This window comes from Cololabis saira, chromosome 18 (assembly GCF_033807715.1).
Source record: "Cololabis saira isolate AMF1-May2022 chromosome 18, fColSai1.1, whole genome shotgun sequence".
Lineage (NCBI taxonomy): Eukaryota > Metazoa > Chordata > Actinopteri > Beloniformes > Belonidae > Cololabis > Cololabis saira.
In genome coordinates this window covers 8936852-9152706 of record NC_084604.1, presented here as the reverse complement: position 1 = coordinate 9152706, position 215855 = coordinate 8936852, and the positions used below count along the sequence as shown (strand labels likewise).

Here is a 215855-nt window from a genome sequence, read left to right as displayed (position 1 = left end):
CCCAGTAATGGACTAAATCTGAAATATGTTCCTGTAAGCGCTTTGACAGATCCCTCTTTGTTACTCCATGTTATCAGTGCCTGGAGGTTTGTTCTTTTATTTTTTAACTCATTTATTTGAAGGTCTTATGAGAAATGCCTGAACTTACAGCCAGGGGCGTCGCCAGGTGTAATCCCTTATGGGTTCTGAGCCCAAAGGGGCCCCCGCGTAGCGGAGGCCTAAACTGTGTGCGCGCGCAAAATTTTGGGGATCTTACGGGTCGGATCGGTTAACTTTGCATGACTTTAAGTCGTTTAGAAACAGATTGACAGCCACAAGCAGCTTCAATGATTATAACAAAAAAGACCATTCCAGATCAGCAGATGAATGCATAGCACAGGATAATAATAACTGCAGGGTGGTGAATAGTGCAACAGGGCAAAGCTCTGTGTATTCCCCTATTCAATTTTAGACAATATAAGGAGTAAAAACTGAATGAGAAACGAGAAAGCCAAAGAAAGTGTCATGACAACAATTATAATTATTATCCTCCTCATTTTATTGCTGCATTCAGCAAAATACCAATGACCTCCAAGTTCCAACTCACTGCATCATATAGGGCTAAACAAACATCCATCTCAGACTGGTATTTTATACAAAATGGCAAAATAAATAAATACAATAAATAAGAAAAAACACATGACTGACCAACATAGCAGCATATAAATAAAATTCACATTAAACATTCCCAACTCAGTCCCAATACAAAGACATACTCAATAAAATTACAATAAAAGAACTTAAGGTGCCATTACAATGGCTTTTTCTATCTTTTCGTTTCTGTGCTCCTTTTTGTTTTGTTTTAGCCTCCGCCAGTGGCAGAGCGTGGGTTTCAGCACAGAGGGGGCGGAGCATTCTCAATGGGCCCTTATGATAATTATTTTACTATTCAACAACTTAAAGATAACGGACACCTCATCATACCCAGCAAACAACACAAATGCTCACGTTTACTGAGCCAAGCAAGCCTAGGTGCCTCAGAAAGCCACAAACCAGTTCACACACACACACACACACACACACACACACACACACACACACACACACACACACACACACACACACACACACACACACACACACACACACACACACACACACACACACACACACACACACACACACACACGCCACGCAGCCTGACAGCCGTCAATCTGAGAGCTGTCCTTGGTGCTGGTGTGACAGTGACTCACAGGGTCTGAGCCAAAACCATCTTTAATATAACTTAAAACATAAAATGTAAACTACAATTACACAATCTATTCAGATAGAATATAGACACAATTGTCTATAAGGCCATTAATGAGATCTATAAATAGAAAATAGACACGGCGGTCTAAACACAACAAAACGCATAGCCTATTAAAAATGTATCAACTGCACACAATATGCATTCAAATAGAAAAATAGACACGGCGGTCTATTACAGTTGACAACACAAGGTACATTAAGGTGGTCAAGGCAATAACAACATTCTGATCATTATTTATGTGCTCACCGATTGCTGTCTCTGCGCTTGTTGCCGCTGCACCAATTCACAGACTCCGAACTCCAGAACATCATCCTCGGTTCGAACAATATATTCCAAGTAACGTTGAAAACAATGTAACGGCCGCTACAGCTAACACTAGCCTCCTCATCAGCCACCGGCGCCGTTGCAAAATATGAGGAGAGCGGCGGACAGGAAGCAACTAGCCTCTCCTTTCTCTCTTTTACCTTTCTTTTTAACGATCCAGACTGGTGCTTTTTCTTCTCCATTTTTCCTCTTTCAAAGTTCCCTCCAAAATGCCGCAGTCTCACATACAAGACGAGTTAGTTCAAATATAAAAAACGAAACAAGTTAAGTTCCAGCCAATCAGGTTGGCTCACAGCCCTGATGCGTTCAGGACAGTAGTAAAGTAAGAATTAACCTACACTGGCCGCACAATGCACATTTTATCGTTATTATAACCTACAAATTTTACGATTATATATGAACGTATCACACAAAACGGGGCCCTCTCATTGGGCCCCCCTGAACGTGTGGGCCCTGGGGTGACCGCCCCCTTGCCCCCCCTCTGGCTCCGCTACAGGCCTCAGCTGCAGGCACAGAGAGCACGTAATGCCAAAATAAAAGCCTCGAGCGAGTCGAGCCTCGTCGTGAGGGGAGGCGGCGGCCCCTTAGGGCAGAGGGGGGGCCCTCTACTTTGAAATGTTGTTGACATTGGGTTTTTATAACCCGGAAACCCGCGCCAGCGTCGCTAGTGCTTACAGCCCTCTGGAGAGTTTCTACTTGAACACCATACGAGCTGGTCAACATAGTCAAATATGTTGCTTTGGATATCATTAGAGTCTTGGCTTCTGCAACAACTATATAACAGTGTCTAAATGCTATGAGGATAGACATTTGGTGATGACGCCATAGCTTGACTTATTATTATTATTATTATTATTATTATTATTATTATTAATAATAATAAAAGAATAATAATTAGTATTATTGTTGTTATTGTTAATATTATTATTAATTATTATAATTGTCCTATGAGAGGATGGAGCAGAGCATGGACAGTCTACTAGACTTTTCAGAGTTTACAGATGAGATCAAAATGGTTCTGAGTGCTAGTGTTACCCCGAACGCATCACCCGTTTTTTTCAGATCAGGGACTTTGTGCGAAAAGTTTCCTATCCCTTTCCGGAACTGCTCCTAGAGACACCCTTAGATACTCTTCTGGCCACAAGGTTAATTCGTAGACTGTCATCTCAAGGATCTATGAGACTCTAACTAATATAAATCCTCAGCCCACCATCAACATTTGGTACACCTCTTTCTGATGAGTTGTGGAAAGCCGTTTTAGAGCAAGTAGACTCATCCTCTTCATGCTCCAGATATGGCCTCAATTTAAAATTGTTCTACGCATCCACTATGCCAAAGTGAAACTGGCCAAGATTTAGCCCAATATTGATCCCACATGTGATCGGTGCAAGCATGCTCCAGCTACTTTAATACACATGTTGTGGACATGTCCCACTCTTCGCACATTCTGGCTTGCAATATTTAACTCCTTGAGCGATGTTTTCAATATGATAATTGATCCACATCCTCTGATAGCTGTATTTGGAGTAAAACCTGAGCACTGCGACCGGCCATTAAACATGTACAATCTGGTGGCCTTTACTACTTTGCTGGCCCGACGCCAAATACTGTTGAACTGGAAGAGCTCAAAACTTCGCTCACATGTCAGGTGGGTGAGAGACATTATGTTTCACCTAAGATTGGAGAAGATCAAATTCACTCTGAGGGCTAATAAGGACAAATTTTAAAAGATTTGGTTGCCCTTTCTTATATATTTTGACAATCTCACTGCTGTCACAAACCGGGACCCCTCCTGATCAGACCCTGGTACAGCCCAATTCCATGCAATCATAAGACGGGTACGTCTGCATGTCTGCAGGTGAACTCTGGTTCTGGTGACTGTGACCATAGCTGTTCTATATATTAGTACTAATATAACTTTTTTTTTTCTCTTTTTCGTTCCTTCTTTTCTTTCTTTCCTTCTTAATTCAGTTATTTACTCATTTAACTATTTATTGTTTTTGTATTTCCTTTTAGAGGATCTGGGAACATTGGATGGTGAGGGTGGGGCAGCGGGGATTTATTATGTGAAGTTTCCTAACATGAGACTTCTACATGATGGTCTCAACCAAAATTCCAATAACAGATTTTTCAAAAGGGTTGTGAGTGCTGTGAGATACCTGAAATAAAAGAATGGTCAAATGTTCTTTATGTTCAGTGAAAACATCCATCTTCTGGTATATAGATGCAAATCCTCTCAACAGTCTTATGTCACACCAGGACATCTTACCTGAACAGCAAACACGAGGAGCAGCAGCAGCAGATACCTCATACTTTTGACTACTTTATACTATTAACCATGGATTGGTTGTGACCATATGGTTTTCTTTTCTCGTTAGTAAAGTCTACTTCTGCAAAAGCCACCATTGCTGACACCATGCACGCCTCAGGGAAGCGTCAGGATGATGGACAAGCCCAGGGTGCCCGTCCAAAGGAGACTGTGTCTGCAGGGAAAGAGCCAGTTCATAACCTGACACATAAATCCAGCTCAGATGATCCAAAGAGGAAGAAAGCTCCTCAAGAGGTAGCAATCTAAAGTATTCATTATCTGCTAAAAAAGTTTTGAATATACAACACAATCAAAAGACTTCAGATTGCAGCATTAACATTTCACACAAAACCAATAATCATGTGTTGAACAATGACTAAAAAGGCATAGGCTGAAGCCAACTGCTTATAAAAGCCTATCCTATATTACCAACTTTTCTTTTTTTGGCTACCGACCTCCAGAAAACCAAAAAGAGAAGAGAAAAGCAAAGAAACAACAGAAAAGCAAAGAAACGACATAGGGGAAAGAAACAACGGAAAAGCAAAGAAACGACATAGGGGAAAGAAACAACGGAAAAGCAAAGAAACATTAACAGATAGTCAATCGCACTTATAAGCTTCAAAAATAGCTTTACAAACCATTTTCTTAAAAACCAAAAGAGAGTGACATGTTTTTTAAATTTATGTTGGCAATGCATCATTCCAGAATTTAACTCCAGTAATGGAGACACGTCTCCTTTTCATACCTATTTTAGCTTTTGTACAGTAAAATTGCAGACACCTCTAAGATACGGAGTCTCCTGAATTGAAAAAAACCTCTGTATTGAGTCAGGAAGCATTTTTGATTTTGCTCTGAATATAATTTGCATGATTTTATAATAAAACAAATCATAAAATGTAATAACATGAATTTAGAAAAAGTGGCTCTGTAGTAATCAGCCTTATTGATGATACGTATGGCTCGTTTTTTAAGTTTTATTATTGAATTTAAGGTTTAAATTTAAATTGTTATTTTTCTTTCCAAATTTACGCTCTTGTTCTTTAATTCTCTTGTTCTTTTGTTTAACAGCTCTGGCTTTACTGCTCTAGGTTTTCAGGAGTGACTCCAAAGAATGAAATGAGAAATGATGCTGCTCTGGGGGCTTGTTTTCATCTCTGTTATATGACCATAAAATGTTCATAAAAGTGTGGCAATGCTGTTCTATGTGTTTTAGATAATCGGGCCAGAACAGGTCCAGGCCAAAGTGGAAGGATGAGCCAAGTGCGATGGATCTAGCGGAGGGGAAGGAGAAAGATCGACAGAACTTCCTTCGTAATCCACGCTTCCTTCCCCTGAATACACAGAAGGGTGGCCGGTCCCTCATCCAGGACAGGTTTGAGTAGATGAAATACAATAAGCACAGGTTAATCCCTCCTCGGTACTCACATAAAACATGTTGTGTACCTCAGTGGAAGCAGCTATACTTGCATTGAGATCCATGATGGATACCTCAGTGCAAGTAAAACTTCTTCAGCTCTTCCAAATATTTCTATGTCATTCACCTTTATAACTTTAACCTTGCATTTGAAAGATTGGACTTCTCAAATACATAGTTTCAGAGCTGAGAAACACTAACACTGACAGGAGATGGTCATCTGAATAGATCAGAAACCCCTGTTGCTAGTGCGTTGCTATTGTTTTCATGTTTTTTTTATTTTTCTTTCCCTTGAAAGGGCCGCTGGTGATCGTGCTCCACTCTTCAAACCAAATCCCCCAGTGGTGATGTTTACTGAGTACAACGTGGGACATTCGTACAAGGTTTATCTTGTTCACATAGACATACCTTAGTCCAGGGGCCAGAGCCCAAAATTTCACTTGTCAGCACCACTCAAGGTGACTAAACTTGCTTATGATTTTTGAAAATATATATGTCTGTAGATGATATTTTGGTATGATAACCCTTCCTGAGTGGCAGCTGGATCATAGTTTGAGTGACATTATGTGATAATTCTGTACTTGGTTAACCTTCTTTCATTGTGGTGTCCTTTATGTCGTGTATTTGCAGATAAAGACCAGTTTGTGGCATTAGTGGCTGTTATAGTTTCATAGGAGCCTAATGATGCTCTTCTAGTTTAAGGCTCACAATGACCTGTAACAATGATATAGTATGGGGTATATTATACATTTCCTGAATCCTTATCGTCCTGTAAGTATTCCAGTTTTTGTATTTTGTGTCTCTGTTGTTCCTAGATGACACAGGGATAAAAGAGTATATCATTTAGGCGAAAATTGTGTAAAAATGTGTGTTGTTTATAGTTTAAAGAGCTGCAGTGACCTCTATGTTGGTCAGAAAGATTCACATCTTAGCTTGAATGAATGCTTAAAACGGTCCCCTTTAAAATGATACCAAACACAATATTGTGAAACATTGACAGATTTCCTGTACATGAGTCTAAACCAGGATATGCAGCAGCATCTAAAGTGTAATTTTCTGAAGGGGGTGGGTAACTTCATGAGATGATAAATATGATACAGCTGCCACTCAGGAAGGTTATCATACCAAAATATCATATACAGACATGGATATTTTCAAAAATCATAAGCAAGTTTTGTCACCTTGAGTGGTGCTGATATCTGGTCTGGCCCGTGGACTAGCTGACACAAGAAATACTCCTATGAAATGATGCAATAGTAACAATCCCTCTTTGTCAGACCACACTGGAGCTGATAAACGTGACTTCCTTGAGCCGCAACGTCAGTATCGTCCCCCCCAACACTCGTTACTTCTCGGTTGGCCTGGGTGAGTTCATTGTGGCTCTTATTTGATTATATATAGACGCATGGTTACACCCAAAGAGGTGTGGAAATCTTGAAGTGTAATTTAAGTCAGTAACCAGATCAAAAAGGAATGCATGCATCTCAACAAATCAAGTCACATTTTTCTGGAACATGATTCATTGTTTTTAGTTAAAGGAGCATGAGGCTCCTTTTAAGAAATAAGACTCTCTAGCGCCACCTTTCACCACGACGGCTGTTGGTGGTACTGCAGCCAACAGCGAAGCCGGCACGGGAGAACGGGGAGAACGTGCATGCAGTGTCATGTGACGTCACATCCGCAGCCCAGCGTGGGAAATTCGGAGTCCGAATTGCAGCACATTTTGCAGCACACAGCTTGTTCAAGGCAACGGAGAGATACGCTAGAGGGCTCATTCTTTTTGGTTTGGAACGCTTCATCTGACATTATTACTAGAAAACTTAAAACGTATACTAATTTCTTTCATAAATCCTGCCTCAATCCTGCCTCATGCTCCTTTAAGTTTTGGTTTTGGTCATGGTGAACACTAGCACCACCTGCTGTAACAAACACGAAATGATCTTAACATAAGCTGAACTGAGTTGTATTTATGTTAGGAGCTTATATATATTATGTTGATGGTGTCTGTTGGCAGGGAGATTCCCCAGTAAAGGTGACATTGTTGCTCCAGGAATGAGTGTTAAGTACACGGTCAGTTTCACTCCAGACAGCTTGGGTGACTACAAGGATTTTATACAGGTAAAGACGCGGGCTGAGAGCGTACTTGTGGTACCCATTGAAGCACGGCGTCCTCCTCCTAAACTCACCTGTGAGTCTTGTAAAAATCTCCTTCTCTTTATTGTACTTTGTTCATGCATTGTTGATAACACACCTCCCCTTAACCGCTGCACAGTGTCAAGAGTCCTGGACTGTGGTTTTTGCCTGGTCGGAGGAGAAAAGCGTGTTGAGTTCCCTTGCCGAAATGTCGGCCTCAGCACTGGGAGTTTTGACATCATCCCAAAGAGCCAGTGGCCAGTCTCAGATCTTAGGGTAGAAATCCACTTTCTCCTCTGTCAAAAATGTACAGACTAATTCAATTAAATTAAAAACTGAAATCAAATCAGTTGTGATGACAGTTATCTTTTTACCTTTCTTCGCATATAGTCTGTAGTTGGAACATACTTCACTGAGCAGCCACCCTTTAAAGTGACTCCATCAATGTTCGTGCTGCAGCCTGGCGAGGCTACTGTTGTACAAGTAAGTCACGTCTTCTCAATTTAAACTCTAATGGAAGCATGATTTGTTTCTGCAATACATAAACTTGTTTTATTGTGTTTTTTTCCATCACATACAGGCTCTGTTTTACATGTATACGTGTGTGTGTTGGCAGGTTGTTTTCTCTCCCACCTTTGCAAAAAAGAGCCATCAGGTTTTCACTGTCGTCTGGGACAACTGCCAGGTGCAAGACGTTTCCATCAAAGGTGATTCTTCGCAGTAGACATTAAGCAGTGTTTTCTCTGTGATAGAACCATATAAAAAGTGCTACCGCTTTGAATGCTGTGTGCGTGTCTCCCAGGTGAAGGTCAAGTGTCATGATCACAGTTCATGGTTTTTTTTGCTGTGTTACTTACTCTCCTGTCATCTGGATCCTGCCACCCTCATCAGCCTCATTCCCTTCACCTGTGCTTCCCTGGCCCAGCTCCACACCTGGTTTCCCTCATCAGTTTCCCCTTCTTAAACCTGCCCATTCCCTCATACCTGTTGCCAGATTGTCGTGTGCTTTTGCTCTGCTTTCCAGCCTTCCTGATTTCTGTCCTGTTCCTGCCTGCCTGCCTGCCTGTAACCCTGCATGACTCCCGGTATGACTCCCGGTATGACTCTCGGTTTTTGATTTTTGCCTGTCCCCTTGGACTTGTTTGCCTGATCTGCCTGTCTGCCCGGTTTTGACCCCTGCCTGCCTTGGACCCGAATAAAGCCTCTTAGACTCTGATTCTGCCTGGTGTTGTGCATGTGGGTTCTCTGTCCTGTCTGAGCCGTGACATCAAGTGATCTCACTAGAGCTTGTCTCCGTATCTGGGGAGAAGGGCCCTCCTATGTTGGGAGAGATGCGCGACAACGCTGCACAGCACCTTGTCCGTTTAAGCCCATGCAACCCTCACTCTGTGCAAAACAAGTCGCTTGTCATCAGAAACAACATGTAAGTCTCAATAAGCCACCTTTGAATAACATGAATTTTCATTTTTGGCCAGGAGATAACATGATTTGTGACAAGACCAGTCTAAAATAAAGCATCTGGATTCAAGCTCCACTGATGGCAATAATTATTCGCAGTTGACATTTTCTTGCATAAAATTCTGATTACCTCAATACTCAAAGCAACTGTTCTGATCATAACTGTTCTTTAATATTTTTCCTCTGGGATCCTTAAATACCACATTAAAATTCTGTTTCTCCTTCTATCTTATCATCTTGGGGGTGAAGCAACTTGGAGATGCCTTTCAAATGGGAAATCATGAAGCCCGATCTGGATCATCTGCTTCCAGAGGAAACCCCCAAGTCCGCAAATGTTCAGTCCCACCCGGACACAGACGATGTTTTCCACATCAGCCCCTTAACAGGCGTCCTGGCTCCTTGCCAGGAACAAGAGTTTCGCATCAGTTTCTGTCCGAAGGAAGTAAGAAGATTTTGAAAAAATAGCATGAACCAGGAGTTTAGTCCCGGATGTGCTTGAACAATGTTGTATTTTTTTAAATGTATTTTAATTTTCAAAAGTTTTTCTACAAATTAAGACTGTTTGTTTCCGTTTTTCTTCAGTTGAAGGATTACCACTGTGTCTGTCACTTAGTTGTAAGGGATGTCCCCCAGCTGCCCACAGAGCCCACTGAGCACAGGTACATTTCTTTTCATTTGAGCTGGATAATGTTCATGTTGCATGTGTAAAATCAAAAGTAATCGCTTACGAACAAGGTTGAAGCCTCTGTGACATAACTTTCCTCTAATGAAACTCCAAATAGTGTCTACTTTAGTGGAAAATGTAGTGTTTCCCAGCCTGGCCCCAAGGTGAGTGACGTCACCGTCATGAAAGTAAAGGTCAAGGGACGTACAGAGCCGTACCAGATCCTCCTGGACCCCGATGCTGTTGTAATCCCTGGAGACATCTTTATACACACCACCACTTGCAGGCTATTTCAGGTTATTTAAGCCACTTTTTATTTCAACGTCTCCATAGTGGATATTTACTACTTTTCTGTGAAGTCTTATTGTCCCTGTTTTGGCGTTATTAATAGTGTTTTTCATCTTATCTGTGTCCTCAGATGTGGAATTATAGTAAAACCTTCATTTTGTTTCAATGGGAGACGTTCAACAGGAGTGGCCATGTCATAGAAGTGAAGCCATCTGCTGGTAGAATAGGTGTGTTCCACAACGATTGGGTATTATGTTCATATTTTAGTGTTTTTTTTAAATGATTTGCCTCTTTTTGTTCACTGTTTGATTGATTGTCTCCAGAGGAGAACAGCTGCTTTGATTTCAAGCTTGTTGTGACTGGAGGGAAACCAGAGAAGATTGTGACCAGCTTGATTTGCAACATACAACACCTCCACAAGCCCATCACTTTGCCTGTAGAAGTCTCTTTCAAAGTAAGATTTAGGGCCAATCCCAATGTTCACCCTACTTTCTACCACTAGCCCTCACTCACTACCACTAGCCCTAAAAATGAAGCCACAGGGGTAGGGCCTTGTAATCTTCCCTAGGGATTGGGACACCACTTGCTACGTCACTGCGTGGTCACATTCGGGTACGTAAGCGACTGCGTAGTTACGTTTGCACATACGTCACACCATATCAGGAAGCCCAGAGCTAAAAGCTGTTTTAATTTCCGCTGTAGCGCTGTTAATATGCCATTTTATTAAGTTTTAATATTTTTTCAGGTGTAAAAGTAACCGTTAGGATCCCCAACCTGGGCTCAGTTTATCCAAATAACGCCTGTTAAGAAATTTGATCCAATGTTTTCGGGGATGAGAAGAGCCGCCGGCGATTTATGGTTCCGCAAATCGAAGCAGAGCCTGCGGCGTAGGGTCTTCGTTGGTGTAATGCGGAACCATAAATCAGCCTTTATTCTGGCGAGATCTGAAAAAACTTCGCAACAACGAGCAAGCGAATGATTATGTACATTCACTGAGTGAATATTATTAAAGTAAAATATATATTTCTCGCTAGAAATGTAATCAAAGCGCATTTTTATGCAGAAACTAACTCAAAATATTGATTTTTATTCACTAAAAAATAAGAAATGTCCGCCAGGTTTTTTTGTTTGATTCAGTCTGCAAATGATGACGTAAAGCATTCTGGGAAATTTCTCTAGCCCTCGGTCAGCTAGTGTGCATCTGAAAACCCTCGCTGTGAAGGGCTAGATTCATACACACTAGCCCTCGTTATGGCCACTACCCCTACATGCGAAGAGGAATTGGGACACCACTACCCTCATGGGAACGCGCAAAATTTAGGGGTAGGGCTGAAAAGTAGGACTAGGGGGGTTTGGGACTGGGCCTTAACCTTGTGGTCGAGACAAACTTCACCAATGCGTGTTATTGCTCTGGTGTTGTTGAGTATTATGTCTTCAACAGGGTCCCACAGTGACCGTCAGTGTTCCCAGCATTGACTTTGGTCTGCTGAGACTTGGGGAGTCGACTCACGCTACCTTTCTCCTCACCAATCCCACCCCATTGAAGGCCAAATGGAAGCTGGAGCAGAGCCTCAATAGTTTTCAAGACCACCAAGACACACAGGTGCTGCTCACTAACACCCCAGGGAGAACTGTGCTTGCAGTATTGTATTGTTTTAGTGTTTTTTTACATCTTTACATCACTGGTCCGTGCTGGTCTTTAGATGACAGTGAAGCCCAGCAGTGGTACGCTGCCAAGTTTGGCTTCTTGCAGTGTGGAAGTGCTCTTCAGGCCACGATCCTGCCAGCAGTTTGAAACTGAGCTGGAGCTGACGGTGGAGAACGGAGAAGGAGGGTGAGTATGCACTGAAACATAAAACCCATGGTTATTTTCCTAAATAGGGTTGTTACCTCTTTATTGAAGCGCTTGTAGAGTAATTCACAGATGTGCGTGGTTCCCTGACCACCAGCTGTGATGGCAGTGACTCTCTCCTGTTGATAATTGTTTCCTCGATGTTTTTAGCAGTCACCTGAGGGTGCGAGCAGATGTGCAGTCTCCTCAGGCGTGCCTGTTAAACTGCAGGCTTGTCCTCTCTGAACTTTACCTTGGAGTTCCCACCACAGCCGGCGTGACTCTTCTCAATCAGACTCTGCTGCCGTCACACTTCAGCTGGGTGGTACGTTACATTACTTTTAATGGTTTACTCAACGATCCCATTACATCCTCTAGTCTAGATAGAAGACGGTGTCTCAATTATGGATGCTTGTCATTTATAATTTGTGCATTACTTTATCAGTATTTACAGTACTCGAGTTGTAAAAAACAATCAGGGGGGATGGTGGATTTTATCATATGAGGACAGATCATTTGTGCTGATTACAAATAATATAATATATTACAAATAATAGCACTGACCAAAACACCTGCAGAAATACTGCAGGAATGACATAGCAGCAGTTAAATGCAGCCTTCTGTAAGCTTTAAATATCCACTGGACTTACATCAAATACATCAAAACACAACAATAAAAAACACTTTTCTGAACTTACTGTATCAATATGACTCTGTCCTTCACCGGATAAGTAAAATGGATCACTGCAAAAACTCACAATCTTAACAAGAATATTTGTCTTATTTCTAGTTAAAATGTCTCATTTTAGTAAAAAAAATCTCATTACACTTAAAACAAGACTGATCACTGGAAAAAACAACAATTTTCACCTGTTTCAAGTAGATTTTCACTTGAAATAAGTAGAAATAAGTAGAAAAATCTGCCAGTGGAACAAGATTTCTTTGCTTGTAATGAGAAGATAAATCTTGTCCCACTGGCAGATTTTCCTACTTATTTCAAGTGAAAATTTACTTGAAACCATTGAAAATTGTCAAATAAGGTATTTTTCTGGTGTTATTTTTCTGGTGATGACTCCATATGTTGAAATAGCAGTAAAACCACATTCATTGACGAAATGACATAAGGGATGGAAAGGGGGGATGGCAGTTTTACATGGGGGATGATTTGGACCGTTTTTATTTCAGGGGGAATGCCATCCCCCCTCATCCCCCCTCAACTCCAGTACTGACAGTTTAGCCCAATCAGCAGAAATTGGACCTCAGTTTTTTCATGTCAAGGTAGAAATGACTAAAACTAACCTTGTTGATGAAAGATTGATTGATTTATTTTTACTGAACAGGGCCCGCTCCAGGGCAAACAGGCTTCACTGTGTACAGCCACTTTCGACCCCTCCTCTGGTATTCTAGGGCCTAATGCAAGCGTAGATATTCTAGTTAATTTCACCTCTCGCACAGACGTAAGTGCCAGTTTCGGTTAAGATCATAAACATATTAACAAAGTGTGAGAGATGCTTTCTATTGATAATGGATACTGTATCCTCCTGCTTGTCTCTGTGTTTTTAGCTGGAGCTGACTGAGGTGACGGCTCTCTGTGAGGTGGAGGGGATGAACTACCTATAACACCTATAAAACAAATACAAACCCTATTTTTCTATTACAGAAAAGAGTGTTAAGGATAATTAATAAAACCGACTATTATGAACCAACAAAGAATCTTTTTATCAAATATAATATCTTAAAATTCCATGATATAGTAGAGCAGAAAACTGTTTTATTTGCCTTTAAAGCCCAGCAGAAACTGCTTCCAAACTGCATTCAGGACCTGTTCCAGATAAAAGAAACCTGTTATGATCTGAGGGGGAAACTCATGTTTGAGACGACGACAGCAAGAACTAATATTAAAAAGAGATGTACATCAGTTAAGGCAAAAGAAATTTGGAATAGTTGTAATAACAACCTAAAAATGTGTCGCTCTATCGTCAAGTTTAAGAAATTGTTTAAAGAAAATATTGTAAATAAATATAAAACACTATAATTATAAAGTATACTATCAAAAACATTCTAGGATGTGAAATGTCAATTTTATATTTTGTCTTATTTTTTTTTTTTTCTTCTTTATGTATTGTTTGTTTTCACTGAGTAAAAGTTAATGTCTCATATTTTTTGCTGATCAAAAGAAAAAAGGGTAGGCACTATAAGCTACGGCTTCAGCCTACACCTTTTCGGCAAAAGAAATGTAGATTTTTTTTTTTTCTTCCTTTTCATCTTGTTCTGTACAAGCCGAAATAAAGATTAAAGATTAAAGATTAACTCACCTCTTGTTCTCGCTATCGTAGCTTCCCCGAGCAAGAAACTCAGCGTGACCTACTCGGTGCCCCGTGTCTGGTAGCAGGCTTAACAACTAACCACTGACTTGTCAATCAGGCAGACTAGAAGTGCTTCCCCTTGAAACATTGTCTTTACCTTCCTTCTAGTCCTCCACTGGATGATGCTTGCCCTCCGCCACTGGTGCTCGACTTTGGGGAAGATGTTATTTTGAAGAAAGCTGTGACCAAGCAGCTGCTGATAACCAATCAAACTGCCATCCCTGCGACTTTTACTATCCAGGCAGAGTATTTCACCTGCCATGCCTCCAAGACTGATAGCAAACCACAGAAAAGGTAAAGGAGTCAGTTTACTGACCTGAATAATAAATCACAGTGCAACAGTGGCGTCAATTCAGTCGAAGCTAAGGTATATGGCAAGGTGACGAGTCACAGAACTTAACTAGAGTATCAATCAACACGTCCAGCAAATACTCATCACAGAAGTCTGCTATGTAGCTTATCTGTGTGGTTAAGAAAATTGGAACTTTTTCAAATGCAGTCTCGCTCACTGTAAAAACTCAAAATCTTACCAGGAATATTTATCTTATTTCTAGTTAAATGTCTCATTTTTAGTCAAAAAATCTCATTACACTTAAAACAAGAGTCATCACCAGAAACATAACTTGTTATTTGACCATTTTCACCTGTTTCAAGTAAATTCTCACTTGAAATAAGTAGAAAAATCTGCCAGTGGGACAAGATTTATCTTCTCATTAGAAGCAAAACAATCTTGTTCCATTGGCAGATTTTTCTACTTATTTTAAGTGAAAATCTACTTGAAACAGGTGAAAATGGTTGTTTTTGAGTGTTGTCTTAAATGTTATGAGATTTTAAAAAAAATGAGACTAAAAATGAGACATTTTAACTAGAAATAAGACAAATATTCTTGTTAAGATTTTGAGTTTTTGCAGTGTATACTAACTAGTGAAATCGATCATGTTGTTCTTATTTGCATTTGTAGTTATTCCATAAATGTATTTAAAAAAAACAAACATTTACATTTAACCCTTGAAGCAAAGGTGTGGCGGCTGCCATACCTTGCCATACCCAATTGACGCCCCTGCAGTGCAACCTTATTTTTTTCTTGATAGCAACGTAACATAAACTGCATCTTCATCACAGATTCTCAGTCTCTTTCCGGGCTAAGCAAGAGGAAGCAAAAGCACATGAAGGTATGCTTTTACCTTTTATAAATGTGTGAGTATTTAGCTCAAGCAACGCTGATCTATTGATTCCAGTGGCTTTGATCATTTGTTTGGTTCATCAGAGTTTGTGAGCGGCCTTCTCGCTTATGGAAAAGGTGCTGCTTTCCATGTGAACCCAGACTCAGGGCTGCTGGGACCGTTTCAGACTCAAACTGTGCACGTGACTGCCTACACAGAGATGTGGGGGGAATACAGAGATCAGCTCGAATGCAAAGTGTGTTTTTCTTATGTGCTATAATATCAGAGCGGATGTACAGTGTATTTCAGGGCTAGAGAATTTTCAGGGTCATTGTGTGTGTTTTTCCGCTGCAGGTTGGGACACTTGAACCCGTCCTTATTCCTGTGCAGATGACTGTAAAAGGTTGTCCGCTCTACTTAACGGGACCACGGGAAGACGACCAGCACCAGGGACCAACTATATAGTCTGTTACATACTCTGTGTGTCAAGTTTGGTTTCTGTGAATTTTTAATTATGGTTGTTTGACGTCTGTGTTTGCATTGGCAGCTTTGGCACTCACATCTCTGGAGGGGACACAGTTTCTCGAGCTCTCTCTACATCATAAATCCCACCATGTTTGGTACGATTTTATTATAACTGGAGCAATTCTATTTGACTCACACATTCCCTGTTTGTAAAATAAGAATTATTTCCGGCTGAGTATGTACATTTATTGTGCGACAGAAATCCGTGTGGACTGGGAGACTTACAACATAGATCAGAATGACCGTAAACTGGTGGCTGTTGTGGGGAAATGTGGAGACCCCTTCTCACTTAAAGATGCCGACGGGAATAAGATACAGAGAAGGCCTTTAGGACTTTTTGATGGAGACATTCTATCAGCAGAGGAGGAGGTTAACACACCCGACTCCGAGGGCGCAAGCGCTTCCCTCCAAACTGTGAGTGTATCAAGCATCACCCCACAGATATATTAACAGAAGTCTTTTATCACATGGCCTCTGGGAAATACTGTATTTTCTGGACTATAAGCCGCTACTTTTTTCATAGGTTTTCAACCAACCTGCTGTGAAGAAAAACTTTGTCTCCGTCCACATCAGACCGCAAGTGGGCAACCTCTCAGATGAGCCTTACTGCATCACACCACGACAAACAGTTAAGGATTATTGCCAGACTCTTTGATTACACTGATTAAACACTTTCATTACTTGATCAGTAAAGTGAAGCATATCTTTGCAGTTTGTATTAAAAGGTGATTCCAAGGAAGAGCACTGCAACCTTTCATGCCTCCTTCACGCCTGTGACTCTCTCTGGGACGGCCTGTGAGTCCACATGTGTGGGCCTGGCGCTGGGTTTCATGAGCCTAGACTCCCAGGTAGTCTTTACACGTGCAAAGCAGCACATTTCAATATTAAATCACCTTAAATGTCGAGATTAATATTGAAATACCATTTCGAGAAAAAAGTTGAAATGTCGAGAAAAAAGTCGAAATGTCGAGATTAATGTTGAAATTTTGTGAATAAAGTCGAAATTTCGTGAATAAAGTAGAAATTTTGTGAATACGGTAAAGTCGAAATTTTGTGAATAAAGTTGAAATTTCGTGAATAAAGTCGAAATTTCGTGAATAAAGTCGAAATTTCGTGAATAAAGTCGAAATTTCGAGAATAAAGTTGAAATACATTTCGACTTTTTTCTCGAAATTGTATTTCAACATTAATTTCGACATTTCGAGGTGCATAATGAAAAAAAAATCTTCCTCATCTAAAATATTATTTTTATTTTTCTTCTGCCATTTATGCCTATGTTGATTTATGTGTTGCAGGCTAGAGCTTATGTCCCAGGTAAAGTTAGAAGGGTACAGGGTTTGGATTTACAGCCTATCCGACTGGATCTACAGGCAGCCGTTAGCCCTGCAGTGTAAGCAATTACGTTCTTGCTATTTATGTCCCACATCCAACTCAATTTATGTTTCCTAAATTAAAATAAGCTGAGTATATAATAATACTTCAGCTTCAGGTGTTTTCTCGTTTTATTCGCAGCGAGGACAGAGAGTTCAAGGCCGTCATGGTCATCACGTCTCCTTTGGTGAAGACTCCCAACACTCTGCAGCTCCAGGGAACAGGATCCGAATGAGTTGTACACGTCCGTGTGACGCCACAGTCCCCACATGTGTTATAGTAATTTCATAAGAAAGTGGCAAAGGGTTTCCAAAGTATTTCATAAAATTGTCTTAGTACATTTTTTGGCTATTTGTATTACCAAGCCAGTGTTTTCAAATATTTCAGTTCAATTCTGGCTTATGTCTTCAATCCAAAAGTTTTTTATGCAGACAGTAGTCAACCATAAGTTGATAAGATGGAGGGAAATTGTTATGTCTATAAAAAGCTCAATGGTTCAAAGAAGAGAATAAAAACCTTACCTGACAACACTACAGGCTCATGTAATTCATCTGTTCCCTGCTTCCTTGTCTCCTGTCACTCCCGCCCCTGTGACCTGGAAATCAATCCCAGCCAAAATATTTTGAAAGGTGTCTCAATTTCTACAATGCACTCGTCAGAGAGGAGGCTCGCTGGAAGAGCTGGAAGCAAAGGAACACCGATGCATCTTTTTATTAATGTTTTTTTTCATCTTCCTCTGCGTCTAAAGGGTGCAACATTTAAATCCCACATTATATCCTGATCTAGAAATCAGTATACACGACTTTGAAGATAAACCGTCTGAATATGATCAATCCCCGTCACCTTGGCTCCTCTCTTTATGTTTGCTTTTGTCTCAACATGTCTCTGTTGGGAGGGACGGAGACCTGAGGAAAGGGGTCAATCATGCACAAATTGGGAAATGAGTTCAAGGATAAGGGTACATTTCTGTCAGTTCAAATGTGATTTGTGTGTGTGGGTGTCTGGCGTCAGCTTGTCTGAACAAACAGCTGCCGAACTTTGATCTATGGGAACTGCACTAGTGTTTCCTTTTCAGCGGACAAATATTTCCAGAATACTCTTTCTGTAGACGAGTCTCAAAAAGACCTCAACATGGCCCAGAAGAGGACAACAAAACTGGTGGCAGATGAACCTGACTTCCTGCAGTTCAACGATTTGACCTGTGAGACAGTTGGAGGGAAAGTGAGTCACTTTACCATTCATTGTCTGGTTTAAACCATCATGGACAGTTTTCATCCTCCTGCAGCTCTGGTCTCAGCTAAGGCTGAAGAGCCACAGCATTCATAGCCTATATGGAAATGTTCATGAGCCTTGGCTTTAGCAGTCGACTGTAGACATTGTTAATGGTAGATGGTAGGTTGCTAGAGCAGTCATTTTAAATGCTCATGTTTCCTGGCTAGAGGATTTATTTGTAAAAGTAATATTGGGTCTTGACAAGAGTAGATGTATGTAGACATAGTCATGGCTTCTGACTGGAGAAGTGATCTTTAGGACTTTGTCATTTGCCTTGGCTAGAGCTGTCATGTGGACATGTGTCCTGCATAGAGCACTCAGCTGTAGACATGGTAATGGTTCTTAGATAAAGCAGCGTTCTGTAGGCTGTTTGTTTATTTGTTTATTAAAAAGGATCCCCATTAGTCTTCACCATGGTAAGACTATTCTTCCTGGGGTCCACACACAAAATAGACCCTCCAGGAATCCGCGATTCCGTGATCGCGGAATTTTTCGCGGATTTCACGGCTGTCCGTGGATTTACAGACCTTCCGTGGATTTCAATGTCTGGTGCAGAAAAATCACTTTTACTGGGGTTAATATTGCATATGTCCGCGCTGAATATGCGAATTATGCGGGGCTCGCTTGATTTCACCGCATCATCGCCGACATTTTCGCATAAAGTTTGGAAAAAGGGGGGAGTGTTGTGAGTGACATATCGGGACGCCCGGTTGCGATGTGCGGGACCCGCCCGGGGACCTCCGCACCCCCCAAACAGCAGCTCTCACCCGCGGGGGTGAGAGGAAAAAGAGAGTCCCCCCGCTTGCGTTGGGGGCGCGGCTGCCGGTGGACTCAGGATCCGCGCTGACCGCGTACCACTGCGCCTGCGAGGGCCGGCGGAGGCGGTCGCACGTTCCCATCCACTTGGGGGATAGTGGCGGCGGACGCGTGGGGGGGGGGGGGGGGGGGGGGGGGGTGTGACGGAGCTCTGTCTCGTCCCCCTCGTCGCGCCGGTGCGCCCGGCAATCACCCGAGCACCGAGCCGCGGGTGGAGAGGAGAGAGGCGGCCGGCCCCCGGGCCGGTCGCGTCTCTCCTCTCCACCCGCGCTCTCCTTTTTTTTCTCTTACGACCTCAGATCAGACGACCCGCTGAATTTATATAGGGAAGAGCTCAGCGCCGAATCCGCAACTTCCTGCATATTTCGCATAGGCCTATTTTGCAACTTTCCGCATATTCCGCAACTTACAGCATATTCCGCAATTTCACTGCATAAAAGCACATAAAAAACCCGCACATTTAATCGCATAATCAATGATTTTAGCCCGCAAAATCAATGATTTTAGCCCGCGGAATCAAGGATTTTAGTCCGCGGAATCAAGGATTTTTGCCCGCGTTTTTCTGGAGGGTCTAACAAAAGAACAATAATCCAACTCAAAAAGGGTGAAAAACATTCACTACAATTCCTGAAATAATAAATTGAACCAAAAATAAAAGATTAAGTATCCAACCACCCACATCTTAAGTAACAATATTTGCTACTATCACCAGATCTGTATCCACTTTTGAGCAAAATAGTTTGCAACAACTTTATAATTTATAATATACCCATACCTCTATTTATAGTAGTATAAATATATTACATATCATAATATCATCACTCATACATTATAATATACTCATACTTCTAAACTATATATACACTCATAGCCTACAGTGATTTAGAATATATTTACTATTACATTTATAATATATATAATATACATACAATTTGCACAATAATCACAATATATACCTAGGACCGATCATGACTTCCTTCTGAACCACGACTGCTTCAGTCTCCTTTTAAAACTTGACACCTTGTTTATTGCAGCTATACATGGGGGTAGATGGTTCCAGTGTGCGACTGCTCTATACATTACTGTTTTTTTCAATGCATTGGTTTTGGGCATAGGCAGAGAAAAGTGATTACCTAGGGCCAGTCTGGTATCATAGCTGTGTCTATTATTTGTTGGTAGAAGCTGCATAAGCAAGAAGCCAGGTTTGCGTAATGTACAGATGTTTTTCAAAAACAGAATAAGGCTGCATGCTAGTTGATCCTCCACCATCATCCAAGACAGCTCAGCATGCATGCTCTCAACATTGCTTCTGATAGAGCAGCGGAGAGCAAGGCGTGCTGTGTCATGTGGCCTGGCTAGAACTGTTGTCCAGATGTGGTCATGTGTTCTGGACAGAGCAGTCTAATAGAGGTAGTAATCTACTACTACTACTACAAATTTCCCCTCTGTGGGACTATTAAAAGGATTATCTTATCTTATCTTACTACTACTACTACTACTACTACTGTCATTTAGCAGATGCTTTTATTCAAAGCGACTTACATCTGAGACACACACACCATTGAGCAATTAGGGTTAAGGTCTTGCTCAGGGGTCCCAGGGCGTTCATCTTGGTTGCCATTCGAGGGCTTGAACCGGGTCCTCCAGACCTCCAGACCCAAGCCCACCTCTGTAGACTACCACCAGAGGTGGACAGAGTACTCGACCCCAGTACTTGAGTAAGAGTACAAATACTACTGGTCAAAATTTACTCCATTACAAGTAAAAGTAGCTCAGTCAAAATATTACTCGAGTAAGAGTAGAAAAGTACTTGCTTTTAAAGGTACTTAAGTATCCAAAAGTAAATGCTTTTAAATTTACTTTAAGTAAAAGTAAGAGTAAGAGTAAGAGTAAATGTCTTATTTTCCACATCAGTAAATTACTATATTTTTTAATTTTAATTTAATTTTAATTTAATTTAATTTTTTAATTTTGTCTGTGGTTTGTCTGTGCCCTCGTTTTTTACTCGGTTGAACTCAAACATTGAGTTAAGATACGGCCAAGGATTTTGTGAAAGTCCCTGCTCCGAGTCCGGCTCATTATCAGACTCAGACGACTCAGCGGATTGTCTTGACTTGTTGCGGCTCTGTCTTGACAAACGCAGGCTACTTTGGTGGTATCGTTTTGAGGAGGCTTGACGTATTTCCGCTTTACGTACATCCCAGTGGAGAGCGTGCACTGTGATAGGTCTCCTCTTTTGACACAAACAGCTTGTGTCCAATAGGATTTTAGGGAAGAAGAAAAAAGAGCAGACTTGAAAGTAACGAGTACTTTTCAGCCTTCCTAGAAATTTACTCGAGTAAAAGTACAAATATTTGTCTTGGAAATGTATTCAAGTAAGAGTAATAAGTACCAAAGAAATCTAATACTCAAGTAAAGTACAAATCCTCTGGATATGTACTTAAGTACAGTACTCAAGTAAATTTACTCCATTACTGTCCACCACTGACTACCACCCCCCCCAGAAGCCATGACTATGTCTACAGACATCTGCTCTTGTCAAGACCCAATATTACTTCTACAAAGAAATCCTCTATCCAGGAAACATGAGCATTTAAAATGATCCATTAAGAATCTAGTGTGTAAGACCTAGTTAGAATGAAATCCAATAATCCAGTCATGAAGGCACAGATTGTGGTCATGAAAGAGAAATGACCTAATCTTAAATTATAACAGGTGTTTTTGACAATGGAACATGTTAAAATTTCGCTCATAAACAAAAGATTATGATGTAACGGTTTTAAGAGACAGGACTCACAGGAACCACAGACTCAGGAATCAGAATGAAGATTAGGTTTTATTTGTGAGTACAGTCCAAGTTCAGAAACTAAATAATCCATCCAATACTGAGGTTAATCAAATAAGCCAGTCCAGGAGTCAAAAACCAGATAACTCAATGAACGCTGAGCAGACAAGTTCAGACAGGCTAGACGAGAGGTGAGGTCAAGAGAAACAGGACTGGAACACTAGAGTCAGGCAGGTCACAAACAGGATACAAACAGATTCAAGTTAGCTGATGCTCTGGCAACAGGGTAGAAGAGAGAGAAGGCATATATGCTGAGGAATCCAAGTGCTGTTCATCTACAATCAGAAGGATAGACGAGGTTGCGTTCAGGTGACACTCGGAAAAGACAGATCTGGAGGGTGGAGCGAACAAGGACATCTCATTTCAAAAAAGGTCAATAATTAGGCACACACTCCAAAGAGCAATTCTCTAGGTCCTATATCCAGTCTTTATATCAAAAAATCCATTCACAGCAGTTTGGCTAATCCAGTTCAGAGTTCTCTGTCCAGAATAACGTTCTGAAGTAAAAAAAAAAGAATCATAATTTAAAATAAAACTCAAAAACCCACCTGTTCAAATCATCCTGCTGTTGTGCCACAAAGGGGGTGTTGGTTCAATTATAAAAGAGTTATTAATAATCGTCTTATGATAGTTATTAATGATTAATAAAGAACTTACTAAAGAAATTACTTATCAAAATGAATGATCAAAATGAATCAATCAAAACGGGGCACCACCTCACTCATCAGGAAAATAATAACTAAAAGCGCTAAATCAGTCTCAAAGTAGCTGTTATTCCATACATGCCAGCCTGTTGCCAGGGGTTGCGTTACAGAATAACAGTGAAGGAAGGAGTAAAAGACCTTTGCAACCAGCAGCTGTGACAAACATGTATAAAAAAATAACACAAACAACTTTTCTCATTCAAATTAATGAGAATTTATTTACACTAGCGTTAAAAGATAGCGAAACAACACTTGGGATAAATTCTGATGCCTAAACTACACATAAACAACAACTAATTAAACATTAACCCAAACTTCAGATTATATATATGTGTGTGTGTGCGTGCGTGCGTGCGTGCGTGCGTGCGTGCGTGCGTGCGTGCGTGCGTGTGTCACGTGGTGACTGAGTCTCGCGTGAGAGGAGAAAAGTAAAACCCAAGACACTAGAATAACGTCTTACCACCAGAAAACCAAGCTCTTCTGATGTTTCCCACACCAATGTGAAACTTATTTCACATGTGCGCTCTGGTCATTCAACTGGGAAATGAGGAAGGGCTTTGTTTTCTGTTGTGAAAGAACATGTCATCAAGATCCAGCAGAGTTGATGCAACAGACAAACGATAAAATAAGCAAACACACTTAAACTAATAAACACAGTTGTGACGGGATCAGCGGTCCGGCTCACAACTCAAAACTAAACTAGTTAAATGTGTTAACTATGTTTCTCTGCCCAGACACAAAACAGCCCTAACGTGGATCTTTGTGTTTGAAGAAAAGGGTGGTTTGGTCCGGCCGGTCAGCGTTCCTTGGTGAACAGCTGGATGGTTACGCTCCGCAGGTGATACTGATAAAGAGCGTCTATCTCTCTGGTCTCCTCATCTCCGTGGGTGAGGGGATGCAGCATGGGCTCAGTAGCTGGGCCTCCTCAGGTCCAGGTCGGTCCAAAGGCGTTCACGCCGAGGCATGCAAGGGTCCCTCGTTCGGCTCATCTGGGGCTCGGAACATTTGCAGGTCACTTGTGGCAGCGCTGCAGACTATGGCTGCCATTTCAAGGCAACCAGACGCTAGGGTTGCCACCTTTCAGAAATAGAAATAAAGGACGCGCCGATTTCAGCAGCGCAGGAGCCAAAAAAAAGCCCCAAAACTTCTAAACTGCATAAAAATGTGTTTATTTTATATGAAAAAACGTGTTCTTTAATAGCATTGAATTGCATGACTGTACAGACAGCCAACCATATAGCAGCTGAAATAGCTTCCTATGCTCTGTATGTCCACATCAGCCAAGGTGTAGAATATTGCTACAGGTGAAGAATATGGTGTAAAAGTTAACTTATTTCAATAATTCAACTAGAATATGGTGTAAAAGTTAACTTATTTCAATAATTCAACTAGAATATGGTGTAAAAGTTAACTTATTTCAATAATTCAACTAGAATATGGTGTAAAAGTTAATTTATTTCAATAATTCAACTAGAATTTGGTGTAAAAGTTAACTTATTTCAATAATTCAACTAGAATATGGTGTAAAAGTTAATCTCAATAATTCAACTTAAAAGGTGAAACTAATATATTACCTAGTCGTATTACTGTACATGCAAAGCAAGATATGTTGAACCTTTATTTGTTATAATTTTGATGATGGAATTGTTTATTGATTTCATAAAATATTCTCTAATTTATTTTTTATTTGGGGTTTTCATAAACTGTGAGCCACAATCAGAGCAGCGTCTTGCTGGTGCAGGTAACTGCTGGACGCAGATGCGTGACGGAGACGAGCTGATTTATGGTTCCGCGTTGCACCAACGCAGAACTTACGGCGTATAATACGTGGGGACGCGAACGTACGGTGCGCGTCGCCGCTTACTCAACGCCGTAGGCTACGCCGTCGATTTAATGCAGAACCATAAATCAGGCTTAACGCGGGCGCATTTGTCAGTTTTCTTTTCGTCTTTTTTCAACTGAGCACGCAAACACAAACTGAGGGTGCAATGCTTGCTTATGCACCCTCGTAGAACCGGGCCTGGCATAATATATGTCCGTATTGGTTCAATACGGAACTTTTAATTCCAATTCCCAACTCCTACCTGGAGGTGAAGCCTGAGTCCTCCCCGCAGCGCTGTCTGGCACATAAAAAGATCTGGGCACAGACGCAGCAGGTCCTGTTGTCCCGCCATAAAGATTTTGCTGGCCTTAATGTTTCCTGTGTTTTATTTTGTTCATTATTGTTAAATTTAGTGTTGATGTGTGTATGGGGCGTTAATGAAAATACGGGACAAATCGCGTCCCGTATTAGTTCAATACGGGACGCAACATTTTTTTCTCAAATAAAGGACAATTCCGTATTTTACGGGACGGGTGGCAACCCTACCAGACGCCTCTTCAGTCACGATCATGGAGAAGGCCAGCCCATAGCTAGTAGCTCTTCATGCTAAAATAGGAGATGTGGCCTTAGCCTAGCCTAGCTCCCAGAGAACTCCATGGGACAGACCGTCCAAGGTAGGAGAGAACCTGGGAGTAAGACAGGAGGAAAAGAGAAAAAGAGAAAGAGAAAGGGGGGAGCCTGCTCTTTATAGCTGGGCCCAGGTTGCCATAAACCTGTTTATAACTTCGGTGGTGTTGGGACTTCATCTTTGCTTTGTGAGGAGGATGGGGTTTTTTTGGCGCCATCAGAGAATCAGCACCTACAAATCGGAGACCATGGTTTTTAGTCAGACAAAGGTGAACTGTTCATTCAAGGTCTGAAGTGAGGTGTTTAAATATCTCAGGGTTTTATACACAAGAAAAACATTGAGCAGAAGATTTACAGATGGACTGGGACATTATATGTTGTTATTAAGCAAAAAGCAAGATGTTCATGATCCAAGATGACTTTGATGTTCACCAGCCTGTCTGGATAAGCTGCATTAATTTAAACTGTTTAAGGTTTTCATTTAGTAAAATGCCTCTGATGACATTTTCTTCTTCCTGACCTTTTTCCAGGTTATTTTTGCTACCGACGAGTGGTTCGCTCCAGCTAAAAACCTGCTGAAGGTAAAACTCTGATCTTATTAACCTATTTTGAGGTGACCTGACATTCAGAGTCTTTGTTTTATAGTAAATACAGATCTGACAGATGATTTTAGAATTAAAAGATGGGGGCATTAACATGTGTATATGAAATTTTCACTGGACTAACACTCACTGGCTGGTATTAGTACAGCACCTCTGTCCCAGAACATGAAGGTCCCAATTTCTTAGAATGGCCAAGGAAATTAGTCAGTCTGAGACACATCTGTGAGACCAGTGTTACATTTTCTGTGAATTCATATGACCCACATAAAGTCAATAAACATGTCAAAACATCTGCTTGTAAACCCCAACTGTTTTAAGAGCAAAGATGCCCCAGTTACTGTAGCGCACATGCAAATATTTAAGAAGACAGCAGCATCACAACGTGTTGCTAGCTCTCATTGACTGAACAACTTTAATTGAGGTTCTAGTTTATATTTGACTAAAAATAAAATACTTGGAAATCACATCACGGTAAAGGCATCTCAGGAGATCAAAAGTTGGAGTTCCTTTACTGACCACACAGTCTGGGACAGCTCCAAAAGTAACTCAGTCTTCACTTATTTCCATCTTAAACTCCAACCACCAATCATCTATGCTTGAATATTTCTATTCAGAATCTTCTGGAGTCTATCTTCACTCTACAGTGGTACACCTGGACAGGTCACCATTCCATCATACAGAATTACTAATTAATTACACACATGTTTTTGGATTTTGAGAGGAAGTTAGAGCACTTGGAGAAAACTCATACAAAGAAAAACATGGAAACCCTGCACAAAAAGACTTTCAAGGTGTAAGGCAACACTGCTGATCACAGAGCCACCTTGTTTGTGGTTAGGGTAAGGTCCAATTTTACACCAGAAATTAACTTATTTATGCACTTGTACAAAAAACTGTTGTTCTCCATAGTAAAAATATCTCAAATTAATGCATAATTTTGAATGAAGACAGATGACAAATCAGGTGTGTAGAAAGTTGATGAGTGGCGAAGTTGGAAAGCTATTTAATCAGAGAATACCATATTTTCATCCAGAAAGAACCACCTGAGTTCATCGTTTCGGCCTTCACAGAGTTTGGAAAATGGATGGATGGATGGGAGACGAGGAGGAAAAGAATACCCGGTAAGTGTCTAAAACTTTCCTGTAATTCTAACATTTCAACTCCAACAGCGATTATATGAAAACTAAATTAGAGTCTACAGGTTTGGGAGCCAATTTAACCACTTGTGACTGCCTTGTGTGAAACAAACTTTCATCTACAGGGAATACACGCAAATGCCTGCAAAACTAAAGTTGAGAATAGTTGAGAAGATCAAATTATAACTGAGGTAAAGAATCGTAATGATTGGAGGGGATAGGTCCAATTCCAGAACCCTATGGAACACCAGGAGTACCCCTGATGTTTAAGGAAGAATCCTCATCACATTAGAAAGCTGGAATCTAAACGTGGTTCCTTTATTAAAATATTAAAAACTCTAGAATTACCAGCACAGACACTAATGAGATCTAACAGAATGAGTACAGAAACCAGTCCACCATCTGAGATCAAACAGGACTACTATAGCCACCACAACACCACCTGATGTCTACCGACACCAGTATTGACGCCAGTCCATTTAATGAAGCCTAATGGAACCACCATCTGAGGTTCGAGGGAACCTGTATAAATACCAATTTATTATGTTATGGGAGTAGTACAGACACTAATTCACTTTCTGAGGACTAAATGAAGTAGTATAGATTTCAGTCCACCATCGAAGGTCTTTTTTTTTTACTACTTTCTGCATATATATTAATGGTTAATAACATTAATATATATGCATTAATATATATATATATATATATATATATATATATATATATATATATATATATATATATATATATATATATATATATATATATATATATATATATATATATATATATATCTTGGGCTGGTCTCCCGGCTGAGGTGTGGGGCCTGGGCGGTGGGTTGTTAATATTATTAATATTATTGTCCGATTGTTGTTACTGTAGATGTCTATGTGTACCCCTTTCTCTCTCTCTCTCTCTCTCTCTCTCTCTCTCTCTCTCTCTCTCTCTCTCTCTATATATATATATATATATATATATATATATATATATATATATATGTATATATATATATATATATATACATACATACATACATACATACATACATACATATATATATATATATATATATATATATATATATATATATATATGTATGTATGTATATATATATATATATATATATATATATATGTATATATATATATATATATATATATATATATATGTATGTATGTATGTATGTATATATATATATATATATATATATATATATATATATATATATATATATATATATATATATATATATATATATATATACACATGTATATATATATATATATATATATATATATATATATATACACATGTATATATATATACATGTGTGTGTGTAAATGTAGTTGTATATGAGTACATGAGTACTTGCATGTTCATAGATGGATGTATGTAACACAGACATTCAAAAATACTTACAGACCTGTATGCTTCACACACACTTGTTTTCTGTTTGTTCTTTGCTTTTTGTCTGTTTGTCTTATGTAAGCATGTTTGTCATTTTTACAGCAACGCAATTTTTAAATGAGGACAAAATCAAAACTTTTAGTCGGCTCAAAACCAACCTCTTGATCCCATGCTTTTTTCTTCTTTTTTTTTTAAATCACCCAGTGCTCTTAAGTCAATCCTGGGCATTGCTCTCCCTCTGCCAACCCCGGGAGGGCCCTGCACTGACCTCAAGCCTCCCTCTTACTTGAGGAGTGAGGAGGCCCCTCTTTTCACTTGTCTCTTTCCCTTGTCGGACGTAGCGCATGGAAGGATCTTGTTATTCCGGCCAGATCCTCCCCACCCCATCTGAGCCCAGAGGGGGGACATGTATAGCCCAGGACTGTGTGCATGTTTTTGTGAGGGAAGCTCACATTAGCTACCCAGGGGAACACGGGGAGAACATGCAAACTCCACACAGAAAGGGCCTTTCCAACCCCACCCTGAAGTTGGTGCTGAAGTCATGGGGGAACTTAACAGCGGCTGCACTACCAGCTTCGCCACCGGGCCCTTCATCTGCAGAGTATTTTACCTACCATCAAACCAGCAATAACCCACATTATTAACCCCTCTCTTAAATCTGGCATTTTTCCATCTGCCTTCAAGCAAGCGCGGGTCACACCACAGCTAAAAAAAACCACACTCAACCCTGCACAGATTGAAAACTACCGGCCGGTCTCACTGCTCCCATTCATGTCTAAACTTCTTGAACGAGCCTTCAGTCAGGTCTCACAGTTCCTTCACGACAACTGCCTGTATGTTCCACATCAGTCTGGCTTTAGGCAGAGCCACTCGACTGAAACTGCTCTTCTGTCAGTTACTGAGTCACTACGGGCTGCCAGATCTGCTGGTCTGTCCTCAGTCCTCATACTGCTTGACCTGTCTGCTGCCTTTGACACGGTCAAACACCACATCCTCCTCTCATCACTGTCAAAGCTTGCCATTTCAGGATCTGTCCTCCTGTGGTTCATGTCTTACCTCTCAGGAAGATCCTTCAGAGTATCATGGCAAGGACGAGTGTCCAGATCGCATGAGCTGGTAACAGGGGTGCCACAGGGATCGGTGCTTGGCCGTCTTGTCTTTTCACTATACACCACTTCACTAGGTGAAATCATCAGCTCTCATGGGTTCTCCTACCACTGCTATGCCGATGACACCCAGATCTTCCTTTCCTTCCCACCTGGTGACACTGCCGTCTCAATGAGAATATCAGCCTGTCTGATATCTCTGCATGGATGAAGGACCGTCACCTTCAGCTAAATCTGTCCAAGACTGAGCTTATTGTCTGCCCAGCCAGTCATTCCTAAAATAAGTGTGCAGCTGGATTCCACCACACTTGTGCCCACATTTTCTGCTAGGAACCTTGGTGTCCCGTTAGACAGCCATCTGACCTTTAAGGAGCATGTTGCCTTGGTTTCCCGGTCTTGCCAATTTGCTCTACAACATCAGGAAAATCAGACCCTACCTGATAGAACATACGACACAGCTCTTGGTTCAGGCTCTGGTCACGTATTGACTAATCCTTGTTGGTCGGCCTTCCTGCGTGCTCAGTTAAACCTCTGCAGATGATCCAGAATGCAGCAGCATGTCTGGTCATCCAGAGCTACACTCCCTCCCAAAAACTATGCTCAGCCAGTGAAAGACACCTTGTGCTTCCAAAAAACCCTACCACTAGCATGGTAACACCTGTGTCCAACTTGAGTCTCAGCAGCCTGACCAGCACTGATCCAGCTGGACTCTCCTATGGGATTTCTTGCTTGTGTTGTTCTCTCAGATGTAAGTCCCCAATCCAAGATGGCAGCATGTCAATTGGCTGCTCAATGTCTCTCTGGATTAATTCGCTCTTAAAAGTTTTTAGTGACCTTTAAACCTTTTAAATAAGTTGCATTCGGTATTTGTGATATCACTTCACATGTTTTTTAACGGCACAGGGGTCCTGAGATAAGCCAAATAGTTCTAAACAATTTACAAAACCTGTCCTCTCAGTTTTTGGTATGTGAGCAACTTAAAGAATTTTTATACTCAAATGACCTTCTCTCAAAACTGCAATCAGGTTTCAGGAAAAAGCATAGTACTGTCACTGCTGCCACAAAAGTGATAAGTTGTGCTGGTTGTGCTCAGACTTTGTGAGCGTCCACAAGGGGGTGCCACAGGGCTCTATATTAGGTTCCCTCCTATTCATTATGTATATTAACGACGTGGGACAAATCTGATGCTAATATGCATTTTTATGCAGACGACACAATTATTTATTGCCTTTGGATCATCCCCTACTAATGCCATTGTATCGCTGTAAAAGGCTTTTGATACGATCTAGCAAGCATTTATTCAGCTAAAATTAAACTGAAACTTAAACTGAAACTGGGGTTTTTATTTAGAAATAAATTGTGTTTTTCTTTTAATGTTAAAAAACGTCTTGTTGCATCAACCTTTTTACCTATTTTAGATTATGGTGACCTGCTGTACATGAATGCCTCAGCTCAATGTTTGAGTAAGATTGACTCTGTGTACCATGCTGTTCTAAGGTTCATTACTGGTTGTAGGGCCTTGACCCGTCACTGGGAACTATATTCCCGAGTCGGATGGCCGTCACTGTCCACCAGGAAGTTGTGTCACTGGTATACCTTTTATATACAAAGCAATACTTGGACTACTGACACCCTACATCAGTGACCTAATTACACTGAGAAATGTTGATTGTTATGGACTACGCTCTAATGATCATTTATTGCTTTCTGTTCCATGTGTGTGCAGAGAGCAAGGAAAAAGAGCATTCACATACTCTGCCCCTTATACATGGAACAAACTTCAAAAGGATCTAAAAATAACAGAATTTATTCCACTGAGTGATTTTAAGTCTAGAATGAGTGCACTTGAGACAGCATCTCTGATTTGTAACTGTTTTAAATGATTTCCATTTTGTTTGTTTTATTTCCATTTTTTGTTTCATTTGATTTTATTTGATTTTAATATTTCACATCACACCTCTGTAAATTTTAATATCTGAAATCTTGTGCTGCCTCTTGGCCAGGAAACCCTTGCAAAAGAGATTTTTAATCTCAATGGGTTTCTTTTCCTGGTTAAATAAAGGTTAAATAAAAATAAATAAATAAATAAAAAGTCAGTTTGGATTAAAGCATTTGCTAAATAAAAGTAATAGACCTGCCTTTGATGGAAATATTTGAACTATTCTGAATTTAACTTTAAACAATGTACAATTTAGTTCTCAATTGTACAGTAACTGTAGTTTACATCTAACTCTTCTTTATACTGCCACTGCACTGTAACTTTTTTTTCCCTGTTCACCTTTCATACATTTATTATGTAAAGCACCTTGAACTTCTTTGTTGCTGAAATGTGCTATATAAATAAACTTGCAAGTGTTGTTTCACCATCTTTAACCTTAGTGTAATTACATTCTGATTCATTTGAAGAAGAGAAGTTGTTTGTGGTTATTTTACACATATTTGTAACATTAGCTGGTTTAAAAGCTTGTGCTCAAACTCCTTCTTTCTCTGTTACTCTATAGCGCCACCCCTGGTGGAATAACAGTTATTCTGAGACTGATTGTGCTGTTTGGTTATTAGTTCCTGATATTAAGGAGGTACCCCATTTGATTTATTTATTTTGATCATTTATTTACATAATTAATAACTGGCGTCAGACAATTATTAATAAATTATTAACTAAAAAAAGCACCCCCTTTGTTGCACTAGTGTCCCATGTCAAACTGCTGTACACACAACAGTCCTCCCACTGTGGTCTAACTGAATCAGTACAGACAACACTCCACAGTCTTGAGTCAATATGTTTTTGGTTTCATTGTAACCTCTTTCACATTTGATGTGTAATATTTTGTTGAAGGTCATGACTGGTGCATCATCCAGTTGGGAGTACCTGGACTGATTTGTGGCATCGATGTTGACACATCTTTCTTTACTGGAAATCATTCCCCTCACATCTCCATCCAAGCAGGCTGTCTAGGTAAAAACTAATCTGTATTATCATCATCATTATCATCACTTCTACACTGTCTTCACTGTATTCACACTCAACAATTTTTACAAAATATACATGAAAGGAAGTTGACATCAGGACTAAACAACATGTTTGCAGCCGCATAAGACAGCTAAACCCAAACTGCACAGACACAATACTGGTCCACCAGAATGCCTGAAAAAAACATTTCAACACAACTATACAATCATAGTCTCTCATCTCTGCATCACCCTGCATGACGCTGGAACACTTTCTGTAAACTTTATACTTTTAGCTGACTTTTGTGGCCTGTGTGGCACCAGAAAATTTACATCTGTAATGTCTGTAACGTCAAACTATATATGAACATTTTTTATTTTTTTGTAGCACTACTCCATATGCAGACAGTTGTGAAATATGAGAAAAAAATACCGAACTTTCTTTTTCCTGAAGAAAACTTTTCCTTTTTTCTGAGAGAACTTTTCTTTGTGCAGAACAGAACCATTCCTTTTTTTGCTTTTATTAAAAACAGAATCACTACCTACCTTCACCCTGGAAGGAGACCGGACTGGCATGTCTGCCTCCAACAGTGAGATGGCTGCTGTTGCCACGGTAAGCCCGATGCTGTAATGACAGAATGGTAGCAGTTGCAGTAGTGCAGTGGCCAATAAAATTGTTACCATGGTAGCAGTAGAGGTTTATCAGTGACTTATGCTTCTGCATCACATTTAATACTCCAACTACAACAAATAGATTAGATTAGAGAGATTTGATTAGATTGAGTTTTAGTGTCACAATTACAGAGAAGTAAAATGCAGTAGCTTCTAACCAGAAGTGCAAGCATGTAGTAAGGATTATATATAATAATATACCGTATTTTCGCAAAAGGCGCAGCGTCAGTTATGTGTGTCATTTCTGTATTTAAAACACACATACCGCGCACCGAACGAAAAGGCGCCGTCTAAACACACACATGGCGCGCCGCCTTACGACAACACACACACAAGCATACAAGTGTGCATATTTAAAAATAGAGCGGGAGAAAAACTTAGTTTGATTGTGCTTCATTTAAGTTATTACAATTGTTATTGCATTAATCAAACCCGTCGAAGTCTTCATCCTCCGTTTCTGCATTAAACAGCTGTGCTAAATCAACTGTGCCAGTCCCACTTTCCTCGCTGTCAGAGTCACTTTCCGTGCCGTGCAGCCCCTCGGAAATGCCGGCTTTTGCAAAAGCCCAAACAACAGTCCCAGCAGACACGTTGGCCCACGCATCAACAATCCATCCGCAAACTGTGACGTAACTTGCCCGGCGCTGCCTTCCACTCTTTGTGAAACTGTGGTCTCCATCGTCCATCCATCGCTTCATTGACTCCGGCTGGAAAAGTCTCTTTAGGCAAAGTCACCATAGGCGGCAGTTTCTGTCCATCAGCGTGGCAGCCAACCACAACAGTGAATGATGACTTTTCATACCCCGTTGTGCGGATCCCCCACCGTGCTGGTCCCCGTCCTCTCCACCGTGTGATTCACCGGGATGTCGAACGTGAGCGGCACCTCGTCCATGTTGGTGATGTGGCTGGGCTGGATGCGTTTGTCGGCGATGTGTTTGCTTCAGTAGGAGCGGAAGCTTTCCAGCTTTTCAATATAATCCGCCGGACGTTGCTGAGCTACCGTTGTCCTGGCCCGGATGGAAAGATGGCACCATTTCATAAAGCATAAGCACAAAGACAAACCTCCTTGAAAATGTTCAATTTTCATTTTTTCCGCTAGTGTTACTGCTTTCAGTCAAATAGTGACCATCAAAATACTCTTTCTACTCGCTCTTTGCTCAATGACCCACCCCTCAAGTCATTCCTCCAAGTTGAGCCACCTCGCCTTGTGTCAGCGGAAACTCAGCTGCGTCTTCTTCACCTGTCGGAGTTCGTTTTCCAGCTTCCTCCACTTGCGAACCATCGACTCGTTGATCTTAAATTCTCTTGCGGCTACTCGATTCCCATGTTCCTCCGCGTAGCTGATAGCCTTCAGTTTGAACTGTGCTTCATAAGCGTGTCTCTTTGCCATCTTCAGCGTTGTTAAGACAACAATGTTCTGTATAAAGCACATACCTGTTCTTTTATACACGCCCCCCTCCCCCCTTTAACTTCTCATGCTGGACTCTACTACGTCCGCAAATCACGCACAATTCACGCGCCCCCCTTCCCCCTTTAACGTTCTCATGGTGGCCTCAATTAAGTCCGCCTTACAATAACACAATGGGCGTACTGTGTCATTGGGGGCGCGGCACATTTAAAAAAAAAAGAAGACGTTTATATGCGCCTAATGGTCGCGAAAATACGGTAATTAAAGCTATGACTAAGAATTCTAATAGGTGTTTTGTACAATGTGTACAGACAGCATGTCTAGATAAAAGTATCGATAAAGATTTAACAAATAGCTAGACTTCAGTAAATGTAATTGTATGTGCTTGGAAATGTGAAGGCCTTTGAACCAGAGGATCCAGCTGCTGCAAGAGGCAGAAGGTGTTGATCTAGAAGCAGTCCAGCTGGTGTCCTCTGGCAAATTTCAACCAGGGAAAGAGATTATGGCTGCTTTGATAAGCTTTGACCTCAAACCCATACAGGCCAATTCAGAACTGGTTTCAGCCTTGAGCAGGACCGGGCTAACATGAGCTCACACGTCTCTTAATACAATTAACAAAACAACAAGATATTTTATCTCACAGAGCAGAAGTCAAGACAGACCTGCATGGTTAAGTGATGGCAACTGGCTTAAGCCAGCCATTAAACAAAGACAACGCTCCATATTACACGCTGCAGGAGTCATTGTCAGTTTTCCTACATGTGACTTTTTTGCTGCTCTGACTGATTTGCACAGCCTATCAAGCTGGCCTGTACTTTTAATTTCTCGATAGAATATTCCATTCACTGATGTTTGCTGTCACGTCCTGGCTAAGCCATGGTTTCTGGTTTGGAAATACCAGGTTAGTCCTGGATGGCACACAGTTAGATGTACATCAGCCTATGTATCAACTCACAGCCTATATAGATACATGAATGTTGTCTGTGGCCTTCCTGAATACTTCTATGTCGGGTGACCAGTCTCTCAATTTGGAAAGTTTACCGTCTGACCGCTTTTGTACTGTCCTGACAGAGAGAGGTTCTGCTTTGAGCTTCTTTATGTACGCTGATTAAAGTAAAATGGAAATGTGGTCAGACTTCTAGTTTGACTGGCAGCTGACTTTGTTGACAGCTGTGCTCAGAGGAATGGCCTGAGTTGGTGGGCATGTCTAAGCTGGAACCAGGATACTTGGACTGCTGCCACAACTACTTCAAGGTCAACTTTAAAAGGAGAGTAACGCACCTGCGGCTCAACATGTACCCAGGTACAGGTTCACATCTACAAACACACACCCATCACACACACCCACACTGTCTCACAGTCATCTGTGTGTCTTCAGATGGGGGGATAGCCCGGCTGCGGGTGTATGGCGTTGGGCAAAGGGACTGGTCGTCCATTTCCTCCGATCAGCAGGTGGATCTGGTGGCACAGAGCAATGGCGGTGTCTGCCTTGGCTACAGCAATGCCCACTTTGGACATCCACGCAACATGATCGGTTCAAATAATTTCAAATAATTTGTGTATTCTAGAGAACTCTGTGTTTACCTCTGAATCAGACGAACCGGAATCACTGTCCGGTTTATGTGCTGCAGGCTTTGGCAGAGGTGTTAACATGGGTGATGGATGGGAAACAGCCCGGCGACTGGACCGACCCAAAGAGCTGAAGGTTTTACCCCCCACCCCTCCCCCCTTAACAGACCTTCATGTTTTATTGCGTACTGACACAAACCCTATTCATATTTGTATTAGCAACACAACAGGCTTCAAATACCATTACATTAATTTAAGTCTACATTCAGAATCTTTTCTGCTACATAGGATATTTCAGAACATCTGTCCTCTTCTAAAGCTGACTGACTGATCCTGTCAGTGTCTCTTCAGTCCTGAAGGATCTGGATCCAAACTAGGGGTGGGACAATACGGGTAACTCACGATTCAATACAGTGGTGATATGTGGCCCACGATAACGATAATATCACGATACACGATATCTACGATATTCAATATATTGTAAGAAATTTCATCGATATATCACGATATATGTGACTGAAAAAGAAAAAATACCCATAAAAAGGAAAACGTCTGTAGTTATGCATTTATACAATTATTATACAAAACTTCATACAATGTACAAAGAAAGTGCATTTGTATAGTACCTCACTGCCTGCTAGTCTTGTAAATCTAAACACTGTACAGCTGGAAAAATTGAAGTGCATGAACAATAGTGCGGTGACAACCGCGTAAATCCATTATGTGTGTTGTAATAAAATATCGATATTTGCCGTCAGTTTATCGATTATTTATTGCGACAGAGCGCAACAATATATTGCAATATCGATTTTTTTCCCCACCACTAATCCAAACTACATAATTTCCATTAGCTCCAGTTCACTTATTAGATATGTCCATTTATATATATATTTTTTTTATTTATTTTTTTGGGCTCTAGTGGCCCTTTATTGAGATGCAGACTGGAAAGGGGTAGAGAGAGAGAACGGGGAAGACACGCAGCAAAGGTGCGCGGGCTGGATTGGAACCCGCGACCGCTGCAGGAGGACTGTAGCCTCAGTATATGAGCCGCCGCTTAACCCACTGCGCCACTGAGCGGCCCGTCCATTTATATTTTCATTCATTTCTACAGGGACCTGTGAAAATGCCTCCTCTTTGTGTTTTGAGGAGTATTGGTCACATGACACATGAGTTGAAACAGGCTCTGGTCTCATGAGATGCTTCCAGATAACTGGACAACTGCTAATGTAATCAGGGAGACAGGTAAGAGAGCACTTGGTGTATCCTCTGGTAGGAAAGTAGACTGAGGAAGTGCAGGGTAATGTACAGAGAGAGGTTAGCTAAGAAGAAGTGGGACACATACAACTGAAGAGGATAGACAGGAATGCAGGTATATGCAACCTAAGGTGAAGGTAATGCTGGCAAACGCCAAACAAAGGACATATAATGATTTGTATGATAGGTTGGACAGCAAGGGGGCAGAGACTGATTTATACAGGTTGGAGAAGAAGAGAAATGGAGATGAAAGACCTGCTGCAGGCTGGGGGGATGAAAATGGAGATAGAAATGTGGTGGCGGGAGCCAAATGTATGATGGGAAGATGGAGAGAGTACTGCACAGAGTTGATAAATGAAAGTGAATAAAGAGTATAAGAGGTGACTGTTGTGGACAAGGAGGTAGCAAAGATTAGTAAGACTGAAGTGAGAAGGACACTGAAGAGGATGAAGAGTGAAAAGATATTTGGTCCTGGTGACTTCAGAGACATAAAGTTGATCAGCCATACAATTAAGTCACAGAAAGGAGCTAGAGTAAGGGCAGAAGTATGCATTTGTGAACAGCAGTACGGTATGTTTTTTTGTAAAAAAAAAAAAAAATGCAGATGCAATATTTACTTTGAGGATGTTGATGGAGAAGTACAGAGAAGGTCAGAGGGAGCTACATTTTGTCTTTGAAAATCTTAATAAAGCTTATGACAGGGTGATGAGAGAGGAGCTATGGTATTGTATGAGGAAGTCTGGAGTAGCATAGAATGTGGCAAGACATGTATGAGAGCTGTAAGATGGTGGTGGAGTGTGTTGTAGGCATGACAGAGGATTTCAAGGTGGAGGTGGGACTGCATCCAGAGACAGCTCTGAGCCCTCTCTTGTTTGCTATGGTGATGAACAGACTTACTAGAGTTTAAAAAGGAGTCTCCATGGACTATGATGTTTCCAGGTGATATTCTGATCTGTATTGAGAGCAGGGAACAGGTGGATGAACATCTAGAGATATGCCCTAGACAAGGGAGAAATGAAGGTCTCAACAAGACAGAATACCTAAGAAGGGAACCCAAGAGGAACAAACTAAGGAAGAGTATGGAAAAGGTGAACAAGCATGTGCAAGCAGGTTGGAACAAGTGGAAAAAAGGTATGAAGGGGGATGTGTAACAGTATCTGTAAGAAGGAAATGGAAGGTGATGAGATTAGAACTGGCAGGAGGGAAGTCTAGAGAAAGATCGAAGAGGAGATTTAGGGATATAATGAAAGAGGACATGAAGTTAGTTGGTGTGAGAGAAGAGGATGCAGAGGATGGGGTTAGATTGAGGCAGATGATTCACTGTGGCAACCCCTATAGGAAACAGCTGATAGGAGAATAAGAAGAAGATAACGCTATGCTAATATCCAGTATTAGCTCAGACAATGTTCTTCAACCCTGGTCCTCAGTAAACACTTTCCTGTAGGATTTAAATGTTGCCCCTCTCCAACACACCTGATTCAAATGACAGGCTCACCACCAGGTTGTCATCAAGGTCTACCCAACACTCTCAAACTACTGACCCACTTCCATAGTGTTCATTCTTACAGCGCAGGTCCAGTAGGTTGCCAGCTCTTCCTGCAGCAGAATGTCCCATTCAGATGAAACTCTCTGACCCACTTCCTTTTCAGTCATAATGATCACTGATGTGGTGACTGTGATTAGCTTCCACAAATGTGTTTCCACCTTTTGTTGTAGAAGACTTCATTAGGGGCTTGAACCTTTAAAAAAAATTCAGACAGAAAAACAGTATTACAAAAGTTCAGGGTGAAAAAAAACTCAAACAAGCAACACTAGGTTGATTCTTAGGAATTACTGGATGTTTAAAGGGCTGGCAAGTAGTGGTGAGCAGGACCTCAGATGTACAGTATAAACTAGCAGAGAAGATAATGATGAAAATGAGAATCAGGTGTGTGCCAGCAGCTTAACTGGATGCTGCACGTACCAACAGAAAAAAACTCAAAGGGGGAACGTGAGAGGCAACAATCATTTTAAAAAAGCAGGGGCAAGGCTGCACAACAACAAATCATGTTAAAAAGGATTACTGCAAACCATCCTGGGGGACCTACAGATGAAGAGCCCTCTTTAGCTGTTAGACACATTCAGACAGACCACCTCAGCACTACTCTACTGGGTTCCTTCATCGTGAAAGTGAACTTCACTCATCAAATGACTCCCACGTTCATAAAAGCTGGTCTCTAAATCTCCCCTTCACAGTAGTATTTACAATGTTTCCTTTGACAACATCTTTAATTTCTAAAAAAAAAAAAAGAAAAAAAAAGTCCTCAACTCCTCAACTCCTCATTTGTCAGGAATTTGTCAAAGTCTGGAGACTGTGCGACTCTTACGAATCCTACATTTTTAAGACTCCCACTTCTCCATTATGTGAAAGCCTGGAAGCATCAGGGTGTTTCATAAAACCTCCTGTCGTTCTGTAAATGTTTTTTTGTCATTTCAAGATGTTACATGGAAAAAAGGTTTAGTCTTTTTTGTAAAAACATTCCACACTCATTGACTTAAATACAGTTTTTTTAATTACTGAAATGTTTTTCATTTATTGTCCAAAAATAGCCTAACTTAAAAAAAATCTGCCTTTCAGGTTTCCTTGGTTTTATGCTCTCTAATTTCCAAACATTACTCATTCTCAAACATCACTTGACTGAGTTTTTAACACTGATGACAGCGTAGCGAGAAGTTCTGAGTCTGTGAGGGGCCTTAAAGACAAGAAGTTTCCACCTTCTCCACGACATTGAGTATGTCAGCTGTATCCCTTGATTCCCCAAACATAGGAAATTCAAGACTATTTCCAATGGTGATCTGCCATTTTGAAAATGGGAGTTGCTTTGCTACTTCAGTCAATTAATTAATTAATTAATATGGTCTGCACTATCTGGAAGGATCCTACTACTCCGGCTGTTCCTACCATCCAGACCCCACTGGCCACCATTCTGTAACAAACTTTCACAAACACTCCCGCTGTAAAAGTCCACACATAAGCAATTAATTGTAACTGCTCTTTTTTTTTTTAAATAATATCAGCTATATATACTGTTAATGATTTGTTTCACAGGTTTAAATTGGAAGTTATCTTTAAAAATGGAGGAAATTCCTGTTTTTACTTACAATTATGTTATCTATTATATGGATAACTTGGATCCTAAATATTCAAACATTATCAACTTGGTGATTATTTTGGGTAAATATCATATTCACACTTGTAAGTGGAGTGGAAATACTCCCTACTTTACTATATTTTTACATTTTTTTTTTACCAACTACTTTAAATGTATGAAAAAGATTGATAATATGAATAGGGTTGTCATGAAACTGCACTCATCCATAACTCAGTTCTTGCTCTTTTGATTTTTGTACCTTGCTGTCCTTGTGCTTTTTGTTTGTTTTGTTTGTTTTTGTTTCTTGTGTGAATCTGTTATCTTCACCATTGTTGCTGTAATTATTTCCTAATTTTATACCCTTTTCACCCTGCCTTAAAGTTTAAATTAAAAAAAAAAAAAAAAAAAAATCTACCAGTTTAATGCCCCCTGCTGGTTGTCTCACAGGTGGATGGGCAGGGCATCCTGCAAGTGCCCGGGTCAGAGTGGGCGGTGTTTCGTCTTGGTCATGTTGGTCTGATCAGCAGCGTTGAAGTTGACACCAACCACTTCAAAGGTAGACACACATCTCCGCTCTTTTGGTCTCTTCTCACCTGAAATCAAACTCACTCATTCAACATGATCATCCAGGTAACTTCCCAGACTCCTGCCGGATTGAGGCCTGCCTCCTGAACCCTGAAGAAGAGGATCAGTCTGTCAGAACCAAGTGGAGTTCTGTGAAATGGGAGGTCCTTCTGCCCCCTCAGAAGGTAGGTCTGTGGCATCATTTCCAGAGATGTCAAAAGTATTCACATTCATTACTCAGGTAGAAGTATAGATACTAGAGTTTAAAAATACTCCTGTAGAAGTTGAAGTATCAACTCAAGTTTTTTACTCAAGTAAAAGTATAAAAGTACTGGTTTCAAAACTACTTAAAGTATAAAAGTAAAAGTAATGTAAGGGGGAAAAAAGCCATTAAGGACAAAAGCCATTGAAAATGAATGCATCTTAGTATAATGTAAATATATTAAAGAAGCATATATGTGTACTATTGAGCATTAACATGTGTTTCAGAGAGCAGCAGATATGATGACTAGTTGCCTATAAGTATTGTAATGGTGCAAAAAGTCAAACTTCAGAGGCATGTTACCATTTATCCTAACCTTTATTGGAATGTACATCCAAGTTTAGTTGCAGGAATCTGAGGGAACGGATGTAAGTACAAAACTGGACAAGAACATCTGAAACAACCACAACCAAATTCACTCTATCCGGATGGAGCAATTTAACTGGATAGTTTTTTTTAAAGGCCGAAATGAAATAGAGTAACGAGGCTGTTTTTAAAATGTAAGGAGTAAAAAGCGCAGATAATTGCGTAGAAATGTAAGGAGTAAAAGTAAAAAGTCGTCTGAAAAATAATTACTCCAGTGAAGTATAGATAACCAAAATTTCTACTTAAGTAAGGTAACAAAGTATTTGTACTTTGTTACTTGACACCTCTGATCATCTCCATGATGCCGTGAGGAGCATCATCATCACAACCTCCTTCTTCTCTGCAGCTCCGCCCTCATCACAGACACCACTACAGCAAAGCTGACCTGACCATGACCCATCTGGTCAGCCATGTCCGTCTTGTGATCGCCCCGGATGGAGGAGTCAGCCGTCTGCGACTCTGGGGTCAACCTACCACCGCAGCTTCAACCAATCAGAAGAGACCTGTGTCCAAACTCTGACATCCTTCTGAACTCGTCTAATATCTCTGAGCAGAAGGTGTTAGACTGCAGGGTACAAATTAAAGTAATAAGTAATAGTTTGATTTATGATGACATGAACAATAGAATTGTCTGTTCTTAAAGTCATTTAATAAATAATAAAAATGTTCTCGAGTAACTCGAGTAAAACCAGATGCTTCAATGAACATTAATAAAAAAAATAAATAAATACATAACACTCCCTGTCGCCAACCTACCCATGTCCTTGAAATCAGTTCAGTTCTATTTACAAAGTTCTCCAATGTTTATCTGGCGTTTTGCAATCTTACGAAGCGATCCAAACTGCAAGTAGAGAACTCACTTCCATTCTGCAATAAAGAGTACAGACTTCTTTCACCCTCTAGTCACTAGAGGGTGAAAGAAGTCTGGCTACACACCTATCCACTAGAGCGGTGAAAAAAGGTGGTTCCCAACCTTTTTTCCATGGAGCCCCCCCTACTTTTGTCTAAGACAAGCCGCGTACATACTACATGTCTTAAAACTGTGTTAAAATGTACTGGACCTCGGTGGGGCTGGTGGGATAGGTATGAAATTAATTTATAATGTCCTATGTAACCCCTCTCTACTCCTGTCACTTCGGGATAATTAAATGAATTAAACAGGGGTGTCCAAAGTCGGTCCTTGAGGGCCGGTGTCCTGCATGTTTTAGATGTGTTCCTTTTTTATCAAACCGCGATACAAGGAGCTTGGTCATCAACAGAACTATCCAGACTTTGATGACAAGGTGGTGATGACCGTTAATTAGAATCAGGTGTGATGATGCAGGGAAACAACTAAAACATGCAGGACTGCGGCCCTCGAGGACCGACTTTGGACACCCCTGAATTAAGAGATGAGGCCATTTCTATTCAAAGTTCGATGAGGAGACTGCAGGTTACCTGCCTAATTCTGTTAAATCAGACAAAATCCACCCCAGATACCACACTTGCAACAGATGAATTTAGAAATATATATATATTGAAAAAAAATATATTGAACCCACAAGATTATTTACAGTGCAGTATCTCAAAAGAGTACATGAATAAATGAACACATATTAAAAAAATAAATGTAACAGAAAGTGAGGATCAAAATTTTAGATCACAAAAGTTAGATCACAGCTATATTTCCTTTACAGGTCACAAAAGATTTTTCTTTCCGTTTACCAAAAGAGATTTAAATATATATAATAACCCATCTGAGATCTCAGGTATGTAGATATAAAAATAAATTGTCCCAAAAATTCAACTAATAATAATTAAAAAAAAAAAAAAACGAATGAGGATGCACACATGACAGAAGATGGCAGGGAACCCGAGAAGCTGACTGAGGACTCACAACAAAAAACAATTAGCTACTTGTGTTCAATTCTATAGACAAGTTTACCGGCCGTTTCCGCTCTACTTCCTAAACTCCTCCCCTCTAAGCAGTTCACTTCCGTTTTGGGGTTTTTCCATTGAAAACAGTGGCAACATTGCTCTGACAAAGAGGGACAAAATGGATATTTCTAAGAAAAAAAGTGGTTCGGGAACGACATGTCTCGGCAGTTGGATGTAAGAACTCGAGGGAGCACCTGAACGAGTGGTCAGATAGAGACTGCTGCAACCACAAACCAGCTTCAAAGAGACAGGTCCATGCGCTGCTTTGTTTACTTTTTTTCTGAAGCCACGGACCGGGCTGGAGGCTTTACATCTAAAAAACCACCGCGCAACATTTTTGTTTGTTCACACCACTTTGTTGACAAAAAAACAACAAAGGATAATCCATTCCCTGAGTTGTGGTTGGTTTATAATCGCTCTCCCCAGCCAGAGAGGAGTAACTCAGCCGGCGGATCCGCTGCCTCCCCCGGAGAAACAAACACGGATCTGAGGTAAGTTCAGCAACTTTAGCTGTGAAGCTGACAGTACTGTAAATTATGAAGAAGTTGTCATACACTAACATTGCTACTGGTATTTTTATAAGGCAGTTGATGGTTTTGAGATGGGACGTGTGTGTATGTGTGTGCGTGCCTGCGTGTGAAAAAATCTGCCAGTGGAACAAGATTTTTTTGCTTGTAATGAGAAGATAAATCTTGTCCCATTGGCAGATTTTTCTACTTATTTCAAATGAAAATGTACTTGAAACAGGTGAAAATTGTCAAATAAGTTATTTTTTTGGTAAATACTTGTTTTAAGTGTAATGAGATTTTTTGCATTAATTTTGCTCCATCCATGTGTTCTGTTCCCCTTTTTTTAGATGGTCCTGAAACCTGTCACCTGAGGCCGAGCCTGCTACACAAGTGATGTTGTTCATTAAATAAAGATAAACAACAAATACTGTGTGCATTGTATTTTTTAATATTATATATGAATAGTTTTTATAGTGATGTAATTGTGTGGGATGTTTTTGTATTTTACTATGGAGGTAAGGGAACTGTTAATTTAATTTGTGCACATAAATCAAATGTGTGCATATTCTACAGTTGTGCATAAATAAATAGAAATGTAAACATTTAAGTCAAAACATACATATAATATGTAGTGTATTTTCTCTGTGATTAGAAGATTATGAACACGGATTACAGAGAAAATACACACTATATGTATGATTTGACAAATATTTAAATTTTTTATTTATGCATAACTGTAGAATAATATGCACACATTTGATTTATGTGCACAAATTCGATTGACAGTTCCCTTACCCCATATTTTACTTTTTTATTCCTGTTAAGATTAAACATATGAGTTTTCTTGTTGAAGCCATTTGTTTAGTTTCCTCAAAACTCAAAATGCATCCATTATTAATGTACAGTATGAGCTTACTATGAATGATGAACTGTTAAAAGACATTGTAGCACACTAAGGAAGATAAGGCCTATCATTCATGATCGTAGTTCAGTGCAATAATGAAATGAAATTATGTTTCATCAAACTTTATTTTCACAGTACAAACATCTGTTGGTTCCTAAATAAGGCTGCTCATTTTGGTTTTAAAATGCTGAGATATTTACTGCAGAACTGTAACCTTCCCTCAACAAAATCATCAATTTTTGGGAGTATGTGTGAAAAGTTGGGTGATGGCGGGAGGCAGAGCTGCAGGAGAATATTCCCAGGGCTGGTCCTCCACTCTTCATGAGTCCTACAGAGTTTCACCTCCTGTGCCGGTTCTGGAGTGGTAGAAGATGCTGGGAAGTTGGTGACAGCTGGTAAAGATCCTTCCTGTTGTGTGTGTATTGTGATAAAGTTCTTTATTTTCTGTAATGCAATAAAAAAAAAAAAAATGTTATACATTCTGGATTCATTACAAATCAACTGAAATATTGCAAGCATTTTATTATTTTAATATTGCTGATTATGGTTTACAGTTTAAGATTAAGATTTGCAGAATATTCTAATTTTTTGAGATAGGATATTTGAGTTTTCTTAAGCTGTAAGCCATGATCAGCAATATTAAAATAATAAAAGGCTTGCAATATTTCAGTTGATTTGTAATGAATCCAGAATGTATGACATTTTTGTTTTTATAATTGCATTAGAGAAAATCACAATATTCAAATTTTCTGAGACAGTCCTGTACTTCATCTTCTTCTGACCAGCATTTCTTTCAGACCCAGCTCTTCTGTCAGTGCAGGCAAGCCCGGTTTTCCCGTCTCACAGCATTTTTTACCTAGAGAAAAAAAAAGCCAAGTAAACTATGATGTAGTTTGGATACCAAAAATGAAGACATATATGTCAAATAATCTTGTTACCTTCCATAAGATCGCAGCTGAATGGGAACACGATCTCCGGTCCAGCAAAACGCACATGACGCAGGTCTGACTCCAGCTTCAGTTACAGCACCCGAGCTTTAAGCCCCGCATTGTTCAAACACTGGCTAGGCTCGACATTTGCTTTCAAATAAACAAAACGATCATGTTTGTATGACATGACAAAACCGACTTTGTCTCTGTGCAGATATTGATAAACCTCAGAAACTTTCAGTTTGTCCGTTGCGGATTTCAGGAAGTAGGAGCAGATCAGCTGTCAGTTCTGCTGCTGTCATCACGTTATCATCCCAGTTCTGCACTGAATCCGGGTGGGGAGAGTAACGCCATCTCCAGTCAGAGTAGTAGAACCGTGTTCCCATGGCTAAGACATAGTTGTCGACATTAAAAGCTCACGAGCAGCGAGTCTTTGCTTAAGGTTTGTGTCCACGCCGGTGTGTTTACACCGGTAAACGCTGCGCAAATCACTCCCACCGGAAATGACCCGCATCTATGCAGACGAATGGCAGCGCCCGTGTTTTGGCGCGTAAACTTGTCTATTTAAGGTTTTTTTTTACGGTGTCTCTTTCATTTATCAACTACATTTCTTCTTTTTCTTCTCGCAACTGCGCTGCTGCGTCCGCGGAGGACATACAAAGATGGTGGGTAAAAGTTGAGATGGTCTCTCGCATCAGTTTTTGTCACATTGAAAACACATGCTGCTGCCACCAGAATTAAACAACCTTCAACTAACCTGGGTTACACCTACACCAAGCCTGTAGGGGGCGATAACGCTCCACCGATCAATTATAACCCCAATACTGTAGAAGAAGAAGACCGAGGAAGTGCGTCTCCACTAACGACGAAGCGAAGCGGCTGAATGGAGAGATGAAAGTGTTTGTTTCTTAAGTTTTGTGTGTGTGTGTGTGTTTTTTGAGTAATTATGGCCGGAAAAAGGAAACCCGAGGTGACGGTTCCTGCGGAGGAGAGCGACCAGCTGCTGATCCGCCCGCTGTGAGTTTAAACACGAGTTTAAACACGAGTTTACCGGTGCTCCGCATGGACGGACTAGACTCCTCACCAACTACCGTTCAGCTGTTTCCTCCGAATAATAAACAAAGAGAATCCCTCACAGCAGTTATAAACATTACTTATAGGCACTTTATTTAGTTATTTAGTTATTTATTTTTTTACTCGGCAGTTTTTACTCACACACTGTTTAAATGCACTTACAAGAGCTGCAGGTTGTTTCTAATCTGCATCCTCTACAATTTAGTTTGAAATAGTCTCGTAATTTATAGGCTACAGCTCCCGGTTTTACCTCAAGAGCTTGGCTTTTAGCACGTAAATGTTTCCCTAGAGTTCAGGTTCTAGCACGTAAATGTTTCCTTTTTTTTGTGATCAATTTTTTATTAAGAATCTCATGGAAACAAGATGATCATGGTCATTAATGGCATATAGAAAGGAAGCAGTATGGTCAGAGATTCCTCCTTTTTCTTATATTAAAGAAAACAAAAAAAGAAATAAAACATAAGAACTACAAAAACATTAAAACAGGAAGAAAAAAAACTAAACAACAGAAGATAGACAATTTATGACTACCCCAACCCTTCCCCTATTACCCAGGAATCCCAGTTTCTCTACAAACCATCAACATTAAGATATCCAATGACACATAACAGTACTAATTTCCTCCACCATTCACAATGATATCCACAGAAAGTATATGTATCCACTAGAGCAGGGGTGTCGGACTCCAGTCCTCGAGGGCCGGTGTCCCTGCAGGTTTTACATGTTTCCCTGCTTCATTGCACCATGATACAAGTGACTGTGTCATCAACAGAACTATCCAGACTTTGATGACAAGCTGGTGACAATGATTAATTAGAATCAGGTGTGTTAAAGCAGTGAAACATCTAAAACATGCAGGACACCGGCCCTTCTGGGATTCAGTTTGACACCTGTGCACTAGAGGATAAACAAAGAGTACTCATAATGTATATATAAGTATTCCAAACATACAAGCGAAATAAAAAAAAACACCTAGAACCATAGGCAAAAGACAGTTGACGAGGGATGGCTCCTAAAGTTCAGGATTTAGCATGTAAATATTTCCTGAAGTTCAGGTTTTAGCACGGAAATGTTTCCTAAAGTCCAGGTTTTAGCACGGAAATGTTTCCTAAAGTCCAGGTTTTAGCACGGAAATGTTTCCTAAAGTCCAGGTTTTAGCACGGAAATGTTTCCTAAAGTCCAGGTTTTAGCATGTAAATGTTTCCTAAAGTCCAGGTTTTAGAACCTAAATGTTTCCTAAAGTTTGGTTTGTTACACGAATGTAATGTAGGTGTAGTTTATGTTTTTGTTTCCGAAAGCTGGGCTTCCTGGATGTGAATGGTTTTCAAATCCAGGATTTAGAATTAGATGTCTATCAGGCTACTCAGACATTTGTTTCTTATCATGGTGTGCTTGTGTACAGAGGAGCTGGTCAGGAGGTGGGACGCTCCTGCATCATCTTGGAGTTCAAGGGCAGAAAGATCATGGTGAGACAAGTTTCTGGTGTTTTGTATCATTTTCCAGCTGTAAATATCAGTAAATGCCAGAAAGCCTCTGTAAACATCTCTCCTGGTGTGTCCCAGCTGGACTGTGGGATCCATCCTGGCCTGGAGGGGATGGACGCGCTCCCCTACATCGACCTGATTGATCCAGCTGAGATCGACCTGCTGCTCATCAGCCAGTGAGTCCCAGAACAGCTGCTTTGTGGGGAGAATGAGACAGATGTGTTGAGTTGTCACCAATTTAAAATGATCTATACTAATTTCTAAACACAGTTTAGAAAAGGGAAGCTTGAAGTTATTTTCTCCATGTCTGACAGTAAAGTTGTCCTGTTGTAGATCAGTTAGTATTCTCATGTTTTGTTTTCTGAAATTGTAAATACTCTGACGTGAGAATACTGCCATAATCTGAAACTCTAAGAAAAAGTTTTGAAAGCTTGAAAATCAGTGTTTGAACATTTTAAACGTGAAATAAAGTTTTGAATCCCTGCAAGCATAATGAGGGCCTTCTCACTGTAAGTGCGAAGGCCGTATTGTATCTGTAGGAATTTTTCTCGTTTTTTTTTTTTTTCTTCTTCCGACGAAATGAGGGCCTTTTTGCCCCCCTAAACGTGCCCCAAAAGTCACCAAATTTTGCACGCAAGCCAGGTCTGGCGAAAAATTTGTATTTCATGGTTTGCATTAATGGGCAATTTATGCCATTCCTTCGGCAGTTAATGCGGGCCGAACCGTAACGTGCACCCAGGTGTGTTATACATCAAAATGTGCGTCTCGATCCCGCAACGAAGCGCATTACTTTTCTCAGTCAAAAATGTTACCGTGGCAACGATAGACGCAAAAAAGCGCGCCATCCTTCATCTGATTGGTCGAGATTTGATAGTTCCTACTTTCTGCCTTAACTTTTGAATGGTTTCACATAAAGAGTCATGGGTGGTGTCATCGGACTTCGTTTTGAGTCCTTGACTGGTGGAAATTGCAGGCGCGAGGGCCCGTTCATCGCTGCTTGCAGCTTTAATTTTGTACTTGCATTTTTATTTTTCACAAGTGCATATTACAGAACATGCATATCACAGAGTTTCAGCCTTACGGCTTCAGAGATTCAGACCTCTTGTTGCACCTTCGCTGTTTTTCAAACTTACATTTTCAGAGTTTTAAATATGGCACTGTTCTCCCACCACATTATTATGTCGGCAAAAAAAATGTGAAACCTCGTAATATGAGATCTGAAAACGTTGCAACTCTGCAACATTGACCTTTCAGAGTTTGGTCCACAGAGCTGCAAGGTTGCGAACATGTAATTTTCGGCAGCGTTCTGTCGCTGCTTTTCAATTTGGAACCGTGAAACTCACACTCTGGGGGGGGAAAAAACGAGCCGAACAGCTCCAGGAGAGGGACACTTCCCCCATCTAACCCATCATGTCTCTAGTGAAGTGTAGTCCTATCACATGTAAGGTCAGGTATGACAGCGTGACATGCTGTCAGCACCCGTCTCTCCCATAGATGAACCTAATAAAGGCTTTATTATGTCGATCTATACTGGTCTGTCCTTCACCGAACTTCCATCAGAGGCTCCTTTGGTGCCTTTTGGCTCCTCCCCTGGTTCCCTCTTAGGTTACGTTCTCCCCCCTTTTTTGTTTGTGTTGTAGTCAACAAGATGGACATCTCATTATTAATTTGACTCGTGTCATTGGATCCATACTGAGAAGGGCAGAGCTTGATCATAGTCCACTAATATCAGATGTCATAAACTGGTTAAAGTCTTCATTCTACGACCTAAATGTGTCCAAGAATCCTTGTTCTGTCACTCCTGATCAATTGGTTGAGGCTGAACATCAGTTCAGATGTCTGTTATTCACATGTTGTATGCTCATATATTGTAAACTTTTGCTGTTGACAGCACCTTTTATGAGGATTTTTCACCATTGCTATAGAGAATCTGGTTTGTTTTTGTTTTTTCTCTTGTTGCTTTGGATCTCAGTAGAACTGACTAATGGACATGAAGGTAAACCTGAATGATCTTAAACTGCACAAAATCAGGACTTTAAAAGAAGGTGAATCCCTCTGATCCAAGTCCCCCTCTTTCTAATAATTCTGTTGTTGCAATCTGGTAACAGTCTGCCAAGGTGTAGAACAAACAGAATCAAAGGAATCATTCATTTGTGATCGTTTGTTGTTGATTTGTAGTTTAAACCATTTTCTGTGATGTGTGCAGGTGTTCCTCATAGACCTGAGTAGGAGAAGCCCGTGGCACATATTTTTGATAGCGATCAGGAAAGATATGCTTCTGTGTGCCAAACATAGACCACCTTGGGTATGAAATGTTCCCCAATCCAAATGAACCCCAAAACAATAGCCCTGAGATCCAGCTGAAACCAGGAAGAGTTTGGTGACCTTCCCAACCAATGATCCTGCCAACCCTCCAGATGAATCATGGGGGTGGAATCATTATGAAGAGCTGGTTAAAGCCTGGTTGTGCATGGACAACACACCTCCAGACTGGTGTAAAGGTGGTTTATGGGGAACTTAAGTAAAGGACATGAAGTGGTCATCACAAAGCCTGAGTCCTGGAAGTGGGAACAACAAGGCCTACAAACGGGAGTCGGAACAGTTCTGTAGTAGGAATCAACTACAGGAATCAGCAACATGGATGTTGTCAAAATCTTCTGGGGGGATTACCAAAAATCTGGCCCAAATGAATCAATGCTATTGTCCTAACTGAACTAGAACAGGCTCCTCGACTGTCAGACATTTTAGTGTCTTTACAACTGTACATAATCTTGTGGTGTGAAGTGTAGAAACTCAAAGTGTGCTGTTCTGCCTCAGCTTCCATCTGGATCACTGTGGAGCCCTGCCCTGGTTCCTGCAGAAGACCAGCTTTAAGGGACGCACCTTCATGACCCACGCCACCAAAGCCATCTACCGCTGGCTGCTGTCGGACTACGTCAAAGTCAGGTACGTTCAAGGCAGAGACGGGTACCGTAGGTCGAAGGCTGAGTCAAAGTAGGGCAGCTTCAGGTTACAGCCAAGTCCGAATCAAATGGCGTTTTTCCACTAGTACCTACTCAGCTCAACTCAACTTGGCCTGGTTTCTTTTCCATAACAATCAGCACCTGGAGCAGAAGTAGGAGGTTGGAGTGAAGCTGCTGTGACGTATTTGATTGTGTATCTAAACGGAGAAGACAACAACACTAAAGATGTAGAACCTGGAGGAGATGATAGATGTGCTGCTGGGTCTGTGGCTTGTGTTCAATATCAAGTTAAAAAATGAGAGAAGCTTCATTGTCTGACTAAGAGCGGCTACGCTTTTTGTGTGTTTGTTTGTCTCGGCGCTGCTGAAAAGTCAGCTGGAGCCGTGAGCAGCTATGAAGTGACAGAGCTCCTGGTAGATCTGGTCGTTCCTTATCTCCTCTAGATCCCTTTTTAATTCTCTTCTCAGCACCAGGTTTATGAACATCTGCACCTCAGAGTTGGATCAGAAACAGACTTTTGCTGCCATTGCTGGTCGGATAAAATGAACAAGAATCCGTCAAAGTCTCTCTTTTGCTGATTTCCTCCTCCTGACTCAGACGTCTGACCCCAACCCCCCGACCAATCGCTGGCCTGTAGTGTGACGATGTCACAGCCCGACTCAGCCACTTAGAACCTCTGCAGAATAGTTACAGAAAAGGTATCTACTCGGCACGTTAGACCCCTGCTGGAAAAGAACCAAACCGAGTGGAGTCGAGTCGGGCTGAGTAGGTACTAGTGGAAAAGCGCCAAAAGTAGGGCAGCTTCAAGTCGGGGACTGAGTCAGCGACTGAGTCGGGGTAGGTTAGGGAGATCTTAGTCAGACAATGTCTGAGTGAATTAAAATGAAACAAAAAACCGTCATCACATGTAAGTACTCAACAAATACCAAGAATGACTGGGTCAACGCTGACATGTCCCTCTAAGCTGGTTCTCCTCACTGATACAGTAACATCTCCACCGACGATATGCTCTACACGGAGACGGACCTGGAGGACAGCATGGAGAAGATCGAGACTATCAACTTCCACGAGGTGAAGGAGGTGGCTGGCATCAAGTTCTGGTGTTACCACGCCGGCCACGTGCTCGGGGCTGCCATGTTCATGATCGAGATCGCTGGCGTTAAGGTGGGTCAGTCAAAGGTCGTCCGTCGTCCAGCCAGTAACTGTCACATCTGCTGTTGTTCGTGTTTGTTCTGGGGTTCGCACACGTCTCATCTGAGGTTGTATTTATCTTTTAAATTAGACATGTGGGAACGAGTAGGTTTATTATGTCCTGATGTAGGGCTGGGCGATTTTGGACAAAAATAAAATCCCGATTTTTTTTTTTTTTTTCTCTCTCTGAAAACCAGATTTTCGATTTTGATTTTTTTGGTAAAACTACAAAAGACAATGGAATAAATTATTTCAAATATTTTATCTTTATTTTTAAAGAAAAATATCAAACAAATTTCCCTATTGGGAATGAAGTGCAATTGAAAGATACTGTAAATCCTCCTTGAGTTTAGTAAAGTGACAACATTTACAATTTTCTTGACCAAACAAAGATGACTAGACGAGCTCTGTCTGTAAAGCAGTCAGCTGCAAAAAAGGAAAATCGATTTTCCGCTTTTCCTTTTTTTAATATCGTCTTGATTAATAAATCCGATTTAGATTTAAAATCGATTAATTGCACAGCCCTATCCTGATGTGACTAAAGATGCAAACACCTGCAGCCTGAGAACATCCTGAACAGCCAATAAGTTAAACGTGAACAGCAGCAGAAACGCACCAGCCATCACTTCTACCGCGTCATGTGATATGTATGAGTTTAATGTTTTGATTCAGAGTATCCTGGTCTCACCTGTGCTGTCTCTGTAGTTACTGTACACAGGTGACTTCTCCCGTCAGGAGGACAGACACCTGATGGCTGCAGAGATCCCCAGTGTGAAACCGGACATCCTCATCACCGTGAGTATTTCTGCTCCGTCCTCCAGATGTTGTCAGGTCTGGACAGTTTTACTAAATCAAATGGTCATGATTTGGTGTTGTTTTCTTATAATCAATTTAAAACTAAATAAAACAACCAAAACTTTATTGGAGTTTTTTATTTCACACATTTAAATGTAAAATGATTTGTTATTTTGGTGCAGGTAGTCTTTAACGTGTCATGTTCTGTTAGTCTGTCCAGCCAAACCTTTTCACTAAAGTGTTCTCTGGTGAAACAGATCTGGTGCCTCTCATTCACGGCCGTTTCCACCGGTGCAGAACCTACCAAAGCTATAACAGTGTGGGGGTGGGCTTTACCATGGACTCATGCAGGAGCGTCCAAGATCCACAATTGGAAACAACCAAGAAGCTGCGGAACTGTTAATATGAATTGTTATAACTAGGGCTGGGGATCGATTCAAATGTCAAGAATCGATTCCAATTCTCAAGATTCAGAATCTATTATCAAGATATGATTCGATTCCAATATTGATTTGGGTTAGTGTTATTAAAACAGTTTTTTGAGCTGTTGCATGAATTATATGACTGTAGTTATGCAACATATTAATACTAGTATTATATTGAGATTAAACAGCATGTATTGCAGCTAATGATGCTGTAAGGACCAATCAGCTCCCAGAATGCTGATAGAACTGCTTTCAGAAACATCATGGGTCAGAATTACCAAACAGATCTAGGGCAGCAAACAGAGACGGATGAAATCGGTTTTATTTTTTCCCACATTCTATTTAAGTTTTTTCCATTTTCAATGTATCTCAGTTTTTAATTTTTGAGAATTTGGTTTTTAGCTTTTTATGCAAATATAACCCAAAGACAGTATATAAAGTAATGAAATATAGACAATTTATGCAATTATGACTGAAAACTTTAATGTTTTTATACCTTTTAAACATATTTAAAGGCAAAAACATGGCACCAGTTATTCTCATGTCCAACAAAACAATCCTTTTTTGGGCATAAACAAAAAAAATACCAAAAGTTTTAACGTAATGATGAACAAAAATCAATCTTTAGACATACATATCGATTTTTTAGGAATTAATATGAGAATCGATTTAGAATCGGAATTTTTTTTTTCTTCCCCCCAACACAGGCCTAAATATAACACATTTTTGCTGTAAAACCACCAGTGTTCCTGAAGATGTTTACAAGGTCTTTAGTTGAATGTAGTCTGGTTGCAGCTCCACCTACATCACATGCTTCTCTTCTCTGATTGGTTGGAGGTAGTTCCTTCTGCATCCGGTTGGTATCAAAGGTGAATCGGAGGAACAGGTTCTGGTGTCCAAAAGGAAAACTATCAGGATGCCTGGACAGACTAACTTTGATGTATTTATCTTTAAAAGTGTTGACGTTGTGTTAAAGGAGTCGACGTACGGAACTCACATCCACGAGAAGCGGGAGGAGCGTGAAGCTCGTTTCTGCAACACCGTGCACGACATCGTGAATCGTGAGGGTCGCTGTCTGATCCCCGTGTTCGCTCTGGGTCGAGCTCAGGAGCTGCTGCTGATCCTGGGTGAGCTCAGCACATTCAATTGCTCTGTTAGTCACTGCACTTTAGGCAATCCACTGTGGCAAATTATTTATAGTAACGATTGTTACTATACGATGTATTAGTTAAGGGAAATTGGACAGTTTTCCACAGCTTCCTAGTGTGCTGCTGAACAGCGTTTGGAAATCCCTGGTGTGGTTAATTTCGGAGCTGCCAGCTCCTGGAGCATCCAGCCTTCACCCCAGACCCCCCACACTGACTGGCTGAATATTCGTTCATTTGTTTATTTATTAGGATCCACATTAGCCATCACTCCGTTGTGGGAGTAATGGCTTTTCTGCCTGGGGTCGTCACACAGGACACAATTATATACAGAATAAAAACATACATAAATAACAATAAAGTATAGAATTATACATAGTAACATGGAAAAAACTACAATATTAAAATAATTTACCACAGTCGACTGATAAATACAATTGGAAAAGATTGTTAAAACCTGTTTTCACACCAACTCAATACCTAGGCTTATGAAACCAAAAAACAACAAAAACAAAAGCTTACCAAGAAACCAAGAAGTCAGATATTATACACACACTTTTTCTAAAATTGTCTTTTGCAGTTTGTTTTTAAAACTACTTCTGCTTTGAAGTAATAAGAGCTCGGGTGGAAGCTGTTCCACTCTGCAACAGCTCTGTACAGAGCTGTTCTTCTACGTGTGTTAGTTCTCGGCAGAGGTTGTCAGTGCGTTTACATGGGAAGTTTAATTTCTCTTTAATTCAGAATTAAAATGAAATCTGATTTAAAATGAGTAAAAATTACCATGTAAACACCTAATTCCGAATGAAAATCGCCATTCCAAATTAAACTTAATTCCGAAGTAAGTGGATGGTTTATTCCGATTTTTAAATCCGATTTTAAACAAAATAAGACTGCATGTCAGTCTGTCTTTTACCATTAGCCAGGATAGTCTGTCATGCATTTCTAACACACTGAATAGCTACCCTTTGGTCAGCTACTTTGATGCGGTCTGCCACTGCACCTGAGGCCCGCCAGGGTCCTGGTTTATGGTCCCAGCAGAAACCATTACTGCTGAACCTCGTTAGGGCCTTCATCTAGGTGTCTGATCTTTCCATAGTGCCAGTATAAGAAGGGAGGATACTTGGCTGGATTCATATAAGATAAACAGGGCTGTTATCTAACGCTAGTTAGCCTTATAGACTGGCATGAGCCAAACTGAAAGGGCTTACTTCTGGTAATCGAGGTTAGATGGGTGTGTTCAAGTCAGTGATCTTGTCTGCTCTGCTGATTTGTCCTTTTTATAAATGGACCAGGATCCGTTGGAGTCAGTTCCTGCCTTCACAGCGTTTCCCCCGTGTCTTGTTCTGATTATAGTCTACACCAGTGCTCTTCAACCCTGTTCCTCAAGAACCACTCTGCTGCAGGTTTTAGGTGATTTATGGCGCTTTTCCACTAGTACCTACTTAGCCCGACTCGACTCGCCTTGTCCTTGTTTCTTCTTCGTGGAGAAGTGCCATTAGGCTTCAGCACACCTGATTCTAATTAACTGTCTTCATTAACTTGACATCAAGGTCTGGACCACTCTGTTGATGAAGCAGCTACTTGTATCACGGTGTGCTGAAGAAGGAAACATGAAACATGCAGGACAGGATTGGGAAACACTGTTCATATGTTGCACTGCTGGAACACACCTGGCTTAGTGGACCATTGACAGACTTGTGTAGACCTCGGTGACCAGCTGATCCGACCCGCTGTGTGGGCCCTAAGGACCGCTGGTCCAGGATTTAAATGTACAAACGTGTGTTTGTCTGTTTGGCCCAGACGAGTACTGGCAGAACCATCCGGAGCTCCATGACATTCCCATCTACTACGCCTCGTCTTTGGCCAGGAAGTGCATGTCCGTCTACCAGACCTACATCAACGCCATGAACGATAAGATCCGCAAGGCCATCAACGTCAACAACCCGTTCGTCTTCAAGCACATCAGCAACCTGAAGGTCAGTGAGCGTGCACCGTGGGCCGCCCTGTCTCCGCCTAGAGGTGCCACATCAGTGTTTCCTGTCCACGTTTCAGAGCATGGACCACTTTGACGACATCGGCCCCAGCGTGGTGATGGCCTCCCCTGGTATGATGCAGAGCGGCCTGTCCAGAGAGCTGTTTGAGAGCTGGTGCACCGATAAGAGGAACGGGGTCATCATTGCGGGCTATTGTGTGGAGGGAACGCTGGCCAAGGTGAGCACCGCCGCACGTTCAAACTCGGACTCACCCGAAAAGATTTTTTCTAAAAAATCCAGTTATTTAGTCTGGATGAATCCGACGGCTGGCACCATGTTGTACGAAAAATTACTGATCTCTGCCGAGAGGGTGGAAACGTTGTATATGGGTCCAACTTCAAAACCACATGCTGCACTACAATTATGTAACAAATTTATCTAATTCTGTTATACAGGACTGTCTCAGAAAATTAGAATATTGTGATAAAGTTCTTTATTTTCTATAATGCAATTTAAAAAAAAAAAAAAAAAAAAAAAAAAATCATCATAAGTCATAAATTCTGGATTCATTACAAATCAACTGAAATATTGCAAGCCTTTTATTATTTTAATATTGCTTATTATGGCTTACAGTTTAAAATTAAGATTCCCAGAATATTCAAATTTTTTGAGATAGGATATTTGAGTTTTCTTAAACTGTAAGCCATGATCAGCAATATTAAAATAATAAAAGGCTTGCAATATTTCAGTGGATTTGTAATGAATCCAGAATATATGACGTTTTTGTTTTTGTAATTGCATTACAGAAAACCACAATATTCTAATTTTCTGAGACAGTCCAGTATAATACAGTGTTTAGTATGCCCTCTGTAGTACAGTAATCCCTGCTTTTTGGCGGGGGTTACATTCCAAAAAGAACCCATGATAGGTGAAATCCGCGAAGTAGCAACTTTTTATTTTTTATTTTTTACAATTATTATACAAGGCTTCAAACTGCGGAGATCAGCCCCGCCACTACCCGAGTAACTGGATTTGAATGGGAGAAAATGAAAAATGATTATGAAAAAAAATACAATGAGTACAGTAGGACAAATTGTGACTGGGACGTATTCCACTGCTCTTCTGATGCTGCTGCATCCTGACTCTGTAGCATCTTTTTCTCCTAAACCCGCGGTGCAGGTGTGTTTTTTCGAGAGAAGAACATAGTTATGGGTTGTTGTTGTCGCTCTTTTTTTTCTTTTGGGCAAAAAGATTCTTATAAACCGACATGTCACCATTGGTTATATTTGAGACTAATGAACGATTCATCAAAGGGTCTCGTTCTTGAGCTGCTGTTGAAGCTCATTGGCCGTTCTCAGCACTGTTGCTAAGCAACCAACGTTATTGACACAGGAAGTGAAGTGAAGCAGGGAGACGGTTTAGCCAATCAGAATGCAGAACACGATGCACAATGTAAATCCATGAAGCAGCGAGACGTGAAAGGTGAACCGCGTTATAGCCAGGGATTGCTGTACATAGAATCCAGTATTTAGTGAATAGTTCATAGTCTGTTGTAGGCAGTATGCAGTATCCCTTTAGTATTCAGTGTCTAGTATGTAGTAAATAGTAGGTAGTATGCCCTATGTAGTACGTAGTATCCAGTGTGTAGTATGTAGTATGTGTGTAGTAAGCAGTATAAAGTCCCCAGCATGTCGTATGCCCTTTGTAGTACATAGGATCAGGTATGTAGTGTGTAGTATACAGTGTGTACTATGCATTGTGAAGAATGTGCTGTGTGAGAAACAGCCAGGTGGTTTGATGTGTTTGGAAAGTGTACATCAAATATCGGACCCATCCAGCGTAAGTTTCCAAAAAAGGGTTTGAACAGGTCTTTAACAATGTCGAGTGCTCGAGTGATGAAAGTGTGTATTTGTGTCTGCACTTGCTCCAGCACATAATGACGGAGCCTGATGAGATCAACACCATGTCGGGTCAGAAGCTTCCTCTGAAGATGTCGGTGGACTACATCTCCTTCTCGGCTCACACGGACTACCAGCAGACCAGCGAGTTCATCAGAGCGCTCAAACCTCCGCACGTGGTAATCACATGACCCACACACACATCTGTACCTGTCGCTCCTCAGGTAAACCAGTCCGGTGGCTCCACACAGATGGAGGACCAGATCTCCGTCATCAGAATCAAAATGAGCCCAGAATCCAGAAGGGTTCTCAAGCCTTCACTGGGTCTCATCAGAAAATAGAAACACATTACTTGAAGTGTTTTAAAATCTTTCAGTCATCTCACCTTTTCAGCTACAGAATTATCTAGATCAAGAACCTTCAATGTCTCCAACAATTGTGCTGTAATAAAGAACCGGGTCTGTTCTCACAGAAAAATCTCAGACTGTGTGCTCAAGAAAATCCTGTCAGAAGTTACAGCCTAATAAAAAATATTTATTTGGTTGTATTTCCTCCATTTCAAGTAGGGATGCACCGAATGTTCAGTAACCGAAATTGTTCGGCCAAAAATAGCAAAAAAAACACGTTCGGTGGAATAAGTGGGGAAAAAACCAAACAATTAATAACGGCATGTGATGACGCAATCAAACAGCGGACAGCGTGGAGTGAGGGGGAGCAGTGTTAAACGCAGCAAACATGTCAGCATGTCAGATCATTACTTGGATGTGGGGAAAAGCAGAGGACACGAGAAATGATCCAGGCTGAGTTGGATTTGGGAAAGCCGCTTGGTGATGGAGACGGTCACGGTACGCACAGCGCAGGAGAAAAGGGAGAGAGCGCAGAGAAAAGAGCCCGTACTACAGATGCGATGGCGAACCCTCACTGTCTGATATGACGAGATCCTCCAAGAAAATAACCCAGATGCAGACGACAAGCGCAACCGCTCAACAGTTAGATGGTTATCTGTCAGAAGTCCCCATCCCCAGGAGCGAGAACCCTCTCGCCAGTAGAAGATATCAGAGCCGGGGGGGGGGGGGGCGGGGGGGGGGGGGGGGGGGGGGGGGGCATATGGCCAGGGGGCGGGGCATATCAGGACCGGGCCCTCTGCAACCTGGAGCCTCCTGTCAGGCTGCAGAAATACCCGTCTCATTATCATAGCCTACACATGCCCAACAACGGGACTCACAAGCATCACCAGATGTTAAGAGCAGAACATTACAGCCTATTAGAGATTGTGAAAGATAATTTTCAATTATTTTTTTTTAAATTGGCAAAATAAATGAAAAACTGCGAAGAACCATTGTTCGGTATTATTCGGCCCAGTGTTTATTATTATTTTCAGTTTCGGTTTTGACCACACATTTTCATTTCGGTGCATCACTAATTTTAAGTAGTACAAGTTAATAATTTATAGATTGTGAGTGTGTGACTAAGACTAAACCAGCAGGACCAGGACATCACACCAGAGATAGACTGCAACCTGTGAAAGAGATGTGCTCTGAAAACATCCCTTTAGAACTTGGTACTTTCCTCCCTATTAAATTAATTTTAATTAAAGAATTGACCAATTAGAATTTTAGTCGAGCCAGGCCACATCGAATAATAAATCGACCAATCAACTGGGATATTACAGCCCTACACTCTGGTATAGAAGTCTTATTCAGGATTTACATCACTGATTTAGCCAGGTTGCCCTTCTTAACACAAGCCTCTCTGTTTATCCTGGCTTGGGTCAGTATTGTTGTGGAACTGGCTTGTGCCCTCCAGATTTATGACAAACATCTGTATGGGAGTAAAATCTGTGTTTGGTTATGAAGGAATTCACCTTCAAAGCTGACTTGAGTTTAACACTCTGTTATCAGGAGTTCAAGTCATGGGTTTTTACGAGGAAATACAGATTCCATTCAGTCAAACCTGTTCACTTTAATGAAGCCCCTGTAGTTAGTAAACAGAACTGCAGTCTTTTTCACAAGCAGGTTGGCTTCAACCTTGAAGTTGCAATGTTGGTGCTTCCCAGAGCAGCGGAGAGATGTAACCTCTCTGGTGGGCTCTGGGCCTCCTGCTGGTTGGGCCCGCCTGAAACACCTCCTCACATATGCATCCAGAAGTTCTCCTTATATGATCTTAGAATAAGTATTGTTGATGTCTGATCTCGTCTCTGGTCCTTGATCTGTAGATTCTGGTCCACGGAGAACAGAATGAAATGGCGCGGTTGAAGGCCGCTCTGATCCGGGAATACGAAGACAACGACGAGGTTCACATTGAAGTCCACAACCCGAGGAACACCGAGGCGGTCACGCTCAACTTCAGAGGGGAGAAGTTAGCAAAGGTACGCCTGAATATACCAAGACACCTGGATACACCAAACACACTTGGACACACCAGAAATACACCAGAATCACACCTGAATATACACCAGAATCACACCTGGATATACACCAGAATCACACCTGGATATACCAGAATCACACCTGGATACACCAGAATCACACCTGGATACACCAGAATCACACCTGGATACGCACCAGAAACACACCTGGATACGCACCAGAAACACACCTGAATACGCACCAGAAACACACCTGAATATGCACCAGAAACACACCTGAATACGCACCAGAAACGCACCTGGATACGCACCAGAAACACACCTGAATATGCACCAGAAACACACCTGAATACGCACCAGAAACGCACCTGGATACGCACCAGAAACACACCTGAATATGCACCAGAAACACACCTGGATATGCACCAGAAACACACCTGGATATGCACCAGAAACACACCTGAATACGCACCAGAAACACACCTGGATATGCACCAGAAACACACCTGGATATGCACCAGAAACACACCTGAATACGCACCAGAAACACACCTGAATATGCACCAGAAACACACCTGGATATGCACCAGAAACACACCTGGATATGCACCAGAAACACACCTGAATATGCACCAGAAACACACCTGAATATGCACCAGAAACACACCTGGACACGTATCTGAAACAAAACTGAACACACTTTGATCCGCCATCATGCATACTACGGCTGGGGATCAATTCAACTGTGAACATTCCGATTCTTAAGATTCAGAATCGATTATCACGATTTTATTCAATTCGATATATTGATTTGGGTTAGTGTTATTAAAAATCTTTTTTGAGTTGAATTATATGACTGTAGTTATTCCAAATATTAATACTAGTATTAACCTTGACGCCATGTTCACTGTTAGGCCTACTACGTACCTCGATACAGCTGAGTTCCCCAGGACACAGCATCCAGGTCTGTCATTGGTACTCTAACTCCCAGCATGCTTTGTTGCAGGTGATGGGTGTGTTGGCTGACAGGAAGTGCTCTCAGGGTCAGAAGGTGTCTGGGATCCTGGTGAAGAGGAACTTCAACTACCACATCCTGACTCCATCAGACCTCAATAGTGAGTAACCGTGTGTGTTGTGGGGGCGGGGGACCAGCTGGGTTTGGAATGATAATTGTCTTTATTTGAGGAGGATAAACGGATATCTTTTGGGTTTTTTTTATTTTAAATTAATTTATTTTGCATTAAAAGCTGATGCTACAGAACTACTTAGCTGGAAGAGAACAATGAGGAGATGAAGAAGGACTCTGTCTTTGTGTAGTGTGAAGGTTTGGATCTTACTGGTCCTACTGGGAGGTAGACCTCCACTGAAAACTATTCTGGATCCAGTTCTGAATAGGGCTGGGGATCCATTCAAATGTCAAGAATCGATTTGATTCGAGTCTTAAGATTCAGAATCGATTATCAAGATTTGATTCGATTCGATTCCGATATTGATTTGGGTTAGTGTTATTAAAACTGTTTTTTCAGCTGTTGCATGAATTATATGACTGTAGTTATGGAACATATTACTACTAGTATTATATTGAGATTCAACAGCAAGTATTGCAGCTAATGATGCTGTAAGGACCAATCAGCTCCCAGAATGCTGATAGAACTGCTTTCAGAAACATCATGTGGGTCAGAATTACCAAACAGATCCAGGGAGGAAACAGACGGATGAAATCGGTTTTATTTTTTCCCAATTCCGTTTTTATTTGTTCCATTTTCGGTCTATTTTGGTTTTTACATTTTTGAGCATTTGGTTTTTAGCATTCTTTGCAAATGTAACCCCAAGACGATATATAAAGTAATGAAATATAGACAATTTATGCAATTATAACCTAACACTTTAATGTTTTCATACCTTTAAACATATTTAAAGGCAAAAACATGGCACCAGTTATTCTCTTGTCCAACAAAACATTCCTTTTTTGGGGATAAACAAAAAAATAACCAAAAGTCGTAATGTAATGATGAAAAAAAAAAAAAAAACATAAATAAATAAAAGGAAAAAAAATCGATCTTTAGACATATGAATCGATTTTTAGGAATTAATATGAGAATCGATTTAGAATTGGGAAATTGATTTTTTTCAACACAGGCCTAGTTCTGAACCAGAGAGAACCCGGTGTCCCTTCAGATGTTCCTGTAGCTGAACGGATCTCTGTGCTGCATTCAGGTTACCTGTTTTTCTGACACTTCTTTTTTTTTTTTTATATATACAGTGTATACAGATCTGTGCATGGGCACCGTCACCCAGACCCAGGCCATCCCCTACACCGGGCCCATCAGTCTGCTGGTCAGCCAGCTGCGCAACCTGGCAGGTAACGTGGTCCTGAGGTCAACAACAATCCTATCTACTGCATTTCTAGTCCATGGACGACTCAAGGGGCTTTCGTTGAAACGGCAACATTCTCTCACTGACACCCATACTTTAATACACACAGACACACACATTCATTTATTTATTAGATTGAATTATACCTTGAATGAGGAACATATGACTGGAAAAAATGTCTTTTATTTGAAAGACACAAAATACAAAACAATACTGTACGTTTACCCTATTGTTACAGTTTGTAATGCTTTATAAGTGTTTTAAGTTTTAAAGAGAAAGCCAGGCCAACTATTTTCCACAAACTGAACTAAAAGTAAATGTCAGGTTTGCATTATGCATCTTCAGTTTCATACAATAAAAATATTTGGCCACAAACTGAATAGTTTCTCTCATGTATGATTTGACTTTTTTCTTTCTAATTTAACAACTAAAATTAAATAAATAAATAAAAGTAAATAAATACATACAATTTTACATCATAAAAAAGATTGATTCGTGCTCACCTTATAAGTGTAAGAGGAGATTAATTTTTGTTAAGAAGGTTATTTTGGTAATTCAGGGTTGATTATTTTATAAATATATTCTTTATATTCTGATATAAATCAGGGACTATAATGACACTAGTCAGTTTATCTGTAGTGATTAGTCTGTTTTAGATTGGGCGGAGTGATACGCCACAGTACGGCACTAGGTGCTGTGTTGATGTTCTAAAATCCTACACTGTTGAGGGACATTAAAGTACACTGGAGCTCAGCAGAAGTTGCCCGCGTGTTTATCCTACTCACGACCCAATAAAGGTTTAATTTAATAAGGTAAGGCTTAACTCTACACCAGCCTTACATAAGTAAAAGTTCAGAGCTCAAAACGGGACCGCAAAACGGTACTAGTTTCTTCTGAGCGGAGGAAGATTTTGGTCCGCTGGTCGAGGTGCGGTCGGATGCGCGTTTCTAGTCAACACAATAGATTCATATTAATAACCCAATATCGTGATACACTTTATATATATAATATAACTCCGCTTCTGGTCCAGCTGAAGCCATTTCAGAAATCAAGGAACAGGTGGAGCAGGATTGGATTTATACTGATTGGTTAGCGTGACCTGTCCACGTGCAGCATGCCGCTTCTGAAGGCTGATTTATGGTTCCGCGTTACACCAACGCTTATGCGCTTATTGACAAAACAGATCCTGGGCCAGTCAGGAGCACTACGAAAAACCGCAGCTTTGGCGATCACATGATCGCGTTGTCTGAAATCGCAATTTCGGTCAGAAAACGATAAATCGTTCAGCCCTACTTGACAGTGACCCGTACAGTTACCCCAAGAACCAGTGGTCCATGGACATTAATATTTGGTACAGTTACCAAGAACCAGTGGTTCATGGACATTAATATTTGATACAGTTACCAAGAACCAGTGGTCCATGGACATTAATATTTGGTACAGTTACCAAGAACCAGTGGTCCATGGACATTAATATTTGGCCACAAATCCAGTTTCCTGATATTTATATGTACTTCATTTCTACATCGGGGAAATACACGAAGCAAAGCTTGAAGGCTTACAAAAGTCTTGATGCTTGGTCCGACTTCAAGGCAGGATTTGTTGGTGAAATTAAAGTGATGAGGACACGGAACTTTATGATTTGAACGTTTAACATTACCTGATACAAAATGGAAACCGCAAATCCACGTTTCGGTGCCTGGAATCCAGTTGTTTCTGTGAATTGCAGCGATCCATTTGTCTCTCTTAAGCTTATTTTTCGGCAGTCTGTAAAACGATAACTCTGATTTCTTGCTAAATCTATGAGTACAGTCGATCCCACAACAGCTCTTTCCCATTTTAGATGTTTTTGCGTGCTCAAACTGAAAGTTTACGCTGCCACTCAGTCTTTCTGCCACTCAGTGGGCGCATCTGTGACATCATGCGCATTCCCTCTATAAGTACTCTTATAAATCAAAATACATTACAGTTGGTGTAAATAGGTAGTATTTAATTTTAGAAATGAACCTAAACAACATTTTTCGGGGAGAAAACTGATGAACCTGGAGAAAACCAACGCAGAGATGGAAAAAACTTTTAAACTCCACACAGAAGGACTCGGTTGAACCAAGATCCAGCTGATAATAACACCAGACACAGCAGGTGAAGCTCACCTAAGGTTCCTAAACCAGTGTTTGTCAGGTTCACGAGGGCCGCTGTCCCGGTGTTCTAGATGTTTCCGTTCGGTGGTGATGATAATAACTGTTTCTTTTATATCAGGTGAGTTACGCCAACCGGCGTTTACTCTCTCGTTAGTGAGAGAGAGTAGACGCCGGACTAACGAGAGAGTCTGGACCGCTGGCGGTGTCTTATTTTTAAACTTCTTAGATTCAATGCTTATTTTTAGTAGAGCAGAGTGGACCGTTGGTTCTGGGACGCTTTGTGAGGAACCAGAGTGGCCTCCCCACATACAAGGGGACAAGGCAAATATGGACCTGGGTGATGAGGTGTAAAAAAAAAAAACCTTGCAGAGCGTAGAATGCCAAAAAATAAGGCTTTTTATTCCATGTAAAAATAACACATACAGGCGGAGGGCAAAATCAGCATTCCAAAAAAGAAGGCACAATGGGGCATAGCCTCCCAGCAAGCTTCCTCCATTCAGCAGACCCCTCTTCTGGTATGCAGCTGCAGTTTATAAACCCAGGCAGGGTGGAGAGGTTGATTGGACACAGGTGTGCCACAATCAGTAGAACCAGGTACACCTGTGTGCTGCTGCCCCGCAGACCACGCCCAATCCTCCACTCTGCCACACACATTAAAAAAAAGTCTGGTGATGGTGAGAAGGGGAGGGGTTGCTCACTTTCTCACACGCTTCCAAAAAACGCTCCATGGTGGTTCTGAGACAACAATCGCTAGAAGAACAGAAGTTCTGCTGCTGCCCGTGTCCAGCAGATTTATCTGCTGCATCGGCCACAGAAATCATCTGTGTGTGTGTTTGTGTTCAGGTGATGTGGAGCAGGTGGAAGGAGCAGAGAAGATCACGGTGAAGATCTTCCAGAACATCAGTCTGGTCCATGACGCTGGGATGGTCATGTTGGAGGTCAGAAACACACTCAGAAACACACTCAGACTGGTTCTAGTTTAAACTGTGATGCTACCACTGGATCTTTACCCACAGTCCTCTCTGACTTGAATCTCAACGGTGTTGAATCTGATGGATACAGACTTGTCTTCTGAGTGTTGGTGCAGAAAATGAAATCAGTTGTATCTTCTTTTTATATATATATATATATATTTATTTATTTTTTATTTATTTATTTTTTTTAAGGGGGTAGGGCACAGTAGAACAGGAATCAATGACACATTTACATTGAGTATCATATTATTTCTGTATGGCAATCTACAATATATATTAAGAATTAGTTTAGTTTATTAAGAATTAGTTTATTAAGAATCCCCATTAGCTGGTACCGTAGTAACCAACTAGTCTTCCTGCGGTCCAAAAAGAACAACAACAAAAATATAAAACAGTCAATGACATCATCCACAATAGATCATACATTTACAAATACAATTATAAAATATCTGATGTAAAAACACTTAAGACAAACATTTAATAATTTTTATGAACCTGAAATTAATTTGCACTAAACACAAAATGGAACCATTCGACATACAGCCAAGTCAACATTATAATCTAAAATAAGATTTAAGTTTATTTTTAAATACTTTTTTACTTTCTATACAACAGAGATAGTGAGGCAGATTATTCCACAGGGTTATTGCTCTATACATAAAAGATGGTGATAAGGCATTTGTTCTTGGGTGAGGATATTTGACACCATTAAAATACTGTGCATCTCGATGGAATGAGAAAAAGATATACAGTCTACCTCCTAGGGTGTTTTTCTTGATTTAAGGACAAAACATTACCTAATTGTGGCCCTTGTGGCCCTGTGATGGACTGGTGACCTGTCCAGGGTGTAACCCCTGTCTCTTGCCTGAAAATAGCTGGGATAGACTCCAGCAGACCGTGACCCTGCAAAGGATAAAGCGGGTATAGATAATGGATGGATGGATGGATGGATGGACATTACCTAATTCAATGAAAATAATATTAATAATTATAAATAAATAACTGAAAATTATTTTGAGTAATAATTAAGTATTAAAGCTACTGTTACCGTTAGGGGTGGGTATTGGGAAGGACCTCACGATACGCATCACGATACTTGAGCCACGATACGATACACATTGCGATATCCCGATTATGCGATATCCCGATTATTATATTCTACATAGTTCACCGAAAAATTTAAAAATGCATTACACATCTTAAAATCCAAGTTGTATATATGTACATCAGATGATAGTGATGGATCTTAAAATCCGAGTTGCACGTTCATCAGATTATAGTGACAATTCATGGGACAAACTGAGTCAAAACAATGTTTTATTATAACTATACAAGCTAAAGTTACAACATATTTGTATATGTTTTTCATATTATTTACATCATATGAAATTAACATTAAATTTAGTATGAGGTTGCTTTAATTATGTGGCAAATGATAATAAACACAAGAAAGATGGGTACTAAAACCAAGGACAGGCACAGTGATCAGTCACTATAGATATAAATCCATAAATAAATAAACCTCTGTCCATTATTTTTCATTTTTTAAGGACAGGCAATTGTGTTATATAAAAAATAAATTATAAACTGAAATAAAACGTGAAATAAAACCTGAGCTCAGTGCAGGGCCCTCCCAGGGTTGGCAATGCCCAGGACTGTCACTTAGGTAGGAGCACTGGGTGATATAATGGGAAAAAAATCGGGGATAAAAAAAATAAATAAATAAAAATCGATATTCAAATTTTGAATATCGATATTGAATCGGCTGGAAAAGTATCGTGATATATTGCCATATCGATATTTTTGCCCACCCCTAGTTACCGTCAGGGTAACTGTTCCCTCACATCTGCTAACGATGGTGCTGAGGTCCAAATGTCTGTCTGAACTTTGGTTTCGCTGACATGCGTTTCGTTTGGAGACCTTTTTTCTGTGATCACGACGATCGTAAGATGATTCTTGTGTGAACCCTCACCTCCAGTTTAACCCCATTACCCCCCCAGATCTATGTTTAAATTTTCTGCATATCCCACATCAAAATATTTAAGTGTTCCTCGATGAAAGAAGGTCCTCTTGTGACAATAATTAGTCAAAACATCTTAAAACAAAGTTTCCACATAGTTATTATTATATAACTGTAAACGGCGCTGATAGAGCGTCTGTTAGCAACAGTAACTAAGGGGGTGGGGCTTATTTCCATATTTTCTGGAAACCACAGCCTGGAATAATGAGCACGTCACAGTTTCATTGCTGGGATTTCACTTTCTCATCTATCTGAGTCTTCTTCACCGACAAGCTTGAAGCAGTTCACTTTTCATGTTGGTCGTTATAGCAACAGAGAAGAACTGGATCCTGACTATATATAGATGAGATGTTTTGGTTCACTGATGTCTTATTTTCAGCAGCATCTGTGAGTATTTGTGACGCAGGTCGCAGTCTGATCAGTGATCCGATGTTTCCTCTCGCCACAGTGGATGTCCAGCCCTCTCAACGACATGTATGCTGACGTGGTGGCCACCGTGGTCCTGGAGGTCCAATCCAATCCCAACGCTCAGAAGTGTCAGTAAACACATCATGACAGCAGCAGTGAGGCGTTCAGGGACCCGGCAGAGGAGCTGATGTTGGTGTGTTTGTGTTTCAGTCCTGGAGGGGCGCAGGGAAACCTTCGACATGGACGTGTTCCAGGAGAGACTAGAGCTCATGCTGCAGTCAGTACACACACACACACACACACACACACACACACACACACACACACACACACACACACACACACAGAGAAAGCTTAATTTCTTTGTATAGACGAATCCGGCGACCGGTTTGTGTGCGCCGCCATCTTGCGGCGGCGCCATTGCTGCGGTGGCAGGTGTCAATCTGCCACCGCAGCGCTGTTATTGTAACCTGACGCTCTACAGCATCATTATAGCTGGATTGATGATGTTAGACAGTGGCCTTCCATAAATAATGAAGGTATCTTAAATTAATGCTGATGTTAATTTATAAATAATGATTTGTTTGAGCGATAAGCAGGAAAGAATAGAGGAATAGGGAGATAAGGGAGTGTATGATTAAACACTGTAATATAGCTCTCTCCACCTCCTCTCCTTACGAGGCATGTCTGCACAATTAAATATTACCTGTTTATGTTTTGTTTAATTTTAGGTATCCAAGAATATTTTATTGATCGCCTGGCGTCCAATGACGAAAAAAAACGCAATTACAGGTCTCTAATTGAAGGGCAGAACTATCTCAGCTCCGGATGATACAGAATACATACATAACCCCAATCTTCAGATAAAACTAGTTTGTTGAGGAAAAAATATTAACTCTATTTGTAGCTGCAGAAGAAAAAAATAATCTCACGAGGAAAAGAAAAATATTGCTCACGCCTCTTCAGCATAAAAAAAAAAAGAAAAGAGAAGTAAGAGTAATAAAAAAGATGTACTGTATGTTGTACTATTATACTAATTTATTGAAACACATGGCGAGTCAAACATTTACCAAAGCAGCTGCCAACACTAAACAAGGTAGTAAGACGTGGGTGTTGCAGAACTGCGGCAGTAAATCCTCATCGGAGCTTCACTCTTTAGTAGTGATTTCATATGAACCCAAACCATTAATAATCATTATTTTCTCCATATACCGCTCCCTGGCTTCCTTTTTTAAGGTATCCCGGTAAATTCCAGTTCCTTTCCAGCAGTTTAACATCTTTTTTTGCGTTCCGTCTGTTCACTTGGTGAAACAGAAAAGTAGTTTTGAAAGTCCCTCCCGTCTTCATTCACTATCAAAACAAATGCACGTGACCGGGACAGGAGTGTTCCGATGATACAAATACATTAAGAGAGCCTGGCAGGGAGCGGAGTAATAGATCCATACGTATATATGTCTATGGGCTGGAGCGGAGGAGCGGAGCCGCCACCGCAGTAATGGCGGCCCGCTCGACTTCCGGGTTTCGCCGGATTCGTCTATATGTGTGGTGCTGTTCCTGTGGTGGTGTCAGTACAGCAGAATGTGGAGAAAAAAAATTGAGTCAAAACTAGGAATGCCCCGATATCGGTATCTGTGACGATACTGTCCTCATATACTCGTACTCGCAAAAATTCTCCGATACCACTCACCGATACCACTCCATTGTTGTTGTAGTTACTGGTTAGTGACTCTAGGGGGAGATGTTGAGCTGCAGTCAGTGTGGTGATGAGAAGAGAGTGATACATGAGTGAGACTGGCAGCACCGTTTCAGGCAAGATAGCGACAATTAATGCAGCGGGACGACAGCAGTGTGGACATGTTTCAAAATAAGGGACGACGACAGAAGCAAGACAGACTGAAGCTACTGATGCTAAGGTGTCAAGAGGAGGAAAGGAGAACACGTTTAATACCAGCAACTTGATAAAAACTCTCAAGACGCATCATAAAGCTGAGTTTACAGAGTTTGCTAATGCTACTGCAAGACCACAACAGACAACATTAGCTCGGGTTCTGCAAAAGCGACAGACAAGAGACGACCAACGGCCGTTAAAATAACGGAGGCTCTAAGCCGTTACATATCGCTGGATGAGCAGCCACTGTCAGCTGGAGAAGACGAAGGATTTCACCGTCTTCTCGACGCACTCGAGCCGCGATATGATGTTTCATTGATATTATATGTTTGATATTTTCTTAAATGTGAAGACAGTGCCAGTGTGGAGTAGGGCTGGGCGATATGGCAAAAAAAGTGATCAAGATTTTTTTTCCCATATTGAACGATTTCGATTTTTAATCACGATTTTTAAAATCAGAAGATCCCTCCTCCCTTCTGGAATAAAATAGAAAGAAACCAGAGATTAGTTTTTTTTTTCTATTAACAAATAAAGCAAATAGCATGTTTTAACAAGAGCCATATAGAAAATGGCGCGCGTCGCAACGCGGTTAGGCTTTCTTTTTAATACGAACTGATTAAACTGATTAAATTCTGTAGTGGATAGCCTGAGTAATAAGGACGTACCGTTTTTATGGTGACAAAAAAATCATCATGCTGAGCTCTGCTTGTTGCCTCCGACACATTCACTCCGCTGAGCACGCACACACACACGCACACACATGCACGCACGCACACACCCATGTCGGGGCCGCGGAGTTTCTCCCGGTGATCAGTAATTTGTGTACAAGCAGAGCGAATCACAACTTTAATGAGTGCGGTTCAGTTTGACATTATTGTCTATGAGAAAAACATTTAATTTTATTAAAATCTAAAAAATAATATTTATAGGCTAAAAAAATAAACGTCATTAAAGTAGCCGGCTGGATGGACCTAATCGAGTAGTCGGCTATATGGCCGGCGCTTGTGGAAAGCCCTGCTTTAAGGAACGGACCAGAATTATGCATGGAATGGTGAATAAACGTAAAACACAGAGCTACGTACGTCTCCCGTCTGGATCCTTACCGACTGCCGCGGCATCTCATGTCATGCGCATGATCAATTAATGCAGACAGCGCGGTGCCAGGAAAGCGGGTTGTGATTGGTTGTCGTGCACTTTGCTGCAGCATGTTTTGCACGTGATCGAGAAAGTAGACCCACAGCTGATCACCGTGATCGAACTTAATTTGATCGCGGTCACAAATCGAGATCGTATAATCGCCAAGCCCTAGTGTGGAGACTATTTTATTTACACAGAAAGATAATTTTTTGTTTAAAATAGTTATTCTAATAATTCTATTTATTTTTATTGAATTTATCTGTTGCAAATAAAACCTGTCTTCCAATTCATTGCATTTTTAGCCTAGTTATTTTTGTGGTAGAAGTATCGGTACTCTGTATCGGCAAGTACACAAATTAAAATACTCGTACTCGGTGTGAAAAAAATGATATCGGGGCATCCCTAGTGAAAACTGGGTCAGCCGCATAAACTGTTGTCTGACAGAGTGGCCACCACTGGACCAGCAGCTCACACCCCGACGGGTCGTCCCTGACACGTCTCCCAACAAGTTTGTGGTGGGTGTGGCTGATGGAGACGCTCTGCCGTCCTGAGACACTGACGGTTCTGCTGTTCTGTTTCAGTGACATGTTTGGAGAAGACTGCGTAAATGCTGGAGATGAAAAGAACTTAAGTGTGACGGTGGACGGTGTCACGGCAACCATTGACCCTGAGACGCGGGTGAGTACGAGGACTGGGCGGAGTCAGATGTAACGAGGGCTGGCCCCTAGAACAACAATACCGGCATGCCTCGTGTCCTGGTTGTAAATATGAAAACACACAGGTTTATGCTTCTCTATCAACTCCATGCAAAGGGAAAGGCCTTTCTGTTTCAAAGTTGTGCTTCGAGGTGGAAGTGCCACAAAGCAATTCACAGGCGACACGCTGGGGGGCGGGGCTTGAGTTTGGGGAGGGTCTTTAATGAAATCAGCTGAAACTCGTTGGTTGAGCGCTCGCCTCCCGGTTTAGTTTCTCTATGAGAGTTTGGTGTTTTGATTTGGAGCTGATGGATGTGAAACAGCAAGTGCTTCATATCAGAGGGAGGTGGTCTGCATGCTCTCCGAATGAGTGGAGCAGAAGGGATGAAGAGGAAAAGCCAAGGGCCAGTACTGAACTCATATGGCGCTTTTCCACTAGTACCTACTCGACTCAACTCAGCCTGGTTTCTTTTCCACTACAATTCAGCACCTGGAGCAGAAGTAGGAGGTTGGAGGGAAGCTGCTGTGACGTATTTGATTGTGTATCTAAACGAAGAAGACAACAACACTAAAGATGTAGAACCTGGAGGAGATGATAAATGTGCTGCTGGGTCTGTGGCTTGTGTTTGATACCAAGTTAAAAAATGAGAGTGAGAGAAGCTTCAAGCGGCAATGCTTGTTAATGTTTTTTGTTTGTTTGTCTCGGCACTGCTGAAAAGTCAGTTGGGAGCCGCAAGCAGCTATTCCTGGTAGTTGGTAGATCTGGTCGAATTCTCTCCTCAGCACCAGGTTTATGAACATCTGCACCTCAGAGTTGGATCATGAAACAGACTTTTGCTGCCATTGCTGGTGGAATAAAATGAACAAGAAACCGTCTAGAGTCTCTTTCTCTGATTTCCTCCTCCTGACTCAGACGTCTGACTCCAACCCCCCGACCAATCAGTGGCGTGTAGTGTGATGATGTCAGATACAGCCGACTCAGCCGCTTAGAACCTCGACAGAGTAGTTACAGAAAAAGTATCTACTCGGCACATTAGACCCCTAGTGGGAAAGTGCAAAACTGAGGCGAGGTGAGTCGAGTCGGGCTGAGTAGGTACTAGTGGAAAAGCGCCATATACAGAGCTTTGCGGAGGAAGGTTTACGCCCATGAAGACGCACAAATCAGGCTTGAGACGTGTACCACCACATTAATGATGCATCAGCTCAGAACATGTCTGCTTTGTTGCACATGTGGATGTCACATTCACAACTACACCTTCAACAGTTACATGTCAAGGGTGTGTTTCGTGTTCAAGGACAGAAGTTGGCACTGAACTAACGGTTCACAGATAAACATCTGAAGTCCAGCTCTTTCCCTGAAATCTGTCGTGTGTGTGAGTGTGAATCTCCGCTCTCAGACGACGATGATTCCAGATGTTTGATTTAGGGCTGCAACGATTCCTCGAGGAACTCCATTACTAAAAATAATCGAGGAATTTCCTCGTTTATTAAAAAATAAACGTAAAGCTCACATTTTGCACGGATTGTTTTTAGTGTATCACAACTTGCTTCCAGGTACACGTCCCCTAAATAAGAGGAAGAGATGGATGATGTCGAAGGTGTGGGATCATTTTAAATTAAAAATGAAGGTCCCGCAGCCCTGGATAACTCAGTGGGTTGAGCAGGTGACATTTTTTAGAGGCTGTAATCCTCGTGCAGGACCACATTGTACAATATTGTGTGTGTGTGTGTTGCAGGCTGTGACGTGCACGGATGATGAGTCTCTGAGGGAGATGGTTGAAGTCGCCACCCAGCGGCTCTATGATGCCCTCAGCCCCGCCTTCTGACACACCACGCCCACTCTGCAGATCTTAATTACAGAAGTTTTTTTTTACAGTTTGTATGAAGCTGTTGTCATGGCAACAGGATTGTAATTTGTAGATGTAAAAAAATAAAGCCGTTTTTTGTCAGATGTGATGGTCTCGTTCATGTTTACATTTGCAGTCTTTTCAAGGAAAACTAGTAAGTCGGAACGATCTGGGAAAATACAATCACAAAAAAAAAATGTTAATACTGAAGACGATGTAAATAAATGACTTGGTTTTCAAGTGAAGAGAAAATCCAAAGTGCTCAGGGAATTGTTCAGAAAAAATCTTGAAGGTGCTCTTTGGTGTTGGGGAAAAAAACAATATCTAGTCAAAAAAGGGAGTCCAAGGCACTCTTCTTGTGGAAAAATATTAAAAAGCCTTTATTGAAAAATGGCTAATAAGTGTAAAAACATGGGAGCAGAGACCCACGCGTTTCGGCGCAAGCCTTCTTCAGGGTACTGCTCAAACAGGAATTCCTAATGATATACACCTGCCCTGCACAGGTAGGAAGTCACATGAACTATTTCCCAGGTAAACATTACATGCAAAGGCCACTAGGTGGCCACGCAGGTGTCAAAAGCCAGTGAAAGGCCAGGTAGAGAGAAAAAAAATAAAATAAAAAATACATGCAAGAGCCACTAGATGGCCATACAGGTGTCACAAGCCAGTGAATGGCCAGGTAGAGGGGAAAAAAGACATACAAACAAAAGAAGATACATAAAGAGCCAGTAAGTGGCAGCAGGCTTAGATAAGGACAGCTACCAATACTAGAAAACCACTTATAAACTGAGAAGTCATTACAAATAAGGACTAAAATCAATTTCTTCATTTAATCCTGGGTATGTCATGGCCTGCAAAGTGTATATGTAGAAAGTTTCCCTTTGTAGTAATAATTTTAGCTTGTCACCACCCCTAATATTCTTTTTGATAGTTTGAGAATGCAAACAATTTATTGATTTCAAATCTAACAAAACATATAACATTCAAGCATTCATCAACTGCAATACCACCTTTGTGGTGTACCGTTTATCATGCACCTGTGGCTGTTTTTATATAGGCCGTACAAAAAGGCGTCTAAAAGACAGAGTCTCCGAGCATAAAAATGCTATTAGGAAGGTTAACTTGGATTATCCTATGGCTAAACATTTTCACACAGCACACAATAGCAATCCAGATGGGTTAATGGTTGAAGGTCTAGAAACTATCAAAAAGAATATTAGGGGTGGTGACAAGCTAAAATTATTACTACAAAGGGAAACTTTCTACATATACACTTTGCAGGCCATGACATACCCAGGATTAAATGAAGAAATTGATTTTAGTCCTTATTTGTAATGACTTCTCAGTTTATAAGTGGTTTTCTAGTATTGGTAGCTGTCCTTATCTAAGACTGCTGCCACTTACTGGCTCTTTATGTATCTTCTTTTGTTTGTATGTCTTTTTTTTCCCCTCTACCTGGCCATTCACTGACTTGTGACACCTGTATGGCCATCTAGTGGCTCTTGCATGTAATGTTTACCTGGGAAATGGTTCATGTGACTTCCTACCTGTGCAGGGCAGGTGTATATCATTAGGAATTCCTGTTTGAGCAGTACCCTGAAGAAGGCTTGCGCCGAAACGCGTGGGTCTCTGCTCCCATATTTTTAAACTTATTAGCCATGTTTCAATAAAGGCTTTTTAATATTTTTCCACAAGAAGAGTGCCTTGGACTCCCCTTTTTTGACTAAATGACTTGGTTTATTTTATTTTCACAACAAAGAAAAACTGAGTTTTAAAGAGACATTTTACAACTTTATGAAACATGAACTCATTTTGAATTCAATGGTACCAAAACAAGTTGGAATAAGTGCCACTGGAGGTGCACGTCCGTCTCCGTAGGGGAACACACCTCAGTCTAGTTCCTGGAGCTGGCGATGCGTCACATTTAGAAGCCGCTTTTCACTAAAGCAACTTAGAACAGAGGTACACAATCAAGGAACTTAGTTGATCACAAAGTGGGTTCAGATAAAACAGTATTTAATAAGTGCCTGTCATGGTTTGGTCGTTTAGTTCCTGTTTTATTTTGAAACCTGTGTCTTTGTGTTTCAGTTCTGTTTTGACTTTGTCTGCACCTGTGTCTCGTCAACCCTTCTACTTATATCTGGTCTTGTCTTTCCCTTGTTCCCTGCTGGTCCGCACTGATTTCGCCCTCCGTGTGACCTGTCAGGTTTTTGGAAATTGGCTCTTGTGTTTTTTTTGTCAACCCTGTATTGCAGCGCTTTTGGTTTGTTTTTTGCTTAAAGGGGACCTATTATGAAAAACAGGTTTTTTCTTGCTTTAACATATATAAAGTGGTCTCCCCTCAGCCTGCCAACTCAGAGAAGAAGGAAAGCAACCAAATTCTGCAGTGTCTGTACAGCCGCCCGGATGAGCCGTCCAGTCTGATGACTTCTACGAGCCGTTCAGATCCTGCTCCTGTCGTTACGTAACGACGGGAGCGATTTACATTGGTTGGCCTCCGCTGCGTGAAACCACGCCCACAACTAACTCTGGCCAGAACAACAACTAACTCCGCCGGCTGGAGCTTCTGCCATTTTTTTGTAGCGGTGTATCGCGTCAGGCAGCCAATCAGCACAGAGCCTCATTATCATAGCCTCCCTTCCCCGTTTTTATTTAGCAAAAACAATCAAAAGCTTCTTTTTAGACATCCAAGGCCTGTTTAAAATAGGTATTAAATGCCATAATAGGTCCCCTTTAATAAATCAGCTTTTTTTTGGAACTCTTGATCTCCTGCATTTGGGTCCTCATCTACCCACCCGTGACAGTGAGAAACTACATGGAGAATGGTCTGGGCTGAGATCTTGTGTGAGGAGAGGGGGTCCAGTCTGTTCTCGAGAAAAACCCAGTGCTCAGGGAGTGATGTAAACCTTTTTGATCATTTAAGCAGGTGTGGACCCCGAGACCCACTTGTAGACCAGTGACCAAGACTGGTTTCATTGGAGCAGCCCCATGTTGCCAGTGGAGATCAATAAACAGATGTGCCCGTCTGGGTTGATTAAACACTGGAAGCACCGCCTCATTCTGGGCCTTTTGTAACTGGTAGATACAGCCATGGCCTATCACAGAGAACATCCCAGTCTGCAGACTCCAAACATCCCTACAGAGTTTCTTCCGGTCCTGTGACCCCGTCCTCAGTGCTTTTGGTCTCCTCTGGATGATGGTTTGTAGGTGGAGGAGAGAGACCAGATTATGATCCGTCTTGCTGAGAGCAGGTGGTGCAGAAGAGCTGTTTGCATAAAACAGAAAACTTGACAAACTGTTGAACCGTTGGAAATGTGGCAGAGAGAGACGTGGTTGAAATCACCAGCGGCTAGAAACACGCTTGGTTGTTGTATTTGTAGCTTAGCAACAGCAGAGCTGATGACATCACACGTAGCATCAGTACCAGCTGATGGTGGGATGTAAAGTACCGCTACAATAACTGGTGAAGTCTCTCAGTAGATTATAAGGATGGAAACTGACAGCGAACGGTTCAGTATCCGGCTGCAGGAACGATGTTTCACAGTAACACGTCCTGCATTACTCCACCTGTTGTTGACCAAAACTGCAACTCTACTACCTTTGCTTTTTTCTCCTAAAGTCAAGATTAGGAAAATCCTCGCCCAGAGTGACGCTAAAAAACGAATTAATGCGTTTGTATCTTCTAGGCTACTTTACTGTAATGTGTTATTAGCCGGATGTCCAAGTAATTCTCTGAATATCCTCCAGCTGATCCAAAATGCAGCAGCTCCAGTGCTGACAGGAATCAACGAGAGGCCACGTCTCTCCAGTGTTAGCGTCGCTCCATTGGTCCCCGTAAAACTCAGAATCCAATTCAAAGTTCTGTTAATGGTGTATAAGTCCTAAACATCCAAACTCCTGGTTTCTCCAAGACCTGATAGTGCCTTATGTTCCTAACAGAGCTGTCCGTTCTCAGAGTTCAGGTTTACTTGTAGTTCCTCCAAATGTAGATTTGGAGGACGGTCTTCTGCTATCAGGAACCGTTACTATGGAACCAACTTCCAATCTGGGTTAAGGAGGCTGACACCACCTCCACCTTTAAAAGAAAAGGTGTTTTCTTACTTTAAAAGCTAAAGTTCCAGTCCCTCTGTGAGGTCATCATGTCATCACTCAGGTCAGACCGGTACCGTGTTTGTTCACATTGGGTTTAGCCGTCTTACACAGCTGTAAACATGTTTTGTTTAAAAGCAGCTCTGTTCTGTAAAACGTCTGTTCTGGAGACTCTCCGGATCACTGCTGCAACTGAAACGTGGGATATAAACGTTTTGACTAGGGTTACCACCTTTCAGAAATAGAAATAAGGGACGCCCCGATTTCAGCAGCGCAGGCGTCAAAAAAAGGGACATCCCCAAAACTTCTAAACTGCATAGAAATGTATTTATTTTATATGAAAAAACAAAATGCTTTGATTTAAAGTTTAAAGTGCTTTAATAGCATGGAACTTGCATGACTGTTCAGACAGCCAATCATACTAGCAACTGAAATGCCATGTACATGTATGTCCACATCAGCCAAGATGTAGTGTATGCAGGTAAATATAAATATAGCCTATGGTGAAGGTCGGAAAATTAGAATATATAGAATATAACACAAAAGGTGACTAAACTAATACATCACATAGTCTCATTACATGCAAAGCAAGATATATTAAGCCTTTATTTGTTATAATTTTGATGATTGAATTGTTTATTGATTTCATAAAATATTCAAATTTTTTGAGATTTTTAAAAATATTTGGGGTTTTCATAAACTTTGAGCCATAATCATCAAAATTATAACAAATAAAGGCTTGAAATATCTCACTTTGCATATAGTGGGAAATAATATATTTGTTTCACCTTTAGTTGAATTTACTGAAACGAATTAAGTTTAGCAATATATTCTAATTTTCCAAACTTCACCTGTATATTATGACCAATAAATAAGAGCATAATATATGTCCCGTATCAAACCATATCAAGCTCAGGGGATGTTTCAGGTATGAAGAACTGTGCAACAGATGCCTGGCTCCTCTGAAAACGTTCTTCTGCATGCCTTGCAGTTTGCTTTATATTCGTCTTCAGTGACTCTATCGAGCCACGGGTTGCCTTCTTCCCACTCCTTTCGATATTTTTGCTGGCATTTCCTCTTTTTAGGACGAGGTGCGGTGTTTGGAGCCTCTGTAGACTTGTGGTGTTTTTCCACTAGCACCTACTCGGCCCGACTCGCCTCGCCTCGCCTCGGTTTAGTTATTTTCCACCAGGGGTCTAACGTGCCGAGTAAATACTTTTCCTGTATTCTGCTGAGGTTCTAAGCGGCTGAGTCGGGTTGTGATGTCATGACACTACAGGCCACCGTCACTGTTTGGTGATCCAACCAGTACTGGAGTTGAGGGGGGATGAGGGGGGATGGCATCCCCCCTGAAATAAAAACGGTCCAAATCATCCCCCCTGTAAAACTGCCATCCCTCCTTTCCATCCCTTATGTCATTTCATCAATGAATGTGGTTTTACTGCTATTTCAACATTTAGAGTCATCACCAGAAAAATAACTTATTTGACAATTTTCACCTGTTTCAAGTAAATTTTCACTTGAAATAAGTAGAAAAATCTGCCAGTGGGACAAGATTTATCTTCTTATTACAAGCAAAAAAATCTTGTTCCACTGGCAGATTTTTCTACTTATTTCAAGTGAAAATCTACTTGAAACAGGTGAAAATTGTTGTTTTTTTCCAGTGATGAGTCTTGTTTTAAGTGTAATGAGATTTTTTTTTACTAAAAAGAGACATTTTAACTAGAAATAAGACAAATATTCTTGTTAAGATTTTGAGTTTTTGCAGTGATCCATTTTACTTATCCTGTGAAGGACAGAGGCATATTGATAAGTTCAGAAAAGTGTTTTTTATTGTTGTGTTTTGATGTATTTGATGTAAGCCCAGTGGATATTTAAAGCTTACAGAAGGCTGCATTTAACTGCTGCTATGTCATTCCTGCAGTATTTCTGCAGGTGTTTTGGTCAGTGCTATTATTTGTAATATATTATATTATTTGTAATCAGCACAAATTATCTGTCCCCATATGATAAAATCCACCATCCCCCCTGATTCTTTTTTACAACTCGAGTACTGGATCCAACTCTGAGGTGCAGATGTTCATAAACCTGGTGCTGAGGAGAGAATTAAAAAGGGATCTAGACGGGCAATAAGGAACCACCAGATCTACCAGGAGCTCTGTCACTTCATAGCTGCTCAGCTCCCAACGGACTTTTCAGCAGCACAGAGACAAACTAAAAACATTAAAAGGCGTCGCCGCTTGAAGCTTCTCTCTCTCTCATTTTTTAACTTGATATCAAACACAAGCCACAGACCCAGCAGCACATGTATCATCTCCTCCAGGTTCTACATCTTTAGTGTTGTTTTCTTCTCCGTTTAGATACACAATCAAATACGTCACAGCAGCTTCGCTCCAACCTCCTACTTCTTCTCCAGGTGCTGATTGTTATGGAAAAGAAACCAGGCCGAGTTGAGATGAGTAGAGCCGAGTAGGTTCTAGTGGAAAAGCGCCAATAGATAACGTTAAACTGAAGTCTAGCTCAGGTCGGGCAGCTGGCACTAGGGTTGCCGTCCCTTAAAATACAGAATCTTTACGTAATTGGGAATTAAAAGTTGCGTTCCGTATTGAACCACTACGGACACATATTATGCTCTTATTTATTGATGTCATAATATAGGCTACTGGTGATGGTCGGAAAATTTGAATTTATTGCAAAACTTCATTCGTAGTAAATTCAAATAAAGGTGAAACAAATATATTATTTCCCGCTACGGTACATGCAAAGTGAGATATTTCAAGGCTTTATTTGTTATAATGTTGATGATTATGACTCACGGTTTATGAAAACCCCAAATAAAAAATCTCAAAAAATTAGAATATTTTATGAAATCAATAAACAATTCAATCATCAAAATTATAACAAATAAAGGTTTAACTGTTAGCTTTGCATGTAATGAGAATAGGTAATACATCAGTTTCACCTTTTAAGTTGAATTATTGAAATAAATTAACTTTTACACCATATTCTTCACCTGTTGCTATATTCTACATCTGGGCTGATGTGGACATACGTAGCATAGGAGGATATTTCAGTTGTATGGTTGTCTGTCTGTACAGTCATGCAAGTTCAATGCTATTAAAGCACTTTAAACTTTAAATCAAAGCGTTTTGTTTTTTCATATAAAATAAACACATTTCTATGCATTTTAGAAATTTTGGGGATGTCCCTTTTTTTTGGCGCCTGCGCTGCTGAAATTGGGGTGTCCCTTATTTCTATTTCTGAAAGGTGGCAACCCTAGCTGGCACTAAATGAGCGTCATCTAATCTTCGCTGTCATTTCAAATGTTATATCTGAAGGAGGAGGTTTGGGTGGATAAACAGCTGATGTGGCTCGGCAGCGATGTGAGACGGCTGGAGACGGTTAGCTTATAGCTTTATTATGAATTCAGCATGGACACATGGACAGATTCATTGTGAATGAGTATCAGGATCCTGGACCGGTGTAGACCGTCCCTGCCCAGGACTCTGACGGCCGGTACTGCAGCCTGCTACGAACAGCTCTGCGGTGACCTCTTCTGTCGTCAGGCGACGAGGCGTCCTCTCGTTAGCTCAACCCGGAGGCGAGCTCAGATCTCTGGAGGTGCAGCGGCAGAACCGCCGGGATCTATCGGTCCTGAGGCCGGGATCCATCCATCCCGAGCGGTTCAGATGTGCCCCAGAGCTCGGAGAGTACCGAGGACCAGCGATGTGACCAGCAGCACGCCACCGGGGAGTCCAACCAGGATCCAGGGGAACTCCGGGGGGTCAGAGGTCACCTCCTGGGGGCCTGGAGAGAGTCATGGTTACTGACAGCTGACACGTTCTTTTATTATTATTTTGTTGTGGTATGAAGTCAACTCACCTCTGACGGGAAACGACGGGTTCTGGTCCTCGAAGGAGTCCACCCGCTCTGATTCTGTCGAGACTTAAACACCAGCGACCTTAAATTAGCAAACTCAATAAAAGCATATAAGCTATTATTCAAAGCAAAGGTAATGGACACATATATAGAAGCTGAATTAGCAAACAAAGAAGAATGTACACATCATGTATGCGTGTAGGTGTGTGTGTGCCTGTGTGTGTGTGTGTGTGTGTGTGTACTGGTATGAACATACGGTATGCATGTATAGTATGTACAGTAGGATTTGATGTATAGACACAATACACATGCATGAGATGAAATGACAACCTAAATTGGTTTTGTCGGTTTCTTTAGCATCTTTTCACTTTCTGTTTTCAGAGCTATCATTATTATTATCATTACAGTTATTATTACAGTTATTATTATTATTATTACAGTTACTACAGTTATTATTATTTGTAGAAGCCAAAACAGCATTTATGTTTTTATTAAAGGAATATTTATGATTTCACCACTTCCCATATTTTTGGTTCTAGTTCATTGATTTGTTTTAGCAGTTTGGCCCCTGAGTGACAGCTTGGCCACACCCATGGTAAGTGGGAAGTTGGCAAGTTTTTTAGCCACAGTTTTTTAACCACAACTCACCGTAGAATCTCACCATAGCATTCTCATACATTTTCTTTTTTTTTTTTTTTTTTTTTTTTTTTTTTTTTAAGATTTTTGTTGGGCTCTAGTGGCCCTTTATTGAAGATGCAGACTGGAAAGGGGTAGAGAGAGAGAATGGGGATGACATGCAGCAAAGGTGTGCAGGCCGGGATTCGAACCTGCGACCACTGCATACATTTTCTTTCTTTCACATAAACTAGAACATACACTTTGTGCTGGCTTATGAAGTTTTGTAGGATATTTTTAGTTTATTTTCACACACTGACTGGCTGCATGGTGACTGGATAGTGGATCTGGATATACAATCAAGGTTTGTTAAAACCACTCTTCTAAGGCTGGGGCTGTGGCTATATTGAACAAAATAGCCAGAATATTATTATTATTATCATTATTATTATTATTATTATTATTATTTTGTGTAGCCCATGATACTTAATTTGTTCTTTTTGCATATTCTATTATGTTAAAAGGTGGGCAAGATAAGCTTTATGCTTCAAGCCCAGACCTTTTCAGTCAAAATAATCACCATGTTGACCAAAGAAAAACCTGTAAATGTTTATTATCTTGCTTATTGGTTTTCCTGCTTATAATTGACCGAAATAAAGATTAACTAACTAACTAACTAACTAACTAAACAGAACAAGTCAGTCAGGTTAGAACCAGACTTGAGCAACACGCACAATTCTCCTCAGGGAGTTTTTTTCCTTGCTGGCAAGATTTCCGTACCAACAAATGATACAAAATGAAATAACAGATTCAATAAAAGCACTATAAAACATTTTCATCAGGGTTTTGTCTACCTGGAATTTAGCGAGCTTCCTCAGACAAAAAACACCTTGTTGACCTATTTTGCAAAGCGTATCACAGTTCACATCAAATTTGAGCATATTATCAATTATAGTGCCGAGATATTTGGCCCTATAGTTCAACTGGCTGGTTGTGAAGAACACTACAATGAGGAACTGGGGATTTACGTCTAAAATCAATGCAAACCTCTTTTGTTTTAGAAACGTTAATTTGAAGGAAGGCTTTATCACACCAAGATATAAAATCATCAAGTACCTGGCCATGGCTAACTTCATAATCACTAAGCAGGCTGACGATAACAGAATCATCTGCATACGGTGTGATGGCTACGGCAGTCGTTTGTGTACAGAATGTACACAGGACAGACAAAACACAGCCTTGAGGGGACCCAGTGGAGGATGATAAAAGGCTAGACAATATTTCATTCACTCTTACTTGTTGTGATCTTTTTGTGAGGAAGTCAAAAATCCAACCCACAAGACACATATCCAGGCCAAAGCCATGCAAGTTTATCTACTAAAACATTGTGTTAAAAGCTGACGAGAAATCAACAGAAAGTAGCCTAGCATGATTCTTACCGCCTTCAAGATGCTTATAATAAACAAAGTTAAGTAAGGTAGCTGTGGCATCTTTTACACAGTGGCGCCACCAGGGAGTGGCCAGGGGTGGCCATGGCCCCCCCTACAAATTTGCTGGCCACCCCACTTCCCTCAATAAAAAAAACCAAAAACACTTGCCGGTCACACAGATTCTTTCGTCAGTTATGCGTTTCATCCCAAATCATTAGGGCCAACTGCATATCAGTAGGTGTTTCTTTAAGTATTTCTGAGCCTAATAATAATAAATTATTAATAAACTAAATATATGATGTATTAAAAATGCATATGCCTTAGGTTTTTACCAACATACATACAACCATTAATATATATGCAGACAAGTTAGACTTGGTCCAGGTAAGAACCGGACTTGGTCCAGGTAAGAACCAGACTTGACCCAGGTAAGAACCAGACATGGTCCAGGTAAGAACCAGACTTGGTCCAGGTTAGAACCGGACTTGGTCCAGGTAAGAACCAGACTTGGTCCAGGTAAGAACCAGACTTGGTCCAGGTTAGAACCAGACTTGGTCCAGGTTAGAACCGGACTTGGTCCAGGTTAAAACCAGACTTGACCCAGGTAAGAACCGGACTTGGTCCAGGTTAAAACCAGACTTGACCCAGGTTAAAACCAGACTTGGTCCAGGTTAAAACCAGACTTGACCCAGGTAAGAACCGGACTTGGTCCAGGTTAAAACCAGACTTGACCCAGGTAAGAACCAGACTTGACCCAGGTAAGAACCAGACTTGGTCCAGGTAAGAACCAGACTTGGTCCAGGTTAAAACCAGACTTGACCCAGGTAAGAACCAGACTTGACCCAGGTAAGAACCAGACTTGGTCCAGGTAAGAACCAGACTTGGTCCAGGTAAGAACCAGACTTGACCCAGGTAAGAACCAGACTTGGTCCAGGTAAGAACCAGACTTGGTCCAGGTTAAAACCAGACTTGACCCAGGTAAGAACCGGACTTGGTCCAGGTTAAAACAAGACTTGACCCAGGTAAGAACCAGACTTGACCCAGGTAAGAACCAGACTTGACCCAGGTTAAAACCAGACTTGGTCCAGGTTAGAACCAGACTTGGTCCAGGTAAGAACCAGACTTGGTCCAGGTTAGAACCGGACTTGGTCCAGGTAAGAACCAGACTTGGTCCAGGTAAGAACCAGACTTGGTCCAGGTTAAAACCAGAATTGACCCAGGTAAGAACCGGACTTGGTCCAGGTTAAAACCAGACTTGGTCCAGGTTAAAACCAGACTTGGTCCAGGTTAAAACCAGACTTGACCCAGGTAAGAACCAGACTTGGTCCAGGTAAGAACCAGACTTGGTCCAGGTTAGAACCAGACCACGTCCAGGTTAAAACCGGACTTGGTCCAGGTTAAAACCAGACTTGACCCAGGTAAGAACCAGACTTGACCCAGGTAAGAACCGGACTTGGTCCAGGTTAAAACAAGACTTGACCCAGGTAAGAACCAGACTTGGTCCAGGTAAGAACCGGACTTGGTCCAGGTTAAAACCAGACTTGACCCAGGTAAGAACCAGACTTGACCCAGGTTAAAACCAGACTTGGTCCAGGTTAGAACCGGACTTGGTCCAGGTAAGAACCAGACTTGGTCCAGGTAAGAACCAGACTTGGTCCAGGTAAGAACCAGACTTGGTCCAGGTTAGAACCGGACTTGGTCCAGGTAAGAACCAGACTTGGTCCAGGTAAGAACCAGACTTGGTCCAGGTTAGAACCAGACTTGGTCCAGGTAAGAACCAGACTTGGTCCAGGTTAGAACCGGACTTGGTCCAGGTAAGAACCAGACTTGGTCCAGGTAAGAACCAGACTTGGTCCAGGTAAGAACCAGACTTGGTCCAGGTTAGAACCAGACTTGGTCCAGGTTAGAACCAGACCACGTCCAGGTTAAAACCAGACTTGGTCCAGGTTAAAACCAGACTTGGTCCAGGTTAAAACCAGACTTGACCCAGGTAAGAACCGGACTTGGTCCAGGTTAAAACCAGACTTGACCCAGGTAAGAACCAGACTTGACCCAGGTAAGAACCAGACTTGGTCCAGGTAAGAACCGGACTTGGTCCAGGTTAAAACAAGACTTGACCCAGGTAAGAACCGGACTTGGTCCAGGTTAAAACCAGACTTGGTCCAGGTTAGAACCGGACTTGGTCCAGGTAAGAACCAGACTTGGTCCAGGTAAGAACCAGACTTGGTCCAGGTAAGAACCAGACTTGGTCCAGGTTAAAACCAGACTTGGTCCAGGTTAAAACCAGACTTGGTCCAGGTTAAAACCAGACTTGGTCCAGGTAAGAACCAGACTTGACCCAGGTAAGAACCAGACTTGGTCCAGGTAAGAACCAGACTTGGTCCAGGTAAGAACCAGACTTGACCCAGGTTAAAACCAGACTTGGTCCAGGTAAGAACCGGACTTGGTCCAGGTTAGAACCAGACTTGGTCCAGGTAAGAACCAGACTTGGTCCAGGTAAGAACCAGACTTGGTACAGGTTAAAACCAGACTTGACCCAGGTAAGAACCAGACTTGGTCCAGGTAAGAACCAGACTTGGTCCAGGTTAAAACCAGACTTGGTCCAGGTAAGAACCAGACTTGGTCCAGGTAAGAACCAGACTTGGTTGCCTCCCTCCTACTTCTCCCCTCTGTGGGGTTGCCGGTGGCCTGGGTTCCGGGCTCTTCCTTGTCGGCCTCTGGTCTCGCGGGTGGCGGGGTCGCTCCCCCCCCTCCCCCACTATAGATACACTTCAGGTGGAGCTTTGTTTGGTTTATTACACACACACACACACACACACACACACAAACACACACACACACACACACACACACACACACACACACACACACATACACACACACACACACACACACACACACACACACACACACACACATACACACATATAGTCATTTAGTCACATGCATACACACACACACACACACACACACACACACACACACACACACACACACACACACACACACACACACACACACACACACATATAGTCATTTAGTCACATGCATATACACACACACACACACACACACACACACACATACACACATATAGTCATTTAGTCACATGCATACACACACACACACACACACACACACACACACACACACACACACACACACACACACACACACACACACACACACACACATACACACATATAGTCATTTAGTCACATGCATACACACACACACACACACACACACACACACACACACACACACACACACACACACACATGATCATATACATACACACACACACACATAGACATACACACTGGCTTGTTCACCTGCATGCTGGCTCTCTAGTTTTTGGGTTTAGGTAGCGGTAGCGATAGCTTAGCTCAGACTGCGATCAGATCTCAAGATTTAGGTTGATTGCTGTTCGTGTTTTGGTTGGCTCCGTGCCGGTTTCGTGCTTTGTTTGTGGTTTTTTGTTGCAGATTTCCAGTGCTTGACGTGTGTCTCCGTGTGTTCCTGCTTCCTGGATTGGCAGTGGATGTCGTCACCCCCCCCCCACCCCCTCCCCCCCCAAAAAAAAAAAAAAAAAAAAAAAAACACTGGGTTTGTATGTGTATATTTATGTATGTGTACGCATATGTGTGCGTATATATATGTATATATTACATATAGTAATAATGCACATATATACACTTTTGGTTTCTACCGTCATGGTATCAATGAATAATATGTGTGCAGACAAGGTTAAAAAAAAAAAAAAAAAAAAGAACCAGACTTGGTCCAGGTAAGAACCAGACTTGGTCCAGGTAAGAACCAGACTTGGTCCAGGTTAAAACCAGACTTGGTCCAGGTAAGAACCAGACTTGGTCCAGGTAAGAACCAGACTTGGTCCAGGTAAGAACCAGACTTGGTCCAGGTAAGAACCAGACTTGGTCCAGGTAAGAACCAGACTTGGTCCAGGTAAGAACCAGACTTGGTCCAGGTAAGAACCAGACTTGGTCCAGGTAAGAACCAGACTTGACCCAGGTAAGAACCAGACATGGTCCAGGTAAGAACCAGACATGGTCCAGGTAAGAACCAGACATGGTCCAGGTCTGGTCCTCCAGTAAACATCTGCTTCCAGCTGTGCTACGAGGTCAGGAGTCGACTCACCGTCATCTGGAGGTGATGTCATCTCCTCCTCCTCCTCCACTGGAGGAACTTCTGTCGCCGCTGCAACCACCAAGAAAACAAGACAACCATCAGGTGTACGGTGGCCTCTAAGGCTCAAACTCAAACCTGGACCATCAGAATCTACAGAACTCATGTTGAGTTAAAGCCACAGCTGTGACAGCAAGAATAATTAGCAAAAAACAATATAGTCATCCTTTAAATCCATTATTCCTTCAGTTAAAACTGTTGAAATGTCTTGAATTAGTGGACGACAGAATTCTGCAAATTATGTGGAAATTAGCTCATAAGAACATTTTGCCAATCAATATGCATACAAATTTTGAAAAAAGAGAAAATAAGTATAACTTAAAAGGAACAGCGATCTTTAAAAAAAAAAAAAAAAATTCAGGACAAAATTAATGCATATCATTTCATTTCATTTAAAAGAATAATAAGCCAATTTGATGAAGAAATATCATGATAATTGTTAAGTTAGGTGGGTTTTCTTTTTTCTCTCTCTCTTTTTAGCACCATTGTCACATTATTTTTCTTTGAATCAAAAAAAAAATACGACTATCTGTGTTTGACGACAGCTATTTCGTGTTATTTTATAACTTTGTTGTAGTTTTGGTTTTGTTTGTCAGTTTGTTTTTTTTTTAATTACGTTTATTGGAAAGTGTTTTTTTTTTAATTGCGTAATTTGTAATTTTATTCTTAATTGAAATGTGATTTCTTTGGAAAAGGGGACAGATAAAATAAACTTAGGCTGCGTCCGAAATTGCATACTCAATAGTATGCGCTATCCATACTCATTCCGGAGAAATGTATTAGTGTGGATTGATGGACACTAGCAAAGCAGAAACTTCCCACAATGCAATGCAGCGGTTTTTGGTTGCTAAGTGATACGTATATGTTATAAGTATAATATTAAGTATAATAATATTATTATATAATATTAATATTATAATATTCGTATATATAAACATTATATAATGTCATCTTGTTTCGGCCAGGATAAACGGGAAATAGCGGAGCGCTGCTACTGCTGCTGTGACACGTCACTTCCTCCCAATGGCAGGAAGTGACGTGTGCGCTGTTATAGTACGTCCGAATTAATGCATACTACTGATATTTACTCAAAAGTGTGCCGAACTTAAAGGTATAGTCTGTAGTCGTATTCAAAAACATTTATTGTTATACTGGGTGAAATGGTCCTTCCATCCTGAGAGTAGCCAGTGAATAATGTGTTCAGAAAAAGGAAAGAAAAAAATCCGACCTCTCTGACAGCTTTAATCCTGTAAAAACTCTGACCAATCTGTTTTTTGCGCACCGAGTGGCACTGATTGGTCAGAGCACCAGAGGATTGGCAGGGGGGAAAGAACCAATCAGATGCCTTCATTTTAAGTCGCCCCCCCTCCGTCCCATGCGCGCTCTCTTCTCGTCTCTCTACTTCCAGCTGCCTCCAGCCCCCTGTGTCCACTTCCCACGGGTCGTCCTCGGCTCAGAGTGTCCCAGTGTAACAATGATGCGCAGTGTCCACCCAATCAGAAACGGTACAGATATTCTGTGATATTTTTTTATATTTATAAAAAAATAAAATTATAAAAAAAATAAAGGATCCCCATAACTTTGATTGGGTGGGCAGGACGCAGGTTTGGGTGGGCACAGCCCACCCCTGCCCCCCCCTAAAACTGGCCTCACTTACAGATGAATGAGACATGGGGTAGTTTTATTGAAAATGTGCTGTCCAAAATGTCCTGGAAAACTCCTGCAAATGCGCATTCCCCAAAGTTTGTGGGGGCGTGGCTTTGGACGGAGCGCTGACGGGAGGGGGAGGAGGGGGCGGGGCTTAGAGGAGGTGCCACTTTCAAATCTTGCTAGCTCTCCAACATTACTGACCTTTACCTTTAAGTATACTTTTTAGTATATACTGTTTAGTATGGCATTTCGGATGCACCGTTAGTCTTCTTTCTGTTCCCTTTCATTCAAGGAAAGAGATTTGGTGTAATTATATTGAACTGTTTAGAAAAAGAAGAAAGTGACCTTGAAGTTGACCTTGCGTTGGTTGAGGTGACTCCTCCAGGACAGCAGTGGACTCCTCCGGGACAGCAGTGGACTCCTCCGGGACAGCAGTGGACTCCGCCAGGACAGGAGTGGACTCCTCCGGGACAGCAGTGGACTCCGCCGGGACAGCAGTGGACTCCTCCGGGACAGCAGTGGACTCCGCCGGGACAGCAGTGGACTCCTCCAGGACAGCAGTGGACTCCTCCGGGACAGTAGTGGACTCCCCCGGGACAGCAGTGGACTCCCCCGGGACAGCAGTGGACTCCCCCGGGACAGCAGTGGACTCCTCCGGGACAGTAGTGGACTCCCCCGGGACAGCAGTGGACTCCTCCGGGACAGCAGTGGACTCCTCCGGGACAGCAGTGGACTCCTCCGGGACAGCAGTGGACTCCTCCGGGACAGCAGTGGACTCCTCCGGGACAGTAGTGGACTCCCCCGGGACAGCAGTGGACTCCTCCGGGACAGCAGTGGACTCCTCCGGGACAGCAGTGGACTCCTCCGGGACAGCAGTGGACTCCTCCGGGACAGCAGTGGACTCCTCCGGGACAGCAGTAGACTCCCCCGGGACAGCAGTGGACTCCCCCGGGACAGCAGTGGACTCCCCCGGGACAGCAGTGGACTCCTCCAGGACAGGAAGAGGAGTCTCCGAGGGTCCATCCCCGGACCAGAGGCCCGCCGTGCTCCAGGTCTCCTGACCGGAGGTTTCATCCGGGTCTGAAACGGCATCGAAGGATGAAGGAGACACTTTTGTAATAAACCAAATGAAGTCAAGCAGAAGTCCAGTCAAGTTTCTTTATAGAGCACTTTACAACGTAAAACATAAAACACATAAATACAATAAAACAATCATGGTGAATTAAAAGCTAGTGAGTAAAAATGAGTTTTAAGATGAGATTTAAAAGCAGCCATAGAAGGAGCTGGACGTATGTGCAGCTCGGTCCAGAACCAGGCCCGGTTCTGCAGAGGCCCGGTCCTGCAGAGGCCCGGTTCTACAGAGGCCCGGTCCCCCCTGCTCTTTAGCCTGGAGTTGGTCATCTGATCTAAGAACCATAGCATGTCTATGGATATTTCAAAGACCTGAGATGTAGGAGGGTGCAAGACCATGTACAGATTTAAAAACAAATTTAAATAAAAATAAAAAATATTAAAAATAAATACATAAATAAAAAAAATAAATACATTTTATATATATATAAATATGATATATTAAAATGTATATTATACATTAAAAATGCATATGCTGGAGTTTGCATGTTCTCCCCGTGCTTGCGTGGGTTTCCTCCGGGTACTCCGGTTTCCTCCCACAGTCCAAAAACATGCATGCTAGGTAAATTGATCATTCTAAATTGCCCGTAGGTGTGAGTGTGAGTGTGTCTGGTTGTTTGTGGGGACTGCGGGTGGAAACTAGCATTTCTGCTAAACCCGGTGTATTTACACTGCTTCATGTAGAGTACATTAATATGCATTGTCCAGTCTAAATAAACTTTGATATATATATATATATATATATATATGCCTCAGGTTTTTACCAACATGGTATTAACCATTAATATATATGCAGACAAAAATAAATAAATAAATGAATAAATAAATAAAAAAAATAAAAACAAATTTAAAATTATTCCAGAATTTAAAAATGGATCCTATGTCACATGGTCCCGCCTTGGCGTCCTAGTTCTGACCCAGCTGCAGACGGGACGGGGAGGACCAGCTAACTGCTAACGCCTGCATGCAGGGCATTAAAGTAGTCTAGGCGGGATGACGCAAAGGCGTGAATAACTTTCTCAAAGTTTTCGAAAAAGATAAAAGGGTTTAACCTCGGATAAAAGCATCAAACTAGATTTTACAACTGAGTTAATTTGTTGTTGAGTCCAAAACTACACCAAGATTTTTGGTCGTACCTCTGACATGTGGCTCTAGGGGTTTTACAGAGATTTACATCTGAGTCTCAGGCAGCACTGGGACCAAATCTAGGACCTCAGTTTTATTTTCATTAAAGTTTAAAAAGTTTAAAGCCTTCGTACCAAAAGCAGGACAATCACTAGATCCTCTAAAGGTCCCACTCACCGTCCACATGGAGGTGGACCCAGGAGATGATCTGGTCGTCCAACAGGCACCAGTAGTCGTCCTGGTCGCTCAGCCCAACATCTGTCAGCGTCACGGACCAGTTCCCCTCCCAGAACTGGTCTTGGGACGGCAGCTGCAGCCTTTCCTGGAAGGTCAAGGTTCTAGTCATTTCCAGACCGGTGCTGTTTCAGTAAGACAGAACGCTAACGGCCTCGTCCTCCGGAGTCTTTGATCACTTCCTCTTTTATTCAACATCTGCGGTTCTACTGTTCTAGGTCTAGGGGTCTAGTGTTCTTGGGTTCTAGTGTTCTTGGGTTCTATGGGTCTTGGATTCTAGGGTCTTGGGTTCTGGGGTTCTAGTGTTCTTGGGGTCTAGGGTTCTTGGGTTCTAGGGGTCTTGGGTTCCTGAGCTTCTTGGGTTCTTGGCCAGAACCGGCCAATTCAAGATGGCAAAACCATAGTCTAGTTCTAGGTCATGGGTTCTAGGGTTCTTCGGTTCTTGACTTCTAGCGTCTTGGGTTTTAGGGTTCTAGCGTTCCTGAGCTTCTGGGGTACTACTGTTCTTGGTTCTAGGGTCTAGGGGTCTAGGGTCTTGGTTTCTAGGGGTCTTGGGTTCTAGTGTTCTTGGGTTTCTTAGCTTCTTTGGTTCTTGGCCAGAACCGGACAATTCAAGATGGCAAAACCCTGTCTAGTTCTAGGTCATGGGTTCTAGGGTTCTTGGGTTCTAGGGTTCTTGGCTTCTAGGGTCTTGGGTTCTAGTGTTCTTGGCTTCTAGGGGTCTTGGGTTCCTGAGCTTCTTGGGTTCTTGGCCAGAACCGGCCAATTCAAGATGGCAAAACCATAGTCTAGTTCTAGGTCATGGGTTCTAGGGTTATTTGGCTCTAGGGTTCTTGACTTCTAGGGTCTTGGGTTCTAGGGTTCTAGTGTTCCTGAGCTTCTGGGGTACTACTGTTCTTGGTTCTTGGGTCTAGGATTCTAGGGGTCTTGAGTTCTTGGGTTCTAGGGGTCTTGGGTTCTAGGGTTCTAGAGTCTTGGGTTCTAGGGTTCTTGAGTGTTGGGGTTCTTGGGTTCTAGGGGTCTAGGTTTTCTGGGGTTCTAGTGTTCTTGGGTCTTGGGTTTTAGGGTTCTTGGGTTCTAGGTCATGAGTTCTACAGTTCTAGGGGTCTTAGGTTTAGGGTTCTAGACTTTTAGGGTCTTGGATTCTAGGGTTCTAGGGTTTCTGGAGTTCTAGTGTTCTTGGGTTCTAGGTCATGGGTTCTACGGTCTCGGGTTCTAGGGTTCTTGGGTTTTAGGGTTCTTGGGTTCTGCTCTGGGGAAGTGCGTAACACAGCAAACATGGTTTTCAGAAGCTTCAGAACCAGAACCAGAAACCTGAGGTTAGTGAGGTTGTTTAAACTCGTCGAAGCATCAGAACCAGAACTAGAACCAGAACCCCGGGGTTAGCGAGGCGCTAGGACGGAACCGACGGAGGAGCAGCACCAACATGGGGGGGGCGGGGGGCCACCACTTCCTCCTCCAGCAGGAACATCAGCGGGTCCCTCTTCCACAGCTCCCAGACCACCCTCCCGTCCCGGTCCTGGTCTCGGTAGGCCAACCCCCCACAGGGCAGGACCACGGACCCCCCAGGGACCACCTGCAGGTTCAGCACCTGGGGGGCCGGGAGGCCTGGAACAGAGGAACAGGGTTACTGTAGAGGACCTGCAGGTCTGGATCTGGACCCTAGTGGTCTGTAGAGGACCTGCAGGTCTGGATCTGGACCCTAGTGGTCTGTAGAGGACCTGCAGGTCTGGATCTGGACCCTAGTGGTCTGTAGAGGACCTGCAGGTCTGGATCTGGACCCTAGTGGTCTGTAGAGGACCTGCCGGTCTGGGACCAGAGACTCACCGCTGCAGAGACATTGAAGACACAGCAAGAGACACCACAGGTAAAACATGGTGTCCTCGTCCTCGTCCTCCTTCGTTGCCGACGGCAACACGAGTCAACCTTCTGAACCAGCAGGAGATCACAGGAACTGGTCCTGGACCATCACCGGATCCTGGATCCCCGGGTCCCTGGAACCACACCTGCTCTGGTGCCCCTCCAACAGCAGGTGGGGAAGGAGACCTGGTCCTGGTCGTGGTCCTGGACCTGGTCCTGAATGTGGTCCTGGATGTGGTCTTGGATGTGGTCCTAGGGCAGTCCTGGACCTGGTCCTGGACCTGGTCCTGGTTGTGGTCCTGGGGAAGTCCTGGACCTAGTCCTGGTTGTGGGTCCTGGTTGTGTTCCTGGACCTGGTCCTGGTTGGGTTGAAGGATCTGGCCCAGACACCAGAGGCAGGTCTCTCTGGGGGACGGTGGTGTGACTGAGACCCCCCCCTAGCCGCGGCGTGTGTTAGCTGACAGCTGCTGCCTGCTCTCACCTTACAGGACAGGCGTTAAATGCTGCCTTCAGGCGCCGTGGGTCATTTACCCGCCTCATTAGCTGCTGAACGTCCTGCTGACCTTCGCTCCTCGTCGACACCTCAACGCCTCCAGATCTGGGAGGAGACCATCACACCACGGGGAGGGGGTTTGAGCGGTAGCGGGTCTAAACCTGAACCCAAACCGGGTAAACAGGGTAAACTGGGCTGGATCCGGCCGGAACGGGCCAGAACTGGCCGGAATGGTTCAATTCAAGATGGCAAAACCCCGTCTAGTTCTAGGTCATGTGTTCTAGGGTTCTAGGGCTCTAGGGCTCTTGGGTTCTAGTGTTCCTTAGCTTCTGGGGTACTAGTGTTCTTGGTTCTAGGGTCTAGGATTCTAGGGGTCTAGGGTTCTTGGGTTCTTTGGTTCTAGTGGTCTAGGGTTCTAGGGGTCTTGGGTTCCACGGGTCTTGGGTTCTTGGGGTCTAGGGGTCTAGGGGTTCTAGAGGTTAAGGGTTCTAGGGGTCTTGGGTTCTAGGGGTCTAGGGGTTCTAGAGGTTAAGTCTGGGGTCACCAATCCTGGTCCTCGAGGGCCATGTTTCGCTGCTTCATTGCACCGTGATAAAAGTGACTGTGTCGTTAAGAGAAACGTGCAGCCCTGGATGACAAGCTGAGGACGATGATTAATTAGAATCAGGTGTGTTAAAGCAGAGAAAACTCTAAAACATGCAGGACACCGGCCCTCGAGGACCAGGATTGGTGACCCCTGGGTTAACGGTTCTAGGGGTCTAAAAAAAAAAACTACAAAAAAACATGTATGTGTGTGTGTGTGTGTGTGTGTGTGTGTGTGTGTGTGTGTGTGTGTGTGTGTGTGTGTATGTATGTATATATATATATATATGTATGTATGTATGTATGTATATATATATATATATATATATATATATATATATATATATATATATATATATATATATATATATATATATATATATATATATACATACATACACACACACACACATGTGTCTGAAGCCCCCTCGGGTCCAGGTTCCACTCCAGGAGGCCAGTGGGAGGAACCCAACAGTGTTCAGGGGGGGCGTTGGGAGGAATGTGGGCGTCGCCGGGGCAACGTGACCTTGAGAACCTGAGCCCAGATAAACGCGGCGCCCTGGATACGTGAAGAGGAATCAAATAAATAAGCTCGTGGCTGCAGCGTGAATGAGCCTCATGAATGAATGTGTAGAGTCGTAGTAGCTCTGAAGTCCAGCCAGCTGCTGCCTTCAGGGACCAAGGAATTGTCATGGAAAACTCAGCCTCGGCCACTTGATTAAATACGGAAGAGTATCAGGGCCATGCAGGAGAAAAATATTTGAGAGGGGAAGATTTTTTTTTATTGTGCACTTCGAGAAAAAAGTCAAAATGTCGAGATTAATGTTGAAATACAATTTCAAGAATAAAGTCGAAATTTTGACTTTTTTCTCAACAAAGCCAGTTTGATGAAGAAATATCATGATAATTGTTAAAGGAGCTGTATGTAAGAGCAATAATAAAACTAATCATAAAATGACCCCGATATGTCAACAGACATTTAAAAATCATGTTCATTTCAAATACTTATGTTAAGCCAGGATATTCCAGTTTAAAAAGAGGAGTTGCAGCCCTCAACTGATGTTTATGTTGTCATTTTTTGTTTTGGCCTGAAGCTCCACCCTCCACCTATCTCCCAATCACCAAGTCAGTATTGTTTCTGAAGCTCCACCCTCCACCTATCTCCCAATCACCAAGTCAGTATTGTTTCTGAAGCTCCACCCTCCACCTATCTCCCAATCACCAAGTCAGTATTGTTTCTGAAGCTCCACCCTCCACCTATCTCCCAATCACCAAGTCAGTATTGTTTCTGAAGCTCCACCCTCCACCTATCTCCCAATCACCAAGTCAGTATTGTTTCTGAAGCTCCACCCTCCACCTATCTCCCAATCACCAAGTCAGTATTGTTTCGGCATCCGGGTTGCCAGCTCGGCTCTAATTATCGCAGCCATGGCAGCCTACGTTCCTGCTGCATTCTGCAGCCTACCTGGCAACCTCTGGAGGGAGGAGGGGGAGGGGACACGCCGCTCAACAATATTTTGAAAGTGACTGCAGTACCAGTTTTGGCCATTTCTTACAGACAGCTCCTTTAAGTTAGATGGGTTTTCTTATTTTTCTCTTTTTAGCACCATTGTCATATTTTTTTCCTTTGAATCAAAAAACAATATGACTATCTGTGTTTGACGATAGCTATTTTGTGTTATTTTATAACTTTGTTGTATAGTTTTGGTTTTGTTTTTTGTTAGTTTTTTTCTAAATTACGTTTATTGGAAGATGTTTGTTTTTTTAAATTGCGTAGTTTATACGTTTTTTATTACGTTTATTTGAAAGTGTTTTTTTTTAATTGCGTAATTTGTAATTTTTTTTATTACGTTTATTTGAAAGTGTTTTTTTTTATGAAGTCAGATACAGGGCCGACTCAGCACGCTTAGAACCTCGGCAGAATAGATACAGAAAAAGTATCTACTCTGCACGCCTCCACCCGCCTCGGCCCGTAGTGGAGAAGCGCAAAACGGGGGCGAGGCGAGTAGAGGCGCGCTGAGTAGGTACTAGTGGAAAAGTGCCAGTGCGAAGGCCCTATTGTATCTGTAGGAATTCTTTTCCTTGTTTTTTTCCTTCTTCCGACGAAATGAGGGCCTTTTTGCCCCCCTAAACGTGGACCCCAAAAGTCACCCAATTTTGCACGCAAGCCAGGCCTGGCAAAAAATTTGATATTTAATGGTTTGCATTAATGGGCGTGGCCTAACGGCTCAACAGCGCCCCCTAGAAAACTTTGTGTCTCAAGCCCCAAAATACGGTTTGACGTACATGCACGAAAATCGGTACACACCTGTATCATGTCGCAACTTAAAGAAAAGTCTCTTGGTGCCATGGCCGAAACCGAACAGGAAGTTGGCCATTTTGAATTAATTGTGTAATTTTGGCGCAATTTATGCCATTCCTTCGGCCATTTCTTTGCCCGAACCGTAACATGCACCCAGGTGTGTTATTTATCAAAATGTGCATCTAGATCCTGCGACGATGGGCATTACTTTTCTCAGTCAAAAGCGTTACCGTGGCGATGAAAAGACGCCAAAAAGCCAAAAAGCGCGCCCCCCCCCTTCATCGGATTGGTCCATACAGATAAAACTTCGTGCCTCAAGCCCCAAAATATGGTTTAACGTACAAAGTACATGCACGAAAATCGGTTAGAGACTCAGTTTCAGTCCAGTTCTTCACCTGGTTGGAAAGAACCTGTTAAAGAGACTTTAAGAGGTTTTTCCACGCCAGGTATTCAGAGGTTGGTCTGTGATGTGTAAAGTCTCGCAGCAGGGGGTTATGGGGGGTTATGGGGGGTTATGTCATCCGGACTCGGAGGTGTCAGCTGTCTGAAACCCGAGAGGTTGCTAGTTTGGTGCTGCTGGTGCGAGATTCCACCTTCACCCGTGACCCCCGGCACGCTCGCCGTGGTGCCTTCAGGAACCGTGGGAAAGCACAGCGAAGAGTAGAGAGAAGGAGGCTGGGGACTGCCTTTGACCCGTTTACATGCAAAAGATCAATAATCCACTAATTGGAATAGTCTCCTGGCGTGGTACAATAATTTCAACTCCTCAGAGTTGTCATGGGTGTTAAAATTAAATGATTTAGACTAAAACAGCTTTTTTTGAACCAGACTTTAAATATGTTATTTCTGCGGGGGGGGGGGCTATGATAATGAGGCTCTGTGCTGATTGGCTGCCTGACGCGATGACGCGATGACGCGATACACCGCTACGGAAAAATGGTGGAATCTCCGGTCCGGCGGAGTTAGTTGTGGGCGTGGTTTCACGCATCGCTCCTGTCGTGACGTTGCGACGTCACGACACAAGCGGAATCTGAACGGCTCATAGAAGCCACATCACACTGGACGGCTCATCCGGGCGGCTGTACAGACACTGCAGAATTTAGTTGCTTTACTCCTTCTCTGAGTTGGCAGGCTGAGGGGAGATCACTTTATATATGTTAAAGCAAGAAAAAAACAGTTTTTTCATAATAGGTCCCCTTTAACATGGACGTCAATAGAAATGGACTTTCTTTTGCAGCCTTTAGCGGTCAGTTGAGGAACTGCGACTACACTTACTTCCGCATTGACGTGAACTCAGAAGATAGTTGGTGCTTGGTTTTGTCTTGTTCACTCTCTCTGCCACCATAGAGGCCCCTAGAGCCGACAAGGGAAAAAAATAATATATCTATATATGCAGTATATATATCTTTATTTAAACTCGAAAATCATTGAGGGCGAGCCCTCATTTACAATGACGTCGAGCAATACAAAAGTAAAAACAAAAAACAAAGACAAAAACAGAACAACAAAAGAGCAGTCAATTAAACAAATATGAAGTTACAATTAATAAATAATGTAACAATAAAGTAAATTAAAACAGATACAAGCAGTGCTTAAAAGATTTAAGATCAGGGATTTAAAATGTCCAAAAGATACTAGTGAATTAATTTTTAGAGTGTTTTGTAATGAGTTCCAGGTGGATGGTGCAGAAAAGCTAAAAGCAGATCTACCAAGCTCAGTAAAAACTCGGGGGACTTGTAGTCTAAGCCAGTCAGTGGATCGAGTGTCGTGTAAACTAGCAGGCCAAGCAAGGAGGGAGGAAACACAAGTCGGCAGCAAGCCAATAATAGCTTTATAGATGAATAAATGAAAGTGAAAATCTGGCCTCTCAGAGAGGGAGGACCATCCAACCTTACTGTACAGGATGCAATGATGAGTGTTATATGGGTCACCAGTAATAAACCTAAGTGCAGAGTGATAGACAGAATCAAGGGGCTTTAGCGTTGTAGCCGAGGCATGTCTGTACAGTATGTCACCATAATCTAAAACTGATAAACTGATAAAACTGATCCTGTAGAAAAAGCCAATCTTTTGCCTCAGTTTACTTGCCAGATTTGAAATATGATATTTAAAAGATACATTTTCATCAATATAAATACCAAGGTATTTATAAACAATAACTCTTTCAATAAAACTGCCATTTTTAGTAGTAATGGTGCAATTACTCATCTTTATTTTTGGATCTGGAGAAAAACATACATTTAGATTTATCTGCATTTAAAACCAACTTCTATTCTTTAAGTTTTTTTTCTTTATATACTTTTTATTAAATTCTTTGGGGAGTGCTTTATGTAATTTAGTAAAGTCTGATTTGGACGGTTTGAATTATTTATATAAATTATTTCTTTTCTATTTTTCTATTTTTTTCCTAAACGAAACTTTGTGTTTCACTTTTTAGTTGTCAATAAAGTTTTGGAACAAAAAAAAACAAAAAACGGGTCACGTGTTGCGGGAGAGGTGGCAGAGGTCTGCTTCCGGTCACGTGGGCTCCGCGTGTCGAGGCAAACATGGCATCCAGAAGGAAGCGGGGCAGAAAAACTGAACAAACGGAGAATTTAGAGACGAAAATGGGCCAAGAAGAGGGGGATGATGGAGAAGAAATGGCCGGAGACGAGGAGTTTAGTCTGGAGGAGGTGATGCGACTCGGAGGAACCAAGGTGAGCTCACGTGGTCTGAATCAGAAACACCTGAGGAGCTGGTACTACTGGGACTGGTGATCTGGAGGAGTCCGGGGGAACGGACACCAGCTCCGGGTCTGGGTCAGAATCTTTTAGTCCTTCTTACAGACCATGTCCTGGCCCGGGTTTTATTGCTGGTCAGAGCTGAACGTTAAGGACCGGTTAAAGGAGTGTTTCCCAACCCTGGTCCTCGTGGGCCCCCCTGTCCTGCATGTTTTAGATGCTACCCTGCTTCAGCGCACCGTGATAAAAGTACCTGTGTCATCAACAGAGTTGTGCAGACCTTGCTGACAAGCTAAGTAGGACCTTTAATTAGAATCAGGTGTGATGATGAAGGGAAACATCTAAAACATGGGTTTTCAATTCCGGTCCTCGAGAGCCCCTATCCAGCATGTTTAAGATGTTTCCCTGCTTCCTCACACCTGATTCTAATTACTCGTCATCATTAGCTTGTCATAAAGGTCTGGGCAGTTCTGTTGTTGAAACAGCTACTTTTATCACGGTGTGCTTAAGCAGGGAAACATCTAAAACATGCTGGATAGGGGCTGTTTTAGATGTTTCCTTGCATCAACACACCTGATTCTAATTAATGGTCCTCATTAGTTTGTCATCAAGGTCTGTACATCTCTGTTAATGACACAGCTCCTTGTATCATGGTGTGCTGAAAGCAGGGTAGCATCTAAAACATGCAGGGCTGGGGTCCACGAGGACCAGGGTTGGGAAACACTGGGTTAAAGGACCAGTCCAACACAGAGCAGTGACGCCTAAGACCAGGTTTCACATGTTTCCCTGCTTCATTGCATGATACAAGTGACTGTGTCATCAACAGAATTGTGCAGCACTGGATGACAAGCTGATGACGATGATTAATTAGAATCAGGTGTGTTAAAGCAGAGAAACATCTAAAACATGCAGGACACCGGCCCTCGAGGACCAGGATTGGTGACCCCTTCCTTAGACAGAGGTGTATAATCCAGGTGCCATAACGTAAAAATCCACTCCAACCAAAACTAAAGCAGCTCCTCTGCAGGTAGATTGGGTCGTTAGTGAAAACACCTGTTCTAAATGTACAGGCTGATCCAGAAACATGGCAGGGTTTTTACTTTATGGCACCTGGATTAAACACCTCTGACCTTAAACCAGGTCCAGATCAGACACCACACCACTTGGACTGCTCAGACCTGAGACCATGTGATGCAGTTGTACTGCAACATTATTACTGCGTTACATAAAGACCTGTGAACAATCATTGGAATGATCATCCACCTCATCCTCTGTTGACTCTTTTATTTTATCCCAATAATTTGGCAAAGACTGAAGACGTTTTTGTCCATGTTCTTCACAGTCGAGATCTGTCACAGGATGAGTTACGGAGAAAGAACGAGGAGAGTTATTATGCCCATGAAAAGAAAAACACAGCCCCCCCACCTCCACCTTTTATCGCAGATTTGGAGTCTCGCTTTTATTTTGCATAAAAGTGTAATGGAAACGTGACTTTCAGTGTGTGCAGACACTGATTCTGGCCCTAGAAATCGTATTTTTGATTCCATGCTTAAATCAGTAAGAATGCATCCAGAATTTCCCGGCATGACATGTTTTTAACTCGCAGAGATTGTTTTAAATATGGCAGTTGCATAGATTTGGTTGGTTCCAATCCTCGTGGCCCCGCTGTGACGTAGCGGTTCTTAAATCTGGCTCAGCCAGAGTTTAGGGCCAGCGTAGCACCAGTTTTCTTGGCACCGAGTCGGTGCTAAAAACTGGTGCTGGTACTAGCACTGGAACCACTCTGGTGGCAAAGCACTTTGTGAAACTGAAAGTTCTGTTACTGTTCTGGTGCAGGCTGACTACATCCTCCTCGCGGGCCTGGACGACTCCAACGAGCTTGTGGACGGAGGAAAGAAAGGAGCCATCGACGACCTAGAGGAGGGCGAGTTGGAGAGCTTCATCACCAAACTGGGCATCCGGACATACGCTGGACAACAGAGCATTGCAGATGAGCCACAGGTTCCAGAGGAACCAGAGGGTCCAGAGGAACCAGGCCCCACTGCTGATAGGGATGTAAAAACACCCACCAAAAAAAAGGCCGGTGTTCAGGATGCACCCGCAAAGGGACCAACGCCTGCCGCTTTGTCGAAGGCAGTCCAACCAGCGGCGAGGAAGACGGAAGACCGTCAGCCGTCGACAGCTAGAAAGATCAAGCAGATCGGGTTTGAGTTCCAGCAGCGTCACGTCCTGCTCATCAAGCCCGGGGGGAAGTGGTTTGAGCTAGAATACGCCTCCGAGGGCTCCTCCGCGCCGCAGGATCCCAAGCTGGTGGCCCGGTACCTGGCTTTGGCCCGCCAGCTCTTCGAGGCCGAGGTGAAACTCTACAAGAGTAAGAAAACCCTGCAGAAGGGAGCCAACAGCGCCTGGATGAAGACGGTGGTGTCCTCCGGCGTGCTGGCTGACAGGATGGCCGCCATGACGGTCCTCCTTCAGGACGCCCCCGTGCACATGCTGGAGCACGTGGAAAGCCTGGTGAACATGGTGAAGAAGAAGGGCAGCCGGCGGATGGGTCTCATGGCTATGGACACCCTTCGAGAGCTGCTGCTGTCCAACCTGCTGCCAGAAGACCGGAAGCTCCGCCTCTTTGCTCAGCACCCATTTGATGAGCTGGAAAGGCGAGCGAGTGGCAACCGGGACACCCGCGACCGCCACCTCATCCTCTGGTTGTTCGAGCACCAGCTGAAGAACCAGGTGGCCGAGTTCGTGGTGGCTCTGGACTCGCTGGCTCACGACACGGTGGCGGCCACCAAGGCCAAGGCGCTGGCCACCGCCCACGAGCTGCTGTGCAGCCGGCCAGAGCAGGAGCGGCCGCTGCTCATCCAGGTGGTCAACAAGCTGGGGGACCCCGACTACAAAACGGCCTCCAAAGCCTCGCACCTGCTGGAGACGCTGCTGCACCGGCACCCCAACATGAAGGCGGTGGTGTGCAGCGAGGTGGAGCGGCTGCTGTTCCGGCCCAACATCTGCACCAAGGCGCAGTACTACGCCGTGTGCTTCCTCAGCCAGGTGACGCTGAGCCACGGCGAGCACCAGCTCGCCTCCAAACTCATCACCATCTACTTCTCCTTCTTTCAAGCCGTCGTCAAGGACAAAGACGTTCAGTCCAAAATGCTGAGCGCGCTGCTGACGGGCGTCAACCGCGCGTATCCCTACGCCAGCAGCGGCGACGACAAGGTGAAGGAGCAGCTGGACACGCTGTTCAAGGTGGTGCACCTGGTGAAGTTCAACACGGCCGTGCAGGCGCTCATGCTGCTCTTCCAGGTCATGGACTCGCAGCAGAGCGTCTCCGACCGCTACTACACCGCCATCTACAGGTAGGCCGCTCTAGGAGCGCACGCGCGCCGGGCTGTGTACGAGATGATGTAACTAATGATATGACAAACATCCGGATTATTATGAAACTTTTTTTTTTATTGAATTTTTGGCACGACAAACATTAACACCAGAGGTGTCAAAAGTATTCACATTCATTACTCAGGTAGAAGTATAGATACTAGAGTTTAAAAACACTCCTGTAGAAGTTGAAGTATCAACTCAAGTTTTTTACTCAAGTAAAAGTATAAAAGTACTGGTTTCAAAACTACTTAAAGTGTAAAAGTAATGTAAGGGGGAAAAAAGTCATTAAGGACAAAAGCCATTGAAAATGAATGCATCTTAGTATAATGCAAATATATTAAAGAAGCATATATGTGTACTATTGAGCATTAACGTGTGTTTCAGAGAGCAGCAGATATGATGACTAGTTGCCTATAAGTATTGTAATGGTGCAAAAAGTCAAACTTCAGAGGCATGTTATCATTTATCCTAACCTTTATTGGAATGTACATCCAAGTTTAGTTGCAGGAATCTGAGGGAACGGATGTAAGAACAAAACTGGACAAGAACATCTGAAACAACCACAACCAAATTCACTCTATCCGGATGGAGCAATTTAACTGGATAGTTTTTTTTAAAGGCCGAAATGAAATAGAGTAACAAAGCTGTTTTTAAAATGTAAGGAGTAAAATGTACAGATAATTGCGTGAAAATGTAAGGAGTAAAAGTAAAAAGTCGTCTGAAAAATAATTACTCCAGTGAAGTATAGATAACCAAAATTTCTACTTAAGTAAAGTAACGAAGTATTTGTACTTCGTTACTTGACACCTCTGATTAACAGTATAAATGCACTTATGAATTATAATGTATAGGTAAAGGACATTAACAAAGATAGTCCTAAAACAAAGAAACGCACACAAAAACAACACATCAACATCAGCCTTGACTAAGTTACATAGAGATCCACCAGATAATACAGTGAAATCCTCATAACCAGACTATTCACCATATAGACGCTCCTCGTGTTTCTAACTAGACTGTGCCTTATCTTCACATCCATCCAGCAGGGTGAAAGCAAGTAAAACATACATACATACACAAACATATATATATATATATATATATATGCATAAAAATACCCGCATACAACGAGGAGAAATAACATCATCTGGAACCGCAGGGAAATCAAGCCTCTTAAAGCAGCACAACGTAACTTTTCCACCATAATATAATATTTCCAGAGTCATTGTGATGGTACATCAACTTCCAACAGGTTTAATGAACCTCTGTCATGGTCTGGGGGGTCTGTATCACCTCCACTGGCACTATTGGCGCTTTTCCACTAGTACCTTTCTCAGCACGCTTCTACCCGCCAGAGGTAGAAGTGTGCGAAATACAATTTCAAGAAAAAAGTTGAAATGTCGAGAATAATGTTGAAATACAATTTCAAGAATAAAGTTTAAATTTTGTGAATACAGTCGAAATTTCCCATTTTTTTCTAAACATTTCAACTTTATTTACAAAATTTTTACTTTTTGCTCGAAATTGTACTTCAACATTAATCTCGACATTTCGACTTTTTTCTCAAAGTGCATAATGAAAAAAAAATCTTCCCCCTCTAAAATGTATTTATTTATTTATTTGTTTTTCTCCTGCCTGACCCTAATACTCTTCCGTAACAGTTGTGTGAAAAGGTGTTTGCCCCCTTCATGATCTCTTCTTTTTTTGCATGTTTGTCACACTTAAATGTTTCAGATCATGTAGGTTTGGATTTTATTAAAAACCCTTCATTTAAAAACTGCATTTTGTGTTTACTTGTTATATTTAATTATTTATTTTATTATTTTATTTTATTTTATTATTTAAATTTGCGTTCAAGATAATGAATGAATGAATATTTAAATTTGTTTGGTGATCTGAAACATTCAAGTGTGACAAAAAAATAAGAAATCAGGAAGGATGGAAACATTTTATCACCCAGCTGTATATAAAGGCCCGATTCTGAATCCTGGTGAGACCCGCCTGCTGACTTGGTCATCCCTGCTGTCGTCTCCTGTCTTTGTGTATGCCGTTATCAGCTGTAATGCAATTAAAGTATCTATTCCACAGCATTGCTGTGTGAAGTTAGGCGGATGTCTGATTCTCATGTTCTGGTGATTCTGGTGTCTTCAGGAAGCTCCTGGACCCTGGTCTGTCCTCCTGTTCCGCTCAGAACCTTTTCCTGAACCTTCTCTACAAATCCCTCAAGGCGGATGTAGCGCTACGTCGGGTGAAAGCCTTTGTGAAGCGGCTGCTATCAGTCAGCGCTGAGCAGAGCGCCAGCTTCGCTTGTGGCGCCCTGTTCCTTGTGTCCGAGGTTATGAAGGCCAAGCCGGGCTTGAAAACGCTGCTGCAGGAGGATGGGGTGAGTTGGATCATCTGCCTGTATCCCATCAGTCCCTCAGTCTTATTTAACTTTAAACGTGGTGGGCACTGACTTCTGCAATTCCAGGAAGAGGAGGAGGAGTTCAAAGACCTTGCAGAGGAGGAGGAGGATGCGGAGGAGAGTCCTAAGGAACCAGAAAAGGCCCAGGACGGACCAAAAGCAGAGACGGAGGACGTCAAACCCACAGGATCATGGATACACCACCAGAACCTTGAAGGTCAGTTAGCCATGGCACAGATGCGTCAGGGATGACGCAGAAATGTTCAAAACTATTTAAGTCACACAAGTCGCCCCGTTATCTACAAACAGCCAAACCCAGATGAAAAAGCTTAAATCCTATAAAGACTGTGACTGCGTTTACATACAGTCAATAATCCTTTTAAAACCTGAATATTGGCAATAACCCGAATTTGCACAGCCATGTAAACACCAATAACCCTTTTGAATAACCCGAATTTGCTCATATTCGGGTTTTTAAAAACCCAAATATGACCCCTGGGTTACTCCTTTTAAAACGCGAATACTGGGTCATGTAAACGCCAAACGGAATATCCCCATCCAAAAAGGAACATGAATTTGTTTTCTGCGCATGCTCTGTTCACAAGGAATCCTGGTCTTTTGAGTCCAGGAAGTTCTTATAAACACGGAGAAACCAAGACCAGGAGACTAATCACTTCATAAATGTAATGAAGGATATGAACATTTCTGCATTTGTAGACGGTAGAAAGTACCGGGATAGCGAGATTTACAAGAAGGTGAGCGAAAAGTTGCGCGAAGCAGCATTTGTTTTGAATTTGGATACAGGAAGAAGAAGCTGAAATGACGGTAATTGTGTCATCACGTTCTCCGTGCGTCGCTGGTTTGATCCAGATATCCCAAATGATTAATTACCATGTATACAGGGATAACCCTGTTTGCTCATGCATGTAAAGGAATAATCTGAATGTTTCAGTAACCGGAATATTAGCAATAACCCGAATTCTGACTGCATGTAAACGTAGTCACTAATCCAATTTAAAACTGGAGCCCTCAAGGCAAGTTTATCTGTGTAGCAAAATTCAGCATGGATAAAACTTTAGCCAGGACTCTCCTGTCACCCACCTCCCTCACCTCTAAATAATTTGCTGATGGCAATCATCCAGAACTTTCAGGAATCCACCCTGAATGGTTTCCATTCAGCCTTACTTGGGTTCCAGCAGAGCTTCGGCCATTACAAAGCTTTAATGTTCCACTTGGTGTCGTCACTCTTGCAGGAAGGAAGACCCTGCAGAGCTATGACCCGCTGCACAGGAACCCGTTATTCTGCGGTGCCGACCATGCCAGTTTGTGGGAGCTGCAGAAGGTGAGAAACCAGCAAATATGACCAGCTCACAATGTTCAGACCTGGAGACGGTGTTGTACCACACCAGAACCCTCTGTTAAACCAGACCACCGTCTAGTCCAGAGTTCTGAACAGAGCCCGCTGTCATCAGTCAGTGTTTTCATTTCTGATAGAAGTCAACAAGGATTTAAAATACGATGATAATAATGAAAATATCAAACAAAATCCAAATCCAGACCGATGCCATGATAGTGTAGTGTAGCGTTTGTGCCATCGCTGTTTATCTAGTATGTTAGCCATTGTCATTTCTGGTTAACTGATGCTCTAATTAGGGCTGCAACTAACGACTATTTTAATAGTCGACTAGTCACCGACTATTGAAACGATTAGTCGACTAATCGGATAATTAGTAATTTTTTCTTAAATTTAGTATGTCACTTTAATTATGTGGCAAATGATAATAAACACGAGAAAGATGGGTACTTCAATGAAAAATACAGGACTGTCTCAGACTCAGAATATTTGAATATTTTGATAAAGTCCTTTATTTTCTGTAATGCAATTTAAAAAAAAAAAAAAAAAAAAAAAAAAAAAAAAAAAAAAAATGTCATACATTCCAGATTCATTACAAATCAACTGAAATATTGCAAGCCTTTTATTATTTTAATATTGCTGATCATGGCTTACAGCTTAAGAAAACTCAAATATCCAATCTCAAAAAATTAAAATATTCTGGAAATCTTAAGCTGTAAGCCATAATCAGCAATATTAAAATAATAAAAGGCTTGCAATATTTCAGTTGATTTGTAATGAATCCAGAATGTATGACATTTTTGTTGTTTTAATTGCATTACAGAACATAAAGAAATAAAGAACACAATATTCTAATTTTCTGAGACAGTCCTGTAGATATTTTATTCAACTTTGCCGCTGTTCATACAAAAAGTTAAGAAAATGTCCTATTTAAAACCAAGGACAGGCAGTGATCAGTCAGACATAAATCCATGAATGAATAAACATCTATCCATACAGGCAAATGTGTTGTATAAAAAATAAAATAAAACGTCTCATATTTTTTTCTGTATCAAGTGGGTGAAATCGGTTCTGGATGGCAGGACATGATCTGGGTTGAACTGGTGTTGTTGAAACCCGTCACTCAGACCCGACGTGCTTTCTCTTCAAATGCTTGTGCATTACCAACATGCTCCCGTGATAAGCAAGGTCTGCTTTGCAAACCTTGCAAGTCATCTTTTTATTTACCGTATCGAGGCTAAAAGGCTCCAAAACTTTAGAAGTTTTGTTACATGCAGCTGCTCTACAGGGCGGGACGCCGTCATTCTGTTTACCCGCTACCGCTCGGCAGAGATGCTATCGCGCATGCGCGACTCTCGGCAGAGAACGTATTGAAGTGAGATGCCTCACTCCGTTGGAAAAACACGTCTGGCGACAATTATCGACAATTTTGATTATCGATTTTTGTCGACAACGTAGACAAATCGTTGCAGCCCTAGCTCTAATCAAGGGTTAGCACTAACAATCAAATCGTCATAGAGGCCGACAGCTAGTGGACGATTCTACATGTAGAATCGCCCAAAATGAACACCAACAGACGACTGCACAGGACTGGAGTCACAGACCTCGCCTCACTGCCGGACGGCCGATTATGGGGTTGGTGTGTCCCGGCCTGTAGACTGACCTTGTGTTTGTGTTTTTCTGCAGCTCGCTCTTCACTATCATCCATCAGTGTCGCTGTTTGCCAAGACGCTCCTGCAGGTGAGACCCTCGTCATCATTCACCCTGCTGAACCTGCAGCTTGTTATTAACACGTTTCTGTTTCTTCAGGGAGACTGCATTCAGTACTCTGGAGACCCTCTGCAGGACTTCACCCTCATCCGCTTCTTGGACCGGTTCGTCTTCAGGAACCCCAAGCAGCTGAAAGGAAAACGTAATAACTAGTCCCGATCGAAAACCCACAGTCCTCATTTAAGCCCTCACAGTGAAAACTGCATTCCTGATGCCGAACAGTCCTAGTCCCAAAGCACTGACCTGACTCGAAACCAAGTTTAAAACTGCAGTTTTAATCCCTGTCTCCAAACAATCCATACCAAAACTCCCAATGCTTCAGTATTCCTTATGTGTCCGGTCTGGCCCGTCTTTATTAGAAATGAATGTCCTTTCATCGTTGCCGACCCTGGCTCCAGTAAACTCACAATGTCAATCCATTTAAAGTCAACTGAGGTCAGCTGGCTCCAGTAAACCTGGAATATTAATCAATTTAAATGTTACTGAAGTTAGCTGGCTCCGGTAAACTTTTAACTAACCAAGTTTATGAAGTTTGAGGATGGTGGACGCTCGTCTAAAGCTGTTTTCAATTAATCGTTAAATGCATTTGTGTAATACGTCTGATCAAATGACTGAGAGAAAATACTGTTAGCTTCATTGAATAACAGTCAAAGTTGCCAATCAAAGATATCTATAACCAGATGGACTAAACCTGATCTGTAGGGTCAGGCTACGACTGCTACCAGACCAGAATCCCAGAATCCTTCGAGTAAACCAGCAGACCTGCAGGGTATAAGGATGTTTTCACACTGGGACTATTCAGTATCTGCCGACTCTGGTTTGGTCCGTTTGTGGTATGAGGGAGTCCTGACCTCGATTCAACCTAGCGACAGACGTACTCCCATGTTTGATCTAAAAAGACTTTTGGAGATAGCTGGCAATGCATTGTTGGTATTGAAGGAGCCCCTAAACAATCATGGATAAAGAAAATTACACTTGCAGACTCAAACAACTTCCATCTGCAGCCGCTCATCATTTAAATACCGTATTGTCCCGAATATAAGACGACCCCGATTATAAGACGACCCCCACTGTTTCAAGACTCAAGTTTGAAGAAAGACTTTTTGAACACCAAATTCCATTTTTATACAGAAAATAATTACAGTACATCTGAAACAAATGATTATAACAATATATTCGAGAGAAAAAGCATGTTATTTTGACTATTTGAAATCATCATGTTGAAGTTTGCATCATAACTTCTCCTCAGCTGCCGGTTTACCTGCCGAACTTCCACCCTCTTTTCTCCAGATTGTCGCTACGTTTCTCCACTTTCTGTTATCTCTTCTCTTATTTTCTTCTCTTTTCTTTCTTATACTATTTCTTATTTTTCTTCTTCGTGACAGGGGTTGGCTTTGGCCTGGGGAGTTAAGTTCAGCATAAGTTTTAAAGATATCTGGCGCCATCTAGCGTTGTGAATGGGTATAACGTCTAGACCCCGAACATAAGATGACCCCCACTTTTTCAGTCTTATTTAAATGCAAAAAACACTGTCTTATATTCGGGCCAATACGGTACTGTAAACAAGCAGTATAGAAAATTTTCCAACTCTAAGTTAAAAGACATAGTGGACGTTACCATGGTTTCAGCTTTTACACAACACACCAACGATGGTGCCAACTGATGTCACATGACTTGTTTGGAATGAAAAGGACACTGAACCGAACTCGCAGGGACGAACAAATGTACCTTTTGAGTTGTTGAGCAGTTTGAGGTATTTTAACTCTCAGGTTCATGATGATTCAGTAACCGTGTTTCTGTCTGTTGCTCAGAGGGTTCTGCCGCGCTGAGGCCCAGACACCGGTCACCTGCCGCCTCTCTGCCAGGTGAGTTTCAGGAGGCTGGTCCTCTCGTTTCTGTGAGACATGTCCATCACCACGTTTCTCTCGTCATCAGTGAACAGTCCCGAGTTCCTGTCCAGAGACGAGAGCCAGATTCCCGTGGATGAAGTTTTCTTCCACCGGTGAGTCTGAAGCGTCTCCGTGGAGACCGACCTTTTTCCCGGTGTGTTAGCTGAGCATCAGTCCCGTCAACTGCTGTGTTTCGTTGTCCCTGCAGCTTCTTCAAGAAGCGGCAGCAGGAGAAACGACATCGCAAGCCAGTGAGAGAAGGCGACGACGAGAGCGTGGAGGACGTGGACGATGACGAGTTCGAGAAACTTCTTGGTGAGGTCAAAGCACCGTTTGAAGTTTAGGTGACCTTTAACCATCGGATCTGCAGTGAAACAGAACCCTCCAGTAGAGGGCTGCATTGGGATTGGAGGGACCCAACGCAAATCTGGCAGGAGCGGGCGGTTTGAACTTTGCTGCGGGCGGCTAAAAAAACACTGCAGGATCGGGATGTAGCCTAGCGACAAGATGGAAATCAATGAGGTGGAAAATAAACCTCAAACAAGGTCTTTACAAAACAAAGACAAAGCAAGGCCAGTCAGATATTTGGAGAAACTGCGTTTAGTGTCTGTGGAGCATCTTGGGACCTCAGTCGGTCAGCAACATTCTCTTCCTCCACAGCAATATAAAAGTGATTCATTTGTTAAATTAATTCTTTTCATTTGTTAACGTTGTCTATTTTATGTTATTTATTTCATTTCATTTTTCATTTAATTATTTATTCAAACAGGTTAAAACAAAAATAAAAAAAATCATAATCCATAAAATGTATATACCGAAAAAACAAAAAAAACCATAAGAAAAACAAAGCAAATTAAAGAGACAAATCTATATGTAGATAAATATTTCCTGTTTGAAAGGGTGTAGGATGAAGTTTCAAAAAACTTTTCTAGTCCTACCCCTTCTAATGTTCTGTTTTTACAATTTCTTCATTTCACACAACTTCTAAAAGAAAAGAAAAAGTGGTTCAGCTGAGCAAGGCACTTTGGTCACTGGCTGTCAGTTCATGTGTCCATTTCCGTTTTGTATCCATAAAGAGTATTGATTTTAAAGATTAGGTGTTATTGAAGCCACTCACAGCTACTCTCGTTGCTATAACCTCAATCACATAATTGATGTGTGCGTGAAAGGTGAAAAAGCTTGTGTGATGATGACAATGATGAATTTGCATCTAACTTTCGGTCAGGTGACCTATGAACTGTCAATTATCCATCAAGCTCCACAATGATCATGTTAACATTAAATCAGAAAGATCTGTCTCTGACATTGCTCTTGTGGGACGGGAGAATACACTAAATCAATGCATCTCTATTATTGTGCGGGCATAAACTCTTGAGTTATGCGGATGCGGGCGGGAGTGGATATAAACACTGCGGTAATGGGGGTGGTAATGGTCTGAAATTGAGCGGGCGGGAGCGGGATGAAGAAAACAGTCCCGCGCCGGGCTCTACACTCCATGTCAGGATCAGTGTGGAGCTGACCCCTGATCCAGTGCCCCGCTCCCACGGGGACCCGCAGTATTTTACCACATCAGCGACTACACAGCTGGCTGACTGATGATTAATAAGCAACAACTCTGGGATAAATGTGTGTGAAAGCTGATTTCTGATTAAATTGTTTTGTTTTATGTTTTGGTCAGACTCCGTCGAGGGCGACTCGTACTACGCCGATGTACCCGGCGATGACCTGGACTTTGCCGGGTGAGTGAACGTCTGCTCACCTTCCTCTTCCTTTCACACCAGCAACTCTTCAGGAGAGTTTTCAAAGGTTTTTAGACAAACTGTTGCTGCATTTAGTCATACTTGTGTCATTGGGGTTTTGAAGGAACCAAACTTTACCGTTTAATAGCAATGACAGGTAGAAAATGAAGACGGCCAGAGTTACTAACCCTAAACTCTGGCTGGTTCGTATGAATCAAAACTAATTTCTCAAGATTATCTAGCTGAATCTCGACGTAGGATATTTTCTCAATATAATTTTTGAATGCTAAATGCACTTGATTAAGTATCAGCAGCACATGAGCATCAAAACAGTTACTGAAACTAAAGTAGCTGTAAAGTATAATAAATTAGTGCCCCAAAAACAAAATGAACAAAATATACTTTTCAGTCACAAAAGGAAAATACACTTGTGCAAAATCCAAACAGAACAGATGCTGAGTGGAAATAAAAACAGGTCAATTTGCTTTTAAAGGCATTTCTGACTAAATAAAGTTCTTTCCTTTTGTGTGCTGTTCAAACTTTTTTGTGCAAATTAGTGAACACGTGAGCAGACTGGGTCCAAAAACAACAGTAAGGCTGCGTCCCAATACTCGCCCTCGTTTTCTTCACTAACCCTAACTTTTGCGCGTTCCCGTGAAGGTAGTGGTGTCCCAATTCCTCTTTTCACCTAGGGGGAGGGGGCATAACGAGGGCTAGGGGCTGAGAATAGCCCCTTCAAATCGAGGGATTTCACACGCTGACTTGGCGAGCGAGGGGGTATGAAAATTTCCCAGAATGCTTTTGCCGTAGGCTCTGCGTCGATTTGACTCGCCGACCGAAGGCAAACAGGCAGACTCGTCTCAGAGAAATAGAGAGAAATAATCCTGTGACCCGTCAGATTTGTTTTGGATGTTTCTGATATAATAGTCTTCAGAAACCACAAAGTAATCCAGCTGTTATCTGGGTAATTTACACACTTTCAGATAAAGTTGTGGAAGATCACGCCAGAATAAAGGGATTTATGGTTCCGTGTTACACCAACGCAGAGCCTACGGCGTAGGTTACGTAACCTACGCCGTAAGGTCTGCGTCGATGTACGCGGCAACGCGCGACGTACGACGTACGCTCTGTGTCGATTTAACGCGGACCCAAGCTCCGGAGCCGGCAGACAGAAATCTCTAAATTTCGGAGCAAATTTCTTAACAGGCGTAACTACAACTGTTAGATTTCATCTATTAAACCAACATCTTCCTGAATGATTTATTTCAGCCAGCGTAATTCTCAACAGAGCTGCGTCCCGGGAGAGAGTTTCTCGGGACAGACCGCCGGGACGACGCAGCAGCTTGACCCGGCGGTCTGTTTTCGGGCTGTGAGCTGAGGCTGCTCCCCGGGGCCGGCGGCTCTTCTCATCTCCGAAAACATCGGGTCAAATTTCTTAACAGGCGTTATTTGGATAAACTGAGCCCCGGTTGTGGATCTTAAGGTTACCTTTATGCCTGAAAAAATATTAAAACTTAATAAAGTGCCATATTAACAGCGCTACAGCTGAAATTAAAACAGCTTTTGGCTCTCTGCTTCCTGATCAGGTTAGGGATGAAAACGAGTGGGGAGTAGGAGAAATGGGACAGGCACCTGGGCCAAGTGCCCTAGATCTCAAGTGCCCTAAAATCTCCCCCTTCTTTTTTAGGGGTTAGGGAAGAAAAGAAGGGCGAGTGAAGAAAAGTAGGGGGAGTATTGAGATTGGGCCTAAGCCTTGATTTTCTTAATAAGTGCATCTTTTGCCGTGGTGGAAATTAGAAAGAGGTAACGAAAACGAGAGATCAGGCTAACTTAGGGCTGGGCGATATGGCCTTTTATTAATATCTCGATATTTATATACAAATATAAATTACAAGTATAATTTAGTAGTAGTAATATAATCAGTATTTAAACTGAATATGCAATAATTCCCCTCACAAGCAACATTGCACATTAAACACTAAACATACATTAAACATTGTACTGCTCCACACAAGCCACTTGCATTGCCACAAATTAGTTAAACCAAGTCAATTACTTAACCCAAATGTACATCAATATCAATGCTACACATTAAACCAATAGTCCAATCCACAAAGTGCTCTCAGTATATTGGCCCAAAGTGCAAAAAATGAGTAGTTTTAAGTAGCAACGCTGAGAATAGCAAACCATTACCTACGTAAAACCCATGGAACCAAAGCATCCCGTCCCAAACCAGCTAAAACCAGACAAACGCTCCGTGTGGGTTTCTGCTCCTAGTCTTGATCGTCCGCATTTCACCTCTTTATTCTGTGAAATAAGTCCAGAAAGGTGATTCACACCTTGATGAAACTGCCCTCTTCATCTTCCTCTCCTCTCCCTCAGCAACGTGAAGAGTAAAAAACAGAAGAAGAGCTCGGGCGACTCGGACTCGGACGACTCTGACGTGGACGACCTGGACGATGAAGAGGTGTCTCTGGGCAGCATGGATGAGGAAGACTTTGGAGAGGAGCTTGAGGAGGAAGGAGGGACCTTCATGGATCCTGACGGGGACGAGGGTAGGAAACCTCAGTCCTGTTAAACATCTGCTGTTGCTCTGATTTAAAGGCAGCAAAGTTCTTTTGTTTAGCGGAAAGAAGTCTCACTTTCTCTTGTTTTTCCGCTGCAGAACTGGAGGATGAGGATGAAGACGGTGAATTTGATGGTAAGGACAAATGTTCACAGTGACACAAGGGTGTAGTTACAGACCCCTTCAGATTCCAGCTGAACACAGCTGTGAAGGCCCTGCATAGTCGTTGTTTGGCCACCGGCCCGTTGCTGTTGTCACATCTTTACGGTTTGGGGATTAACAGAGTATTTTGAATTTAATTGAATTGGTACTTGTCCACCTGCTCACGTACGCCGGGTGGAACCTGTCCGCCGGCTCTGCGTCGCACTGTACGCCTCACAGGGCTGGGGATCGATTCAAATGTCAAGAATTCCGATTCTTAAGATTCAGAATCGATTATCAAGATTTGATCCGATTCGATTCCGATATTGATTTGGGTTAGTGTTAATAAAACTGTTTTTTGAGCTGTTGCATGAATTATATGACTGTAGTCATGCAACATAATACTAGTATTATATTGAGATTCAACAGCAAGTATTGCAGCTAATGATGCTGTAAGGACCAATCAGCTCCCAGAATGCTGATAGAACTGCTTTCAGAAACATCGTGTAGGTCAGAATTACCAAACAGATCCAGGGAGGAAACAGAGACGGATGAAATCGGTTTTATTTTTTCCCACATTCCGTTTTTATTTGTTCCATTTTCGGTCTATTTTGGTTTTTAATTTTTGAGCATTTGGTTTTTAGCATTTTTTGCAAATGTAACCCCAAGACAGTGTATAAAGTAATGAAATATAGACAATTTATGCAATTATAACTGAAAACTTTAATGTTTTCATGCCTTTAAACATATTTAAAGGCAAAAACATGGCATTAGTTATTCTCATGTCCAACAAAACATTCCTTTTTTGGGGATAAACAAAAAAATAACCAAAAGTTGTAATGTAATGATGAAAAAAATAATATACATAAATAAATAAAAGGAAAAAAAAAATCGATCTTTAGACGTATGAATCGATTTTTAGGAATTAATATGAGAATCGATTTAGAATTGGGAAATCGATTTTTTCAACACAGGCCTACCTCCCGGGTCCCCATCGCCAGTGTCACACATTTTCTTCCCAATTCTACGAACCTCAAATTGTTTTTACGTCAGATGGTTTAAATATGGAGAGAAGTTTTGTGCTACTTGTTTGTAGAGATACTCCTGAAGCCTATATTACATTTCTTTCTCAGATGATGGAGAGGAGGAAGATGACGGCCCTCCAACCCAGAAGAAGAGGAGGAAATCCCCAGAGAAGCACGACTTCGCTGGATCTCTGGGTCAGTTAAATCAGGGGTTCCCAACCTTTTTTGTGCCAAGGACCAGCAGAAGTATAAACAAAAAGCTCAGGGACCGGTTGACAATTTATGTCAATTTTAATAAACATTTTAGAAAAAAACAATGCATTTTAAAATGCAGGCTATCATCAGCGACGTTAGCTGATGTTGTGGCCTTTAAAACTTGCTTCTGCAAATCTAAGTCACGTTTTTTCCTTCCACTGGTTTGTCTTTGAGAGAAGGATGTTTTGTATTTAAGTGTCTTTGAAGCTTGGATGGCTTCTTTTGCTTCGTTGACGAGCGTTTCTCCACATAAAATACAAAGTGTGTTTGGCGCCTCCAAATCGCCCGTTGCAACAAATCCGTATTTTATATACATAATGTCGTACTTGCGATTAAAGCTTTTGCTTTTCTTTTTGGTAGGATATTCCACTTGTTCATCACTATTTCTTTTACTCGAACAACTAGTAAAGAAACGGCTCATGGAGGTTTGCTGAGGTCCGCTCATCTCTGCAGCTGACTGAACCTAACCTGCATACAGCACCTGTGCATGGCGCTGTTCAGTCCGGTCAGGTACCAGAACTTATTGTCCGCCAAGCCATGACAGGGCTGCCACTCAAAGAAACACATTTCGACAAGTTTTGGATGAAATTATATGACAAAAAAATGCAAAAATTGTTTTCTTAAATTTAGTATGAGGTTGCTTTAATTATGTGGCAAATGATAATAAACACAAGAAAGATGGGTACTTCAATGAAAAATAGATATTTTATTCAACTTTGCTGCTGTCATTCATGCAGGGAGACACCTAAAACATGCTGGATAGGTCTTTCCAGGACCGGAGTTGGAGACCCCTGTATTATGCTCTTATTTATTCATGTAATAATATACAGGTGGAGGTCGGAAAATTTTAATATATTGCAAAACTTCATTCGTAGTAAATTCAACTTAAGGTGAAACAAATATTATTTCCCACTACATGCAAAGTGAGATATTTCAAGCCTTTGTTATAATTTTGGTGATTATGGCTCACAGTTTATGAAACCCCAAATAAAAAATCTCAAAAATTTGAATATATTATGAAATCATTAAACAATTCAATCATCAAAATTATAACAAATAAAGGATTAACACATATTGCTTTGCCTGTAATGAGACTATGTACTGTAATGTACATGTATTACGTGGTCTGATAACCATATCCCGACGAATATTTAATTCTCTGCGCATTAATTCTGCACCTTCATCGATTGGGTCTTCATCAAAAGGACATGCCATGTTCGTGACAATGGACTTCTAAAATATATACTGACTCTGTTTTTAATGACAGACGGCAGAACTTCGCCAAAACTCGCCTGCTGACTGAATGAATGAGGAAATCAAATGTGCGTGCGGCTCTGAAAGAGGCGGAGACGCAGAGAAACTCGAGGTTCATTGATATAAACCTGGTCCAGGTTAGGTTCAGAGAGTCTGTTACTGCAGTAACTGACCGAGAGCTTAAGTTACCTCTCTTTGTGAAACAGGCTAGAGTTACCTCTCTTTCTCTGGTTTGAGTTACCTCCCTTTGTGAAACGGAAAACTCAGTTTCCCTCATTTTAGGGTTAACAGACTCAGAGTTTTCACTAAACCTGCTTTGTGAAGCGGACCCCTGCTCATCATTGATCAGCATCTGCAGTATTGATCAGTGAGCGCAGTCAGTCGTCTGGTGCGGGGAGACGCAAAAAAAGAAGAAAAAAAAAAAAAAAAAGCTGCGCTGACACGCGGCTCTGGGCAGAGATTGTATGAGGTGAAGTGAAGTGAGATGCCTCACTCCATTGGGAAAAAACCGTCTGGTGACAATTGCCGACAATTTTGATTATCGCTTTTTGTCGACAACGTCGTTGCAGCCCTAATTATGATCGGAACACAAGCCATTCCACGGCCCGGTAGTAACGGCTCTACGGACCGGTACCGGTCCGGGGACCGGGGGTTGGGAATCACGGAGTTAAATAACCCAACCTTCCTGGTATTTTATACATTCACACATCGATTGGCTGCTGTAGTGAAGTGTTTTCATGTTTTTTGTTGTTTACAGGTTCTAAAAAGAAGGAAATGAAGAGAAAAAAGAGCGATAGAGCCATGTTTAGTTCTGCAGAGGAAGTGAGTGAAGAACCCAGTAATAGATGATGAAGGGGGGGTTAGTGATCCCTCACCTGGGGGGTTCCAAGCTCACGCTCATGTTTGTGTTTCAGTTCGGCTCCCTGCTAGACGACAACGCCGGCTCCAAGTTTGACAACATCGGTATGAATGCTGTCGCCAACATGGACAGAGCAGGTGAGAACTTTGGCGTCACTGATCCACCTGGACCTGGGTTCTCCTGGGTTCTCCTGGGTTCTCCTGGGTTCTCCCGGGTTCTCCTGGGTATTAGGTACCGAGAGGATCCTTCTGGATTGCTGCCCTGAACTGGACCAGCTGCTCCGGTTCAGACCAACATGATGCTCTCGGTAGGAGCTGCTGACAGGTCCGACATCTGTCGCCATGACGACCGTATGGGACGACTACTCGAGATAAAAGCCAGATCCTTAAAATATCCTATTATGCAGTTGTTACAGTCCAGACAGTCCATGGACATGAAGACTGTCCTCAATACTGCACGACTCACACGACCAGGGCCGCTGTCTTTGATCATCGAGGCACTAAAGGTCCAATATGCCTCTTTTCTCGATGTTCAAAGTTTCAGTTCAGGTTTTCAGGCTGACATTTTAAAGATTACAACGTTAGATTTTAAAGAGTAGTCTTACCTCCACAATAATTTTCATGTGATTGATCCTACCCCTCCAATCACAGATCACCATGAATATGCTGCCTTGTGGAATCAGCCTTTAGACCACATTCACGTTTCCATTACTTTTTCACAAACTAAAAACTCATATTTGTCATTAGGGCTGGGGATCGATTCAAATGTCAAGAATCGATTCCGATTCTTAAGATTCAGAATCGATTATCAGGATTTGATTTGCCTCCCATATCGATGTGGGTTAGTGTTATTAAAACTGTTTTTGGAGCTGTTGCATGAATTATATGACTGTAGTTCTGCAACATATTAATACTAGTATTATATTGATATTCAACAGCAAGTATTAGCAGATAATGATGCTGTAAGGACCAATCAGCTCCCAGAATGCTGATAGAACTGCTTTCAGAAACATTGTGGGTCAGAATTACCAAACAGATCCAAGGAGGAAACAGAGACGGATTAAATCGGTTTGATTTTTTTCCCATTTTTGAGAATTTGGTTTTTAGCATTTTATGCAAATGTAACCCCAAGACAGTATATAAAGCAAAGAAATATAGACAATTTATGCAATTATAACTGAAAACTTTAATGTTTTCAAACCTTTAAACATATTTAAAGACAAAAACATGGCACTAGTTATTCTCATGTATTTCACGCATGAATGATGGAAAAAAAATCGATCTTTAGACATACGAATCGATTTTTAGGAATTAATGAGAATCGATATAGAATTGGAAAACCGATTTTTTTTTTTTTTTTCAACACAGGCCTATTTGTCCTAAAGGTAGCGCCGTGGGGTGTCGGCATTTCCATTGAACAGTGTTTTTCTCTGTATTAGCGCTCTTAGTAGCGCCGGAAAAACCACCTTGTGAAAAGTTTTGTTTTTCCGAATTGGTGCCATTTCAGGTTTTTTTTTCTATATTTGGGTTTTGCACAAATCTAGAGGTAATGGAAATGCATCTAAAGTTGAATAAACCTCCCCCAACTGTCCGTCACAATGGAACTGTAACAGGAACAGGTCTGAGTGGTTCAGGACGGTAACCAATAACAGCAGAGTGGGTGGGGATTAGCAGGAAATGGAGGATTCCTGCTAGATGACAAACCCAGACAGCTTTGGAGTCACGATCAAGATAAAATAACTGTTGTGGTGGTGGGTCTATAAGATCAGAGATCAATACTGCAGGATATTGATCTTCACAAGTGAAAATGGATCTGTTGACCAAAATATTCCCTCTATGTTGAGCTGAAGCTCAGATTACCCAAACTTCACACACTTGTTTTCACTTATTTATTGTTACAGCATAGAAATGCACCAAAACTAAAAAGTTACTTATAGAATAAAGTGAAACAGTCGGTCATGAGGGTCTTGCTCTGCAGAAGTCCATCTTCAGGTGCAGTAAAACCTCCAGTCCAGCAGAAACCCAGACACAGTTCAGAGTCCAGGTTGTTTTGGTTCAGCATTGCTGTTGTGTGTGAGGAACTCCTGTTTTGAACTTCCTGTTTCTTGCAGCCGTGAAGCAGCTGAAGTGGGAGGCTCAGCGAGACGATTGGATCCAAGGCCGTGATGCCAAAACGCTGCGCAAGAAGAAGACGGCGTTCAAGAACAAGCGGCCGGGCTTCGGCCGAGCACAGAGGGGAGGCAGGATGAACAGGAACAGGAAGTAGCCGCCGGCGTGGCGACGGGCCGGCGCTCAGCTGCGTTTGGACGACCAGGCCTCCTGGTCCTGCTCACGGACGCCGTAGACCCCGGCCCACTCGTTGGACTGGTAGTAAACTGGGAAGAGAAGACAGACGGGTTCACACCCAGAACCTGGTCCTGAACGGGGAGGTTTCTGTCAAACTGGAACCTTTCTGCTGACCCATTTTTATTGATTCCATTACCTGTAAATTCATTGATCAGTTCCTGATCGATCATGGTTTTTCTGGTGATTTATCAACTTTCAACTCAAAAGTAATTTTCATAAAACTGTATTAAAACACAGTATTTTGTCATTTAGCACTGATCCTGTAAATATGTGGGTTTTCTGTAGGGTATGTGATGAGAACACCGTCCTGGTTGGTCATTTCGATGCCAAGAGCCAGTCCAGTCCCTCTATTTGGACTTCAGGGGTCGGAACCAACAGATGCAGAGAAACTCCCTCTGGACGCGACTGGATAAATATACAGGACTGTTTCAGAAAATTAGAATATTGTGATTTTCTGTAATGCAATTACAAAAACAAAAATGTCATACATTCTGGATTCATTACAAATCAACTGAAATATTGCAAGCCTTTTATTATTTTAATATTGCTGATCATGGTTTACAGCTTAAGAAAACTCAAATATCCTGTCTCAAAAAATTAGAATATTCTGGGAATCTTAATCTTAAACTGTAAACCATAATCAGCAATATTAAAATAATAAAAGGCTTGCAATATTTCAGTTGATTTGTAATGAATCCAGAATGTATGACATTTGTTTTTTTTTTTTGATTGCATTACAGAAAATAAAGAACTTTATCACAATATTCTAATTTTCTGAGACAGTCCTGTACAAGTTCTTTGTCCTTCTGCACACTTGATCGTTTTGAAAAGTAGATCTCAGACACTCAGTCATTTAATGAAGCCCTGCCCCCGTTTCCATGGTTCTGTATATCCTGTACTTTGCTCAGAACCGCAGGTTTTATGAAGTTTATGAGCAGTATGACTGGACAGGTACTTAACAGACTTTCTGCTTGAGTTTCTCTTAAAAAGTACTAAAGATTCAGAGACTGTTCGGTGAACTCTGTTGACAAAGACAAAAGTGGTCGTATCTGCTTTTGTGTTGGATAAAAAATCTCCTTCAATCCGCTCATGAGTTTACGAATGCAGACTGATGCAGTAATCATCTAAATCACAATAACAAGTAAACTATTGGATGGTCTAAATCGTCCTTCCTCCACCTGGTTTGGATCATTGAATGATTCCTAATCAAATCATAACATCATACACACATCGACCAGGAAAAAGTCCTGCTTTGATCCAGTAAAGAACATGTCCAGCTACAAAGGTGATCAGAAATCCTAAGTGTCAAGGTCACTGTGTCCTTTCTGAAATGATCCAAACATGAATAAAACCCTGATCTTTAACCAACAACTTTACCAGTTGAAAAAGAAACCGATCAAACATGAAAATCTTTTCCGGTACCTCCCAGTCAATCTGGATCCTGGTAGATGTTCATCAGAACCTTCAACCTGCGTCCGTCACCCAACCAGCTGCTTTCATGCAGGACAGCACGGCAAAACAGGTGAGGCTGGTGGAGTCCTGATCTGGATCCAACAAAAGACTTAGAGGATTCTGTCCAACACTAGTGGCGCTTTTCCACCAGTACCTACTCAGCCCGACTGGCCTTGACTCAGTTTGGCGCTTTTCCACCAGGGGTCTTAACGTGTCGAGTAGATACTTTTTCTGCATCTATTCTGCTGAGGTTCTAAGCAGCTGAGTCGGCTGTATCTGACATCATCACACTACAGGCCACCGATTGGTCGGGGGGTTGGAGTCAGACGTCTGAGTCAGGAGGAGGAAATCAGCTGAAGAGTGACTCTGACAGCAGCTTCTTGTTCATTCTATTTGACCAGCAATGGTATCTGGACATCTGGGGGTGCTAAAACATCCTGAATAGGTCACTCGCACCAACAAACCCAGAACACAATCCTTTGTTCTAACTGAAGTAAAAACTCTGATTTCGTATCTATTGTTGCTATTAAACAGTTAATTTTGGATCCTGAAAAAACCTCAGTGACACGTATGACTAACTAGCAAACGTCTGTCTAAATATTCCTCTTCAAAAACTCCCCGACAGGACAGCAATCTTGGTCCAATAAATGGGGAGATAATGTAGAACGGGTCATATTTTGTTGTCCTTGGACTGTTAGTTCAGTGAGCTTTTATCTCAGACTGATCGTCTTTACATCGTTACAATCTGTGGAGTCTCCTAAACCCCCAACAGTCTGGCGTTTGTAGCATGTAGCAGCTGGTCCTTTGTGATGGTTATCATTAGTATTCTCATCTTTTATTGTGCGTTCAAAACTGATCTTCGCTAAGCTGCGTCTGGAGGGAACACTAATAAGCTGTAGGTTAAGCATTAAATAAAGTATCTTCAGTTCATCCTTGTAATCAAACCTCCCGTCGTGATGGGGTTGTGACAGGACAGAGCTGCGTACCTTCCAGAATGGATGGAAACCTTCGGCTCACCGTGCTTCTGAAATCTAAAGGGGAGCAGCACAGCGGTGTATCAGAGAGCAGACAGGCTGATCAATCTCCCATCACTTTGACCGGTTATACCTCGACTGTCGTTCATCTTGTGGAAGAGAGCGTATGCACCGATGACACCCAGAAGCTCCACCACAATCACCCCCTTCATCATCCTCCGGGCCACGTCTGCAAAAGGTCTGGGAGACATCTAGAGAAACAAGTGGGACTTCAATTAGAAAGAGAGGATCGCATTAACCATACATTCCCAATAAGAACCTGTGCGAGTCTTTGATAACGGTGTACTGTAAAGTTTAAAGACCACAATGTAGAAACTAACCCCATAATATTATTGTACTTAATAGTAATATCAGCAAAGCATCAAGATATGTCGTCATCGGCACACGCAGGAGATCAGTCACAGCATCTAGCAGCTGGTGTCATTACACTCTACACATGTACAACAGCAGGTGTACAGGTGCACGTGTGCAGTACAAGTGTACTGTACATAGGGTTGCCAACTCCCTGAAAACAAATAAGGGACACCATCGGCAGGGCCGGCCGAACCGATTGCCTTCACCTTTCCTGTTGTGGTGAATTTTTTGAGCCCCTTTTTTTGTGAGTGAAACTATTTTATTTTGACTATTTGACTCAAACCTGAATTGAATTAGATGCATATTTTTGAATGCCATGAACCCATGGAAAACAAATGATTATCCAGCAATTCACTTTAATACAAAATAACAAAACGAACTGAATAAAACAAGTATCTTTCTTAAACAGAAACCTGTCCTGCTTAACTTAAAATTGTATAAATTAATATAAAACAATAGAAAGAAAGCAGAACATCCATTCTGTAATAGTGCACATTTTTAGTGCAATAACAAAAGTGCAAACAGAAAGTCTGTAGAAAACTTGTAAACATATTTGAGCCTCAAAGGCCATGACTGTAGGTTACAGTTGTAGTAAAACAGAAAAAAATAACTTATGAACTCAACAGCCCAATGCCATTTTCCATTGGCATTTCATGACTATTTTCTGACTCTTACAGTAATACGGGACAAACTGCGTCCCTTTTCAGCTCAATACGGGACGTACTTTAGTTTATAAATACGGGACGATTCCGTTTTTCAAGGGGACGGTTGTCAACACTAACAGTGCAAGTGTACAGGTGCATATGTACAACAGTTGTTTTATTTAGGATCCCCATTAGCAACAGTATGAGCTATTCTTCCTGGGGTCCCACATACACACAACACACAAATTAACACTTAATACATAACAGACATACATTATACATGACAAACAAAACAATAATAGACACAACTCCCTTAGTCACAAACAACACAGAGGATAAAACTAAATCACCATCATTCTCAGACATAAATACATAGAAATTAAATCAAATAAAACACCTTCATAAACAATACCTGCCCGAAATGACCTTATCTTAGAATTCTTGACCACTTTTCACATTTATTATGAGGGTTTACACTACCTATAATTCTATTCAAACTTCATTCTATTCCTTTCCAAAAGTCAAATCATAATTAATTACATTTTAAAAGGAGGTGTGCAGGTGTTCAGGTGCAGCAACAATATATCAGATAAAGTTCTAATAAAAACATTAAACCTAATTCCTGGTTATTTACAGCTTCTATTAATAACAAAGATCAGTAAAATTAGGTTTATTAAAGTCTAAAGCTCACTTTTATCATTAAACTGTCAGTTTGAAGTGAAATCAGTTTGTTCACCTTTAACTCGCCTTCCGAACCAAAAGTAGAAGAAAAACAGGAATCTGTTATCTTGAATTATCTGTAAAGAAAGATTGATAAACAGATGATTTTAGAGAAAAGCTGCTTTAAAGCTCAGATGTTCAGAGCAGCTGTAGCTGACAGGCTGCGTCCTTCAGCCTACGGAAGCCGGCAGGGATCACTTCTTCTTCTCTGTGATTAATGCCGGCAGCATCACTTCTTCTTCTCTGTGATTAATGCCGGCAGCATTAACAGCTCCATACTGCCATCTACTGGCGTGATGATGTTTCACCCAAAATAAAAGTACCTGCAAGACATTCTTGTGGACGTCCTCCATTCTGGTCCTTATCTTTTAGAAGAGTTAAATTGGTAGTTTGTTTTAATGTTAATTATCTGTTTTTTATTGTTGTTTTTTTTTTTTTACTGTTTTAATTCGTACGTACTAGGGCAATGTACAACGCAACACACACTTTGTACTGTATGTTACACAACTTGGATACTCTCAGTACCATAATATTACCATCGCTGGTATTTCATTATTGCAATATGCATTTTTTTGCTCAAGTCACTTTAGACTCAAGTCACTTTAAGATACAATCCATACTGCTTTTAAATGCTGCTAAATATATTTTGCTTTGTTTTATGTTTGTTCCCTTGTTTGATTGTATTGTTTGACTGAATTGTTTTTGTTTTCTGTGGGGATTGCGGGTGGAAACTAGCATTTCTGCTGAAACCCGGTGTATTTACACTGCTTAATGTAGTGTTCATTAATATGCATTGTCCCGTCTAAATCAATAAACTTAAATCTAATAATTCTCCCTCATTCCACGATTATTTCCTCAAATTTCCAGTGCCGTCCTCATCTCTTTTTTTTTTGATTGTACATATTTAATTACTCTTTTAAAGAAATACAAGAAGGCAAACATGCTAAGAGGTAAAACAGGCAGGTCTTACAGTTCAAAGATAGATCAGTGTATTTGTTAACATAATACATTTGTTTGCAGAATTAATTGTCAGTTATGCAAAAACTGCTTTATAACATCTGTATAAATAAATACTGATCATATATCGAACTCAAACAATCAACAAAAGAAGATACTTCTATGATTCTTTACACAAGGCTGATCTGATTTTATCCATTGTGATACTTTCTTACTTGTATTGATTATCTCCACAGTGTTGAAATCTACAGCAGTTCCACATATATGTATATTGTGCTCTGTAACAGTGACGGTAACTGTTCAGCAGCTCTTGCACAAACTGAAATAGAGAGATGCTGTGTTATATATTCTGTAGACTACTTGCAGAGCTGTCGACAATTATATTTGATTTGAGGAAAGCACCTTACACTCAACAGTTTTTGTATGAAAAGCACCAGCTCCATAGGTTTGGAAACCAGGCTGACACCAGGCTGACACCCTTTTTTCTACTCAAAATGTTTCCGTTAATATTGTCAGGTGTCAGGAAGAACACCATTTTCAAATAAATCTGTGACCATGGGCATAAAAAGTGGCTCGATTTGCACCCAGAAAGCCTTGTAAATTTCTACTGAATACCTGTCTAAAGCTGGAGTTTTTCTGGAGGACATTGACTTGATAGCTTGTAGCATTTCTTCTCAGGTGAATGGTCCTTTTCGTCCTCTGAAATAGAGAGTAGGGATACTTTTTCCATAAATCTATCAATATCCATTTCAGGAGGTTTTTCCGACGCATAAAGCTGTCTATAAAAATCAAGAAAAGAGGACTTCATTAATTGTGTATCGTATTTCAACTGGCCTACTGCGTTACATGTACACTTTATTGTGTTTTCTGCATGTTCTTTCTTGAGTTTATAAGCTAGAAATCTACTTGGGTTGTTACCATATTTACGATATTGCTGTAAAGAACAGCAGTTTTTTTGATATGCTCTGTTTGAATAAGATTGAGATTGTTTTTTTTTCGTTTTTTTTTTTTTCACAGAGTTTATTCACAAATAATTTAAAAACACAAATAGTTCTGGTTGTATTTTGTTTCCTGAAATGTTCCTCTGTAGGAGATTGTTTATGGCATTGTTCCAAGTTAATCAATCAATCAACTGTCCCCTTATTACTGCTTCCGCTGCATCCCACATCACTGCAGGAGTAACAGAGGAGGATGCATTATTTTGTCTGTATTACTCTCTCCATGTTCTAATATTATTGCAAGCTTTAAAGTCTGTGAGGAGAGGCATTGTATCTCCATTGTTTGGTTTGAGGGATAACCGCAGATAACTGGTGAGTGGTCTGATATAAGAATGGACTCTATATCTCATGAAACTATAGATGAGAGACGATCCTGAAATTACAAAATGTAATCTAATCGGGAGTATGATTTGTTTTCTAACCGGATAGAAAGTATAGTCTTTCCTTGTAGGGTTAAGTTCTCTCCAGACATCAACCAGGCCCACATCAGCCGAGGATAACCTCTGAGTCCTAGAAGCATTGGGGTTTCACAGAATGGTCCAAGATTTGTCTAATGTACTTTTTGTACAGCAATTGAAATCTCTGCAACCATTTCCAAGTCTGAATTATATCGATTAAATAGGGTGATTATATCCATAATGAACTTAGGCTTATCCTCATTTGGTGCATACACGTTCAGCAATGTCAATTCTTGTCCATATAGCATCTCCAAATTAGTATGTGTCTGCCCTCACAGTTGCTAAATTGGTCCTACAATATGAAAAGCTATTTTTTATGAATGAGGATTGCTGTAGCCTGTTCCCCTTCTGTTACTGGAAGAGCTAGAGTAATAAACCTGCCCGACTCAGTCTTTCTTAAGTTTTTTGTGCTCCTCATTGGACAGTGAGTTTTTTTGAAGGAAAGCTATGTCTACCCTTTCCTTTTTTAAGAATGTAAAAAATATCTTCTGTTTAATTGGGTAGACAAGTCCTCTGACATTAAAAGTTATCATATTAATTGTACTAGACATATCGACTTTTGCATGTTATTTTGGTTTCGTGTGACCATGGTACAGTAAAAGCAAAAGTAAAAACAATGTAAGACCAACAGACTAGTAAAAGAAAATGTAATATAGGTAGAGCATGAAGGGAGTTGATGGTTGACTCTTTTGTTATCGTGATCATAAGGGCTAGTTTAACTCAGATATCACTTATTGCAGAAGAAATAAGAAAATAATTGGTCCTCCATCATACCCCTTCCAAGTATATAAAAACAGAGTGTCCAGCCATTTGTATTATTAAAAACACGACTTAAAACTGGCTCTTTGATTAATAACAAGGTTCATACAGCCTGTATGAGAAGCGCTCCAAACTGGTCATGTGTAGGCTATTTGGCTGAGATTTTGCAATACAATTCCTCCGCTTCTTGTGGGGAGCAGAACATCTGGATCTTCCTGCTGTGCAACACTCTCAGCCTGCTTGGTTGGAGGTGAAATCCTCGGAAACTCCCCATGTTGAAGAACAGCTTTTTATGGCGTTGAACTCCCAGCTTGGTCGGATCATCTCCACCGAGAAATCCTGCATGGACGAATGCTCCCCCTCCTCTGACCACCTCAGTGTCTGCTTCTACGTCTGCTTACAGTGCCTATCATAAGTATTCACCCCCTTGGATGTTTTACCCTTTTAGTGCTTTCATAAATCAATCCTGGTCAATAAAATTTGGCTTTTTTAACACAAAAATGTATTGGAAAAAACTCTTCAATGTCAAAGTGAAAACAGATTTCTACAAAGTAATGTCAATGAAATAAAAATATATAAAGAAATATAATTGTTTGCATAATTATTCACCCCCTTCAAGTCAGTATTTTGTAGATGCACCTTTGGCTGCAATCACAGCAGTGAGTCTGTGTGGATAAGTCTCGTTTTGCGCTTTCGCACTAGGGCTGAGACGTGTAGAGCCGCTCCAAGTCGGTACTTTTTTCTGTAACCATTTCAGCCAGGTTCTTTGCGGGCTGAGCAGGGACTATTTCTGACGTAACCACCCTCCGCGCCAGTGATTGGTCCGGGGGCGGGGACGTCACCACCCTCCGCGCCTCTGATTGGTCGGGGGGCGGGGCCGTCAGACGTTTGAATCAGGAAGCGGGACTCAGCGCGAGAGCGACCCGCGGCTCGCAGCGATTTTATTATGAAGCGCAAAACGTCTGTTTGGTGATCCAACTCTGAGGTGCAGATGTTCATAAACCTGGTGGCTGTCGAGAAAAAATTAAAAAAGCGATGTAGACGGGCTGTTTTACTCTCAGCCGCTCCCGGCTCCAGCTGATTTCTCATCTGCGCCGACATGAACAAAGGTGTTGCGCAATCGAGTACGTCACAGCAGCTTCACCCCAACCTGCCCACTTCTCCCCTGGCAGTGCGAAAACACACAGTGGAACCGTGTAAAGCCGCGCCGAGCCGAGTCGGGCCAAGTAAGTCCTAGTGCAAAAGCGGCAAATCAGTCTTGTACATCTGCCCACAGCAATTTTGCTCCATTCTTCCTTGCAAAACTGTTCAAGCTCTGTCAGGTTGCGCGGATATCGGGCATGAACAGCCCTTTTCAAGTCCAGCCACAAATTCTCTATAGGACTGAGGTCTGGGCTTTGACTTGGCCACTCCAGAACATTAACCTGGTTCTTTTTTAACCATTCCTGTGTAGCTTTTGCAGTATGCTTTGGATCATTGTCTTGCTGGAAAATAAATCTTCTCCCAAGCCGTAGTTCTCTTGCAGACTGAATAAGATTGTCCGCCAGGATTTCGGTGTATTTTGCAGCATTCATTCTGCCCTCAATCTTTACAAGCCTTCCAGATCCGGCTGCTGAGAAACATCCCCACAGCATAATGCTACCACCACCATGCTTCACAGTGGGGATGGTGTGTTTTTGGTGATGTGCAGTGTTTGGTTTTCGCCAAACATAACGTCTTGTCTGATGACCAAAAAACTCAATTTTCTCTAGTCGTTGGAGACAATTTTCTCTAGTCGAGATCTAATATGAGTTTTCTTCAACAGTGGCTTTCTCATTGCCACTCTCCCGTAAAGCTTTGACCGGTGAAGAACCCGGGCAGCAGTTGCTATATGCACAGTCTCACCCATCTCTGCAGCTGAAGCTTGTAACTCCATCAGAGTAGTCACACGGGTCTTGGTTGCTTCTCTCACTAGTCTCCTACTTGCACGGTCACTCAGTTTACAAGGGCGGCCTGATCTAGGCAGATTCACACAAGTGCCATATTCCTTCCATTTCTTGATCATTGATTTCACTGAACTCCGGGGGATGTTCAATGCCTTGGAAATTTTTTTATATCCATCCCCTGAATTGTACTTCTCAATAACCCTTTCCCTGAGTTGCTTGGAGTGTTCTTCTGTCTTCATGGTGTAATGGTAGCGAGGAGTACTGATCCACCAGTCTGGACCCTTCAGACACAGGTGTTTTATACCTCAATCACTTGAAACACACCCACACCACTCAGGTGATCTTCATTTCACTAATTGTGAGACTATTGGAAATAATTTGATGGACCTCTATCGAATTTGACCATTCAATTAAAAAGGGGGGGAATAATTATGCAAACCATTATATTTCTTTATATATTTTTATTTTATTGACATTACTATGTAGAAATCTGTTTTCACTTTGACATTAAAGAGTTTTTTCCAGTAAATTTTTGGGCTAAAAAAGCCAAATTTTATTGACCAGGATTGATTTATGAAAGCACTAAAAGGGTAAAACATCCAAGGGGGTGAATACTTATGATAGGCACTGTATATATCCTTGTCATCCCTGTACTGCACCAGTTAGCCATTGTATCTGTGTCTCCCCTTTCTCTGTTCTTCATTCTCCGTTCTTCTGTTCTCTCTTTTCCTCCTCTGCGCTGCCTCAGTGACTGATCTATGACAAATAGGGTTGCAATCTGCTGTGGAATTTTTATTGTGTAATAAATGTAAATGTAATATGAATTAGTAAACTGAAAATGAGCAAGTACAATAAAATAAATTACAAAAGACAAACTGAGTTGCAGGTAGAAAAACTTTGTTTTAATCAAAACAGTTTTGCATTTATGTTAATGAAATGATGAGGAACTGACATAGCTCATAAAAAGATTTAAAATTAAAATTAAAAGATGAAAGGAAAGCTAATAGGAGTGGATGGAACTCTGGAGGCAGAAACAGAAACGTCAGCAGGTTTCATCCTGTTTAGTTATGTGAGGGGGCAGAGCCAGTCCCTTTCATGTGAGCCATCTTGGATAGGTTACTGGTTCCTCAGACCTCCTTTACAAGTTCTTATTGCCTGAGACCAGGGCCGGCCCAAGCCTCCATGGGGCCCTGAGCAAAATGTGATTTTGGGGCCCTCTATTACTGCCAATAATACTGATTATTGATCATTCACACACCCACTATAAACTTATTTCATGTTCTTCCCTGTCATTACAAATACACTTGTAAAACTAGATGTAAGAACTTTTTGTCGTAGTTAGATTGTAATCCACAGTGATTAAGACCATGGAAGCTACAACAGATTAACAAACTTGCAGAAAAATCTTTCAATTCATATTTTACAAAGTCAGCAACTGCCCCTACTGGCCACACAGAGAAGCAACAGATAAACCGTCAAAGAGCTGCACAGTTACAGCAGTGTTGTTTCCATCATCCTACTGTCAGCCTGGCAGGTTTTTACCCATCTATGGTTTTTAATCTGAAAAGGGAGCAAATTCAGCTACAAGAGCGGCTGGGGTTGATTTACGCTTAATATTTAAAGTGTAAATCATTTATAATTTATAAACCATTTACTGTAAACACGTTATCTATTTTATTTTTGGTTTGAAATAAACTGCAACAGCAATGTGCAACAACAATTTGAAGTGGATAACAACAATTAAGTGCAACAACAAAGTACAAAAACTAGAACTATAATTAAAATCACTCAACTTAGATAAACAGTACCTCATCACCAATAACTTTCAACCTACTCCTCAGATGTGAAGTGCCGTGAGAAATGCAGGGTTGAATGAACACATGACCAGCAGCTCTGGAGCCGAGAGGCAGCAGTCAATATGCCAGCAGTATCTACTCTAGTCTGTTAACATAATATTGTTTATGTAATAATATTAATTATTGGGCCGCTCGGTGGCGCAGTTGGTTAAGCAGCGACTCATATACTGAGGCTACAGTCCTCCTGCAGCGGTCGCAGGTTCGAATCCCTGCCTGCGCACCTTTGCTGCATGTCATCCCCGATCTCTCTCTCTACCCCTTTCATATCTGCAGCTTGAATAAAGGGCCACTAGAGCCCAAAAAAATTATAATTATTGTGTTTTTGTACAATAACATACCTTTGATAATGTATGAATCATCCCTCACACATAAAATTTTTTTATGTCTTATTTAATTTTTTTAACTCTTGGGGGCCCCCTAGTGGTCACGGGGCCCTAAGCAGCTGCTTAGTTCGCTTATGCCTTGGGCCGGTGTTCTGCCAATTTCTGCTCCCTGCCGAGAAATTGCTACTTTGTGGTTCTGCGCATGCGGAGAGTCGATTTTCAAAGTTTGATTGCCACGCTAAATCGATAATATGGGATGTTGAGTATTTGATCCTTCAAAATACACTACCCATGACATGAATTGCATTACACTTTGTGAACATTATACGATAAAGAGGGAAAAAAAACCCAATTCTATCGCTTTATTTGATATTCATTCATTCATTCGCCTTTATTTAACCAGGCAGGTCATTAAGAACATTCGTATTTACAATGACGGACTGGCAAGAGACAAGGACCACTTGGGGGAAAAGGAAGTTGTTTAGGCCGGGAGTAAAACACAGTAAAACTGTAGCTCTACAAAGGTAGATTACCATTAGGGAGCATTTTTTGGCAAAGGAGCTTGGCAGAACACCGGCACTGCCTGAGACGTTCTTTATGGATAACTAAATTTGCATTTCTAGAGCTTTTCTTGATCATTTGAAAGAACTTCACAGTGAAGGAGACTCTCCACCTACAGAGGACACAAAAAAGGAGACTCTCCACCTACAGAGGACACAAACACACCCGCGAGTCAACTTTCCGAAAGCCGAAGGCGGGGTACACAGGTTCAGAGAAAGTGGTGTTGATGGTGTGGAGGTGCACCGATCTGTCTGGGGAGATGCTGTAGAAGGACAGACCTCCAGCAGGACAGTCCACATACACCCCTACTCTGTGGGAGACTAAGGAAGAGGGGGAGGAGGAGGAGGATGGAGAGGAGATGGGAGAAGAAGAAGGAGAGGAAAAGGGGGAAGAGGAAGAAGAGGAAAGGAAAGTCTCTTTTCCATCACTACAAACAAAGCAGCGATCATCAGCGCAGCTCAGACTCCAGGACTGATCTTTGCCCCCAAACTTGCTTTTAACGCTGTCTCCTTTCCGTGGGATTCGTCTGTACGTCACAGCGATGTGAACCAGTCCCTCCCAGTCCACCTCCCAGTAGCAGCGGCCCCTCAGACCATCCTGACACAGCAGGTGGCAGTAGACATCGAAGCGGTCTGGATGCTCAGGAAACGGCTGCTCCTCAATGACCCGGGTCGCTGTTCTACCATCATCAGACAGTTTCAGTTTCCTGTGAGCGGTGTTTAGGTCCAGTCTGAGGTCACAAGCATCTGATGAAAAGAAGAAGACCAACACAATAGAAGTGTGATCTAACTTCTTACATCCGATCAAAAAGATGGAACACAATTGTATGTATTTTGAACTTAAAGTGAAGCTCTACTTACACTTTTTCAGACCAGGTCTCAGTCTCTGAGCTCCACAATGGTCCAGGCTGAAGGAACACACACACAGAACAAGAGTAAGGTTGAAGAACAAGTCTGATGGAGTTAACATCTTTTTATGCTACAGCATCATGGCCCAGATCAAAAGACACACATGGCAATTTGACAAACATGGCATAAAAACAGGGACACAGAACAGAAACACAGACACGCTGCATCCACCTGTACATGGTGTTGCCCAGCCAGCTGGGGGACTATTTCCTAGCAATATTTAAAAGTTTAATGGCCTGGGGTATAAAGGACTTGTTTGACCTGTTTTTAGTGAACTGGGGGGTTTGGGAATGCCTCAGAGGCATTCCCAAACCAGCAGATGATGCAGAAAGTTAAAACACTTTCAATAAAAGCAAAATAAAACACGTGGACCATTTTGCCATTAACATTAAAAGACAACAGTTTCTTTAAAAAGTAAAGTCTTCGTTGATCCTTAGTGCACAGGCAGTCTGACCAAGTGTTCCATTTAAGTTTGTGATCAAGCACAACCCCAAGGTACTTGGATTCATTCCCAGACTGGATCACCTCTCATCTCCACCGAGAAATCCTGGACGAATGTCCCCTCTAAAAGTGCGGTGAAATGAATTTTGCTTCCTGAAATCAATGGTCATTTCCTGGTCACCTTCACTACTGATCCAACTAGTAGCCACATCTCATAGTATTATTGCATTGTTTTAATTGTGCATATTTTTTAATGTAATAAAATACTTAAATATTGGCCTGGAATATGCGCATCTCCCTTTTTGTCAGAGCTTCTGAGACAGGTTGTGACAGTCTGAAAAAAAGCTGTAACACTATTAGATTAGAAATTCATCCTTTATAAAAAAATGCAGGTTTAAGTCCTGACTTGCAATCCCGCCTGCCATTGTTTATGTTATGTTTATATAATAATTGCTTGGGGGTCATGTTCTGGGTCTCTGGAAAGCGCCTAGAGACACCTTCTGTTGTAATAGACGCTGTATAAATAAGATTTAATTGAATTGAATCTTCTTCAAAGGTGCTTGCAGCAAAATGTTTCTGGTCCAAATGATTCAAATGAGTTGCGTTCAAGTGATTTAAGTTCCTGGAGGTTCTTATAGGTAGAGTACGTCTCCTACTACAGAAACTGACCTGTTAAGGTTCCCGAAGGCCACATATGCAGGAATGTTCCTGGTAAAGGAGAGACAGCTCAACGATCCAGCCCTCAAAAATAAAAACTATCAAGAACCCTTCCTGTGGAAACACGCCTCACTGCTGGAGGCGGTTGAAGGTACATGTAGACCTGCTGGATTGCATTTTCACACGGGGGTATATTTTTCTCAGAATGTTGTTTTAATCTAGCATCCCAAACAAATCAGCAGGAGCCCAGTGGTCGTACATATTATTCGTTCACTCACTTCATTCTTGGTGATGGTAAGCTACATGAGTAGCCACAGCTGCCCTGGGGCAGACTGATGAAAACATGGCAGGCATTCAGTGCCAGCGGCCTCTTCGACCACCACTGGAACATTCATACACACCAGTGATACCCTCAATGGAGCTAAGGAGGGCGAAGTGTCTTGCCCAAGGACACGACAGATGGCTGGATGGGGGAGGAGCGGGGTTCGAATTGCCAATCCTTCGATCATTGGACGACCTGCTCTACTACCTAACCCCCGACTTAAAACCAGCAGTAGTGACCACAAATGAGTGCAACAACAATCCAGTCCAGTTAGTAATACCCATAGCTCCACAAAGAAAACATACCAGAGGGTTTCCAGTTTCCAGTCTGGATTCTCCAGGCCAGCGGACAGGAGCTTTACCCCTGAGTCTCCTGGATGGTTGTAGCTCAGGTCCAGCTCTCTCAGATGGGAGGGGTTGGAGCTCAGAGCTGAGACCAGAGAAGCACAGCCTTCTCCGGTGACAAGACAACCTGAGAGCCTGGAGAAGGTCACAAAACAACATATCTCAATGAAATGTTGACCAAATGATTCCTAGTGGTTTCATTTTACAACCTACAATGACAATGCCCAATTCAAGATGTTTAATAGCACTAAAATAGGTGTGCAAGTTCTAACTTTGTAGCCAGAAAAGAACATCAGAAATAGACACTAAAAACTATCCATGGTTCATAACAATTTGAATCCTGACCTGAGAGTTTCCAGTTGGCAGTGTGGACTCTTGAGTGCAGTGGAGAACAACTTCACGCCTGAATCATAGAGGTCGTTGTTACTCATGTCAAGTTCTCTGAGATTGCAGGACGTGGAGCTGAGGACTGAGGACAGAGCTTCACAGCTTCTCTGAGACAGATTACATCCATTCAGACTATGATGGGAAAGATAGAAAATCATCAGTTTTTACCAATAAATTGAAACAGAACATCCATTTTGAGTGTACTAACATAAAGGGTCTGGGTTGACAGTAACCACCTCTGACACTGCAAACCAAGAGGTGTTTATGGACACTATGCTACTGTCAATCAAAGAAAAAGAGGGCAGACAGGGTGACAGACTAGAGAGATGCCAGTAGAGTCACGTGGCTGGTGTAGGGCCATTGTGGCAAGAGATTTGAACCAATATCTGTGTTTCCATCAGAGAGGTCCAGGGTAAACGTAGGAGATTGGACTGACTTTCTCCTTGTACCTTTCAGCTGTGGGGTCTCTGTTTACCCTGACTGACCCAGCAGGATCGATTCACTCAACAAACTACTACTAGCATTCTACAAAAAGCATGGACATGGCTGTTGTGAATTTGGATGTATTTCAAGGAGACAGAAGAGCACAGGTGACATAAGAACAGATAAGCTGATTCCGTGCTGACCCCTAGTACCCAAAAAAATAATTCAATTTTCAATTCAATTCAATTTTATTTATATAGCGTCTATTACAACAGAAGTTGTCTCTAAGCACTTTCCACAGGCCCAGGACAATTCATACATTTGTATTTTCAAGACTAAATTACTGTAATATATTATTAGGAGTATGTCCAAGTAATCTTCTGAATATCCTCCAGCTGATCCAAAATGCAGCAGACAATTTGAATTAAAATAGATGCACAATACTGAATTGAAATTGAATTGATTATTTGCAGAAGATGGAATCTGTAAGAGGTGGAAACTGTAAGCCAGACAACCAGACAGGATCAGATAGAAGCATGTAGGATGACTAAAGATACAGTAGTAAAGAGGAAAATAGCAAAGGGAAAGCAGCTGAACATATGCTGAAAGTTGACATTGACATGATTGTGATCTGTAGTGATAGCAGGGAGCAGGTGGAAAAACCCCTGGAAAGTTTGAGATATGAGCTAGAGAGAAGAGGAAGGTCAGTAAGACAGAATATATGAGCAGAAATGAAACAGAAGCAGGAGGAACTGCAAGGGTGGAAGGCATAGAGGTGTAGAAGGTGCAGCAAGTTAAATACTTGGAGTCAGCTGTGCAGCAATGGGGAGTGTGGAAGAGGCAAGGAGTGAGAGCAGCAGGGTGAAAAAGAGTATCTTGAGCTATCTGCAACGGAAGATTAGCAGGGAAGTAAAAGAAAAGGTTTCCAAGACGTTAGGAGATCAGAACCTTCTCAGTGGTTGGAGACAGCAGCACTGAGCAAGAGACAGGAAGGAGGGATGGAGGTGGCAGACATGAAGACGGCAACATGTTCTACAGGAGGATGGATAGGATTAAGAACAAGCACATGGGGGGAACAGCCAGGGTTAGACATTTGACATTAGTCATTTTGGAGATAAAATCAGAGAGGCTAGATTGTGATGGTTTAGAGACATAAAGACAAAGATTGAAGAAAAGATTGGTCAATGGATGCTGGAGATGGAGCTGCCAGGCAGGAGAAAAAGACCAAATCTGGATGTGGTGGAAGAGAGAATGCTGTTGGTTGGTGTGCTTTGTTTTAGATATGCTGCTATAGACCTATGCTGCAGGGGGGCACCAACATGATCCACATCACCCCTCATTCTCCTTAATTTCTTCAGATCAACCCTCATTTATTAATTATAAGTATCTCATAACCATCACTGTTCTTGTAGTTTGTTGTGCTGGTCTTTGACCACCTCAGTGTCTTCTGTCTACATCTGCTTATATATCCTTGTCATCCTTGTAGTGCACCAGTTAGCGATTGTGTCTGTCTCTCTCTTCTCTCTGTTCTTCATTCTCTCTGTCTGTTCTCTCTATTCCTGCTCTGCCCAGCTGGTCTTCAGCAGGAGGGTCCCCCCTTATGATCCAGGTCCTGGTCCAGGTTTCTTCCCTCCTAAAGGGGAGTTTTTCCTTGCAACTGTTTGGCTGTTTTGGTTGGTTTTTCTCCCACTAGTGGAGTTTTTACCTGCCAGTGTTTATGTTATGTTTATGTGATAATTGCTTGGGGGTCATGTTCTGGTCTCTGGAAAGATCCTAGAGACAACTTCTGTTGTAATAGACGCTATATACATAAAACTGAATTGAATTGAAATGAACGGAATTGGTGGAAGAAGATGAGGAACACAGGGTAGGACGGAAACATAAGATTCAAGTTTAAAGATTCACCTACAGAGCTTTCTTGGAGGCTTTGACCACTGGCAGCAGCCTGAAAAGAGCGTCTTCTGATGCTGAGTATTTCTTGAGGTCAAACGTTTCCAGATCTTTCTGCGATGACAGTAATATGAAGACCAGAGCTGCCCAGTGGGCAGGAGACAGCTTCTCCGTGGAGAAACTTCCAAATTTCAGATGCCACTGAATCTCATTGACAAGAGAACGGTCGTTCAGCTCGTTCAGGCAATGGAACAGGTTGATGTTTCTCTCTGGAGTTACATTCTTTTTCTTGATCTTTTTCTTGATGTATTCAACTATTTTCTTGTTGGTTTGGGAGATTTCTCCTTTTGTCATCGTCATACCCCTCCGGAGGGTCTGAACGGGCTGAGAAATTCTCTGTTTTGTCAGCAGACCGCGTAGGAGGTTCTGGTTGGTCTGCAGTGAAAGACCCAGGAGGAAGCGGAGGAACAAGTCCAGGTGTCCATTTGAACTCTCTAAGGCCTTGTCTACAGCACTCTGATAGAAGTTTATCTCTGCAGCTTCATTTCCTCCCGTTTCAAGTGACTGAGAGGTTGTTTGTTCTTCCAGCAGGTTGACTCCAGAGCTGATGAAGGTCAGATGGACATGAAGAGCAGCCAGAAACTCCTGAACACTCAGATGGATGAAGCAAAACACCTTGTCCTGGTACAGGTTGCTCTCCTCTCTAAAGACCTGGGTGAAAACTCCTGAGTACACTGAAGCTTCTCTGATGTCGATGCCACACTCACTCAGGTCTTCTTCATAGAAGATCAGGTGTCCCTGCTGCAGCTGCTCAAAAGCCAGTTTTCCCAGAGACTCCATCATCTTCTTGTTTTCTGGATTCCAATGTGAATCGGACTCAGATCTCTCGTGATACTTGACATTTTTAAGTTTGGCCTGGACCACCAGGAAGTGGATGTACATCTCAGTCAGGGTCTTGGGCAGCTCCCCTCCCTCTCTGGTCTCCAGGACGTTCTCCAGGACCGTAGCAGTGATCCAGCAGAAGACTGGGATGTGGCACATGATGTGGAGGCTCTGTGATGTCTTGATGTGGGAGATGATCCTGCTGGTCTGCTTCTTATCTGTGAACCTCTTCCTGAAGTATTCCTCCTTCTGTGGGTCGGTGAAGCCTCTGACTTCTGTCACCATGGAAACACACTCAGGAGGGATCTGATTGGCTGCTGCGGGTCGTGTGGTGATCCAGAGACGAGCCAAAGGAAGCAGGTTCCCCCTGATGAGGTTTGTCAGCAGCACATCCACTGAGGTTGACTCTGTAACATCAGTCACAACCTCATTGTTGTGGAAGTCCAGAGGAAGTCGACACTCATCCAGACCGTCAAAGATGAACACGACCTGCAACTTTTCAAACCTGGAGATTCCTGCTTCTTTGGTTTCAGTGAAGAAGTGATGAACAAGTGCCACCAAGCTGAACTTTCTCTCTTTCAGCACATTCAGCTCTCTGAAGGTGAAAGGAAGCAGTAACTGGATGTCCTGGTTGGTTCTGCCTTCAGCCCAGTCCAGAGTGAACTTCTGCGTTAAGACTGTTTTCCCGATGCCGGCCACTCCCTTCGTCATCACTGTTCTGATTGGTTCTTCCCTTCCAGGTGGGAGTTTAAAGATTTCTTCCTGTCTGATGGTTGCCTCATCGTTTTCTTCTGGTTTTCTGGAAGTTTCTTCTATCTGCCTCACCTCGTGGTCCATGTTAACCTCTCCAGTGTCTTCCATTGTGATGAAGATCTCAGTGAAGATTTCATTTAGGAGCCTAGAATTTCGTGCCTTTGTCATTTTCTCAAATGCATATTGAAACTTTTTTTGTACCTTGGATTTGATTTTTTGTTGGCATTCAGCAAGAATATCTGCAGGAAAATATAAAGACAAAATAAAGTTTACCAGTTTTTTTTTACTTTACAGCTTGGTACCGAGTAGCATAATGAATACAATAAAGGTCCCATATTCAGCTTTTCCTGACTTTCAAAGATTCAAAACTGATTTATCCTCATAACACCCAGTTTTAAGTTATCTAGCTGCCACTTTAAGAGGTGCACGATGGATGAAACAATAAATACTAGAAAAAACTACTTGACCAAGTTTCACAGCCAGAACTTGTATCTGCAGATCAAAGACTTTAAAAGACACACAAATCACAATCCTGTGATGTGGTCTATAGATTTCCGAATAGTGCATTTTGTCATGTCTTTTGGGGGTTATTTTTCTTGAATTTCCATGTGTTGTACTTTAGTTTTTGTTTTATTTTGAAAGTCAATTTCAGGGTTATTTTATGTTCTAATTTGACTTCCTTTGTTCTCGTCAATCCTGTTTGTTCTCACCTGCGTCTCGTCAGCCCTGTTAGTCGATATAATCTTGTCTTTCCCTTCGTTACTGCTGGTTTATACTGTAACTCTAGTCCGTCCATGTCCTTGTCACCCTGTACCCCCCCCTCTCTTACATTAGGAATATTAACTCACTATCTATTTTCAAATCCCATCTGAAAACCCACCCGTTCAAACCGGCCTGCTCACTTTAATTTCTCCCCCTCTAGGCTACTGCTGATTTCTGATTTTATTGCATGTATTATTGTTGTCTTTTTTTTTTCTTTCTTTTAATCAATGCGAGCACTGTAAAGGTGACCTTGAGTGCCCTGAAAGGCGCCTTAAATAAATCAAATGTATTATTATTATTATTTTTCATGCATGTCGAGACGGTGCCCGGTAACTTAAGGGATGAGAACATAGGTGTTTGGTCCATGTAAAACGGACCAAACAGGTGTGAATGCCCCCTTAGAGGTTGAAATTAAAATGTTGATCTTAGCAGAATGGATAGGGATCAATACAGCAGAACATTGGTGTTTTATTAAAAAAATTAATAAAAACTGCGACGAGGTAATGCATCCACGATATCTTTGAAATCATAAAATGTACTGGGAATAAACATGATCACAGTAGAACCTTTAAATGAAAGTATTTAAAACAAGGGTGAGAACTTGTCTTCTTTCTCTGGGGGACATTCCTTTTATAATTTGCTCTAGAATCCAGGTAATAAATGCATTTGGGTTTGTTTTTTTGGATAACAGGAAATGCCAAGACTAATCTTTAATTTCTTTCACTCAAAATATGCAGTTCTGTTAATAATTGGTTCCATCTTATTTTTCTTACTGTGACTCACCGGCAGGCTCTAAAGCCTTTTTGGATAGGTTCTCCACCAGATCATTTCGATTAATCATCTGTAAAACCAGGTTAACCACTTTAATGGTGTATATGCAGTACGACAGCACCAACTGGTCAACAATTTCCACACGTTTGGCATCTTCCAATCGACTCTTTGGGATTGCTGGGAAGTCTTCCAGGATGTCCTCCTGCTGCAGATACCATTTGAAGTTAGTAAACTCCTCTGCTTCCAAGTCCTCCAGAGTTCTCAGGAGAAGCACTTTAAATGTTGACATCCTTCCCTCCTGCAAGATCAGAGATTAGTTATAACTCATGCCATGTCTTGTCCATTAATTTAATTAACATGCAACATTTCAGTCCAGATTTAGGATGCATCATAGCAATGAAACAGCTTTAATGTCACAAATGGCCTCCTCATTGCCTCTGATGGTGGTCTTCTCTCTATGCTTGTTCGGTTGGACATCAGTGCAGCTTTCAACACCATTAACCACAAGGTTATTATGTATTCTGTATTACACAGATATAAACACTTTACTGGGGTCAGTGGTTCTGCTTTAGGGTGGTTTGGGTCACATTTATTGAGTTCTGTCAGGGCTGGTGTGGTGAGGACCCAGATGCAGGAGAGCGAGGCAGGAGTTCGCAAACAAAAAGGGTTTATTTTACAAACCAAAAAACAAAGCGCTGCTTAGCAGGATCAAAAACACACGGAAACAGGGATCAAAAACTGGAGCAAAAACAGGACACATGGAGGAAAGCACAGTACGGAACCACCAGGAGCAAGGGAATGAAGAGACCGGGGCAAAACAGAAACAAACAGGGGGGAAATGTCAACCACTGACAAGTTCAGGCCCGAGTCTTGCTAAGACCGAGACGCCAGAATCCTCGCTAAGACCAAGAGACCCAAGTCCTCACTAAGACCAGAGTCCTCACTGAGACGAGAGTCCTCACTAAGACAGAGAGACCCAAGTCCTTACCAGGAGAGTAGAGCATACAAATCCAGATCTTAGATCTCTACACTGGTTTCCTGTCTGTCACAGAACAGATGTTGAATCCAGCTGTTGGTTTAAAAATATCTGAAATTTCTCAGACCAAAATACATCTCTGATCTGGTCCATGATGAACCAACCAGAACCCTCAGGTCATCAGGGTCACGCCTGCTTTCTGGACCCAGAGTTAGAACCAAACACGGTGAGGCAGCGTTCAGCTTTTATGATCCTCACCTGTAAAATAATCTCCCAGAATGCACCAGGGCTACTGAAACTCAGAGTTGCTCTAAATCAAGGCTGTAAACATTTTTATTGACCGGTGCATTTCGGTAATCTCCCACAATATACTTGTTGGAGAAATGTGTTTCTGCACTCCAACTTTGCAGCGGCAAAAATGAGACACAAGACAGAGAGAGGTTAGATCCAACAATCTTATCACTTGTACAAGGAGTAGTCAGGCAGCTTAACATAAGCGTCAGCTTCCTCTTGGCTACTGAAGTTAATGCAGACATAAGGCATATATATATACTCCATAGTTACAAATCAATCATATTGAAAGCATTCAGTTGTCTCCAAGGTGTATCTGATTCAATCACGACTACTACTATGACAATCAATCACAGTCTTGTAGTTACATTCCCATAATAGGGCAAAAGTGCCTCTTCCAACACTCTTCCAGTTTAATTCCATAGGTCAAAAGTTGCTTCCAACACTCATCTTGTCACAGTATTTTTCCACTTTTAATGCTGTGAGTATAATGATAGTTACGTAAGCGATAATGCCCGACGAGGTGTACATTAACATAAATTTCGCGTCTGACAGTTTGCCTCTGCGAAGTCCATATATTTATGTTAATGTACACCTCGAAAGGCATTATCCCGCATATACCACGGTCACTTACCAAAAAACATAAATATTAAATCAGTTATTCATGCTTTAATGTGTTTTCAGTTGAAATCGTTAGTTTTATAACAAGCCACAGCTGAGCGGCTGAGTGGACTATTTAATCTCTCGTCTGCAGCCGTTCTCAGTTTCCTTGGTAACACCTGAGGGTCTGACTAATACCTGGAACAATCACTACCGTCCCATAAGGTCCTTATGCAACGGACACAGTGTTGATTCTCCAGTAACGAGGACGGACCTGAGATACGACTTAGCAACGGGAGATATTCTAGTCAGCTCAGCTCCGCTCGGCTATTTTCTTTTCCCTCCTCTTCTGCTTAAGATAAATTCCTCTTTAATTCAGAATTAAAATTAAATCCGATTTAAAATGATTAAAAATGACCATGTAAACACCTAATTCCGAATGAAAATGGCCGTTTCGAATTAAACTTAATTCCAAAGTAAGTGGCTGGTTTATTCCGATTTTATATCCAAATAGAATAATTCCACGATCATGTTTACACTCATTCCGCTTTAAATCAATTCCGGTCTTTCTTTCTGCTCGTTCCCTCGCCCGTCTGTCTCCATGACGCTTATATTCCGCGCTGGGCTTGTTTTCCAAACAAAGTTTCAAGATGGCAGCACGCAGTAAACGGTGGTCAAGAGCAGAGACCATTTATTTAATAAATAGCTTGGAGGACCTGGAAATAATTAAAAGAACAGATGGAAACAGGAAACATAAAAATTGTGAGCTTTTCAAAGTTGTAGCGGCTAAGTTTGTTTTTCTTCCAGTAGACGTAACTACCGGTCCGCCCCCCTATCCAATCAGAACCTTCCCAACCCCCAGACCTTAAGCGGAATTAGATAAAGCCGATCAAACGTGTTTTCCATGTAGACCTCAATTCGGAATTACTATTTCCATGTAAACTCAAAGGAAAATAGTTTAATTCGGAATTATTTAATTCGGAATAATTAATTCCGAATTAAAAAACATCATGTAACTGTGGCCAATGTTGATGTAAAGCACTTTGAATTACCTTGTGTTGAATTGTGCTGTACAAATAAACTTGCCTTGCCTTGCCTTTATTTATATAGCATCTATTACAACAGAAGTTGTCTCTAGGCGCTTTCCAGAGACCCAGAACATGACCCCCCGAGCAATTATTACATAAAAACATCCATAACAGAGTTCAGAGTTAGTCGCAGTATCAGCACTGAGAAACCACCGGCCATAAACCCTGCAGGACTGCGTCTAGAACCACTGCACCAATGCTCACATGAACAAGACTGAGGTTTTTTGGTTAAATTACCTTTTAAAAGTGACCGTGATCCTCATGGAGCCGACGACACCCACAGCTTCAGCTCAGAAACAGGGCGGAGGAGCAGGAGGTCTGAGGAAGGTTGCAGTTCAGACGACCATAAAACCCCATAAACGTTGAGCTGTGACAGACCTTGACCAGCTGAAGTCAAACATTCACAGGATGTAGCAACCACAAACCAATTAAGTACTTCAATGCTGGAGGAAAAAATATTTAGCTTCTTCTGACTTTCAATGGTTCAACTTTTTGTCCAGTTTTCTGTCTGTCTGACATTTTTAGAGAAACACAACCGATTCATCAGTAAACGTTTTCAAGAGCAGTCATGCAGGTGCTTCCAGAGACAACTTCCTATTTCAACAAACATTAATTTCATCTGCTAATTGGTTCTTTAAACTCCACTCACAGATCAAATTACTAATGTAAAGTGTTTCCCACCAGTCTTTAATACAACCATCAATAGAGATCAACTCACGAATGGACCCTAGTGGTCTGTAGAGGGACAGAACAGACACTGCAGAATTTGGTTGCTTTCCTCCTTCTCTGAGTTGGCAGGCTGAGGGGAGACCACTTTATATATGTTAAAGCAAGAGAAAAGGGGGCACGGTGGCGCAGCAAGTCTCACAGCAAGAAGGTCCTGGGTTCGATTCCCGCCGGGGACGTTGTGGTGCGTGTTAGTTCCCCCATGACTTCAGTGCCCACACCCTGGGCGGGGTTGGTGAAAGGGCCTTTCTGTGTGGAGTTTGCATGTTCTCCCTGTGTTCCGTTGGGTAGTTAATGTGAGCTACCCTCACAAAAACATGCAGCAGTCCTGGGCTACACATGCCCCCTCTGGCCAACCGGGGCGCCAGACGGGGTGGAGAGGCCCCACCCTGTCTGTTGAAAAGAAGCGGCCTGCTCACTAGGGATGGGAATCGAGAACCGGGTCTTGTTGAGAACCGGTTCCCAGTGTTTCAATTCCTTGGAATCGTTTGCCTTTGTCGCAAACGATTCCCTTATCGATTCCAGTGGGCGCGAATGACGTCACCGAGCACGTTGCGCAACGTGCACATTCGCGCCCAGAAGAAAAACATGGGGACAAAGCGGCATAAACGCACTAAAGTTTGGTTACATTTTACCAAAAAGGATGACAACAGGGCGACAATACTTGCAATGTGGACATTTTAACAAAGGGTGGAAACTGTTAGGACTCGGCCGGCTGATGCGCTGGGAGCACGGAGTCAGCCGGCGTGTGGTAAGGCTGATTTATGGTTCCGCGTTACACCTACGCAGAGCCTACGTCTTAGGGTACGCGGCTACACGCACCGTACGACGTGCGTCGCCGCGTACCCTACGCCGTAGGCTCTGCGTTGATTTAACGCGGAACCATAAATCATGCTTTAGAAGAGCTGCGCTCCGGCGGACAGCAGAGCTCCTGACACAGCTGCAGCTCGTCAGCTCATCTATGGAGAAGTTAAAGAGCATCTACCGCTAGATTCTCCTTTCATCAAGGCAGGGAAGAGTATCAGGCCAGCATAGATGAATGTCACCAGCAGTGACTAAGTTTGTGGTGTTGAACATGTTACTGGACATTCTTGTGTAATTGCTACAAAATAATTTGTTGTTTTTTGTTAATTTCTACAGAAGAATATTTATTTTATTATTATTATTTTATATTAAATACATATTTTACTGTATATTACAAATAATTTTGTGGGGACCCCCTGGCACCATCGAGGAGCCAAAGGCTGGGGGCATCTTAAGACCTCACTTGTATTTTTTTGTTCAAAGATATAAAAGTTTTATATCTTTGAACAAAAAAAGATCAGAGAAACAAAGAAATTGAAACAAAGAAACAATTTTAGTATCAACTTTGTTTTATTAAAACAAAGTTGATACTAAAATTGTTTCTTCTCCTTTTTTCCAAATGAGAATCGATAAGAGAATCGAATCGTTAAGCAGAATCGAAAATGGAATTGGAATCGAAAAAATCTTATCAATTCCCATCCCTACTGCTCACTCCTCAGGTTAAGGAGGAGACCTGAGCTCAGTGCAGGGCCCTCCCGGGGTTGGTAGAGGATGTCAATTTAAAAAAAATATTAAATAAAAAAAAAAGCAAGTGTTTTTCATAATAGGTCTCCTTTAAATAACATTTTATAACACTTATGGTTTGCTATAGTCCGGTTGTGCAGCCTGGGACGGACCCGGCGCTCCCGCCACGCCCTCCCCACCAGGCCCCGCCCTCTCCCTGCCAGGTCACGCCAGGCCACGCCCTCCCTGTCAGGCCCCGCCCCTTCCCGCCAGGTCACGCCCTCGCACATTCCGTCAGGTGAGGCGACAGAAGGGAGGCTCGGGACTGTTCTGCCTCCGAGGACCATGAACCCCACACCGGATTACCACAACTACTGACACCGGCTTAGTTCCAGCTGTGAGGATCCAGGTGACGGTCCGGATCACCGCCAGCCGTCCAGGTGTGACCGCCCCACCTGCGGAGTCTGCACTGCGCCTGCGCGGCCGCTCTGTCCTGTGAGTTTGTGGGAACAGCTGTTTCCCGTTTCTTCCTGGACGGCTCCGGTTCTGTTCCTGGCTCCGGCTCCGAGCGGCTCCACCATGCCGGAGCAGATCAGCGTGGGGGAGTTCGTGGAGGAGACCACGGAGGACTACAAAGCTCCCACCACCTCCAGCTTCACCACACGGATGTCCCACTGCAGGAACACGGTGGCCGCGCTGGAGGAGGCGAGTCCACACACACACACACCGACAACTCTAAAGTCGGCTTCCAATCAGGAAGTAAAGAGAAACATCTGTTTTTTGTAGGATCTGAACCAGTTTAAAATCCAGGTGAACAGACTTTACATATATTAAAGATTCTTCAAAATGTCAGGGGTTTTTATAAACCCTGTCAAACAGTTTTTGAGGATCCACACCATCTTAGACCAGGTCCAGTTCAAACACCAGTACACCCAGTGGTCAGATCTGGACTAGATTATTCCACTGATGTCATAAATGTATTTCTCTAAATGAGTGTTTAAAGCATGATCAACCTCAGGATCATCATCCAGGGGTGCCTCCAAATATTTTTCATAGGGGGGACCAGATGGGGCCACTTAATTTCTTGAGATGGACACCAAAACTAAAAGCCATCATTACAGGATTTTATTATACTGTTGTAGTATACAGGCTCAGAAATACTTAAAGAAACACCTACTGATATGCATTTGGCCCAAATGATTTGGGATGAAACGCAGAACTGACGATAGAATCTATGTGACCGGCATGTGGGGTGGCCAGTACATTTGTAGGGGGGCCGTGGCCACCCCTGGCCACCCCCTGGCCATGAGTGGGGAGTGGGGTGAAGGGAGGTGGACAGACACAGTTGTCCACTAACCATCATCAGCACTGCTGGTGGTTGGAGCACGGCCAGAATATGGAGCAACATCCTGCTGGAGAAACGGACAGCGGCAGCAGCTATATCAATATTCAGGTTGCAGGCAACGGGCGAGTGTTTTTGGTCATTCAAAAAGAGGAACAGACCACTTCCTGCTGCAACAGCAGCTCACATGTTCAGAGGAACCAACACACTTCCTGCTGCAACAGCAGCTCTGTGGCGTAAGAATTGAGAGCCGGTTGCGGCAAGTCACCCGTGACCACGTGGGATTCTCTAACTGACGCTTGCAGAGCAACATGAAGATGAACGTGACGAGGAAGATGTGCAGAGACCACTGGAGGCATGACCATCACCGTCACTGCTGCAGATGAGCAGGACCGCCACCCTGAATCAAAATCAACTTTACTCACAGGGTTTGTGTCAGACTTTGTTTCCCAAGGTTTAGTAAAAAGCTAGAATAAAAATTTGAACATGATAGACAAGACACAATATGATATGTGACGTCCCCCTCTGGCCGTGACGTCACCTCCCTGGCCCCTAACTATGACCCCCCCCCTCTGGCCCGTGACCGGTTGACCTTGTCCATTCGCTTCTACATGAAAGCTTTGTGTTGTTGGACAGTACTCATTGTGAAACAGTGAAATCAACCAGACCAGGTTCAGGTTCTACTGTGTTCCAGAGATCAAATAAGATCTTCTCTGCCTCTCACTGGTCGGTTCGTTTTAGTTATGGCACTTTTCCACTAGCACCTACTCGGCTCGACTCAACTCGGCCTGGTTTCTTTTCCAGAACAATTCAGCACCTGGAGCAGAAGTAGGAGGGTTGGAGTGAAGCTGCTGTGACGTATTTGATTGTGTGATTTAAACGGTGAAGACAACAACACTAAAGATGTAGAACCTGGAGGAGATGATAGATGTGCTGCTGGGTCTGTGGCTTGTGTTTGATATCAAGTTAAAAAATGAGAGTGAGAGAAGCTTCAAGCGGCAACGTTTTTAATTTTTTTAGTTTGTGTCGGCGCTGCTGAAAAGTCAGCTGGAGCCGTGAGCAGCTATCAAGTGACAGAGCTCCTGGTAGATCTGGTCGGTCATTATCGCTCGTCTAGATCCCTTTTTAATTCTCTCCTCAGCACCAGGTTTATGAACATCTGCACCTCAGACTTGGACCACGAAACAGACTTTTTTGCTGCCATTGCTGGTCCAATAAAATGAACCAGAAGCCATCAGAGTCACTCTTTCACTGATTACACATCCTGACTCAGACGTCTGACTCCAACCCCCCGACCAATCGGTGGCCTGTAGTGTGATGATGTCAGATACAGCCGACTCAGCCACTTAGAACCTCGGCAGAATAGTTAAAGAAAAAGTATCTACTCTGCACGTTAGACCCCTAGTGGAAAAGAGCCAAACCGAGTGGAGGCGAGTCGAGTCGGGCTGAGTAGGTACTAGTGGAAAAGTGCCATTAGACCTTACATGCAGGGAACTGATTTGAAAATGATCATCACTTCCTGATGTCAAACTACTGGCCTGGTGTTTTAATAAAACTAAATCTGTTTTCAACACAAGAAAACCGCTTCTTCTTCTCCTGATGTGGACCGTTTGAGATGATTAATGTTCCTGCAGATATTCTCTTAACCACATATCTGAAAACTGGTTTGTCGCAGGTACAAATCTGAAATGGATGTCCTACTGGTGCATTGTGGGACATCCCCACCCAGCCGACCTGAGGCAATGTGGGAGTCTCAGCGGTCTGAACGAGTCTGGACATGAGCCGATCCTCCCTTGGTGGAAGCTCTTCTCCGTTTGTGTTTCATTCCTTCCTCTGAAGGTTCAAAGCTCCGTCATGTTCAAACCCGTCCATCTCCAGTGATCAGAGGGTTCTTTCAGTCCGATTCTGTCTAAATACACGAGACACGTGGAAAGAGAAGGATCACACATAAATGTTAGATCTGGCCCTCGTGGAGCGGATGAGGTCTTTTTATTTTTCTTGAAGTAAGTTGAACATCGTCATCTGTTTTGGGTGAAGTTGGAAGAATAAACACAAATAAAAGCAACTGAATTTCACCTCAGCAGCTCATGCTTTCTGGCTGTCATCACGTGCAAGAAGGTCACTGGACTGCAGTGGTCCTAAAGAAGACCAAACATGTCCAGTTTGGTCTCATCTGTTTTCTCCTGGAAACCCTTCCAGGCAAACTTTACTGGTTCTGCCTTCATCTAGCTGTGATATCATGGACTTTACATCTAAAGGCCGGGGCGCACCAACCTGATAATTGTCAGTGACTCCTGTCGGGTTGGTGTCTCCTGTGCAGTCGTCCGTTGGCGTTCATTTTGGCTGATTCGACATGTACAATCGTCCACTAGCCGTCTGCCTCTGTGATGATCTGATTGTTGGTGCTAGCCCTTGATTAGAGAATCAGTTAACCAGAAATGACGATGGTTAACATACTAGATAAACAGCGATGGCACAGACGCTGCACTACACTCTATCATGGCATCGGTTTGGATTTGGATTGTGTTTGATATTTTCATTATTAGCATTGTATTTTAGATCCTTCTTGACTTCAATCAGAAGTGAAAACACTGACTGATGACAGCGGCCTCTGTTCAGAACTCGACACCAGAGCGATCTATGATTTCCATTTGTTGTTTTTTCCTTTTCTTTCTGGGCGACATCACAGATTAGCACCGCCTGCAGTTATGGGGACATATTACGCCTCGGGCAGAATGTATGCTCCAGTTGGTGTGTTTGGGTGTATTTCTTTGACCGACTTGGAGAAGCAGGAGCCGACTTTAAGTCCCACTGCTTTTTTCTGCCGACGGTCGGCCGTCGGGTTGGTGTTTCCCGGCGCTAAGATGGTCAGGTCTGGAGACTCTGAGATGGAGCTCCTGGGTTTCTGATTTTGAGGTAAATTTGCTGGGATTTTCACTCCTGAGACGACTGACAACTGTGTTTGATGTTTTTCCACTTGTGAATAATCATTGTGTATAACTTTGAACTCCAAATAGTTCCATAACAGATTACAGATTGATGTGCAGCAGCAGTCACTTCTCTAAGACCAATGCTGATGTCTTTCCCTCTTGGTATTGTATTAACACACACCAGTATGCCAAAACATCTGCTTCTGTAGAGGTCTGCACACCTGCTGGTGATCCGTTTGTCACTGCTGGTGATCAGCAGTGCTTGTCTAAAACATAGCCTCTTAAATGCAGTTGAAGATTCACTGAGCTCAGACGGGTTTTAACGTCATCAAAAAAAGTCTTTACACCGTGGACATATACAGATAAATGTCATTAAAAATCAGTCCAGTTCATTCTAGTTTGTATTTACGGTATCTGAGGACGCTGCAGCACAGAAACTGTCATTCATGAGAAACCACTGATAGTTTAAGGAAAAACAGCATATCTTATTTTCTCCTCTCTCAAGTCATTTTTGAGTCATCCCTGTGCTGTTTTATCCAGATACTTTGTCATTCTTGTGGTCTTTTATGTCTTTTCGGTGTGTCTGTGGTGGTTATCAGTTACTATTTAAAACTATTTTGTTTATTTCAACATGATTTGGTCTTTTTTTCATCTTCACATTCATTTGAAATCCTCTCTGACCTCTAATAACGGCACTGCCACTGTTAAGAAATAACTATTTTAGAGATTTCCTCTTTATTTGTCAGTAAATGCAGCATCAAAGAGGAAATGTCCAAGTAAAGCTGAAACTGCTGCTGGCATTTTAACATTCACACCATCTTCACAGCAGCTTTACATAAAATCATACAGATGTTCTGACAGATGTGAGACCTCCTGACAGATGTGAGACCTCCTGACAGATGTGAGACCCCTGACAGATGTGAGACCTCCTGACAGATGTGAGACCCCCTGACAGATGTGAGACCCCTGACAGATGTGAGACCCCCTGACAGATGTGAGACCTCCTGACAGATGTGAGACCCCCTGACAGACGTGAGACCCCCTGACAGATGTGAGACCCCCTGACAGATGTGAGACCCCCTGACAGATGTGAGACCCCCTGACAGATGTGAGACCTCTGACAGATGTGAGACCTCCTGACAGATGTGAGACCCCCTGACAGATGTGAGAACCCTGACAGATGTGAGACACCCTGACAGATGTGAGACCCCTGACAGATGTGAGACCTCTTGACAGATGTGAGACCTCCTGACAGATGTGAGACTTTTGACAGATGTGAGACCCCTGACAGATGTGAGACCCCCTGACAGATGTGAGACTTTTGACAGATGTGAGACCCCTGACAGATGTGAGACCTCCTGACAGATGTGAGACTTTTGACAGATGTGAGACCCCTGACAGATGTGAGACCCCTGACAGATGTGAGACCTCCTGACAGATGTGAGACCCCTGACAGATGTGAGACCTCCTGACAGATGTGAGACTTTTGACAGATGTGAGACCCCTGACAGATGTGAGACCTCCTGACAGATGTGAGACTTTTGACAGATGTGAGACCTCCTGACAGATGTGAGACTTTTGACAGATGTGAGACCCCTGACAGATGTGAGACCTCCTGACAGATGTGAGACCCCTGACAGATGTGAGACCCCCTGACAGATGTGAGACCCCTGACAGATGTGAGACCCCCTGACAGATGTGAGACCCCCTGACAGATGTGAGACCTCTGACAGATGTGAGACCTCCTGACAGATGTGAGAACCCTGACAGATGTGAGACACCCTGACAGATGTGAGACCCCTGACAGATGTGAGACCTCTTGACAGATGTGAGACCTCCTGACAGATGTGAGACCCCTGACAGATGTGAGACCCCTGACAGATGTGAGACCCCCTGACAGATGTGAGACCTCCTGACAGATGTGAGACTTTTGACAGATGTGAGACCCCTGACAGATGTGAGACCTCCTGACAGATGTGAGACTTTTGACAGATGTGAGACCTCCTGACAGATGTGAGACTTTTGACAGATGTGAGACCCCTGACAGATGTGAGACCCCTGACAGATGTGAGACCTCCTGACAGATGTGAGACCTCCTGACAGATGTGAGACTTTTGACAGATGTGAGACCCCTGACAGATGTGAGACCTCCTGACAGATGTGAGACTTTTGACAGATGTGAGACCCCTGACAGATGTGAGACCTCCTGACAGATGTGAGACCCCTGACAGATGTGAGACCCCCTGACAGATGTGAGACCCCTGACAGATGTGAGACCCCTGACAGATGTGAGACCCCTGACAGATGTGAGAACCCCTGACAGATGTGAGACCCCTGACAGATGTGAGACCCCTGACAGATGTCAGACCTCCTGACAGATGTGAGACCTCCTGACAGATGTGAGACCTCCTGACAGATGTGAGAACCCTTACAGATGTGAGACCCCTGACAGATGTCAGACCTCCTGACAGATGTGAGACCTCCTGACAGATGTGAGACCTCCTGACAGATGTGAGACCCCTGACAGATGTCAGACCTCCTGACAGATGTGAGACCTCCTGACAGATGTGAGAACCCTTACAGATGTGAGACCTCCTGACAGATGTGAGACCTCCTGACAGATGTGAGAACCCTTACAGATGTGAGACCTCCTGACAGATGTGAGAACCCTTACAGATGTGAGACCTCCTGACAGATGTGAGAACCCTTACAGATGTGAGACCTCCTGACAGATGTGAGAACCCTGACAGATGTGGCAGATGTTGTAGACTGACTGATTTCCTCCTCTGAAACATCAAGCGACTGCCTTCATCCCTCACTCGCCATCCTTGTCCACAGCCTTGTCGCCTCTCGAATTGATCACTGTAGCAACGCCACATATCACCAGGTGTGGCAATACTAGTTGAAGTCACATTATATACACTCACTGGCCACTTTATTACGTACACCTTGCTAGTACTGGGTTGGACCCCTTTTTGCCTTCAGAACCACCTTGTGGCATAGATTCAACAAGGTTGTGGAAACATTCCTCAGAGAGTTTGGAACATATTGACATGATAGCATTAATTTGTCGGCTGCACATCCATGATGTGAATCTCCTGTTCCACCACATCTCAAATATTGGACTGAGATCTTGTGACTGTGGAGGCTGTTTGAGTAGTGAACCCATTGTCATGTTCAGGAAACCAGTCTGAGATGATTCTTTATGACACGTTATCATGCTGGAAGTAGAATCAGAAGATGGTCCACTGAGGTCATAAAGGGATGGACATGGTCAGCACCAACACTCAGGTAGGCTGTGGCGTTGAGATGATGCTCAGTTGGTACTAATGGGCCCAAAGTGTGCCCGGAAAATATCCCCCACACCATTACACCACCACCTGCCTGAACCGTTGATACAAGGCTGGATGGATCCATGCTTTCATGTTGTTGACGCCAAAAATTCTGACCCTACCACCAAATGTGGCAGCAGAAATGGAGGCTCATCAGACCAGGCAACGTTTTTCTTTCTGGTGTAAAATTTTGTTGAGTCTGTGCGAACTGTAGCCTCAGTTTCCTGTTCTTAGCTGACATGAGTGACCCGGTGTGGTTTTCTGCTGCTGTAGCCAATCTGCCTCCAGGTTCCACGTGTCGTGGTTCAGAGATGCTGTTCTGCAGACCTCAGTTGTAACGAGTGGTTATTTGAGTTACTGTTGCCTTTTTATCAGCTCCAACCAGTTTGGTACATTTTCCTCTGACCTCCGGCATCAACAAGGCATTTGTGCCAAAAGAACTGTGGCTCACTGGATATTTTCTCTTTTTCTGACCATTTTCTGTAAACCCAAAAGGCTGATTTAAGGTTCTGCCTTAAACCAACGCAGAGCCTACGCCGCAGCCGTGACGCCGTCGTGAACCCTTCAAACTTCTCCGTCACTCCATTTCTCCGCAGTGCAGTACCCCCCCAGAGCACTAGTTGATACTTTGTTTAGTTTCCGGCTTTTCCGGTCACAGTGAATCAAAGACATAATAATAATTGTGCAAAAAACAAAAACAACCCAGAAAAATCGCCTCGACGCGTAGTTACAATTTTTGGGAGGTGCACGTCAGGCTACGGCGTAGGCTACGGAGAGACTCCCGTGTAGCCGGCGTAGGCTCTGCGTTGATTTAACCATAATTCAGCCTTAAAGATGGTTGTGGGTAAAAATCCCAGTAGATTAGCAGTTTCTGAAATACTCAGTTCAATTTAATTTATATAGCGGATTATAATAGAAGTTGTCTCTAGGCACTTTCCAGAGACCCAGAACATCCCTGAGCAATTATTACATAAAAATAAACACTGGCAGTAAAAACTCCCATATTGGAAGAAAAACCTTAAGCCAAACAGTGTCTCGGAAAAACTCCCTTTTAGGAGGGAAGACACCTTGAGCAGGACCAGGCTCATAAGGGGGGACCCACCTGGTCCCCAGCCCATCCAGCACCAACAACCATGCCCCGTTCAAGGTCACTTAAATCACCTTTCTTCCCCATTCTAGTGCTGGTTTGAACTGCAGCAGATCGTCTGGACCATGTCTACACGCCTAAATGCATTGAGTTGCTGTCACGTGATGATACCATGTGATTGGCTGATTAGAAATTGGCATTAACAAGCAGTTGGGTTGAGTGTATATATTCTCGTATACATCTTAGCTTTCCCTGCTGAAAGATCAGAGGTCACATGTATGTCTGATGTATGGTGTATTGGATTGTTGGTGGTGAGTGGACGTGCGAGTGTGGACCCCGTGACGCGTATACAGATATACATGTACCGGTATGCCTCACAAACAATATAGAAGCTGCAAGGGTGGCGTGCATTGTCAAACAGAGATCTGAGTGTCGTCTGGAGAAATTAGAATCAGCTCATTTACTTGGGTTATTCCCTCCATGAGAAGGCGATACGTCCGTGGGTTGGATGTGGAATATACAGAGGGAAAAATATGGATTACTGGATCTGAGGTGGAAAGACCCTCCATCGCAATCATCGCGATCCAGAGAAGGATTCAATAACTGGGGGTAGGATTAATATTGTTCAATTGAGAAGATAGAGTGGTAACAATTCTTACCTGTAGAAAGAAGTGAAGACGTCCACTGACTATAGCGATTGAAGAACATCCTCACATGTATTGTACTTTGGAGCTTGGTGATGGTATTGTTGCAAACCTCTTTGGTTTCTAAAACAAAAGAGGTTTGCATTGATTTTAGATGTAAATCCCCAGTTCCTCATTGTAGTGTTCTTCACAACCAGCCAGTTGAACTAGTGACCAGTTACAAATATCTCAGCACTATAATTGATAATTCAGATTCAGATTCAGATTCAGATTGCGTTTATTTGCCATTTTTGTAACACACATAGGAAATTGTCATGTTGGTAACAGTGTGCCTACTCAGAGTATAAGTATAATATTAATAATATGCTCAAATTTGATGTGAACTGTGATACGCTTTGCAAAAAAGGTCAACAAGGCCTCTTTTGTCTGAGGAAGTTCGCTAAATTCCAGGTAGACAAAAACCCAGATGAAAATGTTTTATAGTGCTTTTATTGAATCTGTTATTTCATTTTGTATCATTTGTTGGTACGGAAATCTTGCCAGCAAGGAAAAAAACTCCCTGGGGAGAATTGTGCGTGTTGCTTCTAAAGTTTCTGGGGTGAAGTTCAGCAGTCTGGATGAAATTTTTAATTCTCAGGTGCATAAGAAAGAAAAGTCCATTCGCAGAAATTCTTCAGAAATATTTTTTTGGGTGGGCCAGGACAAAAATGGATGGGCCCAGTGGCGGAGCGTGGGTCTCAGTACAGAGGGGGCGGAGCATTCTCCATGGGCCCTTATGATAGTCATTTTAACGTTCAACAACACCTCATCCTACCCACCAAACAACATTTATTCTCACTTTTATTGAGCTAAGCAAGCTTATAGTATATTACTATATATATACTCTTCCATCCTTTCAAGTGCAATATTCCTCCACCCATTCATGTACATTTTTATCCTCCCATTCACTCTTTTTTATAGTGTGTGTGTGTGTATGTATGTATGTATGTATATATGTATATGCGTTTCCTGTTTTTCGTTTTGTTGTTTACAGTACTTGTTTACATAGTCTTTGCATGTGTGCAGTTTGACGGAGCTGCTGCCTAATTTCATTGTACCAGTATGATGATAATAAAGGGTTTCTATTCTATTCTATTTCTATTCTATAGGCCTATTCCGCAGAAAGCAGAGTAAAGTCACAAACTTGTTCAGAAGAACACACACACACACACAGGTCTGACAGCTGTCAATCACACGGCGCTGAAAACTCAGATAGTCACGGACTGACTCAGTTCCATCTTTGATACAGCTTAAACACAAAAAAAACAAAACATAACTGGTCTAAAATTACACAATCTATTTAGATAGATATATAGACACAGCGGTCTATAACATCATTACTGAGCTCTATAACAGAGAATAGACTCGGCGGTCTAGTTGACAACAACACAAAAGCTCATTCAAATATCCAGGTGTTCAAGGCTACACAACATTCGGATAAAGAAATTATTTATGAAGGTTAAACTCACTCACCAATGGTAGTTGACTCTTGCATAACCCTTGGCCCGAACAAAATAATCCAGGTAACGTGGAAAACAGGGTAACATTCAAAACTTTGTACATGCTTAGTCCTCTTTTAAAGTTTAGCGCTCATCTCCTTCATGGCAGCAAACTTGCCGAGTCGGCAAATTGGCTGTAACTGTTAAGGTTGATTTATGGTTCCGCGTTACACCAACGCAGAGCCTACGGCGTAGGGGAAGCGGCGACGCGCAATGTACAATGCACGTCGCTGCGTACCCTACGGCGTAGGCTCTAGGTCGATTTAACGCAGAACCATAATTCAGCCTAAAGTTACAGCCAATCAGCGTTGGCTCACAGCCCTCAAGACAGTTGTAAAGTAAGAATTAGCCTACACTGGAAGCACAATGCACATTGTATTTTATTATAACCTACAATTTACGATTATATATGAAGGTATCACACAAAACGGGGCCCTATCATTGGGCCCTATGAGCTTGTGGGCCCCGTGGCGACCGCCCCCTTGCCCCCCGTCTGACTCCGCTAGGATGGGCCATATTGTCCAAGAAAAAGCAGACATATATATAACCTTTAAGCAGAAAACATGACAAACAGACAGATTAAAGGCCATCAGCTCCGCTGGGGAAATGTCTGCACATTTTACAGAAAATCATGTCCTTGTTTAAACTGTATTCCAACCAAGAAAACTGTCCATGCCACTTTGAGAATCATCTTGGTTTTCCATTTTTGACTGTGCTTGGAAATACACCCAAACTTGGCTGTGAAGATGGTTCATGAATTGCGGATAAATGGAGGGGAACCACAGGTTGACAGGGAGAGAGCGCTGGTGCTGGCGAGCCAGCGGCAGGGCTAACCTCCTCTAGCGCCAGGGCTAACCTCCTCTAGCGGCAGGGCTAACCTCCTCTAGCGGCAGGGCTAACCTCCTCTGGGACTGAGTATGAAGAAGTGGGCTGGGTGGACTCAGTCCGAGCCACTGGCAGTGGCGTGTCTTCTTCAAGTTTTTTTTTTTTTTTAAATAACTAAGCAATGAACTCTGTTTAGCCATTGTTGTGGCGATAAAGTCGGCTGCAATGCCGGCTAGCTAGCTGGCTAAAGGCAGCTCAATCTGTCGGAACCAGAGCAATCAATTATGCAACTTGTTTCAAAAGTTCTGTTTTAATCAGAAGAAAAAAAATAAAGGCTGAGCACAAGTCAACAACAAATCACGTTTATGTTTATACCTTTTCTCATATAATTTTTTAGAATATGTTGATGTGAAACATGTATTTTGATCAAAGTTGGCTGGGAGGGCCAGTGAGTAATGTGGGTGCCAGTGCCACCCAGGCCCATTACTGGCTACGGGCCTGGACTGGGGGGAGCAGGGTTCAAACTGCCAATCCTTCCATCATTGGACCACCCGCTCTACCACCCGAGCCGCTGTTGCTCCCACCACACTGGTGTTTGCTGCAGATGATCTCAGCTGCTGCTGCAGCTGGTAGACGTCTACTCCATTTCAGAGACCTGAAAACGACAAAATGACTCACAGAACTTCTGCTCTTTTACAGCAGATTTAATTTGGTTTTGTGGTTATTTGAGTCACTGAAGTTTTTTTCCTCGTTGGTCTTTTATGACCTCTTCTGTGTTGTTTGTGTGTGGGGGAGGGGGTTTGTATCAACTCTGCACATATTTAACTTCCTTTTTTGTTTTCTTCTTATATCTATTGTTTTAGCTGTGCTATCATTTTCCATTTTCTTTGTCACCAGCAGAATTTGTTCCTCAGTTTCAATTTTAATCTTTCTGATGTGTTTGTTTTTTGTCTGGGTTATTTTCTGTGAGCTTCTTGCAGTTTTTGGTCAGCGTGTTACTTTTCTTGTCATGGTCACATGTTTCACAGCATCCATGACCTCATTTGATCACATTTTCCTACAAGAATTCTTCTCTGGCCCCCGTACCTCATGTTGGGCCCCTCAGCTCTGATAAATAAAAGCTTTGGTTGACTGCGAATAGGTCCAAGCATGAGTGCTAGCATGATTTTTGTAGGTTTTTGTTATAATAACTAGTGATTTGTGTTCCCCAGGTTCTGGACCAGGACCGGGCGGTTCTGTACAAGATGAAAAAGTCTGTGAAGGCCATCAACACATCTGGTCTGGGTGAGCTTTCTGTCTGTCTGGACATCTTCACACTACCTCACAGCACATGCTGACATTTCCCAATGTTTGTAACATTCCCAACAATCCCATATCATTACAAGTTTGCTGGAACCAGCTACATTTTTGAGGAGATGCGCGTGTTCTTACTAGAATAGGGACCTTTTACTAAAAGACGTACTTGTTACCAGAATAGGGTTTTATCCTTCTAGAGTAGTTACTTTTTAATAGGATAGTTACATGATTAACTGTACCAGGAATGCAGAAACACCAGCATAATTACAAACCAAGCGGCCATTAAGTCTGCAGTGTCTGTAGTGTAGCACGTCAGGTATGTCTCAGGTTAATTTTTTTACTAGTTGTAGAATTGAACTGTATGTTCTGCTGGATGGGACCTCTGGCACCCTGCAGAATTTGTGGTTTCATAGTAGGAACTCAGAAACAGAACACTGTAGCATCTACTGGTATGAGACTGGATTTTGGAGCTGCTGCAGTTTACACTGTGGTCTCCCTGAAACAGGTTAGACATGAACCAGGAAATGAACCGGGAGACATTCTGAGGACAGAACCGGTGCTGTAAAGATCATCCAGGCTAAGCTCAGGTTGGGACAGGTGTGTAGGTGCTGTGGTTGTTCTCTGTAGGTCAGAGCAGCTCTGTGCCGTGTTCAGGTGGAGTCTCATCTCCAGACATTCCTGTCGTTCCACTTCCTGTCACAGCATGCTGACAGAGACCTGTTCTCACACACACACACACACACACACACACACACACACACACACACACACACACACACACACACACACACACACACACACACACACACACACAAACAATTCTGCGCTGAAAACTAAACATCTGGTTGTCAGAAGTGCACACAAGCTCGGCCAAAGTTTTGGTTCTGACTTGGTGTCCACATCTGGACTGAACCGGTTTAGATCAGCTGGTGGTGATAATCAAATTAAATCAATCTTTATTTGTATGGCGTAGGGCTGGGTGATATATCGAGATTTTAATATATATCGATATATTTTCAAACGCGATATGGTACGAGACAATATCATTTATATCGATTATTAAAAAAAAAAGTTTTTTTTTTAATGATTTTGATATAGCTTATTATTTTGTGACAAATTGACTTGAATGTTTTTTGAGATTTGCAAAAATGTTTTGTTCTTTGCACAACTGTCAACCTCAGTGGAAAAGTCTGCCTGTTACTGTCTACATTGTATTAATTGCACAGTGTATTTTAATTTAATTGTTATGCAGGAAAGATATATTTGTTTTATTTTATTCAAGAAGCATTTTTATTCTATATATGCAGGCAGTTTATTTTTATTTGTTTTATACATTTTGATATTGTGCAGACCTCTGTTAATAAAGGAACCTGTGTGACATTTGGCACAAGGCTTTGTATTAAAACTGACTGTTTTTTTAAGGGTTTGCCTCAGAAAAAAATGAAGCTAACAGAGATGCTAACAGAACTGCTAACAGAGATGCTAACAGAGATGCTAACAGAGATGCTATGCTATAATGCTTTGGGGGAAACCCCAATTATGGCACAGAAAAAATATCGATATATGTCGAGTATCGCCATTCAGCTAGAAAATATTGAGATATGACTTTTGGTCCATATCGCCCAACCCTAGTATAGCGCTTTTCATACAAATAAAAAATGCAACGCAAAGTGCTTTACATAAAACTTTATAATGCATGAAATGATGCCTCACCGTGGGTTATGGTTCTGACTTTGGGAGTGATTAAAAGGCCGGTGCCGGACGACCTCAGGGTAAAAGCAGATCAGACAGATAAGAAGGCCCGAGACTGTTAAGAGATTTAAAAACCAATAAGAGAACCTTAAAATCGATCCTGAAGCACACGGGGAGCCAATGCAGCGATTCTAAAACTGGTGTAATGTGAGCCCGCCCCCTGGTCTTCTTCAGCACACGTGCAGCTGAGTTTTGTAATATTTGGAGACTAGAAATGCTCTTTTTAGGAAGACCAGAAAGCAGGACATTACAATAATCAATACGACTGGAGATAAAAGCATTTATCAGCACCTCCGTGTTTGCCCGAGAGAGAAATGGGCGGACTCTGGCGATGTTCTTAAGGTGATAAAAACCCATTTTTGTTGTGTTTTTGATATGAGGAATAAAATTCAGCTCAGAGTCAAAAATAACACCCAAATTCTTTACACAATGTGATGGTTTAAAATCTTGCAGTTGTGGTAAAAGTTGTGGTAAAAGGGTTGCTGAGCGTAGCCTATAACTGAGCTGTCTGTCCGTCTGTCTGTCCGTGTTCAGCTCATGTGGAGAACGAGGAGCAGTATGTCCAGTCCCTGGAGAAGTTTGGGGACAACTGCATGTCCAGGGACGATGCCGAGGTCGGGGCCGCCTTCCTCAAGTTTGCCCTCTTCACCAAAGAGCTGTCGGCACTCTTCAAAAACCTGGTGAGAGAATTCCACTCATTACAGTCAGGCAAGGAGGACAACACCTTTACTTTAGATGCAAATCACACAGGAGCACAACACCGGAGTGAAGACGAGAAATAGACCAGAAATATCATAAATATACCAACATGCTAACATGGAAATAGTGAGTTTTCAGTGTATGTCCAGGTTGAGATAATGTAAAGGTGTATCAGTCACGGTGGGTGTGGTCTCAAGGCTGCAGTGTGAGGAGGTGGTACGGGTTTCGCCAATGAGCTGCTCAGCTGTCCTCTATGTTCTCTGCAGTTGTTTCAAACATGTGTGCTACATGTTCTTCACAGATGTTTCCGACAGTGCTCCTCGGTGCTCTCTGCAGATGTTTCTGACACGTATCCTCGGTGCTCTCTGCAGATGTTTCTGCCGCGTATCCTCGGTGCTCTCTGCAGATGTTTCAGACACGTATCCTCGATGATCTGCAGATGTTTCTGACACGTATCCTCGGTGCTCTCTGCAGATGTTTCTGACACGTATCCTCGATGATCTGCAGATGTTTCTGACACGTATCCTCGGTGCTCTCTGCAGATGTTTCTGACACGTATCCTCGGTGCTCTCTGCAGATGTTTCTGACGCGTATCCTCGGTGCTCTCTGCAGATGTTTCTGACACGTATCCTCGATGATCTGCAGATGTTTCTGACACGTATCCTCGGTGCTCTATGCAGATGTTTCTGACACGTATCTCGGTGCTCTCTGCAGATGTTTCTGCCGTGTATCCTCGGTGCTCTCTGCAGATGTTTCTGACACGTATCTCGGTGCTCTCTGCAGATGTTTCTGCCGTGTATCCTTGGTGCTCTCTGCAGATGTTTCTGACGTGTATCCTCGGTGCTCTCTGCAGATGTTTCTGACGTGTATCCTCGGTGCTCTCTGCAGATGTTTCTGACGCGTATCCTCGATGATCTGCAGATGTTTCTGACACGTATCCTCGGTGCTCTCTGCAGATGTTTCTGACGTGTATCCTCGGTGCTCTCTGCAGATGTTTCTGACGCGTATCCTCGATGATCTGCAGATGTTTCTGACACGTATCCTCGGTGCTCTCTGCAGATGTTTCTGACACGTATCCTCGGTGCTCTGCAGATGTTTCTGACGCGTATCCTCGATGATCTGCAGATGTTTCTGACACGTATCCTCGGTGCTCTCTGCAGATGTTTCTGACACGTATCTCGGTGCTCTCTGCAGATGTTTCTGCCGTGTATCCTCGGTGCTCTCTGCAGATGTTTCTGACACGTATCTCGGTGCTCTCTGCAGATGTTTCTGCCGCGTATCCTCGGTGCTCTCTGCAGATGTTTCTGACACGTATCTCGGTGCTCTCTGCAGATGTTTCTGCCGCGTATCCTCGGTGCTCTCTGCAGATGTTTCTGACACGTATCTCGGTGCTCTCTGCAGATGTTTCTGCCGTGTATCCTCGGTGCTCTCTGCAGATGTTTCTGACACGTATCTCGGTGCTCTCTGCAGATGTTTCTGGTGCGTATCTTCCATGTTCTCTGCAGATGTTTCTGCCGTGTATCCTCGGTGCTCTCTGCAGATGTTTGACACATATCCTCGGTGCTCTTTACAGATGTTTCTGGTGCGTATCTTCCATGTTCTCTGCAGATGTTACTGGCGTGTGTCCTCTGTGCTCTGCGGCGGTTTGGGGCGTGTAGCGTTGCTGTTTCTATCTCACAGAATGAAGTACCAGGTCTCCATGCCCTGACTCTGAAAGTCACAGCTGGAGAACCAGTAAGACTGGATGAAGACCAGAACTAACCTCAGAATCCTTCGGGGCAGGTGTGAGAGCCTCTGGTCCTTTGACCTGGGAGATGGTGGTCATTCTAAACTAGTGGGAACTGTAAGAGGTTTGAGGGATGAAATGAAAACGGCAGTGACCCAGGAACCCAGCCTGGGATGTGATCTGATCCTTAAGAGCCTGTGATCCTCTGCTACAACCATTGGGAGTCTAGAAAGCCCAGAGAACTTCCTCCACATCTTCTGGCAGTCTGAAGGACAGAAATTAATCTGTTTAAATAGTTGAGAAGTTGGGTTCCGGTTTGTGGTGATCTGATGATTCAGCTCCCTGTTATCGGCTAACCTGCTGCCTTGCAAATGTTCAATTCATTCACAGGAACTCTCATGTATTCCAATTAATTCCCATGAAAACTTTCCACATTGTAAATTCCCACAACTTTGAGTTGTGATGACAGTGAGTAGAATCTGAACCAGCCTGGTCATGTGGAGAAGACTAAACACCTGTGTCAGTCATCTGAGCGTGTTTCAGGGAACTCTTCTCAGATGTGACTTCCTGTTTGCAGCTGCAGAACATGAACAACATCATCACGTTTCCTCTGGACAGCCTGCTGAAAGGGGACCTGAAGGGAGTCAAAGGGGTTTGTCTTTTCTCTTATTAGTGAAACGTGTCTGTTTACAGCCTCTGGGTACGGAAGAGTATTAGGGCTAGGCAGGAGAAAAATGAAAATAATATTTTAGAGGAGGAATATTTTTTTTTCATTATGCACTTCAAGGAAAAAGTCGAAATGTCGAGAAAAAAGTTGAAATGTCGAGATTAATGTTGAAGTACAATTTCGAGAAAAAAAGTCAAAATGTCGAGAAAAAAGTCGAAATGTTTAGAAAAGTCGAAATGTTGAGAAAAAAGTCAAAATTTCGTGAATAAAGTCGAAATGTTGAGAAAAAAGTCGAAATTTCATGAATAAAGTCGAAATGTTGAGAAAAAAGTCGAAATGTCGAAAAAAAAAAAGTTGAGAAAAAAGTTGAAATGTCGAAAAAAAAAAAGTTGAAATGTTGAGAAAAAAGGCGAAATGTCGACTTTATTCACGACATTTCGACTTTTTTCTCGACATTTTGTCTTTTTTCTCGAAGTGCACAATAAAAAAAAATCTTCCACTCTCAATTTTTTTTTTCTCTTGCCTGGCCCTAATACTCTTCCGTAACTGGGATTGTGGTTTCTGCTCGTTAAAAATGTCCTATTCACACTTTAAAGCCAGAATATCTGCCACTTGATTAATTAATTCAAGCTTTAACCGTTTTGCTATAAAACGAATAAAAGTGTCAAGTTCTCCAAAGTACAGATGGTGTTCTCGTCTTGATGTGTTTAACGTCTCTGCTTCTACTCTAGGACCTGAAGAAGCCATTTGATAAATCCTGGAAGGACTACGAGACCAAGCTGTGAGGAGAAGAATCACTCTGAAACCCACCCAGACTGCTTAATGTCCCCCAGTAACGTTAAAACCATCAGAACCACCTGATCCACCCACTTAAAACAGTTTAAATGAATGCAGTGACTTAGATGATTGTTTTTGCAGTTTTATTCTCTGAGATTTTATTTCATTCAACCCCAAACTTTCTTTCAAATTAGAAAAAAGTAACAGAAAATATAAACAAATCTACAAAAAACAGTGATACTTTACTGTTCAGATGCTGTGAATCCAACACATTACTTTTTTTTTGCTGTTTTTGATCAACTTCATTTAATCTAGGAAACATCCATTTTCACATTTCAGACCTGAAACACATTCCAAGGTTGGTACATTCAAACTTGACCATTATCTAATGTTTCCATTCCATCATTGTCTCATTTTTGGGATCTAAATCCTCCATTGTCATCAGGACTACATCAGTTCAGTATTGCACCCTCTTCTTCTTCAGTCATGTGTTTAAAACTTGTCCAGAATGTGGTTTTACACGTTCTTGTTGAAAACCGCACCCAAGTTGCTGGAGCAAATGTGCTCTTGAAGGCAGCAGATGCCGCTTTAAAATCTCCCTTTTTTCACACAAAAGTCGTAGGAGCTCGATAAATGCATGAACAAGAAAAAACTATGCACAAATCGCTCAGACGTGCTCGTTTTTTAAATATGCTTTTAACAAAAAAAAAAGCATATTAACTTACCTAGTGTAGAGAAAATACCTACAAAACCTCAAACTTTGTTTCTAATTGCTCCTCTAGTTCTCCTAAAATTTGGTCTTCAACATGGATTAGTTATGGAGGAACATGATTCCATGCTGCCATCACAGAAGTAGACATGAGTTCTGATACAACCCCAGACCATCAGAGACTGGATGACTTGGATGATCTTTTTTTCTCTTTGGTCAGGAGCACACAGGCCATTTCTTCCACAAAGAGTTTCATCTGCATATTAACTGACATTGGTAAAAATGAACACCAGATAATGCTGAGTATTATGTTGAATCAAAGAAGTAGAGATACAGAGCCTTGTGGTACTCCTCAGTTAGTACAATCCATGTTTCCATGGTGATGGTGAGTCCAGAGATGTGACCACCATCGTCATTCATCTCCTTATGGTTTCTAAATAATACCGTACCAACTTCACATTTGGAATATGTTGCAGGTTTTATAGTTAAAAAGAGATAAATGTTAATTTATGAAATGAAGTTGATTAGAAAAGACATGAAGGTCCATACATTTTTTTTTTGGGGGGGGGGCCTTATTTTTGTGATTTGAGTTTGTACATTTCAGAACATTCGTGGCTTCAACAGATTTGTGTTCTGTTTTACTTCAATTACTGCAGGGCGAAGATTGAGAAGGAGAAGAGGGAACACGCCAAGCAGCACGGCATGATCCGAACGGAGTTCAGCGGAGGAGAAATCGCAGAGGAAATGGAGAAGGAGAGGAGGGTGTTCCAGCTGCAGATGTGTGAGGTCAGAGCCAGGTTCAATTCTATTTATATAGTGTCTATTACAACAAATGTTGTCTCTATGTGCTTTCCAGAGACCTAGAACATGACCCCCGAGCAATTATTACATAAACATAACATAAACACTGGCAGGTAAAAACTCCCCTAGTGGGAGAAAAACCTTAAGCCAAACAGTGGCAAGAAAAACTCTCCTTTAGGAGGGAAGAAACCTGGACCAGGACCTGGATCATAAGGGGGTTCAGGATTACCTCTCCAGGCAGGACCAAGACCCGATGTGAGAAGTGAACCTGGTATTAGGATAAAGTTTTCTGGGGATCACGATTCATGACTCTGAGAAGCTGGTTGAAAAGTCAGTGTGATGCAGAATTAGGAGAGGTCAACTCCGTAAAGCAAAGGTTCAACTTTGTTACGGCGGTCTTAGATCCTGAGGCCTGTAACACATGTCGTCCCCATTCTCTCCCTCTTTTTTGTCCACACTTTGAATAAAAGACACTAGGGCCACAAAATCTTAAAAAAAATAATAAATAAAGGCCACGTCGTTTTCTGAACACCACTGAGACAACCAGCGGCGGAGCGAGAGCATGCGGCTAAACATGTCATCACTGGGATTGGGAAGGGGACCAGAGAAACCTACGGAGTCCGACATGGTTTTGGCGTAGTTACACACAGACACAATATTAATTTTAGTGACTTCCGACTGGCGTAGACGGGTGTCATTAGTGTCGACATGTATGATAACTTTACCAAATTTACGATTACTGCCAGCAGCTTCAAATTTGCTTCAATGTCACCCACTCTGGCCTTGGGATGCACCTAACTATGGTCGCTGGAGTCGGCCTCACATGCCTCACCAAGGTCGGTTTCTCAGCGGGTGTGTCGCTGACTGGGGAAAAACGGTTACAGACGTGAAGCGAGTGGTGGTGTTCCGTGTGCCTTTTAGGACTACGCTTCCTCTGAACTGTCCCCCAGCCGCCCTGACTGGCCGGCTGCTCGGGAGCTGCAGGAGCGGTTAGCAGCAGCTGCTACAGACCGGTCCGCCGCTAACTTAGCCTGGCTAGCTGCCGAGTCTACCAGACTACGGTCTAGTTGGCGGAACCGGACATATAAGTCACTGAGCCTCGCCTCCAATGCTATGAATAAACAACACTTCAGACACTTACCATATTCGCTAATAGGAGGCAGAGGGATAGCTAAACATTTCACACACTGAGCAGCAAGAGGGAGAACCGGTGGGAGAAGAGGAGGCAATGCTAAGAGGCTAACAGACAGAAAGTGTACCGGTGATTGGTGACAATGAAAGTTACAGAAGAGAAAATGTGCAAGATAGAAAATAGAAGTTTACCAGATATAGTGTTATTTTATCAGAAAACAATCCAAGTTTAGACTAAAGATTTGATGAATCAGAACCTGTGACACCTTGCAAATGGCAACAGACTGCAAACAACCAACAGGAAGTGCCAATTATCCTTATCACCAAGAGTGAATCAGATGAAGCAGCAATTCTATTGTATTCTACCTGAATAAGGCTGAAATAATGTAACAGCACTAAAATAAAGACTTTGTAATATGGCTCTAATTAGTGAATTATTGATCTTTTGCATGTAAACGGGTCAAAACGTCCAATTTTCAGTGCAGCAGTGACCCAGAGAGTCTCCAGAACAGCAGTTTTACAGAACAGAGCTGCTTTTAAACAAAACAACATGTTTGCAGCTGTGTAAGACGGATAAACCCAAACTGGACAAACACGGTACCGGTCTGACCTGAGTGATGACATGATGACCTCACAGAGGGACTGGAACTTTTATCACATTTGTCGTCTGTTTTCTCTCTGCAGTATCTGCTGAAAGTCAACGAGATCAAACTGAAGAAAGGTGTGGACTTCCTGCAGAACCTCATCAAGTATTTCCATGCTCAGTGCAAGTAAGTCCCTCTGCAGACACACCAGGACAGTCCAGAATCAGAACACTAACAATGAAGACCAGACCCAGAACAAAAACATCTTTAGGTCAATGCACTCAAACTAAGGATTTTCTTCATGTTCAAGTTTTCACTTAAAGTGAAAATCTCAGCTATAGAGGAGGCTACGAACCCGTTCATGCAGCAGTTTGTTCTGTCTCCAGTTCCTTCATGGTGGAACATTCAGTTCTGCAGCTTGTCCTGATTGTGCAGGTGGCAACACAAGAGTAATGCAGGGAATCAGTGCTTTGTGAAATAGAAATGTGAAAAGGTGAAATGGAACCAGGATGAGGAATGCAACTACCCACGGAGGATGAAAACAGTGTGTGTTTGGGGTGGTGAGGTCTAGCCTGGTGAACAATCCAACAGCGGCATTCAGATGTTGAAAAGTCTGTTTCCCACCACCCTGGTCTCAGAGCAACGGTCACCTGATGTGTTAAATTCATCGACCTACAGTACTTCGGTCACTAGCTACTCTGTAAGACTTGCTGGTGTAACCTGTGATCCTAGTTTCCACGTGGTCCTCCTGCAGCTGTGGGGATATCAAAAACTCCATCAGTGACAGGTAACTGAGTCTAACACAGCTCAGTCCAGTGCGATGAGTTTACTATCATGTAAACCCAAACCATGAAGCTCCCACCGCAGTTTGAGAGCTGACATTATAGCCAGTGGAAGTTTAGAGTTCTACAGGACTGGACAGGATACAGGACTGTCTCAGAAAATTAGAATATTGTGATAAAGTTCTTTATTTTCTTCTGTAATGCAATTTAAAAAAAAAAAAAAAAAAAAAAAAAAATTGTCATACATTCTGGATTCATTACAAATCAACTGAAATATTGCAAGCCTTTTATTATTTTAATATTGCTGATTATGGCTTACAGTTTAAGATTAAGATTCCCAGAATATTCAAATTCTTTGAGATAGGATATTTGAGTTTTCTTAAACTGTAAGCCATGATCAGCAATATTAAAATAATAAATAAAAAAATCACAATATTCTAATTTTCTGAGACAGTCCTGTATGTAACAATGCAAAGCATTGGAGACTTTTACCGAGCATGCTCCTTAGTAATCGTTGGTCTATGACTTTACGTGGTCTCCAGTTTCAACGCTGAGTTCTACTTTCAAATAACATCACTTCCAGCTGACTGACTTCCAGCAGGGATGAAACTTCATAAAGGTGTCATCTTATCACAGCACCACGCTGAAACAACTGGAACTTTTCACAACGAACCCCTTTACATCACAGATGTTAGTAGATTGAGGCTGCGTGGTCAGGAACTGGATTTGATCTACCTGTGGAGACTGAAACACCTGGATTTGATCATTAACAGGTGTGGCTCTGTCCATATACAGTACATGCCAATTGTAGAAGCTTAAGTATCTTGAAAGGCTTGTTCGTAAGTGAGAGAAGAATCGATTGCTGGATCGGTGGAGTGTCCACAGTGATGTGGACGCTGCGTCGGTCTGTCAGGCCATGAAGGACCTAGAATTTACCAGTCTAGGTTTTCACCCTCACCTGTGGTCACAAGATCTAGAATGAGATCACAGATACAGGCAGCCAAAATAAATGTCCTCTGTTATGAGGTGGCTCGGGTATCTGGTGAGGATGGTTCCTGGTGACGTCTTCTGGCAGGCCCCACTGGGGGGAGACCCCTGGAAAGACCCGGGACACACTGGAGGGACTGTGTCTCTTGGCTGGCCTGGGAACACCTTGGGAACCCCCCAGATATCTGGATGAAGTGGCCGGGGAGAGGAAAGTCTGGTCTTCCCTCTTAGACCACTGCCCCTGTGACCCAACCTCAGATAAGCACAAGAAGATCGATGGACGGATGGATTTGTCAGTAAGGTGGAAGTTGCCTGAGATACCAGTTTGGGTGTTTGTTTACATGAATTGTGTTTTGTTGTGTTTTTTGCGGTCGTATGCAGTTTCCTCTTTATTTACTTTTAATAAAACCAAGTTGCTAACATACAGAAATACTTGATCTTTTAGAGCAGTGGTTCCCAACCTTTTTTCCTTGGAGCCCCCCCTACTTGTGTCTAAGACCAGCCGGGCCCCCCGACCCGTACGCACTAGCACCAAAATAGTCTTTAATTGAAAAAATTAACATTAATTATGTTTTTTTGATACATTTCTCTTTGGTTTACTATGTATACATATGACTTTGTTTTTCTCCAATGTCACCAATCTATAAAATATGCACAAAAGGACATAAAAATATTTCTGAAAAATGTCTCTTTTAATATGAGACCAACATTTTTTAACATTTTTCTTTTAACAACCTGTCGGAGTAGATTAAATGTTGAGTAATGATATAATAATAAGGAATGAAATCATTTCCTGTGTTTGTCACTGGTGTATAAAAAACACAAAAAATATTCAAGACATTCATAAATTATTCCTAACAATGTCTTTTGAATGACTCATTCGCAAATATAATTTTGCAACTAAAACAACTGCATAATTTCAAAGCAGACAAAGTTTCGCGCCCCCCCAGAGATCTCTGGCGCCCCCCCAGGGGGGGCCCGGACCCCAGGTTGTTTTAGTGTATTCCGGTTGTGGACCGTCAGGGGTCAGTTTTACCTGCAGAAGAAGAAGAAATGTATATCTTACCCTGAAGTACTGGTTTACAGATGACCTTTTTCGCTATGACGTCACATATATCTTTGTCATCCAGCCTTAGTTGTGGTTAAACCAACCAGATCTTCTGCAACTTTGCTCTGAGTTCTTGCTGAAAAAAAAGGGTCTACAGTTGCTGCAGATCATTGTAAAGATCAGTGTTTGTTGTGTTCAGTTTCTTTCAGGATGGGCTGAAGGCTGTGGAGAGTCTGAAGCCGTCGGTGGAGAAGCTGGCTGCAGACCTGACCACGGTGAGGACATGCTTCACTGCTGCACAGCTGCTTTAACAACTGGACATGCTGGAACATTCTGAAACAGACAACGTCAGGCCTGATGATGAAATCAGGTCAACTCGGTCTCACGCCTGCGGTCCATCACTGAAATGCAGTGGTGGGCGAGGTGAAAGATCACATGGTTCACCCAAAGTCTCCCCAATCATTCACTGTTTGAGGCCAAGGGACGGGGCCAAGAGCCCAGTGGGTTAATGCGCTACCATGAAGCTGATAATGGAGATCCAGCTCTTTGTGACAACTCTTATCCTGCTGCTTCTCCACCTGGAGACTATAAAAAGGAAGTCGCAACGCAGTTTTCCTTACTTCCTGTGCTGGTTTTTAGAGAATCAACTAAGTATTGGGATTCCATTTAGAGAAATTAGATGGTATCAGATGGTTCACTGGTACAATATCCTCATTGAAAAACCTCTTGTTTAAGGCTGGAAAATTCTACTGCCAAAACTGAGTGATGTTCACTAGTCCAGATGTTTCCAGATGTGGAAGAAATGTTGCTAAAAGTAAAACTAGCAACCTTATTAAACATTTAAGAATCCATCAGGTGGAAAAAAAAAACAAAAGTTTATGAAGTCAAAGGGAAAGAAGGACAAACCAGATTAGCCTCACCCCGAAATAAGAGAAAATCGCCAAAGAAATCCAGAAACCAGCACAATAACAAAACCCTAGACCAGGGGTCCGTTTCACAAAGCAGGTTCAACAAACTCTGAGTTTAATCCTGAACTCTTAGTTGATCTACTCTGAGATCGGAAACTTTGAGTTTTCGGTTCCAGAACAGCGGATTTGAGGTAATTTACTCAACTCTAAGTAGTTTCACCTGGAGTTACGCGCGTGCGTGAGGGAAATAAAAAGCCATCATCAGTAGAGCGCTGATACAAGGATTCACCATGGCAACCGGCGACAACAAAAGAGCGACATACTTTTTCTTTTTTTTATTTTAAACTTTATTTATCATTTCAATTTACAAAATCCCCTTGAGGAAACGTTAGTTTGCATTTGAAGATCCACATACTTCACACCGTGTCCTTTTTCACCCGAATGGAATTAGAGATTTTAATGCGGCGAATTTGAACATGTTTTTTGAAAAAAGAGTAACACCGCAGCACAGAATATAACATAAAATTAATTTAACAGATCTCTACATCATTCACCTGCAATCCTGTGGAACTCCTTGATGGCTTGGACAGGTTTATGATAATAGGCTTGCCACCCGTCCCTTAAATACAGAATTGTTCCGTAATTGGGAACTAAAAGTTGCGTTCCGTATTGAACCAATACAGACACATATTATGCCAGGGTTCTCCAACCCTGGTCCTGTAGAGCACCTATCCAGCATGTTTTAGATCTTTCCCTGCTTCAGCACACCATGATACAAGGAGCTGTGTCAGCAACAGAACTGTCCAGACCTTAATGACGAGTTAATGACGACCATTGATTAGAATCAGGTGTGTTCATGCAGGGAGACACCTAAAACATGCTGGATAGGTGGATCCAGGACCGGAGTTGGAGACCCCTGTATTATGCTCTTATTTATTCATGTAATAATATACAGGTGGAGGTCGGAACATTTGAATATATTGCAAAACTTCATTCGTAGTAAATTCAACTTAAGGTGAAACAAATATTATTTCCCACTACATGCAAAGTGAGATATTTCAAGCCTTTATTTGTTATAATTTTGATTATTAGCCTATGGCTCACAGTTTATGAAAACCCCAAATAAAAAATCTCAAAAATTTCATATATTATGAAATCATTTAACAATTCAATCATCAAAATTATAACAAATAAAGGATTAACATATATTGCTTTGCCTGTTATGAGACTATACTGTAATATACATGTATTACGCGGTCTGATAACCATCTCCCGACGAATATTTAATTATCTGCGCATTAATTCTGCACCTTCATCAATTGTGTCTTCATCAAAAGGACATGGCATATTCGTGACAATGGACTTCTAATATATATACTGACTCTGTTTTTAATGACAGACGGCAGAACTTCGCCAAAACTCGCCTGCTGACTGAATGAATGAGGAAATCAAATGTGCGTGCGGCTCTGAAAGAGGCGGAGATGCAGAGAAACTCCAGGTTTCACGATATAAACCTGGTCCCGACCAGGTTAGATTCAGAGCGTCTGTTACTACGGTAACTGACCGAGAGCTTAAGTTACCTCTCTTTGTGAAACGGGCTAGAGTTACCTCTCTTTCTCTGGTTTGAGTTACCTCCCTTTGTAAAACGGAAAACTCAGAGTTTCCCTCATTTCAGGGTTAACAGACTCCGAGTTTTCACTAAACCTGCTTTGTGAAACGGACCCCAGCTCCCGTCTGTGGTTGAAAATGTTAGGTTTCATTGCGTAACTGAAACCATCTCTGATACAGCTTTTTCCAGGACTTAGCTCATACTGGTGCTCTGTACCGGCTAGTACCCAAAGAACAGTATCGGAGATAGAGAATGGTGTGAGAACATCTCTAAATATGTCAGATCTTCAGAGGGAAACGTAATCATGTCGATTTCTGAACGGCTGAAAAACAACAGAGTACCAAAGTTTGACGTTTTGTTTTTATTTTAGATCAAACAGGCTCAGGATGGAGAGAGGAAGCAGCTGAGCCAGCTCAGAGACGTCCTGAAGGGGGCGCTGCAGTCGGAGCCGAGAGAGGTGACAAGAACTCACAAATCTAACCTGAACCTAGAAAAGCATCCTTTAACATCACTTAGACGTTTCTTAAACCTGGTTTTGGACTGGCTTATGGCCTGGTTTGATGAGTTTTGTTCCGGTTTTGGCTTTGTTTTCATCCGGTTGGGACTGGGTGTGATCTGGTATTGGCTTGGTTTTGGTTTTGTCTGGGTCTGGTTGTTGTTGGGTTTTTTTTGTCTGGTTTGAGTTCTGATCTGGTTTTTGTCTGGTCTTGGTTTGCGTTGGTTTCAGCTTGGTTTTGGATTGTTTTTGGTCTAGTTTTTGTTTGATTTTGGTTTGGAGTGATTTTTAGCTTGGTTTTGTTTTGCTTTTGGACTGGTTTGGACTTTGATTTGGCTGGATTTTTTCTCTAGTTTTGTCTTGATTTGGTTTTGGACTTGTTTTAGGGTGATTTTGGCTACTGGATTTGGTTTACGTCGGTTTGGGTTTGTGCTTGGTTTTGGACTGGGTTTATTTTCAGCTTTGGAGTGATTTTCTTTGTTTTGGTGTGATTTTTGGCTGATTTTGATTTTGTTTTGTACTTGCTTATCTGCTTTCAGCTTGGTTAATTTTGCCTAGTTTTGGTCAGTTTTGGACTGGCTTTGGTGTGGTTTCTCCTTGGCTTTGGGCTGGGTTTTTGATGATTAGCTTGGTTATGGACATTTGGTTTTGATTTTGGACTGCTTTCAGCATGGTTTTGGGTTTGTTTTTTGAATGATTTTGGCTTTCTTTTTTTCTTTTTTTTCTTGGTTATGGTATGATTTCAGTTTAGTTGTGGACTTGTTTTGGTATGTTTTCGGTTTTGGTCTCATTTAGGCTTGTTTTTTTTAAACTGGTTTAGGCTTGGTTTTTAATTGATTTTGGCGTGGCTTCGACTTTGTTTTGGTTTGGTGTTGGACTATTTTTGGCTTGGTTTGATGTAGTTTTGGAATGTGTATGGCCTGGTATTGGCTTGGTTTTTGACTGGTTTGACCTAAAATTTGGGCTTGGTTTTGGACTGGTTTCAGAGTTGGTTTTGGACTGGGTCGTGTTTGGTATTAGTTTTAGATTGGTTTGGGCTTGCTTTTCCCTGGGTTTGGTCTGGTAAAGGGTTGGTTCTGCCATGTTTTGGACTGATTTTGGTTGGTTATGGACTGGTTTTAGTTGGATTTTGGCTCAGCTTTGGTCTGGTTTTTGACTGGCTTGGGTCTGGAAAAAAATAAAATAAATAAATAAATAATTCCATTCAGTAATCCCACAATGGGGAAATTCTTCCTCTGCATTTAACCCATCTCTAGTCAAACTAGGAGCAGTGGGCTGCCATTTTGTACTAGCGCCCAGGGAGCAGTTAGGATTCAGGGCCTTGCTCAGGGGCCAGAAGTGGTTGGTTGTAATCCAGAGTATCTTTTTTGCTTAAGGTTTTGGTATGTTTTTTTTTTTTTTAAACTGGTTTTGAACTGATTTTGGTCTGGTTTTAGCCTTGTTTTGGTTCGTTGTTGGACTGATTTTGGCTTGGTTTTTACTTGATCTTACTGTCTCGCGCTGCCAGTAGTGGTAGATCCCTGTGCGACTACCACTTACATGGTGGCAGGAGTTGGTTGGGCTTGACGTGCCGGGGCAGCTTGTACACAACCCCAAACCTGCCTGGTCTCATGTGGTGTGAGTCTTTAATCCATTACCTGGAGGGCAATAGGACTGGGGAAGAGGACTAACAAACCAACTCCACCCCTCCCACATCCGACCAATTATGGTCAGTGGTTGGACATAAGGCTAGCAACCTTATTCTGTAAAAAAGTATATGCTACGAAAACCTCAGTGAGAAAGTCTCAACCTGCTAGAGCACAAACTCAGAGCGGGAAGAGGCGTGTTGACAGTTCTGATGACACCCCTGGAGGAGGACAGCCAATGACGTCTCATGGACCGAAGCTTTTGTCCCCCAAATACCGTACTAACATTGCAACATGGAATGTTAGAACCCTCTACCAAGCTGGAAGAATTCACCAAGTAGCTGCAGAAATGCGAAGACTGAAGATAGAAATAGTTGGATTAAGCGAAACAAGATGGTTAGGAAGCGGCAAGACGACCCTACAAAGCGGAGAAACTATCATATATTCTGGCCTCCCTGAAGAGCACCCAACACATGTGAGAGGAGTAGGGATCATTATGTCAAAGACAAGTGCAAGGAGCCTGAAGGAATGGGAACCCATCTCAGAGAGAATCATCATAGCAAGGTTTACTTCCCGCTGTCAAGACACGACTATCATACAGGCATATGCCCCCACCAACGATGCAAGCGATGCAGAGAAGGAATTGTTCTATGAACAGCTACAGGCAACCATGGCCAAGCGCAAGAAGAGAGACATCACCATCCTCATGGGAGACATGAATGCCAAAGTGGGATCAGCAAATAGCGGCAACGAGAGAGTGATGGGGAAACACGGGGTTGGAACCATGAACCACAACGGAGAGCTCTTTGTTGATTTCTGCTCCGTAAACGACATGGTAATAGGAGGCACACTGTTCCCACACAAGGAGAACCACAAAGTGACCTGGAGATCACCTGATGGATCATATGAGAACCAGATAGACCACATAGCGATTTTTAGAAGATGGCGAGGAACTCTACAAGATTGCAGAATAAAGAGAAGTGCGGATGTTGGCTCGGACCATCATCTGCTCCTGGCTCCCTGTAGAATACGTCTCGCTGCCTGTAGGAGGAAAGAACAGAAGACATTTAAGTACAATGTGCATAGGCTGAAGAACCCGGAAATAAAACAGAAATTTGTACTCACCTTGGCAAACCGTTTTGATGCACTGCGCTACAATTCAGACGAGGAAGAAGAGGAAGGAGAGGATGACGTCGAAGCGGAATGGTCCATCATCAAAGAAGCATATACAAGCACATGTGAAAAGGTGCTGGGAAAGGTTAAGAGAGAGCGGAAGGAGTGGATGAGTGATGACACGTGGGAGAAAGTGGAAGAAAGGCGCAAACTGAAAGCGAAGATCGACACCTGTAAAACCAGGAACCAGAAGACCAATGCCATGGAACACTTCAACCAAGCAGATCGGGAAGTCAAGAAAAGCTGCAGGAGAGACAAAAGGAAGTGGATATCTGACAAGGCTGCAGAAGCAGAGGATGCTGCTTCCAAACAAGACCTGAAAACCCTGTACAGCATCACCAAGACTCTGAGTGGAAAAAGAAGGCAAATGAACAAACCAGTAAAAGACAAGGACGGAAAACTGCTGGCAACAAAGGAACAACAAATGGATCGCTGGAGAAACCACTTCAAAGAAATCCTCAACCGCATACCCCCACTGGATCCACCAACAGTGGAACCTCCAACAGAAGAGCTAGGTATATGCACTGGACCACCAAGCAAAGCAGAGATTGATAAAGCCATCTCATCACTCAAGAACGGGAAAGCGGCAGGATCTGATGGGATCCCCCCAGAGGCATGGAAAGCGGCAGGAAACCTTTCGGTTGAAGCTCTACACCCGTTACTTAACAGAATTTGGCAGGAAGAAAAGATACCTTTAGACTGGAGGAAAGGCACCATAGTAAAAATACCCAAGAAAGGAGACCTGACTCAGTGCAAGAACTGGAGGGGCATAATGCTCCTTTCAGTTGCCAGTAAGCTACTTTGTAGGATAATTCTCAACCGTACAGCAAACGCCATGGAATCCAAACTGAGAGACAACCAAGCAGGCTTCCGACCTAACAGATCGTGCAGTGACCAGATTGCGACCCTAAGAATTATCGTGGAACAATCTGCAGAATTGAACTCACAACTGTATGCTGTTTTCATAGACTACGAGAAAGCGTTCGACTCAATCGACAGGACTACACTGTGGAACATCCTGGCTCACTACGGAATCCCCTCAAAGATAATCAACATGATTAAAGTATTCTACACCGACTTCCAAGCACAAGTATCTCATGAAGGAGACCTGACAGAGCCCTTCAACATGGCCACTGGAGTGCGGCAGGGATGCCTCTTGAGCCCGCTGCTTTTCATAACGGCGCTGGATTGGGTGTTGAGAGAAACCACCAAAGAGGGAAGGTTAGGGATTCAGTGGACTTTGACGACCATGCTAGATGATCTAGACTTCGCGGATGACCTTGCCCTCCTGAGCCATACCATCAGCCAGATGAGACAGAAGACGCAAAGATTAGAACACAGCTCAGGTCAAGTAGGTCTGGTCATAAACGCAAGCAAAACCAAGGAGATGCGAGTAAAAACTCTGGGGAATGCCAAACCTGTGTGTTGCAGAGATACAGAGCTAGAGATAGTGAAAGAGTTCACGTACCTAGGGAGCGTCATCAGCAGTGATGGAGACACATCCAAGGATGTAGAGGCACGCATAGGTAAGGCAAAGGCTGCCTTTGCCCAACTAAAACCAGTCTGGAGGGCCAGGAACATCTCCCTCAGAACCAAGCTACGGATCTTCAATTCCAATGTAAAGACCATCTTGCTATACGGGTGCGAAACCTGGGGTCTATCACAGCTGAACACTCATAAACTTCAAACCTTCATCAACTCAAGATTACGCTACATCCTAGGCATCTGGTGGCCCAAGAAGATCAGCAACCAACACCTCCTAGAGACGACAGGGCAGGAAGCAGTAGAGATCACAATCAGGCGTAGGAAGTGGAGGTGGATAGGACACACATTGAGAAAACCACCATCATCCATCACAAGAGCTGTGTTAGACTGGAATCCCCAGGGCAAGAGAAGGAGGGGTAGACCCAGACTGTCGTGGAGGAGAGGAGTCAAAAAGGACCTAGAACACGCCAATACCTCATGGCATGAGGCGCGGAACATCGCTAGAGACCGCAGCAGATGGCGACACCTAACTGAGGCCCTATGCTCCAGACGGGGCAAACAGGATTAAGTCAAGTCAAAGTCAAGTTTTACTTGATCTTGGATTGGTTTTTGCTTTGATTTGGACAATATTTTACTTGGTTTTGGTTTAATTTTGATCTGGTGTGGAACTGTTTTTGGGTCGGGCATGGTCGGATTTTGGACTGGTTTTAGTATGGATTTGGCTTATTTCTGGTCTTGTTTCAGTTTGGTTTTTGACTGGCTTTGGCTTGGTTTTGGTGAAAATATTCTGCTCTAACTTTGATCCAACCGCAGGACTCTCAGGCAAAACAGAATGCCGGTTACAGCCTCCATCAGCTGCAGGGTAACAAAGCGCATGGCACAGAGCGCTCCGGAGTCCTCTACAAGAGAAGTGAAGGGTGAGTGAACTCCAACTCCCGGAATCCCAGACATGGGGCTCTGTCAGCCCATTAGCTTTTTCTTTCAGTTTAACTTTTACTTTTTTATGCTGGATCTAGAAAAGTGTTTCAAGTCTATATTAAAACTCAATTTCTGCATTCATTCACCATAAAATGTAACCTGAGCTCCACCAAAGTGTCCATAATAAACAATATTCTTGATTTGGAAGAGGATACCCGTCATCAGAGGGTGTTTATCATCCCTCAGTCTACAGCTAGACCAGGAGTCGGCAACCCGCGGCTCTGGAGCCGCATGCAGCTCTTTAGCGCCGCCCTAGTGGCTCCCTGGAGCTTTTTCAAAAATGTTTGACCTTTTTTTTTTTCTTTCTTTTTTCCTTTCTTTTCTTCCCTTTTCCTTTAATTTTTAATCTCTTTTTTCTTTAAATTGTACTTCAACATTAATCTCGAAATTTCGACTTTTTTCTCGAAATTTTGACTTTTTTCTCAACATTTCGACTTTTTTCTCGAAATTTTTACTATTTCCTCGACGTTTCAACTTTTTTCTCGAAATTTTGACCTTTTTTTCAACATTTCGCCTTTCACCATTTGCCTTGATTCTAAGGTTTATACAAGACTTTTGATTTTTTTTCGGCTCCAGACATAATTGTTTTTTGTGTTTTGGTCCAATATGGCTCTTTCAACATTTTGGGTTGCCGACCCCTGAGCTAGACCAACTGTCTTAAAAAAAAAAGCATTTGCAAATCCTGGTCCTCAGGAACTTCTGTCTTACATGTCTTAGATGTCTCCCTGCATCAACACACCTCATCTTAATTAATTGTCATCATGACACAGTCATTTGTATCAGGGTGTACTAAAGCAGGACAAAATCTAAAACATGCAGGACAAGGGGGTCCTGAGGTCCAGGATTGGGAAACACTGGTCTAGAAATGGAGACAGTTTAGTGGATACTCTTCCTAGAAGTTTACCTCCAGTCAAGATCACCCCAAAGACAATGTAGAATCCTCAGTGAGGTTTAACAACAAGCTACGAGGAACATCTGGATGCTTGAAGACCTCACTGGAACTGGAAAAGTCTCTGTTCATGAGTTTACCACAGAAGTCCCTGAACAGGCAGGACGTCCACGAAGAAAACCATGGAGGAATTTATGGTCTGCCTGAAGTTTGACAAGGGCTTCCTGGTGATCCATAACACAGCCAGGAACATCTTTGGTGTTCTGTGGTGCAGCGAGGACAAATCCGTACATGTGAAATCAGCCTCAAAAGAGAATCGGGCCACGTTTTCTGGAGCGCAGATGCAGAAACGGGTTCATTCTGAAGAGTTCGGATGTTTCCTTGAAAGAGATGAGCAAACATCAAACATCTGAATCCAGGGATGTGGAAGCAGGAAACATGCAGGACACCGGTCCTGGAGGACCAGGATTGCCCATCCCCTGTTAGATCCTGCATTATAAATCCTCTGTAACCTGTTAAGCATGGGCAGGTTTGGGGCCAATCCCAATACACCCCCTACTTTCTACCACTAGCCCTCACTCACTACCACTAGCCCTAAAAATGAGTAGGGCCCTTGTAATGTTCCCTAGGGATTGGGACACCACTTGCTACGTCACTGCGTGGCCACGTTCGGGTACGTAAGCGACTGCGTATTTACGTTTGCACATACGTCACACCATATCAGGAAGCTGAGAGCTAGAAGCTGTTTTAATTTCCGCTGTAGCGCTGTTAATATGCCACTTTATTAAGTTTTAATATTTTCAGGCGTAAAAGTAACCGTTAAGATCCCCAACCTGGGCTCAGTTTATCCAAATAATGCCTGTTAAGAAATTTGCTCCGACGTTTTCGAGATGAGAACAGCCGCAGGCGTACGGCGCGCGTCGCCGCGTAACCTACGCCGTAGGCTCTTCGTTGGTGTAACATGGAACCATAAATCAGCCTTTATTCTAGCGACATCTGAAGATACAAAGCAACAACGAGCAAGCGAGTGATTATGTACATTCACTGAGTGAATATTATGAAAGTAAAATATATATTTCTCGCTAGAAATGTAATCAAAATGGAGTTTTATGCAGAAACTAACTCAAAATATTGATTTTATTCCCTAAAAAATAAGAAATGTCCGCCATTTTTTATTTTTTTTATTCAGTCTGCAAATGATGACGTAAAGCATTCTGGGAAATTTCTCTAGCCCTCAGTCAGCTAGTGAGCACCTGAAAACCCTCGCTCTGAAGGGCTAGATTCATACACACTAGCCCTCGTTATGGCCACTAGCCCTACATGCAAAGAGGAATTGGGACACCACTACCCTCACGGGAACGTGCAAAATTTAGGGGTAGTGCTGAAAGGTAGGACTAGGGGGGGGATTGGGACTGGGCCTTGATCTGTGATCGGAGTTTAGAGGATTAATCAGCAGAAATGGTTACTGATTGTGGAAGCTGCAGGTATGACTACTCCTTACGCTTTCATTCATTTATTTAGCAGTCATGAACCTTAAAATGACAGCTGGGGGGCCTGAAGACGGGATATACTGTTGAGGATATTTTTATATAATTATGTGAATATTTTATAATCATCTAACACCTAAGTAAAACATTTAACTAAAACTAATATTGAGAGTGGAGAGAGAGACAGAGAGAGTGGAAAAAAAACACTGGCCGGACACACACACACGGGTAAGGGAGGGGGAAGTCCGCTGCACTTGCAAACCCATGGCCTTGAGCAACTGTGGCAAAGCAGGTGAGAGGCGAAATAATGAAGATGATTGTAAATGAGCACCAAAGCCTCAGTTTCCTATGTGGCAGTTATCTAGCAATGATAAAGGGAAAATAACAAGAACTTCAAAGTAGCATGAACAGATGTGTAGGATCATTGATGGTGAGAATAATGCATCTAACGTCATATGTCTCTTATCTACCTATAAAAGCCGTGGTCCGGAGATAAAAAAAAAAGTTTTCCTTGGACCGCGGAACATGCGATGCTCTCGTGTGGACGTCTTGTACTTTTTTTTGGAATAAAGGACCTCCACAGTATTTGTTGGACGAATGCCAGCCGAAACTTTGACTCCTGTGTTTTCTTCAAGTCCACGGATGAAGGAAAAACTTAGACGATTTGGAATAATGGAAAACTTAGGATTATTGTGGAGATCCCAAAAAGGATTTTCTCTACAATACGATGGGTTAAGAAACATTGAAAGTCAGAAAAAGCAGAATATAAGGGCTAGACTGTAAACGTCACATTTTTCTCCAGGTATCGACATGAGAGACATTAAGTTTGCAGACTCTTCAGTCCAGCAGGTTTTCTGTCCACCTTCAACATCAGTTGCTGACCTTCTCCCTTTTGCTCGTCAGGCTCAGGAAGGTGTGGCAGAAGAGGAAGTGCTCAGTGAAAAACGGCTTCCTGACCATCTGCCATGGCACGGTAAGACACAGCACCCTCCGCTCTTATTGGTCATCCTGCATGGCAAGGTCCACCCTCCGGCCTGCATGTCCATCCACAAGTCTGCGTTTGTTTCTGGTCTTGATGGTTTGGGGGACAGAAAACAGTTAAAATCTAGTTTTAACTTCATAATGGCTTTTTCTTCTGCCTTCTTTTATCTTGAAGTTTTTACACAGAGACTCAAATGGCCAATCAGGACAGAGCAAGCAGCAGAGGAAGACAGAGAGGAGGCGAGGAAAGAGCATGAGGAAAAGCATGAGGAAAAGGATGAGAAAAAGAAGGGTGGGAGGAGGACAAGTCTTGATCTGAGTCTTATTAGTTCCTTCTGTGTTTCGGTCTGAACTCTGAGCTCTGCTGCACATTTCATAAACCTCACACTCGTGGTCCTGTTTCTGTAAAACAACTCCGGACCATTATCCCTCTACCACCGGGTTTGACAGTGGGTATGAGGTGTTTCTGCTGAAAGGCTGTTTGGTTTTCATCAAACGGGGTTCCGTCTCTACACTTGAGCTGTGCAAATGAAGAACTGGTCCACGTCTGATGGATCTGGGAGTTTGGGCATCAACACTTAGTTTCTCGCCTTGAGTCAGTCAGTGCGGTTACTTGCACATCTAAATCTAGCTATTGGCAATAATCTAGCTAAGGATTAAACTGGAGTTTCAGGGAAACTCCAGTTGGTTGTTTCAACGGATGTAAGTTTTGTTCTTACATCCGTTCCCTCAGATTCCTGCAACTAAACTTGGATGTACATTCCAATAAAGTTTAGGATAAATGATAACATGCCTCTGAAGTTTGACTTTTTGCACCATTACAATACTTATAGGCAACTAGTCATCATATCTCCTGCTCTCTGAAACACATGTTAATGCTCAATAGTACACATATATGGTTCTTTAATATATTTGCATTATACTAAGATGAATTCATTTTCAATGGCTTTTGTCCTTAATGGCTTTTTTCCCCCTTACATTACTTTTACTTTTATACTTTAAGTAGTTTTGAAACCAGTACTTTTATACTTTTACTTGAGTAAAAAACTTGAGTTGATACTTCAACTTCTACAGGAGTATTTTTAAACTCCAGTATCTATCCTTCTAATAATGAATATGAATACTTTTGACACCTCTGGTTGCGTATACATGCCGAGATAAATCGGACTGAGTGCTGTCAAAGCCACATGTGGACTGAAGGAAACTGCAGACAATGTGCTACAATTGGGCTGAATAATGTTTGGTGTCTGGGAAACATCACCAGGCAAACATGCTGATGATCTACAAGTGACAAGGCTGCGTTTCCTAGTAACAAGATTAATGTTTCCTAGTGACGATGCTATATAACATAGTAATGAAGTTGTGTTTCATCGTGACAAGGCTGTTATCCTGTGCTGACATTACGTTTCTCGGGACAAGGCTACACTACATTTCCTGGTGTTGGGACTGTGTTTCCTAGTGACGAGGGTACATTTCCTAGAGACACGGCTGTGTTTCTTTCTGATGAAGCCTGTTTTGTAGTGACAACTAAGACTGAATTTCCTAGTGTCGAGACCACGTTTCCTAGTGACAAGGCTTCATGTCTTAGTGTTGACACTACATTTCCTACTGTTGAGACTGTTTCCTAGTGGCGAGGGTGCATTTCCTAGTGATGAGATGAGATTGGATTTCATAGTGATGAGGCTACATTTCCTAGTGATTATACTGTGTTTCCTAGAGATTATACTGTGTTTCCTAGAGACGAAGTTATGTTTCCTATTGACGAGGCTAAATTTCCAAGAGACAAGACTGCGTTTCCTTCCTGATAAAACTCAGTTGGTAGAGCATTTGCTCCATGAGCTCAGTGGTTCGAGCCCTAGTTCCTCCTGTGACCACCAAAGTGCCCTTGACCAAGAACCCCCAGTTGCTCCTGGTTGTCAGCTCCACCAACAACCAGTGTGTGAATGGGTGAATGGGTGTAGTGTGAAGCACTTTAGGGTTGTAGGAGTACAGCTGGAAAGTGCTATAAAAGTGTAAGCCTACGACATTTCTTCGTAGTGAGATTGTATCCTAGTGATAAGACTGTGTTTCTTAGTGACAAGGGTTCATCTGCTAGTGTGAGACATTTCATGATGGCTAGACTACATTTCCTAGAGACAAGGCTGGGTTTCCTTCTGGTGAAGCTCTGTTTTGTAATGATGGGACTGCATTTCCTAGTGACTAGGGTACGTTTCCTTGTGACAAGACTGTTTCCTGGTGACCTGGGTGCATTTCCTAGTGACGAGGGTGCATTTCCTACTGACGAAGGTGTTTCCTTGTGGCAAGACTACATTTCCCCGTGTTGACACTAGGTTTTCTAGTGACGAGGTTGCGTTTTCTAATAACAAGGCATCGTGTTGAGACTGTGTTCCTTAGTGACGAGGGTGCATTTCCTATTGCCAAGAGTGTGTTTCCTAGTGACTGGTGCTTTTCCTAGTGACTGGTGCGTTTCGTAGTGGCTAGTGCGTTTCCTAGTGACTGGTGCGTTTCCTAGTGACTGGTGCGTTTCCTAGTGACTGGTGCGTTTCCTAGTGACTGGTGCGTTTCCTAGTGACTGGTGCGTTTCATAGTGACTGGTGCGTTTCCTAGTGACTGGTGCGTTTCCTAGTGACTGGTGCTTTTCCTAGTGACTGGTGCGTTTCGTAGTGGCTAGTGCGTTTCCTAGTGACTGGTGCGTTTCCTAGTGACTGGTGCTTTTCCTAGTGACTGGTGCTTTTCCTAGTGACTGGTGCTTTTCCTAGTGACTGGTGCTTTTCCTAGTGACTGGTGCGTTTCGTAGTGGCTGGTGCGTTTCCTAGTGACTGGTGCGTTTCCTAGTGACTGGTGCGTTTCCTAGTGACTGGTGCGTTTCCTAGTGACTGGTGCGTTTCCTAGTGACTGGTGCGTTTCCTAGTGACTGGTGCGTTTCCTAGTGACTGGTGCGTTTCCTAGTGACTGGTGTGTTTCCTAGTGACTGGTGCGTTTCCTAGTGACTGGTGCTTTTCCTAGTGGCGGTTGTGTTTCCTAGTGACTGGTGCGTTTCCTAGTGACTGGTGCGTTTCCTAGTGACTGGTGCGTTTCCTAGTGACTGGTGCGTTTCCTAGTGACTGGTGCGTTTCCTAGTGACTGGTGCGTTTCCTAGTGACTGGTGTGTTTCCTAGTGACTGGTGTGTTTCCTAGTGACTGGTGTGTTTCCTAGTGACTGGTGCGTTTCCTAGTGACTGGTGCGTTTCCTAGTGACTGGTGCGTTTCCTAGTGGTAAGGGTGCGTTTCCTAGTGACTGGTGCGTTTCCTAGTGACTGGTGCGTTTCCTAGTGACTGGTGTGTTTCCTAGTGGCAAGGGTGCGTTTCCTAGTGGCAAGGGTGCGTTTCCTAGTGACTGGGGTGTTTCCTAGTGGCAAGGGTGCGTTTCCTAGTGACTGGTGTGTTTCCTAGTGACTGGTGTGTTTCCTAGTGACTGGTGCTTTTCCTAGTGACTGGTGCGTTTCCTAGTGACTGGTGCGTTTCCTAGTGACTGGTGCGTTTCCTAGTGACTGGTGCGTTTCCTAGTGACTGGTGCGTTTCCTAGTGACTGGTGCGTTTCCTAGTGACTGGTGCGTTTCCTAGTGACTGGTGCGTTTCCTAGTGACTGGTGCGTTTCCTAGTGACGGATGGGTTTCCTAGTGACGGGTGCGTTTCCTAGTGACTGGTGCGTTTCCTAGTGACTGGTGCGTTTCCTAGTGACTGGTGCGTTTCCTAGTGACTGGTGCGTTTCCTAGTGACGGGTGCGTTTCCTAGTGACTGGTGCGTTTCCTAGTGACTGGTGCGTTTCCTAGTGACTGGTGCGTTTCCTAGTGACTGGTGCGTTTCCTAGTGACTGGTGCGTTTCCTAGTGACTGGTGCGTTTCCTAGTGACTGGTGCGTTTCCTAGTGACTGGTGCGTTTCCTAGTGGCGGTTGCGTTTCCTAGTGGCAAGGGTGCGTTTCCTAGTGGCAAGGGTGCGTTTCCTAGTGACTGGTGCTTTTCCTAGTGACTGGTGCGTTTCCTAGTGACTGGTGCTTTTCCTAGTGACTGGTGCGTTTCCTAGTGACTGGTGCGTTTCCTAGTGACTGGTGCGTTTCCTAGTGACGGGTGCGTTTCCTAGTGACTGGTGCGTTTCCTAGTGGCAAGGGTGCGTTTTCTAGTGACTGGTGCGTTTCCTAGTTACTGGTGCGTTTCCTAGTGACTGGTGCGTTTCCTAGTGACTGGTGCGTTTCCTAGTGACTGGTGCGTTTCCTAGTGACTGGTGCGTTTCCTAGTGACTGGTGCGTTTCCTAGTGACTGGTGCGTTTCCTAGTGACTGGTGCGTTTCCTAGTGACTGGTGCGTTTCCTAGTGACTGGTGCGTTTCCTAGTGGCGGTTGTGTTTCCTAGTGACTGGTGCGTTTCCTAGTGACTGGTGCGTTTCCTAGTGACGGGTGTGTTTCCTAGTGACTGGTGCGTTTCCTAGTGGCAAGGGTGCGTTTTCTAGTGACTAGTGCGTTTCCTAGTGACAAGGGTTCCTCTGCTAGTGTTGAGACATTTCCTGAAGCGAGACTACATTTCCTAGAGACAAGGCTGTGTTTATTTTTGGTGAAGCTCTGTTTTGTAATGATGGGATTGCATTTCCTAGGGTATGTTTCTTTGTGACAAGACTGCGTTTCCTGGTGACATGGGTGCATTTCCTAGTGACGAGGGTGGCTTTCCAAGTGACGAGATTGCATTTCCTAGTGGCAAGGATGTGTTTCCTAGTGGACGGATTGCATTTCCTAATGACAACGCTTTGTGTCTTAGTGTTGAGACAGTGTTCCTTAGTGGCGAGGGTGCCTTTCCTAGTAACGAGGGTGCTAGGAAACACACTAGTCGCTAGGAAACGCACTAGTCACTAGGAAACGCACTAGTCAAAAACGCCAATAGGAAAGGCACCCTCGTCACTGGGAAACGCACCAGTCGCACCAGTCAATAGGAAACGCACCAGTCACTAGGAAAAGCACCAGTCACTAGGAAACGCACTAGTCACTAGGAAACGCACCAGTCACTAGGAAACGCTAATAGGAAACACTCCCCCCGTTACTAAGAAACGCACCCTCGTCACTGGGAAATGCACCCGTCACTAGGAAAGGCACGCGTCACTAGGAAACGAGGGCGAGGGTACGTATCCTAGGGATGAGGGTGCATTTCCCCCGTGATGACATTGCGTTTCTCCCATTCGCTGATAGGTGCTGATTGTATTGGTTCAGTGATCTGTTTGGCATAAGTTCTGGTTCATTTTAACAGAACATCACAAGGTCAGTGCCACAAAAAAAAACGGAGGTGTCATTATCTTCAGACTGAATCTGAATCTTCTGTGGATCACAGTTTGAGGCTGAATAGTCTGAACCTTTCCCAGTTTTTATGAAAAAAATTTAAAAAAAGTTCAGGTGTACAGGTGTCTCCTGCTGTTGTCTCACCTTTTCCCTTCCCATTGTCTCACAGGCTAACAGACCTCCAGCGAAGCTGAACCTCCTCACCTGCCAGGTGAAGAGGAATCCCGAAGAGAAGAAGAGCTTTGACCTTTTCTCACGTATGTTGCAAACACACCCCAACCCCGGACCCTGAATATAATCCTAGCCAAAATCTCAATCTAACCACAGCAAACACCAAAACGCTTCACTTTCATCTAAACCAGTGTTTTCCAAGCACGTTTTAGATGTTTCAGCTTCAGCACACCCTGATACAAGTAGCATGCAGAATAGTGTGCCCCGAGGACCCGGGTTGGGAAACACTGATCTAAACCACTCCCTTTCTGCTCATCCAGATGACAGGACATACCATTTCCAGGCTGAAGATGAGGCAGAGTGTCAAATGTAAGTATCCAGAAAATCTGACAGATGTTATGTTCCAACGTCTGACAGATATTGTTGATGCATTCTTGTGCCTGACAGATGTTGTCCGCTTCCAGCATCTGATTGATGTTGTCTGCATGTTCCAGCGTCTGACAAATGTGGTCGACGGGTTCCAGCATTTGACAGATGTTTATGTCCCAGCTGGGTATTGCTCCTTGGAGTTGTTCTTTAACAGATGTTGTTGACGCATTCTAGCATCGACAGATGTTCTGACCTTAGACAGATGTTGACATGTCCCCGCGTCTGACAGATGTTGATGTCTGAAAGATTTGATGCGTTCCAGCATCATACAGATGTTGTTGACGCATCCCATCATCTGACTGATGTTGTGCACTGACGTTTGACAAATGTTGATGTGTTCTGACGTCTGACAGATGTTGTCAACGGGTTCCTGTGTCTGACAGATGTTGTTGTTGCGGTGTTTCCGACGTCTTACAGATGTCGATGTGTTCCAGCGTCTGGCAGATGTTGTCGCCATGTTCCGACGTGTTACAGATGTTGACGTTTTAGCATCTACAGATGTTTTGCAGACATCCGACAGATGTTGACATGTTCCAGCATCTGAGAGATGTTGGGTTCTGACATCTGACAGATGTTTATGTCCCAGCTGGGTATTGCACCTGGGAGTTGTTCTTTAACAGATGTTGTTGACGCACTCCGATGACTGACAGATGTTGACGGGTTCTAGCATCGACAGATGTTCTGACGTAAGACAGATGTTGATGTCTGAAAGATGTTGACGCATCCCATCATCTGACTGATGTTGTGTACTGACGTTTGACAAATGTTGATGTGTTCTGATGTCTGACAGATGTTGTCGACGGGTTCCGACGTCTTACAGATTTTGACGTTCTAGCATCTACAGATGTTGTCGTTCTAGCATCTACAGATGTTGTGCTGACGTCCGACAGATGTTGACATGATCCAGCGTCTGACGCATGTCGTGTTCCGACGTGTGGCAGATGTTTTGCAGCTGGACAAGGGTCCTGGGAGTGGTTGTGTGACAGATGTTGCTGTGTTCCAGCTGGGTGTCCGTGCTTCAGAACAGTAAAGAGGAAGCTCTGAACATGGCCTTCAAAGGCGACCAGGATGAAGGAGAGAACAACATTGTCCAGGAGCTGACCAAAGCCATTGTAGCGGAGGTGAAGAAGATGAACGGCAACGACAGATGCTGCGACTGCGGAGCTGCAGGTCAGTACTACTACAGTACTACTACTACTGCTGCTGCTACTTTTAGTACAAAGACTACACTGCTGCTACAGATTTTTAGACCAATGTGGACTGTGTACTGGTCTGTTGTGGTGAAGAAAGAGCTGAGACTCTGTTTACTGGTGGATCTTTGCTCCTCCCCTCACCTATGGAACTGTGGTTAGAGACTGATGGAGGATAAGAGCGGCTGAGATGAGCTTCCTCTGCAGGGTACCTGGACTCTAGTTGAGGTGGTTAAGCTGGTTAGGATGTCTCTTGGCCGCCTCCCTGGGGCCTACTACAGGAGACCCTGGAGTAGACCAGGACAACCCGAAGTAGACCCAGGACACTCAGGAAAAATGTTAAATGTTTTGGGTGCAAAACATTTCTCCTTTCACAGAGATTGGGTCTGCAGAGATCCTCAGTGCAAACATCCATAATGACCTTGATCTATTTGATGACCAAGTTCTTGTTACATATGTCTGTAACAAGTGCCTATAGCAGGGGTGGCCAACCCGCGGCTCCCAAGCCGCATGCGGCTCTTTGCCCGGTTCATGCAGCTCGTGCGACTTTATTTGATAGGTGCAGTGAAAGACAGACACGTAGGAAGTGGGGGAAAAATATGCCACGACTGGAATCCAACCCGCGTCGCTGTACAAAAGTCTCCTGCTCAACCCGTTGAGCTACACGGGCGCGCTCGTGCTTGTGATGGAAATAAGTTGGAGGGGGAAAAAAATCCACTCTCAAAATGGCAGGGAAAAAATGCACGGCCAAACTAAAATATGAAGATAAACACAGGACGTTTTTAACAGAGTGGGAGAGTTTAATATATACAGGACTGTCTCAGAAAATTAGAATATTGTGATAAAGTTCTTTATTTTCTGTAATGCAATAAAAATGTATTATTATTATTATTATTATTATTATTATTATTATTATTATTATTATTATTATTATGGATTACATTTTAAGATTAAGATTCCCAGAATATTCTAATTTTTTGAGATAGGATATTTGAGTTTTCTTAAGCTGTAAGCCATGATCAGCAATATTAAAATAATAAAAGGCTTGCAATATTTCAGTTGATTTGTAATGAATCCAGAATGTATGACATTTTTGTTTTTGTAATTGCATTACAGAAAATCACAATATTCTAATTTTCTGAGACAGTCCTGTATAACATTAATTAAATATTAATATTTAAGCAATACATCACGACAGGCCGTGGTATACAATCACACAGCTGAGGGGCGTCTCCGGCCCGATGCAAAGTGATGTATTGTTTTTATAAAACGGTTACCAATAATGTAAATATGAAAGAGGAATATACAATCTATTTTATGTAGTTTTTAATTAATCAGAAATAAATATTATCCAGTAAAAATAGCCCCACTGTGGAAAAAATAGTCCCATCTCTCCAGATGTAGCTCCGAATGTCGTCTTTTGCTCGTCTTTTTTTTCGGAGACAGGCCCTCGTCAATCCATTCATCCATCGTTAGCTCCTCCCCGGGGATCAAAGTTTACCGTGAACATGCCTAATTAATTGTTAACGAAAATAAAAAATAAACTTTAACACCAGCTACTTTTTTTCTACCTGCTGTAACCGTCAAAAAATATATAACAGTTGGTTGTTGTCATGGATACATTGCTGCTTTCCTGACGTGGAATGATATGCTGTGATAAGGTTTAGAATAGAAGCCGTGGTATATGCTCATTATACCACAGTTAACAACCAATCAGATTGCAGGATTTCACCTTTCCGTTTTTTAATGGTATTTTTATGTCTCAGAGAGAGCAGGGAGTGAGGGATGGGGCACTGGATGTGTGCATGTGTACGATGTGGCTCTTTGCAGTAACACAGTAACCACTTGTGGCTCTTAGCCTCCGACTGGTTGGCCACCCCTGGTCTAGAGGGTTGTGGCCATGGGCCTAAAGAAAATCTAGATCTGTTCGTGTGGGTTTGAACTTGACTTCAGAAAGAAACGCTGCCATTTAAGATCAGCAAAGAAACCTTCAGATGTGGGCCAAGCAGTCATTCCTTTCTGGATCGTGTAGCCGGGAATGCGTCTCACCAGTCTCCCCCTTCTCCCACCAGCCCCCACCTGGCTGTCCACCAACCTGGGCGTGCTGATCTGTATTGAGTGTTCGGGGATCCACAGGGAGATGGGGGTCCACTACTCCAGGATCCAGAGTCTGGACCTGGATGTCCTGGGAACGTCTGAGCTGCTGGTGAGTCCACTTCACTATCTCCAAAGAAATAACGGAAAACAGAGCAGCCAGACATGGACTCCACAAAGAGCCAACCCACATTTAATCTAAAAATAGACAAATGGACGAAACCAACAAACCTGGCTGTGTTGAAACACGCCCACTTTACCTCAATTACCACCAAGCAGCAACTGTCATCTTTCCGTACTGAGTCTCATTGAGTTCTTTCTCATTCAGATAGCGTATTTCAGTAGAAATCTTCTGTATCCAATTTTTAGACCACGACCCCAGGAAACATTATTGAATATTATCAATATGATTGAATACCACTAGATCCTGTTATTAGACTCAAGATTGAGGGGTGTGGTCATTTATTGTCGTAGTTAACTCTATACATGATATCAAGATAATAGTAAACTTCAGCATACGAGTTGAGATATTTGATCCCCTGTTTAAATCTTTTATTGATGAACGTCAATAAAATTTTACTCGGATGTAAACTGAAACCCAGAACTCTAAACAAAACGTGTTATATTTTGCTGTTAGGTTTTATTGACAGTTCAGTAGTTAAAAGTGAAAGTATTAAGAGGCTAGACTGTTTGACATCACAGACTGATACAGTATGTGGTTTTCACTCAAGAAACCACATCCCTGTACAGAAATCCACAGACACAAAAACTGTTGTTTTGTTTTTAAAGATATTGTGGAACTCATGGCCTTTGTTCAAAGTAAGTGGACAGGAAATGGGTATAGAGAGAGGGTGGGAGACATGCAGGAAAGAGCGACAGGCCAGGGTTCCAACCTGCGCTGCCTGCACGATGACAATAGCCTCTGTAAATGCTCAACCCACTGAGCTATCCAGGCCCAAAACTGCTGTTTGTTCCAGACTGTAAATATGTTTATAATTGCTGTAAAGTTGAACATTTTAACCTGGATGTAGCCCCAAGTGGTCAGTAGAGGAACCAGATCCACAGGTCCTGATCCACACCCTAGTGGTCTGCAAGTTGTTCTGTCAGATTTGTCCATCAGAACATTCTTGTTTTTAACAGTGCCTGGATAGCTGCTCTGAATGTTTGAACCACGTTCTCATTAAAAAAAAACCCACAAATCTAAGGTTAAGGTTTCAGACCTGTGGCCCGTTTGTTTTGTTCCGATTCAGGGGCGTTAAATCGATACAGTTGTTTCGTTTTTCGTTTGTGGCGTTTGTGTTCACAAGGCAACCGTCTGTAGCGGTTCAAAGCTGTTAACAAATGCCATGAGAACGAACTGTTCTCTCATTGGTCAGAAATGAACGCGGAAGGAGTTTCCTCTTCCGTACCCCGGGAAAAACAACAATGGTTATGAGTGAGTTGTGTCGGTTGCTGTGTGGATTATGTTCTCACTGCAAACGAACCGCTCCAGGTCTGGAATGGAAGGGAGCTAGGGCTGGGCGATATATCGAGATTTTAATATATATTGATATATTTTCAAACGCGATATGGTACGAGACAATATCGTTTATATCGATTTAAAAAAAAAAAAAAAAAAAAAAAAAATTACATTTTTTTTTTTTTATGATTTTGATATAGCTTATTTTGTGGCAAATTGACTTGAATGTTTTATTTGAGATTTGCACAAATCTTTTGTTATTTGCACAACTGTCAACCTCAGTGGAAAAGTCTGCCTGTTACTGTCTACATTGTATTAATTGCACAGTGTATTTTAATTTAATTGTTATGCAGGAAAGGGATATTTGTTTTATTTTATTCAAGAAGCATTTTTATTCTATATATGCAGGCAGTTTATTTTTATTTCATTTGTTTTATACATTTATACATATTGTGCAGACCTCTGTTAATAAAGGAACCTGTGTGACATTCGGCACGAGGCTTTGTATTAAAACTGACTGTTTTTTTAAGGGTTTGCCTCAGAAAAAATGAAGCTAACAGAGATGCTATGCTATAATGCTTTGGGGGAAACCCCAATTATGTCACAGAAAAAATATCTATATATATCGAGTATCGCCATTCAGCTAGAAAATATCGAGATATGACTTTTGGTCCATATCGCCCAGCCCTACCTCTCCTAGGAGATCTCGGCTCGCTTGTTTTGTGCCGCATCCGAGCGTGATTGCTGTGTTCACATATACCAAACAAACGGATCTTTAGGGGGAAACGCTCCCTGTTCCGGAACTACTGCTCCAAACGGGACAGGTGTGAAAGCACCCTAAGTAAAGAAGTGGATTCATGGAGGTGTGGTTAGACGTGTCTGACTGTGGAGTAGCTGGAGGTGACGGTGTGTATTTGTCGACCCGTAGTTGGCGAAGAACGTGGGGAATGCCAGCTTTAACGAGATCCTGGAGGCAGACCTGTCGACACAGAACGTGACCAAGCCAGAACCAACCAGCGACATGTAAGTCCCCATCGGGATGTGGGGGTTCTGATGGTCCAAGAACATGGAATGCCACTGCTTAACGGTGCTGTTACTCCTCCTCTGTTTCCAGGCAGATGAGGAAGGACTACATCACAGCCAAGTACACAGAGAAGCGCTTTGCCCAGCGGCTGTGCACAGACGCCGACTCCAGGCTGCAGGTCCTCTACGAGGCCGTCAGGACCCGGGACATTCTGTCACTCATTCAGGTGTACGCTGAGGACGTGGATCTGATGCAGGCCGTCCCACAGCTGCATGAACACGTATGACCACACCCACTCACCCCTCACACAGATGAGGACGTAGAAGACCTGGGGCCAGATTCACCAATATGTTCTTTAGAACGATCTTAAGAAATGTCTTAAGATCTAAAATTAAGAAGTTCATAAGAAAGTTCTTAAGTGCAATTCCTCAATATTTTCTTAAGAACCGTCTTAAGAACTGTCATTTCTTACGAATTTCTTATTTTTCCTACTTAAGAACTTCTTAAAATATCATTACATTGCACGCGCCAACAAACAACATTTATACAGGTAGTTTGGGTCTTTAACTTTAGTCACTCACTAAACATGGAGAAGGAGAAAAAGAGATGCAGGAACTTTTCAAGGTTATGGTGGATGAGATTAATGTGCGAAAAAAAATACTATTGGGGAAAATTAATAATAATTAACTACCACGCTAACTAACATGCTAACAAACCGTTAACAGGCTCTTTGTGTAATTAATTACAAAGTATATCCTCAAACTATGACCTACTAGTCTAAACTTGTCTAAAATGTGTTGAAAAAGGTGATATTAGAGTCTTACCTTTTCACAGAAGAAATCTTAAGACAGGTCAAGGTTGTCTTAAAGTTAAGAAAAAAGTCAAGAACAAATTTGAGAACTTTTATTTCAAGAATACCATTTATTAAGTTTCCCCCATTTACCTACTCGCCACCAAATGATCATTCTACTACTACTAATCACCATCATCACCACCAACACCGCGTGACCCGATCAGTGCACGCCACTCAACCCCAAGCCCTCTACATCTACTACAGTGCTATTCAAATAAACTTGCCTTGTTTATGTTAGGTTTTTTTATTGGCATCTTATTTGTTTATTTGATATGGATCCCCATTAGTCTTCACCATGTGAAGACTATTCTTCCTGGGGTCCACACAAAGACGTACAAAAGATTACAATAATCACAAATCAAAAAGGGTGAAAACATTCACCAGAATAAAATAATACATTAAAACAAAAACAAAATAAAATATTGAATAACCAACCAAAAACATCTACATCTTAAGTAACAATATTTGTTACTATCACCAGATCTGTATCCACTTATGAACAAAAATAGTTTGCAACGATAAAACCACAAGGTTTTACATAGGAACCATCCCAACATTCATTCAACTGCAGCTTTTTAACAATAGCTAATAGTTGCAGCTCTTTCAAATCAGCAGTTGCACTCCATAGCATATGAATTTATAGTATACAATAACAGTCCACAGCGTATGATATAATATGCAATTTCTAATATACTTACAATTTAAAATATATTTATTATTTAATCTGTAATATACTTATAATTTAAAATATATTTACTATTTAATATATAATATACTTATTTAAAATATATTTACTATTTAATTTATAATATACTTTTACTACTATACTATACAGTATATACTCATAGCCTACAGTAATTTAAAATATATTTACTATTCAATTTATAATATACTTACAATTTGCAACATAATCACAGCTGCTTCAGTCTCCTTTTAAAACTTGACACCTTGTTTATTGCAGCTATACATGGGGGTAGATGGTTCCAGTGTGCGACTGCTCTATACATTACTGTTTTTTTCAAAGCATTGGTTCTGGGCATAGGCAGAGAAAAGTGATTAGCTAGGGCCAGTCTAGTATCATAGCTGTGTCTATTATTTGAAGCTGCATAACCAAGAAGCCAGGTTTGCGTAATGTACAGATGTTTTTCAAAAACAGAATAAGGCTGCATGCTAGTCGATCCTCCACCATCATCCAAGACAGCTCAGCATGCATGCTCTCATGCATCTTGTTGTTTGATATTCATGAAATAGATATTGGAATCAAAAAGGAGCTGTAGTGTCTGTCCTGGTGTGAATCCCGTGTTTCTGACAGGAACCTGGAGAGACGGTGCTGCACCTAGCGGTGCGGATGGTGGACAGGAACTCCCTCCACATCGTTGACTTCCTGGCTCAGAACAGGTAGGTGATGGCTGGAGGTTCTGGGGGGCACGGTGGTCTTTCAGACTCGGGCGTGAGGTCACATATTTGGTGTGTTTTCCAGCGGGAACCTGGACAAGCAGACGGCCCAAGGAAGCACGGCGCTGCACTACTGCTGTCTGACGGACAACAGCGAGTGTCTGAAGCTGCTGCTCCGAGGAAAAGCTTCGGTGAACACCAGTAAGGAGACGAGCGTAGATCCAGTGTGAAGAAGACTGAAATATCTTCTGTCTATTCCAGTGGGAAAACTCTACTAGATTCAAGGAATCACAAGTCTGAGAAAAATCTGAATGGTTTCTGTGTAAAGCTGGGCATACACTGTGCGATATTTTGAATCGTTTGAGACTGCCCCATCTCACACTGCACGACTAGATCGCGGAGTTCAAAAGTTCAGAGCCCACGATTATGTTCTCACACTGTACGACCCGATGCTCGGATGCGACCCGTCTGCTGACACTATACGATCATAATCCTCCCGTCTGCTGACACTATACGATCATAATCCTCCCGTCTGCTCTGTGTACTGGAACTCGAGGCCGGTTTTGGGGCACGGGTAGGCTGTTCCAACCCAAACGTGCGTCCTGCCCACCCGATCAAAGGTTATGGGGATCCTTTATTTTTTTATAATTTTATATATATATATATGTATATATATATATATATATATATTAAAAAAATCCCAAAATATCTGTACCGTTTCTGATTGGGTGTGTGCACTGTGCATCATTTTTTGACACAACAAAGAACGCATACAGCAAAAGTTGTGTCTCGGCGGAGGAACCCGATGTCCCAGCAAAATGAGAAGAGAAAAAAGAGTTGTTCCGAACAGCAGACAGAGCACACACTAAAGGCTGATTTATGGTTCCGCGTTACACCAACGCAGAGCCTACGGCGCAGGGTACGCGGCGACACGCACCGAACGTGGAAATGCGGTCTTTTTTTGCTATTAAAACATGATTTGTAATGTGAATTTGCAACACTTAAACTACAAATAATAGTTTTTTACGTGACATCAGAGATTGTGCATGCTCTCTGTGAAAGGATGAGTCCAATCGGGTTGTAGCTGCTTCAACTGTGCGAATCCTTCACGAGGAGCGACCAGGATTTCAAACACGCTTGATTTTCTTGCGACCTCACGATTTGTGATCGGGAGCTCGACGTGAGGTGTTAATCTGTCGTCGTTACCCCACGTACACTGCACGAGGCACGAGCAACGTTTGGGTCGAAATCGGGCCCGATCAAAAAAAAGTTGCACGACTGGAAAATCGGCTCAAAACTAATAATCGCACAGTGTATGCCCGGCTTAAGTCGCTGGTTGGAACAAACAAAAGGAGGCATACCTCATCAAGTTAATGGGAGTAAACAGTGTTCCTTGTTCTGATTAGATTAGAAACACCCACAGCTCAGCAATTGTTCCACATGGAGGCGCTAGAACCTCCTGAAGACGCCACTGATACCAACAAACAAGAACTGTTCAAGTTCAAATTAGTTTTCTAGTTTAGATCTTGAAAAAACAAAATGGCACAGCTGCGACTACATGTAGAACAAGTTTGTCTTCAAAAACCTCTAAAAACTGTTCCACAAATAAAATTAATCTTGGGCCAACAAGTGCTGAGATGCTGTAGATTGGATTTTCTAAACTATAGGTTCAGATTACATGAATCCAAACAGATATGAGCTCTAAAAGTGGAGATTTATTTGGATTTCTGCTGTTTTATCTTCATTTACTCTGACATGATCATATCTATACTTCATGTCGCACATCTGTTGAAATCTCACGCGTGTCCTTTTATTTTAATACCAGATTAAGTCATGAATACCTGGTAATCACTTCGATCAACTCGTTTTAAAATTAAACGTTTCATTTAAGAGTGGGAACCTCACTATTAAACGAAACAGGCCATGTTAGGAAGCGTTTACTGGTAATTAGCATGTACGACGTGACTTCTTGACTCATGAACTGTTCATTAAAAACTTAGTGGTCAAAGTGTCCTTTGACCACAACAGAAACACCTTCGGATAATCTCTGAAAAATCTTCCGTAAAGCTCCTGTTCTGTCGGGCATCTGGTGCATCTCTGATTTGACTGGAAAAACCCATAACTAAACCAAACTGGTATCTTCTCATCTGAGCTGCTCCTTCAGGGGCCGCCACAGCCAATCCTCCGTCTCCATCTAACCCAGTGGTTCCCAAACCTTTTTTGCCAGGCCCCCCTTTTGTACATAACAGAATTTTCGAGCCCGACCCCAACACAGACACACACATCTTTTGCATTCAAATGCGACTTCAATTTATTTCATATATTGAACATATGTGCGAAAAAACTGAAATATCTGTAAAAATAGATTTTCAACCTGACCAGCTCCCAGAGATTGAAACAACAACAATACAAACAGGAGCCAAAATCTGAACATTTGCTCTACAAAAATTACACCTTTAATCCCCACATCTTTTCAGTGATGTGAGTGAGCTTGCTTCATGTGTGCAACACATTTCTTTTCTCCTTCTTACTGTACAATACAGTATGCATTACTTTCAACATATTTTTTCCAAAAATAACCATCTCCCTGAGGAAAAAAAACAGCAGCAACAGCTAAACAAATAATCAAAATTTCAACAATTGCTCTGCAAAAATGTCAGTTTTAATCCCCACACCTTTTCAGTGAGTGGGGTGGGCTTGTTCATGTTACAGATCCTCTCAAACCGGTTGCAGGTGAGAGATTTCCACATGCATCTTCCTTCCAGTAGCACCGGGTAGTTGTGTGGCCTGAAGCAGCAGGTCCCCGGTTAGATTCCCGCTGGCCAGACCATTACTTCATGTCATTCCCCTTCTCTCTTCCCCCTATTTCCTGTCTCTCTCTCACTGCACATATGTGTTGAAGGCAAAATCTTAAAGAAATAAATAATCTTAAATATTTTTTTTTTTTTTAAATTAATCTACCTTCCAACCTCGCCGCGCCCCCCCTGCAATAGCGCCCCCCAGTTTGGGAACCACTGATCTAACCCCATCCTCTGCATCCTCTTTTTCCACACCAACTAACCTCATGTCCTCTTTCACTGCGTCCGTAAATCACCTCTCTGGTCTTCTTTCTCGACCTCCTGGCAGTTCCAACCTCATCATCCTTCCACCGATATCTTCAGCATCCCTCCTCCTGGTCTCCCTTGACTTTATCTCCAGAACATCTAACATGTACCGTCCTTGTGACGTCCTCATTCCTGATCCTGTCCATGCTGGTCACTCCCAAAGAGAACCTCAACATTTTAACCTCAGCTACTTCCAGCTCCTGTCTTCTCCTCGGTACCACGGTGTCTAAACCCAGCGTCTCTGGGATCACCACCTTGTAGACCTTTCCTTTCATTCTTGCCGATCCTCCTTTTATCACACATCACCTCTGACACTTTTCTCCACCCGTTCCAACCTGTTTGCACACATTTCTTCACTTCTTTCCTACACTCTCCGTTACTCTGTTGACCCTAAGTACTTAAAATCCTTCTATATCTCTGCTCCTTGTAGTCTCACCATTCCTCTTGGGTTCCTCTTGTTCACCTGCTCTCTGCTCTCACCACAGATCACAATGTCATCTGAAAACATAATTTTCCAGGTTGATTCCTGGAAAATGGTGGCTGACTCATTTGTCAGTCTGTCCATCACCATAGTAACCAAGAAGAGGGTCTTGATGCACCTCACACTTTAATTCCTCTGTAAAACCTGCTGCACACCTCACCACCGCCTTGCAGCTCCCATACATGTCCTGCACCACCCTGACATACTTCTCTGCTACTTCAGACTTCCTCGTACACGAGTCACGACCATGGATCCTCTTGCTGCACACTGTCATAAGATTTCTCCCAACTAAACTAAACTAAAAGTGGCATTATAGCAGTTCAAGGTGACTTGTTTAATTGACAAGAATCAGTGTGAAACGTCAGGGATCCCTTATAAAACATAAACTTGCTAAACCACGTGACTGCAAAGGCATTCCTGAAGTCAGTTTGTGTCCACAGCAAACGAAGCTGGAGAAACGCCACTGGACATCGCTAAACGGCTGCGACACACTCAATGTGAAGAACTGGTGAGACTTTTTAAACTCTGCAGGCTCCAACTCCGCCAATCAGCTGACAGATTTAAGTTTGTGTTCTGATAAAGTTCAGCAGTGATTGAGAACGTCCTCATTTAAGCTGCTTTTACTTCTCACTGATGCATTTGTCTGTGAGGTGTGTGTGTGTGTATAAATAAAGTTTTCGTGTCCCGGTGGCATTCAGCTGACCCAGGCTCAGACGGGGAAGTTCAATGTCCACGTTCACGTGGAGTACGAGTGGCGCCTGCAGAACGATGACCTGGACGAGAGCGAGGACGAGATGGAGGATAAGGTTGGCGATGTTCTTGTGTTTGGCTTGTCCAGGGACCTGGTTCAGGCCCCGTTTACACGGAGCAAAAATGGTGATGTTTTCATGCGTTTTGGCCGTTCGTTTACACGCAAACGAAGCTCAAAGTCACCAAAAACCATAATTTCTGAAAACTCCGGCCAAAGAAAAGATTTTCAAAAACTCTGTTTTCACGTTTGCTTGTAAACGGAGGGAAACGGAGATTTAGGCTTCAGAACGTCACATTATGCGACAGAAACGTCACCAGCATCATTTGTGCGACCTGTGTTTACAATTTGTTTTGCCACTGTCAATTCTTTCTTGTATTTTACCTGTTTTATATTCTAAAGTCACACTTAAAAGTAACTCCACTTTTCTGTCACTCCAAACGAAAGACTCTCGTTCCGTCTTGGAAGTAACTGGCAGTCAAGGCTGATTTATGGTTCCGCGTTACACCAACGCAGAGCCTACGGCGTAGGGTACGCGGCGACGCACACCGTATGTAGGCTACGCCGTCGATTTAACGCGGAACCATATTATTCAGGCTTCACACGTGTCATTTGTTGGCGTTCTTTTCCAGTATTCTGATTGGCTAGCATGACTTTATGCTTCTCGTTACACTGCCCCCTGCTGGTTTGGATGCTCATAGCACCTTAACAGAGTATCTATGCGGGTTCGTGTAAACGAGGATATTTTTCAAAACGTAGAGGGGGAAATATCCGTTTTTGTAAATACCCGGCTATGGGAAAACGTGGTCTCAAAGTGAAACGGTGTGTTTCTCTTGCAGCCCATCCCGACCCGGCGGGACGAGCGTCCTGTCAGCTGCTTCGTCCCGGGCAGCGCCCCGGTGCCGCCCGGCCTGGTAGCACTAGCCAGAGACAAAGCCAGGCCTCCCATTCCCAGCAGTTTGATCAGCAACGAGACGTACGGCACAATGCTGGACTTGAACCTGCCGCCGGTGGGCCCCAGTCCCCCCCTCCCCCCCAGAGCTCCAAACAGAGGTCCGAGCACGCCTGGAAGCCCCGCCCCTCTTCTGCTTGAGCTTCCTCCCATGCGTCTGCTTCTATTTCCTTGCAGGTGCCGGGGCCAGTAAACCCACCACCATGGAGTCGGTGGGACGGCAGCGCTCCTCCTCCGACCCCCCCAACGCTCACCCCCCCCCGCAGGACTCATCCATGTATGGTGAGCATCTCTGTATTGTCGTCATTGTGATCTGGGGAGTCCTTTTTTAAAAAACATTTTTTAATTTATTTAACCTTTATTTAACCAGGAAAATCCCATTGAGATTAAAAACCTCTTTTCCAAGGGAGACCTGGCCAAGAGAGGCAGCAGCAATTACAACACATAGTTATAAATGACAGAAAACACCAACAGATAAAATACAATTAAAATTAAAAAAGCAAGCAAATGACCGCAAAACAGTCTAGAATGGTAGCATTTACCACACTGATAGCGAGACGTAGAATATTGTTGGGGTGGAAATCCCCAAAGCTCCTTCTATTGCCTTATGGCTCAAAGATATTATGGATTTCTTAAAATTGGAAAAAAATAAAGTTTACAATTAGAGGTTCATTAGAAAGGTTCTTCTCGAGCTGGCAACCATTTATTACCTATTTTGAAAATTTGAGGGTACTTCCAAAGGACTGAGCTGATGTCTTTGTTTTTTGTTGTTTGTTGTTTTTCGTTTTTCTATCCCTAAGAATAGTAACAGCCCAGTTACATTGGTATATAACTCTGGGGGTGATATATGACAACATTCCGACTCAAGTGTTTACTAGTATAACTTGTGACTACTACTGGAATTGCTAATTATTGATGTAAGAAATAATTATTAATCTCTAGATAACCCATTTCGGTTTCGTTCTCATTTTATTTTCTTATTTAAGTTTACATTCATTGCACTACTACTACTTTTTTGTTATGTCACTATATTAGTATCTTTTTATTTTTATTATTTTTTGTTTTATTTTTTATTTTTATTTAATTTTTTTTTTTGCTATTCCCAAAGACAATTAATGATGATAACCGTGGGGGGAGGGATGGGGAGAGGGAGAAAAAAAAAAAAAAAAAAAAGGATGTTCATCTGTTTTTCTCTGTATTGTGGAAACAATCTGCCAATAAAAACATATATTAAAAAAAAGCAAGTAAATCACAAGAAACAGGTACATGTAATGGAGTCGGCCTCAAGTATTTTCAATTTAGACTAAAACATTTTCAGAGAAATGACCTCTGTTAGCCTCCAGTCATATTGTAATATGTTCCAGGCTGAAGGAGCAGAATAAACAAAGGCTCTTTTGCCCAGTTCAGTACGGGCAAAAGGAACAGAGAGCAACAGGTAGTCTTGTGAACGTAGCAAGTAAGAACCAGAACATTTTTAACTTCCTGGCAGACCGAACTGAGGGATTTTGTTTTTTTCTCCTCCACCAGTGCTCCCAGCAGCCCCTGCTCCTCCACCAGTCAACAAGCGGTCCAGCATGTTTGAGACCAAGGCCCTGTCTGCCAAGAACACCCCCCTGCCGCCCCTGCCCCCCCCACCAGAAGGACCTCCCGTCCCACCCCCGCCCCGCTACAAAGCCCCCCCACTCCCCCCACACATGCCCGGCCACCAGGCCAGCAAAGCAGCGGGACCGCCGGGAACCAAGACTCCCAAGTCTGCATCCGGGTAGGTCTGGACCTTACAGGGAACAAGTCTGTTTTGGTTTATATTGGCCAGCATGTGCCAGGTCTCTGCTGGTCTCTTATAGAGGGAATGCATTGACGTCACTGTCCCACTGGATCACGGCCACAAAAATGGCTGCAACTAGTAGAGAAACTGTGGAGAAGACGGGATAACAGCTGATTATGGGCTTAAATTAAAGGCAGTTGGACTTGACAGTGACCCGTACAGTTACCTGAAGAACTAGTGGTTCATGGACATTAATATTTGGTACAGTTACCAAGAACCAGTGGTCCATGGACATTAATATTTGGCCACGAATCCAGTTTCCTGATATTTATATGTACTTAATTTCTACGAAGCAAAGCTTGAAGGCTTACAAAAATCTGGACGGTTGGTCCGACTTCAAGGCAGGATTTGTTGTAAAAATTAAAGTGATGAGGACACAGAACTTTATGATTTGACCGTTTAACGTTAGCTACCCAAAAATCCAACATTACCTGATACAAAATGGGAACCACAAATCCACGTTTCGGTGCCTGGAATCCAGTCGTTTCTGAGAATTACAGCGATCCATTTGTCTCTCTTAAGTTTATTTTTCGGCAGTCTGTAAAACTCCGATTTCTTGCTAAATCTATGAGTACAGTCGATCCCACAACAGCTCTTTCCCATTTTAGATGTTTTTGGGTGGTGAATCTGGCCCCAGATCTGGAACTGAACTATAATTTCAACTGGTTTCAGGTCTGTGAGAAAACCTCCTAGCATCACTGGACGTGTGGACAGACAAGGTACCAACACACTCTGGACTCACAAGAATCCTTCTATTTTTGTTCCTGATGCTTTCTAAAACCTGCTTTTATTCCCTGTGCAGGTCTAAAGCCCAAATCCCCTCAAAGTCCTGCTCCTCCAACACCCAAACCCAGAAGCACCTTCTCTGTGAGTCCTGACGCCAGTCCTTAATAAAACCAAGATTAGAATAGATGAGTAAAAACCGCAAAGTAAATTCAGACTGAACCAAAGAACTAAAGAACAGCAGAGATTTCAGTTTAACTTTAAAAGTGTCTGGAGTTGGTGCACGTTTAATATCAAGAGGAAGTTTATTCCATCTATGTGCGTTGTCGTAGCTAAATGTATTTTCACCATGTTTAGTTATAACTCGTCGTTCTACCAGCTAACTGAAAGAACTGTACCTGGAATGTATTCTACAAGAACATCAGATATGTAGTCTGGCTCCATATTGTTCCTTGACCTATAAACTAACAAACATTTAAGGTCTGTTCTGTAGGCGACTGTAGCTGATGGAGATGGAGGCTCCTCTAAATCTTCTCTCGGGATCAGATCTCTTACTGTTGATGTTTGAAGTAATAAAACACTGTTTTCGTTCCAGTCTTGATGTCGTGAAGATCAAGAGTTCATTAAAACTCCAAGATTTCTATCCTGGGTTTTTATCTATCGGGATCCTTCCTGATTTAAGATGGACAGCAACTTTTATTCTTTCTAATTTGTTACCAAATGGAAAGATTTATGTCTTGCCTTGATTTAATCAAAAGAAGCCTCATTGGATCCAGATATTCACATGCTGCAACCACTGCCAGAAAGAGTCTAATGGACAAGTAATTTAGTGAAAGAACCAAGTAAATCTGGGTGTCATGTGCATAGCTGTGGTGAGGAACGTTGTTATGTATGATCTGACCAAGGGGGAGCATGTAGAAGTAGAGTAAAGCCCTGTCCCAATACTCCCCCTAGCCCTCGTTTTCAGCCCTACCCCTAAATTTTGCGCATTCCCGTGAGGGTAGTGGTGTCCCAATTCCTCTTTCCACCTAGGGGGAGTGGAGAAAACTAGTGTAGTGGCTATGAATCTGTCCCTACGGACGTAGGGATTTCCGATGCTGACAAGCTGAACTAGTGACAGAAAGATTTCCCTGAATGCTTTTCGTCCTCATTTGCGGACTGAATCAAAAAAAAAAAACATGGCGTCATTTCTTATTTTTTAGTGAATAAAATCAATATTTTGAATTAGTTTCTGCATAAAAATGCGTTTTGATTACATTTTAGCGAGAAATATATATTTTACTTTCGTAATATTCACTCAGTGAATGTACATAATCACTAGTTTACCCGTTGTTGCGAAGTCTTTTTCAAACCTCGCCAGAATAAAGGCTGATTTATGGTCCCGCGTTACACCAACGCAGAGCCTACGCCGTAGGTAACGCGGCGATGCGCGCCGTACGCCGTAGGCTCTGCGTCGATTTGATGCGGAACCATAAATCAGCTCCCGGAGCCGGCAGACAGAAATCCCGAAATCTTCAGAGCAAATTTCTTAACATGCGTAGCTACAACTGTTAGATTTCATCTATTAAACCAACATTTATCTTCCTAAATGATTTATTTCAGCCAGTGGTAATTCTCCACAGAGCTGCAGGTTTCTCCCCCGGGACGATGGCGCAGGGCCATCACGTCTGTTCTCCGGCTGCTGCTGCTGCTGCTGCTCCGAGCCTTCTCATCTCCAAAAACATCAGATCAAATTTCTTAACAGGCGTTATTTGGATAAACTGAGCCCAGATTGGGGATCTTAACGGTTACTTTTACGCATGAAAAAATATTAAAACTTAATAAAGTGGCATATTAACAGCGCTACAGCTGAAATTAAAACAGCGTTTGGCTCCCAGCTTCCTGATTTTAGTGGTGGTGCTGAAAGTAGGGGTAGTGGGAGTATTGGGACAGGCCCCTGGGAAGATTTCAAGTGCCCTAAAATCTGTGGCTTCGTTTTTAGGGGTAGTGGTAGTGAGGGAGGGCTAGTGGTAGAAAGTAGGGGGTGTATTGGGATTGGGCCTAAGATGCCCAGTAGATCCAGTAAAGGCTGAGGGAGGCCCTCTGATCTCCAGGGGGGCTGGAGAAGAGAGTCTGGTCGGACCTTGGATGGAGGAACTACGTAGATTCCAACTGGGATCTCAGCTGCTGGTCAAACTGGAAATGTTCTGGTTCATTCGTATGCTGACGGTGTGATTGGTCTCAAATGTGTTCTTCTGAATTTACCTGTGTGTGTGTGTGTGTGTCTGTGTGTCTGTGCGCAGAAGCAGAAGCCTCAGAGGGTGAAGGCCATCTACAACTGCTTTGCTGATCATCCTGATGAGCTGACATTCAACGAGGGAGAGGTGATCGTGGTGGACGGAGAGGAGAACAGCGAGTGGTTGGTAAGTGTCTGATGCGTTGGAAATCATCTCAGAACTCCTAGAGGACGGTAATGAAATATTCAACTCCTGAAGTCTGGATGAACAGACCAGGGGCGTCACGTTTTAAAAGTTGGGACGGACTTCATCGTAAAACCTCGTGCAGAAATCTTACACAACGCAAGAATGGAAATTCCGATCTTCAAAGCTGTGTGCACGCCTGACTTCACGCACGCGTGAACACAACACTCCTCCCAGCTCCTCTCTCAAGGAGATCAGCGTGAATACGATGATGAGGACAAACATCCATGAAAACCTCTCCACCAGACCAGGAAATGACGACATCTTGATGGACTGAGAGCTCCAGACTCCTGTCAGCAGTTGAGTTCAGGAAAAACCATTGATCTGGTGGTTTTACTCCCATTTAAGCTGTGAAAGAAAACAGCATGGCGTGCTGTGGTCGTAGTGACGGCATTGCATTCTGGGTGTGGTAGTTCCTTGCTTTGTGTTGCGTTCAGGGTTGTGGGTTTATTTGTCCGGGTTTGTGTGGTTACTTGTGCAGCGTTCCGGAGGAACCGGCGACTCTCCGGATTCGGGGTCGTGGTCGTCACCAGCCAGGCAGCTGAGGCCGGGATCGTGTTGTTGCCCCGGTCACATCAATTCTTACCAACCGAACTCTCAGCAGCATGTTAAGCCTGAATTATGGTTCTACGTCAAACCAACGCAGAGCACACGCCGTCACCGTGACGCCGTCGTGAACCCTTCGGACTTCTCCGTCACTCCATTTCTCCGCGGTGCAGATCCCCCCGTGACCGGTAATTCGCAATCTTTTCCTGAATGGTTTATCTGACGTTTTCCGGTCACAGTGAATCAAAGAGATAAGGACAACTATTGTGCAAAAAACCAAAACAAAAAAAAATCACACATACACGAAGAAAAAAGCGCTGAAAGTTCACAACTGCTTCAAACCGGAAACCGGAAATGCGTTGCTACCAAGCGAACCAATCACAGCCCTCTCGGTCTGTGTGTGGTCTGCGTTGCCTCGACGCGTAGTTACAATTTTCGGGAGGTGCACGTCAGTGACGGCGTGTGGTCTGCGTGGACGAAAACCACACGCCGTAGGCACGGCGTCGTTTTGACGCAGAACCATAACTCAAGCTTTAGTCGTCCCATGGATGACGGACAGATGTCCGACCCGTTAGCAGCTCCCCCTGAAATGTTCCCGTTGCTCGGAACCGCAGCGTGACCTGGTCCGGTTCAGATCCAGAAGGATCCTCACGGTGACCTAAATCAGCTGACCTTCATCCTGGACCAGCAGGTCCGTGCGGTACCTGAAGACCTGCCCCCCCCAGACTCTTCCAGGTCTTCTAGTTGGACCGGATTATGGACCCTTGTTGGTTTCTAGAACTGGTCTCACTGGTTCTGCATCAAGATGATGGTCAGCTGTTCTTCATCTCATGTGATGGACGTCTGTGTTCCTCACCACCATCATTCATGTGTGTTCACATCTTTATCAGTGTAGCAAGGCTAGTGCTACGGGGCCCGACCGACAGGATAGAGGAGGACACGGAGTTTCGTACAGAACCCTTTTATTTACCACACGTGCACAAACACAGCACCAGACAGCTCAGCAGCTCCAGCAGCAGACGAGAGCCCTCTTGCTGCTCTGCAGCCATGCCTTATGAAGGCAGGCAGGTTGGAGAGGTTGATTGGGGCCACCTGTGCCCCAATCAACCTGAGTGGCTGCAGCTCCTCCACCCTGCCACACACCCCCATCGCCAACCTCAGGCCGGGGTCCATCCGGCCGAGCCAACTCCCCCCTGCCCCCCTCGGAGCGGGAGAGGAAGCCAGGAACCGCAGACTGCGCCTCCAGGCCTTCCCGGTTCGGCCGACCGCTGGGGCCGGTCGGGAGGTCGTCCTCGGCGACGGGCCGACCGCCGAGGCCGGTCGGGAGGTCGTCCTCGGCGACGGGCCGACCACAGAACCCGGTCGGGAGGTCGCCCTCGGCGTAACCGCCGAGAAAGCCGCTCTCGGGACCGGGCCCAGGGTGGCCTCGGGCCAGACGGCATCCGTGGCCGGTGTGTGTCCAGGACCACCCCCTCCCCGACGCAGCACTGCTCCGGCCGCAGGTCCGTCTCCTCCCCGATGCAGCACTGCTCCAGCAGCTGGTCTGTCTCCGCCTCGCCGACCTCAGTCTCAGCCTCCGACGCCTCCGGGACCGCATCCTCCGGGACCGCATCCTCCGGGACCGCATCCTCCGGGACCGCATCCTCCGGGACCGCATCCTCCGGGACCGCATCCTCCGGGACCGCATCCTCCGGGACCGCATCCTCCGGGACCGCATCCTCAGGGACCGCATCCTCAGGGACCGCATCCTCAGGGACCGCATCCTCAGGGACCGCATCCTCAGGGACCGCTGTGGCGAACCTCAGACGTGGCGCTGGAGTGGGTCGCTCCGCTGGTCTCGCAGCCTCTGCCTCCCGGCCTGCCGGCTGCGGCGCCAGCAGTGCTTCCAGTGCCGCGAGCTGCCGCTCACCCTGGCCCTGAAGCACGGCTGCCAGGTCGGCCATTGCTCGGGCCAGTGCCTCCAGGGCCCGCTCCGTGCCTCCCTTCTCCATCCCGTCGGGCCCCACGTTGGGAGCCAGTGTAGCAAGGCTAGTGCTACGGGGCCCGACCGACAGGATAGAGGAGGACACGGAGTTTCCTACAGAACCCTTTTATTTACCACACGTGCACAAACACAGCACCAGACAGCTCAGCAGCTCCAGCAGCAGACGAGAGCCCTCTTGCTGCTCTGCAGCCATGCCTTATGAAGGCAGGCAGGTTGGAGAGGTTGATTGGGGCCACCTGTGCCCCAATCAACCTGAGTGGCTGCAGCTCCTCCACCCTGCCACAATCAGTTTACTCTGGATTTAAAGTATGGCATCTGCAGGAGAACCAGGTTGAATGCGGTTTTCTTTCCTTGTTTGGGTGTAAGACATAAGTGCTCAAATGTGAAGGTGTTTTTTTCAAATCCCTCTTGACTTCAGGACATCTGGAGGAACATGTTTGGTACATAAAAGAATTTCACGGTTTTATAGTTGGGTTCGGTCAACTGACTTGGCGGTATGTACATCTTTACCCCGGGTGGGAAACGTGCGTGGCGGTTCACACAAATCCACCTACAGTTGATTTTTGAACAACCAACAATGCACGTAGAAAAAATGTGCACGCAAGTTTTTGGTGCACCACACGTTTAGTACGTTTTGTTTTTGTAGCTGCTGAGATTCTGCTGAGATTCTCCTCCTCTGTGTTGCAGATCGGACACATCGAAGGAGAGCCGACCAGACGAGGAGTGTTCCCCATCACCTTCGTCCACTTCATCACAGACTGATCCATCTTCATCTTCATCACCATCACAGACTGATCCATCTTCATCTTCATCACCATCACAGACTGATCCATCTTCATCTTCATCACCATCACAGACTGATCCATCTTCATCACCATCGAAGATGAATCCATCTTCATCTTCATCACCATCACTGATTGATCCATATGTGATGGTGATGAAGATGAAGATGGATCCATCTTCATCACCATCACTGATTGATCCATCTTCATCACCATCTTCATCACCATCTTCATCACCATTACAGATGGATCCATCTTCATCTTCATCACCATCACAGACTGATCCATCTTCATCACCATCTTCACCATCTCAGATGGATCTGTCCCATCTTTATTGCAGGAGCATCCAAGACTCAGAGCTGATTCTAGACCGTCCTCAACCCTGAGTCACAATCCCTAACCTACAGTAACATCTTTAGGTCTTTAATGCAACATGAAGCACCCAGGACTCCGAGCTGAGCCTGAAAAAGTTCCAGGACTAGATTTTGTGTTTCAACCTGGAATCAGCCAAAACCCCAAACCCCATTATTGGGAATACCAAGAAACACCCAAAGTATCTAAAACATCAGAAAGAACTGAGATCCTGGCGTGGTTCCTAATGGAGCACGTCTCTTTAACTCAGATCTGTAGACAATCACAATAACAAACAAGCCTACAGAGACTCAGGGACTCATGGTGACATTAACATGACACACTATAGTTTCTCACCTGGAAGCCTTGGCTGCTGTTGATCAAAACACCAGAGAGCTAACAGGAACCAGGAGGTTCTGGCCATAAACAAACATGGCGTTGCTGTGGTGGGGGTTGAGGGTTGAGGGTTGAGGGTTGGATTCTGCAGTTTTGACGTGAAAAGGAAGCTGTTGTTGGGTCTGGCTGCAGGAGTGGCCATGTTGGTCCATCAGAGCTTCTGAGACCAAATATGTGTGAGCTGCAGCATCAGATATGAGGCTAAAATGATTTCCTGGTGTTCCGTCTTCATTTAAAGATCTTCACAGCTCCCGGCTTTGCCTGGTTTCCTGTTTACGATGGAACTCTTCTGGTACACTTACTGTCAGCGACAAACAGAACAGGTTGGACATGTTTCCCTCCGTGGAGGTTCTCCTCTTCTTCTGACAACGGTCTAGATCGGTTTGGAGCTGAGAAGACTAGCTGATGGAGTTCTGGAGATGAATGCTTTCCCTTCCTTGTTTGGAGGAGAGGAGCTGCTCAGCAGCCCATCATGTTCTGATCTGGACCTTCCCTCTTCCACAACAAAGCCCTGCTCTTCAGATGAATGTATGTCCAGCATCATCTTCCTGAGGTTCAAGATCTCCCCCAAACCCACATCTGGATGAAGCAGATGTTACTCTAATCCTGGATGTAACTTAGAGATTTCCAGTCTTTGAATATTTGGATGAGATTTTCTGCTGTAAGTGATGAGAGATTGACAGTCTAAATGGTTTTATGCTGAGGAGCGTGATCCTGAGACGGTTTTAAAGTTTGTACCATACATTTTTCTGAGACTGAAGAAACTGTCCTCCTTTTCTTCCGAGACCCTCCATCTTTTACTGCCCATCATGTCTCCTGTAACTAGTTGAGCTCACGACCTACGACCAGGGTTCCTCCTTTGTATAACTTTTGCAGACCTTTCTTCATGTCCTAACTTTTATTGGCACCATCATTATAATCTGAGGTCACGTTGAACGGCATGGGGAAATGTCTCACTGTCGTTTCCTTTGTTCTGTCAGGAATAAAATATCTATTCATGACATGTAGAAATAATAGTATTTTATAATATTAACTTAAGTCTGGGTGGGGGCTATATAAATAAAGTGTTTGTGTGTATTTTTTCAATTCAGTTTTATTTTTACAGCGTCTTTTACAATTAGGGTTGCCACCCGTCCCGTAAAATACGGAATTGTCCTTTATTTGAGAAAAAAATGTTGCGTCCCGTATTGAACTAATACGGGACACGATTTGTACAGTATTTTCATTAACTTTTACACCATATTCTAGTTGAATTATTGAAATAATTTAACTTTTACTACATATTCTAGTTGAATTATTGAAATAAATTAACTTTTACACCATATTCTAGTTGAATTATTGAAATAAATTAACCTTTACACCATATTCTAGTTGAATTATTGAAATACATTAACTTTTACACCATATTCTAGTTGAATTATTGAAATAAGTTAACTTTTAAGCCATATTCTAGTTGAATTATTGAAATAAATTAACTTTTACACCATATTCTAGTTGAATTATTGAAATAAATTAACTTTTACACCATATTCTAGTTGAATTATTGAAATAAATTAACTTTTACACCATATTCTAGTTGAATTATTGAAATAAGTTAACTTTTACACCATATTCTAGTTGAATTATTGAAATAAATTAACTTTTACACCATATTCTAGTTGAATTATTGAAATAAATTAACTTTTACACCATATTCTAGTTGAATTATTGAAATAAATTAACTTTTACACCATATTCTAGTTGAATTATTGAAATAAATTAACTTTTACACCATATTCTAGTTGAATTATTGAAATAAATTAACTTTTACACCATATTCTAGTTGAATTATTGAAATAAGTTAACTTTTACACCATATTCTAGTTGAATTATTGAAATAAATTAACCTTTACACAATATTCTAGTTGAATTATTGAAATAAATTAACTTTTACACCATATTCTAGTTGAATTATTGAAATAAGTTAACTTTTACACCATATTCTAGTTGAATTATTGAAATAAATTAACTTTTACACCATATTCTAGTTGAATTATTGAAATAAATTAACTTTTACACCATATTCTTCACCTGTAGGCTATATTACATCTTGGCTGATGTGGACATACAGAGCATAGGAGGCTATTTCAGTTACTAGTATGGTCGTCTGTACAGCCATGCAAGTTCAATGCTATTAAAGCACTTTAAACTTTAAATCAAAGCATTTTGTTTTTTCATATAAAATAAACACATTTTTATTCAGTTTAGAAGTTTTGGGGCTTTTTTTTTGGCTCCTGCGCTGCTGAAATCGGGGCGTCCCTTATTTCTATTTCTGAAAGGTGGCAACCCTATTTACAATACAAGTTGTCTCTAGGAACGTAACGATCAGTTATTACATAAACAAAGGTGTATAAAAACTATCTTTTAAGAGGGAAGTATACTCTTTTGTAGCTGGGGTCTTGTCCTCATTTACAAAGTGCGTGAATTTCATTGTGAATCCAGAAATCTTAATGCAAAAAAGAAATTCAGGTGTTCAAAACGGCATAGCCCAAATCCCTGCACATGCAGGAGCACGACTCTCCTCCCTCAAGTAGAGTCATTTGAATATGATGATGAGTATAAATACTTGTGGGAAACCGATCAACCAAACGATGGAAAATCCTGAAAGCAAGTGTGAAGAAAAGAAAATACACCAACTGTGAGGTGAAGACACTCCTGTCAGAAGAGGAGGCGTGCAAAGCTGTCTTCTTTGGTTGTCCGTCCTCTGGTGTTAACAGTAAGAGGAAGAAAAACTGAGTGGGAACTTGTGGTGGAAGCTGTAAACGTGGTACTCTGAAAACTGCACCGTATATGAAATAAAGAAGCGGTCAGACACGAAGGTGGAGGTGAAGCCGGCAAAGCGCGGCCAGGACAGGTGGGGGAGCAGCCGTGAAGGACCTGACGCGGTTTGAGCAGCAGGTGTGCTCCATCGGGGATGACACTGTCCTCACCAGAATACTACCGGTCGGGGGGGGGGGGACTCTGATTTAGTTCAGCATCCAGATCAAAGTGGAATATTAATTTGTTCAAGTGAAGAGTTGTGGGGTTATTATGTTCATAAGGGTTTGTGAATGTCAGTTTTTAGCGTTAGTGTAGCGGGCCGAAGTATCCAGGGCTTCTGAGACACTCTTTCTGCGGACAAAAACTCACAGGCGTAGTATTCTTTTGAAGCGGATGCAACACGCTCCATTTATTGCACACACGTTAACCACACGACAACTCTTTTCCCTCTCTTTTCCTTTTTAAACAACCAGTCGCACGTCTCTGACGTCACACCCGCGTCCCACTCTCACATTAGTGCATCATTACACTCTGCTTTTCTGGTTTGTATTTTAAGAACCAACACCAGAATTTATTGTTGTTTTAACGTGACTATCGAGGTGCAAACGTGAGAAATAAAGAGAAAAGTCGCTGTAACTCGGAGTGTTGCATCTGCAGGAGGAGAGACCGGTCTGGGTCCCGGCCTCCATCACCGGGAGGAGAGACCGGTC

General features: G+C 42.6%; 8 protein-coding genes across 10 annotated transcripts; 5 read left to right on the top strand and 3 right to left on the bottom strand.

Moving 5' to 3' along the window:
- Window positions 1–5188: 5188 nt before the first annotated feature.
- On the top strand, window positions 5189–17371 carry LOC133418697 (deleted in lung and esophageal cancer protein 1-like). Its single transcript, XM_061707522.1, is given in 31 exon segments — window positions 5189–5295; window positions 5636–5720; window positions 6615–6702; window positions 7352–7525; window positions 7610–7746; window positions 7861–7953; window positions 8087–8177; window positions 8273–8283; window positions 8730–8893; window positions 9178–9370; window positions 9511–9587; window positions 9735–9888; window positions 10011–10107; window positions 10204–10334; window positions 11322–11483; window positions 11584–11714; window positions 11886–12036; window positions 13052–13168; window positions 13275–13325; window positions 14026–14096; window positions 14186–14371; window positions 15200–15249; window positions 15345–15496; window positions 15595–15704; window positions 15788–15827; window positions 15830–15860; window positions 15965–16251; window positions 16313–16393; window positions 16491–16613; window positions 17061–17155; window positions 17278–17371. Coding segments are annotated over 31 exon segments (3534 nt in total).
- An 840-nt stretch (window positions 17372–18211) lies between these two features.
- allc (allantoicase) lies at window positions 18212–42325 on the top strand. The gene is made up of 11 exons (XM_061707437.1): window positions 18212–18357; window positions 25753–25803; window positions 26858–26945; window positions 32310–32429; window positions 32956–33035; window positions 35673–35805; window positions 35881–36036; window positions 36134–36207; window positions 40904–41012; window positions 41087–41205; window positions 41995–42325. Exons 1-11 carry the CDS (start codon window positions 18268–18270, stop codon window positions 42166–42168), a joined length of 1194 nt encoding a protein of 397 aa, XP_061563421.1. The 5' UTR covers window positions 18212–18267; the 3' UTR covers window positions 42169–42325.
- Window positions 42326–46544: 4219 nt separating this feature from the next.
- On the top strand, window positions 46545–74811 carry LOC133418634 (cleavage and polyadenylation specificity factor subunit 3-like). Its single transcript, XM_061707436.1, has 18 exons — window positions 46545–46924; window positions 48384–48447; window positions 48544–48641; window positions 51283–51411; window positions 52415–52592; window positions 53325–53414; window positions 54816–54966; window positions 56785–56960; window positions 57037–57195; window positions 58888–59034; window positions 61071–61223; window positions 62230–62338; window positions 63487–63585; window positions 66584–66678; window positions 69183–69270; window positions 69353–69419; window positions 72749–72845; window positions 74599–74811. The coding sequence occupies exons 1-18, from the start codon at window positions 46854–46856 to the stop codon at window positions 74686–74688; spliced, it is 2061 nt and encodes a 686-aa protein (XP_061563420.1). The 5' UTR covers window positions 46545–46853; the 3' UTR covers window positions 74689–74811.
- A 7388-nt stretch (window positions 74812–82199) lies between these two features.
- LOC133464673 (zonadhesin-like) lies at window positions 82200–95431 on the bottom strand. 2 transcript variants are annotated; one of them, XM_061746795.1, is made up of 7 exons: window positions 94896–95431; window positions 94495–94676; window positions 93012–93156; window positions 90936–91658; window positions 88881–88940; window positions 82681–82743; window positions 82200–82605 (listed from the first exon to the last, which is right to left on the bottom strand). In XM_061746795.1, exons 1-7 carry the CDS (start codon window positions 94942–94944, stop codon window positions 82484–82486), a joined length of 1344 nt encoding a protein of 447 aa, XP_061602779.1. In that variant the 5' UTR covers window positions 94945–95431; the 3' UTR covers window positions 82200–82483. The 2 variants fall into 2 exon arrangements, with proteins under 2 accessions (XP_061602779.1, XP_061602778.1); XM_061746794.1 differs by having other exon boundaries at window positions 90924–91658; window positions 94896–95430.
- A 5395-nt stretch (window positions 95432–100826) lies between these two features.
- Window positions 100827–122545, top strand: cebpz (CCAAT enhancer binding protein zeta). Its single transcript, XM_061707464.1, has 17 exons — window positions 100827–101001; window positions 102862–104381; window positions 106555–106786; window positions 106874–107024; window positions 108061–108149; window positions 109848–109901; window positions 109971–110073; window positions 111743–111796; window positions 111867–111933; window positions 112029–112135; window positions 113499–113559; window positions 115942–116114; window positions 116225–116260; window positions 117400–117486; window positions 119558–119622; window positions 119715–119796; window positions 121770–122545. Exons 1-17 carry the CDS (start codon window positions 100852–100854, stop codon window positions 121922–121924), a joined length of 3186 nt encoding a protein of 1061 aa, XP_061563448.1. The 5' UTR covers window positions 100827–100851; the 3' UTR covers window positions 121925–122545.
- On the bottom strand, window positions 121534–126397 carry LOC133418654 (protein CEBPZOS-like). Of its 2 annotated transcripts, none has more exons than XM_061707466.1 (4): window positions 126225–126397; window positions 124564–124681; window positions 124443–124487; window positions 121534–122033 (listed from the first exon to the last, which is right to left on the bottom strand). In XM_061707466.1, exons 2-4 carry the CDS (start codon window positions 124679–124681, stop codon window positions 121951–121953), a joined length of 246 nt encoding a protein of 81 aa, XP_061563450.1. In that variant the 5' UTR covers window positions 126225–126397; the 3' UTR covers window positions 121534–121950. The 2 variants fall into 2 exon arrangements, with proteins under 2 accessions (XP_061563450.1, XP_061563451.1); XM_061707467.1 differs by having other exon boundaries at window positions 126236–126397.
- Window positions 126398–131835: 5438 nt separating this feature from the next.
- On the bottom strand, window positions 131836–145868 carry LOC133418339 (NACHT, LRR and PYD domains-containing protein 3-like). Its single transcript, XM_061706930.1, has 7 exons — window positions 145778–145868; window positions 142598–142883; window positions 139437–141291; window positions 137063–137236; window positions 136679–136852; window positions 134906–134952; window positions 131836–134791 (listed from the first exon to the last, which is right to left on the bottom strand). The coding sequence occupies exons 2-7, from the start codon at window positions 142872–142874 to the stop codon at window positions 134190–134192; spliced, it is 3129 nt and encodes a 1042-aa protein (XP_061562914.1). The 5' UTR covers window positions 142875–142883; window positions 145778–145868; the 3' UTR covers window positions 131836–134189.
- A 2232-nt stretch (window positions 145869–148100) lies between these two features.
- On the top strand, window positions 148101–213347 carry asap2b (ArfGAP with SH3 domain, ankyrin repeat and PH domain 2b). Its single transcript, XM_061706931.1, has 28 exons — window positions 148101–148498; window positions 160703–160775; window positions 163074–163219; window positions 165542–165616; window positions 166363–166412; window positions 167774–167903; window positions 169734–169819; window positions 172650–172725; window positions 175338–175424; window positions 180560–180663; window positions 184004–184073; window positions 189550–189637; window positions 189872–189920; window positions 190984–191150; window positions 193243–193376; window positions 195652–195746; window positions 195838–196027; window positions 197913–197998; window positions 198081–198196; window positions 202021–202088; window positions 202279–202386; window positions 203168–203381; window positions 203458–203562; window positions 204808–205042; window positions 205778–205824; window positions 205908–205972; window positions 208111–208230; window positions 211505–213347. Exons 1-28 carry the CDS (start codon window positions 148373–148375, stop codon window positions 211577–211579), a joined length of 2985 nt encoding a protein of 994 aa, XP_061562915.1. The 5' UTR covers window positions 148101–148372; the 3' UTR covers window positions 211580–213347.
- Window positions 213348–215855: the final 2508 nt, after the last annotated feature.

What these genes read in the sequence shown, in the direction of transcription:
- asap2b (XM_061706931.1), top strand. Translation starts at nt 148,373, where the DNA reads ATGCCGGAGCAGATCAGCGTGGGGGAGTTCGTGGAGGAGACCACGGAG. An exon ending in AGGACGAGATGGAGGATAAG is followed by an intron (nt 202,387 to 203,167) that starts GTTGGCGATGTT and finishes TTTCTCTTGCAG; the next exon opens with CCCATCCCGACCCGGCGGGA. An exon ending in TGGACGTGTGGACAGACAAG is followed by an intron (nt 205,825 to 205,907) that starts GTACCAACACAC and finishes TTCCCTGTGCAG; the next exon opens with GTCTAAAGCCCAAATCCCCT.
- LOC133418339 (XM_061706930.1), bottom strand. Translation starts at nt 142,874, where the DNA reads ATGTCAACATTTAAAGTGCTTCTCCTGAGAACTCTGGAGGACTTGGAA. An exon ending in TGCCAACTGGAAACTCTCAG is followed by an intron (nt 136,853 to 137,062) that starts GTCAGGATTCAA and finishes GACCTTCTCCAG; the next exon opens with GCTCTCAGGTTGTCTTGTCA. An exon ending in GAGACCTGGTCTGAAAAAGT is followed by an intron (nt 134,792 to 134,905) that starts GTAAGTAGAGCT and finishes TCTTTTCATCAG; the next exon opens with ATGCTTGTGACCTCAGACTG.
- LOC133418654 (XM_061707466.1), bottom strand. Translation starts at nt 124,681, where the DNA reads ATGTCTCCCAGACCTTTTGCAGACGTGGCCCGGAGGATGATGAAGGGG. An exon ending in CAAGATGAACGACAGTCGAG is followed by an intron (nt 124,488 to 124,563) that starts GTATAACCGGTC and finishes GCTCCCCTTTAG; the next exon opens with ATTTCAGAAGCACGGTGAGC. An exon ending in GTTTCCATCCATTCTGGAAG is followed by an intron (nt 122,034 to 124,442) that starts GTACGCAGCTCT and finishes TTCTCTTCCCAG; the next exon opens with TTTACTACCAGTCCAACGAG.
- allc (XM_061707437.1), top strand. Translation starts at nt 18,268, where the DNA reads ATGGCCCAGAAGAGGACAACAAAACTGGTGGCAGATGAACCTGACTTC. An exon ending in GTGAGACAGTTGGAGGGAAA is followed by an intron (nt 18,358 to 25,752) that starts GTGAGTCACTTT and finishes ACCTTTTTCCAG; the next exon opens with GTTATTTTTGCTACCGACGA. An exon ending in CATCCAAGCAGGCTGTCTAG is followed by an intron (nt 32,430 to 32,955) that starts GTAAAAACTAAT and finishes TATTAAAAACAG; the next exon opens with AATCACTACCTACCTTCACC.
- LOC133464673 (XM_061746794.1), bottom strand. Translation starts at nt 94,944, where the DNA reads ATGTTTTACCTGTGGTGTCTCTTGCTGTGTCTTCAATGTCTCTGCAGC. An exon ending in TCTTCAATGTCTCTGCAGCG is followed by an intron (nt 94,677 to 94,895) that starts GTGAGTCTCTGG and finishes CCTCTGTTCCAG; the next exon opens with GCCTCCCGGCCCCCCAGGTG. An exon ending in TGGCCCCCCGCCCCCCCCAT is followed by an intron (nt 93,157 to 94,494) that starts GTTGGTGCTGCT and finishes TTGACCTTCCAG; the next exon opens with GAAAGGCTGCAGCTGCCGTC.
- LOC133418634 (XM_061707436.1), top strand. Translation starts at nt 46,854, where the DNA reads ATGGCCGGAAAAAGGAAACCCGAGGTGACGGTTCCTGCGGAGGAGAGC. An exon ending in AGCACATCAGCAACCTGAAG is followed by an intron (nt 56,961 to 57,036) that starts GTCAGTGAGCGT and finishes TCCACGTTTCAG; the next exon opens with AGCATGGACCACTTTGACGA. An exon ending in GAGGGGAGAAGTTAGCAAAG is followed by an intron (nt 61,224 to 62,229) that starts GTACGCCTGAAT and finishes GCTTTGTTGCAG; the next exon opens with GTGATGGGTGTGTTGGCTGA.
- cebpz (XM_061707464.1), top strand. Translation starts at nt 100,852, where the DNA reads ATGGCATCCAGAAGGAAGCGGGGCAGAAAAACTGAACAAACGGAGAAT. An exon ending in GATGACCTGGACTTTGCCGG is followed by an intron (nt 113,560 to 115,941) that starts GTGAGTGAACGT and finishes CCTCTCCCTCAG; the next exon opens with CAACGTGAAGAGTAAAAAAC. An exon ending in CGCCAACATGGACAGAGCAG is followed by an intron (nt 119,797 to 121,769) that starts GTGAGAACTTTG and finishes TGTTTCTTGCAG; the next exon opens with CCGTGAAGCAGCTGAAGTGG.